A 286,714-nucleotide genomic window follows, 5' to 3' on the forward strand; every position below is an offset into this window, starting at 1 on the left:
TAGCAATGAGGCAAATTTTTACAAATGAAGAATCTGTGGATAAGAGAGCTTAAAGGGCTTTCTCTCAAGGGTCAAAGAGTTAGCAAAAGACCCACCAGGATTTTCCAAGTCTAAAATTGCAAGCCCATCACCTCTCATGGAAGAAAGGAGAACTAGGGTTAATAAAACATGGGGTGGGGGAGCCTGGAGAGACGAGGATTCCCCTAACATTTGCACTGAATCCACTCCCGCACTTTCCTTTTTTTCTGATAAGGGGTTGGTTCATTTTTTGTTTTTATTGAAATATAGTTTATTGACCTTGTTCTGTTAGTTTCAGGTATACAATAAAGTGATACATATATTCTTTTTTTAACATTCCCCTCCATTATAAGTTATTACCAGATATCGAGTATAGTTCCTTGTGCTATGTAGTAGGCCCTTGTTGTTTACGTATCTTATATATAGTAGTGTGTATATTTTAATCCCAAACTCCTGATTTATCTCGCGACCCCTCCATTGGTAACCATAAGTTTGTTTTCTATGTCTGTGAGTCTATTTCTGTCTTGTAAACAAGTTGTTTTTTTTTAAATTTCACATGATACAAGCGACATCACAAGTGTAGAAGTGATACATGACACTTGTTCACCCCCTCACTGTCACTCCTTCCCCGAGCAGGAGTAGGCTACCCACTCCAGTATTCTCGGGCTTCCTTGGTGGCTCAGAGGGTAAAGCATCTGCCTGCAGTGTGGGAGACCTGGGTTCGATCCCTGGGTAGAGAAGATCCCCTGGAGAAGGAAATGGCAAGCCACTCCAGTACTCTTGCCTGGAAAATCCCATGGATGGAGGAGCCTGGTAGGCTATAGTCCATGGGGTCGCAAAGAGTCAGACACGACTTTCACTTTCACTCCTGACCTGGCAAAGCCCTAGACTGAAGGGTGGAGCCGAAGCCATCAAAGGAAGAAGCCAGGCAGTAGGGACCCCCCTGAGCCAATGGTGGGTGAGAACATCTCAGGTGTTCCCTGGACCCAGGCAGCCACCTCATCTGAGAGCTCAGAGGTCTCTGACTCAGGACCTCAACAGGGCCGCTTCTCCAGGCTTCACCCTGGGACTCGCTGAAGCGCAGATGGCCAGTGAGCAAGCTTCAGCCTCACAGCTGGTGGTGGCTCACAGCGCCAGCCCTTCTGACACTGGCATTTTCACAGCCGTCTTCACATTGCCACACTGGAGCAAGGAAGAGATTCTCGAGAGAGAAGCAGGGCCTTTCCTAGACCCAGAGAGTTTTTTATCCCAAGCGCTATTTTTCTGTTTTCACATAAGCCTTCCCACGAACGCTGCTTCTCAGTTCTTCCCTCGGTGGGAAGGGCTCGCTGGCCTTCTCAGCCCCCTGCCTGCCTCTTTGCAGCAAGTCCACTTAGCCTCAGCTGGGGCTCCTAATTAGGCAAGGGTTCCAGCTAATGGGCCCCCTTGGCTCTTCCCCAGCCCAGGTTGGAGGCTGGGAGGGGGGCGGGTGTCCCTAATGCCCTTTCTGCTGCATCCTCCTCCTGACTCAGGGCCCCCCTCCTCCACCCCAGCCCCACCTCCCAGCTCCTCAATCCTGCCTTGGATTTCTCTGTTTCAGACCCGGTGCCTCTGACTACTACACTCCTGCTAACTTCAGAAAAGATATTAATTCATTAGGTTTGTCCTCTACATCCCCGTCCCTGGCACATGGGATCATCATATCAAGCCTACCCAAGCACACGGTGAGAAGGAAGGGGCCTCGGGCTGAGAGCGAGGTGACTCGGGTGTGACCCCAGCTCTGCCTTACTCAGGACACGTCATCTCTGAGCCTCTGTTCACTCACCTGAGAGAGGGGGAGGAGACTAAGGCCTGCCTGACTCCCGAAGCTCTTGTGAAAGTCAAATAAAACCACGTACTTAAAGGGGCCAGTAACTAATATTCCCGTCCTCCCTTTTTGAGCTTAGTACTGGTTAAGAAAAAAGACAAAAATGAAGCAGTGGATATTTTAAATCAGTTCAGGGTACTTCCCTGGCAGTCCAGTGATTAACACTCCATGCTTCCACTGCAGAGGGTGCAAGTTTGATCCTTGGTTAGGGAACTAAGATCCCACATGTCTCACAGTGCAGCAAAAAAACCAAAAACTTATTTTTAATTGGAGGATAATTGCTGTACAATGTTGTGTTTGTTTCTGCCATACATCAGCATGAATCAGTCACAGATATACATACGTCCCCTCCCTCTTGAATCTCCCTCTCACCCCACACCCCATTCCACGCCTCTAAGTTGTCAGCACTGGGTTTGAGCTCCCTGCCTCAAATAGCAAATTCTCACTGGCGATCTATTTTACATATAGTAGAGCGTGTATGATTCAGTGTTACTCTTTCAATTCATCCCTCCCTCTCCTCCCCTCACTGTGTCCACCAGTCCGTTCTCTATGTCTGCGTCTCCATTGCTGCCCTGCAGATACGTTCATCAGTTCCATCTTTGTAGATTCCATATGTATCTGTTAATAAACAATGTTTTGTGTTTCTCTTTCTGACTCACTCACTTCACTCTGTATAACAAGGTCCATCCACCTCACTACAACTGACTCAAGTGCATTCCTTTAGTGGCTGAGTAATATTCCATTGTGTATATGTACCACAACTTCTCTATCCATTCATCTGTCATTGCATGTCTAGGTTGCTTCCATCTTCTGGCTACTGTAAATAGTGCTGCTATTAACCTTGTACATGTATCGAAGTTCACGGGGTACATGCATCTTTTTTTTGTTGTTCGTTTTTCTGTGTTGGGCCTTTGTTGTGGCATGTGAGACCTTCATTGCCTCATAGGAGATCCTTCACTGCAGCATGCACAAGGCTTGTGTGAGCATGTGCTAGCTTAGTTTCCTGACCAGAAATCCAACCCATGTCCCTTGCATTTCAAGGAAAATTCCTAACCCCTGCACCACCAGGGAAGTCCCCATGCATCTTTTTGAATTATGGTTTGCTCAGAGTAAATGCCCAGTAGTGGGACTGCTGGGTCATATAGCAGTTTTATTCCTAGTTTTTTAAGGAATGTCCATACTGTTCTCCATAGTGGCTGTATCAATTTACATTCACATCAACAGTGCAAGAGGGTTCCCTTTTCTCCACATTCTCTCCTGCATTTACTGTTTGTAGATTTTTTGATGATGACATTCTGAGTGGTAGGAGGTGATACATCATAGTAGTTTTGATTTTCATTTCTCTGGATGAAGCACAAGCTGGAATCAAGATTGCTGGGAGAAATATCAATAACCTCAGATATGAAGATGACACCACCCTTATGGCAGAAAGCAAAGAAGAACTAAAGAATCTCTTGATGAAAGTGAAAGAGGAGGGTGAAAAAGCTGGCTTAAAACTCAGCGCTCAGAAAACTAAGATCATCTGGTCCCATTACATCATGGCAAATAGATGGGGAAACAGTGGAAACAGTCGCTGAGTTTATTTTGGGGGCTCCAAAATCACTGCTGATGGTGACTGCAGCCATGAAATTAAAAGACACTTGCTCCTTGGAAGAAAAGCTATGACTAACCTAGACAGCATATTAAAGAGCAGAGATGCTACTTTGCCAACAAAGGTCCATCTAGTCAAAGCTATGGTTTTTCCAGTAATCATGTATAGATGTAACAGTTGGACTATGGAGAAAGCTGAGCACCAAAGAATTGATGCTTTTGAACTGTGGTGTTGGAGAAGACTCTTGAGAGTTCTTTGGACAGTGAGGAGATCCAACCAGTCCATCCTAAAGGAAATCAGTCCTGAATATTCATTGGAAGGAAGGACTGATGCTGAAGCTGAAACTCCAATACTTTGGCCACCTGATGCAAAGAACTGACTCATTTGAAAAGACCCTGATGCTGGGAAAGATTAAAAGCAGGAGGAGAAGGGAACAACAGAAGATGAGATGGTTGGGTGGCATCACCGACTCAATGGACATGAGTTTGAGTAAACTCCAGGAGAGACCTGGTGTGCTGCAGTCCACAGGGTCGCAAAGAGTTGGACACGACTGAGAGACTGAACTGACTGAATAATAAGCAATGTTGAGCATCTTTTCATGTGTTTATTGGCTATCTGTATGTCTTCTTTGAAGAAATGTCTGTTTAGGTCTTCTGCACATTTTTTGCTTGGTTTTTTGTTTTTCTGGTATTGAGCTTGTATATTTTGGAGATTAATCCTTTTTAGTTGCTTTATTTGCAATTATTTTCTCTCATTCTAAGGGCTGTCTTTTCATCTGGTTCATAGTTTCCTTTGGTTTCCTTAAGTTTAATTAGGTCCCACTTGTTTATTTTTGGTTTCATTTTCACTACTCTAGGAAATGGGTCAAAGAGGATCTTGCTGCAGTTTATGTGAAAAAGCATATTGCCTTTGTTTTCCTCTAAGAGTTTATGGTATCTGGCCTTACATTTAGGTCTTTGGTCCATTTTGAGTTTATCTTTGTGTATAGTGTTAGGAAATGTTCTAATTTCATTCTTTTACATGTAGCTGTCTAATTTTCCCAGCAGCACTTGTTGAAGAGACTATCTTTTCACCATTGTATATGCTCGCCTCCTTTATCAAAGGTGAGGTGCCCATTGGTGTGTGGGTTTATCTCTGGGCTTTCAGTCTTGTTCCATTGGTCTATACTTCTGTTTTGTGCTAGTACCGTACAGCCTTGATGACTGTAACTTTGTAGTGGAGACTGAAATCAGGAAGGTTGATTCCTCCAGCTCTTTTTCTTTCTCAAGTTTGCTTTGGCTATTTGGTGTCTTTTGTGTTTCCATACAAATTGTAAAATTTTTTGTTCTTGTTTGGTGAAAAATGTCATTGGTAATTTGATAGGGATTGCATTGTATCTGTAGATTGCTTTTGGCAGTATAGTCATTTTCACAATATTGATTCTTCTAATCCAAGAATATGGTATATCTCTCCATCTGTGTGTCATCTTTGATTTCTTTCATCAGTGTCTTATAGTCTTCTGCATATAAGTCTTTTGTCTCCTTTGGTAGGTTTATTCCTAGGTATTTTATTCTTTTTATCGTAATAATGAGCAAGATGGTTTCCTTAATTTCTCTTTCTGATTTTTTATTATTAGTGTATAGGAATGCAAGGGATTTCTGTGTATTAATTTTAAATTTTTTTTAAATTTTAAGTTTTTTTTAAATAAAATAAAACAAAATCAGTTCAATTGGTAGAGAAGCTGGATTGAATTTGTGGTCAGTGAAGCTAATAAGTCCCTCCTGCATTCATGCATGGCACTCTGGGCTGAGGAATATACCATTTTTAATTTCTAAGAATCACCCAGGAGACCCAAGGCAGGTGTGATTCTTATCTGTTACAGAAGAGGAGCTGAGGCCCAAAGAGGTTAGGAATCCTGCCTGAGCTCACACCACAAGCAAGTTGCACAGCTGGGTTCTGAGCCCAAGTTAGCTGATTGCAAAGCCCAGGTTCTTACTGCCAGCTTACAGGGAGACGCTTTCCTGCCACTGGAAGCAGAGGCACTGGAGAATGGTCTTGACCAATAGGTAATGTGTCCAGTTTTCAGGGCCATTTCTCATGCATTATCTCATTTTATTCATTCAACTATTCAACAAATATGTGTTGAGTATGCTGTAGGCTGGACAATCGGCTGGATATTCAAAAAATATGTGTTGAGCATGCCTATATGCTGGACAATCAGCTGGACAATGCCATGAGGGTATGGCAAGAAGCAACCCAAAGTCCCTGCCCACAAAAAGCATATATTCTAGTGAAGTGACAGACCCCAAAGAATTATCTCTAGAAGGAAAGACAGGTAGGTGGATCTAGACCTAGCCATAGACAATCTCAATGAAAACATGAAATCAGAATTAAAGGATGGACAGAGAGCCTAGGATGGAAGCTCTGAGTGTCACGTGCAGTAGAGACTCAAAGGAAGTGAGAGAATGTGAGTATCAGAGGAAGGGCATTCCAGGCAGAAGGAGCAGCCAATGCAAATTTCTCGAGAAGGCAGCAGTACAGTGATCAAGGACTAGTAATAGCACATTGTGGCTGCAAAAGAACAAGAAAGAGGAGGGTAAGAGGTGAGGCCTTAGAGCTGGGGAGGTGGAGAAGGGAACATGAAGCCTTACTAGTCAGGAGAAACACTTGATTTTTTTCTTAAATGTGTTGGAATCTGAGAGATTATGGAGGGATTATGGACCAAGTGAGTGGCTTGATTTGATTTACATTCTTAAAATACGGCTGCAGCGGTTATGGTGAGAACAGGTTCTAAAGGGTAAGAAGTAAGAATGGAAGAAGAATCATAGTCCACTTATAAAGCTAGAATATTTCATCTGACAGATGAGAATGGAGATGCTGGGAAGTGTTTGGATTCTAAATCTATTGCAAAGGTGGAATCAATAGGACTGGGCTTCTCACAACCCACTTGTGAAGGCAACAGGGTGGGTTTTATCTGCAGAAGCAGAAAAGGAACCCAAAGCCTAGAGCAGGGAGGGGAGGATGAGTGTGCACATGGGAGGTGACCAGTCCATGAGAGTTGAGCCCGCTCTGGAAGCAGCTCCCTGACCCTGGCCAGGGACCTCTGCATCAGAGGCATCAGAGCAACCAGAATGTCCCTCTGGAAGCCCAGTAATCAGCCTCAGAACTGTCCTGGGTTCCCCATCCCTCCCCCATTAAGATGGCAGGCCAGATGCACCATCTAAAGCTTGCTGTGTATTTTTCAAATGACATTTCCTTAGTAGTAAATAGCACCGCATGCCACTTTAATGCAAGATGATAAAGCAAAGGCACACGGCTGGGGGAGGTGCTCCAACGCCCTCACATTCAGGGAGCCACACTATGTGTCACACCAAGAGGCTGGGGAGGCTTCATTTCAGCTCCTGTTTCTGAGCATTTGCTTGCCAAACGTTGGCTGGGGGGCCAAGCTGTGCATCACAGGACACTATGCTATTAGCCTGGTTGTAGCAAGAGAGGCTGGAGGACACAAGAGAGAGAGCAAAGGATGGAGCCAGGAGTAAGGGAAAGGGCCAAAAAAGGCCTTCGGTGAGTGCCCTGAACAGGACCAGGGGCACAACAGTGTGTGGGCAGAGGCACGCTGGTGTGCGAAGGCACGGGCCCCAAAGAGTCCTGTGCGAGGGAGTCTGCGGAGCCCGAGCAATGCGAGTTGCAGCAGAAACAACCAATTCTTCCTGAGCAATGTTCCAGGCAAGCCCTGCCCAGAGAGCTTAAAGGTCACTTGGCCCTCCCTACGGTGGGAAGCAGCCCCGTTGTAAGGGGTGAGGAAATAGGCTCAGAGAGTTTAAGTGACTTGACCCACCAAGATTATTTACTAAAAAGTAAAATTTAAGTTTTTTTTTTTAATTTATGGACGTATAACACACATACAGAAAAGATTACAAATCTTAAGTGTTACAAAATAGAAGCGGACTCACAGACTTAGAAAACAAATTTATGGTTTTACCAAAAGGGAAAATGGGAGGGGGAATAAATTAGGAGTTTGGGATTAACATACATACACTACTGTATCCAAAAGAAATAACCAAAAAGGACAAACTATATAGCACAGGGAACTCTACTCGATATTCTGTAATAAGCTAGATGGGAAAAAGAATTTGAAAAAGAGTAGATATTTGTGTATGTATAGCTGAGTCACTCTGATGTACACCTGAAACTAACACGTTGTCAATCAGCTACGCTCCAGTACAAAATAAAAATTAAATAAAATTTTAAAAAATTTATTGAAGAATAGCACAATATGAAAAGATTAGAAATCCTAAGTATATATAAGTAGATAAATCATCACAAAGAGACTACACCCAAGTTACCACCAGTCAGGTCCAGAAACCAAATCTCACCCTTCTGAAGTCCCTCTCCAGCCCCTTCCCCAAACTTTCCTTTCCCTTCTTCCCGAAGCTAAGCACTCTGCTGACTTCTGAGTCCACAGATTCATTTTCAGAGTTGAGATTTACACCCAGGTTTGTGGGATCCTGAGGCCAGGGTTTTAGTGGATGCGGGAGTGCGCAGATGGACTTTCCCTGGTCCGGCTGGGTCTGCCCACGTTGCCAGAGCCGTTTTCCTCAGCCACATCCCATCCCGTGCCATTCTTGCAGTGTCCTTGGCACCAGAAGGCAGGGGACAGCTCTGAAGCAGACTGTGGAAACAGGTGTGGGAGCTGCCTGCCTCCAGGCAGGGTCCCTCCCTGGGCTCAGCGATAGGATCTGCAGCTAGACTGTAGGTCAGTGAGGTTCCCCACATCCCATCTTCAGAAACACGTGATTTAGCAAGCCTGTCTTTTAGGAAAGAGCAACCCAACAGCCCTGACTGGTGTCCTTGAACAGATTTAACCATATTCTCAAAGCTAAGAGTTTTATTTTGAGAAACATGAAGAAAACTATACAGTCGCTGCAAAATAGAAAGACTCCAGTTTGTCAACAGTTCATTATGACACACACTCCATTCTCCCATCGAGCCCCCTAGTCTATGTTCTGGTACAAAAACAAAAAAGAAGCATAAACTTTGCTGAGACAATGATCAGCTTGGGCTCTTCTGAAACCCTGAGTAACACAGTTCTGACACGCCCTGCTCCCTCACCCCCAATCATATTTCGGCCAAATCCTTAATACAGAATTCTACGGTCCACTCACTCTTGACAAATCTTACTTTTCGGGTGTCCTTTCACTCAGAACCAGATCAACCCCCGACTGTCTCAGGCAGCACCCATCAAGGCCCTGCTCCCCTTCCCTGGCCATCCTGACTGGATGGAATCAGTCTAGTGAAGGACTGTTTCTCCCTGTGAAACCATTGTGAGTTCCGGGAGGAGCCCCCTGAAGGGAGCCAGGCAAGGCACAGAGCTGAGGAAAGTCAAAGAACCGCAGGCGGAGGGGAAGGTCAGTGAGGAGGGCCTCTAACGTGCCGTTGTAACGGATACTGTCCCAAACGGGGGTGTTACTGGGAACACGAGGCCCAGGTCAGGTGGCCGAGGTAACTCTTTCCCGGTCAGGCGAGCAGGGGCCTCCGAGGGGCTAGGTGAGTGGAGAGCGGTGCAGCATTGCAAGGCTATCCAGTGGGGGAGAGTGGGGAGAGTTCTTGCAGAGACTGGCAAGAACCCAGCCTTGGGGACGCAGGCCACAGAGGAGGCAGCAGAGTGTAAGGTACGGAATTGAAGCTCTGCAATCAGAAAAACGCAGGTTCCCATTCCAGTACCTCTGTGCATTGCCAGCTTAGCATAATTTACTTAATCTCTCCTAAACCTCAGTTCCCTTATGGAAAGTGGGGTAATCTAATCCACGTCTTAGAAGTCAAGTGACATTTAAAACAAAATAATGTATTCAAGTGACAGACACATGGTAGAGGCTAGGTACATGGTTGGTGAGTGAAAAGATTAGGAGAAATTTCAATTTCGCCCCCAGTGGAATTGTGAAGCCTAGAACGTTGGAGAATGGAAGGAGCATGTAGGAGACGGTGTGAGTGTACAATGTCATGGCCAGCACACACACTCACGCACACCTAAATGTCTGCAGGGAAATCTCATTTTAACTGAAGCTTTAAAAGCACTGATTGTGATCAAATGGAGTCACACGTTGTTTTTAAAATAGACTCTGGTGGCAAAAAAAAACACCTCACAAACACCTGAGAATCCCCACATGGGATGGGGCAGAAAAGTAACTATGGTGACGTGTTCCTTGATGGGACAGGAAGATAGCTATGGTGACATGTCTCCAGGCTGTCCTCTTCCCTTGGACCATGGGAAGATACCTGGTGTCTCCCAGCAGCTGGAGGACTTGGTCCCCTTCCCTCTACAGGGAGTGGGACAGGAGAACCGTCACTAGCCTTCATCACATTGGTCCTGAAAAGGGACAGTGGCTTTTCCTCCTGAGAGCTTGTTTCAGGGGATAGGATGGCTTCACACTCCCCCACACAGCCCTACTCCACCCTCGATGTCATTTTCTTCAAGGCCCCTGCGTGAGGAAGGAAAAGAGACCCTCTCCCCAGGCTGAGGCAGACCCCTCCCACAGCACCTGAAGTAGGAACTCTGCCGTGGAAGACCCCCTCTCTTGGGCCAGGCTGCACCAGGTCCAGGAAACATTAAAGCATAAGGCTTAGCCCAGCACTTCAACAACACTGCTATCTCCTTGGCTCTGAACCAGCTGGTACCCATTAACCAGTGGTGGGCCTCCTCTTCCAGAAGAGTTTACATTCCAATCTGTCCAACCAATGCCCAAGTGGGCCTAACTTTTCCTGAAGGAATTTTAGAGAAAGCTATATGAACAATGATTTTAATGTCTCCTAAGTCTATGGCACTTATGAATTTCAAAAGCATTTTAACATTTATTACTTCACTGAAGTGTGATACATCTCTGGGAGGTGGTAAGGACCAGGATTGTTGTTTGGTTGCTAAGTCACGTCCAGCTTTTTGCAACCTCATGGATTGTAGCAGGCCAGGCTTCCTTATCATTCGCTATCTCCCGGAGTTTGCTCAAATTCATGTCTACTGAGTCGGTGATGCCATCCAATCATCTCATCCTCTGTTGGGCTGGCATTATGCTCCCTAAATGACATTGAGGCTTAGAGAACAGCTGATCCAGGGTCACATAACTAGTCAACTGCAAAGCAAGGCCGAGGGGGAAAACCTGATGGGAACAACAACATAGATAACATGAAACAATTGTGTGAAAACATTGGGTGAAACTGGGAGGGGGTGACCCGCTACCAGAGGCTTCTGTCTCACAAACTGACCAGCCTGAGTCCTGACGAGAAAAGATCAGTGGTTCTTCCTTCTTGAGACTCCTTGGGTGTAACTTGAATCAACCAACTCTGTGTCTATACATGAGTGACTACTGGCCATTTATGAGGTTCCTAAAAGCAGAAAAGGATTGGCAAAGTATCTGGCACGTGACAGGTGTTCAATGTTTTTGAATTGGCTCTTTCAGTTGTTCTGAAAATTAAAGCAGGACTTGTCTGTTGTGGCTCATTCTCGCCATCTAGTGGCCAATTCTAAGAGAAACAGAACAGATGGAGCTGAGTTCCCCTAGCCAATCAGCAAGATGAAACCAGTCAATCCTAAAGGAAATCAACCCTGAATATACATTTGGACTTCCCCAGGCTCAAGCAGTAAAGAAGCTGCCTGCAATGCAGGAGACACAGGAGACGCAGGTTCGATCTCTGTGTCAGGAAGATCCCTTGGAGGACTAAATGGCAACCTACTCCAGTATTCTTGCCTGGAGAATCCCAAGGACAGAGAAGACGGGGGTCTAGTTTGTGGGGTCACGAAGACTCGGACACAACTGAGCAACTGACAATTCAACAGTTCAGGGCCAGTGCTAGCATGAGATGCACACATAGTTTTAAAATGTCATGGAAATCTGTCTGAGTTTTTCTTGACCAGAAGAGTGGGCTGTGGCCTGGGGGTGGCTGTGCTGCCGGATTGGCTTGTTGTTGTTCAGGTGTTAAGTCCTGTCCAACGCTTTGTGACCCCTGGACGATCTCCTGGAATTTGCTGTCTTTCACTATCTCTTGGAGTTTGCTCAAACTCATGTCCATTGGGTTGGTGTTGCAATCTAACCATCTCATCCTCTGCCACCCCCTTCTCCTTTTGCCTTCAATCTTCCCAGCATCAGTGTCTATTCCAGTGAGCTGGCTCTTCATATCAGGTGGCCAAAGTATTGGAGCTTCAGCTTCAGTATCACTCCTTCCAATGTAAACACACATGGGTGCTCAGTCGTCTGACTCTGTTGCAGCTCTATGGGTTATAGCCCACCAGGCTCCTCTGTCTATGGGGTTTTCCAAGCAAGAATACTAGAGTAGGTTGCCATTTCCTCCCACAAGGCATCTTCCCAACCGAGAGATCAAACCCATGTCTCCTGTGTCTCCTGCGTTGCAGGCAGAGTCTTTAAAAATATGTGTGTATCTCATGGCAGCACTGGCCCTGGCTCCAAAACAGAAGTCAAATAAACAACCAACTACTGAGACCCGGTTGTGTGGACAAGCATTGATACTATGCAGGACAGCCCATGAAGATACGTGAAAGGCACATTTCCAGCTCCTGGGATTTAAGAGCTTACACTTTAATTCCACACCCTAGACATCCCAGCACACTCACATGCTTAGAAAAATGGAAGTTTTAGGACTCCAAGTAACATTCGGTCCTGTAGACAAAGCGAAATTTTTTTCTGGGGAAAAAACATTTGAAAAGACCAATAGGATACTTTTATATTCAGAAAAATAGAAAACTCTCTTGTTATAAAATACTAGAAATTCTAGATAAAATACAAATATATATATATATATGTGTGTGTGTGTGTATATATATATACATATATATATATGTATATAGCTTAATGCATAGTTGAATACATAAGAAAATTATAATTTTTTACAGTGGCCAAGAATAGAAACTGAAAATATAAGGATAAGACTCAGAAGAAAATCAACAAACAGATTTGTAATAAAGTGAAATAGTTTTTCTGAAAGCTAAAAATATGGTCAGCAAGGGAATTTGCCGGTGGTCCAGTGCTTAGAACTCTGTGCTTCCACTGCAGGGGGCACAGGTTCTATACCTGGTTAGGGAACCTAAGATCCTGCGTGCTACACAGCGGCGGCCTAAATAAATTAATAAAAATATGGTCAACGAAGTTAAAAACTCAGTGGGCAGGTTTTAGACAGCAGAATAGATCTGACACACTTTGCAAAATTGTAGTTAAAAAGAAGAAAAATAGAACGGGAGTAAGAGACTTAGGGGAAAAGGTCCTAATATATGTGACTGGGCTTCCCTGGTAGCTCAGATGGTAAAGCGTCTGTCTGCAATGCGGGAGACCCAGGTTTAATCCTTGGGTTGGGAAGATCCCCTGGAGAAGGAAATGGCAACCCACTCCAGTACTCTTGCCTGGGTAAAATTCCATGTACTGAGGAGCCTGGTAGGCTACAGTCCATGGGGTCGCAAAGAGTCAGACACGACTGAGCTACTTCACTTTCATTTTCAATATATGTAACTACAGATCCAGAGGGAGAAAGGTGAGCGACACGTTAGAAAAGATAATAGCTATGAACTTTCCAGAAAGTATGACACACATAGATCTTGCCAATCAGGGAGCACAAGTAGGATAAATAAAAATAGATCCACATGTCAATACTTCAAGGTGAACTGCAGAACATCATAGACGAAGAGAAGCTATTCTTTAAAAAAAAAAAAACAGCAGAAAAATATGTTCAAAATGTTGAGAAGAAATATGGGACTAAATTATCTTTCAAATGTGAAAGTAAAATGGAAAGTAAAATAGGCATTTTCCAACAGAGAGCGTAGCACCAACACCCTTTGTAAAAGCATCACTAAAGGGAGTACTTTAGGGAAACAATTGAATCTGGAACCAAGAAGAACAATGCAAAAATGGAATAGTGAGCAAAGGCATTAATAAAACTCCATGAATACAAAACAAGTGCTGACAGCATAAAAAAGTAATGATTTTTTAATAAAATAAATGGTTACTAATTTAGGGGATATAGAAGCAAGGTGGACATGACGGAAAAGATCTGAAAAAGAATACATATATATATATATATATATGGGCTCCCCTAGTGCCTCAGAGGCAAAGAATCCGCCTGCAAAGCAGGAGATGAAAGATCAACCCCTGGGTGGGGAAGGTCCTCTGGAAAAGGAAATAGCAATCACTGCAGTATTCTTGCCTGGGAAATCACATAGACAGAGGAGCCTGGTGGGCTACAGTCCATGGGGTTTCAAGAGTCAGACATGAATAGCGGCTAAACTATTACCACCAACATATATAAATATACAGATGTTTTGAATCACTTTGCCCTACATTTGAAACACTGTAAATCCACTGCATTTCAATAAAATATTTAAATATTAAAAACAAACATTTAAAAATTTTTTTTTATTAAAAAGTAAGGTGAAGGGCTTCCCTGATGTCTCAGTGGTAAAGAATCCACCTGCCAATGCAGGAGACACAAGTTCAATCCCTGCTCCGGGAAGATCCCACATGCTGGGGAGCAGCTAAGCCCTTGCGCTGCAGCTATTGAGCCTGTGCTCTAGAGCCCAGGAACTGCAGCTGCTGAAGGCCTGTGCCCTGAAGCCCGTGCTCCGAAAGAGAAACCACCACAATGAGAAGTGCAAGCACCACAAGAAGAGAGTAGCCCCCGCTCGCTGCAACTAGAGAAAAGCAATGAAGACCCAGCACAGACAAAAATAAAATAAATAAATAAAATTATTCTTTTAAAAAGCATGATAGAAATAAAAGTCTTAGCAACACTAACATGTAAGCTGGACTGTGCAATCAGAGTTATTAATAAAACTTTCTAAAGCTCTTATATTGTTTGATAAAAGATTAGAGATTTTTTTCAATATTAAAAGATAATCACCAAAGAAAAATATGTGTAATTTCCAAACCTGTAGAGATGCTGAAAGAGAATATAGAAATTTTAAGAACTTTTCACTAAATATGGTAGATGGAATCACTGTTTTATTTCTGTTCCCTCCTGAAAATACTCTAAAAATAGTACTAACATTAATAAGTGAGTTTAGCAAGATTGCAAGATAAAAGACCAGTATGCAAAAATCAATTCTATTTCTATATGCTAGCAACAAACAATAGGAAATCAGAATTTTAAAAAATACTTCGGGGACTTCCCTGGTGATCCAGTGGCTAAGACTCCATGTTATCAAAACAAGGAGCCCAGGTTCAATCCCTGATCAAGGAACTAGATCCCACATGCTGCAACTAAGACCCAGTGCAACCAAATAAATAAATTTTTAAAAATACTATGTACAAAAGCACCACAAATTATGAAATACAAAGGAAAAAATCTGATAAAAATGTATAAAATCCATAAACTGAAAACTACAAAGTATCGCTGAGGGAAATCAAAGAAGAGCAAAATAAGTAGAGATATATACCTTGCTCATAGATCATGATGACATATTTAAGATCATTTAAAAATCAAAATGGAATAACTGATGTTCAGGCATTCAAAATGGAGCCAGGTGGCCACAGTGGATGTGGTTTCAGTCATGTTCTTGCATCACTGAGAACTTAAATCTTCTGAATTGTATCAAACTCAAGGACCACCAGTTGTTTTCAAAACAGTATCTGCTATCAACTTCCAGATGCAACATTGTAACTGTGTGATGGTTCTAGATCCTAATAATTTCTTGTATAACAAGTACCCTTACTTATTACCAGTGGCAGATCCTAATTCTTAACAAGCAATTTATATAACTTTGAGGTTTTTGCCTGTATTTGCCTCCTCCATTTTGTAGTCCATAGAACACAGTTCAAGTGCTTCTTGAATTTGCATCTCCCAGGCTATAGTCCTCAGCTTGGCTCAAATAAAACTTTTTTCTATTCCTATTATAGATTGTTTATTGATGACTTGTTGACAGTAGAAAGACACAATGTCATTAAGATGTCAGTTCTCCCCCAATTAATCTAAGTCTTCAATGCCATCCCAAATAAAGTTCCAGCAGGACTTTTTGTAGAAATTGACAAGTTGACTTTAAAATTCATATAGAAATGCAAAGGACTAGAATAACCAAATCAATTTTGAAAAAGAAGAACAAAATTGAATGGCTTATACAACCTAATTTTACCACATCATAAGTCTATAGTAATCAAGACAATGTAGTACTGCCATCAAATAGATAAATAGATCAGTGGAGCAGAGTCCAGAAACAGAACCACAAGTATAAACAACTGAGTTTTTGCAAAAATGCAAAGACAATTCAATGGAGCATTGTCCTCTCAACAACGCTGCTGTTGAAAACTAGATGCCACACGCAAAATAATGAACTTCCATCTATACCTCACACCATACACAAACATGAACTCAAAATGGATCACAGACCTAAACATAAAACCTAAAATTGTAAAACTTGAAGACAACCCAGGAGGAAATGTGACATTTCACTATGCGAAAATTTCTTAGATGTAATACCAAAAGCAATTTCAACTAAAAATTTGATAATCAGACCATCAGATTTTTCAGCATTTGGCACATAGAATGACACTGTCATAGGAAAACAGAAAGACAAGTCAAAGAATGGGAGAAAATACAGCTGACCCATGAATAACATGGGGGTTGGGGCACCAATCCTCCACACAGTTGAAAATCCATGTATTACCTTAGAGTCAGCCTTCCATATAGTGTTGTGCATCTGTAGATTCAACCAACTAGGCAATCTTGTAATACCTTAGTATGTATTTGTGGGGAAAAAATCCATGCCTAAGTGGACCAACACAGTTCAAATCCATGTTGTTCAAGGGTCAACTCTACTCACAAAGTACATATTTGAAAAGGATGTGTATTCAAAATATTCAATTTATTTAATTCTAGAAAATACACAGTAAGTAGTCTATACTGAGAAAGTCTAGGAGGAAACACTTCCCTGATAGCTCAGTTGGTAAAGAATATGCCTGCAATGCAGCAGATCCTGCTTCGATTCCTGGGCTGGGAAGATCCACTGGAGAAGGGAATGGCTACCCACTCCAGTATTCTGGCCTGGAGAATTCTATGGACTACTGCCCATGCAGTCGCAAGGAGTTGGATACAACTGAGTGATTTTCACTTTCAGGGAATATATTGGATATAGTAAATATATGGATATATTTACTATCGCAAATGTGATGATGGTTTCACAAGAATATACATATGTCAAAATCTGTCTAATTGTAAACTTTATGTGCAGTTTATTGTATGTCAATTACACCTGCATAAAGCTCTGTTTTAAAAAATAAAACAAAAAAATTAAAGCCATCATTTATCTAGAGCTCAGCGTGCTTGGTTGGTTTTCTGGTTGTATTATGTTTGCATGTTTCTATTTTATTCAGAGTAGGAATGACTCAGCTAAAAGATCACATTTCCCAATCTCTCTAGGCGGTAGATACAGACATAGATTAAGTTCCGGCCAATGAGATGTTGGCAGTATATTCTACCACGGTGCACTTCTGAACAGTCTTTCTTAACAAGAATAAGCCATGCCTTCTTGTCCTCTCTGTGGAAGGCAGACTTGCCGACTAGCTCCAGCAGACTTCTTGGAACACAAAGTGATCTTCATGAGAAAAATAGACTACCTTGATTAAAGTTAATTATTTGGGGCATTTTTAGTTTGTTTTGTTGTTATATTCAACTGAACCTAATCCTGATAGAGCCTCTTTCAATGCTTAGTATAGTGGAGATACTTCTCAGACTTTGGAAAGGTTAGATCTTGTGACAGGTTGACACTTCAACCAGACACTTTAACCAGAAACAAACATGGTCTTCACGCTTCCTGCAGGTTCACAAACACTGTCCCAAAGGCATACTCTCCAAGTGGCTGACATGGCTTTCACTCCATGAATCCACTTTGCTGTTTTCATCTGCCCTGACCTCCTTTCTGGCTGTGTATAACAGCTTATTCTCCTCACCTGCAACTGGTCTGAGTCCAACTTGATCATTTCTTAATCCTACTTTGGCCCAGTTACACTTGCCACTGAAAACAAATAACACATTTTATGTTGGTAAGACAGCTTTTACTGTTCTAATTCATGTTATAGCTATTCTTTCACATGTTATAGCTATACTTTCACATGATCTACTAAGCCATTAAGTTGAGGAGGGCAGAGATGTTTGGCAGGAGAAGCAATATGACTTGCCAGCATCCCAAGGAAAGCGTGGACAGAACCTCAGACCAGACGAGGTTCCCTGACTCTGCACCCATCCTGCACGCAGAGCTCTCCACCTTCATTTGTTTATTCCCACCTTTTAGAAAATTTGTCAGACACTTGTTCTGTCACAGAACTATGCTGCGTCAAGCACTGGGGATACTAAGAGTAGCCAGACATGCTCTTGGCTCTCAAGGAGTTCCCCAAGCAGGAGACAACTTTTTACACATGCAGACAGTATCAAGGATAAGCGCGACTGAGCTGTGGTTTGTGACAATTCATTGGTGTCTACATAGTTACTAAACTGCAGTTTAAGACAATTCTCTGGTATCTTACCTTGTCTGTTTTTAGGAAAGAACCAGAAGATTCTGGGAATTCCCCTTTTCTCCTTTCATTATCAGTCATATCCACCTTCCATTTCATAATCATCTCCTTTGAACCTCCATGGGATAAATGGATTTTTTAATGTGTTCCCCAGCTATTCACTATCGTCTCAAAGATTTTGCCTTTCCATACTACTTATTGACAGTTTTCTTTTTATTTCCCATTCATTTCTGAATTGGTCATTTCATCTTCATCCATTGCTTAACCAGCATACGTTCTTTCTGCTGTGTGGTGACTCCCCCACCATTTCTGTCATCACCAAATTCCCCTGCATTCCCCCATGATTTTCTATCTTTAGCTGTTTTTCTGGCCTTCTTCACTAGGCTTTTGGAGGGGGCACTCCCAACTCTTGGGCCTCTCTTTAAGAACTCAAGGTCTTTGGAACTCAGGGCTGGAAAAAAATGTAATGTTTCCTGTAGGGCAACTTGATGGCAGAATCCCCACTAGACCAGGGCCTAACAAAGCCTGGCTCTCTAGCTAACTAACCATGACCTTGGGCAGTTTGCTTGCTCTCTGGGCCCCAGGACCCATTTTGGTAAAAAATTCTTCTGGAGCCCCTAGCTGGCACAGACACAGTGTAATTCTAACTAGACTGACCTGTGCTGTCCAACAGGCAGCCACTAGCAAGGCCACTGAGGACTTGAAATGTGTCCAGTCCAAATCGAAGTGGGTCCCAAGTATACAACAGACACTGGATAACAGATGGTGTGAGAAAGGAAACATAGAGCACACGTTGAAATAATAGTAACTTGGATATACTGGGTTAATAAAATATAATGCTAAAATCAATTTCACCTTCTTTTTACAGTTTTAAATGTGGTTCCAAACACATTTTCAATTACACTGGGGTTGCTCACTGTGTGTCCACTGGCCAGCACCCGGATAGCTGTCACACAAGAAGCCCAGCACCGTGGCTGGGGCCTGACTTACCCAAGACACACAGTCACAGGTACCTCGGTCACCAGGCAACCTGGAAGATACGGATCTAGACCAGGGTTTCCCAGCCTGAGGATTAAGGACAGAAGCCGTGGGCAGAACCCAGGGGGTCTGTGAGCTTTATTTATATTTATCTGACTGTGCCAGGTCTTCAACTGCAGCAGATGAACTTGGCCACAGCGTGTGGGCTCTAGTGCTCTGACCCAGAATCCAATTCCCTGTGTCCACTGAAAGCAGAGTCTTAACCACTGGACCATGAGGGAAGTTCCCTAAACTTTAAAATTTACATCTTTGTTTTCACTAGTCTCTACCTGAAACGTTACCATTTCCTTCCACTATGAGTGTAGGTAACAAGCCACTGGAACACTAGCTGCACTTGTTTCTCAGCAGTAGAAATCAGTTATTTTCCTAACACTTTACAGTTGTTTCAAAGTTTCAAAATACCGTTTAATTTCTTGTTGCGGAGTTTCAAAATACCATTTAATTTCATCACTACAACACCATTGTGGCAGTTTTAAGACCTGCCACTGGATCTTATTATCTGATGTGTTAATAAAGAAGCACATTTAATACTGTACCATAGATTTGCTTTTATATTTTGGTAAATATGTCTCAGTATAATTTATTTTCTTAAATGTTTTTCTGGTGCTATTTCATATGCATAAAAACATTATTATTGAGGAGTGGTCCTTAGACTGCTAGAGGGGTCCATAGCGCACACACATACACAGAGACTAAAAGTCCAGTCAAGGAAGACAAGCCGTTTTCACTGGCAGGGGTGCCGGCAGGCCCTGAGTTTAAGGGGAAGCCCCACCCTGAAGGGGCTGCCAGGACAACCGAGGCTACCCCCCTGGAGATGCCTGGTGCCCCTCAGTGTTTGCCCCACGGACTCTTCAGCTACAGAACAAGAGAACATGGTATCTGACCCCTCTGGTTTGGTGCAAGGACTTTTTGATATTCACCGTTTTGAGGTCCTAAAGAGCAGATCATCAAGTATTTGAATCCATTTTAAATTACTAAATGATTGTACAACAGATATCCTTCCTATTCCATCCCTGATCTATCTCCCATCTCAGAGCCTCACACTGGGGTCAGGGTGAACAAGAGGCCCAGAAATGGGAGGGTTTACTTAGCATGTATACTGTTACCCTGTTTATTTAACTTATATGCAGAGTACATCATGAGAAATGCTGGGCTGGAAGAAGCACAAGCTGGAATCAAGATTCCTGGGAGAAATATCAACAACCTCAGATATGCAGATGATACCACCCTTATGGCAGAAAGCGAAGAACTAAAGAACTAAACTCTTGGTGAAAATGAAAGAGAGTGAAAAAGTTGGCTTAAAACTCAACATTCGGAAAACTAAGATCATAGCATCTGGTCCCATAATTTCATGGTAAATAGATGGGAAAACAGTGGAAACAGTGACAGACTATTTTTGGGGGCTCCAAAATTACTGCAGATGGTGACAGCAGCCGTGAAATTAAAAGACACTTGCTCCTTGGAAGAAAAGCTACGACCAACCTAGACAGCATGTTAAAAAGCAGAGACAGAGACATTACTTTACCAACAAAGGTCCGTCAAGTCAAAGGTCCATTCAGTCACTGAGCAACTGAACTGTAACTTAGTGTAAGAGTAGGCACAGCCTGGGATATTCTCAGCCCCAGGGTTGGGGTGGGCTAAAGCTCTGAACCCTTTTGGGTTGGTCTGTGCATGACAATAATCCTATTTTGGTTGTGCTACACTCTGGCAACCAGCCTGAGGGCAGGGCTCTGACAAAAGCTACAGAGGAATATGGTTGAGGGATTCTTCCCCACCAGCCAACTTCTCCCAGGTACCCTGAGCTACTAAGAAAAGGCCTTCTAGGAACTCAGTTGCACCCATGGAGCTCAACTACTGTGTAAAGACAGCCGCCCCTCACAGGACCCCATATGCCCAGGCAGTCCTGCCTCTGTGTACCAGCTCTCATTCAACACAGAGCAAAGCAGGGGCCCTTATCCCTACAGTACAGCTGGCCCAAGACCACACAGCCATTACGGAAAGCAGCCAACATTTAAACTAAATCTGTCAACTCCAGAGTGATTTCCCCCAACAGGCTACCTGCCCTTTGAGTTGAAACCAGACAACACTGAAATCAATGGGCAGAAGGTGGAAAGCCCTTTTACAGAACTCAGCTGACTCCAATGAACCAAATGCAATTTTTAAAAGATGCTTGAATCTGTCTCTTCCTTCTCCTGTTCTCCAAGCCAGGCCCTTCTTCCTGTAGCTGCAAAAAGAATCAGTCTAGTAGCAGCCTCAACTTCTGCTACCAACACTTGCCCTGGAGAAGCCCTAAAAGGAGGAGGGGCTTTTGTTTCCAATCCCAAATCAAATCCACTGCAGACCTACAGCCCCGTAGTGGGATCTGGACCCAGTCGTTTTGCCTATGGGCCCTAGGTTCCTCATCTGCGAAATGAAGGGATTGGACTTCAGTGGTTTCAAAGAAAACCCTGAGAGTTCTCAAGGGAGATGCTGCATTTCTGCTTTCAACATTGAGACTCCAAGGAAGACTTGACGAAGGGTTCCATGACTAAAAGCACGTTGGACTATATGACTTCTGAAAGCCTGCCCCACTCCCCAGGACATCCTAGGAACTCTCCAAGGACAGCCATACTCTAGTGTCTCCTGGTGATGGGGTGTGGGGTGAAGATGTCTAACAACTTAAGAGGGCAGTGCTACACTTGAATGAGCTTCTGAGCAGAATTTAACCCCCCTTTCCAGTCCCATCAGGCAGGGAAGAGCTTGGGCTCCCCAGTGCTGTGAACAGTCTATAAGAATAAATACACAAGGCTTCAATTTGGCCTATACATCTGATCTTATAGTTTGTTATAAAAGGTCCTCTCCCTAGGCCTACAGAATCAGAATCTTCAGGAATAGATCATAGTAGTATCTTTAACGAGCCCCAGTGATGATGGTGTGATCACTCACCTAGACCCAGACATCCTGGAATGTGAAGTCAAGCGGGCCTCAGGAAGCATCACTACAAACAAAGCTAGTGGAGGTGATGGAATTCCAGTTGAACTATTTCAAATCCTAAAAGATGATGCTGTGAAAGTGCTGCACTCAATATGTCGGCAAATTTGGAAAACTTGGCCAAATTTGTGGCCACAAGACTGGAAAAGGTCAGTTTTCACTCCAATCCCAAAGAAAGGAAACGCCAAAGAATGCTCAAACTACCACACAATTGGACTCGTCTCACACGCTAGTAAAGTAATGCTCAAAATTCTCCAAGGCAGGCTTCAACAATACGTGAACCGTGAGCTTCCAAATGTTCAAGCTGGTTTTAGAAAAGGCAGAGAAACCAGAGATCAAATCGCCAGCATCTGCTGGATCATTGAAAAAGCAAGAGAGTTCCAGAAAAACATCCATTTCTGTTTTATTGACTATGCCAAAGCCTTTGACTGTGTGGATCACAATAAACTGTGGAAAATTCTGAAAGAGATAGGAATACCAGACCACCTGACGACCTGCCTCTTGAGAAATCTGTATGCAGGTCAGGAAGCAACAGTTAGAACTGGACGTGGAACAACAGACTGGTTCCAAATAGGAAAAAGAGTAGGTCAAGGCTGTATATTGTCACCCTGCTTATTTAACTTATATGCAGAGTACATCATGAGAAACGCTGGGCTGGAAGAAGCCCAAGCTGGAATCAAGACTGCCAGGAGAAATATCAATAACCTCAGATATGCAGATGACACCACCCTTATGGCAGAAAGTGAAGAGGAACTAAAGAGTCTCTTGATGAAAGTGAAAGAGGAGAGTGAAAAAGTTGGCTTAAAGCTCAACATTCAGAAAACTAAGATCATGGCATCTGGTCCCATCACTTCATGGCAAATATTTGGGGTAACAGTGGAAACAGTGAGAAACTTTCTTTTGGGGGGGCTCCAAAATCACTGCAAATGGTGATTGTAGCCATGAACTTAAAAGACGCTTACTCCTTGGAAGGAAAGCTATGACCAACCTAGATATATATTGAAAACCAGAGACATTACTTTGCCAACAAAGATCCCTCTAGTCAAGGCTATGGTTTCTCCAGTAGTCATGTATGGATGTCAGAGTTGGACTGTGAAGAAAGCTAAGCGCCGAAGAACTGATGCTTTTGAACCGCGGTGTTGGAGAAGACTCTTGAGAGTCTCTTGGACTGCAAGGAGATCCAACCAGTCCATCCTAAAGGAGATCAGTCCTGGGTGTTCATTGGAAGGACTGATGTTGAAGCTGAAACTCCAATACTTTGGCCACCTGATGTGAAGAGTTGACTCATTTGAAAAGAGCCTGATGCTGGGAAAGATTGAGGGCAGGAGGAGAAGGGGACGACAGAGGATGAGATGGTTGGATGGCATCATCGACTCAATGGACGTGAATTTGGGTAAACTCTGGGAGTTGGTGATGGACAGGGAGGCCTGGTGTGCTGCGATTCATGGGGTCGCAAAGAGTCGGACACGACTGAGCGACTGAACTGAACTGAATTGAACTGAGGGATGATGGCCAACTTTGGGAAACACCACAGTAGATTGTAGCAATAGAGAAACTAAGAAGTAGGAGCTGATGCTCCTTGTCTCCCTAGTAAAGACTTTAATAAAGATCTTCCAGAAAAAAAAAAAAAAAGTCTAGACTTCTAGGCCGGACAACTCTCATAAATAGCATTAGTCCAACGACCCAAGGCCATCTCCTGGTGAGAAATGAGTTCTACCACTAGATGGCAGACATATGCCAGACAGCCTCATCCTACAGCTTGACCCACTTCCTAGCTTCCTCTGTAAAACTGGAGCAGGACCACATTGCTTACATACTTTGCGGGACTGAAGACTGGTAAAGTCCCAGGAGTTATCATCAAAGTCAGGAATTCCAGGAACTGAAAAGAAAGTACATGGTGTACATGGCACTCACTGATAAAGAGGAATCTGGAAATATCCTCCACTCTAATTCCCTGGGTAAGAGCCTCCTGGGCCTGTCAGATAAAACCCCATGTGACACGTGAGCCTAAGGAGAGGTTAGGCTGGCTTTCCCTGGCCCAGGGCAGTCAGCACTCAACCGTGGTGAACGCAAGGCCACTTCCTCACTCAGCAACACACGGTGGGCACCTCATTGTAAAAGGGCATGCCAAGCATAGATTTGCCCTATGTGAAAAACGAGTTTGTGTAATACACAATTTCACGTTCTCCTACACATTCATTCGAGATGTATGGATAAACAAATCTTTGAAGTTGTTGTTTAGTTGCTAAGTCGTGTCTGACTCTGTGACCCCCATGGACTGTAGCCCGCCAGGCTCCTCTGTCCATGGGATTTCCCAGGCAAGACCACTGGAGTGAGCTACCATTTTCTCCTACAGGGGATCTTCCCAGCCCTGGGATCAAACCCCGTGTCTCCTGCATTGACAGGTGGATTCTTTACCATTGGGTCACCCGGGAAGCCCCGGATAAATCTTTAGTCCTGGCTCAAATTGATTCCACTGGCTAATTTGTTGTTTTGGTTCATGGTTTATCGAGAAGATAAACCATGGAAAGTTAACTTCATGTTGGGTTTTAGCGAATGTGTTTAAACTGTTTTAAACGGCCCTCAGCACCAGAGGATGACAGAAATCAATCCCTGTGGCCCCTCCTCTCAAAGCTACTTTCCCACATCCTAGGTCTCCCCCACCTCTCATCTGTAGAACTTTTATGCAGGTCCTCACAGGTTTCTTTCAATGTGAGTTGAGCTGGTTTGACTCAAGCAGCACTTACTCAGTCATCAAACTAGTGAGTCCAGGCTGTGGAGCAGTGGGTGGCTCAACGGACACTGTGACAGATGCTCGGGAGGGAAAGCGGGCAGCTCGGGAGCTTCACTGGCCCGCAGCACTGCCCCCCACGGACGGCAAGGAAGCAGAGCTGAGCTCACTGGCCCGCAGCACTGCCCCCCACGGACGGCAAGGAAGCAGACCTGAGCTCACTGGCCTGCAGCACTGGCCCCCACGGACGGCAAGGAAGCAGACCTGAGCTCACTGGCCTGCAGCACTGGCCCCCACGGACGGCAAGGAAGCAGACCTGAGCTCACTGGCCTGCAGCACTGGCCCCCACGGACGGCAAGGAAGCAGAGCCAAGCAAAGCACCTGGCTCCAGACACGGCACACAGACCGGGGAGATGCGAGAGCAATGCACAGAGAAAGCCAGATCACAGCTAAAGTGGTTGTTAAATCATGGTTCACGAGGTCTTCATCTGCCTGCAGGTAATCACCAAGCTTGATAATACACACCTATGTGTTACTTAAAAACACACCAGCCTTCTGAGATGGATTCCTCTGAAATTCAAGTTCTTTTGGACCCAGACTCCTCGGTGGGTCCCCCTGTCCTTGGGACGAGTGGCTGGGAACAGCAGGGCAGCTTTGCACAGCAATGAGGGTGATGAGGCGCCTGGGAACAGCGGGTGAAGGGACGAAAGGGAAACTGAGAAGGCAGGGGTGAGGGGGACTGGGTGCTACAAAGAGGGCAAAAGCCAATTATTTTAGTTATTTTAAGATCTCTGGTGGTGGGTGGCCTAGATCTTTTAATAACAAGGAGGTTGATGGTTATCTGCATTGATTGCATGACTATAAACTAAATAGATATAGTCACTTAAGGTAATCACACACATGTATGTATGTGTATTCAGCTTGAAGTTGTTCATTGTTATAATGCCAACGCTCCTCCACCCAATAAGGGTTTATAAGGTTTTGTTTTGGCTTTTACTATTGGAGCTGAGGGAGGGACGGCAAAGGGAGGGGAGGGAGGGAAGACACTGCACAAACTGGATGACCTCAGAGGAAGCAGAGCCAGCCAGGGCCAGAGAACAGAAGCCTCCCAGGGACTGGCCTGGCCCTCAGGGATGGAGCAGAAGTGCACGCATGGAGGCCTGCGGCGCAGCAGACGATGGGGAAGCTCAGCGACAACGGGCTGGTGCCCACATCCAGCCAGCGAAGGCCTAGAGCGCTACCCCTCCTGCACCCACTGGCCTGTCACTGCTCCTCCTCCACAAGCACCACAAAGGAGGCGAGAGTGGGTTCTTTTCTGTTCAGTCTTTATTTACAGCAAAGTACAGAGTATGTGGTCATTTAATTAAGTGCTAACAAGTAAGTGCAGGGCAGTAGAAGGAAAAGAAGAAAGTGCAAGCATCTGAAAGACAAAAAACAAAAAAATAAAAAGGCCTACGTCTCTATTTACCTACTCACCCTGTTCCTGAGGCAGGGCCAGCCAGGCACGCGCCACCTCTAAGGGTGGCCGGACAGTGCCTTGAAGCCAGCCCACTGCCTGAGGAGGGCCGCAGAAGGCGCAGAGACCAAGTTCAAAGGGGGGACTCGGCTCCAGACTCGCCCCGACGGCTACCCGAGCATGCTGTCACTCTCTCTCATCTGCTGGGACACTGAGACTTTGCCCACTCTACCCTGAGGTCAGGGCGAAGGGTAGGAGTGGCAGAGAAGCCAGCCCTTTCCAGAAGCCCAGCCCTGAGACCCGGAACCACCCTCGCCTGCCTCACCCACGTGGTCACTGACAGGCAGGTGGGAGACTCAGGGTAGAGGAGAACATTTCCCTGCAAGAGGCTACGAGTTTCTGCCAATGGCTTTGGGCCCTGGGGCAGGTCAAGGTTGCTGAATCAGGGAAGCCACACAACAATGGCCAAGGAGGTGATGCCTGAACCAGCTGGGCTCCGGCGCCTCCTGCACGCAAGCTGGACATCGCAGCCTCACAAGAGGCTGGCATCCCACCCCGGGCACCACGACGAGCGTCCAGGCCAGCCCAGGAGAGGCAGGAAGCCAAAGTCCTTGACCATCCAGCAGCCAAGACCACAGTGGGTTGTTGCAGTTCACAGGTTCTGAAGGGTGAACTGGAGACTCCTGCATTACCCTCCACAGCCTGTTCTTCACAGACCATCGCCTCTCGAGGGCCCACCCTACCCACTCCAAATCCAATGATGCCTGAGGTAACAACACTGCATCTTCCTTATACACACTCCCAGCTCTCTGCTCCTATTGGTCTCAGGCTGCCCAAGAACAAGAAACCCAGGAAGGCAGAAGTTCCATTAGCGAGAAGGAGTGTGGGCCCAGGACTTTCCACGACACAACGCCTGTTGTAAACACTTGGTCCTTGGACAACACCTGCACAATGCAAGAAGCAGGCACCACCGGGCGTCTCTGAAGCCAAGAAACTCCCGTGCGTACACAGCCAACCCTGCCCTACTCTGCTCATCCGTGCTGCCTCCCCAGACAGCAAACAGTATCCATCTCTGGCCTAATAATTCTATCCGATGCTCCAGCAAAAACAGAGATCCAGTGGCTCTTAAAATACCAATTCCAGGATTTGCCACATAGAAAGTGCAGGTTCAGATAGATGCACAGTTGGCTAAATGCTGGGGTCCCCACAGGGCAGAGCTTCCATCCCCTCCTTGGCCCAGACCTTGTGTGTCACAGAACCAGAGGAGTCACTGGCACAGGCAGCGAGCCCCCAGCCAGTGGGCCAAGATGTCAGGAGGTGGGGCTTCCCTGGCGGCCCACACAGTATAGAACCTGCCTGCAATGCAGAAGACCCGGGTTCAAACCCTGGGTCTGGAAAATCCCCCGCAAAAGGGGATGGCTACTCACTCCAGTACTCCATGGACAGAGGAGCCTGGTGGGCTACAGTCCACTGGATGGCAAAGAGTCAGACTCGACTGAGTGACTAACACTTTGACTTTACCGAGGGGCAGGGCAGCCTGAGAACTGTTTCCCACCAAGGACAGGGCGACTCGGAAAACCCTGGAGGCTTGGTCCCAACACCACGAGTAGATGAAAAAGCAGCTAAGTAAGTCAAGGCTCAGAGATGAGAAGACTCCATCTTCCAAGGCAGTAGGATAGACAGCCAAGGCACTGAATGGTTTGGCACCTGGGAGCTTCAAGTAAAGTTAAGCGTGCTACCCACCAAAGGGCCAAGGCTCCCCGAGACAGAGGGCCTTCCCCTGAGCACAGACAGGCCCCCACGGAGCAGGGGGCTAACCCAGGCCTGCCATCCACCCTTCACCTCAGAGCTACACAAGGCGTGACTGGAAAGATAATCAACACTGATTTGGAAATGAGGGCTTCAGAACTCAGCCAACCCGCCGGGCACTGGCCTTCAGAGCAGGCACCTTAGGGGCCTTCCCCTGCTCCAACTCGGCAGCTGTTGCCCTCGGGGGCTCCTTCCAGAGCCTTCCACAGCAGTCCAGTCTCCTGGAGGTCTCAGGGGTGGCAAAGCCCTGCTGCGGATTAGGTTTGACTTTTAGACTCAGCCCAACAGAGTTAGAATCAAATGGAGTCCAGAAAGGGGGAAGCAAACCGGGTGAGGCTGAGCCTACAGGAACAACTAAATGTGACTAGAGTTAATGGTGCTGGACTTATCAGAATGGCTCCAAGGGGCTACAAAAGCAATGGAAGGAGAAGGGATCCCCAAAATGTTTCAGGCTGTGGCAGCCACAAGGGAATAACTAAGGGCGTAGCCTATCAAGCACTGAGATGGTCCACGCTGAGATGAAAAGGTTCTGGCTCTCCTGCAGTTCAAAGATGAGGCTTTAGCACACTATACTCACAGCTTCTCCATCTCACTAGGTCCGCTGCTTCCTCCAGCACCCCCGCCACCAGGAATCTTCAGGAATCGGTACTGCTTCCAAAGAAGGAAGTTTCCACCAAGAGGGGGCCTCGGGGAAAGCTAGAATTCTCCAGCCCAAATGTTTTCAGCCTAAGACTCCAAGTTGTAATTTAAAAACGCTACTCTTCCTCCCCGCCTCCTGTGCCCAGCCGCCGGGTGACGGGGCTGCATGGTAGGTAAGTGAATCTGCATGGCCGGGATGCTGCCTGTCACGGCCCCTGCTGTCTTCACCTCGCTGCAAACCCCTCAGGTTGAAGGACAAACACGACAGCTCCCCATACAGCAGAGCTCCCTGGCTGCCCTGGGAGGGGCCGGCTGCCAGGAGAGGTCCAACCAAAGCCCAGGCTGCGAGGGTCCACTGTGCACCCCAGCATCTGGGGGAGAGCCCGAGGACTATCACTGGCGACCTCCCCGGAAGATGTCAGCATCTCAGGCACGGTCCCTCTTTCCCCACTCTGTCAGGAAGCGACCCCATCACATCCCCACCAGGGAAGGAGAAAGGAGCCGCTCTGGTCTTCGGAAGCGGGTGAGTAAGGAAGGAGACAGAGGGCTGCCTGAGCAGCCAGAGGTGGGGTGGGGGCAAGAAGAAAACACAGAAGACTCATGCCCCACAGTGGGCTTCTTCCCTGAGTTTGATTTTTTAATTGAGGTCTTGCCTAATTTCAACTCAGAAAAAAAAAAGAGAGAGAGAGAGAGAAGAAAAAATAAAAGAGGATCTCTTATCCACATTATCCTAAAGCTCCAGCTCCAAGAAGGTAGCATCTGGCAGGGGAGGTGATCAAAGTTTCCAAACTCCACTTCCAGTGAGTCACACAGACGCTGAGAGCCACGAGCCCCGAGCCTCCCTTCCACAGCCACCCGAACCTGCCCCGCGGGGCACACGCCGGGCACCAGGCCTCCGGTGAAACCCCAGGTCCAGCCCCCGACACACTCAAGGACAGGCCCTCCTGCAGAATACTTACGGCAAACAGCTGTACAGTATTTGTACATTTACACAAAAATAGATCCTTTTATATATATATATATATATATATATATATATATATATGTATTTATAACTGGTTACACGTTGGACTCATAATTAGGCATCACCAGTAGTAGTTGGCACAGTTTGTCATTTAAGCTCAGGGTCAACTTGTGTTTCAATTCGTCGCTCCAAAGTACCAAAAAAAAAAAAAAAAAAAGGCATTTCATCTCCATGGTGTTTTCTTAAATACAGCAATGTCACAGGAAACCATATGCACGGGTGCACAGTGCCTCCTGCCCCCTCCTCCGGGCCCCTGGGGACGGGGTCAGTGGGGCCGGCTGCTGGACTCCGAGGCCTGCCTCTTGCGTGAAGGGGTGTAGCCGTTGAGATAGCCGTTGGTCTGCCGCTTGGAGAGCCCCCCGTTCAGGATGTCCTGGATGTGCTGCACGATCAGGTTGATGGCCACTGCGGGGCAGAGGAGGGCAGAGCGTCAGGGGCACGCGCGGGACGGGGCAGGTCTGCGGGGCTGTCTGGGTGGAGGGCACACCGGAGCCGGAGATGGAAAACCGCCCCAGGAAGCCGGCTCCGCTGCCCGTGGGCAAGTCCCCCAACCTCCCCAGCCCTCTATGGGGGCTCATATGACCCCGCAGGAGTCTCAGAGTAGGACAGTCCGGGACACAGTCAGCCCTGAACGTAAGGCTTCCTATCAAGATGCAATCAGAGGCACGAACTAGATGGAAGCAATCAACCCAAATTCTGCAGACCTGAGGACTGGCCTTTGTTCTGACGCCATTCCACCAGGGAGCCTACCAGTTCCCCACCCCAAAGACAGGGAACCCCACAGAAGGCCCTCTCCTCCAAAGGTAAGACTGGACTCTCCTTCCTCAGCCTTAGAAACAAATCGTATGCTTCAAGCACATGATCAATGTTAACATCAGTGAAAACAAGATAAACATCAAGTGCTTTCTGGGGTGATGCCCCAAGAACACGGCTCCCCCAGGGTATTCGCCACGTTGTATGAGCTGAAGCCAATCACGAGGACACAAAGGCAAACCCAAGCTGAGAGCTATTCTATAAAAACGGGCCTGTACTCCTCAAAAATGTAGTGTCACAAAAAACAAAGAAAGGCTGAGGAAGGTTAAAGGAGATTAAGTCAGTATTAAGTGTCCTGGATGTGATGAGCACACGGTGGCTTGAATGAAGAAATACCTAGTGAAATTTTCATTGCCGTGACTAACTCCCAAATGGCTCAGCAAAAAATTAACTTTTTAAGCAGAGGAAAACTGAAATAAATTATAAAGAGAATAGGAAAACAGGGTCTTCTCCCAATTCAACTCTGCCCCATTACACCTAAATCCAGAGATATTCCTACTTTCTAGACAAGGCAAAGCTAATGCATAAATACACAGTAGTAAAAATCCTTTTCCCCGCAGGAAAAGCTATCTTGATCTTTCTAAATGAAATTAAGAAGGAACTCTGCTTTACCTAAAAAATGGCCTTAGATACACGGTGCCCAGGTATCACTGGGAACAACAGCAGAAGGTATCCACTGGCCTCTGATCACTGCCAGAGAAGCAAGAACAAGTTCATGTCTGTCCCCGCTTATGTATATGCATAAACACAGTGGCCTGTCCTTGACACCGGGTGTGTAGGTATAAATCCCTTTCTGGCTCACAGCAGCAGCCAGGGCCTCAGCCACACCTACAGAGCCTTGTTTGGTCACCACATCCTATCCAAAGTATAAGTGACAAAGGGAGGGGTCATGCCCATGCATGGCACCCCACGAGGACTCACCGAGATTATCTGCACCTCTAGGAATGATCACGTCAGCGTATTTCTTTGTCTGTGGAGAAAGATATTTATAACACGTTAGATGGATTACAATGCATTAAAGAGAGAAGCTGGCCCAAGCCCTTCTCCAAGGGAATGTGGAGAAAGGGCCAGCCTTCGCCTACTAATCCCGTAGGGCAATAATCTGTGACTTCAAATGTAATATATTTTATCCACTTTATCTAATTTATAATAGATCAGCTTTTTCCTGAGTTCTCATTAACATTTAACACTTTTTCAGCTTACAACCTGCACAGTGAACATGGTCTTGGAAACCAAATATAGCAGACTACAGCTGTTGAATGGCCACTGAGGCTCAACTTGCACTAGGCAGAGGATGTACCAGGTACCAGCTCCTGGCTTACGCAGAGTGAGCTGGTCTTCCCTGGGCTCGGGGGCTGCACAGTGGGAACGAGTGGAAACAACCTAGAAAATACTTACGTAAATTCTGAGTTCCACTACAACCAAGTTAAACGGCAGGAAGTTGGCAGTAAACTTAATCTATGTCCAAAAAGAATACTTTCTATTCTTATTATTAAGTTAGAAAGAGCAGAGAGGTCCTCAGATGGATGGATAGAATTTCAGAGCGTCACAGCCACCTCTGCCCTCTTCCCAGAAACCTAATCCTGTGACCCAGGCCTCCCCAGGGAATGAGCAGGGCATCAGGGTTACTCAGGCTGACTCACACCGCCTGCCTGGTTCTGGATCTGAAACAAAAGTCAAGTCGGTTTTGAAGCAAAACCTATGGACATACTTGAAGAAACAAAGACAGCTTGGGATCACAGTTCTCCAGTACAGAAGAAAGAAGTTAATTATTAATATTAGGAGAAGTAGAGAAGTTCCCACCCTACACTGCTTTGCAATACCCCACATGAGCCAGTCTCCCTAAAAGCATCAGCCAGGACCAGGCGAAGTCCCAGCCCCTCTCACTCTCTCAGAACCGAGCTCTAAATTCTTAAGGAGTGAGAACATGGTGTGGCCAGCCCGAAGGAGACGTATGAGGAGGGGTGAGTCTCCTGAGTTAAAACTCTTTCCAAAGCTAGGCTATCTCCCACGCCCTCCTCCTCCACACTCCCACCACGCCACACCTCTTGTCCCTGACAGCCTTCCCCAGACCGTCACCTGACTTTCCGCAGGAAGCTGGGCTGTTTCCTAGGCTGAGGGCTGATTCACTAAAAGCTGCACATTGCCCAGTCCCTACCCTTCCTTCTCTGAAAGTCATCTCACTAGAGAGGTCCCAGCTCAGGGGGAGGCCTGACGAGCCTGGGCCAGGGTAGAAGTACAGGAAGCCTGTTCCTCCATGGTACACCTCCCAAAGGGGAACTTACATAGGGACCAATGACAAGCTCAGAACAGGGCTCAAAGGTGGTGGCCGAAGAGATTCAGAAGGGAAGACTCTGCAGCTGAGGTCTCAGGCACCAACATGCCAACCATCACCCATCTTCTGAAGACCCAAGTGGTCAAGTCTACCCTTGGATACGATGCGCCCTCAATAAAATGCCTCCCCATGAGCTCCCCAAGCAAGAAGTGTGCAGCTGGCAGGAATATTGGACAGCAGGAGCCTGAAGGGCCACCCCAAAACAGAGTGGCAGGACAGAGCCCCCGTGTAGCAGACAAAGCACCAGGGACTGCCCTTTCTTAGGGCTCGAGGACAGAGGAGCGGCCAGAGGAGTGAGTGAGATCCTGGCCGGGGAGCTCAATGGACAGACCTTTATTTGTTTGACTGCATTTTAAAGGCTAAATTCAGTGAAAAACAAGAACAACTCACTGGCAAGCAGAATTCTTCAAAGGCAGGCTTGACGAATGTAATGTACTGAGATAAAATCTGCTCAAGGTCCCTCCCTCTTTCGCTGATGTCCCTTAATACTAGAAGAGAAGGAAAAACAAGAATCAAGAAAACGGTGCATGAGTCAACACATGTCCGCCCTTCGCGAGGCGGATCAGGATCATACAAGCTCCACAAGGACTCTGGATGATTCACATGCCAGATTCCTGAGAGACTGGACCAAGAGCCAGTCAGCAGCAGCTTTGGGAAAAACAAGTTGCATTTTCACGTCTTGTACAGTCAAATTCAGCTGTGACAAAACGCTCTCTGAAGCAAAAGGTTTCCGGGAAAGGCCATTAGTCTTCTCATTTCAAGCAACACTTGACCCAAATAAAACTTCATTGTGAACCCCCAGAAAAGGTAGGACAAGCTCATAACAGGAAGTAGACTGGGCCCAGAGAAGTGGTGGGGCTTCCTGGCAAGAGGGGCAGGTTGCCAGGAGGTGTCTCCTTTGCTGTCCTTATCCGTTACCCTTGTATGTACTCACCTGTGTTCAGGCTGGCAGCATGAACACCCTCTGTGGATGTGCCCCCTCTGTTGGCCTGGCTCCCTTCCACCAGGCAGAAGCAGGGCAGAGGGCCCAGCTGTGGCCGGCCACTCCGGCCCCCTCAGACACAGAGGAGACCACTAAACAAAAGCTGAGAAAACTGAGGTGTCAAGAGACCATAGGCCAGAGCTGTGAGGCAGCCCCGTGGGACCCAAACTTTTCATCTTCTTTCCACCTCCTTCCTCCTTGAGGGTCAAACACTGCTTTTAACAGTCTTTTGTCAAAGCACAGAAAAGGGTCCAGAATCCTGGTTCTGCCACTGGACACTAGCCTCCCTGGGCCTGAGTTTCTCCCAAACTCAGCCAGTGACTTTGATTCCCATATCAAAAGCAACCCCTCCCTACAAATGTTTTCAATCATGGCTATGAAAATCTTTCCCTCCCACCCCAGAAGGGTATCAATTGATCTACAGTCATTTGCAGTGGACCCTTGGCTCCTCTCAATCACTTCTCAGGTAATCGTTTCAGCACGGGATGAAACTCACTGTAAACCAACACAGGGAATACCTGTCCGTGCATTTCTGGAAAGTCGTGTCTGTAAGTAATTCTGTTGACGTGTATGCACACACACAGGAACACACGCACGTGGGCAGGGGCAGGAAACAGAGAGTGTCTGTGGTTACCGTCCAGGCTGGTGTGAAGTCTGTAAGATCAGATGGCTAGAAAACTGTCAGGAAGACCCCATTCCAGAAACCCAGCTAATACACTGCTACCATCACTGACTTCCAGCTCTGCAATTCACAAGGGTCTTCCCCCCAAGAGCCCTGGTAATAAAATGGTTGGTTGGTCCCTAACTTGTCAGGATTTGCCTCACAAACCCCACTGCCTGCATGCCCAGCCCAACCCAGCCAGGAAATGGTCTTCTCGGGCATTTGGACATGGGGCTCTGCTCCAGCTGTCCCCGCTGCTCTGCCAGGGACGCTCGGCGGCCAAGTAGGAGCGCCAACGGCTGCCACGTGGCTCAGCCCCATGGGCCTCCAGAGTGCCGGCCTGTGGGCCAAGGGGCTGAGCTCGCCAAAACACACAGCCCGTGTGGCCTCCAGCTCTTCACATGTCTCCAGATAAAGCCCAAAGAAAAAAAGAAGTCAGACCAAAAGGGCATCAGAGCTGGGGAAAAATAAAAAGCAAACACGTGCCTGCACTTCAGCAGCTTTGACTCAAAACCCTGCAAAAGCCCGATGTTGGATTTGTTTTGCAAGACACGCATTTCACACAACTGCCGACAGCCTCAGCACTGTGGAAATCTCCATCCTCCCCCAGGACACACACACACGCACGAACTCTCCCCTTTCACAATGCTCTGCCGCTGCCCTCGGCCCACGTCTGCAGCTCTCCTGTGCCTTGCGGACCTAGAGCATCACCCGTCATGTCACAGGAGTGAGGAACCGGAGGGGACAGAGCGGGTGGAGCAGGTGAATCACACCTGCCTCTGCCCTGGAGCCCAAAGCTGCTCTTGCCCCATCATCTGGAGTGATGGGGGCAAAAGTGACCCTATTTGAATCCTGACCCCATTAACTACCACCTTTGTGGCCTCAGACAAAAAGCTCATTTTCCTTAACTGTAAAGCAGAGACCACAACAGCAACCTGTCTCACAAAGCTGTCACTTAGGAAGATTGGAGACGTGCAGAAAATTCTTCAGCGCCATGGCTGGCACATGGTGTGTGTTCAGTAAGCCTAAGATACTACAATTATGAAGGTGATGGGACCTGGGGAAGCTTCAGGAGAGGGGTGGCTCCCTGATAGAGCAGACCATCAAGAGGACACGAACTGTGAACTCAGCTAAGCAGGCTGGACCCAGTGGGGGTGGGGGTGGGAGTCCCAGAGAGTTGCTGGGAAGGTGAGTGTGGGGTTTCAGTGGGGAGGGGAGGGCAGACATGTGAAGAGAAACAGGAAGACAGGAAGGAGATATCCTGCAGCTTCCACGCTGGAAGAGGAGACAGCAGTGGGCCAGAACGCTGTCCAGACACCAGGAACACGCAAAGCCAGAAGGCATTGCCCACCTCTGCTCCCAAGAGCCTTCCATCAAATTATCACCTTAGACAGACGGGACCCCTCCTTGAGCCCAGGACAACTTGGGACCAGCTAGTTCACGACACTGAAGTGCCCTCCTCCTCAGATTCAGGAAACGTAACCAAGCCAACCACTGAATCAGAACAAGACCTTGGCACAAACTGGAGTCTCCAGAGACTCAGAACCGGGCCCTGGTCACCACTCCGACCCCGGCACACTTGCTGGGCTGGGACAGGTCATCTCAGCGTGCCCTGCAGGGTAAAGGGCAGGAAACCACAGGCCTGCTCTTCCCTGCCTGGCTTCCACTCCGCCCTTCCAAATCAGCCTGTGCTGCTTCTGGTCAGCCAGAGCCAAGAATCAAAAGTAGAAGGCCCAGAACAAACACAATTCCTCCACGGTTGTCAATTCCCTCTAAAGATCAGTTGGGGAGATGTGTCATTCTAGTAAAAGAACAAACCACCTACGTCAAGGCTCAGTGAAGCCCTAATTCTGTGTAAACTGCACAGAGAGCTGTGGCAGGAGGGGCCTGAGGCCAGCAGTCCCAGAGCCCCACCGCAGGCCCTCTCTGATCCAAGGGCAGGTTACACTCACACAGAGAGGGAGGCACAGCAGGCTTTGCTGGGAGGAGACCAATTCCCTAGACACCAAGGGGCCCCCAGGAAGGAAGGAAGTCCTTCCCAAGGCCGTGAGACTTGTTGCAGACCTCCCTCCCTTCCGGGAAGACGTGACCCACAGACAGTAAGACCATGGCACTCTCCCGAGCCCCCAGGAGTGTTCTCCTGCTCCACAGCTCCTGACCGGCCCTCCTTCCCTCTCCCTGACCCCAGCCCACCCCAGCCCACACAGCGCGCTTTCCTGTCCTACGCAGACAGTGAGTTTGTAGAAACAGCATTTGGGAAGTCCCACTAGATGAGCAGGAGAGTAACTCGGCAATAGATGACGTGACAGGATGGCGGATCCAAAAGCAGACAGTGAGCTGCCGCAGGGGCGCCAGGCCAGGCAAGGGTGCAGAGCTGGCCATGAGAAACCCAGGAGAGGCCACTGTTACCCACGCCTCTCTCCCATCTCACGTGAGGGTCCTAGTGTAAGATCTACCCAATCTATCCCACAAGCATCCAGCTAAATCAGACGTGTCACACCACAAAACGTAGTTCCAATTTCCACATTTTTTGTACTAGCTTCTCTCTCAGGCATCACTCCATCCCCTGGGACGTTAGTACCACCTGCTGGACTAATGATGATATCAGCCCAGGTGTTACCAGCTCCCGAGGACATGTCTACTGAGGTTCTGACAAGTCCTGACAGAACACTAGGGAAAACAGAACATCAGCCACCATCTCAAATGAAGCAGGCTTCTGATCTGCCACGTTGACATTTATCAACTAAAGCCATCACCAGGCATTACCTCTAACAGCTCAACTATCCTAGGAGTACTAACTAATCATTACATGATCAACCAGCAGGAAAATAAGGTACAAAAAGGTTAAAACACAACCTGCTCCAAGTCACACTTCTACTAAACAGTGAAAAGTGAAAGAAGCTGCAAGTGTTAGTCGCTCAGTTGTGTCCAACTCCTTGTGACCCCATGGACTTAGCCCACCAGGCTCTTCTGTCCACGGGATTCTCCAGGCAAGAATACTGGAGTGGGTTGCCATTCCCTTCTTCAGGGGATCTAAATGGTAAAACCAGGATTAAAATAAAGTCCAGTTCATCTGACTCCCATTTTCCCCCCAATGATGCCTCCCAAATCGGGCAAGCTAACATGGATATCCAAGCAGATGAGCTGAGAGTCCTGCCTGGGCAGGACCTGGGTTCATGGATGAAGTTATGAACCAGACCCTGGGATCAGATGCATAAGAGATTCTCAGGCTCAAGTCTCAATTATCTGTCAAAAAAGACCATGCAATCCTTACCTGGCCTGTGTCAAGACCCTAAAAAACAGTACTGTTTCCTTCATATTACCCATTAAAAAAAAAATGCCTAGGAGGTCACAAGAGCCACCACAGTCACAAAGCTAGGGGGAAGCTCTGCTGGGACTAGAATTCTCTTCACTCCATCGGATTACCCCCCTCCCCCAGGCTACCTGGGAGGCGAAGTGCAGCTTCCCTGACTTACAGAGTATGAATCCTATTACTTCTTAGGAGAGCAAATCCCAGGGACCCATTTCTCTAGATTCTGCCATTTCCATTTACAGTTCTTGTGATGAGCACACTAAATTGGATAAACAACAAATTTGTTTCAGGAACTGGAAAAGGGAAAACTTCACACACTTTGAGGTTGGAAGGCTCTGGGTTGGGGCTTACGAAATCTGAATCTGCTACTGACTTGCTCTGTGACTAAGGGCTAAGCCTGGAGTATCCTGTGTCGCCCCGCCTCCACATGATGGGACTAAAACTTCAGTCACCCTTCATCCCTCTCCTCAGTCACGTCCACCCCGCTGCCTAGGCTGTGTCCTGTCGGCTCCAACTCTGCTGGGTTCCCCATCTCTCCTCAATGGTTCATGCCCCAAGATGCCACCCGCAGACGACAGCCCTCCCCGTCATCCAGTGCTAACCGGCCACAGTGTCTATGTTCGCAGCCTTCTCGGGCTGCCTACGCCATCAGCCCAGCACATCCACATCCTGACCCTGCTCCTCCCATGAAGCCTGCTCTCTGCTCTGGGCCCCGGGGCTGAATCCACGGGCTCCGCTTCCTGCCAACTAGCATATCAGCGTCTTCCGCACATGCTGAAGCAAGGTATTCAGAGGAGACAACCAACCGTGCTCCCAGGCTGGCTGGACAGAGTGACCAAAGCTTCGCAGAACTTTCTGGACAGCAAAGGGCAAGGGGAATGGGCAGATGGGACCAGCTGCCCAGAGCTGCCAGCAGAGGGTGCTCCTGCCCGCAGATGTGCCTCAGTGAGTCCCCATCTTGATTGGGCCACCTATGTGGAAATCACAGGGAACCGAGCACTGAGCCAAACTTCTCCCCAGCAAAACCATAAGGTAAACTTCTTATTTCATGTCTGTGACCTCACGAACCTTTAACAAAATACTGAGTGAAGCTAACCCCTTCTCAAATGTCACCAAGTGTTTGGGCAGCAGGACATCCCTGCGGCAAGAGTGACTGGCCCGGGCTGGGCCCCAGGGACACGAGCCCACCCGGGGGGAAGCCTGGGCCCCAGACTCGGGGAGGGCAGGGCCCTGTCGCAGGCGACCTGGGCCGTCGGCGGCTTCTGGAACGCACCTCTGCGGGAGAGCCGGGTGTCCGCATCTGTGTCCACAAAAAGCTTCATCTGGAACAGGTCTCGCACCTCCTGGGAGTAGAAGGCCAGGATCCCTTCAAAGAGCACCACGTCTGCGGGGTAGACAGTAACCGTCTCCTCCTTCCTGCAAAGCAGAGGGCAGAAGATGGGCTGGGCCAGGTGGGAGCAGCAGGGGAGAGGGAGTCTGGAGTTCCATCCCCTGGACCGAAAGGGGGCCAAAAGGGTTTAAGCAGAGCCTCACAGAGCCCTTGGACCACTATGGAAGACCTAAGAATGAGAGTCAGTACGGCTGGGGCAAAGGTCTCCTGTAAACCAGCTCTTTGGGGCTTTCACCGTAAAGCAGAAATAGAGGGCCTACGTCCCTCTCCTTGGAAGAAAAAAAACCTGCTATTAAATGAAGAATAAAGACAGACAAAAGGAGATGTGAGCACTTCCCTGCCCCCCACCCCGAGGCATCCCTAGGAACGCTCTGAGTCCTGGCATGTATGGAACCTCACACTCTGAACTTTCAAAAACAGAAACTCCGTTTTCTCCCAAGAAGCCCATCCCCTCCCCCAGTGCTGAGGCAAGTGGGAGGAAGAGAGAAGGGGCAGAGGGAAAGGTAGGGATAAGAAAGCTCTGTGGGAGAAGGTGAGGGTGGGGTGTTTCGAAAGAACAGCATGTATACTATCTATGGTGAAACAGATCACCAGCCCAGGTGGGATGCATGAGACAAGTGCTCGGGCCTGGTGCACTGGGAAGACCCAGAGGAATCGGGTGGAGAGGGAGGTGGGAGGGGGGATCGGGATGGGGAATACGTGTAACTCTATGGCTGATTCATATCAATGTATGACAAAACCCACTGAAAAAATAAATAAATTAATTAATTAATTAAAAAAAAAAAAGAAAGAAAGAAAGCTTTAGATAAGAGACTGGGGCGGGAAGGATCTCTGTGGAAGGAGGAAACAGCCCCAGACCTGCCTGGTTTGGCTCTTCCTCAGCAAAGCAGAGACACACATCACGTCACCCACCCACCCAGGGGCTGGGAAGCCCGAGGCAGAGAGACCCTAAGGTAAACGTGACTCTTCAAAAGCCGGGGCAGTGGAGACAAGTGGGGGCCTGACGGGCCTCCCTCTGCCCGGCCGCGACTTTCACTGCACTCTTTCATCTCTGCTTCTGTCCTAGAACCACACTGCACCTCACTTCAGAATTCACTGGAAGGGAAGTAAGGACACCGCTGCAAGGGTCACCACTGGCCCTGACTGGCAGAGCAGCAGACATTCGTGAAGAAAACCAAACATTCATTTCAAAAGCTCCCTAAGATGATAGGCTTTATTTGTGCAAACACAGGGAAGTCAACAGCAGCTGCCCGCTAAGGAGGAACTTCCTTCCCATAAACATGCTTTGATTCTTTATTGGCTCAGTCCCTTGGGCTCGGGTCTAAACTCTAAGGCAGCACGGTTGGAGCAGAGAACATGGAGCATAAAAGACGGCAGAAAAGGGCCAGGTTAGAGCAGTCAGGAGACTCTGGAACAGTGGTGTAACTCCTGATGCACAAAGAATCATCTGGGGAGCTTTTACAAATACTTACTCCTGGACCCTACTCCCCTGGGGCTCTGATTTCATTAGTCTAGGGTGTAGCTAGGGTATCAGTACTTTTTAAAAGCTCCCCAGGTATTTCTTCCTTTCTTTTTTTTTAAAGTCATGAAACTTTATTTACTTAACAGGAGAGGTTTGCAGTATATTGAGCAGATAAAAATACCAAGACAAACTGCATCCACATTCGTATTGGAGAGACTTCTAACTTCTTTATTTTAGAAACTGACAGATAAGAAGGAAATGGAAAGTCTAACACAATTAACAAAAATATGTGGTTTAAGTATACACACGACTTTGTACAAAACTTTGAAATACAACTGCAGCAGGCACAAAAATTAACTGTCAGGCCACAATTAATTTGGAATTAACCAATTCCAAAAGTAGAACTCATTTGTACATTTGTTTTTTATCTCTCCCGTTTGGGATTGTAGGGCATGAAATCTAAGGATTTGATTTCATTAGTTCTGGGGAAAAATTAAGCTATTATCTCTTCAGATATTGCGTTTATTCTCTTCCCTTTCCTTCTGATTAAATATTTTTCAGGTCTGAACTACCGGCCACATCTCTTAATCTTTTTTGTTTTTTTTCCTCTCTTTTTCTTTCTTCATCCATTAAGGCATTAATGCATTAACGGATGATTTCTTCACATCAATCCTCTATTGTCTGAATTTTTTTTCCACTTTGCTGCTAATACATTTACTGAGTTTGAAAATTTTGCCATTGTATTTCCCATTTCTAGAAGTAATTTCTTTTTTCATACTTATACATTACTTTTTTAAAATTTTACATTTGCTTCTCCAGATTTTATTAAGATATAAAGCACTGTATAAGTTTAAGGTATACACAAAATGATTTGACTTACATTATGAAATGATAACTATAATGGGGTTAGTGAACATCCATCATCTCATACAAAATAAATATCAAAGAAATAGAAAAAAAATTTTGTGACGAGAACTCTTAGGATTTACTCTTAACTACTTTCACACAGAACATACAGCAGTGTTACCTATATTGTATTGTAGATTACATTCCTAGTTCTTATTTATCTTTACAAGCTGAAGCATGTACCTTTTGATTATCTTCATCTAATTCTCCCTCCTCCACAAACCCTATCTCCCCATTCCCCAACCCCCTGTGGCAGTAGCAACAATCTGATCTCTTTTCCTATTAGTTAGTTGGTTTGTTTTTCTGCAGTATAATCGACCTACAACACTATGTCAGCTGCCGGCACACAACACAGTGATTTGATATTTCTATACATTCCAAAATCATTACCATGTAAGTCTAGTTATCACCTGTCACCACACAAAGACATTATTATTGAGTAAGTTCCCCACACTGTACACTTCATACCTGTGATTCATTTATTTGTAGCTGAAAATTTGTACCTCTTAACCTCCCTGACTATTTCTTCTTCCCTACCCCCTTCACTTCTGGCAGCTACCAGTTCGTTCTCTGTACCTATGACCATTGTCTCTGTTTTCTTGTTTGTTCATTTGTTTTGTTTTTAGAGTCTGCTGCTGCTAAGTTGCTTCAGTCATGTCCGACTCTCTGGACCCCATAGACATCAGCCCACCAGACTCCCCCGTCCCTGGGATTCTCCAGGCAAGAACACTGGAGTGGGTTGCCATTTCCTTCTCCAATGCAGGAAAGTGAAAAGTGAAAGTGAAGTCACCAGTCGCGTCCGACTCTTCACGACCCCATGAACTGCAGTCCACCAGGCTCCTCCGTCTGTGGGGTTTTCCAGGCAAGGTCCTGGAGTGGGGTGCCATTGCCTTCTCTGTTTTAGAGTCTAAAAATATATAAAATCATACAGTATCTGTCTTTGGCTGACTGATTTCACTTGGCATAATACCCTCTAGGTCCACCAAGGTTGTCACAAAAAAAAGGCTTCCCCAGCTATGTCTGCAGCCAGGGTTGAGACATATCAGTCTCTGGGATAATGTCAGGTACTGGAAAACGGTGCCCACTGTGGTTCAGGATAAGGAAGCAAACTGGGCAGAATTTGGAAGCAAGATGGATAGAAAAAGAGATCAACAAGTGGGCGAAATAACGAGTCACTCTAGACAGCTGCCCTGGGCCAAGACGAGGGCGGAAAGGCTCTGATGGGAAACAAAGAAAACATGTGTTTCCTGGGATTTCTAGGGTTCCGTCTGGAAGACGCACAGACGGCGCTGTGCTTACAATGACACTGTCTGTGCTGAGAGCTCGCCTAACTGATAAAGACTAAGAAGACTGCTGACTGTTGCAATTTGGTCATGCCTCTTCAGTCCTGGGACAGTAAGGAGAACAGAACTGCCTGCCCCATGGGTGGTGCCCCCGGGAGCTGGAATCAATCACTTCCCTAATCTACACGAAGCTCTAGGTGCGAGACAATTTTGAAACGGTTTAGAGCTAAAAGCAACATTTACTGAGCAACTACTAGCCCAAGATGTGCCAGAAGCCACGTATGGTGCGATGTTCTGTTCAGGAGTTTAGAGATGGGCTGTGAGGTTCACAGAAGAAACCTGGAGTATTAGAGCATTTGGGACGACCCAGCACACCTTTCTCACTTGAGAATTATTCCTTACAATAAAGAAGGGGAGATCAGAGACAGGTATTTACAGAGAATAGGTGACTTCTCAGTTTTCACCCAACATTCGTTTGTAGTCACCACAAAAAACCCAAGGGTGGAACGGGATCAGTTAACCCTGAATGGCTGGGTCCCTTGCAAGTGGCCCTTGAGAGCTGGGGGAACTGTTTGGGTCTTCAGTTCAGTTCGGTTCAGTTCAGTTGCTCAGTCATGTCCGACTCTTTGCGACCCCATGAATCGCAGCACGCCAAGCCTCCCTGTCCATCACCAACTCCCGGAGTTTACTCAAACTCATGCCCATCGAGTCGGTGATGCCATCCAGCCATCTCATCCTCTGTCGTCCCCTTCTCCTCCTGCCCCCAATCCCTCCTAGCATCAGGGTCTTTTCCATTGAGTCAACTCATCGCATGAGGTGGCCAAAGTACTGGAGTTTCAGCTTCAGCATCAGTCCTTCCAGTGAGCACCCAGGACTGATTTGGGGTCTTAGATGGTCACAAAGCCTCACAGAAGAGTTGGACTCTGGGCCAATAAAGAACAGGATTTTAAACTAAAGAGCAGAATTAGGAGGAAAAAAAGTAAAACACGTCTGGATGTGCAACTCTGTGGGGTTTTTTGTTAATACATGAACTTGATGGAGCTCATGCCAAGAAGATATTCATCCTCACCTCCTGCCAACCTGACTACACTGGTCAGGCCCCAACTCCGCCCAGCTCCGCTCACTCCACTCCCTTCCATCGGGCCCTTATCGGTGTCTCTCCGGGGCCACTCCAAGGGCATCATACACAGCCTTGTGCATCCTCTTTTCCCGCCACCGGAATGACCTCTCCACTCCTACATAACACCATCTTTGGCTCCCTGCTGCCAACACGTTTGTGCCCAGGCTCTAAGGTCTGTGCCCTTCCTGATCTGAGGCCTAGCTACCTCCCAGCCTCCTCCACCTCCTGCCACTCTCCCCACTCACCAGCCCCCTTCCCTCACTACCCAACCCACTGCAGTCTCCCACCAAGCTTGCCCCTGAAATGCCTCCCTACCCACCACCTTGGAGATCCCTTTCCATAACTTGTTATGCTTTTCAACGCACAGCTTAAGTATCATTTCCTATACAGGTGCCTGCGCTAACTACTCCAGCCTCCTTCCTCCTTTACATCCCTCCACAGGCCTGTGCCTCAGTTGTCAGGCTGCATTTTTATTCTGTAGCAGCACCCCGCCCTAGACCTGAAAAGGCGGGGTGGGCTTGACTGTCTCTTGTCAACCTGACATCACCACCAATCTCTGCTAAGGCTAGAAACTACAGTTTCCAGAATCTCTTTCCCTAAATGGTCCCAGCTACTTTGCCAAAGGAAAGCTTAGAAGATGAAAGTGAAACAAAAATCTAAAGTTTTTAGGAGATCATGACAGCTAGACAAGGCAACTGTGGACACTCCACAGAAAGGCTGTGGGACTTCCCTGGTGGTCCAGTGGCTCAGACTCCACACTCTGAATGCCCCCCTGAATCCTTGGTTAGGGAACTAGATCCCACATACTGCGACTAAGACACGGTACAGCTATAGCCAGGGGAAAAAAAGGCTGTGGGCCCAGATGCAGCAGATTCGTGGCCTTACCATGAACATAGTTTCTCTTCCAGGGACCCAGTCTGCCATCAGTGGGAACTGATTTCTCTGATTCTTCACCTGCAGCCTCCCAGTCTTCACTCTCCCAGCCCCGCATTATTTATGTTAGTTCCAATTCCTATCTAAACATCCCTTTATTCCCGCACAGTCTGTAGAGGCAGATCCAGGAGGGCTATCTTGTTCTTTGAATGTCAGGAGAACTGAGTTCATAATAGGAAGTGCTTCCATAGAAACCAGAGAGGTATGAAGGTGAGAACCAAAGCAGCCGGGCTTTCCATCCCAATGTGCCATCTCTTTTCTCCTCCTCCACCCAAACCTCTGCCACACCCTCAAGTTCTGAGAAAGTTCCAGAGAGCAGCACAGAACGTGTGAGCTAAACTGCATTAAAAGCTGAGATGTGTCCTAAAGGAACACACAGCGAGATAAGGATCAGGCTTTTAAATGGAGAAAAAGACACAGAGAATAGACTTATGGACCTGGGGAGAGGGGAGGAGGGGGCGAGATGTATGGAGACAGTAACACGGAAACTTACATCACCGTATGTAAAACAGAGAGCCAAGGGGAATGTGCTGTGTGTCTCGGGGAACTCAAACCGGGGTCTGTATCAGCCTGCAGGGGTGGGATGGGGAGGAGGTTCAAGAGGGAGGGGACCTATGGCTGATTCATGTTAATCCACACTGATGACAGAAAACAACAGAATTCTGTAAAACAATGATCCTTCGATTAAAAAGTAAATTAATTAAACAAGATCAAGTTTTGAATCATAGAAATATGTGGTAGTAACAGTTGCACGAGATCTAATTTCCCATTTAAGAAAAAAAAAAAAATCAACTCAAGAGAGAACAAGATAAAGGAACTAGGAAGGAAAATGAAAAGTGGGAGGGAGAAACTCAAAACCAGCCCAGAGCTAAAAACAACACTTACTGAGCCATTACTAAGCCCAGGATATGAAGGAGCTACACGTGGTCGAACATACCGCTTGGGAATGTCAGATGTGCCTGCGAGGCCCCACAGGGAGCAGAGTGCCCTGGGCAGCTCTGAAGGAGCTAGGCCACAGGAGGGAAGTCCTCCAGAAGCTGCTTTCCACCGCTCAGAGGGGAGAGGGCTGCGATGGAAGTCAGCCCGCTCCTCTATTGATCGGGAGCATTACTGCCATTGCTCAGACGCTCAGTTGTGTCCAACTCTTGGCAGCCCCACGGACTGCAGCACGCCAGGCTTCCCTGCCCTTCACTATCTCCCAGAGCTTGCTCAAACCCATGTCCATTGAGTCGGTGATGCCATCCAACCATCTCATCCCGTCGCCCTCTCTCCTGCCCTCAATCTTTCCGGAACAGCATCAGACAAGTCTTTTCCAATGAGTCAGCTCGTTGGATCATATGGCCAAATTATTGGAGCTTCAGCTTCAAATAGAAGCATGAAAACTGACAAATGGAAGGACAAATCTGACCTGACTGAGAAGCTCCCTAGAGGGTCTAGTCCTGGAGGCTTCAGGCCTCTCACAGCTTTCCACGCAGCCCAACCTGAAGTAAACCAGGGAGCAGAAATAACAGCTTCCTTGTTCTTCTTCCTGTTCCTCCACCCTGCCCCCTTGCTTTTTATTCAAGGAACAACATCTTGGGCATGTGGATAAGGGTGAATTTGCAGCCCCTCACCTGGGCTCAAAATCGCAAATCCATCCTTCAGAGTAACAAAACAGGATGATCATGATCGGACTGGTCAGGAAGCACCCGGACGAATTCCTGACCTGTGTATCTGTGGACACCCTGACGTCACTGCCCCACCACAGGCAGGCAATAGTGGGCACCAGGCGGCGGGCAGGGGGCAGGAGACTGGCACTTCTGAGGAGCAGCAGGCAGCAATCCCCAGCCCGGAACAGCTCACTTACCGGGAATGGGAGACAAAGTCGTACACAGGAATCTGGACCGTTTTCCCTTCCGTGATTTCTTTGAGTGTCTTGAAGATGAGTTCATTGTCAAAGGCATCTGAAGGAAATCAAACTGTTAAGATGCTTGCTAATGGTAAAATGATTTCTCCTATAATGATGAACAGGCATCCCTCCAAGCCTGTGTTCTACCCATATATGTATCACACCCTAGATAAGCACCCCCTCTCTCCCAAAAAGTCTAATTTCAACCCAAAGCAGGATGCAAACTCTACATTTCAAACCAAAATGTGTGAGTTCTGAGAACTGGAAGTGGATTCTTTTCTTTTGCCTTAGTGTCCCATCCCTGGCCTGCATCTCTTGCCTCTCTCTAAACCCAGAGTATCATAGATAACCTCACGACTAGGTAATGGCAGCAGGCACTAGAGCAGTTTTGACTCCCGCAACTGAAAGAACCCTAAACCAGTTAAAGAGGCCGTGTGCTGCCCTGGGGCTGTAAGGGCAAAAATCACTGGGCCCGCAATCTCCCTTTCTGCCTTTGGGTGAGTTTAACGCACACGCTGTGTGCAGCCATGTGCCAGGTGGTGGCGGCAGGGCGTGACACAGGCTGCTGTGGACCAGAGGAGGCAGGAGAACCAGCTGCTCTGGCCTGCGTCTGTCCCGCCCTGAGTCATGGGTTTCTCCAAGAGTCACCCTTGTTCAGACACAGATCGATCAGTATGTAAGGAGCCAAGCATTACAGACGCCACTGTGGAAGCCCTTCTTTCCTATAAGCCTGCAAGGTACCTAAGAGTCCTCCATTCAATGGCTAGGAAACAGACTCAGAGAGGCTAAGCAACTTCTTCAATCAACACCCCCACATACGCCCTTCCAATGCCCCAACTCACCTGGGTGATCAAAATTGAACTGGCCCTTCAGGGCTTTGGCCTTCTGCTCTGACGTGAGGACACGGTAGAAGCTATCCTGGCTCAGGATGACCACCTGCTTCTGACGATAGTCCACCTCATTCTGTCCCAGAAGCTGCACAATCTTAGCACAAACGGAAGACTGTAAGGAGAGAAGAGGACACCACAGACCACAGATGAGGTCCAGTCACCGAGCTGACTGTGTGTGCCCCGAGCAAGGGCCTTTGGAAGGAAGAACGCAAAGGCTACCACCATGGGTGATGGGTTAGGGGAAGGGAGGATATGTCTGCTGAGAAGGAATTCAGGGGGCCCAGAAGTCTCTTCCTCCCCCCTTCCTTAACACAAATTACTATGCTGAAGTATCCACAGTGATGACATGGGGAGGAGGGCAGTAATCTCTATTTCTATTTCATAAAGCCTTCCCCAAAGCCGCAAATAAAAGGTGATGCTATTTTATCCTTCTTTACTTCCACCCTAGTATAGGTAGATACTAGACAAAAAAGACAGCAGAAATTAGGGAAAGGGCACAGTGAAGATGTGCTGATGGGCCAAAGGGCTGCTGGGTCATGAAATGACTGAGCATTTATAAGAATGCCCTTACACATCTCTTTATATCAGAGGAATCTCGGCCTCACTCACTGCCAACCAGCTAAGACCTTGGCTTCCATCCTACTTCAGTCTTTTGCTCTGGTCTACAGCCACGGACAGCATGGTCCGCACAGTACACCAGGCAGCCTTTTCACAGGTGTATGTATGCCCCCACTTATGGAGCTGGAGACGTGAACATCACCAATACTGGAAGCAACTTAGGGGCATTCTAATTAAGAGTAGGGACACCAGCTCCCAATGAACCTGAACCTACATACTTGTAATACACATATCTGACTTATTTTCTGTCCAATGAACTTACACTCTTTGTAAAAGGAAAGGTATAAAAACAAGTGCACTCAAAAGAATGAGACAGCCGGGATTTCCCTGGCAGTCCAGTGGTTAAGATTCTGCCTTCCAACACAGGGAGTGTGGGTTTGATCCCTGGTCAGGGAGCTAAGAGTCTATGTGCCTTGTGGCCGGTGTGGGGGACATAAAACAGGAGCAATATTGTAAAAAATTCAATAAAGAGTTTTAGGGTTTCCTTGGTGGTCCACTGGTCTGCCTGCCTCTTACCATGTTCGATCCCTGGTCCAGGAAGATCCCACATGCTGCCCGCAGGCCATAACTACTGAGGCATGCTCACCACAGCTAGAGAAAGCCCACACACAGCAACGAAGGCTTAGTGCAGCCGGAAGTTTTAAAAAATAAAACAAAAATGTTTGAATTTTTAAATGGTCCACATCAATAAAGATCTTTTTAGAAATGAGATAGTGAAGGATTTTATTTATCAAATAACTGATTTCTTTCTCATTTGCTACAAAGATTAACTGAAAAATAAGAATGTCTACATCACAAAACCTCTAGAAGATGTAATGGAAGTCCCCTTATGGAACTGGCTGATGTGATTACAAGCAATGAAAGAATGAGCACAGTTAGAGGTTTCTTGGGCTCAGCCTTATAAGTCACAATTGAGACTATTTTACCAACTGATTTTAACAGGGAAAAACCAGGAAACTTTTCATTAAAAGTTACAATTCATTGGAAGAATGTATTCGATTTGTCTAAGCATAAGGAAAACTCGCTATTCCTGTTGTACTACTCAATGTAAATTAAAACTATTTGGCACAGTATGTCCTGTTTTATAAGTTGTGAAACACACTGACACTTTATAAGGATCTGTGGGAGAATAATATTTTGACTCAACTGTTAGTTATTAGAAAGTTATTTTACTTTTATGACATTTTTGCATATTAATACACAAATAAAACACTTAAAACTACTTGGGATTTTTGGAATGACAGATGTGCCACCAAAAAAAAAAAAAAATCATAGGAAGATATAAAGCTTGCATATGACTTAAACTAGATTCAAAAATGAAAATGCTGTAACAGAATCAAAGGTTCTATGCAGTTAAAAACTTGTTTTTATACTTGTATAGGTCCATAATTTCCTTTTCCTAGCTTCCATCTGCTTCTTGCATCGTAAGGCTATGAGTGGGGAACATTTATGCCTGCAGTTTTCACTAGTAAATAGAATTTCTTCTAAAAGTCCAAAGGACTGGGACTCTCCTGGTAACTCAACAGTGAAGAATCCACCTGCCAATGCAGAAGACAGGTTTGATCCCTGATCTGGGGAGATTCCACATGCCTCAGAGCAACGAAGCCCGAGGGCTACAACTACTGAGCCTGTGCTCTGGAGCTCATATGCTCAACTGCTGAAGCCCACGCGCCTACAGCCCGTGCTCTGCAACATGAGAAGCCGCTGCAATGAGAAGGCTGCGCGGCATAGCTAGTGAGTAGCTCCTGCTTGCCACAACTAGAGAAAAGCCCACTCAGCAACAAAGACCCAGCATAGCCAAAAATATAAACATAAATAGAAAAGTTTTTAAAAGGAAGTCAGCAGGAGGAAGTGAGATAAATGTGGAGTTTGGGGTTAACATACACACACCACTATATATGAAACTGATAAAACAATAAGGATTTACTGTATAGCACAGGAAACTACAGGCAGTATCTTGTAAAACCTTCAGAGGAAAAGAATCTGGAAAACGGAAGTATAACTGAATCATTCTGCTGCATACCTGAAGCTAACGCAACTGTACTCCAAAAAAAAAAATAAAAAGAAGGGAATCAGGAGTTTCCAGGCAGGGCTCCCTTGATGGCTCAGTCGTAAAGAATCCACCTGCCAATGCAGAAAACACAGGCTTCCATCCCTGGTCCAGGAAGACCCCACATGCAACTAAGTCCCTGAGCCTGGGAGCTACAGCTATGGAGCCCACACGCCGCAACTAGTGAGGCCTGTGTGCCCTACAGCCCATGCTCCACAACAAAAGTCACCACACAGCTCCACCATAGGACAGGACCCTCACTTGCTGCAACCCAGAGAAAAGCCTGTGCGGCCACAAAGACCCAGCACAGCCAAAAACAAGTAAGTAAATACACACAATTAAATACACAAAATTAGTTTTTTAAGTACTAAAAAAAAAAAGAAAGTTACAAGGCATAAGAAACCCTTTATCATTCAGGAGATAAACACCACTGCATGAACAAGCAAAGAAACACCAGCCTCTAAGTTAATCTAGATTTTTCTAGTATTTTCTTCTCCCTGAAACTTTTGTTAAAAAATGGGCCCCAAATATCTAGATAACTGCTGAATCAGGGAGAGGTTCATTGTATTATTCTGTCTCCTGGCGCTTAGGTCTCAGTCTTTACACAATCAGAAGGAAGACGTGCTACAGAGGACTTCTGCAACGAGTAAATACTTAAGCCCTTCCTTTAATGTCTCCTTCACTGTTAATTTCCCTTTTCTCTAATCCCGCCCTCTTCAAAAGGATGAAATGGAGCTGCAAGGCGTCTTCTTCTCTTAGGAAAGGGTTTGAGACAGGAAAAAAATTAATGACTAGGGTTTCAGAAGAAGGCAAGCAATCATGAGCTTCTAGAATGCTAAAAATGGGAGAGAGTATAATTGCTGTGGTGAGCTAAGACTTATTACTAACTATAGTTACAAAAACACAAGTACCATATGATGCCACTTACATGAAGTATCTAGAGGAGTCAAATTCATAGAAAGTAGAATGGAGACTGCCAGGGGCTCGGGGGAGTTGCATAATGGATATAGTTTATTACATGATGAAAAAGTTCTGGAGATTGGGGCCCAAAGCAAATATACTTAACACTACTGAACTACATGCTTAAATATGATTTTTAAGACAGTAAATTTTATGCTATTAGGTTGGTGCAAAGTAAATGTGGTTTTGCATTGCTGAACTCTGCTGTTTGATATTGGAATACATTCTTAAATGTGGTTATGTTATACGTCATTGTAATGCACAGTTCTCCATTTTTACACTACAGGAATAAACAAACTTATTTCTTGTTGGCAAATATGTATTGATTATAATGGTTCCTATTTTCATTAATAATGATGTGTTTGAGCCTAGTTATAATGATTTAAAATTCACTTCCAAAACTGCAATTACTTTTGTACAAACCTAATATGTATGTTTTATCACAATTAAAAATAATCATTCATATAAGAAGAATGTGCCTTTAGAGGTAGTTTTTTCCTATGTGCTAGTTGTGTGGTGCATGCTCAGTCATGCTGGAATCTTTGTGACCCCATGGACTATAGCCTGCCAGGCTCCTCTGTTCACAGGACTTCCCAGGCAAGAATACGAGTGGCTTGCCATTTCCTCCTCCAGGGGAACTTCCCGACCCAGGGACTGAACCCAAGTCTCTTGCGCCTCCTGCACTGGCAGGCGGATTCTTTACCCCTAAGCCACCAGGGAAGCCCACACTGGGCTCAATATTTTTAAATCACTCCATTTCCTATTACAACTTTGTATGCTGGCCATTATTATTCACCCACTCAGTGAAGACTGAGGTGACGAGAGGCAGAGTGACTTGCCCAAGGCAAGCTGCAGTGGAGCCAGGGTCCTCACCCAAGGGGCCCCACTCTGGAGCCCACTTACTCTCCTTCCAGCTAAACCTCACCAGCAAATGCACCACTCATGGAGCTGGAGGTAAACTCAGTTTTGCCTGGTATCTTCACACATAGTGCAGTGTATCCTGAACAGATTCTGTCCCTGCCACTTTTAGCACACTATTTTAAAGTGGGGGGGAGGGGGTTGCAGGGACACACAGTGACAAGTCAGCTTAGGATTGTTGTCTGAACACAAAATTAAGATCAATATGAGGCTATTTTTAGAAAAAGAAAAAAGATTAAATGGAAGAATCAGTGAAGATCATTTACAATTTCTTCACTACTATGCCATTTTGAAGATATTATCTCACTTAATTCTATTACAAAAGATATTGTTTTATCTTTTTTTCCACCTTAATGAGGAAACTGAAGCTTAGAGATTCCAATTAAGCTAAACAACTTGCTCAAAGGTCATGGAGCTGAATCTCAAGCCTAACTACAGATCTTCTAACTGCAAAGGCACAATTCTTTTCACTATTCTAGAGCTGAAGCAGCTTTGGCATCACCCCCAATATTCTATATAAATTCACTCCACTTCCAGAGAACAGGGAGGGAACTACTTAGAAATGTAATACTGTTTCATCACACTGTATTATTAAAGTCACCTTTCACAGAATTTCATGTAATTCAAGGCAGTCAAGTGATTTGTATATCAAAAAGAAGCTAAAAAGTACACACACACACATTCAAGGTATTTAGTCTTAAGGACTGTGTTTAAAGAATCCAGCCAGTAATGTTGGGGGCCTAGACTTCTTTGAAGTCTATAGGATTAAGTCTCACAAACAACTATGGTGATGGAGAACTCAGGATGACTTTCAGATTCGTTCCTGCACTGTAGTTTCTAGAACACGCTAAGCCTGGACTTCATCGTTAGGCCAGTGCAAAGATGTGCTGACCGGCGTGGCAGTCTCTCTTCCCAGAGACACTTCTCACTTGGGAAGCCCCAGGAGGTCAGTCACCAGCGAATCCATGGACCCTTCCAGCCAGTGGTTTCCAACAGGGCGGCTGTTGAGCCCTCACTGGTTCCCATTTTGCTCTAAGCAGCACAGCGATTTTCTAAATTGATTCTCACGGTGGGGGGAGGGGGGCTCAGATAGCCTCGACACCATCTTACTGTGACATTTCTAGTGTGTGTGTGTGTGTGTGTGCATCTTCCAAGATCTTCCTTAAGATCCTCTTGTCCAACCCCAATACTGCCAAAAGAGGAAAACAGAGCAGAAGAACCACCAGCCACCCCAACACATAACCTGGAAGAAGCCCCAGCTGGTCAGCTCAGAGCAACACAGCTCCGCAGCGCAGAGGGCTTCAGGCTGGGTATGTCCTCAGGAGACGGGGTAGGTATTTCTCAAGGCAACTTTACAGGAGTGCAGGATTCCACCAAGCTGTCTGTCCTGCTCAGAGTAAGCTGCTTCATCACGAGAGAGAGCTCAGATGGAGGAAAACCCGGCAGTGACACGGCCTGGGGCTTAAAACAAGCCGGCTCCAGTGGAGGCACCTGCGGCATCCCTCCCTCCCAGCCCCTCAGGATGGCTTGTGGACATCAGTTAATACCTGCCCTGAAGGCACCAGCCAGCAGCTCGGAGTGCGAGAGGACCAGATGCTTAGTCTCCTCAGGCGGGAAGACCCTACCCAACTCCTTCTCTCTGGGACTGAGCATAAGTCACCTCAAAAAGTCTTCACAGAAGTGTTCCCTGCCACTATCATTAAGTAAGAAACACATCACTAACCTACACGGTGTCCAGCATGCCCCCAGACATTACATCACTCCTTTGAAGGCAGGGGTTCCTCTGCATGCAGCTCAGAAGCTCTAATTCACAAGCATGAGCAAACCAAAGCCCCAGTAATCTGCCCGGAGACAGAACAAAGCTCAAACCTGCTGACTCAATTCCTGGCCAAACCAGCTATGCGGAAGCAACAGGGAGGCGCCGCTCAACGCTTCCCTGGGAATATCTGTAAGGCCAATTAACCGTGGAGCCGTGGATGACCCTAGAACCCACTCGCTGCTAAGGTGGTTCTGCTAGCTCCCATGTAGTTATCACCAACACACACACACACAGACACACACACACACACACAACTGAGATCTAAACCAGAAACTCACCAACTGGCTACATAACATAATAACTAAGAGCTCCTGGGGCACAGGAACCAGTTGTGACTCAGCTTTTATCCCAGGGCTTGGCAGGCCTTGGCCCCTCATGGGCTGACTCAAACATGGTTAGATGAATGAACACAGGCAATGTATCAACTGATAGCCAGCAGAGTATCTTTTTCTTTTTCCTTCAGATCTGGAGTTTCAAAAATACAGCTTGCCCTGTTCCTCCTTAGCATCAGTCTTGACTCCATCCTGTAGTACATAACATACTCAAACCGAGATAACTAGTTGTGTAACCAGATCTCAGTCCCTGAGTCTTAGCTGAGCACATGACTACATTTCCCAGCTTCCCTTACAGCTTGTGATTGTACTAAGTTCTGACCAATTAGGCAAGTAGAGGTGTGAAGCAGAAGCTTCTGGAACTCCTTAAAGGATAAGAGTTCCCTTTTGACTCTCTCCTTCCTGTTGGCTAGAAGAAGAATCGATGGCTGGAGCTCAAGCAGCCACTTTGTAAAATCAATATCATGCTAACTAAGGTAGTGGAGCAGCTAAACAAAGGAGCCACAGACTCCAGATCATAGAACTAATACAGTAATGAGGTAAATTACCTTGCTTAAACCCTACTGTTTGAAGTTTTCCGTCACTTTCAACTTAAATAATACTAATGTCCAATACTAATGTCCACCCACATATCCAGTATACCTTAGTGCAAATGTTCTCTTGAAAGCTATGTAATTCTCCTGTCCTGGGCCAAGAGGGTGCCTTATTCATCACAATTTGCCACAAGCATCCCCTCAATCAAATAATTTCTTTGTTTTAAAAGGTGACCAGTGTCCCAGACCACTGGGTACATTTCTGCCACCTGCCAGCCTCTCTCTGTGTATTAACCCTGATGCGTCAGAGTAATATCATCCCCATCTTTCAGCACCTTGCTTGTGTTGTGGGCCAAGCTCTCCACAGAGGAAGCCATGACTTCCTCTGAGAAGGAGGGAGGGGGGAAACCCGATTATAAACAGTACTAAATGAAAAACTTCCCATGATAGAAACTCTCGGTTTTAATTCCTGATGCATGTTGGTACTAAAAAGGCAGTCCAGCATAGAAAATCCCAGGTGTCGGCCTATACCTGAGAAAAATTCTGGTTCATCAACAGTCACCGATATAAACACATTCCCAGGACTTTTCAATGAACTCTGAATCAAAGCTCTACTCCTAGCAAAGACATTTAAAATAATTCACTTCCAGGTTTGTAAAATTACAGAGTTGGCTCTGTTCTCTTTGGAGTCATGAACCCTGAAAGAGAAACTCCCTCAAAGAACACTTACTCGTGAAACTATCAGAATCAACTGAGGGATGACGAACAATAGTGAACATACAGATGCCACGGGCTGTTCTAAGGATTTTACATTCACTATGCTATTTAACCTTCAAATCAATCGTTCACACAGAAGAAATGGAGGCACAGAGGGGTAGATTAAGTTGACTTGGCCCAAGATCAGACACCAGGAGAGCAGCTGAGCTGGTCTTCAAACTCATGCAGGCTGGCTTCAGGACGCCAGACCTCAACAACCACACACACCGCCTACCTTGCCACTGCATCAGAGGGGACATGGACCTCTTCTCTTCATGAGAGACACAGGGACCCTACCACACAGGTGCAGTGGCCACAGAGAATAATATAGGAGCTGCTGGGAACGAACACTCTCAGCAAGGCTCTGTAATCTCCTCTCCTTGGGCTCTGCAAAGCACAGGCTTGCTGGACTTCCTTAGAAGTTAGTTTTCCTGAGAAATATTTTACTAGGATAGGACAAGTCACTTCTGACCCACGCTTTGTTGTACATATGAAACTAACACAAAATTGTAAAATAACTGTTTTTCCTATTTCCTGTTTCCTATTAGGAAATACAGTATTTCCTATATTTTTCCTATATTTCCCTATTTTTCAATAAGGAAGAAAACAGGAGGGGGCCTGCTGCCCAAGGCCCTCATGTGAAGCCAAGTCCCACTTTAATCCACCGTCTGGTGGGCCATCCACCCAGGTAAAGCATCAGGAAGAGACAGGGCCTGTGCTTAAGCGGTGACGCGGGCCTCACCGCTGGCCTACACTCAGTCAGTACAGAACAGTGGCTGACTTCAACCTCCTGTGCTGATTTTGGGCCTGAATATACAATCTGTGGACACTTCTTTGTATTCCCCACAGGACATACACAAGAGACACCGTCTCCACTCTCCCCTCCCCCGAAACTGAATGCATCTGGGCTTCTTGCTGGCTTTGATGAATTCGCTCCTGACGAAGCCCTCTGCAAAAGGTAGAAGCCGAGAGGAGGGGTGCTGGAGGGCCAGCTCTCACTGCCCTGTGGATACACGTGAAGCTGGGTCTCTTTCCTTCCCCTTTGACTTGAGGGGCAGGAGGTAAGCTAAGAGGGTGAAACCCAGATAACCGAACTCCCTATTGGAGGGAAAAACGAGCACATCCTTGGACAAGGTGTACCAAAACCCACCCACTTGGTACAGTTTGGCTTACGAAGCAAGGATAATATGCCTGTTGCAAAAATTATGGCCCAAGACTTGAAGTCCTTCTGGAGACAAGCACAAAGAGAAAGTCGACTCCCTTCTGTTCTTAGAAAAGTGGACGGATAAAGGCAAGCACAAAGTGCCAGTTGGGTCCCCGGCTGAGTCTTTGCAAATTGCAGGCCACATGTGAGTAAACATTTAACAAGGACTGAACAGCACAAGAGTGCTTTATTGTACGAAGTATGTTTGAGTTAACCCTTCCTTTCCAGCAGTCCTTATCCAAATTGTGGAAAACCAGAAGTCAGACGATCTGGCTCTCAAAAGATTGTTCTTTTTAATTTTCTTTTTAAGTTTCCTCCAGCACCCCTGTCTGTCTGCAGCCCAGCCGGGAGCAGAAACCCAGCGGGTGTGCCAGGCACCCACTTCCCTGTCTTTTCGTGAAGGCTCTTCCACTGTCCTCGAAAACCCAACTTCCCACTCATCCTTCACAGCCTCTGAAGAAAGGGGTTCAAATCTTCTCCTAAGAGATCCAACTTCCTCAAGTTGTCCTTTCCAGATTTTGACGGATTCATCACTCATCAGCCACCTCCCTGGCCCTCTGAAATCCAAAACCAAGTAAATAAATAAAAGAATTCCCAGAGCTACACAGACCATGTTACTCTATAAAGCAGCATAGTGAGGGGACGCCCCTGGTGGTCCAGGGGTCAAGACTCTGCCTGCCAATGCAGGGGTGCACGGGTTCGATCCCTGACCCAGGAAGATCCCACAGGCAGCGGGGCAACTCAGCCTGGAGCACAACTCCTAAGCCGGTGCTCCAGGAGAGCAGTCACCACAGGCAGGTGCCTGAACACCACAGCCAGAAAGCAGCCCCTACTTGCCGCAACTAGGAAAAGCGGCATGAGCAATGAAGACACAGCGCAGGCAAAAATAATTAACTAATTTAAAAATTTAAAATAGGTTAGAAAAAAGAAAAGAAATGTAAGTGGCTCACCTCCCCAGGAAAACAATTTGACACTTTCTTTAAAGACTAGGCACGCATCTACCATATGATCTTGCAATTGTACTCCTTCCCGGGCATTTATCCCAGAGAAACGAAAACATGTTCACACAAAGACATGTACACATATGTCCACAGAAGCTTCAGTCATAACAGTCAGACATTGGAAATCACCCAGATGTTCTCCAGTAGGTGAGTGCTTAAACAAACTGGTGTATCTACACCAAAGAGCACCACTGAATTACGAAAAGGAATGAGCGTCGACCCGTGGCAATCTCCAGAGAATTATGCTAGGGGGAAAAAAGGCAATCCCCAAAGGCTGCAGACTGTGTGCTCCCGTTTATATCAACATTCTAGCAATGACAGAACCTGTGGAAATGGAGAAGAGGTTACCGGCTGACAGGGATGAGGGATGAGGCGGAAGGGCAGTGGTGGGAGAAGGCACGGACGGCTAACAACGGGCAACATTAAGGAGGGATCCCGTGGTGATGAAACGTTCTGTGTTTTCACATTATCCATGTCGGGGCCCTGTAAGATACTACCCCTGGGGAAACTGAGTAAAGGGTACACGGGATCTCTTTTATTTTTTTTTACAACTTGTAGTATGAATCTACAATTCTCTCCCACAAAAAGTTTACTTATAAAAAAAAAATCAATGACCATCCATCTTTCGTGATTCAACTACTGCCATGGGTTGAATTGTGATCCCCCAAAAGCTATGACCATGCCCTAACCCCTGGAATCTCAGAATGTGACCTTATTTGGAATAAAGTTCTTTGCAAATGCAACTGAGGCTGAGGATCTGGAGTTGACGCCATCCTTGGAACGGAGGAACCCTAAACCAACAGCAAGTGTCCTTGTAACAAAGAGAAAAGAAAGAAACAGATGTGAGGGGATGCCACATGAAGATGAAGCTAGAGACTGGAGAGATGAGGGAACTGGAGAGATGAGAGAACTGGAGACTGAGGAGCTCCACCAGAAGCTAGGAGAGAAGCATGCACCAGATTCTCCTTCGGAAGGAACCAAGGCTGTCTAACATCTATATTTTGGATTTCTGGCCTCCAGAAATACAAGAGAATAAGTTTCCATTGTTTCAAACCACCAACTTTGTGATGATTTGTTACTGTGGCCCCAGTAAACTAATACATTTGACATTTTTCAACAAGTGGGTTCAATTTCTCTTTTTAAATCACAGAAAATATAAGCATGTCCTTAACTTCTATTTATGTATATTCCTGGACATAATTTTTCCCGCCCAGAGGATACAGGCCATAAGGATACGTATCATTTCATTCTACAATCTTTTCTGCAGGGTTCTTCCTGGTATTTTATGTTTGTTCTAACTGTAAACTATTACTAGGTGGCATATAGGAGTGTCTACTCATCAAATATCCTGGTTAATAATTATCATACCTGCTAAACAGACTCAATTTTCAAAGGTTTCTTAAAAGAAGCCATACTGACTAATAGGCTAAATCTACTGTTTCCTTGGTAACTAAGAACTTGCTTTTAGATCTAGCAATGTGCTTCAGGGTCTTCAAAATGAGTAGTAATTACTAGGCTGAAGATATACAAAAAGTACCATTTTGTATCTTGAGAGAAATACCCTAAGCTTCTGGTTTCTGAGCAGATAGATTAAAAAAAAAAAAAAAGGCCAATATGGACAAAAACTACCCACTAACCACAAAGTTTTAAAAAAGTGAAAAATGGATCTTTTGAATCAGGCTGGGCACATAGGGCCTGGCTTGATTTCTGACTGTACCACACCAGTTACATGTCAGAAAACTTGACCTCTCAGACCATTAACTTATACAGTGGGACTGACAACCATTCCACAAATGGGCTCTAGGTGTTATCAAGTTAATATACACAACAGTGGCTAACAGAAATACACGCTCAATAAAAATTATTCTTGCCTCTAAATCTCCTTAAACTTTCATTTATACAAGTATTTATATATTTATACAACTATGTTAAATGGATAACCAACAAGGACCTAGTGTATAGCACAGGGAACTCAGCTCAATGTTATGTGGCAGCCTGGATGGGAGGGGCGTTTGGAGGAGAATGGAGACATGTATATGTATTACTGAGTATCTGGGACTATCACAACATTATTAACTGGTTATACTTCAATATAAAATTAAAAGTTTAAAAAAATTAAAAACAAAATCTGAGCTGAAATTCTGGGTTATATTCTTTGCTTTTAGTTTTAATCTTGGTTTTTTTGTGTGTACTTACTTATTTCTATTACCCTTTTCAAGGCAGTTAGGTTTTTAAGAGGCAGTATCTATGGTACATACTACAAGATCTAAAAGGTATGAAACAGCAGAATGTGAATTTGCCTTTTTCCCACCCCACATCCAACCACCTTTGACCTCCTTGTAGCCACTGTTTTCACTTTTCATGTACATCCTTAGAGATGTGGTCACGTCACATAAAAACATAAGCATGTACAATTCCTCAGAAAGAAAGAAAAAAAAAAAACTAATGCAATGCTGTCTGTACCTTCATTTACTCATATATTTGGAAGATTTTCCCAGTGCACTTAAGGCCACTTCCTTTACAAGTACATACATTCCACTGTAAGAAGGAATTGCAGCTAGTCTTCCACTGATAAGCATTTTAATTGTGCTCAACTTTTTCTAAAACAAGTACTCTGTATGGCCATATGTATATACCTGTGAGAAATGGGATATTTCCTGCCACACCAGTAAACCAAGAATGTTACAGTCCCCAGCAATCGCAGCCACAGATGGGGAGCTGGTGACCCGAGGGAACTCAAGAAGGAAAGAAAGCCAGTCATCAGACTGCTGCCGCTGCCTACAGTGAGCCCTGGGGAAACTGGAGACGTGGAAACAGGATCCTGGCCCAGAAAACGGAGGCACATATCAAAGCAATGATTTCAGTGGGCCCAGATTCCTGTATCTTCCCATACAGAGAAAAGCACTACACTCGTTAACTGGGGATACCTGGTCTTCTTTCACTAACAACCACGTTTTGGGACTTCCCTGGTGGTGCAGTGGGTGTCAATCTGCCTGCCAAACCAGGGGACACAGGTTAGACCCCTGGTCCAGGAAGATTCCAGAGACCAACTGAGCCCACGCACCACAACTGCTGATCCCGTGTTCCAGAGCCCAAGAGCCACACCTACTGAAGCCCACGCACCTAGCACCTATGCTCCGCAACCAGAGAAGCCACTTCAATGAGAAGCCTGTGCAGCCCGACCAAGAGCGAACCCTGCTCATCACAACTAGAGAAAGCCCAAGTGCAGCAACAAAGATCCAGCACAAACGAAAATAAATAAGATAAAATCATCTTTTGATACTTTTTGCAACTCCTTTGTTGCAAAACTTCTATACAACATGGATCTTCTCTCGCCTCCTCAGCCGGGTTCTCGGGCGTTACTTGAGATGCTGCTTCCCAGGCTCGAGGTCCTAATTATTCCCACGGGGTGAAACAGAACTCTTCAACTTTTAGGTTGTGAATACTTTTTTTAAGCCAACATAGGTCACATAAATTTCTAGTACTGGATCTGCTAGGGCAAAGAATCTGTATTTTTTAAATTTCCATACATAAACCCAGATAGCCCCCACCATCAATTATTTACATACACCTATTTACATACACCTATACTCATATCTCACATCCATACATGACCACTGGAAAAACCACAGTCTTGACTAGATGGACCTCTGTTGGCAAAGTAATGTCTCTGCTTTTTAATATGCTATCTAGGTTGGTCATAACTTTCCTTCCAAGGAGTAAGCATCTTTTAATTTCATGGCTGCAATCACCATCTGCAGTGGTTTTGGGGCCCCCAAAAAAGTAAAGTCTGACACTGCTTCCACGGTTTCCCCATCTAAGTTGGAAGACTCTTGAGGGTCCCTTGGACTGCAGGGAGATCCAACCAGTCCATCCTAGAGGAGATCAGTCCTGGGTGTTCATTGGAAGGACTGATGCTGAAGCTGAAACTCCAGTACTTTGGCCACCTCATGCGAAGAGTTGACTCACTGGAAAAGACTCTGATGCTGCGAGGGACTGGGGGCAGGAGGAGAAGGGGATGACAGAGGATGAGATGGCTGGATGGCATCACCGACTCAATGGACTTGAGTTTGAGTAAACTCTGGGAGTTTGTGATGGACAGGGAGGCCTGGCGTGCTGCGATTCATGGGGTCGCAAAGAGTCGGACACGACTGGGCGACTGAACTGAACTGACTGATACTCATATCTGAAATTCTAACTTAATCCTCTCTACCTATTTAATTTATATTTCTATTTTACATGAGGCAAAGCATCATAAGCCTTCTATTTTTCTTCTTCTGAAACCTGTCTGTTGATATCTTATCCTCACTCTCTGTTAAGTTGCTGGTCTTTTCTCATTGAAAAGCTCTTGATTTCTATTAGGAAAACGGACTCATTTCTCATTTGTATCACAAATATCCTTTCCAGTGAACTGCCTTTTTCCTTTAAAAACTGTGATGTTTCCTAAAGAAAATTTTTATTTGTACAGTTAAATTGACTAGCTTTGTAAAAACTTTTATCATGTTCTACTTTAAAAAGCTGCATCTATGGGGATTCCCAGGTGGCTCAGTGGTAAAGAATCTGCCTGCAATGCAGGAGACAGCCAAGACATCACTTCTATCCCTGGGTCAGGAAGATATTATCACGCAGAAATGTACAGTAAACTCTCCCAAATTTTCTTCTTCTCAGGTATCCTCTCTTTGCCTTCAACTCCCAAGAGAGAACCAGCTCAAAGGAGGACCACAAGAGGGCCCCAGTCCAGCGGTTCTCAGAACCCTGAAGCTACAGGCCGGACACCCAGGGACCACCCAGGGCAAACAACGGAAAGGAAATGAGATCTAACCAAGTGGGTTGTAAGGAACTTCCTGCGTACATACAAAGAGCTACAGAAAAACCTGCAGCTGTGTCCCTCTGGAATTCATCCTGAAAGAGACAGGATCTGTTTTCAACCCTCTGGCCCACAGCTGCACACAGGGTGAGGTCAGACTCAAGCTGTGGCACCACTTTCAGGGCGAAAATCTGCAGCAGGTTTAGAGCCCATCACAGATCAAGGCCACGTGTAAAGTGATCTTTCTCTCAAACACAAGGTGTTTTCCCACCTCACACAGGGTACTCCATGAACAGTGTGAGATCCTGTTTCTTCTCTACTGGGGCAAACAGCTAATATAAGTACACACATCCTCACAAAAAAACCCTCCACAAACTAATAGGGAACTTCAGGCCAAACAAACCTCCTATAAAGAACACAAATATAACTAAAGACAGGAGAGTAAGAAGGACATTAAATATCATGTATTCTCAAGTTATTTTCTTTAATTTACTTAAATTGGGAGAAACTTGCTTTACAATATTGTGTTGGTTTCTGTCATACAACAATGCAAATCAGTCATAATTATATATATATATACACACACACACACAAACATATATATATATATATATATATATATATATATGCAAAAAGGCAAAATGGCTGTCTGACGAGGCCTTACAAATAGCTGAGAAAAGAAGAGAAGCGAAAGGCAAAGGAGAAAAGGAAAGATTTGAATGCAGAGTTCCAAGAATAGCGAGGAGAGAAAAGAAAGCCTTCCTCAGCAATCAATGCAAAGAAATACAGGAAAACAATAGAATGGGAAAGACTAGAGAGAGATCTCTTCAAGAAAATTAGACATACCAAGGGTGAACACTTCATGCAGAGATGAGCACAATAACGAACAGAAACGGTATGGACCAAACAGAAGCAGAAGATATTAAGAAGAGGTGGCAAGAATACACAGAAGAACTATACGAAAAAGATCTTCATGACCCAGATAATCACGATGCTGTGATCACTCACCTAGAGCCAGACACTGTGGAATGTGAAGTCAAGTGGGCCTTAGAAAACATCACTGCAAACAAAGCTAGTGGAGGTGATGGAATTCCAGTTGAGCTGTTTCAAATCCTAAAAGATGATGCTGTGAAAGTGCTGCACTCAATATGCCAGCAAATTTGGAAAACTCAGCAGAGGCCACAGGACTGGAAAAGGCCAGTTTTCATTCCAATCGCAAAGAAAGGCAATGCCAAAAAATGCTCAAACTACCGCACAATTGCACTCATCTCACACGCTTGTAAAGTAATGCTCAAAATTCTCCAAGCCAGGCTTCAACAATACATGAACCGTGAACTTCCAGATGTTCAAGATGGTTTTAGAAAAGGCAGAGGAACCAGAGATCAAATTGCCAGCCTCCACTGGATCATCGAAAAAGCAAGAGAGTTTCAGAAAAACGTCTATTTCTGCTTTATTGACTATGCTAAAGCCTTTGACTGTGTGGATCACAATAAACTGTGGAAAATTCTGAAAGAGATGAGAATACCAGACCACTTACTGGCCTCCTGAGAAAGCTGTATGCAGGTCAGGAAGCAACAGTTAGAACTGGACATGGAACAATAGACTGGTTCCAAATCAGGAAAGGAGTACATCAAGGCTGTATATTGTCACCCTGCTTATTTAACTTCTATGCAGAGCACATCATGAGAAATGCTGGGCTGGATGAAGCACAAGCTGGAATCAAGATTGGTGGGAGAAATATCAATAACCTCAGATATGCAGATGACACCACCCTTATGGCAGAAAGCAAAGAAGAACTAGAATCTCTTGATGAAAGTGAAAAGAGGAGAGTGAAAAAGTTGGCTTAAAACTCAACATTCAGAAAACTAAGATTATGATGTCCAGTCCCATCATTTCATGGCAAATAGATGGGGAAACAATGGAAACAGGGACAGACTTTATATTTTTGGGCTCCAAAATCACTATAGATGGTGACTGTAGCCATGAAATTAAAAGATGCTTGCTCCTTGCTACAAAAGCTATGACCAATCTAGACAGTATATTAAAAAGTAGAGGCATTACTTTACCAACAAAGGTCTGTCTAGTCAAAAGTGATGGCTTTTCCAGTGGTCATGTATGGATGTGAGAGTTGGACTATAAAGAAAGCTGAGCACCGAAGAATTGATGCTTTTGAACTGTGGTGTTGGAGAAGACTCTTGAGAGTCCCTTGGCCTGCAAGGAGATGCAACCAGTCCATCCTAAAGGAAATCAGTTCTGAATGTTCATTGGAAGGACTGATGTTGAAGCTGAAACTCCAATATTTTTTCACCTGATGTCAAGAACCAACACATTTGAAAAGACCCTGATGCTGGGAAAGATTGAAGGAGGGAGAAGGGAATGACAGAGAATGAGATGGTTGGATGGCATCAACGACACAACGGACATGAGTTTGAGCAGGCTCCGGAAGTTGGTGATGGACAGGGAGGTCTGGCGTGCTGCAGTCCATGGGGTCGCAAGGAGGTAGACACAACTGAGGGACTGAACTGAACTGATATATCTCCCCTCCCTCTGGAGCCTCTCTCCCCTTCGCCCATCCCACCCATCCAGGTCATCACAGACAGCCAGGCTGGGCTCCCTGTGTTACTCAGCAACTCCTCACTGGCTATCCACTTTACACATGAGACTGTATATAGGCTGAAGTTACTTTCTCTAGTCATCCCACTCTCTCCCTCCCGCACTGCGTCCACAAGTCCATTCTCTACATGTGCGTCCCCACTGCATCCCTGCAAATAGGTTCATCAATACTATTTTTCTAGATTCTATATATGTGTGTTGATACATATTTATTTTTCTCTTTCTGACTTACATCACTCTCTATAACAGGCTCTAGGTTCACCCACCTCACTAGGACTGACTCAAACTTGTTCCTTTTTGTATCTGAGTAATACTGCACTGTTATTAAGCCCCACGTCTTTCTTAGGCATTCCTGTCGGTGGAGTCTAGGCTGCTTCCACGTCCTAGCTGTTGTGAGCAGCGCTCCTAGGGACGCTGGGGTGCACGCACGTGTGCTCAGGCGCTCACTGGTGTCCGACTCTGCGACCCCATGGACTGTAGCCCACAAGTCTACTCTGCCCGTGGGACTTTTCAGGCGAGAACACTGGAGTGGGTTTACATGTGTCTTTTCAATCATGGTTTTCTCAAAGTATATGCCCAGTAGTGGGATTGCTGGGTCATATGGTAGCTTCATTCCTAGTTTTTAACGAATCTCTACACTGTTCTTCATAGTGGCTGTAGCAATTTACATTCCCACCAACAGTGCAAGTGCTTTCCCTTTTCTCTACATCCTCTCCAGGATTTACTGTCAGATTTTTTTTATTATTGTCATTCTGACTGGTGTGAAGTGATACCTCATTGAAGTTTTGATTTGCATTTCTCTAATCTCCTTCCCTTTCCCCTTTTCTCAACTGAAATAGCTCCTGCAGATACCCAGGGAACAGTGCACAGACGTTCCCTCAGGGGAGCTTCCTGAGTGCGCGCCCTCGCCATAATGCGGCGAGAGGCTTGAACCGCTTCCTCCAAGATCATTCAAACAGAACCTTCTTGCCAGAGACCGTGACTCACTAACTCCTGTGAGTTGAAGCTAAGCATCTTCCTTCCTATGGTAAAATTATCTTTCAACTAACTGCATTAGGAAAACTGAACAGTCACATGCCAGAAAAAGAAAGAAAAATGAAGCTGGAATCTTACCTTATACAATATACCAAAATTAACTCTAAATGGACCAAAGGCCTAAATCTAAGATTTGAAACGACAAATCCCAAACTCTTTCAAGAAAACAAAGGAGGAAAGCATCCTGACACTGGATTCGGCAAAGACTTTTTTTAGACATGATACCAAAACCACAAGCAGCAAGAGTAAAAAAATAAGATGGACTTCATCAAAAGTCAAACCTTTTGAGCATCAAAGGACACTATCAACAGAGTAAAAAAGCATCCTAAGGAATCAGAGAAAATATTTGCAAATCACATCTGATAAGAGATTGGTACCCAGAATACACAAAGAACTCTTACAACAACAACAAAAACCGATTAAAAATGATCAAGAACTTTCCTAGTGCGCCAGTGGTTTAAGAATCCACCTGCCAATTCAAGGGACATGGGTTTCACCTGGTCCAGGAAGAAGCCACATGCCAAAGTACGGCGGAAGCCCACACGCTCTAGGGTCCAAGGCCATAACAAGAGCCACCGCAGTGAGAATCCTGCACACCCCAGTAAGGACAGCCCCTGCTCACCGCAGTCAGAGAAGGTTCGCACACAGCAGTGAAGACCCAGCTCAGCCAAATAATAAACAAATAAATAAAACTGGGGTGGGGGGGGTGGAAAAACTGAGATATCAAAAAAAATTTTCATTAAAAAAAAAAATGATCAAGAATCGAACAGACACTTCTCCTAAGACTATATGAGTGCTTAATAAGCACGTGAAAGATGTTCAGGATGACTCATCATTAGGGGAATGCAGACCAATATCACAGTGACACCTCTTCACAGCCATCAGGAAGGCGATTAGCAGAAAATAACAAGTGTTGACAAGGATATGGAGGCACTGGTACCCTGGGCACTACTGTAAAATGCAGTAAAGGACTGTAAAATAATGCAAGCACTGTGGAAGACAGTAGAGTAATTTCTCAAAAAACTAAACACAGAATTACCATAAGACCCAGCATTCCAGTTCTAAACATATACCCAAAAGAACCGAAAGCAAGGAGCAGATATTTGTACATTCATGTTCAAGGCAGCATTATTCACAATAGCCAAAAAGTAGAAGCAATCAAAGTATCTATCGATAGATGAATGGATAAACAAAATGTGATGCTATATAACTATACAATGGAGATTGTGTTTACCCTGAAGAAGGAAGGAAATTATGACACATGCTACAACATGGATGAACCTTAATTCCTGGAGGAATTAAGCCAAATGAAACAAACCAATCACAAAAGACAAATACCATACGATTCACTTATGACGTACTTAGTAGCAGTAGAATGGTGGTTTCCATGGGCTGGAGGGAAAGGGGAATGAGGAGTTACTGTTAAACAGGTACAGAGTTTCAAGCTGGAGAAGGTGAAAGAGCTCTGGAGATTAATGGTGGTAATGGCTGAACAACAATGTGAATGTTTAATGCCACAGAACTGTTCACTTTAAAAGGGTTCAAAATGCAAATACTTTGTTACGTATATTTTACCACAATAAAAACTTATCTCCTTATATTACTAATCTCTTATCACCAAACTACATCAATTATGGGCAAGGGTCTGATCTCATTCATCTTTGTACACCTATCCCAGTGCCAAGCCCTCAATAAAAGTATACTAAGTCAAAGTCACATTTACCAAGATGTTTTCCAGGTTCAGGGTACTGAAAGGTAGCCCCTGAAAACTTGATGTGGAAACACACACACATACACACCATATCATCATTATGGTGTAGGTTACGATGGGAGGTTGGTTCCTTTCGGATCACCTCTACTGTCTTCTCATGGTGGAGACTTCCTGCAGAGCTTCCTACACATTATAGACATCAATTCTCTCACTAACAAATATTTAACAAAAAAAAATAAAAATCAACAGCTGGCATTGCTATTTATCAACTTAAAGCCAAGCTCTTGCATGCGTGCTGGGTCACTTCAGTATCTGCCTCTTTGTGACCCTATGGACCATAGTCCGCCAGGCTCCTCTGACCATGGAATTCTCCAGGCAAGAATACTGGAGCAGGTTGCCATGCCTCCTCCAGGGGATCTCCCGGACCCAGGGATCAAACCCCTGTCTCATGTCTCTTGCATTGGCAGATGGGTTCTTTACCACCAGCGCCACTTGGGAAGCCCACTTAATTCCCAGTACATCCTAAAAACACAGCATGTACTCCAATCTTCCAGAGTTAACTTCCTCTTCCAGGAAGACTTGAAAGATTGCACCTAGAAAGTGCCCTTCCTCCCTCCTCCTCCTTTTTTCCCTCCCCCTGCTCCCCATACTAGCTAACCAGTTTTCTGCAACCCTTCCTCAGTTTCCAGCCACACACCAAGTCCTATGAACAACGCCCAGATTACTGAAAAAGGATTAGATCTTTCTGCTAAGGAGGTGGGAAGCGGCAGGCTTGGTCTCAGACCTATATAAAAGCAAAACTCTTGGCACCGAGTCCTGTCACCGCTGGTGGAAGTAGAGTCTGATGAGATGCGTGTTCTACAGTTATCATGGCCGCTGCCACCAGAGTTAACCACCCACTTGCTTTTCCCAGTTCTTTCACAGGGTCCTTGGTTACGATGGGAGGTTGGTTCCTTTCGGATCAACCTCTCCTCTCATGGTGGAGACTTCCTACAGAGCTTCCCACAGAAATGGAATGTATAGTCAGCGGCTCGCTTTTTCATGTTCAAGAGAGGTTTTTTAAAAAGACAATATAGTGTGTACATGTCAGTCACAAACTCTCAAATCTCCCCTGTCCTCCTGAGTCTGCTTTCTGCTTTGTAAATAAGTTCATTTGTATCATTTTTTTTATTCTGCATATAAGTGATATCTTTCTTTATCTGACTTACTCCACTTAATATGATAATCCTGCTATATTTAGAGTAGATAACAAGCAAGGACCTACTGTTAATCAGGAAACTCTGCTCAATATTCTATAACAACCTAAATGGGGAAAGAATTTGAAAAAGAATAGATGCATGTATGTATAATAAGTAAATAAAACAATACAGGTCTCTCTTTTCACATGAAAAAATAAGGAATATATAAATTGAGGCTGTTTGCAAGAAAGAACTTACCCCACCCCATCCCCAAAAAATGCAAGAGCAAAAAATGCTGGAAACAAGAGTTTTTTCTAGCTCTTTCTTCTGAGGTGCTCACTGCTGCGCTCACCATGCCTGCCCAGGAACGCTTACTACATTGCTGTCCCAGCAACACACTGCATCTGGGACCCAGCTGTCCTGGGTCTACTCACAGTGGTGCCAACAGCAAGCACAAAGGATTCCGCTCCCACTTTGCAAAGAGTATGAAAAATGTTCATCCTTTTAACCTATAATTCAACTTCAAGGAATTTATCCTAAGGAAATAATCAAATTGGAACACAAAACTTATAAAGATGTTCATCACTGCAAAAAAGTTGATGACAACCTACTTAGTCAACAATGAGGGGGGTGGGTTTATTAAATAAATCCTGGAACATTGCACACACAACATAATACAAGTACCAAGCCATGTCTGCAAAAAATAAATTTGGTAACATGGGAAAATTCTCAGGATATGTTAAGTTTTAAAAAGCTATGTTTTTCTCAATTTTGTCCAGAGCCAAAATAAGTTCTATGGACATATAAATTAAATTCAGAAAGAAATTTAATAGTTTTAACAATGGTTAGGTGTGGGTGAAGCAAATACAAAACACTTTTCTTCTTTCTTATACAATTTTTACTTCTTTTTATACACTAAATGATAAAGTTCAAGCATAAACATAAAATGACATTTGTTTCTGAAATGTCACTTTTAAAAATTAGTCTATTTATTTTGGAAAGATTGCTAAAAGGAAAAGTACACTCTGGTAAGGTTTACAATCCATGATCACTAGGAAAGGAGAGATGGAAAAAAATCCTACGGTTTCCTATTCTCATTTGGCACCCTGAACCTGACCTTTAAAAAAGCCAAAGAATGCACAAAAACAGGAGACAGATCCAGGACCCTGATATGAGGGGTCACTTACCTGGTTGTTGGAAAAATAAAGGAGAAACTATTAAAAAATAAAAGACACAATTTTTTATAATATAATGTAAGGTGATTGCTGTATTTCACAAATACATAATGTAACTGATGTACACCACATAAGCTTTCTACAGACACTCAGAACTTAGTCTTTATTGCAGACCAAACCGGTTTGCAAACCAGCAATTAGGAAGCACAAGATGATCTCTATGATCCTACTACTAATACTCTGAATTTCTAAACACTCTGTTGGAAGTCATTCAGGCTCAACCATACTACAATCGAGTCCAAAACTAATTTCAAGCATGCTTTTTTAGCATCTGGTTCCAATGACTTCCCTTTAACCTACAAAAGGTCCTGGCTTGAAAAGAATGTTTCCTTCTTTACAAAATACCCTACAAGCAATCCCCAAACTTAAACACACACACACACTGCCACCTAAATGTTCACTGGCTGTGCAAAAGTAAAACACATTTTTCCATATAAATGAGTGAGGACTGCATTCCCAGCATCGTTTCTATTGTCATTTAACCCATAATGATGATCTGTCTACAAATAAGAAAAAGCAATATTGCTGCAAGTCTAAACTTTAAGTGAAGAACACCACCACAGCTGAAACAGCTGAGTGCCTGCTGGTGCCTGAGGGCACAAACCTGTGCTTCAGAAGCTTTGTTCTTCATGCCACTCACAGAAAACGGCCAGCGGGACTGGCTCTCCAATACACAGTCTGGCCACATCTCTCCAGGGGTCCCTACGTCAAACCTCTCCGCCTCACTAGTTTTCTGTGCATCCCCAGAGATGAGCCCGCAAGTGCATAAACCCCTCTCAGGGTCAATCTGCAAAGCACATCTCTAGCACAGGAGGGAGCGCCCTCTAGATGGAGGTGCCAATAGCTGCGTGGTTCTTCCCTCGGGGCCCAAAGGCTCACACAAAATTACATGTTTCCCAAGTTCCAGATCTGGCTGAGGGCAGCTGAGAACCAGACAGTAAAATTATCTCTAAGCAGCCAAATGCCTAGCAAGGTCCCGGATTTAGATAAAACTCTGCTTTCTCTACACAGGGAAATCCTCAATTATAGTTATTTACTCTTTCTTTTTGCCCACAAAACTAAGAAGCTTCCCTTCCAGATTTCAGTTCAAAGGGACAGCAACAATTGCTGAGTGCCTCTGTGTGGCACTATTTTATTCTCACTTAAGCCTTTAAGTGTCTTGTCAAGGCCACTCGGCAATGACATAGGGCCCATGACCTGAAACTCGACCCCATCTGGTGGCTCAAGTCCGAGGAGGCAGAGTCGGTGCCAGGAGGCAGCAGCCAGCTGAGTGTACTGGTAAGGTAGCTAAAAAAAAAAAAAAAAAAGCTGACGCAAGTCTCAGACTGCAGCAGCCCATTCACTAACTGCTCCTTATGCGGAGGGTGCTTGGGAGGTTTTTTTTTTTTACTCATTTCTCCCTAAAATTCAGTTTTCCCAAAGTGTTGGTACTTACCTGGGTTTCTCTGAAATGTGCCAGCCTCGAGGTTTGGGGGCGGGGGGTGTCGGGGTTTTTACTCCAAAGGACCCCATACTCCTACTAGGCAGCACGAGGAGCCATTCCTGGAGCAGCGGTGAAGTGGCCAGACTCGGCCGCACCTGCTCGTAGCTGCAGCATGCTGATCTGCAATCCTCCCTATGGCACATGAGATCTTTAGCTGTGGCATAGGGGGTCTAGTTTCCTGACCAGGGATCGAACACGGTCCCCCTGCTCTGAGAGCACAGTCTTAGCCACTGGCCAGCAGGGAAGTCTCAGCCCCACAGGCGCCATCGGATGCGGACGCATCCCTCCTGGCCCTGGCTGCCTGAGCACGGGCAACCTTGAGCTTCCCTGAGCATTTTTTTGTGGGGCAGCGAGAACAGGCACTGCAGAGACAGGTGGCAGGACGACCGTCTGAGAATTACACCATCAGAGATCACTCAATGGGAAGGGAAGACAGAGTAAGAGACTAGGCGTATGAATAAAGAGACCAAGAATAGCACACCCCCCAGTGTTTAGTAAGGATCTCTACCGAGGCTGATAAGAGGACTTTATGGCTTTCTTTTCTATAACCAAGAGCTTTCAAGGGGGGGAACCATTAAAGAACAAAAAAAATGATGAGGGTCTCTATCAGAACTCCTCTCTCTCGAGGGCCATTAATAATTATCAGTCAGTTTAATGAAAATGGTAACATAATTTACTGAAATTTACAAGTGGCTTCAGGAAATTGGGATGTATTTCCCTGGAGGCAGAAGAGCACAGTGAGGACAAAACAGGCTTGCTCACAGATCTGAGTCTGAATCTGGATGTGGATGGCTGACCTTGAGCAAAAGCATTCGCCTTCTTTAGCCTCAGTTTCTTCATCCACAAGATGGCCAGGTAGGAGACACCTATCTTATAGGAACGTATAAGCATTCAATAAGCCAGGGCTAATTCATCTTACTGGTGCTAAGATACAAACTATACTTGACAAGTTCCTTTCTTTTTTTTTTAAGCAAAAGGAATTTTTAAGCACTTACTCTTCCTGGTAAAGTATGGGGCATTTATGGAAAATCATGTAGAGCTTATCATCACAATCCCAAGGGTATTAACAAGGAATATTGGATAAGATTAGATTTTAGATAAGATTAAGAATTTATTGTACATAAACATCATGTGTAATTGTAGGGAGGTGAGCTAGAGACCTCTGGTCATAGTCCTCCATTTAGTAACACTGAGAAGACTTTAATAGAGAAGACAGCTCAATGGCGGTGGTATTACAGCCTCAACTTCAGGAAGGAGGGGGACAAAAGGAGGGGGAAAGAACAACGAAGACGTGGATCCTGAAAGGCAGGTGGTAAACACAGCAGACAGTGGCCCAGGGCAAACATCTCAATTCTGCCAGCACAGCCAGCAAACTTGGAGTTAAGGTACAGAAAGGTTTCAGATGAAAGTCCATGGAGAGGGAGGTGGGAGGGGGGATCGGGATGGGGAATACGTGTAAATCTATGGCTGATTCATATCAATGTATGACAAAACCCACTGAAATGATGTAAAGTAATTAGCCTCCAATTAATAAAAAAAAAAATTATTAAAAAAAAAAAAGAAAGTCCAGTGCTCCCGTGGGACTGGTGAGGTCTGTCCTACCGCCAGTGTGATGGTGAAGTGAGCTGATCCAAACCTGGGAGTGATGAATCCAGACAGCCTGGCCCCACAAGAGCAGCCTCCACGGAGGCTGGGGGCGGGGAAGGAGACAGCCACTGTCCCAGGCAAGGCGAGGCGGGCGGGGAGGGCAGTGTGCACAGGAGGGGGTGAGGGGCCTCCCCCCAGATTTGAGTCTGGAAAGGACTTTCTCCTTCAGTCCAGCTGATCCTGCCAACAGGTGCGGTTTGGGTCTGAAATGCAGGGGGAGGTTTGTATGCAGAAATCTGTATAGATTTCATTACAGTCCTCCAATCACTGTGTCATAAATGTCACAACGCAATGAACTGCCTTCTCTTTCTCAGTCTTCAAACCAAAAGGCAGGGAGTTACCGCCAGCATCACCTGTAAACTTGTAGAATGGGATTTGCAACGGACACTGCTAATTCAGCAGATTCTGTGATGCGTCCAGACACTTCTGCTTCAAGGCCTGGTGTAACCTTCCTGGATTCAGCCTTTCCCTCCAGGGACAAGTTCCCAGGCCTACCAGAGCAGCTGCTGCTGGCTTGTTCATCTGTCAGCAAAAACTAGCTAACGTAGGCAAGGCCGCCAAGGGGGCAGACTGAGGAACCGCAGCTGCCTTCTGCACGCAGGGCAGCTGCCAGGCCCTCCAACACCTGCGGCAGGCACGGGGCCTACGCAAGAGCTGTATGCCTGGGTCCACCCCGTATCAGCTGGGCAACGTCGGGCAGGTTACTTAACCTCTCTGAGTCTCCACTCCCTCCGCTGAAACAGAGGACCAGAAGCTCACATCTCAGGATAAAAACAAATGGGCAGCTTTTCATCTTTAGGTGCACCCTGCATGTTGCCTAGAAAGCTCAGCGATGCTCGTGGTGGCTCCCACACCAACCTCATGCACACACCTCACGTACCTACCCTAACGTAAGATTTGTTTGCAATGGTTTGGAAAGCAAACCTTCCTCCAGTCCCCCTACCATTCACTTCCTCACTTTCTCAGAGTGCTGATTCTAGAGGCCAACATCCTCAGAACTCCTCCTGAACTGCTGTCTCTAACTCCCAGGGGACACACGCAGGGACAGAGCTGGCCTGGTGAGAGGGTGTCCAGTGCATTAGTCGCTCAGTCCCGTCTGACTCTGTGACCCCATGGACCGTGGCCCGCCAGGCTCCTCTGTCCATGGAATTCTCCAGGCAAGAATCCTGGAGTGGGTTGCCATTCCCTTCAACAGGGGATCTTCCCAACCCATAGATCAAACCTGGGTCTCCTGGACTGCAGGCAGATTCTTTACCATCTGAGTCACCAGGAAAGCCCTGGTGTAACCCTTTCATGTGGGAGACTGACACTGACAGTCCAAGAAAAGGGCTGGGAGAGGAGGATTAAAAAAGGAGAAAGGAAAGGGAGACAGAGTGACAGACAGCAGCCTGAGCAGCAGGTGAAGGGCACGTGGGGTACCCTGGCAACGGGACATCACTGGGCGCCTCCGCCTGGCGCAGAGCGGCCAAGCTGCGCCTACCGGCTGCCCCTGCCGCCCGCTCCCGCCACGTACCGGGCCTGAGCACACTCTGCTGACCCCAGCCCTGCGGTTCTGTCTGGAACACCACCCTGCAGGTGTCCCCCACCTTTCCACTCTGGCAAGCCCTTGCTCATCTTTCCTACTTCAGCTCCGCCATCGTCCCCGCCTCCTCCAACTCCCCAGCCCTGCGCTGACGTCTCCCTCTGGGTGTTTCCAACGTACTCTGCACTCCACACCATGTCACTTACCCAACTGCACTGCCTGTCGGCACTTGCATTTTATCTGTCTTCTCCTGTTCCCTTACTCATCTTTGTTGGCCAGATACAAGGAACTCAATAGGCTCTCAACACTGGCTGAATAAACTGATGACTCAGTATCACAGCTTACCTCCTGCTCTATGGAGCCTCATCAGCTTACTGGAAACCAGGATTCAGCAAGAAGAGGGTTCAAGCACCAGCTCTATCATCTGTTAGCTGTATGTGACCAGGGAAGACACGTGGAGAGACACTCATTTCTGAAAGTCAGTTTTCCATGTATTAAAAGGAGGGAGTGGGAAGGAGGTTGAAGAAGGGATATATATACACACACACACACACAGCTGATTCTCTTTGTTGTATGGCAGAAACCAACACAACATTGTAAAGCAGTCAGTTCAGTTCAGTCACTCAGTCGTGTCCGACTCTTTGCGACCCCATGAACCGCAGCATGCCAGGGCTCCCTGTCCATCACCAACTCCCAGAGTTTACTCAAACTCATGCCCATCGAGTCGGTGATGCCATCCAGCCATCTCATCCTCTGTCGTCCCCTTCTCCTCCTGCCCCCAATCCCTCCCAGCATCACGGTCTTTTCAAATGAGTCAGCCAAAGTATTGGAGTTAAGCTTCAGCATCAGTCCTTCCAATGAACACTGATCTCCTTTACAATGGACTGGTTGGATCTCCTTGCAGTCCAAGGGACTCTCAAGAGTCTTCTCCAATACCACAGTTCAAAAGCATCCATTCTTCTGGGCTCAGCTTTTTTTATAGTCCAACTCTCACATCCATACACGACCACTGGAAAAACCATAGCCTTGACTAGATGGGCCTTTGTGGACAAAGTAATGTCTCTGCTTTTCAATATGCTATCTAGGTTGGTCACAACTTTCCTACCAAGGAGTAAGCGTCTTTTAATTTCATGGCTGCAATCACCATCCACAGTGATTTTGGAGCCCAAAAAAATAAAGTCTTTCACTGTTTCCACTGTTACCCCAAATATTTGCCATGAAGTGATGGGACCGGATGCCATAATCTTTGTTTTCTGAATGTTGAGCTTTAAGCCAAGTTTTTCACTCTCCTCTTTCACTTCCATCAAAAGGCTCTTTAGTTCCTCTTCACTTTCTGCCATAAGGGTGGTGTCATCTGCATATCTGAGGTTATTGATATTTCTCCTGGCAATCTTGATTATAGCTTGTGCTTCTTCCAGCCCAGCGTTTCTCATGATGTACTCTGCATATAAGCTAAATAAGCAGGGTGATAATATACAGCCTTGATGTACTCCTTTTCCTATTTGGAACCGGTCTGTTGTTCCATGTCCAGTTCTAACTGTTGCTTCCTGACCTGCATACAGGTTTCTCAAGAGGCAGGTCAGGTGGTCTGGTATTCCCATCTCTTTCAGAATTTTCCACAGTTTATTGTGATCCACACAGTCAAAGACTTTGGCATAGTCAGTAAAGCAGAAATAAATGTTTTTCTCGAACTCTCTTGCTTTTTCAATGATCCAGTGGATGTTGGCAATTTGATCTCTGGTTCCTCTGTTTTTTCTAAAACCAGCCTGAACATCTGGAAGTTCACACAGTTCATGTATTACTGAAGCCTGGCTTGGAGAATTTTGAGCATTACTTTACTATCATGTGAGATGAGTGCAATTGTGCAGTAGTTTGAGCATTCTTTGGCATTGCCTTTCTTTGGGGTTGGAATGAAAACTATTACACTCCAATAAAAAAAAAAAAAAAATGAAATGAGCAGGGGAAAAAAGGAGGGATCAATAATACCATCTACCTACCATGACTGCAACTGACCTCAGGATTTCAAGAAAGCAGATATGAAAAAACTCTGGGAAGTGTTCATGCACTCTAAAGTCCAGATGCTTTCCCAAGCCCCTGACAACATTCTCTCCACAGAACAGACGCACACTCCATGTGTGAGACCTCAGTCTCATTTCTGTCGACACGTTGCCAGATGTTGAAAAGAAAGTCTAGGGTAGGGAGATGCGAGGGAGGTTTAAGAGTAAGGGAATATATGTATAACTATAGCTGATTCATGTTGATATCTGATAGAAAACAAAATTCTATAAAGCAATAATCCTTCCATTAAAAAAATAAATCCCTAGGTGAGCCCAAAGCTTAAGAGTCAGGAAGATTAACAGTTAAATCATCACCTGGGCAATTAAACCAAGAGTGGAATGGTTAAAAAGAAGAAGAGTTTTTTTAAACTCAATGCCTTTAAAGATCATTACAAGTTACACAGGGGAAAAAATTGAAAAAAGGTAACAAACAAAACTCACCTAACACCTAAAATGCCAGGTATTAGTGATAAACAACACATTGTTTGCTGGAAAAAAAGTATCAGATGGTACCTAATACTGTAAGTTGCCTACTCCTCTTATGGACCCTGATTACCTTAGTAGAAACCAGGTTCCAAAGGCAAGATTCAAGTGCTAGCTATGCCATTTACTAGCTGAACTAGCTTAGGGAAGACACTTTTATTTCTGAGCCTTAGTTTTAACATACTGTCTAGAACACCTAATGGGGCTTCCCAGGTGGCGCTAGTGGTGAAAAAAAAAATCCACCTGCCAATGCAGGAGACATGAGACACCGGTTCGGTCCCTGGGTCAGTATTCTTGCCATGGATGAGGAGCCTGGCAGGCTACAGTCCATAGAGTCACAAAGAGTAGGACACAACTGAAGTGACTCACGATGCACGCAGAACATATAATATATAAGACCCTCTACACTGAAAAACACCTATCGCTTTATCATGGAGAGTTCTTTCAGGTTTAAAAACATTTTCACATTTCACAGTTTATTTTCATTAACTCCTGGGTGCTATACTCAGAGTGGATTCCTTTCCACTTTATAGAGATGATCAAACATCTGGGAATTCAGTCAACTCGCACTGCAGCATACCAGAGGCTGAGCAGAGTGCAGATTCAGAGCATTTCGACGTCTCTGCTCTGTGGCTCTTCCCAGGAAGCAGCGTTCCAAGCCTCTCCCCAGCAGGCTGGCTCTGGGAGGCTGGACGAGGCCCTCTCCCAGCCCGCTGCCCCACTCCGCTCTCACCACTTTCCATGGTCTACATCACGGGGGCCGCCTCCACACACCAGTCTCAGGCCCCAGCGCATCACCCAAACCAAGTCTCAAACAGCACATCTTCTACCACCCCGCAGGTGTTCAGACATCTACAGAAATCCTGGGGTGTGCAATTCAGCTGACAGAGGTCACGTGGGTCCCAGGCAGGACAGAAGGCGCTTGTGACAGAAAATGCAGAAACTGGGAAGTGACTGAACGCATATGTGAGCACAGTTTTACTTCCTACCAAGTGGATTCTGTGCCGGCTGAAATGTATTCAACTGTGAGCTGTTCTGAAACAAGATGCAAGGAAGTAGGATCTGCTGCTATATATAAGTGCCTTACAGGAGGACATCTTTGCTGCAAAATAAATGGAGATTCAAAGAGACTAGAAACAGGTATCTATGGAATGAATCCAGAAAGCCTGACTCACTGGAACTCACCTTTACATGCTAAGGCCCATGATTCATGGAAAGAGGTCCTGAAGAGAGCTAGCTAGACCCTACATCATTCCAGGGATAAAGACCTAGCAAATTATTAATTACACCTTCAGAAGAGACTTACATAACTTTTCAAACCCAGATATAATCTTTTTACCTATGTCTTTCGAAAGGAGGCTCCAATAAGTGCTGAGGATCTGTAGGAAAAACAGAAGTATAAAGAAAAGAATTTGGGGGTTAAAATAAAGCAAGTAAGGTATTATTTATAGACTCGAAAAGATATGGCACAGCCAAAAAAAAGAAAAAAATATGGTGAAGTAAGAACTATGGATGCAGGGAGCTGCTTGAGGGTGAGGAGCTGAACAAAAACAGGACATCAACAGAGCATAATACAGATGTCTTTTTTTTTAATCTATAAAGATTCAAAAAGGAGGCTGAGTTAGCAATGTACAGTTTAAGAGGCAGGGTGGGGGCTGGCGGAGGGGGCACACAGCTACACCAGCTGGAACAGCCCTAGGGCCTCATAGACCTGTCAGTTCTCTGGTGGCCCCTGGAGCTCCCAGACTCAGGACTGGGACCCGGATACTCACACGACATGTAACTCACACAACGGAAGGGGCAACTTGAGAGAAAAGAAACTAGAGCCGGGGCCCTGGGAGGGGCACAGTCTGGGGAACAAGAGTCTTCAAAGGGAGACCTCGCTTCGATATTTGAGAGATGTCTGACTCAAAATCACAACAAGAGCTGGACCAGCTTGAGTTTGATTCCCATCATCCTCTAAGAGGACTTTTCAGAATGTCCCACTTATTAAGCCAGACTGTACCAGGCATCCAATCTGGGCACTGAAGTCGGCCCTAAAAACCACACTCAGATCCAGGAAAACAAAAACCAGGGCCACAAAACAAACGCTTCCTTCCAAACATTCAAAAGGAAACTAAGACAAAGGAGACAGCCTGAGAATCTGCGTGCTTATGAAGCCAGGAGACAAAAAAACAAGCCAGAGAGAACCATCCTCACAGTGCTCCCCCCAGGGGTTGACAGGATGACCTAATCGCAGATACAGGTGTACTGGGCCAGCTCCAAAAGTGAGACACATCACAGAGGGAACAGAATCGTGGGCTCACCTTCCCAACAACGTGGTACTATGTGACCTGGAAGGGACTTTCAGGGCTAAATTCCTAAGGAAGCAAAGTGTCTGTTTGGGATACAGAGCAATCGCAGATTGTTTTCCTGGCTTTCCTTACTATTTCTGGGTCATGGCAGTCACACCTCTCACCTGTTAATTCAGTCCATCTCTCTGAATAATGAGTGTTCGTAATTATACCTGTTTGATATGGAAGAGGGCTTCCCTGGTGGCTCAATCGGTAAAAAAAATCTGCCTGCAATGCAGATGAGATTCAATCATTGGGTCGGGAAGCTCCCCTGGGGAAGGAAACAGCAACCCACTCCAGTCTTCTTGCCTGGGAAATCCCATGGACAGAGAAGTGTGGTGGGCTATATTCCATGGGATCACCAGGACTCAGACGCAACTTAACAACTAAATCACCAGCACCACTACCACCACGATATAAAAAATGACCGACCAAGTTACAGATGCTTATGACTTACTAGTAACTATTCAGAAAAACCTGGCAAAGGCTGGATGAAAAATGTGGAGGAAGGCATCCCCCCAAGAACAGAACTACTATGAACCCACACCTACTGTGTAGCCCTCTGCTACTCACTCCAAGAGACATGCTTTTCCAGCTAAAAACAGCTTTTCCTGTGTTTACAAACCCTCACTACAATCACCCAACAAACCTGGTCACTAACCTACAACACAAAAAGGTTACAGCTAAAGATGAGAAAAGCAGACTCAACGCTGGATCTGACCATTCTACATAAAACAGTAATAAGTACCAGACCACTGGCTTCCTCCTCTCTCCACCTTACCACCCCCATGGCCCTGCCCCTTCCCCTCTACATCTCAGAGGCCAGGATCCCTTTAGGACTACTTGATTAACTGCAACTCCAGACACAAATTCTGCTTTGGTTGTAGTTTTCCCCCACTCCTCTCCTAGATCCAGAACCCACAATTTCACCATGTGAGACAAAGAGAATACTTTGTCTCCAGCTGGGATTCTGCAGAGGCACCACAGTGCCTGACCTCCTGGGCCTGCTTTGCTGGTAAACACTTGAGATCCACAAGACCACAACTCCAGCTTTGTCCTTACCCTCCGCCCTCCCCCTACGCTGGGCCAACTGTACCAAGTAGAAGTAAATCAACACAGACATTCCATCCATGAGAATCTGCCCAGTCATTCTATTGAGTGCACTTTGAAGACTCAGCGTTTCCCCACTATCATTCATACTTCCTTCTCATAATCGTGTCACTTGTCTGTCTTTTCCCACGCTGGGCTCATTTCGGTCTACATCCACCTGGGCAGTCCCAACTTGTACTCCCTTGTGACCGCTGTATTTTCTGAAGCCTAAGGATAAGGCAGCGAGCAACAAGAGCTGACAGACTCACATACATCCATGTCTGCTCCAAATTCCCAGTCTATCTAAAGCCCAACATTTTTTCTCAAAGTTTAACCTCTACCAATTCTTTCTCAGATTCCAGTATGGTCATACAAACAAATGACATAAAACTAAACAGCTGAGGAGAAAAATAAGCAAGTCACAAAATAATTCTAAACAGCCAGAAACCATATGACAACCCTTAACTTCAAAAGCAATAGCAAATTGACAATAACCTACTCATTTTTTTTCAATTCAGCATAGCACTCGAAAAATCTGCTAACACCCAACACTCTCAAACGCGATCCCACAACTCACTATGAACAAAGTCTATATGATCATAATAATATGAAACTCTAAATGTTGCTCTAACCAAAATGATACACGTAACTATATTAGGACAGACAAAGGTTAAGTGCTAGCTAAAACCTCACCATCTACAAGAGGAAGTCAATAAAGCACGCTTAATATTGGGAGGGGAGAAAAGCAGAAAAATATCAGTGAAAATGTGATTTTCTGAAATAGCAAAATAATCAAAAGAATTGGAAGTGTTTGTCTCTGGGGAAAAGGATGGAGTAGGGGAGGAAGGACTCCTTACTAGCAGTTATAAGCCTTGCTGAAGGGGTAGTTATCCTCATTGTCATCGTCATCTTCCTAAGAGCTAACATTTATTGGCTGTTTACTATATATACCAGGTAAAATTTCAGTGGCTTTGTCTGTATTATTACTGCATGTATTATTTCACCTCTTTTGAGAGGGACCATTTTGGTGCCCACTTTACAGATGACGAAAATGAGGCAGTGCAAGCAACTTTGCCCAAACCACTGCACTAGGTAGTAGCGTAGCTAAGGCAGGACTAATTGTCTTTTATATCAAACACATTTCTGTAACTTTTACCACAGTAATATACAGGTTAAATTTTCAATCAGATACCCGCACACAAGCAGCAGCATTTGGAAATAAAAATAGCCAGTTAAATAGAGGGTGTGCGCTACTTCCGACCTATACGACAGAAGGCTCAGCCGGGGACAAGAGCAGGCATGACACTGCTCTCACACCAAAATGGTTATTTAATCCGAACAGGGGCCCCCTGTACACAGGCTGAGCCCACACATTCCCTCCATCAGTGAGAACCTCTGTGTCCTAATGAGGAAAAGTCCAAACTAGCCTCTCTGAAGTTTTACTCATACACACCTCATTTTCTCAGACTAGGAAATGTACTTCTAATCTCTAAATGAAGTCAGCCTCCAGGATCTCTGTAGCCAGAGAATGGGAGTGTGTTAATACCCCTATCAAAAGTGTCCTCATGCTTGATTCTGGGATAGAAAGCTCCTCCAGCAAAACATGCACACTTAACAAGATGCTACATAGTTTAAGAAATTGATGGTCTTCTGGCAACTGACCCCATACTAACCTAAGAGTCCCTGTCCCACAGGGAAACCCTCTGCTCCCACTGGAGGGGAAGAGAAGGCAAGATAAGAATCACTTCGCAAACATTATTATAAAACATTATTAACACAAAGAAAAAATAATTTTAATTTTTTAAAAAGTTATTTGGCTGTTCTGGGTCTTAGCTACAGCATGCAAGATCTTCAATCTGTTGCAACACGCACGCTCTTAGTCGTGGCATGTGGAATCTAGTTCCCTGAGCACGGATCCAACACTGGCCCCCACCTTTGGGAGTGTGGAGTCTTAGCTATGGACCACTAGGGAAGTCCCAAAAAGAAAATTTTAAGCAGTCTTTTTTTCTCATCAGCACAACTATAGGAACTGGGAAAAGATCAGAGCCAGTAACCAAAGCACTCAAACCTCCAAGTACGTATGCATGCTGAGTCGCTTCAGTTGTGTCCAACTCTTTGCGACCTCATGGACTATAGCCCGCCAGGCTCCTATCCATGGGATTTTCCAGGCAAGAATACGGGAATGGGTTGCCTTGCCCTTCTCCATGGGATCTTCCCGACCCAGGTATCAAACCCGCATCTCTTATCTCTCCTGCATTGGCAGGGGTTCTTTACCACTAGCGCCACCTGGGAAGCCCCTTCCAAGTAGGTATACCCTCAGAATTTAGCACCATTAATTTTCTTTACAGGGATGACAACTCCCAGTAAGAATCAATAGAAAAAAGGTGACAGCAGCCATCCGGAGGAGCACTCCTCTCCCCAGCATATTGCTGATGAGGCTAAACTGTCCCCCACATCTCAAGGAGACTAACATTTAGGTAACATGAAATAATCTCAGTCCTGTCCATTCTTGCATAGCTAAGACAATGTCACATTTCAAGGGACATAGTCTCCAAGTGGTTGTGGAGGAATAGAAACGTTTCCCAAGACGGTAATGTTTATGTAAATGGACTTTATCTATGAATAAGTGTATGCTTATAATTGAAAAGAAAACGCTTCGTGAGGAAAACAACCAAACTGCACTGTAGAAGGGTGCTGAAAAAATACTTCATTCTTACTTTTTGTTTGGTATATTTCATGTTCATTCCATGTACCAGTGCAGAGCATCATGCTGGGAGCTGCAGCCGCCTGCCCTATAGAGCTTATACTGAGACTCAGCAGCGCAGAGTAGGGTTTGGGACACTGGAGTCAGGGGTGTGTGTGTGCGTGTGTGTGTGTGTGTGTGTGTGTGTGTGAGAGAGAGAGAGAGAGACACTGGAGTCAGGGGTGTGTGTGTGTGAGAGAGAGAGAGACACTGGAGTTGGGGTGTGTGTGTGTGTGTATGTGTGCATGTGTGTGTGAGAGAGACAGACACCAGAGTCAGGGTGTGTGTGTGTGAGAGAGAGAGACACTGGAGTCAGGGGTGTGTGTGTGTGTATATATGTGTGCGTGTGTGTGTGTGAGAGAGAGACACTGGAGTCAGGGTGTGTGAGAGAGAGAGAGACACTGGTGTCAGGGGTGTGTGTATATGTGTGTCTGAGTGTGTGAGTGCGTGTCTGAGAGAGAGACACACACAATGGAGTCGGGTGTGTGTGTGTGTCAGAGAGACACTGGAGTCAGGGGTGTGTGTGTGTGTGTGTGTGTGAGAGAGAGACATTGGAGTCAGGGGTGTGATTATGTGTGTGTTTGTGTGTGTGTGAAGGAGACACTGGAGTCAGGGGTGTGTGTATACATGTGTGTGCATGTGTGTGTGAGAGAGAGAGACACTGGTGTCAGGGGTGTGTGTGTGTGTGTGAGAGAGACACTGGAATCGGGGGTGTGTGTGTATGTGTGTGAGAGCGACACTGGAGTCGGGGGTGTGTGTGTGTGTGAGAGAGAGACATTGGAGTCGGGGGTGTGTGTGTGTGACAGAGAGAGACACTGGAGTCAGGGGGGTGTGTGTGTGTGAGAGACACTGGAGTCAGGGGTGTGATTATGTGTGTGTGTGAAGGAGACACTGGAGTCAGGGGTGTGTGCGTGTGTGTGTGAAGGAGACACTGGAGTCAGGGGTGTGTGCGTGTGTGTGTGAGAGACACTGGAGTCAGGGGTGTGATTATGTGTGTGTGAGAGAGACACTGGAGTCAGGGGTGTGCGTGTGTGTGTGAGAGACACTGGAGTTTCAGGGGTGTGTGTGTGTGTGTGTGTGTGTGAGAGAGAGAGAGACACTGGAGTCGGGTGTGCGTGTGTGTGTGTGAGAGAGAGAGACGCTGGAGTCAGGGTGCATGTGTGCACGTGTGCACACGGTCAGTCATGTCTCACTCTTTGCAACCCCATAAACTGTAGTCCACCAGGCTCCTCTGTCTAGGAATTTTCCAGGCAAGAATACTGGAGTGGGTTGCCATTTCCAACTCTAGTAGGAATCTGCCCAACCCAGGGATCAAACCCTCATGTCTTGCACCTCCTGCATTGGCAGGAGGACTCTTTACCACTGAGCCACCAGACAGGCTGCTTGGATCTAAATTCCATTCCCACTATATACTGCTTATGCACTTAAGACTTTCTTAACTACTCTGTACTATAAGCTCCTCACCTGGAAATCAGGGATAATTACAGTAACTTATCTTTCAGGGCTCTTAAAAGGATTAAAGGAGTTAATACATATGTGACACTTGGAACACACATAGTCAGTGCTCAGAAAAATATCCCCTATTATTTGTAAAAGTGTTTTGAAAAGAAATAGTAAGAAACACACATACAAATAATTTCAGATGGTACTAAGTGATATAAGGAAGATAAAATAAGGTAGTAGAATAGAGTGACTGCAGGCACTCCAACAGGTCATGTCAATGTCTTACAAGAGCATGTGTTACTTTTGATTAAGAAAAAAAGAAGTGGCAAAAGATAAAAGTTTGTTCTTTCTAACAAATTAAAAGACTGTGCCACCCTCAAAATACTTGAGCCCAACAACTTGAAACTGAAATATCTACCTAAGAGCACAGAGAAAAGTAACGGTTTTTTCCTATAAATACAGAGTTCATTTAAAGCCCACTTTCTTTTCCACGGTCATGTGTAGTAACTTTTGACATGCACTAGTAGTTCTTAAATTCATGAGATCAAAGTTTTGCACACTAGTCCTATGTTCCAAAACGTCAGTGCACAGTCCATCTGCCATCCTAATGCCTGCCTTTCTCCCTCCACACAGCTAAACACTCACGTGGCAGGCAGAGCAGGGGGTCAACCAGATGTATGGCTCCTGCTAGTACAGGTCTTACCAGCATCAGTCTAACATTCAGCTCTGCAGAGAACAACTACCATGAAGATCAGCCAAGAATTATATATATAATAAGATTAGCTTTTCAGACCTCAAATTGTGATGTTAGAATGAAAAAAAATTTTACCCAAATAAATCCATACATAACTTCATGCTATACTCATGGCCAAAAAAAAAACAGCTCATTATATTCACTCAAGTATTTTGAGTACCTATGATCTCCTAGGCACAGATAGGTAAACAGAGATGAAAGACATTGCTCAGCCTGCTGGCGGCTGGTGGCTCAGGATGACGGAGTGGAAGAACATGTGCTCATCTTATTCTTCGAGGACACCAAAACTGCAACTAGCCGTTGAACAACCATCAACAGGAGGATGCTGGAACCCACCAAAAAAAGATACCCCAAGTCCAAAGACAAAGAAGAAGTCACAACAAGATGGTAGGAGGGGTACAGTCACAATAAAATCAAATCCCATACACAGCAGGTAGGTGACCCACAAACTGGAGAACAATAATACCTAAGAAGTTCTCCCATTGTTGTGAAGGCTCTGAGCCTGGGGATCCGGCAGAGGGACTAGGAACCCCAGAGACCGTGACTTTGGAGGCCAGTGGGACTTGATTACCGGTTCTCCACAGGACGGGGGACAGCAAACACCACGCTAGAGGGAGGAGAACGCAGGATAGGAACCTCAATTCAGAGAACACCTCCTTTTGAAGAGAACAGACAAAAGTGGAGGGGCCAACAGAAGCAGGCACACATACAGAAATATGGAGGCGAGCTCTCTGAGATCTGGGAACTGGAAGCTGATGACGGGGTAGGAAAGGACAGGCACAGTCCACGGTGAGGGGGGCGGGGGGCACAGAGCGCGGCTGGAGAGACTAAGCCACAAGCCCAGCTGGGAGGCAGTCCTGGCAGCAAGGCTGGAGGCAGAGAAGAGCCGCGAAGCATTGTGGGGGACTGACAAGCATGAGTCCCACATGCAAAATGCCAGGCTGGAGGAAGCACAAGCTGGAATCAAGAGTGGCAGATCAAAAACCTCAGATACACAGATGACAGCACCCTTATGGCAAAAAGTGAAGAAGAACTAAAGAGCCCCCTGATAAAAGTGAAAGAGGAGAGCGAAAAAGCTGACTTAAAACTAAACATTCAGAGAATTAAGATCATGACATCCGGTCCCATCACATCATGACAAATAGATGGGGAAACAGGGACAGACTTTATTTTGGGGGACTCCAAAATCACTGCAGATGGTGACTGCAGCAATGAAATTAAAAGATGCTTGCACCTTGGAAGAAAAGCTATGACAAACCTAGATAGCATGTGAAAAAGCAGAGACACCACTTTGCCCACAAAGGTCCGTCTAGTCAAAGCTATGGTTTTCCCAGTAGTCACATATGGATGTGAGAGTTGGACCATAAAGAAAGCTGAGCACTGAAGAATTGATGCTTTTGAACTGTGGTGTTGGAGAAGACTCTTGAGAGTCCCTTGGACTGCAAGGAGATCAAATAAGTCAATCCTAAAGGAAATCAGTCCTGAATATTCATTGGAAGGACTGACGCTGAAGCTGAAGGTCCAATATTTTGGCCACCTGATGCAAAGAACTGACTCCTTGGAAAAGACCCTGATGCTGGGCAAGACTGAGGGCAGGAGGAGAAGGGGATGACAGAGGATGAGATGGTCGGATGGCATCACCGACTCGATGGCCATGAGTTTGAGCAAGCTCTGGGAGTTGATGATGGACAGGGAGGCCTGGCGTGCTGCAGTCCGTGGGGTCACAAACGGTTGGACAGGACTGAGTGACTGAACTGAACTGAGGCATGACCCCTCCAGAAACAATGTGGAGAATGTTTTGAAAGAAGCACCAGATTGGCTGCTGGGACATCTGCCACTGGAGAGTTATCCAATCAAGAAACAAGAGATGCAGGGGAGGAGTTGTGCTGTACTTAGTCACTCAGTTGTGTCTGATTCGTTGTGACCCCATGGACTGTAGCCCAGCAAGCTTCTCTGTCCATGGGGGTTCTCCAGGCAAGAATACTGAAGTGGGTTGCCATATCCTCCTCCATGGGATCTTCCCAATCCAGGGATCAAACCCAGGTCTCCTGCATTACAGGTAGATTCTTTACCAGCTGAGCTACCACAGAAGCTGCAGGGAAGGAGGGGAGGTGGGTAAATCCAAGAGAAATTCAGCAAGTAGAACTGCTGGGGCCCTGGGAGTCTGGACGGATGTAAGGGGATGGAGGAGGCTGGAGAGTGAGAGAGAGGACACAAGGTTGCTGTCCTCTGCATTTGTGTGGAGAGAAAATACTGGTGACGCGGCACCTGTGACTAGAAGCAGAGGAGGTTAGGTGCTAGGGTCTAGTCCTGAATAAATTCAGTCCAGGACCATCAGTGGGCAACGCCCAGCAGACAGCTGGGTAAGTGGGAAAGGAACCCAGAACAGGCTCAGGGCAAGAAACCACTTGGGAATCACCAACAAATGGAGGACACAGAACATGCAGAGGGTGAAAACCAGTGAGCCAAGAGGGGCTTCTAAGGCGTAACACACTCACAGGCAGAAAAAGCCCTCAGAGGCGACTGAGGAAGGACAGCGACACAAGGAGAAGACAAGCTGGCCTAGAGAGGTGAAATCAAAAACCTTTCCAGAGGAAAGGCTCATCGTCAAATGTTACAGAAAAGTAAACTGAGGAATCAGTAGCTTTAACGGACTTAGGGACGAGGTGATCACTGGTGACTTCAGCAAGAAAAGCTTTACCATAACCACTAACACTCCAGCTCCTCTGAACCTCTGACAATACTTACTGACTGTACTCTTTACTTGGCACTTGTCACACCTTCAATAATCAGACCAAGTCCTTTCTGTGCAAGAAGCTAGAATGGATAACCTACATTCCAGGATCCTGGAATCTACAGGTCAGGTCTTGGATGGATGGAGGTATCAAGCTTAGTGAAATAAATCAGACAGAAAAAGACATCTATCCTCTGTCATCACTTATATGCAGAATCTGAAAAATAAGTGAGTGAATATAACAACAACAACAAAAATAGACTCATAGATACGGAGGACAAAACAGCAGTTACCAGTGGGGGTAGGTAAGGGAGGAGGGGCAAGATAGGGATAGAGGATTAAGAGGTACCAACCACAAAGTATAAGATAAATAAGCTGCAAGGATATATTGGACAGCATAGGGATTATAGCCAATATTTTATAGTAACTATAAATGAGTATCAACTACAAAAAACTTGAATCGCTATGTGGTATACCTTAAACTAATATTATATTGTAAATCAACTATATCTCAAGAAAAAATAAAAGTTTTAAAGATATGGGAAAAGAAAATCAGAGGTCTAACAGCTGATCTCAAGAGGGTGAACGCCACAGGAGAAGAGTAAAGGGTGTATTTTCAGTTGGGTTTAGAAGACATTTCCAGAACACCGACCACGTGCTTCGGCACCAGGTCAGTACTGGTGAGTCAGACCTGGGCACGTAAGCGCAGTGAGGTCAAGGGCTTTATCTAATCACTGCTATATTCATAGTATTTAACAGCGAGCCTGGCACTTTGTCAGTAATAAATCTTTACAAAATAAACCAATGAATGGAAACATGAACTCTTCTCTTGGGGGAAGACAAAATTTTGAAAGCTCTAGTGGCTGTATTTTCATATGTGTGTCTCCTATGCAAGACCAAGTTCCTAGATTCCTGTAAGTTTCCTATAAGATTCCTATAAGCACGGTAACCCTACAGCAACACAAATACTGCCTCGCCTCTAGCAGGCGCGATCAAAAGACCTCTGGGACAAGGGGGTCGCGACAGCAAGGGGCTCTCCATGGCGCTGGTCACAGTCTGTTTCCTGACTCTGTGAGGACCAACACAGGCGCAGTCACTGTGTCATAATTCAGGGAACCTCACCCTGTAATTTACACACATTCCTGTGTGTTCTATTTTTAATTAAAAGGGCTTTTTAAGAAAGTAATGTTGAAAAACTGCTTCCCCCTCCCACCCCTAACTACCCTTTATAAAACAAGTCCACTTCTTCAAAGAAAAGAACCACCACAGGAATTCCCTGGCAGTCCAGTGGTTAAGACTCCTCACTTCCACTGCCGAGTGTGCAGGATCCATCCTGGTTGGAGAACTAAAGTCCTGCAAATTTCAGTTCAGTGCAGTCGCTCAGTCGTGTCCGACTCTTTGTGACCCCACGAACCGCAGCACGCCAGGCCTCCCCGTCCATCACCAGCTCCCGGAGCCCACCCAAACCCATGTCCATCGAGTCGGTGATGCCATCCAGCCATCTCATCCTCTGTCGTCCCCTTCTCCTCCTGCCCTCAATCTTTCCCAACATCAGGGACTTTTTAAATGAGTCAGCTCTTCACATCAGGTGGCCAAAATATTGCAGTTTCAGCTTCAACATCAGTCCTTCCAATGAACACCGGACTGATCTCCTTTAGGATGGACTGGTTGGATCTCCTTGCAGTCCAAGAGACTCTCAAGAGTCTTCTCCAACACCACAGTTCAAAAGCATCAATTCTTCGGCGCTGCAAATTTGGGCCAAACCAAAAACAAAAAGAAAGTAAAAGGTTCACCTTTACAACTACAGAACAGAATCACTAAAGCCGCCAGCAAGCTGGTGATGAGAAAAAAGAACACTGAAAGGCCAACATCTGACTGCTGCTGCTGCTAAGTCACTTCAGTCGTGTCCGACTCTGTGTGACCCCATAGACGGCAGCCCAGCAGGCTCCCCCGTCCCTGGGATTCTCCAGGCAAGAACACTGGGGTGGGTTGCCATTTCCTCCTCCAGCGCATGAAAGTGAAAAGCGAAAGTGAAGTCACTCAGTCGTGTCCGACTCTTAGCAACCTCATGGTCTGCAGCCTACCAGGCTCCTCCGTCCATGGGATTTTCCAGGCAAGAGTACTGGAGCCGGGTGCAACATCTGATTAGTCGTAGCCTTATCAGAAAAGAAGACAGGTCATGGCCTCAAGGAAACAGCACCACAGTGAGCAAGTGGAATCACACACCACTGCTATCCAAACCACCAAGCCCAGACAGCAGCAGGCTCATGTGTTCACGGCGCTGTGCCGGTCAGAAGGGGCAGCATGACGGCCAAAGAGCCCGCAGTGACGGCACAGCTGCCGCAGAGCGTGAGCCACTTGCAGGCAGGCACCGGGCCGCCGCAAGCCTACTGCCGTGTGTAAACTCTGCTCCTTCTCATGGAACTCCAGCAACTCTCCAAACTAGACATCACTTCCTTTGCACAGATGTAGAAAGCCGTTCAGAAGACACAGATGAAGAGTGACAGACCTGGGGTCTTAACAGAAGCACGCTGACTCCAAAGGCCATGGAGCTATCTGGACCTATAGGAGTTCTACTTCAATCCTTGCTGGAATGAGAGACATCGTAAGGCTTTGATTCTATGCCATCAGCCAGACCTGCAAAAGGGGCCTTGTGGCAGGTTGGGGATTTAGCCTTTCTCAGAGGTCCAAAACACAAACGCACGATGTCTCCTATCCCTCCAGCACCCAAACGGTCAATCCAGCACAGCCTCTGGCTTTCGTCTTCCAAGGCAGACAAGGAGGGCTCCACCTGCATCACCTTCCAGAAGAGTACTCACTGCCTCTTATTCAACTACAGTGCATCACTCAAGAGCCTGGTCCTTATGCTTTCTGATCCTTTACTTTCTCTACAGAGCGGGTAGAGGAAAACGAATCCAGTGACTAATCACAATGGCATGTTTTACAATCCAAATGTGCATTGACAGATGAATAGATATATGTGCTATGTGTGGTATATATACACACACGTACACACAGAGTGGGATACTACCCAGTCATAACAGAGTAATGCCACTTGCAACAACATGGATGGACCTAGACATTAGCCTAATAAGTAAAATAAATCAGAAAGATAAAGACAAATATCACAAGATAGTGCTTCTACGTGGAATCTAAAATAGAATATAAATGAATTTATCAACGAAACAGAAACAGGCTTCAGTTCAGTTCAGTTGCTCAGTCGTGTCCGACTCTGCGACCCCATGAACCAAGGCACGCCAGGCCTCCCTGTCCATCACCAACTCGCGGAGTTCACCCAAACCCATGTCCATTGAGTCAGTGATGCAATCCAATCACCTCATTCTCTGTCGTCCCCTTCTCCTCCTGCCCTCAATCTTTCCCAGCATCAGGGTCTTTTCCAATGAGCCAGCTCTTTGCATCAGGTGGCCAAAATATTGGAGTTTCAGCTTCAGCATCAGTCCTTCCAATGAACACCCAGGACTGATCTCCTTTAGGATGGATTGGTTGGATCTCCTTGCAGTCCAAGGGACTCTCAAGAGTCTTCTCCAGCACCACAGTTCAAAAGCATCAATTCTTCTGCGCTCAGCTTTCTTTATAGTCCAACTCTCACATCCATAGATGACCACTGGATATAGATATAGATAATGGAATTGTGGTAGCAGAGGTGGGAAAGTAAGGATGGATTGGCAGTTTGGGAGCAGTAGATGCAAAGTATCATAACAGAATGGATAAACAACAGGTCTGACTGTACAGCACAGGGAACTATATTCAATATTCTGTGATAAACCATAATGGGAAAGAATATGAAAAAGAATGTGTGTGTGTGTGTCTGTATGTAGTCACTAAGTCACATCCGACTCTGCGACCCCATGGACTGTAGCCTGCCAGGCTCCTCTGTCCATGGGATTCTCCAGGCAAGAATAATGGAGTGGGTTGCCATTTCCTTCTCCAGGGGATCTTCCTGACTCAGAGATGGAACCTGAGTCTCCCGCTTGGCAGACAGATTCTTTACCAGAGCCACCAGGGAAGCCCATACATATCTGTATATATTATCTGTATATATTACGTGTATATATAACTCAATCATTTTGCTATACAGCAGAATATAACTTTGCAATCAACTACACTTCAATAAAAAATGTTTCTTAAAAACATGTTTTACCTCAATAGAAAAATCAACAGGTCCCCAGGAGATCCGGCCCACCTGAAACAGCCATCTCCTCACCAAATGCAACTTCAGTAGGAATTCTGGAGACAGTGCCCACAGACAACCAATACACCAGACAACAGAAGCTGACCCTCAGCCATCCTCCACTGAGACAAAAGGCGGCCAGGTCACAGCTGCTCTGACAAATGCCAGGCTGATTTCAAAGCACCTGTTGGGAGAGGCGCCAACTCATGAGCCACAGAGATAGGCAGGCAACCTGTGGCCCAGGGGTCTCTGCCCTGGGTTCCCAGCTCTGTTCCTGCTCAGAACTACTTCTTAGTATCAGTCCTATCATAAATCTACCAGAATAAGAAAGACTGTAACTGTTCCAGTTTACAAAGCATCTGCATTTCTTTTGTCAAAAAAAGAAAACATTTTAAATGGCAACATCTCAGATCTCAAGCTGGCTGTTTCACAGCAGAAACTCAAGTAATACATATAATTATACATCCTCTGTGCTGATGAAGAGAACACTAATAACCCTAACAGGATAATACAAAATTATACATATGGCTATGGGCTGTGTCTTTCATGTCAAATCTCTCTATTTCAGAATGTTGCCTACAGGCTGCCCTAAATTCAGAAGAACCTAAAAAGCTACCTACGGTGTTTTCTCACCCTATGGCTCTACTCAGCACTTCACCAACTCGACTCCATGCTACAACAGGCCTACATTCAGATGAAAGCAAGGTGCCTAAAGCAAAGACAGTTCTTCTCAAAAGACAATGCATCTACCTCCCTCTAAGATAATAACTGTGGTTTAAAAGATCTAGCGTTCTAGTATTTCTTGCGTTTAAGACGTAGTTTATATCAACAAGCATTTCATTAAACAAAATTAGGTGGCATCGCTAGTAAGACTTGACAGTAAGGTACTAAGGTTGATTATATATATATATTCTTAAATTAAACAGGGCTTCCCTTATGCCTCAGCTGGTAAAGTATCTGCCTACAATGCAGGAGACCTGGGTTCGATCCCTGGGTTGGAAAGATCCCCTGGAGAAGGGAAAGGCTACCCACCCCAGTACTTTGGCCTGGAGAATTCCATGGACTGTATAGTCCATGGGGCCGCAAAGAGTTGGACACGACTGAGCAACTTTCCTTCCATCCTTCCTTCCTTCCTTCTTAAACAGGCACCTAAGCCATCTACCATGCACAACGATGCTGAGCTGAGCAATGTGCCTACAATCCAATCCTAGTGAAGAGATGCCCAAGAAGAGGAAGCACAAATGTCACCAGCAAAGGAATGATCTCCTAGCAATAGCCAAAGCAACTGGGTTTAGGGCTGAAAACTAGCATTAGAAGGGATAACTGAGCAATGGACTGGAAAAATCCAGTTCAGGTGGAAAATACACATGGCCCCAGGACCTACTGAACTGGAAAAATCCAGTTTCAGGTGGATGCTGGCAAGTGGCAAGAGACATCAATCAGTCTTTCAGAACGCCATCAAAAGATTACAAATGCTTACGCAGGTTCGGAGTTGAGAATTGGAGAAGTACCTCATCTGGGTGATCAGTGGTGAGAAAACAACTATAGCACACTCAAGGCAAGTTGCAGAATTGTGAAATGCTATGGTCTGACAGGACCCTCGAACATACCTAATAAGTAACTGGCAAAGCTGGACTGGAGCCCAAGTTTCCTAAATCAGTGGCCAAGAGGGATGATTTGAAATACTAGTGCTGACACTATAAATTGAATGACCTAATTAGGGAGTAACAAACCCTTTTACAATTCTGGAGGTTTCGAGTTTTCTGCTTTCGACAAAATTAAAGGGAGGTAAGTGTTGAGTTGGTTGATTCATAAAGACACATGAGGTTTCGACATATAATTTAAAAGATTAAAAACTAAGCGACCAGGGGAGGAATAAAGTCACAGATGCAGAGAACGGGTCTGTGGACAGGGGTGTGGGGATGAGCCGAGAGCAGCACTGACATGTACACCAGCACGCGTACAACGCACAGCTAGGAGGAAGCCGCCGTATAGCACGGGCAGCTCAGTTCTGCATTCCGTGATGACCCAGAAGGCTGGGGTGCTGGGGGGAGAGCAAGGAGGAGGCTCAAGAGGAAGGGAATACACGTATACGTGTAGGGGATTTATGCTGTTTTATAGCAGAAGCTGACACAACATTATAAAGCAACTATACTCCAGTTAAAAATAAAAATAATGAGTGAGCCTGATATAACAAAAGTTCTTCTGATCCTTTCTACTTCTGTCAACAAGGCTTCTCAAATTTTACATCTATGCAAAGGAAAAACCTTATTCTCGCATTAAGGAGTAATCATTCCTCAATACATGAAATAATTCGGTGCTGGGGCTCCATTTGTCTCAAGCTGCTTTCCGACATAATTCTACTTTTCATGTTTCATTACTTATCCAAAACGTACACCTACTTGTTCTGATTAATTTATGTTAATAACCATACCGATACAAACAAAAAGAAATTAACACTGAAGAGACTTATGAGGATAGAAAATAAAAAATCATTCCCATCACTTCATATTTTTGTTGCAGAAGGATGACAGAATGATCAATAAAATATTTTCAAGTATAAAAACAAATTAACATTTTGTGGAGGAAGTGGAACTGAAATATCATTTCAAGGAGAAAAAAATGAAAAATTAACATTTCTGATTCAATGAAAAGCTTAGTCATGTATTTTGTAAATGGATGACAATAGGTCAGCTCATAACAGTATTTAGAGCCCACTAGATTCATTTTAAAAGAATGAAATAATTGTTATTTTAAAACATCGACATTTACAACATATCAGAAATTACATGATTTGCTACTCTACTTATGCGATGAAAAACCATGTGATGGGGATAAAGAATTCTCCAAAATTCTCTTAGCAGAAATGTATGCAAACATTCAAAGGCCACGGTCCAAAATCGCAGGTCAGCACTCTTAGCACCCAGTACGCCACACGCGCCCTGTGCCACCGAGCACAGAGCAGGGACAGAGCTCACCCTCCGCCACCTAGGGAGAGAGGACTCTGGAGACACCTGCAGAACTCTGGACTTCCTTCAGGACAGGCAGGCAAACAGAGGATGTTTGCTGAGATATGATGCAACAGCTCTTCAGCTGAGGGGAGGGAAGAGGAGGGGAAGGGAGGGGAGATGTCAGACCAGACAGCATACTTACGGACTGATTAAAGTGATTAAAGAAATAGAGAAGCACAGCTCAACTTCAAGGACACATACAAACATTCTTATGCTCCCATGTGTTTACTAGACAAAAAGTCTCACCTTACTGAAGCTCTACAAGTCATACAAAAGGCCAAGTGGTAGAATCTTCTGTCACCATTACTGTGAAAATGAATGCTCAACCAAAATGAATGTGGGACCGCACAGGATGGGAATAAAAGGCACTGCTGGACATCCTAGGGCACTCAAGGCTACTATGTAGGGCACTCAAGGTTGCTACAGGAAGTATGAGTGGTTCAGAGATACTCGACACTTTCCTGCAGCTTCACACGAGGTATCCATGTGAGAATAACTGCTTTTTATTAATAAAAGAACCCTATGCTGGACTTCCCTGGTGGTCCAGTGACTAAGAATCCGCCTTGCAATGCAAGGGATGTGGGCTTGATCTCTAGTCAGGAAACTAAGACTCCACTTGCCTCTGAACAACCCCTGGTGGCTCAGATGGTGAAGAGCCTGCCTGCAATGTGGGAGACCCAACTTCAATCCCTGGGTCAGAAAAATCCCCTGGAGAAGGAAATGGCAACGCACTCCAGTATTCCTGCCTGGAAAATCCCATGGACAGAGTCTGGTGGGCTACAGTCCCTAGGGTCGCAAAGAGACTGACACAACTGAGCGACTTCACTCTCTCTCTCTCTCTCTCTCTCTCTGAACACCTCAGTCCATGCATCCCCATGCACCACAAGGAAGAAGTTACATGCTGCAACTAAGACCCAAGGCAGCCAAATAAATAAATTTAAAAAAAAAAAAAATTTTTTTTTTAAAAGAACGCTATGCTCTGAAAAGATCATTTTTAATAGCCAGGTACCAATGCAAATTTATCTCTTTTAGTATTATCATCCTCTTCCATCATCATTCAAAACTCTCCAAGCATATATAATTCATTTCAGAACCAATGTCCCCAGGACTTCCCTGTTAGGACTCTGTGCTTCCACTGTAGGGGGCCTGTGTCCATTGCCTGGTGGAGGACCTAAGATCCCACAGGCCGCACAGATTGGATGAAAGAAAAAATAGAAACAGTGCCCTCATACCTAATGAAAGAACTGCTTATATGAGGCCTAAAAGTCCACCATTTTATAGGATTCTTTATAGTTCTCAGGCTAAATAGTGTACTGATGATACTTTTGTGACTGTAAATACTTTGTTTTCTGAGTCAACTCTCCTATTAGACTTTACTGAATGTTGATGAGTCTGTTCGGTTCAGTTCAGTTCAGTCGCTCAGTCGTGTCCAACTCTTTGCAACTCCATGAATCACAGCATGCCAGGCCTCCCTGTCCATCACCAACTCCCAGAGCTTACTCAACCTCATGCCCATTGAATCGGTGATGCCATCTAGCCATCTCATCCTCTGTCATCCTCTTCTCCTTCTGCCCCCAATCCCTCCCAGCATCAGGCTCTTTTCAAATGAGTCAACTCTTCACATGAGGTGGCCAAAGTATTGGAGTTTAAGCTTCAGCATCAGTCCTTCCAATGAACACCCAGGACTGATCTCCTTTACGATGGACTGGTTGGACCTCCTTGCTGTCCAAGGGACTCTCAAGAGTCTTCTCCAACACCACAGTTCAAAAGCATCAATTCTTCAGCGCTCAGCTTCTTCACAGTTCAACTCTCACAACCATACATGACCAATGGAAAAACCATAGCCTTGACTAGACGGACCTTTGTTGGCAAAGTAATGTCCCTGCTTTTTAATATGCTATCTAGGTTTGTCACAACTTTCCTTCCAAGGAGTAAGCATCTTTTAATTTCATGGCTGCAATCACCATCTGCAGTGATTTTGGAGCCCCCCAAAATAAAACCTGACACTGTTTCCCCATCTATTTCCCATGAGGTGATGGGACCAGATGCCATGATCTTAGTTTTCTGAATGTTGAGCTTTAAGTCAACTTTTTCACTCTCCTCTTTCACTTTCATCAAGAGGCTCTTTAGTTCTTCTTCACTTTCTGCCATAAGGGTGGTGTCATCTGCATATCTGAGGTTATTGATATTTCTCCCATCAATCTTGATTACAGCTTGTGCTTCATCCAGCCCAGCGTTTCTCATGATGTACTCTGCATAGAAGTTAAATAAGCAGGGTGACAATATACAGCCTTGACATACTCCTTTTCCTATTTGGAACCAGTCTGTTGTTCCATGTCCAGTTCTAACTGTTGCTTCTTGACTTGCATACAGGTTTCTCAAGAGGCAGGTCAGATGATCTGGTATTCCCATCTCTTTCAGAATTCTTCTCAGTTTATTGTGATCCACACAGTCAAAGGCTTTGGCATAGTCAATAAAGCAAAATAGATGTTTTTCTGGAACTTTATTGCTTTTTCAATGATCCAGTGGATGTTGGCAATTTGGTCTCTGGTTCCTCTGTCTTTTCTAAAACCAGCTTGAACATCTGGAAGTTCACAGTTCATGTACTGCTGAAGACTGCTTGGAGAATTTTGAGCATTACTTTACTAGCGTGTGAGATGAGTGCAGTTGTGCGGTAGTTTGAGCATTTTTTGGCATTGCCTTTCTTTGGGATTGGAATGAAAACTGACCTTTTCCAGTCCTGTGGCCATTGCTGTTTTCCAAATTTGCTGGCACTTTCACAGCATCATCTTTCAGGATTTGAAATAGCTCAACTGGAATTCCATCAACTCCACTAGCTTTCTTCGTAGTGATGCTTTCTAAGGCCCACTTGACCTCACATTCCAGGATGTCTGGCTCTAGGTGAGTGATCACACCATCATGATTATCTGGGTCCTGAAGATCTTTTTCGTATAGTTCTTCTGTATATTCTTGCCACCTCTTCTTAATATCTTCTGCTTCTATTAGGTCCATACCATTTCTGTCCTTTATTGAACCCATCTTTGCAGGAAATGTTCCCTTGGTATCTCTAATTTTCTTGAAGAGGTCTCTAGTCTTTCCCATTCTGTTGTTTTCCTCTATTTCTTTGCACTGATCGCTGAGGAAGGCTTTTTTTATCTCTCCTTGCTATTCTTTGGAACTCTGCATTCAGATGGGAATATCTTTCCTGTTCTCCTTTACTTTTTGCTTCTCTTCTTTTCACAGCTATTTGTAAGGCCTCCTCAGATAGCCATTTTGCTTTTTTGCATTTATTTTCCATGGGGATGGTCTTAATCCCTGTCTCCTGTACAATGTCACAAACCTTCATCCATAGTTCATCAGGCACTCTATCAGATCTAGTCCCTTAAATTTATTTCTCACTTCCACTGTATAATCATCAACGATTTGATTTAGGTCATACCTGAATGGTCTAGTGGTTTTCCCTACTTTCTTCAATCTAAGTCTGAATTTGGCAATAAGGAGTTCATGATCTGAGCCACAGTCAGCTCCCAGTCTTGTTTTTGCTGACTGTATAGAGCTTCTCCATCTTTGGCTGCAAAGAATATAATCAATCTGATTTCGGTGTTGACCATCTGGTGATGTCCATGTGTAGAGTCTTCTCTTGTGTTGTTGGAAGCGGGTGTTTGCTATGACCAGTGCATTCTCTTGGCAAAACTCTATTAGCCTTTGCCCTGCTTCATTCTGTACTCCAAGGCCAAATCTGCCTGTTACTCCAGGTGTTTCTTGACTTCCTACTTTTGCATTCCAGTCCCAATAATGAAAAGGACATCTTTTTTGGGTGTTAGTTCCAAAAGGTATTGTAGGTCTTCATAGAACTGTTTAACTTCAGCTTCTTCAGTGTTACCTGTTGGGGCATAGGGCTTGGATTATCATGAACACCTGACAATTTTTATACCTCTTACTTTGTCTTTTAGTAAGTCTGTCTTTTGGGACTGTCCTGGTGGTCCAGTGGCTAAAACTCTGATCTCTCAATGCTGGGGCCCTGGGTTTGATCCCTGATTGGGGAACTAGATCCCACATGCCACAACTAAGACCCTGTGCAGCCAAATAAATAAATAAAAATAAATATTAAAAAAAAAGTCTGTCTTTTCTTTATTATCTTCACGTAAATTTTTCAGTGCATTTGGAAATATTTCACTTTTAAAAGAAGTTGTTGATTTGCTGTTGAAGGAAAATGAATACATGTATTAAAATCAAATTAACAAATTAAATATTAAAAATAATACTTTGAAAATGTTTCCATTGTTAGGCAACTTAGTTGTCAAAAACTATGTGTGCAGCTATAAACCTCATAAATAGAAACTTGTAAAAACCTGTAAATAATTCCAAATGAGGGTTTTCAGTGGGTTTTGAATCCACTAGTTAAAAAAAAAATAAACAGAGCACCTTGGTTTGCAAAAACAGCTGATGGACAACAAAGAAAATGAAAATTTCCTTGCTATAATTGGGGGATGGGACTCTCATGATTGGATAAATACTACAAATGATGAGTTTCTTGTACCTGGATCATTTTGGGCAAATAACTTTTTCCAAATACAGTCATTAAATCAATATTTGAAAGACTTATTAACAGAACCAAACCTTCAGCCTTATATTATCGTTAAGAGTAGTATCACCAAGATCATGATCATCACATTTAAGTAAGGTTTTTAAAAATCAAACATTCAATAAGAACCAAAAGGCTTTATACTGTTAAAGAAGCCACATTTTTAAGTGTATATCTCATCTTTCTTATCATTCCATAATCCCTATTTTTGTTTTGAATTATATTAATATACTGATATAATTTACATATACAGGTACATGATACTTTACAACAACATAATCAAATGCTTTACTGATAAATCAGTTTAGTGATAAAAAGTTTGCTGGACTAGAAAGCATATACATACATACATACATACACATACACAAACACACACACGGATTATACCCTCAAACTAAAAAGTTGAAACACATGTTTAAAAAATCTTAGGGACCTTAAGCAAATCCAACAGCACCATCCCTACAACCTGTCTCTATCACAAGATATCTTGAGAACAAGACTTAATGATGAAATAGTATCAGTGAAAAGACACAATCAAAAAATGGGTAGAAGAAAAAGATAAAGTATTACAAAAATGTCTGAGAAAAAAAAAAAAAAAACAGGTAGAAAACCTAAACAGACATTTCTCCAAAGATACAGAAATAGCCAATAAGACACGTGAAAAGATGTTCAACATTGCTAATTATCAGAGAAATGTAAATCAAAATGGCCATTATAAAACAGTTTACAAATAACAAGTGCTGGGGAGGACATGGGCAAAGGGGAACCCTCCTACACTATTGGTGGGAACTTAAAAAAAAAAAATTAAAAATAGTATCAGGCAGAAGACCTAAGCAAATGCTATAGGTATGGTGAGCTGGAGCTAGGTGACCAGACAGTGTGCATCAGAAACACACTTCAAAGACTTTCCAACAAGAAACAAAGGAGGCAACAGCAAGCAGCACGACTTGCTGTCTGGGCTTCGTTCTAATAGGCACGTGCTAGGCGCGCTAGTGCAATGAACAAGAGAAGAACTTCGGTCAGAGCAAACAGCAAATGTGAAGAGCCCCGGCTGTCGGGGTGGTAGGCAGACTGATGGACCAAGCCAGGAGTGTGGCCAGAATGCAGAGCAAAGAGAAGAGCGGCAGGAGATCAGCAGGGCCTCTCCGGCAGCAGCTCGGGGCAGCACAAAGCAATGTCACCTCCGTTTCTCACGGCAGGACTGAAGCAGCCCCGTGGTTCTGGAAGCACCTGATGGAGGACGGTATGGAATAAGTGATCTGGCCGGATGGGGATGGCTGCTGAGGTTCCAAGAACCCAGGTCCGGGGAGCATTCCAGGGCGCTCCAAAAGCAGATGCTGACTCATGGTCAAGCCAAGCTGACAGCTCCCACCTCTGAAGGGACTGCAATGTCCTCTCTTGGGCTGTATTATTCATACACTGTCCAACTGACCTGCCTTAAAATACCTCTGAGGGCTAGCCTCTGCTGGCAGAGAAAGTCCAAAACAGGAACAGGTTTAGTAAAGGAAAAACCTGGATTCCTATCCGGCTTGTGTCACTGGCTAGCTACATGAGTCGTCTCCCCTTGTTACCCATCAATGGGGAAGGTACCTGCCCCACTTCAAAGGGAAGAGACAATCAAATGCTTTAATGCCAAATTGGCTTAAGCAGTTTTAAACTATACTGACAGAGACTTTCTCTCATATTTTCTTTATTTCCTGACTTCCTGTCAAGTCCAAGCACTTGATAGAGTATTCTGCACAATGACATTCTGCAAATATCCATTTAGTACACATTAAATAAATACTAGACTCTGAATAAGCAATACCAATGAGTTAGGGTTCAAGTGGGCTTTTTATTGTCTAGTCATTGCAACACAAATAGGACAATTAAATATGGTTTCAACTGTGGCTTCAAAAGCCTAATTCAAATAGTCATGAATGAAAAGAATAAAAGGGTAATTATAAATTATGGTTCGCCTAACTCAGTCCAACAAATGCTGAATGACAATGCTGTGTAAAACACTGTAACGGGCATTAAAGCAAAAATAAATGAGTTGCTCTTACAGAACTTTTATTATAGTGAGAGAAGCAGTCAACAAATAACCCCAGCAATTGGAGGCTTCCCTGGAAGCTCAGTGGTAAAGAATCTGCCTGCTCATGCAGGAGATATGGATTAGATTCCTGACTTTGGAAGATCTTGTGGAGAAAGAAATGGCAACCCACTCCAGTATTCTTGGGCTTTCCCAGTGGTGCTAGTGGTAAAGAAGCCGCCTGACAATGCAGTAGGCATAAAAGACAAGAGTTTGATCCCTGGGTCAGGAAGATCCCCTGGAAAAGGGAATGGCAACCCCCTCCAGTATTCTTGCCTGGAGAATTCCAGAGAAAGAGGAGCCTATCAGGCTACAGTCCACAGGCTCTCAGAGAGTCAAGCAAGTCAAGACTTAGCAACTAAACAACAAAGGCAAAAAGTGGTGAAACTACGGAAGCATTAGAGATAAAAAGTAATTCTGATTAAGGATGTGGATAACAAGGTTCCCTGGGGGAAGTATTAACCTAACTGAAGCCTTAAAAGGACTACAGGCCATTCCAGAGAAAAGAGCAGGAGCAAAAGTAGAACTGAAAGCAAGGGCTTCCAAAGGGAGAGGACATGTGTGTGCCTGTGGCTGATTCACGTTGGGCTTTGACAGAGAACAGCAAAACTCTGTAAAGCAATTATCCCCCAATAAATAAATAATGAATTTTTTAAAAAAGTATAGCTGAAAGCAGTTCCACAGATGTGTGGTGTACATTTGGGTGTGCGGAGGCAGGACCACAGTAGAAAGATAAACAGCCTGGGGCCACATCTTGGGGGCAGGGAACTGTGCAGTGTGCTGAAATACCGGACTAGTAGTCTGGGAGATGGAGACGCATCCAAGGTTTCCCAAAAGAGAGACCCAGTCAGAACCAAGCTGAAGAAGACCTCTCTGAGGACAGTGCAGAGAAAGAAACTATTTTAACTGGCCAAGGAAGAAGCCCCAGGGCAGTAAACAGCAAAACTGAAGAGGACAGGGAACGGCAGCTAAAGTCAAGGGTATGTATGCAGTAAAGAAATTTAAACTGTCATTTTTCCCACCAACCACGGTTACTTGTTGCTTTCTCTAGTAGACCTGTCCTTTAGAATCAGCTTTAACAAACATCCAGATTACTTTCTCAACCCACCACAATTTTAGGTGAGTTTTTAGCAGTGATTTGTCATGTCAGCCTAGTAAAGCTTACTCTAGAGTTCTAATTCATCTTCATTTGTAAAACAAACTTCTAAAATATGATATATAGAGCAGCAATCACTATTTTTGCCTTCCACAACCAAAATAATTTAGGCTAAGATAAAATACTTGCAACTCAGGGCAGCCACAACACTTAGACAAATTAGAGCTCTCCAGAGAAGCTAAACAGGGAGTTGTTTTCTCTTATCAAGCAGGGGAGAGAGCAGTGAAGATCTATACTATGGGGCCAACATGCATTTCCATTTCCTTTAGGGTCAAGTACCTCTGAAACCATTCTGTAGCCATTTCCAAGTAGCCCCTTTCCCGGTTGAAGGTGTAAATTTGTGTTCTCCAGGCATGCCTTAGTCAAGTCTTCTTAAACCAGAACAATGGCTAGGACAGAGCAACCCCTATCTAGTTCTGGCTCCACCACTAAATACATGACCTGAACTCATCATTTTCTTCATCCATCAATGATGAGATGAAGTGCTGGACTCCAGGACCTCTGAGGTTTCTGCTAGCTCTAAAACTGTCATTTTCTGTTGATGCCCTTGGACCCTTTGCCTTCTCCCAAATTCCTCTAACAAGCCCACAGCAAATACCCAGCAGGAAGCAGAGTCTCAACCTTGCTTCCAGAGCCCCCTGTACTAAAATGATCAGGCTTGAGACTCCCAAAGGAGGTCCAATCTGTTAATGGGGACCATTCTTTAAACAAAAACAACCCCCCCCCCCAAAAAAAACCCAAAAATTCAAAGTCCTCGGAAGAAAGATGGTAAGGACTGGAATATAGAATCATGACATAATTGCCTCAAACTGACTACAACACAAAATTCTTAAAGTCCAATGCTCCTTGGGGCTTTTTTAGTAACAAAAAAATTATAAAATAACTCTAAACAATGACAAACTATTTGTCAATGCCCAAAAGGTACAATATGCTCTAAAAACTGCATGAGGGACTTTCCTGGCAGTCCATGGTTAAGACTCCACATGCTGCGGATGGAGGGAGTGCATGTCTGATCTCTACTGAGGGAACTAAAATGCCACATGCCACTCAACACAGCCGAAGATTTAAAACTGTGTGAAAGCAGACCCTTTTTCGGGCGTATCTTCGTCCTTGATTAGAAGCAGGGAGGAGAGAGTTCCCTTCAGAGCCCCTTACTAGTTCCTACAGGACTCATTACCAAAGTAACACTTAGAGGTACGCTGATACCCTGGGAACGGGTGATCACTGAGGAACACAAAAACAAGAAGGGAGTCACTTCACCTGTTAGGATCTCAACTTCTACCTCTGTAGTAACTAAATTATTTAGCTGATTACCAAGGTCATTTTGTTTCTAAAACGCTACACTCATATGTCAGTTTGTCTCCCTACCCCTAGGAGGGCTGGATCTCAGGTCAATATTTGAGTCCAACTATACGCCACGACGGCTTCCCTGGTGGCTCAGACGGTCAAGAATCTGCCTTCAATGCGGGAGACCCGGGTTCGATCCCTGGGTTGGGAAAATCCCTGGAGAACGGAATGCTAACCCACTCCAGTATTCTTGCCTGGAGCGTTCCATGGACAGAGGAGCCTGGTGGGCTCCAGTCCATGGAGTCGCAAAGAGTGGGACACGAGTGAACGACTCTCTCTCTCTCTCTCTCTCTCTCACACACACACACACGCCAGGTATTGTGCTGGGAGCGCTGGGAATACAGCCATCATCAACAAAAAAGAAGGCAAGCGACACGAATGTGCTGGGGGGGGGGGGGGCGGTTGCTGGTTCTAATGTAACAGTTAAACTTCCTAAAAGAACTGGCATCCTGGTTTGGCTTTGGCTTAATATGGAAAAAAATTCAAAATTGAAAAAAGGCATTCAACCAGGGGCAAATCCAACATAAACTTCTGGGCCCTAAAGCAGGCAGATTTCCTAACCCTGGGAGCTACGGACGAGATTAACTAATCAATAAAAGAAGTTCCACAGCGCCAGCTGCCGCGTCTGGGCCCCACGCGCCAAAGCAGTCCAGACCTGGAGGGAAACGTGTAAAACCAAAATGGAGGAGGGGCTCCGGCGGAGTCAGATCCGGAGCGAAAACCTCGTGGCTCTCCTCTCATGGCGCCAACCAGCCTTCCTACTCCGCTCTCTCCAACCCTAGGAGGCATCATCTCGCCTCGCCAGAGCCGGCGCGCAGCACCCACGCCTCGCAGGCTCCCCTTGAGCCCGTGCGCCGAATCAACTTGGAGATTGTTAAACAGCAGGGGAAACAAGTAGCCACATCTTAAAGGAAGGGGAGCAAAGAAAGAAACATCTGTGAGGACTCCACCCTTCTCCACCTGCAGAAGGAGCCGGGGGTAAAGCTAGGAACGCAGATCCCTAGCTTTGCTGAAAAAACAAAGAAAGCAGGCTGCCAGAGGGGTCAGACACCCAGAGGATGACCACTTTCCGCGGATCCAAGACGCCTACGGCCCCAGACATCTTAAGAGCACGGGGCCAGTACAACTTTCTCATTGAGGCTGACCCCGTTTCCTCTTAAAACCAGAGAGGGAGAGAGAGAGAAAAGCCCCGGCTATGATCATTACATTGATGTCACCTCGCTTATTTGGCTCTCAGGATTTTTCCCGGAAACCCCTGCAATCCCCGGCCCCGGCATCCAGTCCAAGCGGGGCTCCTCTTCTTCCCCTGGACGCCGCCTCGTGCTTTCTCGCAGCCGTCCCAGTAGGGCTACGCGGCTCGCTCCGCCCTTGGCACCCGGGCTGCGCCGCTGAGCGAGCGCATCAACGCCAGGACAGGGGAAGACGGGTGTACCGGGGGTTCGTAGAGGACCCTGCTTAAAGCCCTGGCCCCCACGTCTGACTTGCAAAACAATAAGCATCCGTTTTATCTGCCCCTCCCCCACAGGACCCCGGCCACGAGTCACGGCCGCCCGGGAAGCGTGCCAGCCCTGCGATCGGTAGCCGGGGTACCTCTGGAACCTCGGGTGGTCCGTGTCCTCGCCCGCCCGTCCCCCGCCGCGGTGCCCGTAGTCCGCGCAGGGAGGACTCGGCACTGGAGCGCTGCCAGGAGCGGAGGCGCGCGGGCCACGCGGTGGCTGCAGCAACTGACACGGCCCGCGGCCGCCGGCCACATGCGCCGCCGCGGGGCCGGGACCCAGGAGGGGGAGCGAGCGCGGCCCCGGGGCCCCGCCGTACCTTGCCGCTGGCCGTGCCCCCGCTGACGCCGATCAGGAAGGGCTCGCCGCCGTTGGGCTGCTGGTGGTTCTGCAGGGTCTGCTCGCTGTCCCCGGCCATGGCTCGCGCGGCCCCTCCTCCCGCTGCCTGTGCGAACCGACGCACGCTCCCCGCCCGCGTCCGCGCCCGCGCCGGGCTCCCTCTGCTTCCCGCAGCCGCCACTGGGCGCTGCCCAGGCCGAGGCTGCCGCCGCTGCCTGCGTACAGCTCGGAGCCCGGTGCTGCCTTTCCCTGAGGAGCGCAGAGCCTTCCTCTGCCCGCTGCGGCCGTCCCGGTTTACATCCCAGGCAGAGGTCAGCGTGATGCTGCTGCTCCAATCCGGGCGGGCAGCGCACTGCTATTCGCCGAGGCGGCGGCGGCGAGGCGTCTGGCCCCCGCCTCCGCCCCTCCCGGGCCCCGCCGCCACCGCCCGAGGGCTCTGGGAAAGGTGTGAGCCCGACCCTCCTCCCTACCCACCCGGTTAACCCTATCAGCGACGACGGCCCGCCGAGGACCGAGGGAGAAGACAGAAAGGAGCCTTCTGCATGTTTTAATTGGGTATGCCCCCACCTATTTCAAAAGGGGTAAAAAGCTAAAAGGGCAGATCAAATAATAGAGGGCATGCCTCAGGTTTGAGAAGCAAAATCAGAACAAGCTTGAAAGAGTAAGATGAAACAAAGAGTTAATATCGTTTATCCATTATCCAGACTAAAAACTTGTGCTCCGAAAATGAAATTTTTTCCCCCTCCCGTTTGCCAAAATAATATTTCAGCCTCTGGCTTTAAATATTTCCTCTCTTGGAAATCTCCAAACACCATCCTCTAACTTAACAGGCGACTTTCTGGAGCCCTTCTTCCGAAAGAAAGGTAATTTGAGGGGGCTCTGAAGAACGCCCTCCCTCCCAACATCAACGCCCTTTCTAAGGATAGTTTGAAATCCCAAACCCGGAGGTTCCTGCGGAGTTAAGCGTGGAAACGTTAAAACAATACATGTTGATTTATTAATACCTTTAAGTGAACTGGTTTAGGTGGGCAATTAGGCACTTGGCTACAAAAGACAGTAGCTGCTGGTGATCAAGAGTGGAGCCACCTCTGGAACCAGATTTCTGTATTCGCTGCAGTTCCCTGGGCAAGTTACTCAAGCTCCCTTGCTCAATGTTCTCATCTGTTAAATGGGAATAGTGGCAATTACATGCTAGGCTTATTGTATTAAAATGAACTTTTATTTAAAGTATTAACAGAGTGCCTGACACAAGTGCAAGACTTTATATAAAGGTGCTGTGAGAAAAGGCCCCTAAAGGGCTCAAGCTGGAAAAGGAACCTTTGTTGAAGCACAGGAAAGAGAGGGAGGACTAGACTAGTCACTTCCAACCTCTGCTCCTGTGAACCCAGGACTGGTACCAATGAGCTTTAGGCCCTACCATCTAAAGAAGAACTTAAGTCTATTGCATTCTCTTTCAAAACTTAGTAAATTATCTTAAATGCCGAATTACTTTGAAAAAATTACTAAAGAAAATGAAGAGTATTAGAAAAAACAGATATTCTTTTCACTTTTTAAATATTTCAGGTTACCATCCCCAACCAAACTCCACAGAAGCTCAGACAAGAAACTAAGCTGGGGAGAGCAGCTTCCTGGAACCCAGAGGCAGGCATTTGGGAGAGGTTAGTGAGAAAATGGCAACCCACTCCAGTATTCTTGCCTGGAAAATCCCATGGACAGAGGAGCCTGGTGGGCTAGACTCCACGGGGTAGCGAAGAGTCGGACACAACTGAGCGACTTCACTTTCTTTCTTTTCTTTCAGTGAGAAGCCTTATCAGATTGCTGAGGGGTGGCTGGGTTTCAGGCTGATTCATAAGGCGGCTTCTTCTCCTACAAGTTTTTCCCCCAGTGAAAAGATAACTATCTTTTAGGGTTATGGCAGAGCTTTTCAGAGCCAATAAAAGGCCAACTGGAATTTGGAACTTGGTGGACTCATAGCTAAGGGGATATTAGGTAATTGAGAGGAAGAAGAATAATAAAACTGCCACATCCTCCATGAACTTTTCCCAAATTCCCATCTTCTTTATCATTCCAATAACTTTTTTCTACAACATTTTAATCATAAAAATTTTCAAACTTTATGTTGAAAGATTTTACAGTAAACACTGATATAGCCACCACCTAGATTCTGCTGTTAACATTGTATTATACTTGCTTTATCACATCTATACATTGTACCTTTTGTTTCCCTTTCTTAAAGTGACTTACTACAAACTGGTTTACACATTTCTTGCTTTGTCTGTCTGTTTGTTTTCTATCCCTAGCACCTAAAACAGTTTCTGACACATAGCCTTAGGGAGTAAAGAGACACCATATCTCATTTCTACATTCTTAAGGCCCACAGAACAGAATAACTGGAGGTAGGAGGCACTCACACAATACATGTTTGTTGAATATTGGATGAATGAATGAACAAATATGAAAGAGGTAAGAAAATGTGCTGTGCTGTGCTGTGCTTTGTCGCTCAGTTGTGTCCAACTCTTTGTGACCCCATGGCCTGTGGCCTGCCAGGCTCCTCTGTCCATGGGGATTCTCCAGACAAGAATACTGGAGTGGATTGCCATGCCCTCCTCCAGGGGATCTTCCCAACCCAGGGATGGAACCGAGGTCTCCCACGTTGCAGGCGGGGCTACCAGCTGAGCTACCAGGGAAGCCCAAATATCAACAAGTAAATATCACTTCCACCATTTTGGAAGAAAATGTGGTTTTCCCTAGATTGCATTGATGTGGTTACTATTATTTCTGAATGTTTTGTTTTCCTGTCATTCCAAGTAACTGTCTACCTCTAATCTTAGTATGGGTATCTGTTAACTACTTGAACTAACTTATTAACTGAGTAACTCATTACACTTATCTGCACCCTGTTTAATAATAATAATATTTGACATGAGTTAATATACATAAAAGTGCTCTGAAAAAAACAAAAGCTATCTATAAAGGCCTAATCCAGCTGCTCTCTGCACTCCCTGTTTTCACTTTGCTGTTTTCTTTTTTTCTATTTGTCCCTAGGGCAGGCTCACCTACACAGAAGGAAGTACCCCTGTCCACTTAAATTATTGAAAATATTCTCAGCACTGGTGACCTCAGCAAGGACGTCTGCATCCTTGCTTTCTATAAAGCAAGGCAGGCTGTCTGTGCTATTCCCCATGCTGTATCATCCCCTCTTGGGAGCCTGGTCACCAAACCCCACAGCTTAGGATGTTCAAACCACGTTTGAGCCTCCTGCAGCAATTACACTGCAGATTCTGAATTAAGTGATTTCCAGATGCCCTCCTTCCCCTCCCACTAAGAAGAAAAAAAAAAAAAAAGTCAAATGTTTTCAATAAAATCCAGAGCTAGAACAGATGCACAGGAATACATTTTCTTGGTATCTGTGAGAATTTTCTTATACATACAGAGATTTCAGTCTGATCAAGTTCTGGCCTAGTTAACATTTGGGAATAAAGTCAGCATGAATGTGCAACTACAGCTGTAGCCAAAGAAGAAAAGAACTTGCTCCTGACAGTCCTCTGCCTCCCTTCTATCCTTAAAGTAGCTACAGTTCTGAGCTAGACAAGCAACCTTACATTTGCCTCCAATTGACAAATGCTACCACCAGCTGCTTCACACACCGTAGCTAATTCTCTAATTGCTTATCACATTTCCAAACCAGAAAAACATGTTCTCACACTTCAGTATGTCTTCTGCAGCATGTTAGTTCCCTGTTACGCCTTTCCATTTACCTCCTGTCTTTTACTACTCAGCAGTTACTTTGACAGGTCATAAGTTCTGTTCTGAGAAGGTGACCGGATGATATGAAAGCTCCTTCAACATCTGGCTCTGTGACCTTTGGTTCCGATCAGTCGCTCAGTCGTATCTGACTCTTTGCGACCCCGTGGACTGCAGCACGCTAGGCTTCCCTGTCCATCACCAACTCCGAGAGCTTGCTCAAACTCATGGCCATCAAGTCAGTGATGCCATCCATCCATCTCATGGTCTGTGATCTTAATCAGTCACATTCTCAGATGCTGTTAGGCAGCAGGACATAGCAGGCAAATCCATGGTCCCCTCCCCAGAAGCAGTAAACCTGAAGCTTCGTGGGCCAGGCAATTTGTCTTTCATAAACTACACATGACTCAAGTGCTTACCAAGTTTGAGCACTACTGACTTAGTGGAAAGAAGACAGTGTGAGCTCTAGTTAGAGAAGCACAGTTTACATCCTTGCTTTGTTACTTACTCACTTTATAACCTTTAGCAAGTTACTTTCTATAAACCTCAGTTTCTTTAACTGTTAAATGGTACCTGGCTCATAGGATGGTTGTAAAAAATAATAAAGATATTATCAGTATACATATAATGGTTGTTACATAGGTATCATTTCTCTTTCCCTCCTATTTCTGTCACAAGTCTCTAACTATTGCAAGAGTCACACCATTAGAGATTAGGAGTTCCAAAGGTAAGGACTTCTAATCTCTATGGACACTTTAAACTAAAATGAAAAAGATAATGTCCAACATAGGTAACTCTACACGTAGCACTTGCCTGCATTTAGAGAAGTCAGGGCTAAATGGAGAGTGGCGGCTAATGGGTCCAGTTTTAGAGCAAAGGAAATGTTCTGAAATTGTCTGGTGGTTGTGCAACTTTTGCATAAGAACCTTTAAATCATATAAGTTAGTGGATTATATGGTATGTAAGCTATATCTCAGTAGAGCAGTTTCAAAAAATAGGTCTCAACCTGCAGTCTAGGAGGGGAAAGAGGTTTTTCAGAATTGGTAACAGAAATGACAAAGGCACAGGGAAAAAAAAGACAGAACTAAAAAGACAATGTTAGGGGATTTTGTAACCTATAAAACAGTGCCCAAATGCAAGTCATTAATTTTTTTATATTCAGTATACTGATTTTTGCACATATGCCCTTCCCCTTCCTCAGAAAGATAATAGTCATACAAGGGCCCTTAAACTTTAGTTGGCCCAACTTCAGAAATCCCACATGCCCCCAGAACTCTTCCCAGACTTTGAAAAAGTTAACATACAGATTTTAGTCCTATAGCAATTTATTTTCTCTCCCTACCTTATAACATGATTTGTTAGTGTGATTCTATGAAAATAAAGTCAGGAGTTCAGTTGTCTTGCCCAGCAAGCTTCCAGCATCCCTGTTTTGTTCACACTCCGTGTTCTAAGCCATTTACCTTTATTCTGTTCCCAGTTCTTATCCCAGACCTGTATCTGACCCTGTGCTTCTTTTCCTATCACCAGACTACCACCTTGCCCATCCCTGACTTCCTTCACCTTCCTCAATTAGCTCCAAGGCCACTTTCTCTGTAAATAATCTACTTCTAGCCCTCCGCCTTCACCCTAGGGCTGATGCTTTGTCCATTACACCATAATGGATGCATTATGGCTGGTGATGCACAGCGCTGGGACTAGGGTGACACAAGGCTGTCAAAATGTAAGGAGGCTCTGACTCAGTGGAGCAAGTGCCAGAGTAGAGGTGCTGTGCTTGGTCGCTCAGTCGTGGCCAGCTCTTTGCGGCCCCACGGACTGCAGCCCACCAGGCTCCTCTGTCCATGGGGCTTCCCCAGGCAGGGATACTGGAGTGGGTTGCCGTCCTCCAGGGCATCTTCCCCACCCAAGGATCAAACCCGGGTCTCCTGCACTGTGAGCAGATTCTTTCCTGTCTAAGCCACCAGGGAAGCTGGTGTAGGGTGGGCCTTAAAAAGGAGTCTTCCGTATGTGTTTGTTCTAAATGTTTTGTCTCTCTCCAGTCCCGGCCCTAGTAACTGTCAACAGGAGAAGCAGAAGATGGTATAGCTGATGGCATCAACCTCAGAGGAGTAGCTACATTTGGTCCCGTGGCTTGTCTTTTATTTAGACTGGTGGCCAAGGATGGCAGGTCTGACTGTCCCAGAGGTGACGCTGAGGTGCCAATTTGCGTTGGAGGTGAAATGAGATTGCAGATTTAGCAGATTAGTTTTTGCTCGGGGTTCAAATCGTATGTTGTTGAAAAGTTACTTCGGTATCTCAAAGCAAACTCTCCCCGATCATTAGGAGAGAAAATTAATTCAACTCTGCTTCATAATGAAATTACAGCTGTTCCTGGTGGCAGAGAGGCCTAAAGGTTTGAGTGATAGAACCTAGTGTTTTAGAAATATTTTTAGTCAGAGACTGAGAAAATTAAAAAAAGCAACGGATTCCCCAGGAACACACACACACACTCACAAGTAGAATTCTGAGTGTGATTTACTTAGGTCTGACATAGCCTGCTGGCCAGGGGAGGTGGTTGGGGTGAGGGCAGCTTCAGAGCAGAGCACCTATTCAGCAGAGTGGAAGTGTTAGCTCTTTTTAAGGAATATGGGTCACCTCTGCCAGCAGAGGGCCCAGGGGCATGGTGGTTTGCAAAGACAGTATCTTCAAAGGCACCTATCCAGATGTCCCCACCCATATCTTAGGATCTTAGGTTTCTACCACCAAGACCCTGACATCTTTCTCCCAGTCCTGCCTTGGCTGACCAATACAAGCTCAGTTTTGAGCTCTAAGCCTGTAACAATTAGGTATTCAGCCAGCTGAAATGACATGCACTATCCCAGCTCACTGGCAGCAGGGACATTAGCTGGGGCTCTTGGTCAGTTATGTTCCTTGCAGGCTGAGTTCTTTGAGGTGCTTCTCCTGGTCACCATATACGGAGAGCAAAGCCTTAAAAGCTCCGATTAAAATTGTTGAATTATCAATTTTCCCTTTCGGTCATGTCATTTTTTGCTACATGTATTTTAGGACTCTTTTGTTAAGTATGTATACATTTATGAGGGGTCATATCCATTATGAAATGTCCCTCTTTATCTCTCAGAATATTCTATGTCCTAAAACCAATTCTGTCTGACATTAATAAGCCTCTTCACCTCTCTTATGATTATTGATTGCATGGTATATAGGTTTCCATCTTTTAATTTTAACTTATTTGTATCTGTGAATCTAACGTGTATGTATTATGAACTGCATATATTTGGATCTTGCTTTTTTATATAGCCTGACAATCTGTAGTAGATCTAACAGTAGGGTATAATAAATCTGCTAGTAACATCTCCTCTCAGTTTTTGCTTATCTGGTAATATCTTTATTTCAATTTCCTTTTCAAAGAATGGTTTTATTGGATATAGAATTCTTGGTCAAGAGCATGGTACTTTTTCCCCAGCCCTCTTAATATGTCATTCTACTGTCTTTCTGGACTTCATTATTTCTAGTGAGAAGTTAGCTATTAATTGTTGTCCCCCTATATATGATGAGTCATTTTCTCTTGCTGCTTTCAAGATTTTTCTCTTCACCTTTGGCTTTCAGAAATTTGCCTCATGTCGAGGTGTGGTTCTCTTTTATCCTGTTGAAATTTCATTAAGTTTTAGGATTTGTAAGTTAAGGTTTTTCATTAAATTTTGGATGTTTTTTGGCCAGTTTCTTGAAATATGTTTTCTACTCCTTTCTCCCTCCCCATTTTGGGACTCCCATTGGAATACTTGACTCCGAGGTTTCTAAGACTCTATTTAATTTTCTTCAATCCTCTTTTTTCTCTATCCTTAGGTGTGGACAATTTCTATTAGTCTGTCTTCAACTTCACCGATTATTTCTCCTGTCATCTCTGATCTGCTGTTGAAACCATCTAATGAATTTTTCATTTGAGTTATTATACTTTTCAAATCTAGGATTTCCATTTGGTTCTTTTTAATACTATTTTCCTATTGAGATTTGCTTTGTGTTGATTCATTGTTAGCATTTCTAAAGTTATTTCAACATATTTATAAACACTGCCTTAGAGTGTTTCCCTGCTAGAAGTAAAAGCTGGGCCTGTTCCTAGTTTCTTCTCTTTTTTCTTTTTTTGTATATGGGTATAACTTTCCTAGGTTTTTTTGCATGTCTAGTAATTTTTGATTTAAAAAAACTGGAAATTTTAGATAATATATTTTAGCTACTCTGAGTTCCATTTTATATTTTTGATGGTTGTTGGATTTTTCATTTTTTGTTTAATAAGATGCTTAAACTGCAGACTCTGTTTCCCTGATGTACAGCCTCCTGTCTCTGCTGTTTTATTTATTTTTAATTAATTAGTTTGTTTTTTTACTTTTGGCCTAACCCCGTGGCATGTGAGATCTTAGTTCCCTGACCAGGGATCGAACCCACACTTCATGCATTGGAAGACACAGTCTTAACCACTACAACGATGGGAAGTCCCTCTGCTGTTTTATTTTTGTTTGTTAGTTTGCTGTGTTTGCTAGGCTGGCTCCCTAGTGATTTGCTCTGTGACTAATTGCTTAGTGGTCAGTCAATCTTTGGGCAGAGGTTGTACTCAAGTATCTTGAGCCAGTTAGGCTCTCACCCTCTGCTGATTGATATGTGTGGATTAGGGAATGCATTCAAAGCTTCAGCCTGTGCTCAAGTCTCCCTCATCTTTCAGTTTTTGCTGGATTCTCGAGGTCTGCTGGATCTCCTCTACATATGTGTAGTGTCCCAGTCAGCCAAGGATGTGAGCAGCTTATCTCAGCTCTTCTATGCCTACTTCAATTCCAGGATCGCCCTGTTAAATTTCTAGCTGCTTCACCACCTGCTCTGAACCTGAACCTTATCTTCAAGCTGGAAGGGATGCTTGAAGCATTTTCCCTTGTGTCCAACTAAAGTGAAAGTGAAGTCCCTCAGTCAGGTTGCAACTCTTTGCAACCCCATGACCCGCTACCAGGCTCCTCCGTCCATGGGATTTTCCAGGGAAGAGCATTGGAGAGGATTGCCATTTCCTTCTCCAGGGGATCTTCTGACCCAAGGATCAAACCCGGGTCTCCCGCATTGCAGGCAGATGCTTTACCTTCTGAGCCACAAGGGAAGCCCTGACTAAGTTCAGCTAAGCCCACTACTTACTTGTTACTGGCGAGGTTGTAGGACTGTGGTCCCTGCACTGAGCAGGGTCCGACTCCTCTTGCAGATACGAGATACTCTTGCAAAACTGAAAACTGTCCAGTGAAATAAAACACAGCAAGATAAAATTCCAGGCTGTGAAACTTTAATCAGGGAATTCTACCAAACATTCAAAGGAGAGTTCATACCAAGATTTCACAAACTGCCAGAGAGAAAAAAAAAAGATGGAACATTTAACAACTCATTTTATGAGACCAGCAAGAAATGTAACACGAAAACCTGATAACACAGGACAAGAGTGGAAAACTAAAGGGTTTAAGCACATAAGCACATAGTCTCTCTTATAAGCATAGTAAGTAAAAATCCTAAATATAAATCACAATCTTAAATATGCATGCTATTCTAAGTTGCTTCAGTTGTGTCTGACTCTGTGAGACTCTGTGGACTGTAGCCCTCCAGGCTCCTCTGTCCATGGGGTTCTCCAGGCAAGAAGACTGGAGTGGGTCACCATGCCCTCCTCCAGGGGATCTTCCTGACCCAGAGATCGAACCTTGTGTCTCTTAATGTCTCCTGCATTGGAAGGCACTAGCGCCACCTGGGAAGCCCAATTTTAAATATATCAACACATAAAAAGAACAGTCTATCACAAACAAGGTTTATTTTAAAAATGTAAGGTTAGTGTAATATTGGAAATATCTATGCCTTCAATGTTCTAGATCTGGCTCAAAAACGATGTGCAGAGAGCAGTGTATATTTAGATATGGATAAATCCTGCAATAAGAAGAGGTGGTGTCCTTCATTACCTATCTCTGTGAAATGAACTCTTTCTTTAATATCCTGCAGCAGTATTTCCCAAAATATGTGCCTTGGAACAGTGGTTTTGGAAGGAAAAGAGGTATTGGAAACAAGTAAGTTTGGAAAAACCTGTGTACTATCCTCTGTTCCCACTTTAACTTCTAGGTGGGAGTGACAGGGCACATTAGCATATTAAACACCCTGAAAAATACTGCAATAAAGAAACTCACTTATGTTTGTTGAAACCAGTGCTTTACCAAAGTGTGGAGTCCTTTTCTTGGTATGCCTATTACTAAAAGGCAGAGCCAATATTTTGTGGAGCTCAAAGTGCTTATCTATAGTAACCAAGAGTCCATAAAGCAAATTATCTCTTACAAAGAACAGTATTTTGCTAGCTTGAAAGAGGCCCTAAAAGACCTATTTACACTGAGAAAGATATTTATTTACCTCAGCTATTAGATATCACATATTTAATGTTGTTATTAATATTTATTATAATTGTTTTCTAGCTTAGGTTTTAGATGTTTAGTGTATAAAAATCAAACAATGAAGAAAATTTTTATATAGAATGTTGAAGTTCTCTTTAATTCTCTCCCTTAGAGATAACTGTTATTATCAGTTTAGTGTCATTATTCAGTTTTTAATATTCATATTTTTTGCAAAGTTTTTTTAGAATAATTGCTCACTAGCAGAAGAGTTCATCAGTTTCTGCTAATGAAAAACAGACAAAGCAATATCTCGAAGCTTTCAAATAAATATGAAAATATCAGAGTTTTTAAAAATATGTACAAGGGACTTCTCTGGTAGTCCAGTGGTTAAGAATCTGCCTTGAGAGGTGGGGAACGCAGGTTTGATCCCTAGTCTGAGAACTAAAATCCCACATGCTGCAGAGCAACTAAGACTGCATACCACAATTGTGGGCGCCCACGCTCCACAACTAGAGTCCATGCACCACAACAGAGGATCCCGCGTGAGGCAGCCAAGATCCCACATGCCACAACTGAGACCTGATGCAGCCGAATGTATATATGTACACAAAATATGCACGAAAGAAGAACACTAAAAGTTAAGTACAGGGTCTTCCCTGGTGATCCAGCAGCTACAAGTCCACACTCCCAACGTATGGGGCCCAGGCTCTATTCCTGGTTGAGGAACTAGATCCCACATGCCAAAATGAAAATTGAAGATCCTGCATGCCACAACTAAGACCCATACAGCCAAATAAATAAATAAAAATAAATATTTTAAAATGTTAAATGCAAAAGGGAAGATAAAAGAAGGAAAAAACCCTCAGGAAAGGAAAGCTGAAGACTATGACATCTGATTAACTTTAAGGAAGAAATGGAACACACCAAAGATGGGAAACAGAATGGGATAATTTATTTATTTTTGGATACACAAAACACTTTTTTGAATGTTCTGAGAGTTTCATAACAAACAGTTTTCACTATGGCTATTATAAATCAAGGCATATTTACACAGGAAAGTATTCACAGGCATAAAATTGGTTTATGCAGACAAGAGAAAAGGGACAGAAGGCGTCAGTAGTGACAGTTACGACATGGACAGGAGGTGTCTCTCGCCCACAACAGTTCAGGGTTTGGAGTGAATGAAGGCCAGCAGAGGGAGGACCCACGTCAGTGCTGGCCTGTTGGCAGCTGAGGCGCCGCTGTCGCCAAGGGTGATGACTAGGCGCTCACGGCCCCTTCTCCGTTGGCGGCGTTTCCAGGGGCCAAGTGGGGGTTAAATGACAAGAGAAAGGGTTTGTACATAAGGCCATAGGAATTATCGCATTGCTCAGTCTTTTGGATCATCTAATTCATTGCCACATCTGACAATGGCCTCCAGGCCTATTTTGTGGAAGGGTCTCATGTTGCAACTTCAAAAGTTTCAGGTCCAGTCCCCATATTTATTTTCCTTTTTTCCTTATTTCCTTATTTTCCTTCCTAAAACTTCAAATCTTAATGTACCGTATACTTCTGCATCAGTGTGTAAGGAACTATATCCATAGTGCATTTCAAAACCCCAATCTTTTATTTTCTTGTTCTAAATCACAATTCTAATGGCCATCATCAAAAAATCTACAAACAATAAATGCTGGAGAGTGTGTGGAAAAAACTTATACTGTTTGTGGGAATGTAAGTTGCTTCAGCCACTATGGAGAACAGTATGGAGGTTCGTTAAAAAAACGAAAATAAGCTGACATATGATGCACTCCTGGGCATATATTTGGAGAAAACCATAATTCAAAAAGACATATGAACCCAATGTTCACTGCAGCACTATTTCCAATAGCTAGGACATGGAAGCAACCTAAATGTCCACCAACAGCAGAATGGATACAAAAGATGTCGTACATATATACAATGGAATATTACTCAGTCATAAAAAGGGGAATGAAACTAGGTCATTTGCAGAGGTGGTGGATGGATCTAGAGAGCGTCATACAGAGTGAAGTAAGTCAGATAAAGACAACTATCATCTAATACTGCTTATATGTGGAATCTAAAAAAATGTATGGTTATGGCCGGAGAGGAGGGAAGTGGAGAGATAAATTGAGAGATTAGGACTGACATATACACATTCAGCTTAGTGGATCAGTCATGTCCAACTCTTTGCAACCCCATAGACTGCAGCACGCCAGGCTTCCCTGTCCGTCACAATCTCCTGGAGCTTCCTCAAACTCATGTCCATTGAGTTGGTGATGCCATTCAACCATCTCATCCTCTCTTGTCCCCTTCTCCTCCCGCCTTCAATCTTTCCCAGCATCAGGGTCTTTTCCAATGAGTCAGTTCTGTGCATCAGGTGGCCAAAGTATTGGAGCTTCAGCTTCAGCATCAGACCTAAAGAGCCTCTTGATGAAAGTGAAAGAGGAGAGTGAAAAGGTTGGCTTAAAATTCAACATTCCAAAAACTAAGATCATTGCATCCAGTTCCATCACTCCACAGCAAATAGATGGGGTAACAATGGAAACAGTAAGAGACTATTTTGGGGGGCTCCAAAATCACTGCAGATGGGTGACTGCAGCCATGAAATTAAAAGACACTTGCTCCTTGGAAGAAAAGGTATGACCAACCTAGACAGCATATTAAAAAGCAGAGACATTACTTTGCCAACAAAGGTCCATCTAGTCAAAACTATGTTTTTTCCAGTAGTCATGTATAGATGTGACAGTTGGACCATAAAGAAAACTGAGTGCCAAAGAATTGATGCTTTTGAACTGTGGTGTTGGAGAAGACTCTTGAAAGTCCCTTGGACTACAAGGAGATCAAACCAGTCAATCCTAAAGGAAATCAGTCCTGAATATTCATTGGAAGGACTGATGCTGAAGCTGAAGCTCGAATACTTTGGCCACCTGATGTGAAGAACTGACTCATTGGAAAAGACCCTGATGCTGGGAAATATTGAAGGCAGGAGGAGAAGGGGACAACAGAGGATGAGATGGTTGGATGGCATTACCAACTCGATGTACATGAGTTTGAGCAAGCTCCGGGAGATCATGATGGATAGGGAAGCCTGGCGTGCTGCAGTCCATGAGGTTGCAAAGAGCTGAACACGACTGAGTGACTGAGCTGAACTGAATGACTGATTCAATCTACTGTACACCTGCACCTAACCACCCAACGCTGTAAATCTATACTCTAATAAAATGTTTTTTTAAATCACAACTCCATTCATTTACACATTCTTTTTTAATGTTAAGTTCCTATAATTTGCCAGTAAGATATTATTTCTGTTCTTATTGAGCTTACAATCTAAAGACTGGTACAGGTACTTGAACAAGTCATAACAAGAAAATGTGATCCTATAGAAAACACTAGAGAATATTTAGCAAAGACATCTAACCACATCCCAAAGCCACCTCAATTTTTTAAAATAACCTTTGACTTCACTATTTGAAACTTTGAACATTTAAACAAATTACATCTGCTGCTCTCATTTTTTTTTTTTTAAATTACAGACCTAGTTGCCCTGTGGCACATGGGGTCTTTCTGGATCAGGGATCAAACCCATGTCTCCTGCATTGGCGGGCAGGTTTTTAACCACTGAGCTACCAGGGAAGCCCCCAGTTCTCCTTTATTTAAGATAATTTAAGTAATAACCTTAGAAATTATCTTTTCCCCCCAAAAATAAGTACATTCAGATACCTCCATATCAATAACACCTTACAACCCAGGAGAATATTTTCCAAATGGTTTTAATAGTAGCTTATTTATTAGTTGATAAACAACCCTGCAATTTTTCTAAGTTTCTAAGTACTGTGCAAAAGTGGCCTGCCATAGGTGAAATAAATCTAACATAATTTATCCATTGTTTACAGAAATGTTTCAGCTGTATTCTACATGGGATGCCCCACAAATCAGTGTAATGCATTTGTTACAAAGGAACGTAATTGGCTAACACAGACAATAGGCTGTTGTGTATTAAGACAGTAAAGCTTCACTGTTGTTATTGTTGACTATTTTTAATCTTAAATGTAACAGTTTTGACTTTTATTATTTCTCCATTATAAAAGTAATACAGAATTATAAAAAAAAAGTAATACAGAATTATAGTCAAATTAGAAACTGTTAAGTGAGTATAAAGAAAACAATCACCCTTAAAGCCCCAGTCAGATATAACTCACATTAACAGTTTAGTGTATAACCTGCTAGCTGGTTTTTCCCCTTTCTTTTCTTTACTTTTTAAAATGGACTTCAACTGTACAAATTTGAAATAATCAGACCCCTTACTTTGTAACACATTCTCATCATTGACTCTCTCTATTATTTATTCAATAAGCTAATAAACATTTGCCACCGTGTGCAAGACCTCCAGTGTTGTGTGCTGTGCTGAGTCATGTCTGACTCTCTGCAACACCATGGCCTGTAGCCTGCCAGGCTCGTCTGTCCATGGGATTTCCCAGGTAAGAATACTGGAGTGGGTTGCCATTCCCTTCTCCAGGGGACCGTCCTGACCCAAGGACTGAATCTGTGTCTCTGGTGTCTCCTGCCCTGGCAGGTGGATTCTTTACCATTGCACCACCTGGGAAGCTCAAGATCTAGAATAGAGACAACAAATTACAAGTTATTGTCAATATTCTAGATGCTTTTCTATGCATTATATGTATGTAGAACTTTTTAAAAAGTGGTCCTTTCTAGCCAAGATCTCATCAGTCTAGTATCTACAATTAAGAGATTGAAGTGAGAAGCAAAGATTGTCCTAACATGTGTTTACCAATGAACTAATAGCATACTAATGAACAAATTATAAACTTTCAATGTAACCAATAAACATTTGTATCATTTGAAGTACTGAACAGTATTCCACTGCACAAATTTGTTATAATTTATTTAACAGTCCTCTTTTTTAACATTTAGATACTCTGTTTTTTAAAGTAGGTAAGAATGTGAAAACATCCTTAAATGTGCTTCTTGACCTATCTATCTGATTATTTGCTCTTGTTGGATCAAAGGGTATGCACATTTTTAGGGCCTTTGATACAACCTGCTAAAGTGCTTTTAAAGTTTAAACTAATTTAGGCTCCAGTGACCTCACTAGGAAAGTAAGGCTCCAGATGCCAGAAGACCTCAGGCAGCTGGAAGCTGGTGGCATAAATACAACAGTCAGACCTGAGGATGGGTAGGGCACTGACAAAGTATACTATAGTTTAGGAAGAAATCATATATGCAACATTTAATTTGAATATTTTAGCATATTTTAGGTTATATATGCAAGAACACTGTAAAATCCACAATGGAAAAAAAGCCACAAAAACAAAACTTGGTGTGGCCAGAGGTCTAACTTTCTATCAAAACCCAAATTATATGATGAATATGTGGAAATATTTTTTAAAAATAAAAAGTATAACTATTAAATCCTATCCAATTTTTATATGTCTATAACCCTTAGGACAACTTGAAATGTACAATATGTAAAGTTTCAGGCAGATGAAGACCTAGAAAAAATATTTTTAAACCCTCACATGCTTCTATATATACATGTAACAAGTTCATATTAAATATTTTTCTAACATGAATTTAGTAATTTAGTAATAATCCCACATCATTCCAGTCCTGCTTACCATTTATTTTGGTTTTAGAAATGGTAAAAAATTTATCAAGTTACATATATATAAATAAACAACATACACATATGTTTATATATTCACAAAGTAAAAAAATAAGCAATAAAAAGTATACAGTATAAAGTAAATCTTATGTGTATTCCTAATGTTACTATCCAAAGGCAGTCACTCTTAATGGTTTCTTACATATCCTTAAGACTGTCTATGCACATAACAAACACACACACACAAAATATGTGTATGTGTATTCTCTCTCCAATTAAAAAAAAATGCTACAAACTCTTCTACATTTTTCTTAGAGACTACATGTATCTTAGAGACTATTCCATATTACTATAGAGGTATCTGCCTCATAAAAAAAAATTTTTTTTTTCATTAAAAGCACAGAACAAAACATTTTCAGGGCTGAAGGGAAATTACTTTTGAGGAAGGCTCAGTACATACTCTGAGATTACTGTAATAAGAAAAAGTTGAAGGAGACATTCATTTATTCATTCCTTGACTTACTCATTCACTGTGATTCTAATATTTACCAGCTATGGGGAACTTACTGGGTATTAGGAGTATAAAAGTGAATTAGAAATCATTTCTACCTTCTAGGAGTCATAGGCTATTAGGAAATATATCCATATAAACAATTCAGCAATTGTAATACCATATGATGTGATATTACGCTATACACTGGCAACACAAAGAAGTAATTAGTTCTATTTGTACCAGGAACAAATGTTAAGCATTCACGGATATTATCTCATATAAAACTTACCACAACCCTATTACATGCCTGCAGGGGGTCTTTATTAGTCAAGGCTTTATTAAAAGTCCCCACAGTTGAGAGATTGGGCAAAAGTTGCCTTGCTATATATTTACCAATAAATCAATCACTTATAAAATTAGTCATTAGATATCCTTCCTTACATAACATCTTTCTGTTCCTATTAGCCTGTTTGCAAATTCACTCCAAACTGTTTGCAAAATGAAATTGCAAATTTTTTGCAAAAATGTAGGACTTTCACGAAGTCTTGAAAAGTAATAGTGGAGAATTGCTCAGATTGCAAGCAAAACCACAGATGAAGATAAGAATGTTGTGGAAGTATACTAGTTAATAATTGAAGAGAAATTCCAAAAGGGTCGCAGCATTTCACAAGAAAATGATTTGAATGGAAAAGAAAAGTAAAATATCTGTCTTATGTATCGTGGTGGTGGTGGTAGTGGTGGTTTAGTCACTCAGTCGTGTCCGACTCTTGCGACCCCATGGACCCCACCAGGCTCCTCTGTCCATGGGATTTTCCAGGCAACCTGAGGCAAACCCTAGAGCAGATATACAAAGGAACAGTGGTACCAATAAGCACACGACTGTGGAAAACCATCAAATCAAAAGGAAGAGAGCAAGAGAAGAAGAAGAAAGGAACAAAGAAATTACAAACAGCCAGAAAACAATTAACAAAATGGCAACAGTAAGTCCATACCTAAGCCAATAATTACTTTAAATATAAAAGACTAAATTAGCTAATGAAAAGACATAGAGTGTCTTGGGACTCCCTGGTAGTCCAGTGGTTAAGACTCCATGCGTCCACTGCAGGGGTGGCGCGTCCACTGCAGGGGTCGCAGGTCTCATTGCTGGCTGGGGAACTAAGATCCCGCATGCTACAAGATGCAGCCCCCTGCCCCCAAAGACATAGAGTGTCTGAATGGATTAAAAAAACAAGACCCAACTATATGCTGCCTACAAGAGATTCACTGAAGCTCTAAGGAAACAGACTAAAAGTGAAGAGACAGGAAAATGTATTCTTTGTAAATGGAAACCAAAAGAAAGCAGGAGGAAGCTATACTTCCCCTGGAGAAGGAAATGGCAACCCATTCGAGTATTCTTGCCTGAAAACTCCTCATGGACAGAGGAGCCCGGCAGGCTACAATCCATGAAGTTACAGAGTCGGACGTGACTGAGCAAATGGGCACAAGCACAAAGCTCTGTTTAAATCAGATAAAACAGACTTTGAGCCAAAGACGTGTAAGAAGAAAAAAAGAAGGTCATTATATAACGATAAAGGGGTCAATCCAAAAATATAAATATTTATGCATCCAAAATAGGGGGAGCACTTAAATATATAAAGCAAATACTATCAGACCTGAAAGAAATAACAACATAATAATGGTAAAATAAGCCTTTTCAACTATGGATAGGTAATCCAGACAGAAAGTCAATAAGGGAACACGGCATTTCCTACATTAGACCAGATGGCTTTACTGATGAATTCTACCATTTAAAGAAGAATTAATACCAATTCTTCTCAAACCTTTCCAAAAAATAGAAAAAGAGGGAACACTTCCAAATTCATTTAATGAGGCTAACCTTACCCTGATACCAAAATCAGACGAAGATGTTACAAGAAAATTACAGATCAATATCCCTGATAAACATAGATGCAAAAATCCTCTACAAAATATTGGCAAACCAAATTTAACAATATACTAACAAGACCATATACCATAATGAAATGAGATTTATTCCAGGGATGTAAGGATGACTCATAATCTGCAAATCAGTCAAATTGATATACCTCATTAACAAAATGAAGGATAAACATCATATGATCATGTAGAAAAAGCATTTACAAAATTCAACATCTGTTCATGATAAAAAACTTCCAACAAAGTCGGTATGGAAGGAATGTACTTCAACAAAATAAAGATCATTAAGATAAACTTCCAGCTAACATCATACTTGATGGCAAAAAGCTGGAAGCTTTTACTTTAAGATCAGAAACAAGCAAAGGATGTCTACTCTTGTTACTTTTACTCAACATAGTACTGGAAGTCCCAGCCAGAGCAATTAGCAAGAAAAAGAAAGAAAAGCCATTCAAATTGGAGAGGAATAAGTAAAATTGTCTTTACTTGCAATGACATAATATCATATATAGAAACCCCCAAGAACTCTAACAAAAAACTGTTAGAATTAATAAATGAATTCAGCAAAGTTGCAGGATACAAACTCAGTATGTAAGCATTAACTGTATTAAAAACACTGACAATGAGCTATACAAAACAGAAAATAACAAAAAACACCACTTAGTTTCATCAAAGGAATAAAATATCCAGGAATAAATTTAACCCAGGAAATAAAAGGTCTGTATATAAAAACTATAAAATATTGATGAAAGAAATAAATAATTGGAAAGTTATTCTGTGCTCACAGATTGGGAGAATTAATATTCTTAAAATGTTCTTCATACTACCTAAAGAAATCTCAAATTCAGTGCCATCCCTACAGAATTCCAATGGCATTTTTTGTAGAAATGGAATGAACAATTCTAAAATTCATATGTAATGACAAAAGACCCCAAACAGCCAAAGCAAACTTGAGAAAGAACAAAGCTGTAAGTATTATATATTCTGATTTTAAACTATGTTACAAAAGTATAGTAATTAAACAGTATGGTTTTGTTATAAAAACAGACACATAGGTCAAAGGGACAGAATAGAGACCAGAAATAAATTCATGCATATTTGGTTAATTAATTTATAAAAAAGGAGCCAAGAATATACAATGGGGAAAAATTGTCTCTTCAATAAATGGTGTTGGGCTGTAGGTAGAACGCTTTACCGCCTGAGCTACCAGAGAAGCCTTTTAAATGTCCCGTTAAGCCCCATGTTTTGGGGGGTGGGCATGGGCAAGAACGCCCTGGTGTTGGGAAAGCTGGACAGCCACAAGAATGAAATTGGACCCCTATCTAAAATTATACACAAAAATCAATTTAAAATGGATTAAAGACTAGAGCATAAGACCAGAAATCATAAAGTTCCTAGCAAAAAGCATAGCAAGTAAGCACTTTGATATCAGTCTTGGTGATGATTTTTTGGATTTGTCACCAAAAGCAGAGGTAACATAAGCAAAAATAAACAAGTGAGACTACATCTAACCAACAAACTTCTGTACAGCAAAGGAAACAAGCAGTATGAAGTGCCCACTTATGAAATGTGAGAAAATATTTGCAAATCATACATTTGATAAGGGATTAATATCCAAAATCTCTAAACAACACACAATTCAACAAAAACTATCAAACAATCCAATTAAAAAGCAGACCGAGGAACTGAATAGATAATCTTCTAAAGACACAAAAAAGGCAAGTATGTGAAAAGGTGTTCAGTATCAGTAATCATCAGGGAAATGCAAATCAAAACCACAAAGAAATATCACCTTACACTTGTTAAAACGGCTATCAAACCAACAAGTGGTGGTGAGGATGTAGAGAAATGAGAACATTTGTGCACTGTGGGTGGGACTGCAAATTTGTGCAGCCAGTATGGAAAATAATATGGAGGTTACTCAAACAATGAAACTAGAACTACCATATGACCTAGCCATCCTACTTCCGGATATATATCCAGATGGAATTAAAATAGGATAGCAAAGATATACCTGTTGACTTATGTCATTGCAGCACTATTCACAATAGTCAAAATATGGAAACAGCCTCAGTGTCCATAAATAGATGAGTGAATAAAGAATGGATAAAGAATATGTAGCATGGACTTTACCGTAGTCCAGTGGTAAGAATCTGCCTGTCAATGCTAGGGGACATGGGTTTGATCTTTGGCATGGGAAGATTCCAGACACACCAACTAAGTCTGTGTGCCGCAACTATTGAGCCCAAACTCTAGCGCCTGCGGACTGGAACTACAGAAGCCCGTGCTCCACGAGAAGCCACTGCAGTGAGAAGCCCATGCACTGCAACTTACAGAGTGGCACCAACTCACCCCAACTAGAGCAAGCCCTCAGGCAGCAAGGAAGACCCAGCACAGCCTAAATAAGTAAGTTTTAAAATGATGTGGCACATGTATCTACACACACACAGTTCAGTTCAGTCACTCAGTCCCGTCCAACTCCAAGCACTGCACCACATCGAGCTTCCCTGTCCATCACCAACTCCCGGAGCTTGCTCAAACTTACGTACATCAAGTCAGTGATGCCACCCAACTACCTCATCCTCTGTCATCCCCTTCTCCTCCTGCCCTCAATCTTTCCCAGCATCAGGGTCTTTTCCAATGAGTCAGTTCTTCACATCAGGTGGCCAAAATATTGAAGCTTCAGCTTCAGCATCAGTCCTTCCAATGAAGATTCAGGACTGATTTCCTTTAGGATGGACTGGTTGGATCTCCTTGCAGTCCAAGGGACTCTCAAGAGTCTTTTCCAACATCACAGTTCAAAAGCATCAATTCTTTGGCGCTCAGCTTTCTATATGGTCTATCTCTCACATCCATATATGACCACACAGTGAGCTATTACTTGGTTGTGAGCAAGAAGGAAATCATTTTATTTGTGACAATATGGGTAGACTTTGAGGACACTGTGCTAAGTGAAATCTATCAGATGGAAAAAGACAAACACTGTATTGTTATCACTTATCTCTGGGTTGGAAAGGTCCTCTGGAGAAGGAAATGGCTACCCACTCCAGTATTCTTGCCTGGGAAATCCCATGGACAGAGGAGCCTGGCAGGCTATAGTCCAAAGGGTCACAAAGAGTTAGATGTAACTGTGTTTTCCAACATCATCTGCGCCCTCTATGTCTCATGTATCACTTATATGTGGAATCTTTTAAAAAAAGAAAAAGAAAAGAAAAACACAGAGAAGCTGAGTAAAGAAAAGTTGTTGCCAGGGCCAGGGGGTGGGGAGAACAGAGAGAGGTTAGTAAAAGTATACAAACTTTTAGCTATAAGATGAATAAACTCTGAGGATCAAACGTAAAACATGGTGACCATAGCCGGTAACTGGTTTAAAAAAAAAAAACTTCAACCAAGTAAATTTTAAAATGTAATTGGTTTTATTTAATATAAGGCAATTCATAAATTGGGTAGGATCCCATCTAGCAACTAATGGGCTTCCCAGGTGGTAAGGAATCTGCCTGCCAAGCAGGAGTTGCGAGAGACGCAGGCTTGGTCCCTGGACTGGGAAGGTCCCCTGGAGAAGGAAATGGCAACCCATTCCAGTATTCTTGCCTGGAAAATTCCATGGACAGAGACTGGCAGGCCACAGTCCACAGGGTCACAAAGAGTCAGACACGACTGAGCACCAGCACTGACCTGGCTCTGGCTGCCTCTTGAACATCATCTCTCCGCAGTGGGGTGGGATTATTCCAAAGGATACAGTGCAAGAAAAGAAGGAAAACAAGAAGCCATCTAGCAACTAGAAGAGTGCTCTGAGGAGGTGTATGAAATGGAGGGTTACAAGGCAGCAGGCAGCCTTGGAGGGTTATAGGCAGCAGGAGGCTGGGGCAAGAGGGTATTAGCAAAAGAAAAGATTGTCTCAGTCCAGGCCACCTTTTTGGGTGGGTGGGGAAGGAAACAGCAGGAGTCTATCCTGTAATTTCAGACCAACTGTTTTAAAGGTCACATTTCTGTGGAATGTTGAAACTGCAATTACAGACATACCTCAGGGATATTGTGTGCTCAGTTCCAGACCACCACAACAGAGCAAATATTGCAATAAAGTGAGTCACATGAAACTTTTGCTTATCCAGTGTACATAAAAGTTAAGTTTACACTATACCATAGTCTATTAAGGGCTTCCCTAGTGGCTCAGATGGTAAAGAATCTGTTTGCAATGAGGGAGACCTGGGTTCGATCCCAGAGTTGGGAAGATCCCCTGGAGGAGGACATGGCAACCCACTCCAGTATTCTTACCTGGAGAGTCCCAATGAACAGAGGAGCATGGTGGCTACAGTCTATGGAGTCACGAAGAGTCAGACACAGCTGAGCAACTAAGCACATAGTCTGTTAAGCGTGAAATAAGCATTATGTCTGAAAAATAATGTATCTGTGTTATTCATTCAATCATGTCCAACTCTTTGCAACCCCACGAACTACAGGCCGCCAGGCTCCTCTGTCCATGGAATTCTTCAGGCAAGAATACTGGAGTGGGTAGCCATTCCCTTTTCCAGGGAATCCTCCTTACCCAGGGATCAAACCTGAGTCTTCTGTATTGCAGGCAGATACGTCACCATCTGAGCCACCGGGGACACAGGGTTTCCACAAGCCTGTTAGGGGAAGCACACTGATTGAAACCGCCCACCCTGGCCAGGCACCATAGTAACCGTTTGCATGAGCTGTTTTATAACAGCAGAGCCTGATAAGGAATAGGGAACTAATAAGCCACCACCAAAGGGAAGAGTTCGGGAAAGGTTGAAAGGAGACACCGCATGTCCGTCCATTTCCCAGAATCCCTCTCGCTAGCATCCATCTTGGCTGAGCGATGGGCCACCAGGAAAGACTAAATTAGAATGATTGGCCAAAGACCACCCAGAAACTAATCCCATCACCATAAAACCCCCTGAGCCACAGGGCAAAGCAGTTCTCCTGGGTTCCCTCACCCTCCTGCTCTCCACCCGAGTGCCCTTTCCCAATAAAATCTCTTGCTTTGTCAGCACATGTGTCTCCTCCAACAATTCATTTCCAAGTGTTAGACAAGAGCCCAGTTTCGGGCCCTGGAAGGGATCCCCCTTCCTGCAACAGAAGGCGACTCTGGTGGGACTCTTCTTCGCTGAGACTGACATCCTGACCACTCGGGGTACTCAGGGGCCAGCTTGCCTGCCAATGGACCAGACCCAGCGGCCGCAACTGGGACCCTTTGGTCCCTGGTCTCCTCCTGACGCGGACAACTGGCCAGAGTGCCCCGACCAGGTAAGGAACAAGAGCCTTTATTGACCTCTCTCCCCTTCCCTCTCTCTTTCCTCTTCTTAGCCCTTCCTATCCTTCCTGTTTTTCTAGTCCCCCAGTCCTGGACCCAGGAATCTGGTCGAAGGGCCTCAGCTTGAGCTGAGGATTGAAGACTGATCACCTCCTCTTGGCAGAGAACTCGAATTTTCTGGCCTGGTTTCTGGTAGGGCCGAGTTCCAGTCCTCCCTTTTCTGGAAGCCCAGGGTAAAGTCCAGTAATGCCTGGGTATCTGCAGGTGGCAGGAGATGTCTGTTTTGCCCCCTTTTGCCCCCTTTCCTGCCTCCTCCCCCTTTTGCCCCCTTTCCTGCCTCCTCCCCCTTCTTCTTTCAACCTGGCTTCCTTTCCTCCTTTTGAAATCTTTGAAGACATCTGAAGTTCTGTGTCTCTATAGAAGGTTTTCTGAGAGACTGTATTCTCATATTTAAGGGAGTGTCTGATGAGGACAGCCAGGTCTATATGTGTGTGTTTTAACTCTGTGTTCTGTGTTGTGATTTTTGATGGCCATTTTGCTTTGTCTGGCCACCATTTGGTTTAGACCTGCTGCCATTTTGTTAGAACTTGATTTTCTTTCCCTGTGCCTTGAGACCAGGGCTCTCAGGAACACTTATCTAGACCATCTCTAACTCCTGAGACTCAGGGGAAAAGGGAAAAAGCCTTTAAATTTTTTATTTATTTCAACTTTTTTTATAAACTAGTAAATTTTATATTGCAATATCTAATTCATGACCAAACTTAGAAAGTGAAGCTAGCTAGATCTTGCACTGTGTCTGTCTAAATATGTCTTGGTATATCTTTGTCTCTGGGTAATATTTTTTAGGTTAATTTGTAAATGAGCTCTATTTAATTGACTTAAAGAAAGGTAAGCACTTACAAATCAAATAATTCTAAATTAAACAATAAATTCCAGGTTCATGTGAACTGGGAAATATTCAGTATTAAATACCTGATATTAATGTTTGTTGACCTATCTAATATAGACATGTCTTAGAGTAATTAACATCAAGTAGAATATTTTCATTGTACCTAGGTTTAATATAAGTTAAATATTATATCTGTTACAAGTTTGTCAACAAGGAAATTACCTTGAGTGAAAAAACTTCTAAAAAATGTAAATGAGATATGAGTTTGTATATAAACTCTATTAAGAATAATTATTTTGTAGGAATATCTGTCTAAAATATCTCCTCCAGTTTGGCGTAACTTGAATTTCTAAGGGTTGCGCTAAGTGTGCTAAGTGTTGGAAGTCTAGTGAATAATTAGGTCATTTCCAAATAAAATAAGATTTTGAAACATTTACTACTAAACACTGATTTCCTTTTACAGAAAAACTAAAGAGATTTGGGACTATAAATGAATAATGTTTGATGCCATCCTAAAATGTTTTAAGAAAGCAAGGGTTTTAGAAGTTATCACTGGTATTTATGCTCACCAATCTATAAAATGCTAATAAAAAAGTTAGCTCTTGGTTGCTAAAGGAAAGCAGGAAGTGTGCTTTCAGTAAAAAAAAAATATATATATGAAAAAATACTAAAAAGAGTTATGCACAATCAGGATTTTCTAAAATTGGATTATAATTAGTTAGATAAATGGATTTTGTTAAGAATGACAGGTCATAAGAAAACTGGTTAGAGCCAATTAGGTCCAAGATGGCCGAGCTGACTTTCACTAGACCTTGAGCCTTGGTATTTGTGCCCATTGTGACATATCAACAAGCTAAATGATACACCCATCAACATTGACTAAATCTGACCAAATGTTCTAAATGCTTTTAATTGATCTTTTGGATAAAACTTCCTAAATCGAATTCTTTTGAAGTTCCTTTGACATCTAGATAACTTTGGAGTGTTTCAGAGTGCCCCTGAAACATCCCAAATAGAGATATTAAACTGTTTATTTGGTTGGTTAAATTACATGAAAAAGATTATCAAATGAGTAATAAATCTGCTCATGTTATAATGTATGGTAAAATTACTAATACAGATATTCTAGAAATTATATGGAGTTCTTAACATTTTGATATGTCCTGGTATTCTAATGAAAAACCTGTTATGACTTCACAGATGTTAACAAAAGACTGAATGAACCAGCAAATATGCTTATAACTTTTATGGTTTCTATCTGAAAAATTACAGGTTTGAATCTTGTGTTTTCCGGGAGTAGGAAAAACCTTCCTCTCAAACTAATTATGAAAATAATTTGGTAAAATTACCTTATAAACAAAACAATTACATTTTCTATCTGACTCCTCCAGAAATTTGAAACTCTTAGGTTTCCAGTAAGTTTATCAAATGAGCTAGGAAGGTTATCTCATTAACAGGTACAAAAATCTCAAGGAATTTTTGAGACCTTAAAGAGGGAAGAATTCACCTAGATTTGTTAGGCAAAATCTGTGATAAGCCTTTGGTGTGAGTTTCCCAGTCCTGTTTTATTTTAAAAGTTCAGTCTGAGATTCTATAAATGTTTCAGCAAAATAAAGTCTATAATCAATTATGGTTATATAAATCATCAGACCAAAATTAGTGAGAACAGACCTATTTTGCAAACAAACTAGCCTTAATTTGGTTATATTTGATAAAAATGAGGGTAACTTCAGGGAGAAAAAGATGTTTCAATAAATGTTAAATACTAGTTTGTTAATGGAGGTCTGCCTGTAGTAAGAATCATTTCTTAGATAGTTCTTTGCTGTTATGTGATATTAATGTAAAATTTAACTGAATTCTTAAAGAACACCCTAAGTTTGTTTCTGAAGCTTATCTCAGTAATCTGTCTTTGGATGAAGATCAGATGCCTCATGCTGCAACCAGGACTGGAAAAAGACATAATTTAAGGGACTGTCTCCAACCTGGATGGCAGGACTCTTTATCAAGTACTCTTAACTAACTCATGCACAATGAAACTGAAGGGAAATTAACTCTTAGACTAATTCCCACTTCCAAAGGCCCCTACACTGGATTGGTCTATGGAGAAGAGCGCCAACCTGATTTCACCTTAAAATGATGCTCAAACAGGAGAAACTACACTACACCAGGATGAGAAGACGACGACATCAGAGGTAGACAGCTTGCCCAAGATGCTGGACCTGATTCGTATGGTCATTTATAATGTTTTCTTGACTTCTTAGACCTTTGCATATAAATCAAATGCTTTTCTATCATAGGCCTGATCCTATGCTAGTTTTAGAAATCAATCCAATTGTTGGGTTTGTGGCCAATTACCTGTTTAGTTCTGGGTTACCTTGGTAAATTTGTCTACTATAAGACTCTAACTGGTTGACTCTGAGAAAATTTACTTTAAAAAAAATTATAGTCATGTTCAGGTCACTATGATACTACTAGACGGGATCCCCTCACTGGGACAATTAATAATCCTACTCTGACTCTGGCCATAAATTTGAGCCTTTTTCTACTACTCAAGCTCAATCACAGCAACAAGAAAAGTTTCAGCAAAGGAGAAAGAAATCTCCCACAATTATGAGATAGATTTATACAGATAACACCAGGCTATGGTAACTTAGGTTTAGAGTCTCCTCTGTGTTGGAAACAAATAAATCATACTAAGGACAATCAGTCTAGTAACACTAGAAAACTGGGCTATGTGCCTTATACGACGGTGGTGCCAATATATAATTTCCCTGGAAGATAAAGATTCGTACAGAGTAGACAAAGTCAGATATACTTATACTGGGATACTTATAGTGGGATATACTGGGCTACATCTAATGGAAGCTCTTAAGTCTTACTTGTGACTACTAATACTGCTGGCTATGTTATTTGTATTTCACCTGTTTTACAAAATTGCTGTTTCTTACACTGCCAAATGTGTGTCTGAGGCCTCTAATAGAGATCAATGATGGTAACAGTGTAACTCTAGATATGGGAAGAAGCAACAAGAGGGAATATTTTCCTGGACCAAGAAGCTAGTAAGACAGGTGGTCCAGAGAATTTTGGATACTATTTTATGGCCTAGTCCAGTAATAGCACATTGAGTGGCCTGTCCAACAAAATCTTTGCCAAACCTGAGAATGGACATTGTCAGCATTATAGGATAAAATGGTCATGAAATGCAATCATGGCCACTCCAACTGTTGACTTTCAACAGCCCTGAAAGGAGTTCAGGGTGAAAATCAGGAATGAGGCACTCTGTGCTCTGAGAAAAACTGGCAGAACAGGCCTTCAGTTAGTTAGATCTTTTCAGGAGAAGATTTTATTTCTTCCAGTTCTTGCATCTTCTCATACCTAGAGAAACACTGACGTCATTAATGGTGAAATCTGCTTTGGCTATTAAGGAAAATTTTACAATTAAAAGTCAAAATAGAGTTAGTTATGGTTCAGACATCCTGGGAAATAACGAGGTGTTACTATGGGTGTAATTTCAGATTAGACGTTGTATTGCTAACACTTGAGTTTTCTGAGTCATGGCAGGCTTAGATGCCACCATTCTCAAAACAATGTCTGCTGGAAGCTAGTAACTGCAACCTTACATTTTTACAAACCTAGGCAACTGGCTACCTGGCTGTAAGTCTCCCCGAAATGCCAGGTCCAGACTGGGTTTCAGGCCTATTCTTCTAAAAAGAAATGAGATTTATTTTGTCTACTAAATTCCAGTTATCACTCCTCCAACTACTTCTAACTGGGTCTGTTACATCAAAATGTCAGACCAAGGGATTGAGTGACCTTAATCATACAAGATTCAGATCTAGAACTTGGAACTCAGGAATACTTCCAATTCAGTGTCTATTCTCCAAGCTGAGGCAGTCCTATGCCCCATTTTGACCGGAAGTTATCACAGTCACAGTTGCCCTGTTCCCTAAATTAAAACTGAGCAGGACTCTGGGGGCTCTGGAGTACAGATCTGCTGTGTGTTCTCCATTTCTTATCTGTAGGATGTAGGCTTCATTCAGCCTCCTTTACCTTCCCTGAGTTCCAAAGGGTGGATTCAAACAATTGCTAGTCAGGGAAGGGAGGGGATGCAGAAACAAAGCAGAAACAATCAAATGGTGGTACAGCCCTGAGACAGGGTCCTTCCTGGTTCCTACTCAAAGAAATATACATAACAATGTCTTTGAGTTCTTCTACAGAACTGGAGCCCTCACCCAGGTGGAGGATGGTAACTTCAGACTAAACACAAGATTCCTGGAGCACAGCTCTGTTGCTTCAGTCAGTTCAGTTCAGTCTCTCAGTCCTGTCCGACTCTTTGCGACACCGTGAATTGCAGCAAGCCAGGCCTCCCTGTCCATCACCAACTCCCAGAGTTTACTCAAACTCATGCCCATCGAGTCGGTGATGCCATACAGGCATCTCATCCTCTGTCGTCCCCTTCTCCTCCTGCCCCCAATCCCTCCCAGAATCAGGGTCTTTTCCAATGAGTCAACCCTTCACATGAGGTGGCCAAAGTATTGGAGGTTCAGCTTCAACATCAGTCCTTCCAATGAACACCCAGGACTGATCTCCTTCAGGATGGACTGGTTGGATCTCCTTGCAGTCCAAGGGACTCTCAAGAGTCTTCTCCAACACCACAGTTCAAAAGCATCAATTTTTCGGCGCTCAGCTTTCTTCACAGTCCAACTCTCACATCCATATATGACCACTGGAAAAACCATAGCCTTGACCAGATGGATCTTTGTTGGCAAAGTAATGTCTCTGCTCTTTAATCTGCTATCTAGGTTGGTCATAACTTTCCTTCCAAGGAGTAAGCGCCTTTTAAATTCATGGCTGCAGTCACCATCTGCAGTGATTCTGGAGCCAAAAAAAATAAAGTCTGACATTGATTCCACTGTTTCCCCATCTATTTCCCATGAGGTGATGGGACCAGATGCCATGATCTTAGTTTTCTGAATGTTGAGCTTTAAGCCAACTTTTTCACTCTCCTCTTTCACTTTCATCAAGAGGCTTTTAGTTCCTCTTCACTTTCTGCCATAAGGGTGGTGTCATCTGCATATCTGAGGTTATTGATATTTCTCCCAGCAATCTTGATTACAGCTTGTGCTTCTTCCAGCCCAGCATTTCTCATGATGTACTCTGCATATAAGTTAAATAAGCAGGGTGACAATATACAGCCTTGACGTACTCCTTTCCCGATTTGGAACCAGTCTGTTGTTCCATGTCCAGTTCTAACTGTGGCTTCCTGACCTGCATACAGGTTTCTCAAGAGGCAGGTCAGGTGGTCTGGTATTCCCATCTTTCAGAATTTTCCACAGTTTATTGTGATCCACACAGTCGAAGGCTTTGGCATAGTCAATAAAGCAGAAATAGATGTTTTTCTGGAACTCTCTTGCTTTTTCGATGATCCAGCGGATATTGGCAATTTGAGCTCTGGTTCCTCTGCCTTTTCTAAAATCAGTTTGAACATCTGGAAGTTCATGGTTCACGTATTGCTGAAGCCTGGCTTAGAGAATTTTGAGCATTACTTTACTAGCGTGTGAGATGAGTGCAATCTGTTGCTTCACCACCAACCAATCAAAAAAAAAAAAAAGTCACAAGCCCTGCAGCCCTCACCCCAAATGTTGCCCCCTGTTTCTAGGGACCAGTGATGACCATCCTGTTAGGTCTCCTGTTTGGCCCCTGTCTATTTCACCTCTGAGGGGAGCCAACAGTTTCAAACTAAATTGCTGTTATTACAAGGGTGAAAGCTGGTTTCAGGTGTTCCAGATCTAGGTTGAACATCCAACTTAGATCTGGTAGAGAGAGACTTCTGCTCTGCTAGCAAGGCCTACACCCATGCACAGCAGGAAGAAGTTACAGAAGAAAGAGACCTCTGCCCCAATTCCCAAGAAGTATCTTGAGTATGCAGTCTCTCAGGGGGCAGTTGTTAGGAGAAGCACACTGATTGAAACTGCCCACCCTGGCCAGCCACGGGGCAGAGCAGTTCTCCTGGGTTCCCTCACCCTCCTGCTCTCCACCCGGGTGCCCTTTCCCAATAAAATCTCTTGCTTTGTCAGCACATGTGTCTTCTCAGACAATTCATTTCCGAGTGTTAGACAAGAGCCCAGTTTTGGGCCCTGGAAGGGGTCCCACTTCCTACAACAAACCAACTGTCAAAATCAAAGCACAGTAACACAAACTGCAACAAAATGAGGTATGCCTGTTTCAAATTAAAGAAAAAGACTCAATGTAAAAGTTGTGAGTTGACTTTTGTTCAGAGACTTTACAGAGAACTATTGCCCAGGAGATAGCCTGTCAGTAATTCTGAGGGGACTGCTCCAAAGACATAGGGGAGGAGCCATTATATATATGATTTGGGGGGGCTGGGAAATAAATACATGTTGACAAACATATTTTGGGTAAAAGAAGACTGCTAATTACAAAGAACAGATATCTCAAGTTAATAGTTTTGATGCTTTTCTGTTTATGGGAAGTTTCAAGAATTGAGGGTCATTCAAATTCTTCCTTAAATATGGATCTTAGTTATCTACAGGCCCAAAGCAGAAAATGTTTTATGCTGTTTCCCTCACCCCATTCCGAATCCCCTTCAAACAGTGTACAGATGGTGGGCAACCTCAGTGAGTTGCAACTTAACCCTTTCATAAATGGAGTGATGAGCCACAATCTTTGTTTGCTTTTTTATACTTACAAGTCTTGGATTGCTGCCTTGGGGGGCAAATGACTTCATTTTGAACCTTTTTAACTTGATGCTATATTGCATAGTCAAAATTTGCTTTCAAAGTAGAATTTAAATGTTCTCACCACACACATGCACACAAAAGATATGTGAGGTGATGGTTGTGTTAACTATCTAGATGGAGGGAATCATTCAAAATGTGTATATGTATCAAATCACAACACTGTACACTTTAAATATCTTAATGATTTCATTTGTCAATGATACTTCAATAAAAGTGAAAGTTTTTTGAAAAGTAAAATATCTTTCAAAAATGACCCTCTGGGGACACAGCAGCAAACTTGGGCAGGTATTCCTTTTCCAGCCTAGCTGTAAAAATGCCATAGTAGAAAGCAGGATGTTGATAGGTTCCAGAACCTTACATAACTGCTCTAAGAAAAGCCTAGGGGAGAAAAAGTAGTGTTATCAGTTCTCCGAGAGGAAAAAATGACAGTCTGAGTATGTAAGAGGGCCAGGGTCATGAAAGTAGATATTCCAGACAAGAATCTAATTGTGATTTTCTTTCCTTCTCACACTGTTTACTCAAAATGGTGCCCTAAAAGTTGATCTGAATAATTTTATCACAGAATGCCAAATTCCTTTCAATGCTGTTGTACAATTTTGCATTGCCATCAGCAAGAGTATTTGATAATTCACAGCCATGCTAATAGAGTGTTGCCAAATTCTTAGATTTCTGATGGATGACATTTGAGAAATGGTGTTCAATACTGTTTTAAACTTTCTCTTATTGTAAGCATGATTATCCTTTCATTTGTTTAAAAGATGCTGTTTTTAATGAACTGTGTATTGTGATTTTTGTCCATTTTCCTGTCATGGTTTGGCTCTCATTTGCTCAGTTTTTTATTTAAATCAACCCTTTGTCTGAGGTACAGCTGCAATTATTTTCTTTCAGTTTTCATTTGTCTTTTGCTATGTCTGTAGCACTTTTTGCCATGCAAAAAAAATTTTTTTTAATCCTTAAGTACTTAAATGTATCACTCTTTTAACTATCATTTCTTCTGACTTGGCTTAATAATTAAGAACAGATTTCTCCTCTCTAGTTCAAAAGAAATTCATCTCGGTTTCTTCTGTATGTTTTCATGTTTTTTGATTTTAGATTTCAAACCTATTTTGCTAATAATGCTTTCAAGTCTTTTATAGTCTTATTGATTTTCTATCTACTTGTATCAAACTATAACTGTAGACTTATATATTTTTCTTTTCTGGTCCGTCAGCTTTTATTTCATGTATTCTGAAGCTCTGACAAGTGCATATACATTGAAGATTGTTATGTCTTTATGTCAAAATGACCTTTTTATTATTATGAAATGTCTTCTTTGCCCCTGGTAATATCCTTGTCCTAAAGTTTACTTTGCCTCATATTAATACAGTTCAACTTTCTTAAGAGTAATGTTAGCATATTTTTTAACATGAATTTAAGAATATATTATATTCTTCCATATATATATTTGTGTTAATATATTTCATTGGTTCTTTTTTTAAGCGAGTATGAAAATCTCTGCCTTCCCATTTTAATGTTTAGACCATTTATATTTAGTGTAATTTTCCATATGGTAAGGTTTAAATCTAACATTTTACTATTTTGTATTTTTCTGATGTGTTCATTATCTCCTCTTTTTGTCTTTTCCTTTTTTTAAATCAATTTTTAAATTCTATTTAATTTCCATTCTGGCTGATTAGCTGCATTTTTGTATTAGTTTTTTAGTGGTTGATCTGGAGTTTACAACTGCATCTTTAACTTATACTCTATTTTCAAATACTATTATGGTGGTGGTGGTGGTTTAGAAGCTACGTCATGTCCGACTCTTGCGAGCCCATGGACTGTAGCCCACCAGGCTCCTCTGTCCATGGGATTGTCCAGGCAAGAATACTGGAGTGGACTGCCATTTCCTTCTCCAGGGGATCTTCCCGACCCAGGAATCGAGCCTGGGTCTCCTGCCATTGCAGGCAGATTCTGCACCAACTGAGCTATGAGGGAAGCCCCAATACTATATGATAAAATACTAAAATCATACAAGAGTATACTTACATTTCTCCCATACTTCCTTTGTTGCTGTTCTTGTCATACATTTCACTTTTATAAAAGTTATTAAGTTCATGTTACTATTGTTGTTCAGTTGCTAAATCATGTACCACTATTTGTGACCCCATGGACTGCAGCATACCAGGGCTTCCTGTCCCTCACTGTCTCCCAGAGTTTGCCCAAGTTCATGTCCATTGAGTCAGTGATATTATCCAACCACCTCATCCTCTGTCACTCTCTTCTGGTGCCTTCAATCTTTCTTAGCATCAAGGTCTTGTCCAATGAGTTGGCTCTTCGCATAATGTGGCCAAAGTATTGGAGCTTCAGCATCAGTCCTTCCAATGAATATTCAGGGTTGATTTTCTTTAGGATTGAATGGTTTGATCTTCTTAACTTCCAAGGGACTCTCAAGAGTCTTCTCCAGCACTACAGTTTGAAGGCATCAATTCTTTGATGCTCAGTCTTCTTTATGGCCAACTTTCATATTTATACATGACTACTGGAAAGACCATAGCTTTCACTATGCAGACCTCTGTCAGCAAAGTGCTATCTATGCTTTTTAATATGCTGTCTAGGTGTGTCACAGCTTTCCTTCCAAGAAGCCATTCAGTTCAGTTGCTCATTTGTGTCCGACTCTTTGTGACCCCATGGACTGCAGCATGCCAGGCCTCCCCGTCTATCATCAACGACCAGAGTCTACTCAAACTCATGGCCATTGAGTCAGTGATGCCATCCAACCATCTCATCCTCTGTCATTGCCTTCTCCTTCAACCTTCAATCTTTCCCAGCATCAGGGTCTTTTCCAATGAGTCAGCTCTTTGCATCAGGTGGGCAAAGTACTGCAGTTTCAGCTTCAGCATCAGTCATTCCAATGAATATTCCAAACTGATTTCCTTTAGGATGGAGGGTTGGAGCTCCTTGTACTCCAAGGGACTCTCAAGAGTCTCCTCCAACACCACAGTTCAAAAGCATCAATTCTTCAGTGCTCAGCTTTCTTTATAGTCCAACTCTTACATCCATATACTGGAAAAACCATAGCCTTGACTAGACGGACCTTTGTTGGCAATGTCTCTGTTTTTTAATATGCCATCTGGGCTGGTCATAACTCTTCTTCCAAGGAGCAAGCATCTTTTAATTTCATGGCTGCAGTCACCATCTGCAGTGATTTTTCAGCCCAAACGTATGAAGTCTGTCCCTATTTCCATTGTTTCTCCATCTATTTCCCATGAAATGATGGGACTAGATGCCATGATCTTAGTTTTATGAATGTTGAGCTTTAAGCCAACTTTTTCACTCTCCTCTTTCACTTTCATCAAGAGGCTCTTTTTAGTTCTTCCTCACTTATGATGCCATAAGGGTGGTGTCATCTGCATATCTGAGGTTATTGATATTTCTCCTGGCAGTCTTGATTCCAGCTTGTGCTTCATCCAGCCCAGTGCTTCTCATGATGTACTCTGCATATAAGTTAAATAAGCAGGGTGACAATATACAGCCTTGACATACTCCTTTTCCTATTTGGAACCAGTCTGTTGTTCCATGTCCAGTTCTAACTGTTGCTTCCTGACCTGCATACAGATTTACTGGGTGGCAGTTCAGGTGGTCTGGTATTGCCATCTCTTGAAGAATTTTCCAGTTTATTGTGACCCATACAGTCAAAGGCTTTGGCATAGTCAATTAAGCAAAAGTAGATGTTTTTCTGGAACTCTATTGCTTTTTTGATTATTCAGCGGATGTTGGTAATTTGATCCTCTGCCTCTTCTAAATCTAGCTTGAACATCTGAAAGTTCACAATTCACATACTGTTGAAGCCTGGCTTGGAGAATTTTGAGCATTACTTGGCTAGCATGTGAGATGAGTGCAATTGTGCGGGAGTTTGAGCATTCTTTGACATTGCCTTTCTTTGGAACTAGAATGAAAACTGACCTTTTCCAGTCCTGTGGCCACTGCTGAGTTTTCCAAATTTGCTGGCATATTCAGTGTAGCACTTTCACAGCACCATCTTTTAGGATTTTAAATAGCTCAACTGGAATTCCATCACATCCACTAACTTTTTTTGTAGTGGAGCAAGCACCTTCTAGTTTCATGGCTGCAGTCACCATCCGCAGTGATTTTGGAGCCGAAGAAGAGAAAATCTGTCAATGCTCTATTTATGAAAGTCAGTATATTTACTGGGTTTACTATTTCTGGCACCTTCATTCCTTTGTATAAACCCAGCTTTCAATCTTGTATCATCTCCCTTCAGCCTGGAGTAATACTTCTTTTACTGTAGTACAATATATTAGTGACCATTTATCTCAGACTTTTCTAAAAATATCTTTATCTTACCTTAATTTTGAAGAATATTTTTGTAACAGGAAGAATCAGTTATTTTCAGCATATTAAAAATATTCTATCACCTGACTTGGTTAGGTTCTAATGAGAAAGTTGCTGTCATTTTATTTTTGTTTCTTTGTTTATAATATGTGTATTTTTGTTCCTCTTATTGCTTTTCAATTTTCTCTTTTATCAGTGCTTTTCAGCAATGCAATTGTAATGTGCCTTGATGTGCCTTTTTCTTTAACTTATCCTATTTGGCATTAGTTGAGATTCTTGGATCTAAGGAGGTAGTTAACAACATATAAAACAGTGTTATATCTGAATTGCAAGAAGCTAGGAAAGACTGTATATGCCAAAAAGAGACATGTAAGATATAGGAAAAAGACCACAAATCAAACTCATAGAAATGAAACACACAGTATAAAAGTGACAGTATATTAGGTATTATAGAAGACTGATTAGTGAATTTAAAGCACTAGAAAACATCCCAAATGAAACACAGAGAAGAGTCTACCACAAACTACCTTAAATTTGTGAGAAGTAAAAGTTGACCTTATTGAATAAAAATGAGATGAGCTACAATGTAATGAAAGATGTGAGAAAGATTCTACAAAGGGAATGGAATAAGGGTGTAGCAAATGAGATTAAAAAGATTGCAAAGAGCATACAAGACCAAGCTGAGTTTATAAAAGAAGATTTTTATGCATATATTTTCCCATCTGCCACACTAGAAACACCAAAATAATTTTTGCCAATTCTCCCTTCTCTATTCCCTAAGCCATGCTAAGTTAGTCCCATGAATAACCTTCCTGGTTTCTAGTAGTCATCATTCTTTTCACTGACACCCTAGATCTGGCTCTTTTTTGTTTGTCTAGATGTCAGTATGGTCTTCGAATTAATCTGCCTTCCATTCTGAATTGTGTTGCCAAATTCTTTCTCCTAAGGCACCAGTTTGATCATATCACTTTTTTTTTTTTTTTGCTCTAAAATCTTCAAAGGTTCTGCTGTCTTTTGAATAAAAATTTGGACTATGTTTCACCTGCAATTCAAAGCCCTACTTATTTCTCTCGCTTTTTATAAGTCTTATGGTATACCTGTACTAAATTATCTGGAAATAACTCTAACCAACTTTCATTTTATCGCCTCTTACTTTGTCATTAATGAAAACACTTACTGAGAACATTCAATGTTTTATTTTTGAAAATACATATTTATTTATTTACTAATGGTTGTCCCAGGTCTCAGTTGCAGCACACTGGATCTTCAATCTTGTTGCAGCATGCACGATCTTTTAGTTGTAGCATTTGAACTCTTAGTTGCAACATGTGGGATATAGTTCCCTGACCAGGGATTGAATCTGGGCCCCCTGTGTTGGGAGCATGGAGTCTTAGCTACTGGACCACCAGGCAAGTCCCTACGATGTCACATTAATCTAAATTCCAGGGATAAAGTCACTTTCTTTCAACCTAGTTTCATGGAAATCTGATCAATTTCATACATATCCATATAATGAAGTTTCTGAACTTTCAAAGTTGAAGATCAGACCTAGATAAAAGTAAAATCACTATGGTACATTCATTTAGGAAGTTTTATGTGAAATAGCCAACTGGCCTCTATGTTGAAAACATTATGGAATGAATTATTTGCATGAGATTCAAGAGAGAACCCTGAGACATAAAAATGTATGAGAATCATATTGAAATGAATGAAAAAGTTCTAATTTGTCCCATACAGAACAATTTCCCTCTGTCTGGGAAAGGCTGAATGACCTACACCACAAGAACGGAAAGTTAAAATTTCCCTGTGCTTTGGTGGAATGCTTTTGTGTGTAGAATATGTATTTCATCTCTTTGACAAATATTTTTGTGTATCTACTAATATGCCCTATACTAAATGCATAGGTGAATGAGATCCTAAAAATGGCCTGGAGTCAGAGAAATGAAGCTATGAATATTAATAGCATTGTTTATGGTATTTATGTTTTTCCACAACTTTTTGGCAGCAAAGTGAATCACTAAGGTGGGTATGAGTCTAAGCAGTGAGTGCGAGTGAATTATTGGCCAACAGTCTATTACAGGAATACTGAGGAAGTGTGACAATGTGTATTCGTAAAGGGAAAAGTCACCTCATATTTTAGTCTTCCATTAAGACGGCCCAAACTCACACATCAGAAAAGGAACGTGATTAGTCTAGGTATTCAAGCATTTTCAAAGGCCTCTTCTAATTCTTAGGATTATAGAAGTTTATCGTCAAAACTGAATTTTTTGTATTTTCCTCTCTTAAAAGGCTACCCAGACACTCTATGTCAAGCTTGTCAAAACAAAGGTTAAAATTCTGAGACTGGACTTCCCTTGGGGTTCAGTGGTTAGGAACCCACTTGCCAATGCAGGGGATCCAGGTTTGAGCCACGGTCTGGGAAGATCCCACATGCTGTGGGGCAAGTAAGCCGGTGCCCGGAGCCCACGCTCTGTATCAGGAGAAGATACGCTGGGGAACGGAAAGGCTACCTACTCCAGTATCCTGGCCTGAAGAATGCCATGGACTGTATGATCCATGGGGTCGCAAAGAGTCAGACACGACTGAGTGACTTTCACTTCCCTAGGTCTCAGTATACCTAGAAATGCCTCTGGTACAAACCTCAGAATGCTTAGAACCTTAGAATTCTTGTTTACCCCATTTTATTTAATTCTAAGAATTAATATTTCATCCTTCAAAACTCTCTTGGATTTTTCTCTTTCTTGTCAGTTTCTGCTAATTACTACTCAATTTAGTCCAGGGCATCCTCACTTGAAAAATTGTATCATGATAATAACCTGATAGTTGGTTTTACTGATTGCAACTCTCCTCCAAATAAATCTATCCTATGTAAAGCTGGCAGACTAATCTTAAAAAGAAACAGAGATTATTTTGCAAAATTCCTATCCAAACTCAAGATATTTTGGTGTCTTTCCACTATCACAGCTCTTTTACACTTGAGATATCTAAATGCTCAGGCAAAAGTGTGGCAGTCAATTAGAGGGTACTTGAAGCCACATGAGAAATGTGAAATTTTTCTAGAGTATCATTTTTGCTTGATAGCAAGTAATTTAAAAGATTACTTCCCCCTCCTTTTCTTCAGCAATATCAAGCAGATATAGAGTTAAATGCAAAAAGAAAAAATACTTTTAAGCTCAGATGCAGAGAATTAGATTTACTATTATTCTTGGCTCCTGACACAATCTCAGCAAGCGTTCATTCAAGGCCCTCACGCCTTCATTCATTCTGTCAACTACAAACTGGCACTTACCAAGAGCATCACCAATGCCTGAACAACAAGGCATTTGCCATCTGCCTCTACCGAGATTGAACCCCACGCTGCTATAGCTGCTGACCTTCAACAACCCCTGAGGGAGGTCAGGGTGGAGTGAGGCACTCTCTGCTCCAGGGAATCTGGTGAGATAGGTCTTTAGATAGTTGGGTGTTTTTAGGAACAGATTTTATGATCTCAATCCTTGCATCTTCTCATATCTAGAGAAGCACTAAATCCCTTCATGGTGACATCAGACCCTCATGACTAACAAAAAACCTCTTGTAAATTGAGTGCTTCATGGTATTGAACTCCCCCTTCACCAAAAACTTATATATTGTCTTTCCCCCACTGTTGCTTTGGAGGAGTCTCTCAGAGCTATCTGTGATACTGCCTCCCAGGCGGCAGTTCTCTTTTTGCCCCAAATAAATCTTAACTCATAACTCTCAAGTTGTACATCTTTTTTTTAGTTGACAATTCTTTCATTTAAAATAATACAACAGGACTTTCTTGGTGGTCCAGTGATTAGGACCTACCAATGCAGAGGCACGGGTTTAATCCCTGGTCTGGGAAATTTCCACTTGCTGAGAGGCAACTAAGCCTCTGTACCACAACTAGTGAAGTCTGCGTACCACACAAGCTGTGCTCCACGAGAGAGGCCACCACACTGAGAAGCCCACTGCAACTAGGGAGCAGCCCTGCTCACTGCAATGAGAATGCCCATGCAGCACAGCAATGAAGACCCAGTGTAGCCAAAAAGTAATTAAAAAAAAAAACCCACGAAATTACCAACGTGAAAACTAGAACATGAATTTACATTTACATTCACCTCTTTGACCCTCCACTGCATCATCCAGCCTCTTCCTATTCAAAGTACCACTATCTAAATCATCATTCTTCAAGATGGCAGAGTAGAAGGATGCACTTATCTCCTCCTGCGAGAACACCAAAATCACAATTAGCTGTTGAACATTCAACAACAGGACGACTCTGGAACAAACCAAAAAATGATGTGATGTGAAACTCGCTCAGTCATGTCTGACTCTTTGAAACCCCATGGAGTATACAGTCCATGAAATTCTCCACACCAGAATACTGGAGTGGGTAGACATTCCCTTCTCCAGGGGATCTTCCCAACCTAGGGATCAAACCCAGGTCTCCTGCATTGCAGGCAGATTCTTCACCAGCTGAGCCACAAGGGAAACCCAAGAATACTGGAGTGGGTAGCCGTTCCCTTCTCCAGGGGCTCTTTCCAACCCAGGAATCGAACCAGGGTCTCCTGCATTGCAGGGGATTCTTTACCAACTGAGCTATCAGTGAAGCCACCCACCCCCTCAAAACAAAGGTCCAAAGACAAAGAAGAAGCCGCAGTGAGATAGTAGGAGGGGTACAACCATAATAAAATCAAATCTCATATCTGCAAGGTGGGTGACCCACAAACTGGAGAACAATAATACCAAAGAAATTCTCCAACTGTTGTGAAGGTTCTGAACCCCACAGCAGGCTTCCCAGCCTGGGGATCCAACAAAGGGACTGCGAACCCCCAGGGAATCTGACCTTGAAGGCCAGTGGAATTTGATTATAGGACTTCCACGGGACTGGGAAAAACAGAGACTCCACTCTTAGAGGGCACAAACAAAATCTTGCACACACCAAGACCCAGAAGAAACGAGCAGTTATCCCCCAGGAGACTGAACTAAAATTATCTGCTAGTGTTGAACCATTTCCTGTGGAGGCATGGATCAGCAGAGGCCCACCACAGGGACACAGGGACTGGGAGCACCTGTCTGGGAATGTCCCAGTTGGAGGTTCCTCTTGGAGGTTGCCATCAATCATACTTTAGACCCCTGGGCAAAGTAGGACGTCAAGAAACACCTGGAGTAACAGGCAAATTTGGCCTTGGAGTACGGAAGGAAGCAAGGCAAAGGCTAACAGAGTTTTGCCAAGAGAACGCACTGGTCATAGCAACCACCCTCTTCCAACAGCACAAGAGAAGACTCTACACATGGACATCACCAGATGGTCAACACCAAAATCAGATTGATTATATTCTTCACAGCCAAAGATGGAGAAGCTCTATACAGTCAGCAAAAACAAGACCGGGAGCTGACTATGGCTCAGATCATGAACTCCTTATTGCCAAATTCAGACTTAAATTGAAGAAAGGAGGGAAAACCACTAGACCATTCAGGTATGACCTAAATCAAATCCATTATGACTATACAGTGGAAGTGAGAAATAGATTTAAGGGACTATATCGGATAGACAGAGTGACTGATGAACTATGGACGGAGGTTCGTGACGTTGTACAGGAGACAGGGATAAAGACCATTCCGATGGAAAAGGAATGCAAAAAGGCAAAATGGTTGTCTGAGGAGGCCTTACAAGTAGTTGTGAAAAGAAGAGAAACGAAAAGTAAAGGAGAAAAGGAAAGATATTCCCATCTGAATGCAGAGTTCCAAAAAATAGCAAGGAGAGATAAGAAAGTCTTCCTCAGCAATCAATTCAAAGAAATAGAGGAAAACAACAGAATGGGAAAGACTAGAGATCTCTTCAAGAAAATTAGAGATACCAAGGGAACATTTCATGCAAAGATGGGTTCAATAAAGGACAGAAATGGTATGGACCTAACAGAAGCAGCAGATATTAAGAAGAGGTGGCAAGAATACACAGAAGAGCTATAAAAAAATGATCTTCAGGACCCAGATAATCACCATGGTGTGATCACCCACCTAGAGCCAGACATCCTGGAATGTGAAGTCAAGCGGGCCTTAGGAAGCATCACTATGCACAAAATTAGTGGAGGTAATGGAATTCCAGTTGAGCTATTTCAAATCCTGAAAGATGATGCTGTGAAAGTGCTGCGCTCAATATGCCAGCAAATTTGGAAAACAGCAATGGCCACAGGACTGGAAAAGGTCAGTTTTCATTCCAATCCCAAAGAAAGGCAATGCCAAAGAATGCTGAAACTACCATACAATTGCACTCATCTCACACGCTAGTAAAGTAATGCTCAAAATTCTCCAAGCCAGGCTTCAGCAATACCTGAACCGTGAACTTCCAGATGTTCAAGCTGATTTTGGGAAAGGCAGAGAAACCAGAGATCAAATTGCCAACATCCACTGGATCATCGAAAAAGCAAGAGAGTTCCAGAAAAACATCTATTTCTGCTTTATTGACTATGCCAAAGCCTTTGACTGTGTGGATCACAATAAACTGTGGAAAATTCTGAAAGATGGGAATACCAGACCACCTGACCTGCCTCTCGAGAAACCTGTATGCAGGTCAGGAAGCCACAGTTAGAACTAGACATGGAACAACAGACTGGTTCCAAATAGGAAAAGGAGTATGTCAAGGCTGTATATTGTCACCCTGCTTAATGTATATGCAGACTACATCATGAGAAACTGATGGGCTGGAAGAAGCACAAGCTGGAATCAAGACTGCTGGGAGAAATATCAATAACCTCATATATGCAGATGATGCCACCCTTATGGCAGAAAGTGAAGAAGAACTAAAGAGCCTCTTGATGAAAGTGAAAGAGGAGAGTGAAAAAGTTGGCTTAAAGCTCAACATTCAGAAAACTAAGATCATGGCATCTAGTCCCATCATTTCATGGGAATAGATGGGGAAACAGTGGAAATAGTGTCAGACTTTATTTTTTTGGGCTGCAAAATCACTGCAGATGGTGACTGCAGCCATGAAATTAAGACGCTTACTCCTTGGAAGGTAAGTTGTGACCAACCTAGACAGCATATTGAAAAGCAGAGACATTACTTTGCCAACAAAGGTCCGTCTAGTCAAGGCTATGGTTTTTCCAGTGGTCATGTATGGATGTGAGAGTTGGACTATAAAGAAAGTTGAGCGCCGAAGAACTGATGCTTTTGAACTGTGGTGTTGGAGAAGACTCTTGAGAGTCCCTTGGACTGCAAGGAAATCCAACCAGTCCATCATAAAGGAGATCAGTCCTGGGTGTTCATTGGAAAGACTGATGCTGAAGCTCAAACTCCAGTATTTTGGCCACCTCATACGAAGAGTTTACTCACTGGAAAAGACTCTGATGCTGGGAGGGATTGGGGGCAGGAGGAGAAGGGGACGACAGAGGATGAGATGGCTGGATGGCATCACCGACTCAATGCACATGAGTTTGAGTAAACTCCAGGAGTTGGTGATGGACAGGCAGGCCTGGCGAGCTGCGGTTCATGGTGTCACAAAGAGTCAGACAGGACTGGGCGACTGAACTGAACTGACTGAGACCCCCTGGGCTGGGTTGCCTCAGGTCAAACAACTACCAGGGAGGGAGTACGACCCCAACCATCAAGCAGATAATTGGATTAAAGCTTAACTGAGCAAAGCCCTTCCCACCAGAGCAAGATCTAGTTTTTCCCACCACCAGTCCCTCCCATCAGGAAGCTTACACCAGCCTCTTAGCCTTCTCCATCAGAGGGCAGAGAAGAAGCAAGAACCACAGTCCCACAAAAATCACATTACAGGAAGTCAATGAGGATGAAAGAGCAGAATGTTATGCCCCAGATGACGGGACAAGATAAAACCCCAGGGAAACAATTAAACAACTAAAAAACAACCAAATTCAGGATCTCAGGAAAGTAGAGATGAATAAGAATAATACACTAGAAGGAATAAATAGAATTACTGAGGCAGAAGGCTGGATAAATGACCTCGAGGACAGAATGGTGAAATCACTGCTGCAGAACAGAATAGAAAAAAGAATAAGAAATGAAGACACCCTGAGAGAGCTCTGGGACAACATTAAATGCACCAACATTCACAATATAGCAGTCCCAGAAGGTGAAGAGAGAGAGAAAGGACTTGAGAAAACATTTGAAGAGATAATAGATGAAAATTTCCCTGACATGGGAAAGGAAATAGTCAACCAAATTGCGGAAGCACAAAGAGTCACAGGCAGGAAAAAGCCAAAGAGGACACATAGTAATCAGGACACATAGTAATCAAACTGACAAAAAGACAAAGATAAAATACTAAAAGCAACAAGGGAAAAGTGAGAAATAACATACCAGGGAACTCCCACCAGGCTATCAGCTAATTTCTCAACAGAAACTCTATAAGCCAGAAGGGAATGGTATGAGACATTTAAACCAATTAAAGGGAAGAATCTACAACCAAGACTACTATATCCAGTAAGACTCTCCTTCAGATTTGATGGAGAAATCAAAAGCTTTTCAGACAAGCAAAAGTTAAGAGAATTTAGCACCACCAAACCAGCTTTACAACAAATGATAAAGGAACTTCTCTAGGCCAGGAAACACAAAAGAAGGAGTAAGACCTACAGAAAATAAACCCAAAACAATTAAGAAAATGGTAATAGGATCATACATATAGAAAATTACCTTAAGTGTAAATGGATTAAATGCACCAACCAAAAGAGACTGGCTGGGAAGATATGGAGTGTATATTAGATATACATGTGTGCATGCTAAGTCACTTCAGTCATGTTCAACTCTTTGCAACCCTACAGACTGTAGCCCACCAGGCTCCTCTGTCCATGGGATTTTCCAGGCAAGAATACTGGAGTGGACTGCTATGCTCTCCTCCAGGGGATCATCTTAATTCAGGGATCAAACCCACTTCTCTTATGTCTCTTACACTGGCAGGCAGGTTCTTCACCACTAGCACCGCCTGGGAAGCCCCAGTAGTTAAATGTGCATATATGCAATTCCACTTACCACATCACTTGCTTGACCCCCAAATTGTATTACATACATTGTTTTATACTGTTAGGTTAATCATGTTCCCATTACGGCTCGCAATGTAATGATCTTTTTTGTCTACTGACTGTGAAAACTGATAAATATTTTTTACTATTGTGATTACATAACTATTACTCAGTTAATACCACTGTAGCATGATTGGTCAATAGAAAAATAATAGAACTCTGTATCACCAAAACTACTATTTAATAGAAAAACCTGTAATCACTTTTTAAAATCCTGATGCATATCTTGGTTATCTTGGAATTTTTTGAAAAATACAAACGCCCAGGTATTGTTTTATTTTCTCCAGAGCTCCAGATGTTTCTAATGAGCAGTCATGTTTAAAAACAACTGTACTATATGATGATCTTTTACTTTATCTAGGTTGTTTCAGTTTTTCTATTTCAATTAGTTTTCCAATTTCTCCTTCTTTTTTTTTTTTTTGTATGTCCTTTCTCAAGGCTTTATCAAGCATAGTAGCTTGATATATACATGTGAAATTGCTCAGTCGTGTCCAACTCTTTGTAACCCCGTGGACTGTAATCCACCAGGCTCCTCCATCCATGGGATTCTCCAGGCAAGAATACTGGAGTGGGTTGCCATTTCCTTCTCCAGGGGATCTTCCGGACCCAGGGATTGAACCCAGGTTTCCTGAATTGCAGGCAGACACTTTAACCTCTGAGCCATATATAGATATATATATTTTGTATATATAAAAAACATTTTGTATATATATATTTTTTGTATATATATTTTCAGTTCAGTTCAGTCACTCAGTCATGTCTGACTCTTTGCAAACCCATGGACTGTAGCACATACATATAATATGTATAATATATATATTTTAGAGAACTTATGAAATTTTGCCTAATTGAAACATTTATGACATTTTGATTCCACTTATTTGACTTAGTATGAATAGAATGCTAGATTTCTAATTAAAAAAATATGCAATTGTATAGCACAGGGAACTCTAGTAAAGATCTTGCAATAACCTATAATGGAAAATAATCTCAAAAATACATGTGTATATGTATAAGCTTGCTGTGCACCTGAAGCACTGTAAGTCAACTATACTTAAAGACATGTATATATTAAAAACAATCATTTTCCTGCTTTTCTTTTTATTATCACCTATGTATATGTACATATATATATATATATTCCTAAATACTGTTGGGTGGGGAACTTAGAAGTTATTAACATTATAAAGTCTACATCATGCTGTATGTAATCCTTACATTCTTTTCACTCAATATTGTATTGATAGGATTAATCGAGGCACGCTTGTGTGCATGCTCAATTGCTTCAGTTGTGTCCGACTCTTTGTGACCCCATGGACTGTAGCCTGTCAGGCTCCTCTGTCCATGGGATTCTCCAGGCAAGAATATTGGAGTGGGTTGCCATACCCTCCTCCAGAGGATCCTCCTGACCCAGGGATCAAACCTGCATCTCCTGCATTGCAGACGTTTTACCTACTGAGCCCACTGGAAAGCCCACTATTAAGGACTATAACTATAGTACTGTATAATCTAGAGTATATATCCTAATTTATCTATTCTCTATTTGTGTATGAGCACTTCGGTTGTTTTAAGATTTTGATATTAAAGAGAATGCTCATATGAACAATCTCGTATATATCCTGTTCCAAGTTTCTTTTGGGTATATACCTAGGAGCAAAATGGTAGGTCATGGGGTACGCAAATGTTTATCTCTACAGGGTAATGACAAACTTTTGAAGGGGGCTGTACCAATTTACACTCCCACAAGGATCAAAAGATTCTGCTGATCCATATCCTCTAGATATGGTCCAAATTAACAAAATCTTTTAAAATTCATGGTACCGTATGCACAATATCAAGCCTACCTTTTTAACTGTGTCTCAGGGTACAGGTCCCCCTTCATGGATAACAGCTTTGACATGTTGAAGAGGCTTGCATAAGTCTATGAAGCTATGAGCCATGCCGTGCAGGAAAGAGGAAATGAGGACCATTCCAATGCTCTTGCCGTGAGAACCCCACTGACAGTAAGAAAAGGCAAAAAGATACGACCCTGGAGCAATTACCAACAGCTCCAGAAAGAATGAAGGGCTGAAAAAACAAAAGCCAAAACCACGAAGCAACTGGGCTAAAGTGCATCCAACACTCAGTTGTGGATGTGTCTGGTGGTGACAGTAAATTCCAATGCTATAAAGAACAATACTGCATAGGAACCTGCAATGTTAGGTCCATGAATCAAGGTAAATTGGAATGGTCAAGCAGGAGATGACAAGACTGAATACTGACATCTTAGGAATCAGTAAAGTAAGATGGATGGGAATTGGCAAATTTAATTCAGATGATCATTATGTATACTACTATGGGTAAGAATCCCTTAGAAGGAATGGAGTAACCCTCTTACTCAACAAGAGTCCAATTCATTCATATTGCTGAACAACAATCAGCCACCACATCCATCTTCAGAACTTTTCATCTTCCCAAACTGAAATTCTGTGCCTATTAAACAATAACTCTTCTCTCTCTCCTCTTCCCAGTCCTGATCATCCACCATTCTACTTTCTATGTCTATGGATTGACTACTCTAAGTACCTCATAGTGGAATCACACAGTATTTATCCTTTTGTAACTGGCTTATTTCACTCCGCATATGTCTTCAAGGCTCATCTATGTTGTAGCATGTATTGGAATGTCCTTTTTAAGACTTAAATTTTTTATATATATATATGTATATATGTAAGTATAAGGGAAGAAGAGAAAACTGGAGTTTGGGTGAAAGAACTGCATAGATTCAGTTTGGAATATCCACATGAAAATGCCTAGTTGGCAGTTAGATACTAGGTCTGAGAATCAGAAAAAAAATTTCAGCTACCAGTGGATAGATGGTAACTGAAGCTATTGAAGAAAGCAAGGTCACCAGGAAAATGAATAGAATGAGAAAAAACTAGTCCAAGGATTATGTGCTAGGTGGTTTAATAAGAACCAAGAGTAACAGTTAACACTTACTGTGAACTTTCTATGAGCCAAGTACCATTTTAAATACTTTACTCACATAATTTTAAAAAAAACCCTTTGGACTTAGGTGCTATTATGTCACTTAAGGAAACCAAGGGACAGTGCAGTAAAATAATTTGCCTAAAAGTGCACATCTACTTGAGTGGTGAAGCTAAGACTTGAAGACAAGTAGACTGACTCCAGAACTTTGCCCCTAACCTTATATAAACCTTATAGTATTCTGGAAAGTAGATATTTTTACCTCCATTTCACATATTAAAAAAAAAAATGAGGCTCAGAGAAATTAAATTCCCTTCCAAAATAATACAGGTTGCATGAAGTAGGGTTACAATTTAAACCTAAAGGCCATATTCTTTCATACCTCAGTTGAGAGAAGGGATTTGATTTCTCTCATAATCTTTTACAATGCTAAGCCTGGTAGTAAGTATAACTGTTACTACTAGTAATGCGAGAACACTGAAGTTCAGCTCCCGCTTACCTTGCACAGAAAGTTATTCAAGGTTGTACCACAAAATAAAAAAGAAAGTATAAACTAAGGCAGAAGATGTGGGTCCAGGAAATAATGACTCCTATCCTAGAGAAGAGTGAGAGGAAGTCCCAGGACATAAGCCTTGTAATAGTCATAAATATTAGAGCAGGACAGTGACTTTTTGGAGTGGTCTTCAGGAACAAAACTTTAAAACTTAAAAATTAGTACAACTGAGTGCTTAAAGACATGATAAAGGAATCTGGTAGCTTGCAATAAAGACATCATTGAATTGCCTCTAGCACTATTCTTCAGCAAGAGGGTCACAGCATTGCCCTAGAGAGGGCTTCTCAGGTGGCGCTGGTGGTAAAGAATCCACCCGCCGATGCAGTAGACATAAAAGACAAGAGTTCAATCCCTTGGTCAGGAAGATACCCTGAAGAAGGGAATGGCAACACACTTCAGTATTTTTGCCTGGAGAATTCCATGGACAGAGGAGTCTGTCAGGCTCCTATGCATCCACTGGGTCGCAAAGAGCTGGATATGACTCAGCAACTAACACACACAGAGAAGGAAATGTTAACCTAACAGTAGACAGTTTTGTAGTAAGTATTAACTGAGGAATAATTTAAATGCTTTTTATTACATTTTAACACCTCTGGATGAGATGCATCTTACAATCATGGTTTTATTATTTTCTTTCTTAGCAGTACGTAAAATAGCATGTTGGATTTGATCAAATGCACGTGCCACAGTTTTATATGTTTTATAATATACTCTAATTTAATCTTCATAATGGTTTCATGTAGTTGATGCTATTACTATTTTACAGGTAAGGAAATCGAGGCTCAAAGATGTTAACATGTTCAAGGACTGCTGTCAATTAAGTGGAAAAACAAGTACTACAAACCAGGTATAGAGAACTCCCTGGCGGTTCAGTGATTAGGACTCAGTGCTTTCACTGCCGGGCCCCAGGTTCGATCAGCAAGTCTTGTGGCATGATGGCAAAAAAAGAAAAAAAAAAAGAAACAGAAAGGAAATCAAGAGAGAAAACCAAGTCTAACTTCAAAGGTCATGCTCTGTTGTACCTCAACATTTACCATGGGTGATACAAAGCTGAATAAAAACCATCCAAGTTGAATAGTTCAAATGGGATGAAGCTTTTCTAGCTCCTCTAGAAAGAGCCAACCTTGCCCTCCTCTGTGCTCGTAACATTTTGTCAACATCTCTGTGGATGCAAAACGTCACTTGCCATGTCAGCAAACACCAAGCCCTCAGCCACTATTCAGCCCTGAGGGAGCTGAGAGAGACAAACAGGCTGCCCACCACCAAGCTGTCAGCCACTGCGGTTGTCCCCAGTGGTGCACCCTGAGGGGATTCAGGAAGGATACTGGACCTAGATAGTTAAGGTGCATATCACAAGAAAAACTTCAATAAGCCCAGACTCTAGCATCTTCCCATATATGGCTAAATTCATTAACTTGAGATGTCTGGCTTTTCTTTAATTAGCAGTGACCTTTCACTTCCAACCCGGTTGTTGTTGTAAAAACTCCTCCTGGCTCCTCCCATACCCCTTTGGAGCAGTCCCTCAGAGCTTCTTGGCTGCCTTCAGGGCTTAAGGCCTCAGAAAGACTTCTGAACAAAAACGTTAACTCCCAACTTTGAGGTTGTAAGGTGGTTTTTGTTTTCTGTTTTTTTTTTCAGTCAACACCTCTCTTACATCTTATTATAACATGTAACTTCCAAGGAAGTCAGGAATAGTATCTTAATTACCGTTTCCAATCACCATAGTGTCTACCAGTGATCCTCACACACGTAGTAGAAGCTCAATGTCGTTAAAAGGAAACAGGATGTCTGCCACTAAGTCTAAAGAGGAGACAAGAAATGCATATATAAGAGATAAAGGCCAAATACAGTTGTTACAGGGAAGTTATAAATAAAGTGCATTGGTGTTTAGGAGAAAAGAACACAGAATATAAAGTACAAGTTAAGGGGAGGTAGTTCTGCCAGCTACCTGATTTTCATACACACACACAGACATAAATCAGTCTGGAAAAGCTGCAAAGGCTGAAACTAAGTTGCTGAGACAACTTCTTTCTTCAACCATTTTTCCTGTATGGCAGGCGGATTCTTTACTTTCTGAGCCACCAGGGAAGTCCTTTAATAAGTTACCAGCACTTATAGATTAGAACATTTAAAATTTCGCATAACTCAGGATTTGGGGATTTTCTTGAAAAATGGGACGATATTGGAAACTGGGTGCTCATTCTCCAAGGTAAATTGGTTACAAGCATCAGTGGTTCCTTTCAGATCAAGTTCGTGCTCCCTTACTCACTGTAGTACCTCCCACCATTTTCTTAAGCCCACCCTGTGTAATGGTGGTTTTTGGAGTGTATGTATGACCACCCCCTAAGACATGCCGCTCACTGCTCTATTACACACCAGGTATTTTCAAGGACTGCGTTGCCTTTCTCCACAACACTGACTCCTCTAAGCCACTGCTTCAACTCTTTTCATTAACCCCCTCTGACCACCTGCTGGACCAGGTCCCCGCAGCATTCTGATCACACCTCTATAAAAGTTCTAATCACATCGTATGCACAAGTTTCTCTCCTTTGCTAGGATGGGAGTGCCTGGAAGTCAGCGGCCTTGGGCTCACTGATGTTCGCGCCTCCAGCCCCAAACCAGTGACCTGGAACCTAAACAGAGTTTAGGTATGTGTGTTTGGAAGCCAATTTCCCCACTTTTGGCAAACCGAAACTAAACTATCTACTCGGCCTTAAATGTGGGACTGAGACAGAAACACAGACAAGCAGACGAGTCAAAACACGCACACTCGGGGCGAAAAGAAAGAGCACCCCAGTACCGTAGCTAACAGACGTTACCAGATGAACTCCGACCGCTACAACTAGGTCTCAGGCACTCCAGCTCCAACTCTCGCGAGGTTGGGCTTGAAAGCCAGCCCATCTGCGCCAGAAACTTGCATCGCGGTTTCCGCAGGATTCTCGCGGCAACAGGGCACGCCAGAATGAGCACTTCCGGCGCTGCGCCCAGGAAGCGGAAGTGAGACTTCCTGTCTGTCAGAGTCGGGGTGTTACTCCGCGGTCCTGAAATCTAGGAAAATCGTTTTCGCTTCACTTTCTCTGGCTGTCAAGGGCTTCCCCCGTGGAGAGTGGGAGTGCAGAGAGTGAAGCGCGAGATGAGCACGATGTTCGCAGACACGCTGCTCATCGTTTTTATCTCCGTGTGCACGGCTCTGCTCGCCGAGGGTGAGAGTAGCTGTTTATTTTTGGCGTGTGATCAGACCCCCGAGGGAAGAGAATGATCCTAGGCCCGGGGTCCCTCGAGCCTCCAAGGGAGAAGTCACGAGCCTTGCTTCCTTTGGTGGCGGTGGGGATGGGTCTCATGTACTCTACTTAAGGGAATCTTACCTTCAGGACTGGGAGGGAATCCAGAGTGGAATCCATTGCGAGGTTTCTCCGGTCCAGGGTAGATTTCATTGGCGTGTTTGTGGCGACAACTTCGAATCGTTTCATAGTTGTTTTGGTTGAACATCAGTTGTTAAGCACTAGTGAATATAAAGCAAAAGATCGAAATCCACTCTTACCTAACAGTAACCACTGTTACCACAGGGTTGTTGTGACGATTCCAAACATTTCTGTTAGCATGCTGCTTTTAATGTTTCAGGTATAACTTGGGTCCTGGTTTACAGGACAGACAAATACAAGAGACTGAAGGCCGAAGTGGAAAAACAGAGTAAAAAATGTAAGTATACCAACATCCTTTAGAAACAAGTCAGGTTTACTGAAGTGCGTGTTCACAGTATTTTAGTAGCACCAACTGTTATAAAATTTTGTAAGAATACAAAGGTGAATCCGACTTGAAGTCTGTTTAGAAATATAAGACTTTTATGCAAAATATGTACTGCAAACCTCAGCAGAGCGACTCACAGGAGCGGTACTTGTTATGTGTTGTGGTAATTCTAAAGAAGATATCCCGTTCAGTTGTGAGGGGCCACGAAAGCCTTTGTGATGCAGATAGCCTTGGAGTCTTTGGGTGGTTAGAATTTGGACAGAGGATGAGATGGGGAAGGGTTCCAGGCAAAGAAGATAGCATATGTGAAAAAATGTGGAAATTTTAACAAGTAAGATGTGTTTGGAGAACATCAGGTCATTATGATTGGTGTCAAGGTTAAATGATGTCTTTAGGGATAAGCCCAATTTTCAGTTGGGTCTGATGGTTGAAGGAATATTTGATAAAAAGGTTAAGAGCAAGTCGAATTGTTTTTGAAATAAGACAGGAATTCCACAGGATACAGCTGAGGGAGCTGCTAGAGGTATAATGTGGATGGTTCCGTATGGGCTTGGTCTGATTTTCTGTCTTCTGTCTTGTAAAGATTAACTTTCACATCTTAACTTTCAGTATTCCATAACTTTTCTGTATGTATTCATAGGAGTTTGAAGTCTTCTTTCTTATAACATGCCATTTCTGATATCCACATAGCAACCATTTGTGTAAATATTGTTGTATAAATATTTTTCTTCCTTTGTAAAAAAGGAAATTGAGACTCAGAAAGGTTAAATGACATGTTAATGTATCAGAGCAAACAAAGAATTAGAAACCAAACCCAGACCTTTCAAATTACAGTTTACGGTTCCCTCACTTATTCAGTGTTGATAATGTACCTCAACATATTTAAAGCCAAACTCATTATCTTTACCTTCACACATGTGATCCTTTTTTAGGATTTCTGTATTTGGAGAATGGTACTTCCTTGCTTCCAATGGTACAAGCCAGAAACTTTGCTATACTTTCTTCATTTGGCTTTCAGGACACCACTTTCTTGGTTTTGCTTTTGTTGATTGGTCATTCTTTTGCAGTTTCCTTGTTGGTTCCTCTTCTTGACCTCTTACTGGGAGTGACCCAATTTTTTTTTTCCTCTATACTCTTTTTTTTTTAAATTGAAGGATAATTGCTTTACAGAACTTTGTTGCTTTCTGTCAAACATCAACATGAATCAGCCATAAGTATACATATATCCCCTCCTGCCCCATCCCACCCCATCCCACCCCTCTAGGTTGATATGAGCTCCTGTTTGAGTTTCCTGAGCCATACAGCAAATTCCCACTGGCTATCTATTTTACATATGGTAATATAAGTTTCCGTGTTATTCTTTCCACATGTCTCACCCTCTCCTCCCCTCTCCCTGTGTCCATAAGTCTGTACTCTGTGTCTGTTTCTCCATTAGTGGTCCCTCAGGCGTGTCTGACTCTTTCTGACCCCATGGACTGTAACCCACCATACTCCTCTGTCCATGGGATTTTTCCAGGCAAGATTACTGGAGTGGGTTGCCATTTCCTTCTCCAGAGGATCTTCCTGACCCAGGTATTGAACCCGGGTCTCCCGCATTGTAGGCAGACCCTTTACCATCTGAGCCACCAGTTGCTGCCCTGTAAAAAAGTTCTTCAGTACCATTCTTCTAGATTCTATATGTACGTGTTAGAATATGATATTTCTCTTTCTCTTTCTGACACACTTCATTCTGTATACTAGGTTCTAGTTTCATCTACCTCATCAGAACTGACTCAAATGCATTCCTTTTTATGGCTGAGTAATACTCCATTGTGTGTATGTATCACAACTTCTGTACTGATTCTTTTTTTTTTAATTTATTTATTTTAATTGGAGGCTAATTACAATATTGTAGTGGTTTTTCCCATACATTGACATGAAATCAGTGATGGGTGTACATGTGTCCCCCATCCTGAACCCTCCTCCCACCTCCCTCCCCATCCCATCCCTCAGGGTTGTCCCTGAGCACCCTGAGCACCCCGTCTCATGCTTTGAACCTGGACTGGCGATCTGTTTCACATAAGGTAGTATACATGTTTCAGTGCTGTTCTCTCAACTCATCCCACCCTCACCTTCTCCCACAGAGCCCAAAAGTCTGTCTATTTTGCTGTCTTGCATATAGGGTCATTGTTACCATCTTTCTAAATTCCATATATATGCGTTAATATACTGTTTTGGTTTTTTTCTTTCTGACTTCCTTCACTCTATATAATAAGCTCCAGTCTCGTCCACCTCATTAAGAACTGATTCAAATGTGTTCTTTTTAATAGTTGAGTAATATTCCATTGTGTATATGTACCACACCTTTCTTATCCATTCATCTGCCAGTGGACATTTAGGTTGCTTCCATGTCTTAGCTGTTGTAAACAGTGCTGTGATGAACATTGGGGTACATGTGTCTCTTTCAATTCTGGCTTCCTCGGTGTGTATGCCCAGCAGTGGGATTGCTGGGTCGTCTAGTCAAGGCTATGGTTTTTCCAGTAGTCATGTATGGATGTGAGAGTTGGACTATAAAGAAAGCTGAGCACAGGAGAATTGATGCTTTTGAACTGTGGTGTTGGAGAAGACTCTTGAGAGTCCCGTGGACTGCAAGGAGATCCAACCAGTCCATGCTAAAGGAGATCAGTCCTGAGTGTTCATTGGAAGGACTGATGTTGAAGCTGAAACTCCAATCTTTTGGCCACCTGATGCGAAGAGCTGGCTCATTTGGAAAGACCCTGATGTTGGGAAAGATTGAAGGCGGGAGGAGAAGGGGACGACAGAGGATGAGATGGTTGGATGGCATGTCCAACTCAATGGACATGAGTTTGGGTAGATTCTGGGAGTTGGTGGTGGACAGGGAGGCCTGGCGTGCTGTGGTTCATGGGGTCGCAAAGAGTCGGACACGACTGAGCGACTGAGCTGAACTGATGGCAGTTCTGTTTCTAGTTTTTAAGGAATCTCCACACTGTTCTCCATAGCGGCTGTACTAGTTTGCATTCCCACCACCAGTGTTAGGGGGTTCCCTTTTCTCTGCACCCTCTCCAGCATTTATCATTTGTAGACTTTTTGATAGCAGCCATTCTGACCAGCGTGTGTACTCTTTTAATAAACTCATTTATGTGCTCTATTTGCCATTGACCTCCAGTTGGATGTCCTTAGTCTTTTATCCTTAATGCAAGATTCAGATATCCAATTATCAACTTGTTAATTCTACTGGAAGGTCTAATAATCATCTCAAACCTAACCTGTCCAAATTGAACTCTTGTTCCTCACTTCTAAGCCTATTATGTATGTAACCTTCACAATCTTGGGCAGTGGTAACACTGTCCCTCCAGGTGTTCAGGACATAATCCTTCTGTTGTTATCTTTAATTTTTCTCTCACAGCCACATCCAGTACTGTTGGCCTGCCTTCAGATATATCCACAGTCTGATGACTTTATATCATCTCCACTGCTAACTACCAGAGTCTAAGCTGCCATCATTCTTTGCAGAATTATTATAATAGCGTTCAAATGTGCCTGTTTCCCTGTAGTCTATTCCCAAGAGAGCAACCAGAATAATCCTTTTTCATAGAATATCAGTTCATGTCCCTCCTCTACTCATAACTCTGTGATGGTGTCCGATTTCACTCAGAGGAAAAAACCAGGAAGTTTTTAGAGGTCCCAAGTTACAGCTCTGAGCTTCTTTCCCTCTTACTCACTGTGCTCCCCCCTCACTGACCTGTTGCTGTTCCTCACTACACGTCAGCCTCACTCCTATGTCAGGACCTTTCTGATGGCTGTGCCCAGTACCTAGGATGTTCTTCCCTATCAAATCTGCTTACCTAACCCTCATGCGTGCTTAGTCGCTGAGTCATGTCCAACTCTTAGCAACCCCATGGACTGTAGCCCGCCAGGCTCCTCTGTCCATGGGATTCTCCAGGCAAGAATACTGGAGTGGGTTGCCATGCCCTCCTCCAGGGGATCTTCCAACCCAGGGATCAAACCCAGATCTTCCACATTGCAGGTGGATTCTTTACCAGCTGAGCCACTAGGGAAACCCAAGAATACTGGAGTGGGTAGCCTATCCCCTCTCCAGGCGATCATCCTGACCCAGGAATTGAACTGGAGTCTTCTGCATTGCAGGCAGATTGTTTGCCAGCTGAGGTTCCAGGGAAGCCTATATCTTCATATCTTCTTTAAATCTTTGTAGCTCACCTCAGTGAGTCTTAACTTGGCCACCCTATTTAAAACTGCTCTACCACTGCTACTCCTCATCTCCTTTATCCTGCTCTGTTTTGTTTTGAGTCATCTGCTAGAAGGACACTTCACTGGAGCAGGATGCCTTTTTTTTGTTTGTTTTTAATCGTTTTTGTGTACTGATTTATCCTATACACCTAGAACAGTGGTTGGCACATACTCAATGTCTAATAAATATTTGTTGATTCAGATACTTTCTTCTGTCACACTGTATGTGCAGTCCATTGTCAAGACCTGATTTTATTGTCCTCCTGAATTGTTTTCAGTCTTTCCACATCTCTTCATTTCCACCACCATCACCCAGTCTAAATTTCTATCAAGTTTCATTTAGTCTACTGTGACAGCCTCCTCATTGGTCTACCTGCTGCTGCTCAAATGTCCTCCATACAGAAACACCTGGAGTAATTTTTCAAAACACAAATCTGATTATGTTACTTTTCCTTCTTAAAACACTCAATTTTTTCCCACTCCTTTGAGGACAAAGGTGTGGCCTGCAAAGTCCAGCATGGTCATATGCCTCCCTGTCTCCTCTCTGACCACATCTGTACCATGTTTTTCCCTATTCTTCCTCTAGCCATCATCTGAACTAATTTTGCTTTTTCCTACTATGCAGTTGGGCTTTTGTACTACTTTTTCCTCTGGGATAATTTTCCTTTCTCATTTTGTATCATGAACTCCTACTCATTCTTCAGATCTCAAAGCCTTATTTAGTCTCCCGTATCATGATTCCTAATTTATACAGCTACTTCTCCTTAGAGAACTTGTCATAATTATAATTTTATCTGTGTATGATTATTATTGTTTGAATAATGTCCTCTACCCAACTAAACTATAATTTCTATGAGAGCAAGGGCCATTGTATCTCTAGTACTTCCCACAGTGCCTGACATAGATTTGATACTGATAGCTTACGGTGAACAATGTTGGATTTGTGATCTCTGAAGAAGATTTAGCTTCGGGACCGGGGATCAGGCTTGATCACTCAAGAGCTTTTGTGTAGGAGTTTTATTAAAGTATAAAAGGGACAGAGAAAGCTTCTGACACAGACATCAGAAGGGAGTTGGAGAGTGCCCCCACTCACTACTAGCCTTATCAAGGCCTTCTATACTTCTACCAGACCCACTCCCACAACATACATCTTAAATTAACAAGATTAGATCTAACAATAGAAAGGTCTTACGAGACCCACTCCACAATATACATCTTAAGATAACGAGGTTAGCCAGAAGGTTCTTGTTAAGGAGAAACATGTCCTCATTGTTATATTGACTAAGACAAAGCAATGTAGAAAAAAATGTTTGCCCTTTTCTCCTCCTTGAGAACCCCGGACCTCTTCCTCCTTGAGGGCCCCAGACTTCTTATCAACCTACCTAAGGATTAGCTCTCTCAATGCTTGATAAAAGTGTGTTGAATATATTAAAGAATAAACTAATTCTGTAACAACACCACATATATTCTTTGTGAGAAATTGTTCTGCTCTGATCATAAACTAGTTAGCCAGCATGTAGCAGCATTTGTAGACAAATTTCTTCATATCATATGTATCATGGAGTAGTCTTATGAAATATAAAACACATTTAACTTTGAATTTGTTTAGATCAATATTCTCATACCTTAAATACTTATATGAATGTGAATTTACTCTATAGATTTTGGGCTTCCTTAGTGTCCACAATTAATTACCTTGTTTATAGTAGTTATCTGTAGTATAAACATTGTCTCCTTCACCTGACACCTAAATTCAAAGTAGTATAGTTGCCAGGCAAAGCTTCCATAGTTGTATTTTTTAATGTAATTGACTGATGTTCTTTCTTTGAAGATAAGTATAAGGTAGGTTGACAGTGATTTGAAAGTCTTTTGGTATTTTTTTATGATCTTGTGTCCTCTACTTTATAAAAACTCAGTGAGCATGCACAGACATAGAAAACAAATTTATAGTTACCAAAGGGGAAGGGGAGGGGAGAAGTATATATAAAATAGATAAACAACAAGGTCCTAGTGTATAGCACAGGAAACTGTTCAATATCTTGTAGTAAACTATAATGGAAAAGAATCTGAAAAAGAACTGAATCACTTTGCTGTATACCAGAAATTCACACAGGATTGTAAATCAACTATACTTCAATTTAAAAAAAGGAACACAAAAATTCAGTGAGCATGTATTATTTTCATTTATACGATCAGTTGAAACTTATGATTGCTTGCTCTATATAGAGTTTACCATGATGAGTGCAGTATACAATGAAGGGGCGTAGATACTGTTTTCTAGATATTCGTAACAGGAAGAAATAAGATAAATTCCCTCTTAGAGCAAATGTCTTAATTGCAAACATAAGCCCTTCTGACATTCTGTGTTCAAAATTTGGTACGAATCAAGGCAAGAAAAGTTTGTAGGGACCAAATTTAGAGATGGCCCAGGTATAGAACTTGTACATAACTATGATTGACGTGTTATAGGATCTGGTCGAAAAGGTAGACAACACGCATGAACAGATGGGGATTTTCAGGAGATGGAAACTATAAGAAAGAATCACATGGAAATGGCAGAAATAAAAACATATTCCAGTAGTCATGTATGGATGTGAGAGTTGGACCATAAAAAAGCTGAGCATCAAAGAATTGATGCTTTTGAAATGTGATTGTTGGAGAAGACTCTTGAGAGTCCCTTGGACTGCAAGCAGATCAAACCAGTCAGTCCTAAAGGAAGTCAGTCCTGAATATTCATTGGAAGGACTGATGCTGAAGCTGAAGTTGGCCACCTGATTCAAAGAGCTGACTCATTGGAAAAGACCTTGATGCTGGGGAAGATTGAAGGCAGGAGGAGAAGGGGACGACAGAGGATGAGATAGTCGGATGGCATCACCAACTCGATGGACATGAGTTTGAGCAAGCTCCGGAAGTTGATGGACAGGGAGGCCTGGCGTGCTGCAGTTTATGAGGTCACAAAGAGTCGGACACAACTGAGTGACTGGATTGAACTGGACATAAAGGATCCTTTGAGAAAATTATCAGACATGCAAGGTCTTAAAATTTCTTATCTCAGCAAACTATTGGAAAACACACTACATCAAAACAAATGAGTAAACCAAAAAAAGAAGAAAATATGAACTCCAGGAAATAGAAGCACCAGCACAGGATTCCGGTAAGGGGAATCCCCTGGACAGTGGTGAAGGCAGATTTAGATCTGACATGCCTAAGAATGTCAGCTTTGCACCATGCTGAGCTTGTAAGAAGATGCTAGGAGAAACTTCTTCAGAGAAACTTATAATTCCTGATGATCTGATTTTATATTGGAAAGATGCAGACAGCTAGCCAAGAATTTGGGGCTGAATTAGTGATAAGTATGGAGACAACCCAGAGAAGGCAATGACAACCCACTCCAGTATTCTTGCCTGGAAAATCCCATGGACGGAGGAGCCTGGTAGGCTGCGGTCCATGGGGTCGCTAAGAGTTGGACTGAGCGACTTCACTTTCACTTTTCACTTTCATGCATTGAAGAAGGAAATGGCACCCCACTCCAGTGTTCTTGCCTGGAGAATCCCAGGGACAGGGGAGCCTTGTGGGCTGCGTCTATGGGGTCGCACAGAGTCGGACATGACTAAAGCGACTTAGCAGCAGCAGGAGCAGCATGGAGACAACCAAACTAATTTTAAAATGACGTAAATTTGGGAAAAACTTGCAGGAAGGAAAGAATCATCATAGTTTACTGTGTAAATCACCTGTGAACAGTATTTTCACAGTTGTAATTTTGTAAATGTTAAACTCACATTTAACCAAAATTACAACTATGATAATGGGTTTTATGATATTTCAAGACATAGAGGTTAAAACACAAACACACACACACAACTTCATGGGAGTTCCCCCTGCTGTGGCCCAGGTTCAGCCCCTGGGTGGGGAACTGACCTGCTGCATGGCTCTGCCCAAAAAAAAAAAAAAAAGGAGTAAACACTAAACAGTCAGCTGAAAGAGGTAAAAGTGGTTTTTCTTTGAAATGAAGGAAATGGAGAGGTGCGAGGCAATCGTCAGAACTTTGCCTATCTTTAAAACTGCAGGATGACTGACTCTTTAAATGAGTGTTTTACTGTGGTATTTTAGAAATGTTTTTCAGTGACAACTCTCATTGGATGATCACCAACTTATGGACTGTTAAAATACTTACTATGTGCTATTTCAAACTTAAATAAAAATCTAACCTATTCATAGCTTTGTTGTTGGTGGTGGTGATTTAGTCACGAAGTCATGTCCGACTCTTTGTGACCCCATTGACTGTGTCCTGCCAGTTTCCTCTGTCCATGGGATTTTCCCAGCCAAGAATACTGGTTGGGCTGATGATTTCTTCTCCAGGGAATCTTCCTGACCCAGGGATCTAATTCATGTCTCCTGCATTGGCAGGCCACTTCTTTACAGCTGAGCCACCAGGGAAGCCCATTTACAACTTTAGCCAAACAAAAATCCTTTACAAGTATAAATAAGTAGACAGCCACAGTTGAAAAGTAGAAATTTTCTATCTGTTGAGATAGTTTTGAATCAATTAATCCATTTTGGACTTTGATAGCTCAGAATGAATTTAAGATGACTAAGTGTATTTTCACACATTTCAAACAAACAAATCAATAGTTAATAAACCAAACTGAAGGGAGGGCTTGCTATTTCATTTGCTCTTTTTCTGTAATAAAGTGGTTTTACATTTTGAGCACAGACTCAAAATATAAAAGAATAAAATAATTAAAATCTCAAAAAAAAAAGGTTTGTTGCGCTTTTGAGGAATATGAAGAAATATAAATAGATTTGAATCACAGATTCAAATCTCATCTTGTGCAGATCTGATCCTAGGCATTATTTGGAGAATACTGATGTTATCTAGAAAGCTGTGCTACTGTGGTGGACATCTTTGTTGAAAGATGCTTTCTTAAAGGTACCAAGTTGTTTGATTCAGGTGGTCTCTAGATGAGTGTGCTCTAAATGTCCGTCAGTCTTTTCTAATTGTTTTACTTTTATAATGTAGACTAATGAAAGAACACTTCAATAAATGAGAAAGATTAAAGTACTATATGTAATTGGATTCTTGTAGCAAAATTATTTGAGAACATTTATTAAGTACAAATTAACTGTAAAGTATTAAGTGTTTCTTTGGTTTACAGTGAAACATGATGAAAAGCTTTTAGAGTAATGTGAAAACTGTTTGACAACTCTGGAATTTCGAATTCAGAACCAGGTCATAGGCAAAAATATGTTTCATAGTAGACATCTTTTATTTTTGTCATCTCTGATATCTCCATTTCTTAGAGTTTCTTTGTAACTTTGTGAAGTTAAAAAAAGCATTGTATTATCCCTGGAAAAGATTTATCTAGTCTTAATCCATTGTGCTGGAAGATCAAGTTAATGTTCATAGTATCTTCTTATGTTTCTATTTTCTAGCCTTCTGATTTTTTCCCCCAGTTTTTATGCAGCCATGGTTAAATGCCAAGTAGTTGTGTTACAGTCCTTCTGGGGTGGGGAGAAATATTTTTTGTTTCTGTAAGATCTTGTAGAATTTGACTCTTTCCTTTTATGATCTCACACTAGGAGTTCATTCTATCTCTCTCTCTCTCTCTCTCTCTCTCCCTGTATATGTCATCTTTTATCTTTTTATCTACCTGGAATAGTGCCTATCACTTAGACACCCAATGTATATATTTACACACACACTTAGATTTTATTTTAGTCAGAATTTTACCATTTTATTTGCAATTGTGGAGTTAAATTGAATTTTACATCTCTGATAAAGGAGTAACACCAATTTTGCTTTTAGAATTTAAGCAGCATACTTAATATAGTAAGGATAAGATTCCTACCTGCAATTCTCTTTAATGCAACTTTTAGAAATAATACATATACTGTACCATGTGCTAATAAAGGAAATATACTAAGATAATATAAGAAACAAAGAATGTAAATAAAGGTAATTTTTGCTGTATATATTGCTAGTCCATTCATAGGTGGTTCTTCTCCAGGGAATCTTCCTGACCCAGGGATGGAACCTGGGTCTCCTGCATTGCAGGCGAATTCATTACCATCTGAACCACTAGGGAAGCTCCATAGGGGATTAAAGATAGTAAACATAAAATATAAATATGTTACATTGTTCTTCTTCCAAAACTCACTCTTACTCTATTGTCTATTAATTGAAAAGTCTCAGGAAATGTTCATCTTAGCTGTTTGACTCCTGATCTTCCTACCCTGTGCATTCTATACTGTGATTGTTATTTGATTATGTGCCCTCGCTAGATTGCTTTCTAGATGGCAAGGATCATGTTTATCTTTTTATCTGCCTAGAATGGTGCCTATTACTTTGGCAGACAATAACTGAATGAATGAATGAATGCCCATTTTCTATAGTGAATTTGAGACTGGAACTACAATTAATCACCTGAGGAAGCAGAATTTTAAATTATGCTTAGATTCTGCCTGAGGCAGTCTCAGCTAATGGCCTGAAAATCATCTCAGTTTTGATTATGACTTTGTCTTTATGAAGTCTTTTTTGGGTGTTTGACTAATGATGCTTACAATGTTGCTGTTCCATTCTGAGAATAGTGTGTCTACCTTTTACTGTCTGCAGGTGTGGGGGCACACCAGTTAGCTTAATCATGACCACCATCAAAGCCAATGTGTAACTTTCTTGTAAGCTTCTTTCATTGGTTCAGCTGTGATAAAATATAGTCTTTGTTTCTTGAGTGTAATGCATAATTAATTTTTTCATTATGTCACTGTGTTTACAGTGGAAAAGAAGAAGGAAACAATAACAGAGTCAGCTGGTCGACAACAAAAAAAGAAAATTGGTAAGACGAGTTATTGCTATATACAATATTAAGGTTTTCTTGGAAAAATAAATTCTCAGATAATGAAAATATAAGAAAATTTTTTTTTTTTTTCAAAAAGTGGCTGTGCTGGTTCTTTGTTGCTGCACAGGCCTTTCTCTAGTTGCAGCAAGCAAGGGCAGGGACTCCTCTCTAATTGCTGTGTATGGGCCTCTCATTGTGGTGGTTTCTCTTGTGGTGAAGCATGGGCTCTAGGGCATGTGGGCTTTTTTTTTAAAAATAAAAGTTTTCAATAGTGATAACTCATGTTTATATAGTTCTACGGTCTACAAGAGCACTTGTGTACATTATCTTGCATGCATGTGTGCTAAGTCACTTTAGTCATGTCCAACTCTATGCGGCCCTATGGACTGCAGCCTGCCAGCCTCCTCTGTCCAGCGGATTCTCCAAGCAAGAATACTGGAGTGGATTGCCATGCCTTCCTTCAGGGAATCTTCCTGACCCCGGAATCGAATCTGTGTCTCATGTCTAACCTGCATTGGCAGTCAGGTTCTTTACTGCTAGCGCCACCTGGGAAGCCCTGTACATTATCTTACTTGATTCTTTCTACCATATTGTAGAACAAGTTCAAGCACTTGCTTATTTTTGCTTTTAGCTTTGAAATTTCAATTTAGGAAAATGATGTTGACAGTCATGGCCTTTGAACTTGGCTGAAGATTCTTGGCATAGTTTGTAAAAGTGTTTTGTTTTCTTATCTGAGATGATTACTTCCAGTTAAGTCTGAGTTACGTGTGCTTATTGTTGTCATGACTTCCTTACTGAGAATTGACTGGTGATGGAAACCCACCAACACATAGGAAGTTTTCTGCTGAATAATTTTATCTACTCTGCAAAATAATTGGTTTTAGTTTTTCAGTGTAATTTGACTTTAATTACAGAATGTAATTCTGTTCCAAAAAGACAATTTATAAATGGCTATGTATAATTTGTATTTGTACTTTATATGCTTGCTGATTCTAAAATCAGGAAAAAATTGTTGTGAAATTGTGTATTTGGATCAAAAACTATGTCTTTATACCTGGATCATTGCTGTTAAATCCTGGAAGATTACTCTACCAGGCTTGACTATACCAGTGTCCTTTACTAGTTATTGTTGTTGTTTAATCACTAAGTTGAGTCCGATTCTGCAACTGCATAGACTGTAGCCTGCTAGGCTTTTCTGTCCATGGGATTTCCCCTGGCAAGAATACTGGAGTGGGTTGCCATTTCCTTCTCCAGGATCTTCCCAACCCAGGGATCAAACCTGCATCTCCTGCTTTAGAAGACGGATTCTTTACCACTGAGCCACCAGGGAAGCCCAGTTTCCTGTTCTGGTTAAAGCTTCTCAACTTAGTGCAGGGATATTAGATGTGCTCTTAGTGGCCTGATGACTCGGCTCCGTGGCAAGGCGCTGCTGCACACGCCTCTGAGGGGGGTGCCGGTGCTGTTCTGTACGCCAGCCACTCTGGTGGGCCCTGAGGCGGCAAAGTGGGAGAGGAAGTCTGTCTTTAAGAGATCTGAACAGGGAAACGAATCAGTGCAGTGTAATAGATATTTTTTAGAGATACATTCTGAGTGTCATAAAAGTAAAGAGAAAGGATATTCGAACCAATCTAGGGGATCAGGTTTTCTTGGAGATAATGCTTTAAGTTGAATCTCAAAGCTTTAGTGTGTATTAACTAAGTAAAAATATAAATAAATAAAATACTAGTCAGTTGGACCATCTGCAAAACCCTGAAGTAAGCCTTTACATATTTTTTAACTCTTTTGGCAATGGTATGTGGTAGTGAACAGTGCTACTTCATTTTTAGTGATGAGAAAATTAAGGCTTAAGTAACTGCTCTTGGTCATTCAGTGGTATGGTGCAATTAAGTCAGTGGTAGAGAAGAGATTTAAACCTGTACATTCATAACTTTAGAATCCACATTTTTAAGTCTTGTATATTCTTGGCAGGATAGGCATATGCAAAAGCATAGAGCGGTCAAATAGCAAGGTATATACCTGGAACTATAAATAGTATACTGTAACAAATAAAAAAAGGTATGTGTAACATATAAGCAGACAAGCCTAGAGAAATGAGTAGTGCCTAGTCCATAAAGGTCCTTATAAATTAAACTAAGGTAAGGAGGTTAACATATGTAGAAAGGAATCTAAACAGAGGTTTGAAATCACATTTTAAGGAAGACAAATCTGGCAATATTTGGAGCATAAACCAGACAGGGGATCATTCTGGAGGTAGGGAAGTTGTGAGATTTATCAAGTATCCTTGGCATACAAATAGCATAGCAAGAACGTGAACTTCGGCAGGGGTACTGGGACTGGAGTAGGTGGTACATATTCAAAGGATTTAAGCAAGGAGATGTAACACAACTTGATGACCTTTTAGATGTAAGGTATGTAGAGAAGAATGAGTCTGGGAAGAAGCCTGGATTTCTGAGTAGAACAAGAAATATTGGAAGAGCAGCGATTGGGATAAGGAAGAAGAGAGGCTGATCTCAGTTTGGACATGCTGGATTTGTCGTGCCTGTGTGACAGTAGGGTGGAAATATTTGGTACATCATTGGCTGTGTGGTTTGGAGCTGACAGAGAGGTAAAGGCTACAAATGGAGTTTCTTTATTATTTTTAAAAGTTGATTCAGCTTTTGTCTGTGCTGGGCCTTCATTGCTGTTGAAGGGCTTCCTGTAGTCACAGCAGACATGGGCTGCTCTTCATTGCGATGTGCAGGCTTCTCGTGGAGGTGACTTCTCTTACGGCAGAGCACAGGCTCTGTAGTCGCAGTGTGCAGGCTCCATGCTCGTGGCTCGAGGGGCTCTGGAGTGTAGACTCAGTCGTTGTGCTGCATGTTTTGTGACATAGGGGGGCTTCCTGGGCCAGGAATTGAACACTGAACCCCTGGCCCCCACACTGGCTGGCAGGTTCCTAACCACTAGATCACCGGGGCTGTTATCGTTCAGTCCCTAAATCATGTCTGACTCTTTGTGACCCTGTGGACTGCAGCATGCCATGCTTCCCTGTCCTTCAGTATCTCCTGGAGTTTGTTCAAACTCATGTCCATTCAGTCACTGATAACATCCAACCATCTCATCCTCTGGACCGCCAGGGAAGCACCTACAAGTAGAGTTTAGAATCATGTGATTATAAATTGTAATTGGGTCCACAAACTAAATGAGATCACACAGTGAGGCCATATAAAGTAAGAAAAGCAAAGGGCTGAGGATGGAGAGAGTCCTGAAACATAAACATTCAAGGAGTAAGAAAAGAAGTGGAGCTCAAAACAGCAATGCCAGAGCTGTTGGAAGAGAGTTGTGTCACAGAGGTGGAGGAGAGAATTTCAGGGGACAGGAAGGGTTAGAGGGCAGGTGTTAAATGTCTAAGAGGCAAAACAAAGGTATTAGTGATTTAGCAAGAATAATTTCAGTGGCATGGGATTTCCCTGCTGGTCCAATGATTAAGAATCTGCTTTCCAGTGTAGGAGGTGCGGGTTGGATCCCTGGTCTGATCAGGCAGCTAGGATCCTACATGCCTTGGGACAACTAAGTCAACGCATCACAACTAAGACCTAACTCAGCCAAATAAATATTTTTAAAAAGAGAATAGTTTCAGTGGCTTTATAGGGGACAGAAGCCATATTGTATAGATTAGGGAAATAACGCATGTCAGAAAGTGAAGACATTGAATATAGGCAGTTTATAGCTTTGTTGTAAAGATAAGTAAGATATAAACATGGAAAGCATCCAATACTTTGGCCACCTGATGTGAAGAACCCACTCCTTGGAAAAGACCCTGATGCTGGGAAAGATTGAAGGCGGGAAGAGAAGGGGACGACAGAGGATGAGATGATTGGATGGCATCACCAACGCAATGGACGTGAGTTTGAGTAGGCTTTGGGAGTTGGTGATGGACAGGGAAGCCTGGTGTGCTGCAGCCCATGGGGTCACAAAAGAGTTAGACACAACTGAGTGACTGAACTGGCTGATCAGAAATCTTTAAACTTGTATTATTTGGGCCTTTATAAAATTGCTTCAACTTGATTTTGCCTTGACATTGCACTTTAGCTATGTCATGAAAAACTCAGCCAGTTACATTTTTATTTTAGTAGTACTATGGACTATTTATTGAGAACATTACATCACATCACTTACATTAGATGGTATTCCTTTGACAAGAGATTATGGAAACTTTCTAGTGGTTTAAAACATCAAGACCAACAGTGATTCTCATAAATAATTGATTTACTTTTATCTTATTGACTCTGTGTTTGAACTGATGGTTTTTCCTCCTACTTTAAACCAGCTGCTAATAAGCATAGAGTCAGATTTGCTATTCATCTCCAGCAGCTTTATGAGACCATTAAATGCATTTCTGTCGCTGACCCTATCTATCAATGTAGTTTTATTGTGTGACCCTTATTTTTCCTTTTCTCAGATTCCCCACGTGGGCCTCTTTAAAAGTTGAATGTGTAGGGACTTCCCTGGTAGCCCAGTGGGCTGAGACTCTGCACCGCAGACACAGGGGCCTGGTGCTTAGCACTGGTCAGGGGGCTGAGTCCCACTCGCCACCTGCTGCAACTGAAAGATCTCTCACACTGCAGCTCAGGCCCAGCACAGCCAGGTAAATAAACGTGTATATGTACTGGGCTTCCCAGGTGCCAGCGGTGGTGAAGAACCCACCTGCCAACACAGGAGACTAAGAGACACAAGTTTGATCCCTGGGTCAGGAGATACCCACTCCAGTATTCTTGTCTGGAGAATCCTGCAGTCAGAGGAGCCTGGTGGGTTACAGTCCATAGGGTCTCAAAGAGTTGGACATGACTGAAGCGAGTTAGTATGCATCATACACACACACACATAGTGATGAGGGGACTATAAAGAGTGATATTGCTGCTTTGGAAGAAGGGAGTTCTTAGTAAGAGGGGAAAGGTCAGCAAATTCAGTGTTCCAGAGAATCAAAATGTCATTGATATCACTTAGGTGACACTTTTAGATTGTGGTCTTAGAGCCATTAATTTGAAACTGAGCTGTCTGAAGACTGTATTTTTCATTCTTAATTTCAAGATCAGATATTTTGGTTATTTTATGTTTCCCTCTCATAGAAGATAAACTACTTTTGATGTATTTTATTTAGCTCTTTGGCTATAGTAAGCTATCTCAAGTAATGAGGAATTTAAGGGTATATGTGATCAAGAACTCAGGAAAAGCTGAACTAACTGGTAACAGGAAGGCAAGAACTGTGTTAAAGCAATTCCTGCAAACAGAGCAAGCCCTGGGATAAGCCAGACACTGGGCTCACTATGAATTTATAGTACCTTTCTCTCTTCTGGTATGCAGTGCTTCCTAGCATTTAGTTTTTGCCTGCACCTAACTTTGGCTTGTATCCTACAGTTCTTTCTGTATAGTATTTCTCATACATGGTCTCTAGGCCACCCATATCAGTTTTGCTTGAGATACTTGTTAAAGTGAAGGGTTCTGAGTCTTTGTTGTTATTCAGTTGCTCAGTTGTGTCCAACTCTGCAACTCCATGGACTGCAGCACTCCAGGCTTCCCTGTTGTTCACCATCTCTCAGAGCTTGCTCAAACTCATGACTCACTGACCCATTGAGTCAGTGATACCATCCAACCATCTCGTCCTCTGTTGTCCCCTTCTCCTCCTGCCTTCAGTCTTTTCCAGCATCAAGGTCTTTTCCAGTGAGTCGGCTCTTCACATTAGGTGGACAGAGTATTGAGTCTGAGTCTTACTTCTAGGTTTTACTGAATAAAAAATTCTAATCCAGTGTCTAAGACTGTATTGTCCAATTCTGCACCCTCTAGCTACCTTTGACTGTTTAGATTTTAAATTAATTGAAATTAAATAAAGTTGAAATTTTAGTTCCTCAATCACACTGGTCATATTTCATTGCTCAGTAGCTATATGTAGCTGTATTGATAGCACAGATATAAGATATTTTTATAATTGTAGAAAGTTCTTTAGAATAATATTGCTTAAGGGATTGCTTAAGATTTTCCAAAGGAGGTTAATAAGAGCTGAGGCTTAAAAGTTGAGTTATAGGCTAGCCAGGAAAGGGTTTGATGGGATAGGATGAAATAGTCTAGGTATAAGTAAGGTAGCCAATCATTCCAATTTGTTTAGCCCAAGGAGTTTCTTGGGATGCGAGATTTTCAGAGCTACAACTGGAACAGTCTAGGAAAGCTGGGACAATTGGTCACCCAAGGTAAAAGAAACTTTATGTACAAAGATGCTGAATCAAGAGAAAATCATCATATATAAAGGAACTTTGGTGATGTAAGAACATAAAACTTTATGGGAGTGGTCAGAACTGTGGCTTCAGACGTAAATAGGAGCCAGATACAGGACTTGCAAGTGATACTGAAACATCGTCTTAGGACTTCTCTTTTGGTCCAGTTCCTCTGGACTCTGCACTTCACTGCAGGAGGTAAGGGTTTGATCCCCGGTCAGGAAACTAAGATCTCACATGCTGCATGGCACCACCAAAAAAAGAGAAGGAGATAAACATGATCTTACAGGGATAAAAAGCCATGGAAGGATTTTAAGCTGGCTAGTGTCATGATCTTGTTCAGGCTGCCTTTTCGGTAGATCTGATATGCGTTTATGTGGAATGTGAATTTGAGGAGACAAGTTTGGAGACAGTGAGGTCTGTTAGGAGGTTTGAAAGTAACATAGGTAAGAGATGTTGGAAGCCCTAACTAAGGAAGTGATAGTAAGGAGGAGGGGAGGCGGTAGATTTCATAAGTATTTATGGGGTATAATTAATAGAACTGGGTGTTTGAAAATAGAGTAGGAAGTCAAAGATGTGCAGGTTTCTAGCATAGATGCTTTCTACACCTTTCTTTTCATGTCTCAGTGGCAGTCCTTTTCCACTTCTACTTGTTCTTTGCCTGTTTAACTTCTAGTCATCTCTTACCCCAGTTTTAAAATGTCTTATGTTAGAGAGCTGTTCAGTAGAAAAGGAGATCTAGCCCTGGAGATACACCTTTAGCTCCGTCCCTTTTTGTTCATTTTCTTCCATATATCTTCACCTTCAACTCCTTCCTGCCTGTATCCTTTCCTCCATGGAGAACAAACTGGGTAGGAACTGTTTAAGATGAGGAGTCATGTATTCATCTCACCCATGCTTTGTTTGAAAACTGCAGTCCAGTCTGCAGTTCCTGTAGGCCTGTTTTTCTTCCTTCCTTTCTTTTACCTGCCTGAACTTGCCAGCCCTCACAGCATTTTAATATATTCCAATTGTATGTTTTTTATTTTATAGAGGGTTGTTTATATTTTAATTTCATAATATTCTTGTGAGGGTATGAATTGGTGTGTCTTTTGATCATTCTTTTATCCCTAGTACCCCAAAAAGTGCTTGGAATGTAGTAAGTAATCAATAAGTACTTCTTTAATCCTGGTGATAAAACTACATGATGAAAGAAAGCAGTAGCATAGTATATATAGAAATCATTGGATTGGAGGTAGGGAAACTTGGATTCTAATACTGGCTTTGCCGTAAAATGCCTGTGTGAGCTCTGAGCAGTCACTTCTTAGCTGGACCTCAGTTTCTTCATAGGTACAGCAATAAAGTCCATTATGTTGATGGAAAACTCAGCAGTGGCCACAGGACTAGAAAAATTCAGTTTTTATTCCAGTCCCAAAGAAGGGCAGTACTAAAGAATGTTCAAGCTACCATTCAATTGCTCTCATTTCACATGCTAGCCAGATAATGCTCACAAATCCTTCAAGGTATGCTTCAGCAGTACATGAACCGAGAACTCCTATATGTACAAGCTGGATTTAGAAAAGGCAGAGGAACCAGCGATCATATTGCCAACATCCATTGGATCATAGAAAAAGCAAGAGAATTCCAGGAAAACATCTACTTCTGCTTCACTGACTACATTAAAGACATTTACTGTGTGGATCACGACAAACTGTGGAAAATTCTTCAAGAGATGGGAATACCAGACCACCATACCTGTCTGTTGAGAAATCTATATTCAGGACAAGAAGCAATAGTTAGAACTGAACATGGAACAACAGACTAGTTCAAAATGGGGAAAGGAGCACATCAAGACCGTCTATTTTTGTCACCCTGCTTATTTAACTTATATGCAGAGTACATCCTGCGATGTGCCAGGCTGGATGACTCACAACCTGAAATCAAGATTGCTGGAAGAGATATCAACGACCTCAGATATGCAGATGATACTACCCAAATGGCGGGAAACAAAGAGGAACTAAAGAGCCTCTTGATGGAGGTGAAAGAGGGGAGTGAAAAAGCAGGATTAAAACTCTACATTCAGAAAACTAAGATCATGGCATCCGGTCCCATCAGTTCAGTTCAGTCGCTCAGTCATGTCCGACTCTTTGTGACCCCATGAATCACAGCACGCCAGGCCTCCCTGTCCATCACCAACTCCCGAAGTTTACTCAAGCTCATGCCCATCGAGTCGGTGATGCCATCTAGCTATCTCATCCTCTGTCGTCCCTTTCTCCTCCTGCCCACAATCCCTGCCAGCATCAGGGTCTTTTCCAACGAGTCAACTCTTCGCATGAGGTGGCCAAAATATTGGACTTTCAGCTTCAGCATCAGTCCTTCCAGTGAACACACAGAACTTATCTCCTTCAGGATGGACTGGTTGGATCTCCTTGCTGTCCAAGGGACTTTCAAGAGCCTTCTCCAACACCACAGTTCAAAAGCGTCAGTTCTTCGGTGCTCAGCTTCCTTCACAGTCCAACTCTGACATCCATACATGACCACTGGAAAAACCATAGCCTTGACCAGATGGACCTTTGTTGGCAAAGTGATGTCTCTGCTTTTTAATATGCTATCTAGGTTTGTCATAACTTTTCTTCCAAGGAGTAAGCATCTTTTAATTTCATGGCTGCAGTCACCATCAGCAGTGATTTTGGAGCCCCAAAAAATAAAGTCTGACTGTTTCCACTGTCTTCCCATCTATTTGCCATGAAGTGATGGGACCAGATGCCATGATCTTAGTTTTCTGAATGTTGAGCTTTAAGCCAACTTTTTCACTCTCCTCTTTCACTTTCATCAAGAGGCTCTTTAGTTCCTCTTCACTTTCTGCCATGGGTCATCTGCATATCTGAGGTTATTGATATTTCTCCCAGCAATCTTGATTACAGCTTGTGCTTCTTCCAGCCCAGCATTTCTCATGATGTACTCTGCATATAAGTTAAATAAGCAAGGTGACGATATACAGCCTTGACGTACTCCTTTTCCTATTTGGAGCCAGTCTGTTGTTCCATGTCCAGTTCTAACTGTGGCTTCCTGACCTGCATACAGGTTTCTCAAGAGGCAGGTCAGGTGGTCTGGTATTACCATCTCCTTCAGAATTTTCCACAAATTTATTGTGATCCACACAGTTGAAGGCTTTGGCATAGTCAATAAAGCAGAAATAGATGTTTTTCTGGAACTCTCTTGCTTTTTCGATGATCCAGCGGTTATTGGCAATTTGATCTCTGGTTCCTCTGCCTTTTCTAAAACCAGCTTGTACATCTAATAGAATTTTGCCAAGAGAACGCACTGGTCATAGCAAGCACCCTCTTCCAACAACACAAGAGAAGACTCTACACATGGACATCACCTGATGGTCAACACCGAAATCAGATTAATTATATTCTTTGCAGCCAAAGATGGAGAAGCTCTGTACAGTCAGCAAAAACAAGACCGGGAACTGACTGTGGCTCAGATCATGAACTCCTTATTGCCAAATTCAGACTTAAATTGAAGAAAGTAGGGAAAACCACTAGACCATTCAGGTATGACCTAAATCAAATCCCTTATGACTATACAGTGGAAGTGAGGAATAGATTTAAGGGACTAGATCTGATAGACAGAGAGCCTGATGAACTATGGACGGAGGTTGGTTACACTGTACAGGAGACAGGGATCAAGACAATCCCCATGGAAAAGAAATGCAAAAAGGCAAAATGGTTGTCTGAGGAGGCCTTACAAATAGCTGTGAAACAAAGAGAAGAGAAAAGCAAAGAAGAAAAGGAAAGATATTCCCATCTGAATGCAGAGTTCCAAAGAATAGCAAGGAGAGATAAAAAAAAAAAAAAGCCTTCTTCAGCGATCAGTGCAAAGAAATAGAGGAAAACAACAGAATGGGAAAGACTAGAGATCTCTTCAAGAAAATTAAGAGATACTAAGGGGACATTTCATGCAAAAATGGGCTCAATGAAGGACAGAAATGGTATGGACCTAACAGAAGCAGAAGATATTAAGAAGAGGTGGCAAGAATACACAGAAGAACTGTACAAAAAAGATCTTCACGACCCAGATAATCATGATGGTGTGATCACTCACCTAGAGCCAGACATCCTGGAATGTGAAGTCAAATGGGCCTTAGAAAGCATCACTATGGGTGCTGGGAAAACTGGTCAACCACTTGTAAAAGAATGAAACTAGAACACTTTCTAACACCATACACAAAAATAAACTCAAAATGGATTAAAGATCTAAATGTAAAACCAGAAACTATAAAACTCCCAGAGGAAAACATAGGCAAAACACTCTCCGACAAATCACAGCAGGATCCTCTATGACCCACCTCCCAGAATATTGGAAATAAAAGCAAAAATAAACAAATGGGACCTAATGAAACTTAAAAGTTTTAGCACAACAAAGGAAACTATAAGCAAGGTGGAAAGACAGCCCTCAGATTGGGAGAAAATAATAGCAAACGAAGAAACAGACAAAGGTTTAATCTCAGAAATATACAAGCAACTCTTGAAGCTCAATTCCAGAAAAATAAATGACCCAATCAAAAAAATGGGCCAAAGATCTAAACAGACATTTCTCCAGAGAAGACATACAGATGGCTAACAAACACATGAAAAGATGCTCAACATCACTCATTATCAGAGAAACGCAAATCAAAACCTCAATGAGGTACCATTACACGCCAGTCAGAATGGCTGCTATCCAAAAGTCTACAGGCAATAAATGCTGGAGAGGGTGTGGAGAAAAGGGAACCCTCTTACACTGTTGGTGGGAATGCAAACTAGTACAGCCATTATGGAGAACAGTGTGGAGATTTCTTAAAAAACTGGAAATAGAACTGCCATATGACCCAGCAATCCCACTTCTGGGCATACACACTGAGGAAACCAGGTCTGAAAGAGACACGTGCACCCCAATGTTCATCGCAGCACTGTTTATTATAGCCAGGACATGGAAGCAACCTAGATGCCCAACAGCAAACGAATGGATAAGGAAGCTGTGGTACATATACATCATGGAATATTACTCAGCCATTAAAGAGAATTCATTTGAATCAGTTCTAATGAGATGGATGAAACTGGAGCCCATTATACAGAGTGAAGTAAGCCAGAAAGATAAAGACCATTACAGCATACTAACAGCATATGGGATTTAGAAAGATGGTAATGATACCCTATATGCAAAACAGAAAAAGAGACACAGGTGTACAGAACAGACTTTTGGACTCTGTGGGAGAAGGCAAGGGTGGGATGTTTCGAGAGAACAGCATCGAAACATGTATATTATCTATGGTGAAACAGATCACCAGCCCAGGCTGAATGCATGAGACAAGTGCTCGGGCCTGGTGCACTGGGAAGACCCAGAGGGAGCAGGTAGAGAGGGAGGTGGGAGGGGGGATCGGGATGGGGAATACATGTAAATCCATGGCTGATTCATGTCAATGTATGACAGGACCCACTGCAATGTTGTGAAGTAATTAGCCTTCAACTAATAAAAATAAATGGAAAAAAAAAAAAGACAGCATCACTATGAAGAAAGCTAGTGGAGGTGATGGAATTCCAGTTGAGCTATTTCAAATCCTGAAAGATGATGCTGTGAAAGTGCTGCACTCAATATGCCAGCAAATTCTGAAAACTCAGCAGTAGCCACAGGACTGGAAAAGGCCAGTTTTCATTCCAATCCCTAAGAAAGGCAATCCCAAAGAATGCTGAAACTACCGCACAGTTGCACTCATCTCACACGCTAGTAAGGTAATGCTCACAATTCTCCAAGCCATTCCCATCACTTTATGACAAATTGATGGGGAGACAATGGAAACAGTGACAGATTCTTTTCTTGGGCTCCAAAATCACTGTAGATGGTGACTGCAGCCATGAAATTTAAAAAAACACTTCTTTCTTGGAAGAAAAGCTATGACAAACCTAGGCCATATATTGAAAAGCAGAGACATCACATTGCTGACAGAGGTCCATATAGTCAAAGCTATGGTTTTTCCAGTGGTCATGCTTGGACATGAGAGTTGGACCATGAAGAAGGCTGAGTGCTGAAGCATTGATGCTTTCAAATTGTGGTGATTGTCAAGAGAAGACTCTTGAGAGTCCCTTGGACAGAAAGGAATTCAAACCAGTCAATACTATGGGATATCAGCCCTGATCATTCATTAGAAAGACTGATGCTTAAGCTGAAACACCAGTAGTTTGGCCACCTGATGCGAAGAGCTGACTCATTGGAAAAGACCCTGATTTGGGGAAAGATTGACGGCAGGAGGAGGAGGGGATGACAGAATGATGTGATGTTGGATGACATCACTAACTCAATGAACATGAATTTGAGCAAAGTCCAGGAGATAGTGGAGGACAGGGAAACCTGGTGTGTTGCAGTTCATGGGATCGCAAAGAATGGTACACAATTTAGCAACTGAACAACAGCAACACTATTCATGGGATACAGTAAATAAGAGCATTAATGTGTAGCTGAAACTTCTTTAGCAGTTTAGGTTTGGTGTATATAACAATTTTCTTGAAGGGAAAGGGGAAGTCACTCAGTCGTGCCCTACTCTTTGTGACCCCATGGACAGTAGCCTGCTCCAAAGCTCCTCCGTCCATGGGATTTTCTAGGCAAGAATACTGAAGTGGGTTGCCGTTTCCTTCTCCAAATTTTCTTGAAATATATGTCAAATTTCCTAGCTTTCCAAGTGACTTAAATATGAAAGTATGCTTATTTTTAGCTTCATTTGATTGTAAGATGAAACAAGCTGAACCTTAACTTTATCTTAATTGGCTTTTAATTTTTTGATGCTATGCTCTCTTAAACTGAAAAAGGGGAAAAGAAACTTGAGATGGGTAATTAATATTTGAAAAAGTATAGTCGTTATGATTATACCTCCCATTAATGTAATAATAAGATTATATCTTAATGTGCAGAGTTGAAACACTTAATACCAGAGGTAATTTTTAAAATTAAACTTTAAAGATTTTTATTTATTTAAAGTGAACTATTTTAGTGCTCTCCTGCATTTGACTTTTCTGTTAGTACAAAGCGTATAGTATTCCAAGTGTTCAGCTTGTCTTATTAGGTGATAACTGAGACAGAAACACTGTACTCACCAGTCAGTGACGGTTTAACATCTGCTTCTTGCTCAGTGCTGTGTATATTAACCCGTTCATTAATTCCTTGCAGAGCGGCAAGAAGAGAAACTGAAGAATAACAACAGAGATCTGTCAATGGTAAGAGTCCTAAATATAACTTCAGGATAAACCACATGGTTTTCAGCAGAAGACCATGATTTGCATCAAGTACATTGCACTTACCTTTTCAGAAATTTATAGTTATGCATGCTATAAATAATATAATGGGTTTTCCTAGACCAAATAGAAGTGAAAATGTGCTGCAGGGCTGAAGCTTCATGTTGGTAATATGAGTAGCTTTTTTTTTTTTTTAAGGGTGTCTTGAGGTCATAATTTTGTCATTTTCACAGTTTTTTTTTTAGCTTCTCCCTTATGTTTTCAAATGGAGTCACTTATTTTCTTTTTCTTTCTTATGTTATTACTGAATCTTTGGCTTATGGTGACCTGGTAATCCTATCATAAGAGTTGGAACATCGTAGATGGCCTTTATTCTTTAAGAGGCCTTTTATTCTGAAGGTCAGACATATCATAAAGTGTAAGGAAAAGTGATTTTATTAGCCATTTACTCATTATTTATAAAGAGTAGAGTTTGTTTAAGCATGTCTTTCTGAGGCATAGGTAGGCAAATTTTATGGCTTGACTAATTTTTCTTCCTAATTTCTGTATGTTCAACACAAGACACCTAAACTGTGCAACAGTTACCTTTTGCTTACTGAGAGACCTTTGCTATATTATTTTACCTTCTGTTTCTTAAAACTCTTTTTTTAAAAAAATATTTATTTATTTGTTCATTTATTTGGCTCTCAGGTCTTAGTTGCATCACATGGGATCTTTCCATTGCAATTCACGGACTCTAGTTGTTGCATGCAGGCTTAGTTGCTCCATGGCGTGTGATCTCTTAATTCCCCGCCTGGGGATTGAACTGCATCCCCGGCCTTGCAAGGTGGATTCTTAACTACTGGGCCACCAGGGAAGCCCCTTGAAATTCTTTTTAAGAAAGATTATAATTTAGAAGTGTATTTTTTTGAAAATAGCTTTTCTGTTGTCACAGTTATTCCACGCTCAAGAGACCAAATTTGAAAACTGCAGAAAGCAGAGAAAAAATTTCTGAGAAACTGTTAGTCATGTCTTTATGATCTTTTGTTTATTTATACTTTCATGGCACATGTAATTAAGGAAGTAGCTAGCTACATGAAACAAAACACCTTATATGCTTGAACATGTAATCGTTTTTTTCACTTGATCAAGAGGTAGAGGTTGGTAGTCTCAGGCTGGTGTGGCAGCACAGTAGTGTCATTAAAGACTCCAGTTAGCCTTCCTTAGCTTATGTTCGTTTGGTTGTTTGATGTCGCTTTACTGTCAGGAATTACGTTCTTCATTCCAGACAAGGAGTATGGGCAGAAGGCCTAAAGGGATGCTAGCCAAGTTTGCCCCTTTTAAAAGTTCTGGTTAGTGCTTGTACTTGTCAGTCATTGGCCAGAATTAGGTCATATGGCCACTCCAGTTCATCAGAAGGTGACAAGGAGAAAAGGCCTTGGGGGTGGAGGGTAGGTTAGACAACAGGCAGTTTTTTGCCAAGGAGCACCTTTTAAAAATGATATGAGATCAAAATTTGGGGGATGTGCTTTAGTAGTGGTTTTCCTTTAGTGTGAAGTGACAATTTGTTGATCTCCTTACAGGTTCGAATGAAATCCATGTTTGCAATTGGCTTTTGTTTTACTGCCCTAATGGGAATGTTTAATTCCATGTGAGTATCCTTTTATATGGCTTTATCTAACTTGCCCTGTGTGGCAATTAACTTTCTTGTAATATTTTGATATTTCATATTTATAGAAAAGTTATAGGACTAGTATGTCCATCTGATTAATACCAGATTCACAATTGTTAACATTTTTCCTCATTTGCTTTCTTTTTTTCTGTTTCTCTATATCATAAATATTTGTGCTCATTCATATATTATTTGTATATTTTTCTGAATCTTTCAGGAGCTTAATGTGGATTTCATGCCCCTTTATTCATAACTACTAAAAGTATGTGTTACCTAAGAACATGGACATTCTCTTATCCTCAATCCAGTTGTCAAAATTCAGGGAAATTTAATTTTGTTAGAATACAGTTATATGGTAACTTTTTCACCCTCTTAATTTTGAGGATATCTTATGTATAAAGCAAAGACTAAGCTATTATGAGGCCTCTAAAAAGAGTTTAGTATGTCACTTGGGTTTTTAAGTTCCTTACTAGCAAACTGCTTCCAAATGAAGGCAGTCAGTCATTCAGAGATATTTTGACTCTTAAAATAATCTTAACAACTATAATCTTGTTTAACGATAAGGTGAGTTACTGTTTTCTAAACTAACGTATAGCAGGCCTGAATAATTATGGGACTGACTTTGACAGAAGCTGGGAAAATAGCCAAAGATGACAAGCAATCATTTATTACCTTTCAAAGCTCTCCTGCGCTATCCCACATGTATTAGGATTTTCCTCTTACTCTTCCTTCTCTCTCTCCTTCTCTTTCCCCCTCCCTGCTTCATTTCTGTCTCTCCCTTCCCTTTTACTCATACCCCCGACACAAGTCTGTTCTCTTTACACCTGGGAAGTACCTACTTTGTGCCAGGAATTGTGCTAGGTACCAGAATATAACAAATAAGATGTGTTCCCTGCCCTCAATAGGATCAAAATTTTATGGAAAGAAAAGACCAATAAATTAATACATTAATGGATGTTATTAAACGTAGGTGTGTGAGAAGTATGGTAGGGGGAAAAAAGGGACTGGTTAGGTGAGAGACCAAAGGGAATGTCCAAAATTATTTCAATACAAAATTTCCACTTAACTAGTGATTTTGAAAAGGACCTTTGGAAGATTAAATAACTTGCCCAGGTTATATAGAAGTCTCATAATTTGTAACTTGTAACTCTAATCTCAGTATTATTTTTTCACTGCTATGCTTTCTCTTATTTCTTGAATTTATTTCACCATGGATTACCAGTCAAACCAAACACTGAAAGATTTTATAGTTAACTAGCAAGCTTAAGGTTATGACCAACCTAGACAGCATATTAAAAAGCAGAGACATAACTTTGCCAACAAAGGTCCGTCTGGTCAAGGCTATGATTTTTTCCAGTGGTCATGTATGGATGTGAGAATTGGACTATAAAGAAAGCTGAGTGCCGAAGAATTGATGCTTTTGAACTGTGGTGTTGGAGAAGACTCTTGAGAGTCCCTTGGACAGCAAGGAGATCCAACCAGTCCATCGTAAAGGAGATCAGTCCTGGGTGTTCATTGGAAGGACTGATGTTGAAGCTGAAATTCCAATACTTTGACCACCTGATGTGAAGAGTGACTCATTGGAAAAGACCGTGATGCTGGGAGGGATTGAGGGCAGGAGGAGAAGGGGACGACAGAGGATGAGATGGTTGGATGGCATCACCGACACAATGGACATGGGTTTGGGTGAACTCGGGAGTTGGTGATGGACAGGGAGGCCTGGTGTGTTGCAGTTCATGGGGTCGCAGAGTCGGACACAACTGAGCGACTGAACTGAACTGAGCAAGCTTAACTAGTAAGTTAACTAGTAAGCTGTGTGGATCACAACAGACTGGAAAATCCTTAAAGAGATGGAAATATCAGACCATCTTACCTTACTCCTGAGAAACCTGTATGCAGGTCAAGAAGTGACCGTTAGAACCAGACATGGAACAACAGACTGGTTCAAAATTGGGAAAGGAGTATATCAAGGTGGTATATCGTCACCCTGCTTATTTAACTTACATGCAGAGTACATCATGCAAAATGCTGGATGATTCACAAGCTAGAATCAAGGTTGCCGGGAGAAATATCAATAACTTCAGATATGCAGATGACACCACTCTTATGGCAGAAAGCAAAGAAGAACTAAAGAGCCTCTTCATGAAGTTAAAAGAGGAGCGTGAAAAAGCTGGCTTAGAAGTCAACATTCAGAAAGCTAATATCATGGCATCTGGTCTCATCACTTCATGGCAAATAGATGGGGCAACAATGGAAACAATGACCTCTTTTATTTTCTTGGGCTACAAAATTACTTCAGATAGTGACTACAGACATGAAATTAAAAGATGCTTCCTCTTTGGAAGAAAAGATATGACAAACCTAGACAATATATTAAAAAGCAGAAACATTACTTTGCCAATAAAGGTCTATATAGTCAAAGCTATGGTTTTTCTAGTAGTTATGTATGGATGTGGGAGTTGAACAATAAAAGTGGCTGAGTGCAGGAAGAATTGATACTGTTGAAATGTGGTGTTGGAGAAGACTCTTGAGAGTTCCTTGGACTGAGATCAAACCAGTCAATCCTAAAGGAAATCAGTCCTGAATATTCATTGGAAGGACTGATGCTGAAGCTGAAGCTCCAATAGTTTGGCCACCTGATGTGAGGAGCCAACTGATTGGGAAAGACCCTGATGCTGGGAAAGATAGAAGGCAGAAGGAGACGGGGATGCCAGAGCATGAGATGGTTTGATGGCATTTCTGACTCAGTGGACATGAATTTGGGCAAGCTCCGGGAGATGGTGAAGGACAGGGAAACCTGGCGTGCTGCAGTCCATGGGGTTGCGAAAGAGTGACACATGACTGAGCCACTGAACAACAGTAAGCTTCATTGTGGGTCTGCGTGCTCAGTCATGTCCAACTCTTTGCAACCCCACGGACTGTGGCCCTCCAGCCTCCACTGTCCATGGAATTTCCCCAGCAATAATACTGGAGTGGATTGCCATTTCTCCCTCCAGGGGATCTTCCCTGACCCAAAAATCAAACCCACATATCCTGCATCTCCTGCATTACAGGTGAATTCTTTACTGCTGAACCACCGGGGAAGCTTCACTGATACGACTCAAATACTCAAATATTCTTTAATTTGTCACATTCTGGACTGTATAGAGCTGGCTAAGTTTTCATCTGTATTTTTTAAATTTGATGTTTAACCTCTTTATTTTTCTTATACTTCTGATTTTTAAAATAGTGTTTTTATAGGTTAGTGGTTGGTGTGTGTGTGTGTGTGTGTACAGCTATTCTTAACAGGTCTTGGCTTCTGTTGCCGTGCTGTGCTCAGTCACGTCTGATTCTTTATTGTGTTATAACTACAACAAATCTGAACCCCTGCTTTGCTTGGAGCTCACCATCTGATTTTACTCCTTAGTCCGTGTACAGGTGGGTTCTAATGAAACAGGTTGAGAAATAACTGTGGGGAATATAGCTAATATTTTATAATAACTCTAAATGGAGTATAAACTTTAAAAATTGTGAGTCACTATGTTGTACGCCTGAAACTTATATAATATTGTAAATCAACCATAACTTAATTTTTTTAAAAAATAAAGAGAATGATGGCCATTTCTATCAGTAGTAATGCTATATTATATTCATGTGATTCCCTTTCTTAGTGTTATTTGTGAACATATTGTGGTGTGAAAGACTGCTCTATGGAAGGGACATCTGCTTCAAATATATATACATATTTAATATCTATTTATTTGGCTGTGTTGGGTCTTAGTTGCAGCATATGGGATCTTCACTGTGTCCTGTGGGATGTTCTGTCACAACACATGAACTCTAGTTGTGGCACCCATGGGCTCAGCAGTTGGGATGCACAGACTTAGTTGCCTTTGGCACATGGGAAGTTAGTTCTCCCTGCCAGGGCTTGAACCCATGTGCCCTGCTTTTCACATTGGATTCTGTTTTGCTGTTGTTCTTTGTTTTTGAAATTTTTACAATGTTGTGTTGGTTTCTAACATACAACAATGAGAATCAGCCGTAATTACACTTAAGCCTCCCTACCCTCCCCCAGTCCCAGCCCTCTAAGTCATCATGGAGCTCCACCTGGGCTTCCGGTGTTATACAGCAGCTTCTTACTGGCTATCCACTTTACACGTGATAGTGCATGTATGTCCATGTTACTTGCCTCCATTCGTCCCACTCTCTCCCTCCCGCACTGTGTCCACAGTGTCAACAAGTCCACAAGTCCATTCTCTATGTCTCTGTCTCCATTCCATCAATACCATTGTTCTAGATTCCATCCATATCTGTTAATGTGTGATATTAGTTTTTCTCTTTCTGACTTCTATCACTCTGTGTAACAGACTCTAGGTTCATCCACCTCACTAGAACTGACTCAAGTTCATTCTTTTTTATGGCTGAGTAATATTCCATTGTATTTATATATGTACCAGATCTTCCTTATACATTCATATATCAGTAGACATCTAGGTTGTTTCTATGTCCTGGCAATAGTATTGTAAATAGTGCTGCAGTAAACATTAGGGTATATGTGTCCTTTAGGATTGTGGTTTTCTCAGGGTATATATATATGCCCAGTAGTGGGATTGCAGGGTCATATGGTAGTTCTGTTTTTAGTTTTTTAAGGAACCTTGTACTGTTCTCCATAATGACTGTATCAGTTTACATTCCCACCAACAGTGCAGGAGGGTCCCTTTTCTCCATGTCCTCTTCAACATTTATTGTTTGTCAATTTTTTTATGATGGCCATTCTGACTGGTGTGAGGTGATACCACACTGTAATTTTGGTTTGTGTTTCTCAAAATAGTTACTGATATTGAGCATCCTTTGATGTATTTATTGCCATGTGTATGTCTTTTTTGGAGAAATTTCTGTTTAGGTCTTCTGCCCACTTTTTGATGGGCTATTTGTTTTCTTGCTATTGAGCTGTATGAGCTGCTTATATATTCTGGAGATTAATCTTTGTCAGTTGTTTCATTTGCAGTTATTTTTGAGGGTTGTCTTTTAATCTTGTTTATTGTTTCCCTTACTGTGCAGAAGCTTTTAAGTTTCATTAGGTCCCACTTGTTTTTGTTTTTATTTCCATTATGCTAGGAGATGGGTCAAAGGGGATCTTCCTGTGATTTATGTCAAAGAGTGTACTGCCTACATTTTCCTCTAAGAGTTTTATAGTTTCTGGACTTACATTTAAGTTTTTAATCCATTGTGACTTTATTTATGTGAATGGTGTTAGGAAATGTTCTCGTTTCATTCTTTTAGATGTAGCTGTCCATTTTTCCCTTATTGAAGAGGCTGTCTTTTATCCATTATATTTTCTTGCCTCTTTTGTCAAAGATAAGGTGCCCAGAGGTGCGTGGGTTTATCTCTGGGCTTTCTGTCTTGTTCCATTGGTCTGTATATCTGTTTTTGTGCCAGTACCATACTGTCTAGATGACTGTCGCTTTGTAGTAAAGTCTCAAGTCAGGAAGGTTGATTCCTCCAGCTCCATTTTTCATTCTCAAAATTTCTTTGACTATTCAGGATCTTTTGTGTTTCCATACATCAGCAGTGGCCTCAGACTGGAAAAGCTCAGTTTTCATTCCAATCCCAAAGAAGAGCAGTGGCCAAGAATGTCCAAATACTGCACATTTGCACTCATTTCACCTGCTAGCAAGGTAATGCTCAGAATGCTTGAAGGATTTTGAAGGCTTCAGCAGCACGTAAACCGAGAACTTCCAAATGTACAAGCTGGATTTAGAAAAGCCAGAACCAGAGATCAAATTCCCAACATCCATTGGATCATAGAAAAAGCAAGAGAATTCCAGAAAAACATCTGCTTCATTGACTATGTTAAAGACTTACTTTGTGGATCATGACAAACTGTGGAAAATTCTTAAAGAGATAGTAATACCACACCACCTTACGTGCTTCTGAGAAACCTATGTGTAGGACAAGAAGCAGCAGTTAGAACTGAACATGGAGCAACGGACTGGTTCCAAATTGGGAAAGGAGTATGTCAAGGCTGTATATTGTCACCCTATTTATTTAACTTATATGTAGAGTATATCATGTTAAATGCCGGCTGGATGACTCACAAGCTGGAATCAGGATTGCTGGGAGAAATATCAACAACCTGAGATATACAGATGATACTACCCAAATGGCAAAAAGTAACTAAAGAGCCTCTTGATGAAGGTGAAAGAAAAGAGTGAAAAAGCAGGGTTAAAACTCAGCATTCATGAAACTAAGATCATGGCATCCAGTCCCATCACTTCATGGCAAATAGATGGGGGAAAATGGAAACAGTGAGAGACTTTATTTTCTTGGGCTCCAAAATCGCTGTGCCTGGTGACTGCAGTCATGAAATTAAAAAAATGTTTTAAAAGTTGTGCTTTTAAATTTAGAGAAATAAAATTTAATAAAACCACACAAAAAAAAGAAAATGTTTGCTCCTTGGAAGTAAAGCTATAGTAAACCTAGACAGCGTATTAGAAGGCAGAGACATCACTTTGCCAACAAAGGCCCATATAGTCAACGCTGTGGTTTTTCCAGTAGTCATGTATGGATGTGACAGTTGGACTGTACAGAAGGCTGAATGTGGAAGAATTGATGCTTTCGAACTGTTGTGCTGAAGAAGACTCTTGAGACTCCCTTGGACATCAAGGAGATCAAATCACTCAATGCTAAAGTAAATCAACCTTTTGAACATTCATTAGAAAGACTGATGCTGAAGCTGAAGCTCCAGTAGTTTGGCCACCTGATGTGAAGAGCTGACTCATTGGAAAAGACCCTGATGCTGTGGAAGACTGAAGGCAGGAGGAGAAGGGGACGACAGATAAGATGGTTGGACAGCATCACCGACTTAATGGACATGAGTTTGAGCAAATTCTGGGAGGTGGTGAAGGATAGGGAAGCCTGGTGTGCTGCAGTCCATGTGGTCACAAAGAGTTGGACGTGACTTAGCAACTGAGCAACAACAGCAAATTGTATAATTTTTTGTTCGACTTCTGTGAACTATACCGTAGGTAATTTGATGGAGATTGAATTGAATCTGTAGATTGCATCGAATCTGTAGATTGCTTTGGGCTGTATAGTTCATTGTCACAGTACTGATTCTTCCAGTCCAAGAACATGTATCCATCTGTTTGTGTTGTCTTTGACTTCTTTCATCAATGTCTTATAGTTTTCTGCTTACAGGTATTTTGTCTCTTTAGGTGGATTTATTCCTAGGTATTTTATTCTTTTTATTGCAGCGGTGAATGGAATTGTTTTCTTAATTTCTTTCTGATTTTTTTCATTGTTATTGTATAGGAATGCAAGGGATTTGTGTGAATTAATTTTGTATCTTGCAGTTTCAATGTATTCATTGATTTGCTCTGGTAATTTTCTGGTGGCATCTTTAGGGTTTTGTATGCTCCAAACAATGAGAGTTTTACTTCTTTTGCTATCTATAGTCCTTTTATTTCTTTTTCTTCTCTGATTGCCTTGGTTAGGACTTCCAAAACTATGTTGAAAAATAGTGATGAGAGAGGGCACCCTTGTCTTGTTCCTGATCTTAGAAGAAATGCTTTCAGATTTTCACCATTGGGAATAATGTTTGCTGTGCATTTGTCATATATGGCCTTAATATTATTTTTGAGATAGAGTCCTTCTAGACCTAATCTATAGAGTTGATTTTTTTTTTAATCATAAATGGTTGTTGAATTTTGTTGAACGCTTTCTCTGCATCTGTTGAGAGGATCATATGGTTTTTATCTTTCAGTTTGTTAATATGGTGTATCACTTTGATTGATTTGCATATTGAAGAATCTTTGCATACCTGGGGTAGACCCCACTTGATCCTGGTGTATGATCCCTTTAATCTGTTGTTGGATTCTGTTTGCTAGAATTTTGTTGAAGATTTTTGCATCTATGTTCATATTGGCCTGTTGTTTTCTTTCTTGATGGTATCTTTGTCTTGTTTTAGTATCAGGGTGATAGTGGCCTCATAGAATGAATTAGGGAGTTTTCCTTCCTCTGCAGTTTTCTGGAAGAGTTTGAGCAAGATAGGTGTTAGCTCTTCTCTTGGAGAAGGCAATGGCGACCCACTCCAGTACTCTTGCCTGGAAAATCCCATGGACGGAGGAGCCTGGTAGGCTACTGTCCATGGGGTCACTAAGAGTCGGACACAACAGCGACTTCACTTTCATTTTTCACTTTCATGCATTGGAGAAGGAAATGGCAACCCACTCCAGTGTTCTTGCCTGGAGAATCCCAGGGAAGGGGGAGCCTGGTGGGCTGCTGTCTCTGGGGTCGCACAGGATCAGACACGACTGAAGTGACTTAGCAGCAGCAGCTCTTCTCTAAATGTTTGGTACAATTCACCTGTGAAGCCATCTGGCTCTGGGCTTTTGTTTGTTGGAAGATTTTTGATCACAGTTTCAATTTCAGTGCTTATGATTGGTCTATTTATGATTCCTGATTCTTCTGAGTTCAGTTTTGGAAGGTTGTACTTTTCTAAGAACTTGTCCATTTCTTCCAGGTTGTCTGTTTTACTGGCATATAGTTGCTTATAGTAGCCTCTTATGATCCTTTGTATTTCTGCATTGTCTCTTGTAACATCTCCTTTTTCATTTCTAATTTGATTGATTTAAGTCTTTTCCCTTTTCTTCTTGATGAGTCTAGCTAGTGGCTTGTCCATTTTGTTTATTTTCTCAAAGTTTTTTTAGTTTTATTGATCTTCTCAGATGACCATTATATCTACTACTGTGGGCAGAAATCCCTTAGAAGTAATGGAGTAGCCATCATGGTCAACAAGAGTCTGAAATGAAGTACTTGGATGCAGTCTCAAAAATGACAGAATGATCTCTGTTTGTTTCCATGGCAAACCATTCAGTATCACGGTAATCCAAGTCTATGCCCCAACTAGTAATGCTGAGGAAGCTGAAGTCGAGTGGTTCTATGAAGACCTACAAGAACTTTTAGAGCTAACACCCAAAAAAGATGTCCTTTTCATTATAGGGAACTGGAATGCAAAAGTAGGTAGTCAGGAAACAACTGGAGTAACAGGCAAATTTGTCCTTGGAGTACAGAATGAAGCAGGGCAAAGGCTAATAGAGTTTTGCCAAGAGAATGCACTGGTCATAGCAAACACCCGCTTCCAACAACACAAGAGAAGACTCTACACATGGACATCACCAGATGGTCAACACCGAAATCAGACTGATTATGTTCTTTGCAGCCAAAGATGGAGAAGCTCTATACAGTCAGCAAAAACAAGACCTGGAGCTGACTGTGGCTCAGATCATGAACTCCTTATTGCCAAATTCAGACTTAAATTGAAGAAAGTAGGGAAAACCACTAGACCATTCAGGTATGACCTAAATCAAATCCATTATTACTATACAATGGAAGTGAGAAATAGATTTAAGGGTCTAGATCTTATAGACAGAGAGTCTGATGAACTATGGACGGAGGTTCGTGACATTGTACAGGACACAGGGATAAAGACCATCCCCATGGAAAAGAAATGCAAAAAAGCAAAATGGCTGTCTGAGGAGGTCTTACAAATAGCTGTGAAAAGACGAGAAGAGAAAAGCAAAGGAGAAAAGGAAAGATATTCCCATCTGAATGCAGAGTTCCAAAGAATAGCCAGGAGAGATGAGAAAGCCTTCCTCAACAATCAATGTAAAGAAATAGAGGAAAACAACAGAATGGGAAAGACTAGAGATCTCGTCAAGAAAATTAGAGATACCAAGGGAACATTTCATGCAAAAATGGGCTCGATAAAGGACAGAAATGGTATGGACCTAATAGAAGCAGAAGATATTAAGAAGAGGTGGCAAGAATACACAGAAGAACTGTACAAAAAAGATCTTCATGACCCAGATAATCACGACGGTGTGATCACTCACCTAGAGCCAGACATCCTGGAATGTGAAGTCAAATGGGCCTTAGGAAGCATCACTATGAACAAAGCTAGTGGAGGTGATGGAATTCCAGTTGAGCTATTTCAAATCCTAAAAGATGATGCTGTGAAGGTGCTGTGCTCAATATGCCAGCAAATTTGGAAAACTCAGCAGTGGCCACAGGACTGGAAAAGGTCAGTTTTCATTCCAATCCCAAAGAAAGGCAATGCCAAAGAATGCTGAAACTACTGCACAATTGCACTCATCTCACAGGCTAGTAAAGTAATGCTCAAAATTCTCCAAGGCAGGCTTCAGCAATACATGAACTGTGAACTTCCAGATGTTCAAGCTGGTTTTAGAAAAGGCAGAGGAACCGGAGATCAAATTGCCAACATCTGGATCATCGAAAAAGCAAGAAGAGTTCCAGAAAAACATCTCTTTCTGCTTTTGACTATGCCAAAGCCTCTGACTGTGTAGATCACTATAAACTGTGGAAAATTCTGAAAGGGATGGGAATACCAGACCACCTGACCTGCCTCTTGAGAAACCTATATGCAGGTCAGGAAGCCACAGTTAGAACTGGACATGGACCAACAGACTGGTTCCAAATAGGAAAAGGAGTACATCAAGGCTGTATATTGTAACCCTGCTTATTTAACTTCTGTGCAGAGTACATCATGAGAAACTGATGGGCTGGATGAAGCACAAGCTGGAATCAAGATTGCCGGGAGAAATATCAATAACCTCAGATATGCAGACGACACCACCCTTATGGCAGAGAGTGAAGAAGAACTAAAGAGCCTCTTGATGAAAGTGAAAGAGGAGAGGGAAAAAGTTGGCTTAAAGCTCAACATTCAGAAAACTAAGATCATGGCATCTGGTCCCATCACTTCATGGGAAATAGATGGGGAAACAGTGGAAGCAGCGTCAGACTTTATTTTGGGGGGCTCCAAAATCACTGCAGATGGTGATTGCAGCCGTGAAATTAAAAGACACTTACTCCTTGGAGGGAAAGTTATGACCAACCTAGATAGCATATTAAAAAGCAGAGACATCTTTGCAAACAAAGGTTAATCTGCTCAAGGCTATGGTTTTTCCAGTAGTCATGTATGGATGTGAGAGTTGGACTGTGAAGAAAGCTGAGCGCAGAAGAATTGATGCTTTTGAACTGTGGTGTTGGAGAAGACTCTTGAGAGTCCCTTGGACTGCAAGGAGATCCAACCAGTCCATCCTAAAGGAGATCAGTCCTGGGTGTTCATTGGAAGGACTGATGCTGAAGCTGAAACTCCAATACTTTGGCCACCTCATGAAAAGAGTTGACTCAATGGAAAAGACCCTGATGCTGGGAGGGATTGGGGGCAGGAGGAGAAGAGGACGACAGAGGATGAGATGGCTGGATGGCATCAACGACTTGATGGACATGGGTTTGGGTAGACTCCGGGAGTTGGTCATGGACAGGGAGGCCTGGGTGTTCTGCGATTCATGGGGTCACAAGGAGTCAACACGACTGAGCAACTGAAATGATCTTTGCTATTGTTTTCTTCATTTTTTTCTATTCTGCTCTGATATTTATGATTTCTTTCCTTCTACTATCTTTGGGGTTTTTTGTCCTTTTTCTAGTTACTTTAGGTGTAAGATCAGGTGTTGATTTGATGTTTTTCTCATTTCTTTAGGTAGGTTTGTATTTCTATAAACTTCCCTCTTAGAACTGCTTTTGCTGCATTCTCTAGGTTGGTAAAGAATCCGCCTGCAATGCAGGAGACCCTGGTTTGATTCCTGGGTCAGGAAGATCCACTGCAGAAGGGATAGGCCACGCACTCCAGTATGGTTGGGCTTCCCTTGCGGCTCAACTGGTAAAGAATCTGCCTGCAATGTGGGAGACCTGGGTTCGATCTCTGGGTTGGGGAAATCCTAGGAGAAGAGAAAGGCCACCGACTCCAGTGTTCTACCCTGGAGAATTCCGTGGACTGTATTGTCCATGGGGTCGCAAAGACTCACACACAATTGAGCAACTTTCACTAGGTTTTGGATTGTCATATTTTCATTGTCATTTGTTTCTAGATATTTTATAAATTTTCTTTTAGTGTCTTCAGTGACCTCTTGGTTATTGAGAAGTGTGTTGTTTAGCCTCCATGTGTTTTTGGGTTTTTTAGAGGTTTTTTCCTTGTAATTGATATCTAGTCTCATAGGTTGTGGTCAGAAAAGATGCTTGATAGGATTTCAGTTTTCTTAAATTTACCAAGGCTTGATTTGTGACCCAAGTTGTGATCTGTCCTGGAGAATGTTTTTTGTTCAGTTGAGAAAAAAGTGGATTTTGCTGTTTTGGGATGGACTGTCCTAAAGATACCAATTAGGGCCATCTGGTATAATGTGTGCTTTAAGGCTTGTATTATTAATTTTCTGTGTAGATGATCTGTCCTTTGGTGTAAGTGGGGTGTTAAAGTCCCCAACTATTATTGTCTTACTCTCGATTTCCCCTTTTATGGTTCTTAGCATTTGCCTTTTGTATTGAGGTGCTCCTATATTGCATGCATAAATATTTATAGTTGTTGTATTTTCTCAGATTGATCCCTGCAAGGTGGATTCTTAAGCAGTGGACCATCAGGGAAGTCCCTCCAGTGTATTTTTCTCCCAATGTCATATTTTTCCTCTAAGATGGAATCTCTTAGTGCAATTTTTCTCTAATTATTGAATAGGTTCTTACTGGAAAAATTCCAATTGTATATAATTGTATAAAATATAAAGTAAAAATCACTCTGCCTTCCTGAAATAGAGTACATGTCCTTTCAAGGCTTGCACTTATTCTGTATATATACAAACATTTAGATATTTGTATGTATTAATTTTTATACCCAAAATGACTGTTTTGTAGTCTGCTACAGTTACCTGCGGTGATTTTTAATTTTTATTTATTTTTTAACTTGTTTATTTTATTTGGCTATGTCAAGTGTCAGCTGTGGTACACTGGATCTTCACTGCATCATGCGGAACTTTTCATTGTGGTGCAAGGACTGTTGCAGTGTGCGGGCTCCAGAGCATGTGGGCTCAGTAGCCGTGGGGCACGGGCTTAGTTGCTCTGTACCATGTGGGATCTTGGCTCTCAACCAAGGATCTGAACACGCATCCCCTGCCTTGCAATGCAGATTCTTAACCATTAGACCACCAGGGAAGTCCCCTTATGATAATCTTTAACATACAGTGCATGTGAACTTTGCATAATCATTTTTATTGTCTGTAAGTATTCCATTGAATGGATGTGCCTTTATGTAATAATCTTCTATAAATCTTCACACAGAATTTTCACAGGTAGTATATAGACCAGTATACATATACTTATTTTTTCCCCATGTATATCCTGCAAATATTGCTTGGGTAAAGTTTTGATAGAAATTGTTCTCTGGAATGTTGCTTTTTGCTTGGCTGTGCTTTGTGGTGTTGGGGAAATCTCAGTTTCCCAACCAGAGATTGAACCTGGACCCATGGCAGTGAAAGCATAGAGCCCTAACCACTGGGCCACCAGGAAATTCCCCTAGAAAAGTTTTTATTAATTTTTGTTTTTAGATTACTGTCCTCAGGGCTTATGGATGGTTCTTTCTGTGTATATTTGTCATCACCAGAAATTATGTGTCTGTTTAATATTTGTAAATCTAATAGTTGAAAAATAATATTTTTTTAAATTTGCATTTTTGGTGTGGTTTAGCATCTTTTCATTTATTTATTATGCTTTTGCTATTTCTAAATTTCTAATTCACGTTCTTCCCCTTATTTTTTTTTTACAAGAATTCTTTACATATTAAGACTGTTAAACTCTCCTTTTGGAGATACATGGGCAGTATTAATTTTTATGTCACTTTTCTGTTGTATAAATAGTACCTTTCTTATACCAGATTATATAGTTTTTCTTTTTTATATTTAAATTTTGTTTCATCTGTAATTTATTTTGGTGTTTAGTTTCCAACTTTACCAAGCTCTTAGCTGTTGTCAATAGTAGGTAGGGAGTAAATAATATGTTTTCCCTAATGATTTGAAATGACTAGTTTATGATATATCACCTAGCTTCTGAAGCTTATGCTTCAGATCTATGCACTAGATCTTTTTTTTTTCATTTATTTTTATTAGTTGGAGGCTAATTACTTTACAATATTGTAGTGGTGTTTGTCATTCACTGACATGAATCAGCCATGGATTTACATGCATTCCCCATCCCGATCCCCCCTCCCACCTCCCTCTCCACCTGATCCCTCTGGGTCTTCCCAGTGCACCAGGCCCGAGCACTTGTCTCATATATCCAGCCTGGGCTGGTGATCTGTTTCACCCTAGAAAATATACATGTTTTGATGCTGTTCTCTCAAAACATCCCACCCTCGCCTTCTCCCACAGAGTCCAAAAGTCTGTTCTGTACATCTGTATCTCTTTTTCTGTTTTGCATATAGGGTTATCGTTACCATCTTCCTAAATTCCATATATATGCATTAGTATACTGTAATGTTCTTTATCTTTCTGGCTTACTTCACTCTGTATAATGGGCTCCAGTTTCATCCATCTCATTAGAACTGATTCAAATGAATTCTCTTTAATGGCTGAGTAATATTCCATGGTGTATATGTACCACAGCTTCCTTATCCATTTGTCTGCTGATGGGCATCTAGGTTGCTTCCATGTCTTGGCTATTATGAATAGTGCTTATGCAGTAGCTCTTAACCAGGAATGTACATCAGAACCAAAAAATTTTGGTTCCAAAATTCTAAAACAAGAATTTTCTTATGCTAGTGAGACACAAATACTTCTAAAATATTCACACAATATAGAATAATGTAGAATAAAAAGTGAAAGTGAACCCAAATGAGTTGAAAACTTATGTCCACCCAGAAACTTCACACAGCTTTATTGATAATTGTCATAACTTGGAAGTAATCAATTGATAAATGGATAAACTGTGGGAATATCCATACAGTGGAATATTATTCATTGCTAAAAAGAAATAGGCTGTTGGCCTTGTGAAGACATGAAGGAACCTTAAATGCATACTACTAAGTGAAAGAAATCAATCTGAAAAGGCTACATACTATATGATTGCAACTATATGACATTATGGGCTTCCCTGGTGGCTCAGAGGTTAAAGCGTCTGCCTGTAATGCAGGAGACCCGGGTTCAATCCCTGGGTTGGGAAGATCCCCTGGAGAAGGAAATGGCAACCCACTCCAGTATTCTTGCCTGGAAAATCCCATGGACGGAGGAGCCTGGTAGGCTACAGTCCACAGGGTCGCAAAGAGTCGGACTCGACTGAGCGACTTCACTCTCACTATACAACATTATAGAAAAGATATAACTACGGCTGCTGCTGCTGCTGCTAAGTTGCTTCAGTCGTGTCCAACTCTGTGCGACCCCATAGACGGCAGCCCACCGGGCTCCCCCATCCCTGGGAATTCTCCAGGCAAGAACACTGGTGTTTGTTGCCATTTCCTTCTCCAGTGCATGAAAGTGAAAGGTGAAAGTGAAGTCACTCAGTCGTGTCCGACTGTTAGCGACTCCATGGACCGCAGCCCACCAGGCTCCGCCATCCATGGGATTCTCCAGGCAAGAGTACTGGAGTGGCTTGCCATTGCCTTCTGCTCAAAACTATGGAGAAAGTAGTAAAAAGATCAGTGGTTGCCAGGAATCAGGTATGAGGGAGGGATGAATAAGCAGAGCACAGAGGATTTTCTTTTAAGTGTAAAACTATTCTGTGTGATACTTAATGGTGATACATTTTGCTGTACATTTATTAAAACCCAAGAATGGTTCTTGCCTGGTCATTCAGTGACTAAGACTCCACGCTCCCAATGCAGGGGGCCCCGGTTCAATCACTGGTCAGGGAACTAGATCCTGCATGCCGCCACTAAAGATTCTGCATGCCACAGAAGACCCAGAACAGCCAAATAAGTAAATAAGTACTAAAAAAAGAAAGAAAGAAGAGTGAACCCTAATGTAAACTATGGAGTTTGGGTAATAATGAGGTACCATTGTAACCTACCAGTTGGCAGTTATGAATAATGCTTCCAGAAACATCTGTGTGCGGGTTTTTTTTGTGAACATATTTTCTGTTCCTTTGGATAGATAACAAAGAGCATGATTACTGGAATGTATTCATGTTTTTTCTTTCTCCTGATATTTATGTCCTGTACATTTAAAAATAAATAAATAAATATATATATATATATATATATATATATATATATTTCTTGTGTCTAGGATTGTGAGCACCTAGAAGTTAAAGGCTGTAACTGTTTTTATAAGCCCTCATGTGAAATTAAAAGTCTAATGCATATTTTGGGACTTCCCCAGTATAAGACTGTTTTTCAGTGCAGGGGATGTGAGTTCGACCCCTGGTTGGGAAACTGAGAGCCCGCCTGCCTTACAGCCAAAAAAACCCAAAACATAAACAATATTGTAACAAATTCAGTAAAAACTTTAAAAATGATCCACATCAAAAAAAGTCTTTTTTTTTTTTTTGCTCCACCCCCCCAAAAAAAAGTCTTAAAAAAAGGGCTAGTACATATTTTGATTGTACTGAACAGTCACTGTTCTTTAGCATAATTTCTCTTAGTTTCACCTTGATCATCTGTTTATTGTAGAATGGAATACATTGTCTATAATAACCCATTTTCATCTTAAAATGTGTTGATAAGAAAAGAGCCTCAGCTTAGACTATATGGGAAGTACTTGAGCTCCTAGATTGCCAGAGAAGCAATAGGAGGTACTATATTTAATTATTATCAATTATTTATTTCTCTTTAATTTCTCTTCTGGAATATTTCCATACAGCCAAACCATTATAATCTTAGAAGCGATCTTTAGTCATTTAACACGTTACTTCTGTGTCAGTACAGAAATCCCTCCAATAATATCTCTGGCAGATAATTTTCCATCCTCTTTTTATTTTCAACAGTGAGGAGCTTGATGGTTTCTGACATATAGTTTATCAGTAGTATGTGGGGTTTGAAAGTGGTTCCTTTTATAGGGCCAAAATAACCTTCTTTTTCTGTTCATAAGTAGTGGTCCTTCCCTTTGGAATTGCAGAAAGTACACTTGGAGAAATAATCAACCTATTATAAGCCATGTCTCTCTTTGTACTTTTTTCTTTCTCTCCCCAGCTCTTTTCATTATTAGGCTAGACACCAATTCACTTAGGTATTCCTGTAGCAAGCTTCCAATCTCCTGAAAAACTTGAGGGTTTTTTTTTTAATTCATTTTTGTGGCTGGTCTAAAGACTCATTCATACCAAATTTTCAGTTTCACGTAAATGAATAATTTGCTTATAGAACATAAAAGATTTTCTCTTCTTTCTTTAAATTTTTTTTTTTTTTACTTTCATTTATTTATTTGGCTGTGCCACTCGGCAGCATCTTAGTTCCCCGGCCAGGAACCCATGCCCCCTGCAGTGGAAGTGTGGAATCCTAACCACTGGACTGCCAGGGAAGTCCCTTCTCTCTTTTTTAAAAGCCTTTTTCCAGCTTTATTGAACTATATAGTTGACATATAATATAGAATATTGTGTGTGTTTAAGATGTATAGAGTGATAGTTTGGTACATATATTGGTGCATATTTTGCAAAATGATTACCACAGTAAGTTTAGTTAACAAACCCTTCACATAAATATCAGTTTGTTGTTGTGGTGGTAAGACTAATTAAGATTTACTCTTAGCAACTTTCAAGTATATAATACAGTAGTATTAAATATAATTACTGTTCTGTACATTAGATGCCGAGAACTTATTCATTTTAAAACTGGAAGTTTGTACCCTTTGACCAACGTCTCCCTGTTTCTCTCACCTCCCATCCTCTGGCAACCACCAATCTAGTTCTCTAAGAGTTAAGCTTTTTTCAGATTCCACATATAAGTGATCTCAGACAGTGTTTGTCTCTCTCTGTCAGACTTGTAAACAGTATACATATACATGTATAGATGTGTGTGTGTGTATATATGTATATGTATTATTCACATTTCCTTTATCCATCCGTCTGCTGGTGGCACTTAGGTAGTTTGCATATCTTAGTTGTTATGCATACTCCTGCACTGACATGGGAGTACAGATGTCTCTGAGATAGTAGTTTATTTCAATTCCTTTGGCTAAATAGCTAGAAATGGGATTTCTGAATCATATGGTAGTTCTGTTTTTAATTTTTTGAGGAACATTCATGTTGTTTTTCATAGTGGCTGTACCAATTTACATTCCCACAAATAGTGCCCAGCATTTGTTATCTCTTGTCCTTTTGGTAATAGTCATTCTAACAAGTGAGAGATGAAATCGCATGGCTTTAAGTTGCATTTCCTTGATGGTTAGTAGTAGTGACCATCTTTTCATGTACTTCTTAGCCATTTGTATGTCTTTTTCAGAAAAATGCTTATTCAGATCCTCTGCCCTCTTTTTAATTGGATTATTTGGGAGAGTTTTGCTATTGTACAAATCCTTATATATTTTGGATATTAACTCCTTAACAGATATATGGTTTACAAATATTTTCTCTTATTCCATAGTTTCCATTTTCATTTTGTTGTTTCACTTGCTGAGCAGAAGCTTTTTTGTTTGATGTGGTCATTTGTTGAGTTTTGTTGCTTGTGCTTTTGGTGTCATATCCAAAAGATCTTTGCCAAGAGCTATGTCAAGGAGCTTTTTCCCAATGTTTCCTTCTAGCAGTTTCATGGTTTCAGATCTCATGTTTAAGTTCTTAATCCATTTTGAGTTAACTTTTGTGGATGGTTTTTGATAGGGGTCTGGTGTCATTCTTTTGTGTGTGAACCTCCAGTTTACCCAGCATCATTTACTGAAGAGACTATTCTTCTCCCCTTGAGAATTCTTTGCTCCCTTGTCAAATGCTAGTGGACAGGGTTTATTTCTGGGCTCTTCATTCTGTTCCACTGGTCCACATGTCTGTCTTTATGCCAGTGTCATATTTGTTTGATGACTGCACATTTGAGATTGGGAAGTTTGATGCCTCCAGCTTTCTCCAAGACTGCTTTGCCTATTCAAGATCTTTTGTGATTCCATATGAGTTTTAGTATTGATTTTTCTATTTTCTATTTTTGTGAAAAGTAGAATTTTGATGAGACTATATTGGATCTAGGGATGACTTTGGATAGTATGGACATGTTTTTTCTTTTTAATATTATTTATTTATTTATTCTGCTGGTTGGATCTTTGTTGGGGTCCTTAGGCTCAATAGTTGTAGCACACAGGCTTAGTTCCCCTGTAACACGTGGGCCCTAAGTTCCCCAGCCAGGGGTCAAACCCACAGCCCTCACATTGCAAGGCAAATTCTTAACCACTGGACTAACAGGGAAGTTCCAGAATGGACATTTTAACAATATTAATTTTTCCAATCTATGAACGTGGATATCTTTCCATATATTTGTGTCATCTTCAGTTTATCAGTGTCTTATAGTTTTTAGCATAAATATCTTTCACTTCCTTGATTAACTTTGATTAAATAAATTAATTGCATTAATGATGCTATTGTAGATGGGATTTTTTTTTTTTTTTTTTTTATATAGGGCTTCCCTGATAGCTCAGTTGGTAAAGAATCCACCTGCAATGCAGGAGACCCCAGTTTGATTCTTGGATCGGGAAGATCCTCTGCAGAAGGGATAGACTATCCACTCTAGTATCCTTAGGCTTCCCTTGTGGCTCAGCTGGTAGAGAATCCGCCTGCAATGCAGAAGACCTGGGTTTGACCCCTGGGTTCGGAAGATCCCTTGCAGAAGGGAATGGCTACCCACTCCAGCATTCTGGCATGGAGAATTCCATGGTCTGTATGGTCCATGGGGTCGCAAAGAGTTGGACACGACTGAGCAATTTTCACTTAATAGGTCATAGATGTGCAACTGATTTTTGTAGGTTGATTTCTGTCTTGAAACTTTACTGAATTCATTTGTTAGTTGTAAAAGGTTTTCGTTTTGGTTACAATTTCAAATTAAAAATAACAAGAAATAAAATGACTATAGAAGGTGAATTTGGGGGTGCATATGTTAGCAATAAGAAGGATAAACATTTTTGTCTATATTTATTTCAGCCCTGCCTCTCACAGTGAACTATAGAAAAATAGTAGAGTGTCATATGTAGAACCAGCATACTGTAAACAGCGTATATATAACCAGGAAATATTGCAACAACTATATATCATACTTCTTATGAGTAAATGGGAATATCTCCTCCTAGAAAAGTTATTTCTTTTGTTTTGCTTTTATGAGGTTAGTAGACAAGAATGATTACTTCTTATGGATCTTTCAATATTTTTTGTCATATCCAAGTAACAGCACTTCATGATTGAGCCCTTTCCCTGTGTAAATATATACTAGGAAGGCAGTTCAAAGTAGTAAGTGGATAATCATATGTATTTATAGAATATGTCTATTTCATTCTGTTCTATTTTCTTTGGAGTTCAGCTATGTAAGAAGCTCACAATAGTTTATATGGATGGATATTTAGGAATTTTTTTTCTCCAAAGGAAAAGATAGTAATGCTACCTCCCTTTTCCCTCTCCCTCTATAGAAACATTCTAAATACCAAGCATTTTTTTTAAAGGGAATGTTCTTGGACTTCCCTGGTGGTACAGTGTATAAAAATCTGCCTGTCAGTGCAGGGGACACAGGTTGGATCCCTGGTCTGGGAAGATTGCACATACCACAGAGCAGCTAAACCCATGTACCACAACTACTGAACCTGCACTCTAGAGCCCATGCTTCACGACTGTTGAGCCTGCGCTTTAGAAGCTGGGAGCCGCAGCTGCTGAGCCAGGCTCTGCAGTTACTGAAGTCTGCGTCTGGCTCTGTGCTCCGCGGCAAGAGCAGTCCCCGCATCGAGAAGCCACGTGTCACACCAGAGACTGGCCTCTGCTCACCACAGCTGGAGAAGGTTCACATGCCGCAGTGAGGACCTAGCCCAGCCACAGATGGATAAACTAAATGCTTGCCTTTTAAAAGCAAATGTTCTAGACATTCTAACTGGAAGAAAAGACTTTCCGATAATTTAACTGATGTGGTCGTATATTTTTCTAATATTGTGAAGTGTCACTATCCTTAATCACATTAATTTTGTAATTCTCATTGTCTGATTATACAACTTATTCAAAAGTATAAAAGAAGCTCATGTCCCCAGCACCTCAAAATAAACACTGATATATACTTCTTCTAGCTTTTTTATAAGCTTTTTCTCTTTTCAAAACATTTTTCTTTTCTGTTTTAGAAAAAATTAAAGGAATTAATTTCAAATGTTACAAGTATTTTAAAAATTATCTCAGAATATTATGTATACTATTTTTCATTCACCACTGTGTATATTCCATGAATTTCAGTTTAAGGTGTATACTGGGGATCTTTGACTCTTGAAAAGAGGATTCTTAAAATCTTATTGATGTCATGGTTTCGAACAGTGCTTCTCAAAAGTATGGTTTGGGGAATGCTGGCAGTCTCAGACTTTTAGGAGGTCCTTGAGGTAAAAATTATTGTAATAATTCTAAGATTTATTTTTGCCTTCTTCATTTTCATTCTCTCATGAATGTGTGGTGGAATTTTCCAAAGGCTTCATTATACATTACCATTATACATTATACCATTATACAGAGGGTGTATAATGTTGTAACAGCCCAAGTAATGAAGCAGCTATGAGACTGAGGGGGAGGAAGGAAGAAGCCTTTCTTCTCGGTGAACTCTTTCTCTGTATGAAAATAATGCTATTTTCCATAAAAATACTTGTGTTAACACATATTGAATATTGCTGTCTTTTAAGTGATTTGACAAATATTTAAAATTTTCTCAGTTTTAATTTATTAAATAGTAATATTGGTAATAGATGAAACCTTTTTGGAGTCCTCAATACTTTTTCAGCATGTTAAATATCCTGATATCAAAAAGACGAAGAATCTCTAGTTTAGAAAAAGATGAATGGGAAAAAAAAATCCTTATACTACAAGTATATTTTTAGAATATCACCATTTCTTCATTTTTAAGAGATCAAGAGACTTAAAGTTCTGTTTCTGTCCCAGATTCTTCTCTGGAACTAAGTTCGTCAAGTCTTCTGAAAATAACAGTTCTCTGTTCTTTCCTTTTTAGATTTGATGGTAGAGTGGTGGCGAAGCTCCCTTTCACCCCCCTTTCCTACATCCAAGGACTGTCTCACCGGAATCTGCTTGGGGATGACACCACAGACTGCTCCTTCATCTTCCTGTATATTCTCTGTACCATGTCGATTCGACAGGTGAGTGCCCACATCATCTACTTAATGTGTACATCCTTTCTTGCTCTCACACCCTAAATTAACGTCTGTTTCTCTAATACCTGAAGTGTCTACCTGTTGCTACTGAGATCTTTCAGTTGCTTGTTTCAGAATTCCAGAGTATCATCTGAAACTGTTTTAAATGTATATAGGTTTAGATTACTGATCCTTAGGGATGGAAAGTAGTCATAAAGTCACACATGGTTTTCAACTCATTTTGAAGAAAGCTCTCAAGTTTCTTCTTTATTGCGGCTATCTAGAGGTAGAAAAGCAGAGTGGATTTTGCCTTCCCACTATCATTTCTTCTTTATTATTCACCGTTGCCTTTTGGCACTTCAGGAACACAAGTAAACGTAATAATTTGGTGACTTTAAGTTAGTCACAATTGAGGTAAAGTCTGAATTGTAGAATTTACATTCAGGCAACATGATGGCCAAATATTCATAGTGAAAAAGAGTGAGAAGTAAGTCAGGTAGGATTATGAAAACCTGGAAGAGAGACTTAGAGTTCAGTTAGTGGCAGACGATTCAGGCAGCAAGGCTGAAGTAATAAAGTGGCTTTTGAGTGGGACTTTAAAAAATAAGAGAGGTTAAAGTCTCTTGCTCTAGAACTCTTCATATTTCAGGGCATTATTCAGCGTTTGAACATACTGTCATTCAGCAGGCATTATAGTGGGGAAGTTGGCACATGCAATAAATATGAACATGATTATTTCAGTGTTTGTTACATAAATGATTCAGAGTTGTTTTTCTTCTTCCTCTGAATATTGTCTGTGGCAGCAGGTTTTTTGATTGGTCTGACATGTCTGAATCAATAGGAAATGGAATTATAATTAGAAATTCACAAAGATCTTCATGATCTTAGCGCTTAATGCTCTCCCTACCTCATCTCTCACCTCATCCAGCACTGCAACCATTCTGACTTATCTGGCAGTTTTCATTTTCCACTCAACCAGACTTGCTTTTTGTGAATATTCTTTCTTCTATCTGGATGCTTCCCACCTTCTTATTTTGCATGTTAAATGCAACCTAGTTTTCAGGCTTCCTGGAATCATTTTCTGATACTTACTGCTTCTGAAGGATAGATGTGAAGGGGACATGACCACATGCAGAAATAACAAAATGATTAGAGTAGTCTAGTAAAAAATCACTTTGTTCTAAATTATCACAGTGCTGAATGATTGAAGAGGGGACAGAGTTGAGAAATATATAGAGGTAAGCTAGCAGAACTTAATGATTAATTTAATGTGAGAAAGGAGAAACTAAGGTGACTTCAACATTATGGTCTTGGTGACCGAATGGAGGATGCGAAAAGAGGAAAGAGAAGTAGGTTGGTTGGAAGACATGCTGTTTGAGTTGTCTGTGGGGCAGTTAAGTGGGTGTGTCCAACAGGAAGTTGTATTCTTGTCATGTTGTTCAGTCACTCTGTCGTGTCTGACTCTTTGCGACCCCATGGACTGCAGCACAGCAGGCTCCTCTGTCCTTCACTATCTCCCAGAGTTTGCTCAAACTCACGTCCATTGAGTTGGTGATGCCATCCAAACCCTCATCCTATGTCGCTCCCTTCTCCTCCTGCCCACAGTCTTTCCCAGCATCTTGTGTAACTGAGGTGTGTACTGCATCTTTTGAAATGCTTTAGCATTTTGGCATATCCAAGGTAAAACCCAAGACTGTGACAACATGATTCTCTTTGTTGGTTTAATAGAGGTCATCAATAACTAGACTATTGCTATTAAATTTAACAATGAGATATTAAAATTATAACTAGGGACAAAATATTAATGTGAAGTCAAGTGGGCCTTAGGAAACATCACTGCAAACAAAGCTAGTGGAGGTGATGGAATTCCAGTTGAGCTATTTCAAATCCTGAAAGATGATGCTGTGAAAGTGCTGCACTCAATATGTCAGCAAATTTGGAAAACTCAGCAGTGGCCACAGGACTGGAAAAGGTCAGTTTTCATTCTAATCCCAAAGAAAGGCAATGCCAAAGAATGCTCAAACTATCGCACAATTGCACTCATCTCACACGCTAGTAAAGTAATGCTCAAAATTCTCCAAGCCAGGCTTCAGCAATACATGAACCATGAACTTCCAGATGATTTTAGGAAAGGCAGAGGAACCAGAGGTCAAATTGCCAACACCTGCTGGATCATCGAAAAAGCAAGAGAGTTCCAGAAAAACATCTATTTCTGCTTTATTGACTATGCCAAAGACTTTGACTATGTGAATCACAATAAACTGTAGAAAATTCTTAAAGAGATGGGAATACTAGACCACCTGACCTGCCTCTTGAGAAACCTGTATGCGGGTCAGGAAGCAACAGAACTGGACATGGAACAATAGACTGGTTCCAGATGGGAAAAGGAGTACGTCAAGGCTGTATGTTGTCACCCTGCTTATTTAACTTATATGCAGAGTATCAATAACCTCAGATATGCAGATGACACCACCTTTATGGCAGAAAGTGAAGAGGAACTAAAGAGCCTCTTGATGAAAGTGAAAGAGGAGAGTGAAAAAGTTGGCTTAAAATTCAACATTCAGAAAACTAAGCTCATGGCATCTGGTCCCATCACCTCATGGGAAATAGATAGGGAAACAGTGGAAACATTGGCTGACTTTATTTTTCTGGGCTCCAAAATCACTGCAGATGGTGATTGCAGCCATGAAATTAAAAGACGCTTACTCCTTGGAAGGAAAGTTGTGACCAACCTAGACAGCATATTAAAAAGTAGAGACATTACTTTGTCAACAAAGGTCTGTCTAGTCAAGGCTATGGGTTTTTCCAATGGTCATGTATGGATGTGAGAGTTGGACTATAAAGAAAGCTGAGCACTGAAGAATTGATGCTTTTGAACTCTGGTGTTGGAGAAGACTCTTGAGAGTCCCTTGGACTGCAAGGAGATCCAACCAGCCCATCCTAAAGGAGATCAGTCCTGGGTGTTCATTGGATGGACTGATGCTGAAGCTGAAACTCCAATACTTTGGCCACCTCATGCGAAGAGCTGACTCATTTGAAAAGACCCTGATGCTGGGAGAGATTGAGGAAAGGAGGAGAAGGGGACGACAGAGAATAAGATGGTTGGATGGCATCTCCGACTCAATGGACATGGGTTTGGGTGGACTCTGTGAGTTGGTGATGGACAGGGAGGCCTGGCGTGCTGCGGTTCATGGGGTTGCAAAGAGTCGGACACGACTGAGCGACTGAACTGAACTGAACTGAAAATATTAATAAAATACGATGATGTATACATTCTCCTTTAAGCAACAAGAAACAATTCTGTTTTAATTACATGCGTTGCAATTCTATTTGAATTACAAAGATGTTACTACTATGTTTGTGATTGCTCACAATAGTTTTTTGGTGGTTTTTTGTTGTTGTTTTAAATGATTTTATTTATTTATTTTTGGCTGTGCTGGGTTTTTGTTGCCGTGCGGGCTTTTCTCTAGTTGCAGTGAGCAGGGGCTACTCTTCATTGCATTGTGAAGGCTTCTTACTGCAGTGGCCTCTTCTTGCGGAGCACAGGCTGAGAGCATGCAGACTTCAGTAGTTGCGGCACATGGCTTCAGTGGTTGCAGTTCCTGGGCTCTAGAGCACAGGCCCAATAGTTGTGGCACTCGGGCTGAGTTTTGCCCTGCCACCTATGGGGTCTTCCCAGACCAGGGATCTAACCTGTGTCTCCTGCATTGGCAGGCGAATTCTTTGCCACTAAGCCACCAAGGCAGGCCAGGTTTTTTTTTCTTTTTCTTTTTTTTTTTTTGGCCGTCTCTCAAGGTTTCTGGGATCTCAGTTCCCTGGCCAGGGATTAAACTCAGGCCACATCAGTGAAACACAGAATCCTAACCACTAGGCCACCAGAAAACTCACAGTTTATTGTTGAGTTCGATCCCTGGGCTGGGAAGATCCCTAGGAGAAGGAAACGGCTACCCATCCCAGTATTCTGGCCTGGAGAATCGCATGGACTATATAGTCCATGGGGTCACTAACAGAGTCGAACAGGACTGAGCGACTTTCAATTCACTTAGGTTTGTCATAGCTTTTCCTCCAAGGAGGAAATATCAGGCTGCAGTCATCAGCTGCAGTGATTTTGGAGCCCAAGAGAATAAAGTCTGTCACTGTTTCCATTGTTTCCCCATCTATTTGCCGTGAAGTGATGGGACTGGATGCCATGATCTTAGTTTTTTGAATGTTGAGTTTTAAGCCAGCTTTTTCACTCTCCTCTTTCACCCTCATCAACAGGCTCTTTCGTTCCTCTTTGCTTTCTGTTATTAGGGTGGTGTCATCTGCATATCTAAGGGTATTGATATTTCTCCTGGCAGTCTTAGTTTCAGCTTGTACTTCATCTAGTCTGGCATTTTGCTTGATGTTCTCTGCATGTAAGTTAAATAAGCAGGGTGACAGTATACAACCTTGACGAGCTCCTTTCCCAATTTTGAACAAGTCTGTTGCTCCATGTCTGGTTCTAACTGTTGCTTCTTGACTGCATACAGGTTTCTCAGGAGGCAGGTAAGGTGGTCTTGTATTCTTATATCTTTAAGAATTGTCTGGTATTCCTATGTCTTAAAGAATTTTCCACAGTTTGTTGTGATCCACACAGCCAAAGGTTTATTAGCATAGTCAGTGAAGCAGAAGGAAATGTTTTTCTGGAACTCTCTTGCTTTCTCTGTGATCCAGCAGTTGTTGGCAACTTGATCTCTGCTTCCTCTGCCTTTTCTAAATCTAGCTTGTATATCTGGAAGTTCTCGGTTCATGTACTGTTGAAGCATAGCTCGGAGAATTTTCAGCATTAATTTGCTACCATGTGAAATGAGTGCAGTTATGCAGTAGTTTGAGCATTCTTTGGCATTGGAATGAAAACTGACCTTTTCCAGTCCTGTGGCTACTGCTGAGTTTACCAAATTTGCTGGCATACTGAGTGCAGCATTTTAACAGCATCATCTTTGAAGTTTTGAAATAGCTCAACTGGAATTCTGTCACTTCCACTAGCTTTGTTCATAGTGATGTTTCCTTCCTAATGACCACTTGACTTTGCACTCCAAGATGTCTGACTCTAGGTGAGTGATCATACCATCGTGGTTATCTGAGTCATTAAGATCTTTTTTGTATAGTTCTGTGTTTTCTTGCCACCTCTTCTTAATATCTTCTGCTTCTGTTAGGTCCATACCATTTATTTTCTTTATTGTGCCCATCTTTGCATGAAATGTTCCCTTGGTATCTCTAATTTTCTTGAAGAGATCTCTAGTTTTTCCCATTCTGATGTTTTTCTATATTTCTTCACATTGTTCACTTAGGAAGGCTTTCTTATCTCTCCTTGCTAGTCTTTGGAACTTAGCATTCATATGGGTATGTCTTTCCTTTTCTCCTTTGCCTTTCACTGCTCTTCTTTTCCCAGCTATTTGTAAGGCCTTCTCAGAAAACCATTTTGCCTTTTTGTATTTGTACTGCTACCTGGAGGTCATTATCTGGAAATCACCATCTGAAAACTGTAGCATTTTTTTAAGTGAAATAAATGTTAAGAGTGATCATTGAGAAAGTTCAGCTCAAGATAGTCTTTAAACTCCTTTCAGTTATTCCAGAAATTCTGGTGAGGTGTATGTATAGCAGTTAATTTCATGAGGTCATTTACCATGGTAGTCAGCAAACTCTTATTTACTCAGTACTTTGTATGGGTCTAGGTGATAAACATTTTTGTGTTTACTTTTCAGACCATACAACTTTTATCACAGCAACTCAACTCTGCCATTATAATATGGATACAGCCCTGGACAAAATGTAAAGGAATGAGTGTGGCTATGTTCCAACAAAACTTTTTAAAAAAAAACAGGCAACAGGGTTCAGGCAGGAGGATGTATGTTCATACTTTCAATTTCTGCTTGTCCAGTTCTCTACACTGATATTAATAAGAGAAATGTATATAGAGCTATAGTATAGGTATTCTGAGATATTAAAAATCTTTGAAAAATCCCTAAAGTGACCTACCTTTATAATTTTTGTTTTATTAGCTGCCAAAAGTTTCTGTATTCCTTTCCCCACTTCTTAGTATGTATACTAACAGGAGGATTATGAACTTATATCCAGTCTGAAATAGTTCAGCATTTGAAGTTTTTCTGTGGACTATATGCTTCTTTCTTTTCATTAAAATCCTTATTCACTTGCTCTTTCCATATTTTCTTTTGTTGTTTTATTTGCTTTTCAGGATCTTAGGTTACATAAGATTTGACTCTGTAGATGCCTGTGAAACAAGCCATCATAAAATATGAGGCTTTCAGAGTATAGAATATAATTCCCTCAGTGAGACCATTCTTAGGCAAAGAAATAGGCCACTTGATTTCAGATATATACTGTAGCATAAAGTAATTTTGAGAGAACATAATGAATTGTTTTTGTGTTGAGGTCAAATTGATTAAGTGATGAGGAAACTAACATAGAATGATTCAAGTTTCTATAGTGATTGGTCATACTCTGCCTTACACTACAGGATTTTTTAATTTGTTTTTGTCTACTTGTAATTTTCATCTGTCTTATCCTTTCTTCCCCAACTCTTTTAAGCTAGTGATTTCTTAATTTCCTATATATACATTAAAGAATCTATATAGAGTACATAGTATGTACCTAAAAGGCATGTGTGAAACAGAACAGTAGATGCTATACCCAAATATAAACTTATAAACTTGGAAAATTGAGGTTATACCTCTTTTTACTCCTTATCGCTACATAAGAAAATTCATAATTGCCCCCAACCTCCAGTAGAAGTTGTCGAGCTTTGGCATTTTTACTGTGTGACAGGTAAGAATTGCTGTCTCATTGTGGTTTTAATTTGCCTTTGGATCGAGCGTCTCTGTTTGTCCAGGAGCTGCTCATGTATTTTTCTTTCTTTGGTAGGGGAGCCACTGTGCACGCTTTTTGCCTGTCTCACTGTTGGGTTGTTGGCCACTGTCTTAACTTTTAGTTCTTAGCGAGCTGAGCTGTGTGTGCTCTAAATTACGAATAACTTTTGCAACTGTTGTTTGTATTTCAGTTTTACTTAGTATGGTTTTTGCCATGCAAAATTTTGTTTCCTGGAGTGTTTTTTTTTCCTTGTTAGTCTTTTATTAAGGTTCCGCAGAAATTCATCTTTGTTTTCTTCTACTACTTGTTAGTCTCTTATACAGTTTCTGATGTAGTCATGGCTCAGTCCATTTGGAGTTAATCCTGGCTTACCTTATTTATTCTTTCTTTTCGCTCTTGTTCTTTGCCAATTTCTGTGTGACTTTTATGAGGAAAAACATGAAAACATGGATTCATTTGAGATCAAAGTTTGCCTCCGCATTTTTTTGAAAGACCAAGAAGCTAGAGGGTCATAAGATTGCAGTGAGGTGAATGATAATTCTTGAATTTGATGTGTATTTGAATAGGGTGAATCCCTGTCAAATTATTAATTAATATTTTCTCTTTGAAATTTGAATGTCTGTGTTTGACTAGGGACGCTCCTCCTCTCTTCACACCTTGTGTAGATTATCAGGTCTTTTGGAATTCGGGTGCCATCGGATGGGTTAAACAATGTTATCTGAGATCCTGGAGTAAAAGAATATGAAGGAGTGGGTCAGAACATACACGTCACACTTGGAGAGTCTCAAGGTTTGAATTTGTCAGTGTGACTGCCCCTGGTAACAGTTTTCCCAAGGACTCCTCAAGGCAATGCTCTCTTATGCCCAGAAACTGCTTTCTGATTTCCTATACTCAGTAATTCCAGTACTTTTAGTCTTTTTCATTTATTGTGGTAAAATAAATATAACATGAAAGACACTGTTTTAACCGTTTTTAATTGTTCATTTCTTTGACATTAAGTACATCGTGTGGTGTTGTGCAACCACCACCGTTATCCATTTCTAGAATTTTTTCATCTTCCCAAACTGAAAATCTGTGCCCATTAAACACTAAATCTCCATTATCCTCTCCCCTCAGTCCCTGGCAACCACCATTCTAATTTCTGTCTCTGTAATTTTGACTGTTCGTGTTTGTGAATTTGCCCTCATAAATGTAGAATCATACTTATGTCCTTTTGTAACTGGAAAGTTTTCAGGGTTCATCCATGTTGTAGCATATGTGAGAATTTGCTTCCTTCTTAAGAGTGAATAAACTTTCCATTGTATGTATATACCGTTTTTTTTATCTGTTCATCTACCAAAGGACAGTTGGACTGCTTCTATCTTTTGGCTGTTGTGAGAAATGCTACTGTGAACACAGGTATATAAATATACGAGTTCTTGTTTTCACTTCTTTTTCATTTATATTCCACAGGTAGAATTGCTGGTCATACTGCAATTCTGTTTAATTTTTTTGAGGCATCAGCACACTGTTTTCCATAACTAGTCCCCATTTTTGCCCAGTACTGTTAATCTCAAGTCTTAGTTTACCACCAGTTTGAGACCATAATCTTATGAAAGATTATGGCGTTTACATATGTCAGTTAATAACATCTTTACAGTGTTAACCAGAATCCACTTCCTTTACTGAGAGTGATAGTGCGATTGAATCAACCAGCTCTAGTCCCTTCATGACAGTACCCTGAGGGTAGGAGTATACTAACTGGTTAAAAAAGAGCATCACCTGAAGAACAACTGCAAAAAAACAAACAAAAGCAACAACTGCTAACTTATGTATCACTGTCATGTGATTGTCATAACATCGGGGCTTCCCTTTACAACGTGGCTCAGATGGTAAAGAAGCTGCCTTCAATGTGGAGGACCTGGGCTCAGTCCCTGGGTCAGGAAGGTCCCCTGGAGGACCAAATAGCAACGTACTCCAGTATTCTTGCCTGGAGAATTCCATGGACAGAGGAGCCTGGTGGGTTACAATCCATGGGGTCACAAAGAGTCAGACACGACTGAGCTACTAACACTTACTTATCATACATGCCCCCTTATTATGATAGAGGTATAATATTAAGTTGAATAAGGATATCTATCTGCTTCAGTAATTTTTCCCTCATCTGTGAGATAACTTATCACATTAGTGACAATTCCTTGGTAAATTGGTTCCTCTGTTCATTTATTCATTTACTAAAAATTGAACATATAATATATATCAGGCTCTGTGCTAGGTGCTTAGTTGTAAAAAAAAAAAAAAACTGATATATAATGATGGTCCTCATGGAATTTATCTTTCTTTTGAAATAAAAAGGTGAATTTTCTCTACCTGCAGTATCACTTCAAAAAAATCTTTATCAAATATGAGGGTATAGAAGTATATTTAAAGCTACTTCTCTTGAACCAATCATTCAGAGTGGAGGCAGATTTAACAAAGATTAAATTTTAAGCCTAAACTAAGGCAATTTTATGACTTATTACTAATTCACATCTAAGTATTTGGGAGTCTGGTTTTATCCATGACATATTTTTTTCATGTTGTAGGATGTTATTGACTGTATGATTCACCATTGATTTAAGAGTTTTCTAGGAAAAGTGGAAATAACACTGTACTGATCATATAATAGATTTTAAGACACATTCCTACTTCAAAAACTTGAAAATGGTGGGGGAGAGGAGGAATGTGTTATGAGGTTGAAGAAATGTTAGTCGCTCAGTCATGTACAACTCTGGGATCCCATGGGCTGTAATCCACCAGGCTCTTCTGTCCATGGAATTCTCCAGGCCAGAATACTGGAGTGGGTAGCTGTTCCCTTCTTCAGGGGATCTTCCCAACCCAGGAATCAAACCTGGCTCTCCCGCATTGTAGGCATATTCTTTACCATCTGAGCCATAAGGGAAGCCCAAGGAAATACAGTATTTGGAGGTAAAACACCAAGGTTTGATTCTTGTTGCCTCTTACTAGCCTAATACCCTTGGGAAAGTCATGTAACCTCTCTGAGTCTCAATTTTCACAAAGATGAAGTCGGGTTTAGCGTTTAGTGTGCAACCGCACCACATTATGATAATCTGATGCCAATGATACAGAAAGTTAGCTGTTAATCTCAAAGTGGTAGGTTTTTTTGTTTGTTTTTTTTTTTAAACAAGTTAGCGCCTGCCCCTGCCCTTGGGATGTTTTTAAAATTACTGTTTGTTTCCCAGCCCAAGATAGGACTGGTTCTTTTCATAGATTAAAACATGGTGGTGATATGTCATATTAACTGAAAATAAATCTAATTACCTTTCCTTATTTTATCTTTCTTCTTTTGTTTACTTCCTTAATGTGTGGTGGTTAGTGATTAGCTGCCTTGACATTCACATCACTATTTCCTTTGTGTGAATTTGTAGCAGCGGAAATGGTAGGTCTGCCAGCTTTTATCAGAGGTGTTAAGTTAGTCCAGTGTAGTAATGGATTTTAAGAATAAAAGGAAATTTTCTTAATTCCTGAAATTAAAATACTTGCCTTTTTTTTCCTTTTCTTATTATGAGTCAGTAGTGGATTGAGTAAATTATCTCCTCTATAAAGTGTTCTAATTCTTAGTGAAAATCCCAGCAAATTTACCTGGTAAACAGCTAAGGGAAAACAGGTCTCTTCTTATAAATGTATATGATAGTTAAAGCCATAACAGAATTCTCTTTACTTTGAAAACAAAAAGAATTAGTGTTTATGAGGAAAAGTACAAGAAAGAGTTTCTTATATTTTTTTTTCCTTTGTCACCCACATCTTAATATATAACCATGTGGATATATGGCTATGATCTTTAGAAATGTCAGTGAGAATTTGTCATTGTCCCCTTCAACAGGTATATGTGCTTAGGACAGGGATAAAAATAAGTAAGTTTAATTTCTTATCACACTTTTGGCTTCCGTAGGGCAAAGAATTTTGATATGGCTTGTATGTCTGTAAGGACAGGTTCTAATTATGTCATGTCAGTTTATCTTAAAGTCATCAAAATGATAGAAGGACCAGCTAGATGCCTGCTATCTCCTGCATCTCATTAATTTATGTCACTTTATTTAAGGATTAGAACTTAATTCATTAATTCAGTATAGCTCATCTTTAAGCAAAGTATTTTCATTTGTAGTATTTAACTTTAAATCAGTTAAGAGAATGCATTTGGTTTGAAAAGTGATGGGTAAGTACTAAGTGAGAACAGATTATTCAGGCATCATCTCAATCTGATCCCTTTGAATTTTTTCAGTGAGTTTAAGGCTTCATTTAGAATATTCCTGTCCTTGTTGAAGAATGTTTCAAGTCCTTCACTATGCCAGGAATTCTTTGATGCTGAGATGCAAGAGCAAGGAGTGATTATCTCTACCCTTGTGAAACTCACAGTCTATGTGGGAAGACAGATCCGTAAATAATAGCAGAATGTGATTGATAACCTTTGTGTATGTGTACGTATATAAAATGGTTTGGGAAGGGGAAAAATGTGCTATGGAAGTGAAATGACTATAGGAATTAGTTCTGTGAAGCTAAGATTTTATACAGGAGGGGCATTTAAATTGTGTCTTGAAAGATGAGTAGGGGTTTTCCAATTTTATCAGATTTTCTTGGCATCGTTTGAGTAAAAACATGAAAGCTTGAAAGTTGTAGTGAACATAGAGATCACCGAGTCCAGAGTTTTTGGTGAGTGTCAGAGCTTAATGTCTGTACTTCACAGTACAGTATTAAGTGATTTTTCCCTGTGTTTCTTTCCTTCTTTCTATGTGTTTCTTTTTCCTTTGTTTATTTGTTTATTTATTGGCCCTGTTACGTGACTTATGGGCTCTAAGTTTCCTGACCAGGGATTGAACCCAGGCCCAAGCAGCAAAAGTGCCAAATCCTAACCACTGGACCATCAGGGATTCCCTGCGTGTGTTTTTATAGTGTAAGTCTGCTAGTGACAGATTCTCTTACTCTTCATTTATCCTAAAATATTTGTTTATCTTTACTTTTGAAGGATATTTTCATAGGATATAGAATTCTGGATTGACTGCTTTTGTTTGTTTTAATCCTTTCAGCTTCAGTTTTGTTTTTTTAATAGTGGCAACCCATGTTTATTACAATTATATACAGTCGGATCTTTTATTCTGAAACCTATACCTGATCACATGAAAGAACATGTTTGGGGACGGGGTGGGGACAGACGGGAGGGCCCGGGCCCGGCTCCTGGTGGGTGGGACGTCTCCCCAGGGTGGCAGCTGTTGGGAGCAGTGCGCTCTCACTTGTGGCAGCGACCAGGCCGGGGCTGCGACCAGCACACACGGGCGGCATCGTCTGGGCAGGGCCTGGCTTGGGGGCTCGGGGGGCCATGCCCGGAGGGGCGCGCAGGGCTGTCTCTTGGAATGGGACATTGTGGCCCCTGTGGCCACTGGTGAAACAGCTTCGGTTATTTCTGATGAGAAGACCTTTATGTCTTTGTATCCCTGTAGATAATAATAACTTTTCTCTGGCTGCTTTCAGATATTTTTCTTTAAGCTTGGTTTTCAGCAATTTGACTATTATGTGCCTAAGGGTACTGTAATTTAACTGGTTTTTTTTCTAGCTATACTAGGCAGCTTAACAGGATCTTAGTTCCCCAACCAGGGACTGAACCTGGGCTTCCATGGTGAAAGCACCAAATCCTAACTACTAGACCAGCAGGGAACCCCACTCCCGCCAAGGGTATTTTTTTTTATTATTATTATTATCCCTCCATAGCTTATGGCTTTTTTTTTTTTAATTTGGGAGAATTTCAGCAATTATTTCTTCACATATTTTTTTCTGCCCCATTCTTTCTCTCTTAATTCCATTTACTTATAGTCTGTTTAGTATTGTCCAATAGAAAACTGAGTCTCTGTTCAATTATTTAGTCTTTTTCTCTCTGTTGTTTAGATAGGATAATTTGTTGTAATCTGTTTTCAAGTTCACAGACTCCTCCCTTATATCTGTAATCTTAAAAAAGGAGTTTCAAGACCCCTCTTTTATCTCTAATCTGAGTTAACCCTAAGCTCATCCAATGATTTTAAAATTTTGATATAGTATTTTTTAGCTCCTGAATTTCCATTTGGTTATTTTTTAGCCTTTTTCCTTCCTTGCTGAAGTTTAGTATTTGTTCATTGTTGTGAATGAATATATTTTCTTTTATGTCCCTTGGCATGGTTAATTGGCTTCTTTAAAACGTTGCTTACTAAGTCCAGTGTTTGGATCATCTCAAGGTTGAACTCTGTCTGTTGCCTGTTTTCTTTTGTCTGGGTCATGTTTTCCTGTTTCTTGGTATGTCTTAATTTTGGATTGTATCTTGTACATTGTAAATGATAAGCTACAGAGAGTCTAGATTCTGTTATTACTAACAGAGAGGGGTGTTTTTGTCTGTCTGTTTGTTTGTTTAGGTGGGCAGCTCAGTTGACATTCAAACTCAAAGGTCTGTCTTCTTTGTGGTAGACATCTAGGAAATCTCAGTTACTTTAGTCTTAGCTGGTTGAAGGCAGTCTCTCCCATGAATGGTTTAAGAGTTAACCAGAGAATTGGGCAGAGTTTGCATGCTAAGTTGCTTGTCGTGTCTGACTCTTTGCAACCCCATGGACTAGCCCACCAGGCTCCTCTGTCCATGGGATTTTCCAGGCAGGAATACTGGAGTAGGTTGCCGTTACTTCTCCAGGGGATCTTCCTGACCCAGGGATCAAGCCTGCATCTTTTATATCTCCTGCATTGGCAAGCAGGATCTTTACCACTAGCGCCAGCTGGGCAGAGTTTAGACGCAGAATTTTACAGTCCCCTGTTAGCTCTATTTTCGAGGAATTTTTTTTCAGTTGCTATGGTTGGAGAAGGAAATGGCAACCCTCTCCAGTATTCTTGCCTGGAGAATTTCGTGGATGGAGGAGCCTGGTGAACTACAGTCTATAGGGTCACAAAGAGTTGGACACAACTGAGTGACTAACACTTTCACGTTCATGGTTGTCCTAAACTCTGTCCTTTGGTACTTCAAACTAGTAAGACTACAATTTCATATTGAGTTTTAAATCCCCCACATAGTGCCAGCTGGGTTCTACTATCTGTTATGAGCTTTTAAAAGGATAGACCATCTATCTTCTTAGACAAAACTAAAACTCAGAACATTCTTCTTGACTGATTGAAATTGTCACTTGATCCCCTAATCTTCCCAGAAGAGATCCTATTTACAAAAGAGGTCTTTGGACAGCCTAAGGACAGAAGAATACTCATTCATTCAGTTTTACTAAGGAAATGATGTTATTCTGGTGCAGATTTGATGTGCTTATCCTTTTAGAATTTTGATTTTCACCTTGCAAGATATGTGTTGAAGTCGGCAATGTAATTTATTACAACACAGCTGTGTTCAAGAATGTTAAAGTGCCACGGCCACACAGGACTCCTTTCAAGGTGCTTGGTGGGAAAATTCGAAGGGCCCAACAAGGGGCTTCAGATTCCCAACACTGTTTTATCAGTTTTCTTTGTTGACTTTTTACATGAGATTTTGTTTAAAGAAAGGGTTCTGTGACTAAAGAGTCAAAAAATAATTGATCTAGTGAGCCTCCTTCTTGTAAATGTAATGAAAATTGAGATTTGGTACAATAAAAAGATATTGCATGTTGGTGGGTTTTTTTGTTTGTTTGTTTGTTTTGTTGTTTTGGCATAATTTGCCAGTATTGGAAATCAAGTCTTCTGACTGTTACCCAGTACTATTTCAGCTGCATCAGTGTTGTACTGTCATTAAATATTTAATATCTTTGTCATCCTCCTGAATAGCCTATTCTGATACAGTGTGAAAATCCTGGAACTGTTGGATGGGGCCATTCAAGATTTTTGGATTTTACAGGCAGCATTATGCATAAAGTAAAGATTATGTTATGGGAACTTGATGAGAAATTGTAATCAATTGGAACGGAAGGTTGGTTGCCGGATGCCAGAGGAGCTAACAAAGAGCGAAGTGAGGGCGGCTATGGCTTGAGTTATTTTAGCTAAATGACTAAGAAATAAAATTTAGCAGAATGTGTTTATTGCCAGTGACCTGGGTCTTCCCAAAATATCCAGTTAGCAACCAACAACTTCCTTTTCTTGATCACCAGTCCTTATCCTTTGCAGAGAGGAAGGAACGCAAATCCTGTAGTGCTATTTTTCTGAGTTTCCTGCCAAAAGAAGGCATGATTACGGGAAAATGTTTTTCCTTTGTTTTTCCCTTCTGACACACACTTTTCAGTTGTTACCTGATTACACAGGACTGGACAGAAATTCAAAATAATTTTTCCAAAAAATAACTTCCAAAGCATTACCACATCTTATATTTTGTATTTCTGTTAAGCATTCTTCTGTTTCATCTTCTTAATATATTAAAACTCTTTATCTTTTAGCATAATGCATATTTCTAAACTGTATCTTGTAAGAAGGCCTGAAAAATTGGAGGAGAATTGAGAGACTATCGGAAAGCAGTCAGGTCAAATTTAATGAATGAAGTTCTTGAAAGATATAAAGGAGAAAATACATATAAATGAACCTACTATACAGTGTGAAGCTCAGTATTTATGGAATTACAACTTGACAGTTGGATCTCCTTTCTTTATCTGCATATAAGGATAATATGTATCACTGAGTTGTGAGAATTAAATGAGAATATACATGTGAAGTGCTGAGAACAATGTCTAGTCACTCAGTGGTGTCTCTTTGCGACCTCATGAATTGCAGCCCACCAGGCTCCTCTGTCCATGGAATTCTCCAGGCAAGAATACTGGAGTGGGCTGCCATTTCATTCTCCAGGGGATCTTTCCAACCCAGGGATCAAACCCCAGTCTCCTGCACTGCGGGCAGATTCTTTGCCATCTGACCACCAGGGAAGCCCCGCGAGTAGCCCCAGCGCACTGCAACTAGAGAAAAGTTCATACAGCAACAAAGACCCAGCACAGTCAGAAATAAATAAGTCAGCATTAAAAATAAAACACTGTGGATTCAATTGTGAGAGAGTAGCAATTCAACTCGTTTTTAGAATTTCACTAAAAGATAAGATTGCATATAGTAAATGCAGAGCATTGGCATTAAAATACAAATACTTGAGTAATGTAACACTGATACACTTGATTTGGTTTACAAAGGGAGTCTGGGATGAGATCCACAAGGAGAACAAAGCATAAACCTTCCTGGATTTACATGAACTTCAGTCTCGGCTGCTAAAGTGCCTTGTTTTAACATTTCTGTTGCCACTGTGGTCGTTGCTGTTAGGGCTGTTTTCCATCCAGAACAGCATCTTGTGTCCAGTAGTCGTTCATGTTTGTTTGTTTGTTTGTTTTTCATTTATTTTTATTAGTTGGAGGCTAATTACTTTACATTATTGTAGTGGTTTTTGTCATACATTGACATGAATCAGCCATGGATTTACATGTATTCCCCATCCCGATCCCCCCTCCCACCTCCCTCTCCACCCGATCCCTCTGGGTCTTCCCAGTGCACCAGGCCCAAGCACTTGTCTCATGCATCCAACCTGGGCTGGTGATCTGTTTCACCCTAGATAATATACATGTTTCGATGCTGTTCTCTCGAAACATCCCACCCTCGCCTTCTCCCACAGAGTCCAAAAGTCTCTTCTGTACACCTGTGTCTCTTTTTCTGTTCTGCATATAGGGTTATCGTTACCATCTTTCTAAATTCCATATATATGTGTTAGTATGCTGTAATGGTCTTTATCTTTCTGGCTTACTTCACTCTGTATAATGGGCTCCAGTTTCATCCATCTCATTAGGACTGATTCAAATGAATTCTTTTTGATGGCTGAGTAATATTCCATGGTGTATATGTACCACAGCTTCCTTATCCATTCATCTGCTGATGGGCATCTAGGTTACTTCCATGTCCTGGCTATTATAAACAGTGCTGCGATGAACATTGGGGTGCACGTGTCTCTTTCAGATCTGGTTTCCTTGGTGTGTATGCCCAGCAGTGGGATTGCTGGGTCATATGGCAGTTCTATTTCCAGTTTTTTAAGGAATCTCCACACTGTTCTCCATAGCGGCTGTACTAGTTTGCATTCCCACCAGCAGTGTAAGAGGGTTCCCTTTTCTCCACACCCTCTTCAGCATTTATTGCTTGGAGACTTTTGGATAGCAGCCATCCTGACTGGCGTGTAATGGTACCTCATTGTGGTTTTGATTTGCACTTCTCTGATAATGAGTGATGTTGAGCATCTTTTCATGTGTTTGTTAGCCATCTGTATGTCTTCTTTGGAGAAATGTCTGTTTAGTTCTTTGGCCCATTTTTTGATTGGGTCATTTATTTTTCTGGAATTGAGCTGCAGGAGTTGCTTGTATATTTTTGAGATTAATCCTTTGTCTGTTTCTTCATTTGCTATTATTTTCTCCCAATCTGAGGGCTGTCTTTTCACCTTGCTTATAGTTTCCTTTGTTGTGCAAAAGCTTTTAAGTTTCATTAGGTCCCATTTGTTTATTTTTGCTTTTATTTCCAATATTCTGGGAGGTGGGTCATAGAGGATCCTGCTGTGATTCATGTCGGAGAGTGTTTTGCCTATGGTCTCCTCTAGGAGTTTTATAAAAAATATGGAACGCTTCACGAATTTGCGTGTCATCCTTGCGCAGGGGCCATGCTAATCTTCTCCGTATCGTTCCAGTTTTAGTATATGTGCTGCCGAAGCGAGCACCGTTCATATGTTTTTAATTCATAATGAGATTGTCAACAGTCTGTCCTTTCAGTCTGCCATTTGAAATATTTCCTGTTTTCCTTTGACTTGTCTTCTTTAAATCACAGTAAACCTGTGATTTAAAGGGCACCAGAGGTTTTTACACTGGTCTTTATCTCTAAAATGATAAGGACTCACTTAATTGACCCTTGTCTCTACAGAATAACTGAGCAAGGATGCTTTGTACATTTTGTGTAGATTATATTATTTGTTAGCTAGACAAATGTGTTTATCAGTAGCTAATTCTGTAATGTCTTATTTTAGATTTTATCTTTAAAGTAATTTCCCATCATGCCTTCCTTTGCTGGATACATTGTACGTGGTCAGGGAATACTTACTGATTAAATAGGAGTGGCATTCTGTTATTTGGTCTTCTTACTGCTTTGTGCAATGGATTTTTAAAGAGGGCATTGAAGGAGCTACTTTTATTATGAAAGTAATACAAACATTCTCCAGCTTTACTGAGGAAAACTTACCTGAACTACTAATGGTTGTTTTTCTTCTTGTTTTTAGATTTCTTTTTAGTATTTATTTCTCTATGGCCATGCTTTGAGGCTTGTGGGACTTTATCAGTAATTTTGGACAGGCCTTCCTACTCTTCCAGGTTTTCATTGATTTCTCAAATATTAAATGAAAGAATTAGCAAGCATAATTAGATATCTTTAAGGTTTTTCCCCCTTAAAAATGCTGTACAAAATCTTAACTGACCTTTACGTACCCCTCCAAATTCATGTACCTCTTTCCTCCACCTTTAAAGCAAAGCAGTTCCTCCCCACATCACACTGTCCACTCCTGATTGCTCTTCGGAATGCCTGCACCTCTCTGCTCCCACTAGTTGAGTCCTTGCCCTTCAAGAGCCAATTGTGTTTATTCCCAAACTGTTTGTGTTAGTTTTACTCATTGTTGTATTTATGTGATTTAATTTAATGTTATATTAACTGATGAAATCTGAGCATAAAAATAATTTTTTATGAGTTCTAATTTGATAAAGTTGAGTTCCTAAAAAAAAAAACTACTGAATTAGATTTAAGTGAGACAACTGAAAAAGATGAGGGGCTGTGCTAAAAATATAGGTGGATTCTGGACTCAGATTACTTTGCAGGATTCTTAATTCTTTCACTTATTTGAAGAAGTTGATACTGACTAGTTTTAGCTTCACGTGTTGTAATAATGACTGAATTCAGCTATAAGACTCAGAAAAGGCAGAAAAGTAACACAGTAGTGATCATTCTATTTTAGGTGATATCAGTACTTTTTATTTGTAAGGCTTCTCTTTATGAGCTGTTTTAAATACTTTTCTCTGTATCTTATACTAAAACCCCGTTTTTATTCTGTTTCCGTCACAGAACATCCAGAAGATTCTTGGCCTTGCCCCTTCACGAGCCGCCACCAAGCAGGCAGGTGGATTTCTTGGCCCTCCACCTCCTTCTGGGAAGTTCTCTTGAAAGCAAGAAGAACCCTATATTTCTGTCATTCTTTTCAGATATCCAAATCAGACCCAGCAACTATTTTACAGCAAGAGCCATAGGCAGCGTTAGCAGTTGGGCTAATTTCTACATTTGAGTTATTTTTAGGCTTTTTGGGGGGTGTAATTTGAATAAGAACGGTACCTAACAAACATGATAGTGCTTTTGGTCACAGATTAATTTTTTTTAAACAAGTGTGTTGATTAAATAAGCTCAGGTGATGTTTATGTAATGAGAAATTCGTATTTTGCTTACATGAATATTTCTGTGGGGTCAGCTCTCTAGTATGTGCTGTGTGCCACGTATCGTGGAAGTTGGCTCTCCATTAGCATTTTGAGATCTAGAAGAAAACTTTATATAATTCTTAATTGAAACTATATGTTGTATGTGTGTTTTTTTTAAGCCAAATATATGACCCAAGATCTAATAAAAGAGGCTAGAATTTTACTTATTTCATCTCCAAGGAGACATCTGTTTTGATTTGCCGTATTTCTAGATATGTATTTTTAGTAATCTGAACATAAGGGTAAACGTTGGCCAGAAAGGGGCAGTGCAGTTTTTGTTTTTGTTCTTTTCCTCCCCTTCCCCTCACCATTGGGCAGTGTTTGAGAGTAATATTTTATCACTCTTGCTTCATATGCTTAAATATAAAGTTGCCCTGTTACAGGAATTGGAAAGCATGAAAGGAAAGGAAAGTAGTGACGCAGGGGAGTATAACAACGGAGCTCCTCAACAGTTTCCTTCATACCCCAGTACAGTCTGCTGGGTTCTTGAGAAGATTCAAGTTGATCCCACTCTTAGTTCTCCCCCTGGAGGCAAGTTTATAGTTGCATGTGGTTAATTTGCAGAGCCTCCTTGTAGTCACAATGGCCTTCAGTTCCTGCCGGACTTCTTTATAAAGGATGAGAGAATGCTTATACCGTGATCTTCCTCCCTAATCTGTGGAATTGGAAATCCTGTGCGGAGTGATAGCTCTAGTTACTTAAATATTTACATTTATCAGTAGTGTTCTTAGATGCATGTTTTCTACCAGTGAGAAAGTCACAGCTGGTAAACCAACAGCAGACTTTTCAATTGAATAAAATCCAGAAGACTGTGGGATAATATTTTCAAAGCTGGACAAAATAAATATCAACCTAAGAGTTTTATGTACAGCTAAACCATAAGTTTGGGGGCAAAACTGTGGAAAGTATTTTGACAGCTATGGTATCCAAGATAGTTGAACTGTTAAAGGATGTATTTTCAGAGACAAAAACAGAATACCAGGGAAAAGGTGTGGGGTATAAGCAACAATGGTCAACACAGAAATTGATAAAATCTATGGATAAAGTTAAACATTTTATGGGTTATCTAGTTTAGGGATTATCTCAAGACAACACCGCAAGGTTATACTGTTCTCACACTCAATTAACAGATGAAGAAACTGAGGCAAGAGGGCTTAAATAACTTGATCAGCATCACATAGCTAGTGAGTGGCGGAGTTAGGATTTGAACCCAAGCAGTTAAAAGTCATCTAGCCCAAGCTCTCAAATGCTGTGTTGTATTATAACTTCCCCATATAGTATGTGGTGAGTCTCTTGCCATCACTTTACCTTATCTCCTCAGAAGATACGAGATCCAAAGTTGGGGCTTTGTCTTTTTTTGTTCTTCTTTCCTCAAAGCCATCACATCACATGGGTGGGAGAGAGCACTGCAGGAACTCATTAAATGCAGATGAAATGCAGCAGAAGTCTGTTTCAAGGCTACCGTTATCAGAAAAGGGGGCTTCCCTGGTGGCTCAGACAGTTAAAGAATCCGCCTACCAATACAGGAGACACAGGAGATGCAGGTTTGATCCCTGGGTTTGGAAGATCCCCTGGTGAAGGAGATGGCAAACCCCTCTAGTATTCTTGCCTGGAGAATTCCATGGACAGAGGAGCCTGGCGGGTTGTGGTCCATGGGGTTGCAAAGGAGGTGGACACAACTGAGCGACTAACACTTACCAAGAAAGCTGCCTGATAATGGGTGGTGATGACTTCTAATCGTCTTTTCTCCATGTCACTGACTGTTCCAGGCAAAATAAAAATTAAAAGGGTGACAAGGAGATGATCATAGTAACAATGATGACAAATGATGGAATATCTAAAATAAAACATGAAAAGAGAATAAACCACACTCAAAATTCTGCCATCACCTGGAAAAATGAAAATACACAGTTCATCTTACCACCCACCCTCTTAGGTTTTGAAACTGATGCTTTCTAGTCAGAGTTCTAATGGATGTTGAGGTTTTTATAAAGTAAATTTCAGTGGAAGAGGATAACTAAGAGGAAAAAGTAAAAAGGGAGATAACATCTATTCACCCTATTCCTAAAAGGAAGCAACAGCAAGGATGTATACAGAGGAAACAAAGCTGTCACATCACAGGAATGTAAATTCAAGGAGATTTTAAGGGGTACTGGAGCCTTGCCCTTAGTTTGTTTTTTTGTTTTTTTTTTTTAGTTACTTGCCCCGAAAAATTTTTAAGACTACTCATTTGGATGACTCTAAATCCAGACCATCACCAAGTTAATGGAGATGACATTCTTGGCCAGTCTTAGGTCTACCCTTGCTTGCTTCTGTTTTTCTTACATTATTCTAAAATCTTAGGCATTGTATTTTTTACTCGGATTTCAAGGCTTTAAAATATATATCTACATTTATATCTCTCTATCTCAGTACCATTTTCACACTTTAAAAATTTAGCAATTCCTTGATAGAATAAATGTTAAATTTTTTTACATTTTTTTTAATCTGGACCAAATATTAGATAGCCATATTTCAGTTGGTTGATAAGTGTTGTAAATCTCTTCTATTGTAGTGGTTCTCAAACTAGAATACATTAGAATCACCTGGAAGTCTTGTTAAAGAGCAGTCCCCTGTGCCCCATTGCAGAGTTTCTAAATAGAGCTTGAGAATTTGCATTTCTAACAAATTCCAAGGTGACACTGATGTTGGCTGGTTTAAAGTCCACTCACATTTTACTTCCCCACCATCTCTCTTCATTTCCTGCTTTGCAATTTTTAAAGAAATATGCTTAGGGAATTTTAATAGTGTTGAGAAAAACTTACGCAATAATATATGGGAAAGTATCATTAAATTTAAGAGTATATTTTCAGTTCAGTTCAGTTCAGCTCGCTCAGTCGTGTCCGACTCTTTGTGACCCCATGAACAGCAGCATGCCAGGCCTCCCTGTCCATCACCAACTCCTGGAGTCTGCCGAAACCCATGTTCATTGAATCAGTGATGCCATCCAACCATCTCATCCTCTGTCGTCCCCTTCTCCTCCTGCTCTCAATCTTTCCCAGCATCAGAGTCTTTTCCAATGAGTCAGCTCTCCTCATCAGGTGGCCAAAGTATTGGAGTTTCAGCTTCAACATCAGTCCTTCCAATGAACACCCAGGACTGATCTCCTTTAGGATGGACTGGTTGGATCTCCTTGCAGTCCAAGTGACTCTCAAGAGTCTTCTCCAACACCACACCTCAAAAGCATCAATTCTTCAGGGCTCAGCTTTCACTATAGTCCAACTCTCACACCCATACATGACCACTGGAAAAACCATAGCTTTGACTAGACCTTTGTTGACAAAGTAATGTCTCTGCTTTTTAATATGCAATCTAGGTTGGTCATAACTTTCCTCCCAAGGAGTTAGCGTCTTTTAATTTCATGGCTGCAATCACCATCTGCAGTGATTTTGGAGCCCAGAAAAATAAATTCAGCCACTTTTCCACTGTTTCCCCATCCTTGCCATGAAGTGATGGGACCAGATGCCATCATCTTAGTTTTCTGAATGTTGAGCTTTAAGCCAACTTTTTCACTCTCCTCTTTCACTTTCATCAAGAGGCTCTTTAGTTCCTCTTCACTCTCTGCCATAAGGGTGGTGTCATCTGCATATCTGAGGTTATTGATATTTCTCCCAGTAATCTTGATTCCAGCTTCTTCTTCCTCTAGCCCAGGGTTTCTCATGATGTACTCTGCATATAAGTTAAATAAGCAGGGTGACAATATACAGCCTTGACGTACTCCTTTTCCTATTTGGAACCAGTCTGTTGGTCCATGTCCAGTTCTAACTGTTGCTTCCTGAGCTGCATACAGATTTCTCAAGAGGCAGGCCAGGTGGTCTGGTATTCCCATTTCTTTCAGAATTTTCCACAGTTTATTGTGATCCACACAGGCTATATCTGCTTTATTGACTATGCCAAAGCCTTTGACTGTGTGGATCACAATATTTTCACTACATTTAATTAAAATAATAAACATAAATTGAAACCTACCTATATGTCCTTGAATACTTCTAAGAGTTACCTGTAGTATCTCTTAGAAGTAAAGTTAGGGAATATAACCTAACTTTCAGATTCAATCACTTGCTCACTCATTCTTTGCTATTTCCTGGAGCATATCTCAGTCCTGCCTTGCAATTTGCTTGTTGAAGAAACTGCATTATTTTCCCCTGTAAACTTTCTCTCAGTTTGAATTTTGTTGCTTGCATGCCTGTTTTACACACTGTTGATAGTCTCTTTTTATAACATTAACAGCTTTGCTAATTACTAATTACTAATAATTAGGGATTGAAAAATTATAATATTCTAGTATCCCTTCATTTATTAGGTAAAATACCTCTATAGATAGAAATGTCCCTTCATCTACTCTTTGCACGGGGTTAAATTTTTTAGGGAAAGCAGAATAAATGTATGATTATCTAGTTTTCAAAATAATGAGCTATTTACTAAGATCTTCCAGGGGTGCGCAAGGTGTGTGGGTGTGTGTGTAGTTCATAGGTTTAGACATACTTGCTTCACTTCAATTCACTGAAGTTATTTTTCTTGCAGATGCTCAAATTGTCGTATTTTGGGCAGGTGAGAGGCTTTTTTAAGTTGGCTTCTAGGGCTGTTTGACATGACCCTAGTTTTCATTGGTGGCATCCTTGCTAAGGGATAGGATGTTTCAGTATCACCTCACATTTCCTGCCTGACTGGAAGGCAATGCTTTCTTCAGGGAGGCCTGTTTCTTTTTAATGGAGAACGGTATTTGGAGAATGCAATCAGAGCATTAAAGATTCTCCTAGAGGCTGGGTTACTAGGCCTTTTTTGGTAGACTAAGATAAGTAATATGTTTTGTTCTTTTAAGATAAAATACATCATGAGGTTATGCCAGTATTCTATGTCCCACTTAAATTCAGGGCCACAGTTTTCCCTTAATGTCTTTGACCTATGTCTTTTAATTCTCATGCTAAGAATACCAGTTTTCATTGCTGAAAATGATGTAATACCATTATAATTAGTCATTAGTATAATCCCACAATATCCACCCAAAAGTCTCAGACTATCAATACCAGTGTTACTACCAATCAACAATATAATTACTGAAAAATAATTGAAGTTTTTTTGTGGTAAGGGGATTCTGTAAAATACATCTCACTGCAGGTTCATAGATTACAGAGATTTCAAATTATAGGAATAGTTTCTTTTTTCAGTTTCTCATTCATGTCTTCCCTGGTGGCTCAAACGATAAAGAATCTGCCTGCAATGGGGGAGACCTTGGTTCAATCCCTGGGTTGGGAAGATCCCCTAGAGAAGGGTGTGGCTACCATCTCCGGGATTCTTGCCTGGAGAATTCCATGGATAGAGCCTGGTGAGCTGTAGTCTAGGGGGTTGAAGAGAGTTGAATGTGACTGAGTGACTGATGCTTTCACTTTTTCATGCCCTCATCACTGTCTCCTTAATTTCTCTGAAACAGCCTCTCAGGTAGTCTTCATTGTTCAGGTCTCTCCTGGCTCTGCTCCGTCATTCACCCTGTAAAGGCGAATAACCTTTCTAAAATATAAACCTAATTATTTTGCTCCTCCAAGGAGGATTGTCCACTGGCTCCCAGTAGCCTGTAAGTAAACTCAAGCTATTTAGCATAGGACATCATCCTATCCTGGATCTCCAGCCTCTCTCACCCCTAGGATCAACCCCTCTCCTATCCCTTTCTTGCCTATATCCTAGGCTCCAGTCAAGCAGATTTACTTTTTAAATTCTGCATTTTTCACATTCTTTTAAAACTTTACTACCTTTGTTTTCTCTGCCTGGAATGTTCTTCCTTTTATTGGCCTGATTTTCTCATTTTTTCTTCTCAACTCAGCTTAAGCATCTCCTCCTCCTAAAGGTTTTCTCTGGTCTCTATGTGGTCATATTAGGTTTCTTTTCCCTGTATCTGTTTGAGCATTTCATATACAAGTCACTTATAAAAAATGGGCAAATCTCTTGAAGGCTAATTACTTTACAGAATTTTGTTGTTTTCTGTCAAACATTGACTAGAATCCATCATAGGTACACCCATTAACCTTCAGTTAAATAATAAATTTTAAAAAAAATTTTTTAAGGAAAAAAAAAAGGGCAAATCTCTTAACTTTCAATGGCCTAATCTGAAAAATGAGATGAGTACACTGACTAAAACTCTCATGTCCACCATCACTTCTCTGAATCTTCAGCTAGATTCTCTTAGTTCCCTCTGAAAAGCCTGCTGCCTGCTGCCCACAGCACATTGGATGCCATCAGCTGCGCTTATGCACTTTAGCTCTTATCAGGGAATTGTAAAACATTATTCGTTTTACTTGTTAATTTTATTTATGTTGACTGAGTATTATGTAAATTAAAGAAATATGAATGCAAAAAAGAATTGTGTCCATGAAAACTAATTTGAATGGTTTGAAATGAATCAATAAAAGCAAATTGCTAAAAATAAATGCTTTGACTTACATATGGGTAAAATTCCAGGAACTAAAAAAGAAGTAATAAAAGTTTAGAAAGATTCAGTACTCATATTAATTCTTAGTGTTTTATTTAGTCCATACCTCACTTTAAACATAGCAAAACTGGAAATGAGGTGATGCATTTTTTTAAATATTTATTTTATTTATTTGGCTGCACTGGGTCTTAGTTGTGGCATATGCAATCTAGTTCCCTGACCAGAGAAGGAATCTGGGCCCCCTGCACCAAGAGCATGGAGTCTTAGCCACTGGGCCACCAGGGAAGTCCCCAGAGGCAATACATTTTGGTCTTATAAACATTTTAAGAACACATAACCACAAAACATGGAATTTTCATTATCACAAATTCTGTTTAGGGACTTCCCTGGCAGTCCAGTGGTAAGAGTCTGCACTTCAGCTTCATGGGGCTTGGGTTCAATCCCTGGTTGAGGAACTGAGATCCTGCTTACCACATAGCATGGCCAAAAAAAAAACAAAATAGAAAAATAAATTGATTTTAAAAGCCAAATTTTGTTTCAATTCTTCCAATATTTGAAAGTTTTGAGTTGCATATGTTTGATTTTGTTGTTTATTACTATAAAATATTCATGGAAAACAAAGAAAAGGTTTCTTTGAAATAAGTGAGCCAATCATAATGAATCAAACAAGAGGTGATACATTATGGGTTTGTTATATACAAATAATAATAATGAAACTCCAAGCAATAGACTCATATTCAGGGAAAAGGCCTTGGCTCTGCATCAAAAGTAAAGCGGTATATATGTGTTATAAGTTAAAGTTTCTGAAGTGTGTAAGAATTTTTTTTTCATGATTCTGTAATTAGCTTTTTAGATTAACCTACAGATTACTGGTTCTAGTCACATCAGCCACTTGGGTTTTTCCCTCACAGTGTTTCTGATGGGTTATATAAAGCAACTGACTTTATGCCTGGCATCTTGAAAACATTTGATCTTCAAACACAGCAATCCTATAAGGTAGACAGGATATGTTTGTATTATTCGGATTTTATATGTGACAAATCAGGTTATGAGATGTTATGGTGTTTCCAAGATCACAATAAGTGGCAGAACCAGAAAGAACCTTAGGCTTCAGGATCCACACTTTCAGAGTATGGATGGATACTCGTTCATACTGTCAGCCTACAGAGCACCCAGTAGGCTCACTCCATTGGATCTACAGTATGAGACTGCTGAGCTGGAATCCTGCTGGACTTGTACCCTGTATGCAAAATGTCTTCGTGTAAAGCAAGCTGGGCTTCCCAGGGAGTATTATTTAAGTGACTATCACTATCTCTTTTCCCTCTATTTTTAAAAACCTTTCCCATATTCTTACTTCACCATCTGAATGGTACATATTGATAAGACTTTGTGAATCTTAGAAGAACTTTTTAAATTATTAAATCAATTAGGAAATTGCCCAGCTGTCACAGAGGATAAATGCAAGTCTAAGATACAGTTTGTTTTGTTTTTTAATTTCAAAATTGCTTTTAAATAATTTTTATTTTTTAAACATATTTTACTGAAGTAGTTGATTTACAAGGTGTTATTTTCTGATGCATAGCAAAGTGATTCAGTTATACAAATAAACATTCTTTTTCATATTCTTTCCCATTATGGCTTATCACAGATGATATTTTGAATGGCTGCTTTCTGCAGATGGGAAGCTAAACACATATTTAAATTCAGAAAATTATATTTGGATCCATGACCCATATGGCTGTTTGTGAATATAATCAAGGGCCTGTTTTATACATGTGATTTTTAGGTTTGTAATTAATGCTGCAACCATTTACTGAACAAAGTCATTGATCATAAATAGAGATCATATCAAGAAGGTTGAAAAAGCCTGAAACCTGCTTAAGCTGGTGACAGACTGTTCCATTCTAGATGAAATTTCACATTTTTAAGCAAAATAAGATGATAACTTTAGAGCAGTGATTTTGAAATTTATTTTGACCACAGTCCATGGTAAGGAATACCAGTATGCAACCCATACACTGAAGTTTCCCAGACAATGTTTCTGAGACAGTGTTTACCTCCTATATGGTCTTTGATGATTTCATACTGTTTCATTTTTCAAAAACATTGGTTACATTCTTTAAATGCAGTTCTGCTCTTTTTTGGTAACACTGCTCCAAGAATACTCAGATATAAACAGTAAAGTCATCTTGGGCAGGAAAATGGAAATTCCACTGGCTTCCCTATTTCCATTTATATCCCTTGACTCAGGGGTGATATTTAAAATATAAAAATGCCATTTAAAAAGCATGCTGAAGAGATCCCTCTAAAACTTTGTTTGTTCTCAATGTCCACATCAGTTTTTCTATTTAATCTATAAAGATGCTGTTTGTACAAAAAATTTGGGTCTCAAGCTATTAATTTTTATGACCTACTAGTAGGTGGTACCAGGAAGTTTGAAGAAGAAGAAAAAAAAGAAAAAAAAACAAGAAAGCCCCAAAAAGACAAGACACAGAGAAAGAAAGATCTTTTTAGAATTTGAATTAGGAAATTTGGGGCAATAGAGAAGAACACTGCTCAAATTAGATATTGTTGGGCTCATCTAAGACTTTCTGACTATATTATGTTAATCAGTAATTGGGTCTTTAAAATGAAGAACAATCAAGTTCCTAGAAAGACTTTGGCCAGAGTATGAGTTCTTTCCTCAAATACGCTGGGATGATGGAATGACACTTTCTGGAAGATGAGAAAACAGAGGAACATGAAATTAATGTCAAGATATAATTACATACATTCATTCACCCATCCACCAAGCATGCATACAGTACCATCTTTTTGCAAGACTGGGAACATAGTGGCTACAAAGGTGAGGTGAGTAGGATTTTATGTTCAAACAACGGACAGTTTGTGACTACCTCATCAGCTACCTTATCTAACGAAAGAGGGTGATAATTCCTTCAGTACGCTGCTCCTCACAAAACTTATGGAGATGAAATGAGGAAGAGATATACACTTTGTAAATTATAAGGGAACATTAATAGCATTAAGTACAATGGTCATTTATTTCTGTAGATACTAAGCAGTCATTGGACAATTTTTCTTCCCCTTTAATCATCAACTTGTAATATAACTCTAGATTTCTGAAGTTCATTTGCCTAAAAGCTTTAACTGTATTTAGTGAAATCTTGCTGATAAAAAGCACTAGACTTGTGGATGAACAAACTTCATTTCCTTCTAATCTTGGTTGTACCCCATATCCATAAGATAATTAAAAATCTTATCTTCCAATAAAAAATAAACCAATTTCTTGCTTATCTCAGTAGATAGGATTTATTGATACACAATAAAGGTTAAAAAAGCACCCATCAGTCTTCAAAATAAAATACTATTAGGTCTGCTCTCAAAAAAGTACATGACTACAGATAGGTCATAATCTGTATAACTCTGGTAATACTCAGTCCTTAAAGGTTCCAACAATGTGAATATCACCTCCCCAATGTGATTTTTGTCAGTCACATCAGAGCAACTCAACAGCACCGGGGAGGTGCAGGGATTAGTAATACATAGTCAGTATCCTCTAGAAGCAAGGATGAACAACACTACTGACTGTGGTGTATATTGCGATAGAGGTAGCTACATGGAGAGGAGACCATTGATTCTGTTTGAGGGAACAGGTTAGCAAAAAGCAAAAGCCCTGTCTTCAAAGAGCTTACAGTATCGATGGGGTAGCATTTGATTGACTCAACCAAGTGTGGCAAGCAGAGACGAACATAATGTGTTCTAGGACATAGAGGAGGATATCTAACACAGTCAAAGAAGGGGTTTGGAAAGAGGTGACAAGAACCAAATTCTGAAGTAATTAGTAGAGTTGGCTGGTAAACAATTGGAAGGAAAACCACTGGAGACTGAAAAAATAATGTACAAGGAAGGAAGGAAGCAAGAAAGAGTAGGTAGTTTGGGGTGACTGAAGCCTTGGGGATGCCCAGGGAACTGGCAAGCCATGAAGTGAATTCCTGACCAGTTAACGGTTTAGTTTGGAAACTCTAAGCCACTGAGTGGTAAAAAAAAAAAAAAAAAATCTGCCTGCCAATGCAGGAGACGTGGGTTCAATCCCTGGGTTGGGAAGATCCTGTGGAGTAAGCAATGGCAACCCACTCTGGTATTGCCTGGGAAATCCCATGGATAGAGGAGCCTGGCAGCCTGCGGGCCACGGGGTTGCAGAGAGTCAGGCATGACTGAGCAGCAAGCACAGCTAAACACAAGCCATCAATTACAAGAAGGGAATTTTCATGATCAGATTTCCATTTTAAGCTCACTCTGGTACAGGGTGAACAGAGATTAAGAAGGGAAAGCCTATGGACAAGTTAGGAAGACATCCATTCCTCTCGCATGTATTAAATACCTTTTGGGGGCCAGGACACTGTGGTTATCAAAAACATACATGGTTATACTTCCATGGAGTTACATTCTGGTGAGGTCAGTAGGTGTCAAAAGAATACCTATTTACAAAATATGCACGCGTTGAAGCATGCTCGGTTGCTTCAGTCATGTCCGACTCTTTTGCGACCCTTTGGACAGTAGTCCACCAGGCTTCTCTGTCCATGAGATTCTTCAGGCAGGAATACTGGAGTGGGTTGCCATTTTCCTCTCCATTACAGAATATAAGTATTCTAAATAATCACTGTGATAAAGTAGGACAATGTGACTGTGGTCCATCTCTGCTGTTGCTCATGCCTAACATTCCTTCTTCCTTCTCACAATTTTCTTTAGGGAACCATACCTTCCTGACTCCATGTGATATGTCAGCCACATTGTTCCTTCTTCCTAAAAGGTGGGTATGTAACCAGGATTAGCCAATTAGAATGCTCTACCCTCCTGGCCCCAGGGCATAGGCTCCAGGCTGGGCATATGGACAAACAAAACCAATCTAACTACTCTGGTATTGAATATGTGATGCTAGGAAAGAGACAGCCTCTTATTCTTTTGGATCAATGGCCATCTTTCCTCATAAATGTAGAGAACCAGAGAAAGGATCCAATAAACTTATGGAAATAGAGCAGAGAAAGAGAGAGAAAGGAAAAAAAAAACAAAAAACGGCTTTGGCAATGTTATTTGGGCCACTGTATCTAGCCATGCCTAAAGCTTGAGCCATCTTTGAACTTTCCAACTACAATGAAGGGAATACAGGAGGAAGAGGCACATGCTTTGGAGAAAAAATGAGTCCAGCTTTAGACAAAAAGAATGGAAGAAGTTTGTGGCTAGCTAGGCTAGCTGGAAATGCTTCATAGGGTCTCGATGTGTGTTTCTGGTGCATAGAAGGGAAATCAAAGATGGAGCTATGCATTCGAGTTACTGAAATACAAGTGAAAGGTGAAGTCAAGTTTGGCTGTGAACCGCAAGGAGCATCTACTGAGTGACAAAGAAGAACGAATACAGGGGAACATTATCACTTACAGAAGAGACAGAGGCAAAGACGCCCTATACAGAATAATAGGGAGGAAACCCAGGAGGCTCTCTGAGCTGAAGATGCATAAGTTTTTAACAAGAAGACATTCTGGGTTCTCTCTCTCCTCACACCCAATCAGCCAGCATGTTCTGTTGGCTCTGCTATTCTCATCACCTCTGCCTAGATTGTAACAGTTGTCTACCATTGCCTGTCAGCCGGGTTGTTTCATTAGCATCGCAATGGCACCATTTGATTCCACTCTTCTTGTCTTAACACAGCAACGATGTGTGATTCCTTTACAAAGTCCGCAGATCCTCTGTGTAGAGCCCTCCACTGGCTCCCTGTATTAGTTTTCTAGGCCTGCCACAAAAGTACCACAACCTTAGTGGCTCAACCACAGAAATTTGTTGTGTCCAGTTCTGGAACCAAGAAATCCAGGATCAAAGCATGGGCAGGGCCATGTTCCCCCTGAAGACACTAGGGAAGCACATGTTCGAGGACTTCCTCCTAACTTCTGGTAGTTTCTTGGCTTGTGGCAACATAGCTCGTGTTTCACAAGGCCTTCTCTCTATGTGCCTATCTTGTCTTTGTGTCCAAATTTCTCCTTTTTTTTTTTTTTTAAAGAATACAGTCATATAGGATTAAAGTGAAAGTGTTAGTCACTCAGTTGTGTCCGACTCTTTTTGACTCCATGGACTATAGTCTGCCAGGCTCCTCTGTCCATGGAATTCTCCTGGCAAGAATACTGGAGTGGGTTGCTATTCCCTTCTCCAGGGGATCTTCCTGACCAGGGCCCACCCTAATGACATCATTTTATTAATAACTAGATATCTCTGTAAAGACCCTATCTTTAAATAAGGTCATATTCTGAGGTAACAGGGTTAGGACCCCAATATATCTCTTTTCCAGGGGACACAATTCAACCCATAACACTTCCCAACTCAGGGTAAAGTCCAAAGTCTTTGCAAAGATCCTACTGGACTCTACAAATGTGTCCGCCCCTCCTCTTCCCTCTCCCTAGCCCCACCACCTCTCCTTACTCTCTGACAGCTTCCCTTATTGTTCTCTCTCTGTTATTCATTCCTATCCTGACAGAGGGCCTTCCAGACTGTTCTCTGTACTCAGAGCACACTCTACCTCAGCGCCTCTGCACTTGCTTTCCCCTCTGTCTGAAAAGTCTTCCCCCTAGTTTTCTGCATGGACACTTTCTTTTCTTTTTTTTTTTTTTTAATTTCTTGGCTCAAGGATCATCTCTGTAAGCCCTTCTCTGGCCCCATTATTGAAAACACTCTACATTCAAATCATTCGAGCACTCTATCATATTTTGTGCTTCACTTTTCTCTATACACCTTCTGAGGTACCATAGCACTTTCTTTTGACACATTCTGATGTACCACATAACTTTCTTATGATTTATTTTACTGCCCATCTCTTCCCACTAGAATATATGCTTCATGAACACAGGCATTTAGGACTATTTTATCACTAATGTATCTAATGTATCTTCAGAACCTAGAACAATGACTGCTGTATGGTTGAGTCTTAATGAACACTTACTGAACAAATGAGTAAGTGGTTAATAGAGTCAAATGCCACACACAACAATTGTCAATATGAAAACATCAGAAGAACATCCATTGAATTTGGCAGGATGGAGATTATTAACACCTTGTCTAGAAACCAAATACGACATTGATAAGCAATTGTCCTCCAATTAAAAAAGACACCATTATTCAAAGAGGCTTCAACAGAGTGGCAGGGGGAGGACAGTGGATTAGGGAGTGAATGTGAGGTGAAGGAGGAGAGGCAGCAGGTGTGCCATTTTCCCGTCAGCCTGGTTCTGACTGAAGGAGACACACAGGTCTGCAGTGGACAGACACACGGCTAGCGTGGAATGAGAGGAACGTGGATTTGTTTAAAGGCTGACGGAGTAACTTAAGTACTGGCTGAGCTCACGTGTGGCACCGGGGTCCATGGATGCCTGGAGCCTCTTTCTCCTCTTTCACTTTCTTCCCCTTCGCCCCTTTCTTTGACTTTCTGATAAACCTCTTCCTTGCTTAGACAAACTTATTTTCCATACTGTTGGGGAAAAGAATGAAGGCTCTTATTGCATCAGGGCTTTTCTCTCCTTTTTTTTTTTTTTTAAATTGAAGTGTAGTTGATTTACAATGTTGTGCTAATTTCTGCTGTATAGAAAAGTGACTCAGTTATACACATATATACATCCTTTATATTCTTTTCCGTTCTGGTTTATCCCAGTAGTTTGGATATAGTGCCCTATGCTATACAGTAGGACTTTGTTATTTATCCATTCTAAATATAATGGTTTGCATCTACCAACCCCAGACTCGAGGTTCATCCCTCTGCATCCCCCTGTTCTCCTTGGCAACAACAGGTGTGCTCTCTATGTCGGCGAGTCTGTTTCTGTTTTGGAGATAGGTTCACTTCTGTCATGTTTTAGATCGGGCTTCCTTGGTGGCTCGGGCAACGGCAAAGAATCCATTTGCAATGCAAGAGATTACCTGGGGGTCTGGAAGATCCCCTGGAGAAGGGAATGACTACCCACTCCACATCCTTGCCTGGAGAATTCCATAGGCAGAGAAGCTTGGCAGGCTATAGTCCATGGGGTTGTAAAGAGTCAGGTGTGACTGAGTAAAAATTTCACTTTCATAAGTGATATCATATGGTGTTTGTCTTTCTCTCTCTGACTTGTTTCACTTGGTATGAGCATCTCTAGTTGCACTCATGTTGCCACAAATGGTGTTATTTCATTCTTTTTATGGCTTAGTAATATTCCATTGCATATATGTACCACATCTTATTTATCCATTTATCTGTCAGTGGATACTTGCATTGTTCTCATGTCTTGGCTATTGTGAATAGTGCTTCTATGAACACAAGGGTGCATGTATCTTTTTGAATTATAGTTTTGTCCAGGTATATGCCCTGGAGTGGGATTGCTGGGTCCTATAGTAGTTCTATTTTTAGTTCTCTGATGCACTTCCACACTGTTTTTCACAGTGGCTGCACCAACTTATATTCCTACGAAGAGTGTAGGAGGGTTCTTTTTTTCTCCATACCCTCTCCTGCATTTGTTACTGGTAGACGTTTTGATGATGGCCATTCGGGCTGGAGTGAGGTGATACCTCTTTGTAGTTTTGATTTGCATTTCTTTAATAATTAGCAACATTGAACATCATTCCATGTGCCTGTTTGGCCATCTGTATGTCTTCTTTTAAGAAATGTCTATTAAGGTTTCCTGCTCATCTTTTGATTGGTTTGTTTTTTTGCTGTTGAGCTGTGTGAGCTGTTTGTATATTTTGGAGATTAAGCCTTTGTCAGTTGCATCATTGCAAATAGTTTCTCCCATTCTGTGGGTTGTCTTTCAGGTTTTTTTTTTTTTTTTTTATGGTTTCTTTTGCTGTGAAAAAGCTCATAAGTTTGATTAGGTTCCATTTGTTTGTTTTATTTTATTGCTTTTATTCCTATTGCCTGGGAGACTGACTTAAGAAAATATTGGTATAGTTTATGTCAGAGAGTGTTTTGTGTATGCTCTCTTCTACGAGTTTTATAGTGGTATGTCTTATGTTTAAGTCTTTAGCCCATTTTTAGTATATTTTTGTGCATGGTGTGAGGGTGTGTCCTAACTTTATTGATTGACATTAAGCTGTCCAACTTTCATATTGGGGATTTTTTTAAGAGCTGGGAAATCTTTTCTTATTAGATTCCTGGCTTCTGTAGTGCTCACTGGCTGGATCTGGGTCACATTCTCACCCCCAAGCCCATCAGTGCCAGAGGGAATAAGACAGTCCTGGTTGGCCTAGCCTGCTCATGATTTGCCCTAGTTATGTGGCAAAGGAGTTATACACTGGAACAAAACCCAGGATCTTTAAGCCTGGGAAAAGGGAGAAATGGCTTTGTGTGGGATACAAATACTTAAGAATATGGATAATGATTCAGGAAGGTCACTCAAGGTACAATTGGGCTGCCTGAGGGGGCAACGTGGCCCTAAATGGGTCATCAGCGTCTCTTATTCTGTATCTAGCTATTAGCTGCCACCGATGCAGGGATGGCTTCCCAGGTGGCTCAGCGTAAAGGCTCTGCCTGCAATGCGGGAGACGTGGGTTCGGTGCCTGGGTCAGGAAGATCCTCTGGAGAAGGAAATGGCAACCCGCGCCAGTACTCTTACCTGATAAATCCCACGGACAGCGGAGCCTGCAGCCCATGGGGTCACAGAGTCAGACACGACTGAGCAACTGAGCATAGAGACAGGTACAAAGACATTTCTTCCCATCTTGACCAAGAATCCAGCCTCAAGTCTGGGCACTCTGGAAAATGCAATAGATCCTTGAATCTGTGGACCTCAGTCCTGGATTCCTTCTTTGCCCTGTCTGCTTTTTCTGCTTGTCTAGCTTTATTCTTTCCGCAGGCTTATGTGTGTGTGCCACCTGGTGGTAAGAATGGGTTCTGCAGGCTCTGCAGAAGAAGGAGTTGCTGTTGTCCTTGGAGCCTCCGGGCCCCTCTGCAGTAGAAGGGACCACACACTGAGAAGATTCTAGAATGGGTGCTCAAATAGGGCCAGTGGGAGGCTCCCTGAAGTTGAGCATCAAGGCATAGATCTCATAAACGCGTGGCAAGTATGACCTTTCTCCCCATCCTAGACTCTCCACCACTCCTCAAACCTCTCAATGTGCTTGCAAAAAAAAAAACAATAACAATACCCCCAAAAGACTTGTTTCTTCCTTGACTTGGTAACTTGACTTGACTTGGTAAAATAGGAGAGAATGACAGCAAGTGGACCCATAAAGTTTCCCCTTACCTACTGGCCGCCCGACCACTGTTTCTTCTCTTATTGCCCATCTCTTTGCAGCCAAGCCCTTCTTCCTTCTGCTTCCCCTTCCTGTCCATCGAGTCCTCTGACGCCCTGGTCTTTGCTTAGACATTGCTGCAGCCTCAGCTTTATCACAGAATACCCCCGCCATGGTAACTAGAAACCTGACTTTCTCATGAGGGAAACATAAATATGATTACATACATGCATGTGGTAATACATGGTAATCCACAACTCTCTTGAGCAGAGGCTATGGTTTCCGACACTCCTATCTGAGAACCAAGGGATGGGATGATACGCTCTTAGCTTCCCATTGCCCTGCCCTCTATTTTTCAAGAAGCCTGTCTTCTTTTCAGATTTATCAGTCTATAACGTCTTATGTTGCTTCTTAAAAAATAATTTTTCAAAAAAGAAAGTAATATATTCACATAGTAAAGCATCTAATATTTATAAAGATATAAAAATAGCAAAAGTCTATGTCTCCCTCCCCTATGCTGTCCCTCTGCTTCACCTTCACTGCCTATTCCAAAACAACCACTGTTAATACTTGGATCTGGTCTCATCACTTCATGGCAAATAGATGGGGAAACAGTGGAAACAGTGGCTGACTATTTTTCGGGGCTCCAAAATCACTGCAGATGGTGATTGCAGCCATGAAATTAAAAGACGCTTACTCCTTGGAAGGAAAGTTATAACAAACCTAGACAGCATATTAAAAAGCAGAGACATTACTTTGCCAACAAAGGTCTGTCTAGTTGAGGCTGTGGTTTTTCCAGTGGTCATGTATGGATGTGAGAGTTGGACTGTGAAGAAAGCCGAGCGCAGAAGAATTGATACTTTTGAACTGTGGTGTTGGAGAAGACTCTTGAGCGTCCCTTGGGCTGCAAGAAGATCCAGTCAGTCCATCCTAAAGGAGATCAGTCCTGGGTGTTCATTGGAAGGACTGATGCTGAAGCTGAAACTCCAATACTTTGGCCACCTGATGAGGAGAGCTGACTCATTTGAAAAGAGCCTGATGCTGGGAGTGATTGAGGGCAGGAGGAGAAGGGGACATCGGAGGATGAGATGGTTGGATGGCATCACTGACTCGATGGACATGGGTTTGGGTGGACTCCGGGTGTTGGTGATGGACAGGGAGGCCTGGCGTGCTGCAGTTCATGGGGTCACAAGGAGTCGGACACGACTGAGCGACTGAACTGAACTGAACTGATACTTGGATATCTGTGATGGTTTATTTTAAGTGTCAGCTTGGCTAGGCTATGGCGCCCACTTGTTTGGACAAGGCACACCTAGATATTGCTGTGCAGATACTTTTTAGATGTGATAAACATTTACAGTTAGTAGACTTTGAGTAAAGCAGATCATCCTCCATAATGTGATTGGAGCCTCGTCCAAACAGCTGAAGACAAAGAATGAGGTTTCGCAAATAAGAGAAAATTTTCCTTAAGATGACAACATAGAAACCCTGCCTGAGCTTCCAGCTTACTGCCCTGTGGAATTTGGTTTCAAGACCGCCACTTCAATCTTCAAATTTTTTTTTTTTTGAAGTATAGTTGATTTACCATGTTGTGTTAATTTCTGCTGTACAGGAAAGTGATTCAGTTATTCATACATATACACATTGTTTTTCATATTCTTTTCCGTTATAGTTTATGCCACATCAACTCTTACCTGAATTATCAGCCTGCCAGCCTGCCTAAGGACTTCAGTCTTGCCAGCCCCTTCATCCTATAACCTAAGTCAGTTCCTTAAAATCTCTCTCTGTCTCACTTTATCTATATAAGTATAGCCTTGATTCTGTTTTGTTAGGTAGTTAGAATAGGAAACAGGAGTCCAGAATGGCCGTAGCTAAAAGACAAGGAAGGGAAAAGCTCAAGAAAATCGAACAAAGGAAGGTCTGAGGACCAGAGTGAGGACCTCAGGTAGAACAAACAGCACTGCTGGCTAGCCTGATTTAAATAGGACAGGCCCAGGGGGAGGAAAAAACACTTAAAAAGAGGAGCCAAAGGGCCTGGGCTCTCTCTTCTCTTCCCGTCTTTGGGTCGGCATGCCCTCATGCCTCGAGGATATATTTTCCTGCTATTTTCTAAACAAAATGGAGCTGTAACACTGATCTGTCTAAGAGCTATAACACAGTCTGTCCAAAAGCTGTGACGCGCCGAGAGCTTTAATGTCCATCGCTTCAAATTTTTTTTGAGATGAGACAGAACCAAGATTATATTCCCCTGACAGTTTCTCAGAAGAATCCTGACTAATAGACTATCTGTGATGCGGATGGATGCTTGTCTCCACAAATCCATATTTTGTTCTTCTAGGTAACCAATGATGAGTTGCAGTTTGGTGTGGCATGCAGCTAAAGTCTCTCCACTGATGTGGAAAGACAAGTAATATGAGTGACTTCCATGCCTGACCCATTACACCTCCTTGCTCTGTGTCTTTTCTGGATGACTGGCCAGGTGACACAGAGGGCATCCTTGGAAACCATGTGTTGCAAATGGCATCCTGGGTCCTTCTGTAACTGTAAGGAGCCAAGTGGCCCCCTCCTCGCCTCTAGCCTCACAGATCTTAAACATTCTAACCTAAATACCCCTGGACTACTAGGTAAGTTGTAAATAAATTTCTATTGTGTTTAAGCTATTACATTTTGGATTTGTTTCATAAACTAATTTAGCATACGCTTCCCCAACCTTGGGTCAGATGGTAAAGAATCTGCCTGCAATGCGGGAGACCCGGGTTCCATCCCTGGGTTGGGAAGATCCCCTGGAGAAGGGAATGAGAACCCACTCCAGTATTCTTGCCTGGAAAACCCCATGGAAAAAGAACCTGGCAGGCTACGGTCCATGGGGTCGCAAAGAGTCGGACATGACTGAGCGACTAACACACAATAGAGAAATCAGTACCTTGAGGTGGAGTGATAAACACCTAGGGATTCCCTGGCAGTCCAGTGGTTAGGACTCCTTGCTTTCACTGCCAAGGGCCAGGGTTTGATCCCTGGTCAGGGAACTAAAATGCTACAAGCTGCGCTGGTGTGATAAATAAAATAGAAAAATAAAATACAGGCATTGGCTTAGTAGATGCATAGCAGGAAGTTAGAAACTGGTATCACTGGCTGTAAATACGGCGGCTCCTCTTCTGCCATGGCAGAGCTTTTGGTAGAACTGATGCTGTGATAACTTGAAAGGCAGACACAATTCTTACTGTGCCAATAGTGTAAGGGAAGGTGGTTGGAATGATCCAGAATGAATGAGTTGCCCAAAGTTTTTAAATGTTAAAAAAATTGGAGTATAGTTGATTTACAATGTTGTGTTAGTTTGAGGTGTACAGCACAGTGATTCGGTTATATATATATGTATATTTCAGATTCTTTTCACTTATTACAAAATACTGACTACAGTTCCTCATGCTATATAGTAGGTCCTTTTGGTTATCTATTTTATATGTAGTGGGTGTCATATGATAATCCAAGCTCCTAATTTGTATCCCCCCACTTTTCTCTTTGGTAACCATAAGTTTGTTATGTCTGTGGGTCTACTTCTGTTTTGTATATAAGTTCCTTTGTATCTTTTTTTTTTTTTTACTACAGTATACAGCTTGTGGGATCTTAGTTCCCCAACTAGGGATTGAATCAGGCCCCCTCCAGTGAAAGCATTGCAGAATCCTAACCACTAGATCACTAGGGAATTCCTTCTTTTTTCTTTTTTAAGATTCTACACATAGCAATATCATAATGATATGATAATCTCTATATCCATCCATGTTGCTACAAATGACTTTAATTCATTCTTTTTATGGTTGAATAGTATTCCATCCTATAAATATACTACATCTTCTTTATCCATTCATCTCTGGACTCATATGTTGACATTTAGCTTTCTTCTGTATACTGGCTATTGTGAATAGTGCTGCAATGAACATTGGGGTGCATGTAACTTTGGAAATGATGATTTTCTCCATATATATGTCCAGGAATAGGATTGCTGAATCATGTGGTAGCTCTTTTTTTTAAAGGAAACTCCATGCTGTTCTCCATAGTGCCTGTATTAATTTACATTCCCATCAACAGCGTAGGAAAGTTCCTTTTTCTCAACACCCTCTCCAGCATTTATTATTTGTAATGCTGCTTGCTGTTTTTATCTAAGCATTACAAAGTAGAAATGTGCTCAGACCAGAATCTACTGGTTTGCAGGTGGAATAAGGGAATAAAGAGCCCAGAAATTTTGGACCTTGTAGATTAATAAACCAACTGCTTCAGTACCATAAATAGCAAGAGACAAGACTTGCTGCTTAGAAGCCTCTCATTAAGGCATCTAGTCAGACAAAAAGTTCATTTCAATTTCCAATACTTTCAGATGGTTTCAAGGCAACTACCATTAACTTGAGAAAGAGAAGCTTGGGGGCAAGGAAGCAGCATGCTGAAATGGATTAACGACTCTGTCTAAGAACTCTGAGTATGGACCCTGGCACATGGAACTGAATAAAAGCACATATATTAAATGCTTTGTAACAACAACACAAGAGATGACTCTACAGATGGACATCACCAGATGGTCAATACTGAAATCGGATTGACTACATTCTTTGCATCTAAAGATGGAGAAGCTCTATACAGTCAGCAAATACAAGACCAGAAGCTGACTGTGACATAATCATGACTCAGATCATGAACTCCTTATTGAAAATTTAGACTTATATTGAAGAAAGTAGGGAAAACCAGTAGACCATTCAGGTGTGACCTAAATCAAACCTCTTATGATTATACAGTGGAAGTGACAAATAGATGCAAGGGATTAGATCTGATAGAGTGCCTGAAGAACTATGGACAGAGGTTCATGACATTTTATAGGAGGCTGTGATCAAAACCATCCCCAAGAAAAAGAAATGAAAAAAGGCAAAATGGTTATCTGAGGAGGCCTCACAAATAGCTGAGAAAAGAAGAGAGGTGAAAGGCAAAGGAGAAAAGAAAAGATATACCCATATGAATGCAGAGTTCCGAAGAATTGCAAGGAGAGATAATAAAGCCTTCCTCAGTGATCAGTGCAAAGAAATAGAGGAAAACAATAGAACGCAAAAGACTAAGAGATCTCTTCAAGATAATTAGAGTTACCAAGGGAACATTTCATGCAAAGATGGGCACAATAAAGGACAGAAATGATACGGACCTAACAGAAGCAGAAGATATTAGAGGTGGCAAGAATACACACAAGAACTCTACAAAAAAGATCTTCATGACCCAGATAACTACAATGGTGTGATCACTCACCGAAAGCCAGACATCCTGAAGAGTGAAGCCAAGGGGGCCTTAGGAAGCATCACTACGAATAAAGCTAGTGGAGGTGATGGAATTCCAGTTGAGCTATTTCAAATCCTAAAAGATGATGCTGTGAAAGTGCTACACTCAATATGCCAGCAAATTTGGAAAACTCAGCAGTGGCCACAGGACTGGAAAAGGTCAATTTTCATTCCACTCCCAAATAAAGACAGTGCTAAAGAATGTTCAGTTCAGTCGATCAGTCGTGTCTGACTCTTTGGGACCCATGAATCACAGCACGCCAGGCCTCCCTGTCCATCATCAACTCCCGGAGTTTACTCAAACTCATGCCCATCGAGTCGGTGATGCCATCCAGCCATCTCATCCTCTGTCGTCCCCTTCTCCTCCTGCCCCCAATCCCTCCCAGCATCAGGGTCTTTTCCAGTGAGTAAACTCTTCATATGAGGTGGCCAAAGTACTGGAGTTTCAGCTTCAGCATCAGTCATTCCAATGAACACCCAGGACTGATTTTCTTTAGGATGGACTGGTTGGATCTCCTTGCAGTCCAAGGGACTCTCAAGAGTCTTCGCCAACACCACAGTTCAAAAGAATCAATTCTTCAGTGCTCAGCTTTCTTTATAGTCCAACTCTCACATCCATACATGACCACTGGAAAAACCATAGCCTTGACTAGACGGACTTTGTTTGCAAAGTAATGTCTCTGCTTTTTAATATGCTATCTAGGTTGGTCATAACCTTCCTTTCAAGGAGTAAGCGTCTTCTAATTTCATAGCTGCAATCACCATCTTCAGTGATTTTGGAGCCCAAAGAAATAAAGTCTGACACTGTTTCCACTGTTTCCCCATCTATTTGCCATGAAGTGATGGGACCAGATGCCATGATCTTAGTTTTCTGAATGTTGAGCTTTAAGCCAACTTTTTCACTCTCCTCTTTCACTTTCATCAAGAAGCTCTTTATTTCCTCTTCACTTTCTGCCATAAGGGTGGTGTCATCTGCATATCTGAGGTTATTGATATTTCTCCGGCAATCTTGATTCCAGCTTGTGCTTCTTCCAGCCTAGCGTTTCTCATGATGTACTCTGCATATAAGTTAAATAAGCAGTGACAATATACAGCCTTGACGTACTCCTTTTCCTATTTGGAACCAGTCTGCTGTTCCATGTCCAGGTTCTAACTGTTGCTTCCTGAGCTGCATATAGGTTTCTCAAGAGGCAGGTCAGGTGGTCTGGTATTCCCATCTCCTTCAGAATTTTCCACAGTTTATTGTGATCCACACAGTCAAAGGCTTTGGCATAGTCAATAAAGCAGAAATAGAAGTTTTTCTGGAACTCTCTTGCTTTTTCAATGATCCAGCAAATGTTGAAAATTTGATCTCTGGTTCCTCTGCCTTTTCTAAAACCAGCTTGAAAATAAAATAAAAATAAAACAAGCTTGAACATCTGGAAGTTCACGGTTCACGTATTGCTGAAGCCTGGCTTGGAGAATTTTGAGCATTACTTTATTAGCCTGTGAGATGAGTGCAACTGTACGGTAGTTTGAGCATTCTTTAGGATTGCCTTTCTTACGGATTGGAATGAAAACTGCCCTTTTCCAGTCCTGTGGCCACTGCTGAGTTTTCCAAATTTGCTGACATATTGAGTGCAGCACTTTCATTGCATCATCTCTCAGGATTTAAAATAGCTCAAGAATGTTCAATGTTCAGACTACCACACAACTGCACTCATCTCACACTCTAGTAAAGTAATGCTGAAAATCCTCCAAGCCAGGCTTCAACAATACATGAACCGTGAACTTCTAGATGTTCAAGATGGATTTAGAAAAGGGAGAGGAACCAGAGATCAAATTGTCAACATCCACTGGATCATAGAAAAAGTAAGAGAGTTCCAGAAAAACATCTACTTCTGCTTCATTGACTATGCTAAAGCCTTTGATTGTGTGGATCACAACAAACTGTGGAAAATTCTTTAAGAGATGGGAATACCAGACCACCTTACCTGCCTACTGAGAAATCTGTATGCAGGTCAAGAAATAATAGTTAGAACTGGACATGGAACAATGGACTGGTTCCTATTGGGAAAAGAGTACGTCAAGGCTGTATATTGTCACCCTGCTTATTTAACTTATATACAGAGTACATCTTGTGAAATGCTGGGCTGGATAAAGGACAAGCTGGAATCAAGATTGCCGGGAGAAATATCAATAACCTCAGATATGCAGATGACACCACTCTTACGGCACAAAGTGAAGAGGAACTGAAGAGCCTCTTGATGAAAGTGAAAGAGCTGGCTTAAGACTCAACATTCCAAAAGCTAAGATCGTGGCATCCATTCCCATCACTTCATGGCAAATAGATGGGGCAACAATGGAAACAGTGAGAGACTTTATATTTTTCTGGGTTCCAAAATCACTGCAGATGGTGACTGCAGCCATGAAATTAAAAAATGTTTGCTCATTGGAAGAAAAGCTGTCATCAACCTAGATAGCATATTAAAAAGCAAAGACATTATTTTGCTGACAAAGATCTGTCTAGTCAAAGCTATGGTTTTTCCAGTAGTCAAGTATGGATGTGAGAGTTGGACTATAAAGAAAGCTGAGCGCCAACGAATTAATGCTTTTGCACTGTGGTGCTGGAGAAGACTTTTGAGAGTCCCTAGGACTGCAAGGAGATCGAACCAGTCAATCCTAAAGGAAATCAGTCCTGAATATTCTTTGGAAGGACTGATGGTGAAGTGAAGCTCCAATACTTTGTCCACCTGATGCAAAAAACTGACTCATTGGAAAAGACCCTGATGCTGGGCAAGATTGAAGGCAGGAGGAGAAGGGGATGACAGAGGGTGAGATGGTTGGATGGCATCTCTGACTTGATATACGTGATTTTGAGCAAGCTCTGGGAATTGGTGATGATGGACAGGGAAGCTTGGCTTGCTATAGTCCATGGGATTGCAAAGTGTCACACATGATTGAGTGACTGAACTGAAAATTGTGAAGTGAGAGAATCCTGAAGAAGCTGTAGCAAGCCTGGCCTAAAAAATTTTATTAAAATAAAACAAACCCAGGGCTCCCTGATTGTGAAATAAGGCTGCAAAAGCTGAATAATCCTCAAAGAAGGACTCCATAACACCTATTTTAAAACTTGTACTTCTCACAGTTTCCTAGAATTTTGGTTAGGACGTGTGCTGATGTACTTTTGTTAGTATTTCTTCTGTTTGAGCTTGATTGGACTTCTTGGATTGGAAAATTTATAATTTTCATGAAATTTAGAAAAAGGTGGGGCTTCTCACAAGTAAATAGTCTGCCTACAATGCAGGAGCCACAAGGGACGTGGGTTCAATCCCTGAGTAGGGAAGATCCCCTGGAAGAAGGAATGGCAACCCACTCTAGTATTCTTGCCTGGAGAATCACTAACAGAGGAGCCTGTTGCACTATAGTCCATGGGATTGCAAAGAATCGGACATAACAGAAGCAACTTAGCACACACTGCACTCGAAGACTCCTTACTCACTAAACTTTAAGTCTCATCTCTCAACTTGACTTCAAACATTTTCCAAAGTGTTAATCAGTTGTCACTTGAAAAAACAGTGCTACATTCAAATAAGATTGGGAAATCATAGGTTATAACACTGAACAAATTTCTTCTATTATTTTTTATTGAAGTATAATCAACTTAAAATATTACATTAGCTTCAGGTGTACAACAGAGTGATTTGATATTTCTATACATTATAAAATGATCACTACTGTAAGACTGGTTGCCATATGTTACCATACAAAGTTATTGCAATGTTATTGATTGTATTGCCTATGTTGTACATTATACCCCTGTGACTCTTTTATTTTGTAACTGGAAGTTTGTACTTCTAATCTCCCTCACTTGTTTTGAACAGATGTCTTTACTGCAGCACTTACTTGAGCTCTAAATGTGCTAATAATTATTGTTAATTTCCAGGAAAAGGATATATTAAGTAGAATCTTTTTTTTTTTTTAATAAGGAACATCTTCCAAAATCAGTGTTCCAAGAGTCATAATTTGGAAACAAAGCTTAGTTGTTTTGAGTGTGGTCCAAGGACTACATGAGTCACCTGCATCAGAATTGTCTGGATGCTTTTTATGACATACAAGATGGTAGCTATGTCTCCATATGTCTGAAGCTGCTCTATGAGAAGATAAAGGAGAGCAGTCTTTGAAAGAACACGGAGAAATTAACCTGTGAGAGTGTCAGAGCAGAAGCACCGGGGGGCCTCTTTCTAACACTATAGGGCCACTGTATTACTGCTGCACGCTTTAGCATGTTCTATGATAGAGAAATCAATGTCTTTCTTCCATAAGCATCTGCTAGCTTTGCCTTTGATAATCCAACCAAGCTTGCTGCTGCTGCTGCGTAGTCGCTCAGTCGTGTCTGACTCTGCGACCCCGTGGACTGCAGCCCGCCAGGCTCCTCTGTCCATGGGATTCTCCAGGCAAGAACACTGGAATGGGTTGCCATGCCCTCCTCCAGGGCATCTTCCTGATCCAGGGAACGATCCCTGGTCTCCTGCATTGCAGGCAGATTCTTTACCAGTGCCACCAGGGAAGCCCAACCAAACATAATACCTAATTAATTCAGAGGTAAAGAAAATTAATTCAGAAGTAAAATTAATTTACCAAGTCACTTTGTTACTAATTATGGTGTGATTAATTTAACTCTTCTCTGTTGTCATATGGAATAGATTTCTCTGTTGTGCTTTCCTGCTAAAGTAAAAAAAAAAAAAAAAGAAAAAGAACTCTCTTTTCAAAGTCTGTGTTACCTATTCGAACTTAAAACTCTTTGTTTTAAACACTGATCTGGAAGAACAAAGAAGTGTAAACCTCATTATCTGTATGAAGATTGAGGTTTGGAAGATGTGTACCAGATAATCTAAGAGAGTTATAACATGCTCAGCTAGGAGATATTGATAAACAGATAAATAAATATATACTTCCCTGGTTGCTCGACGGCAAACAATCTGCCTGCAATTTAGGAGAGCTGGGTCCCATGCCTGGGTTGGGAAGGTCCCTTGGAGGAGGGAATGGGTACCCACTCCGGTATTCTTGCCTGGAAAATCCCATGGACAGAGGAGCCTGGCGGACTACAGTTCTTGGGGTCGCAAAGAGCCAGACAGGACTGAGCAACTAACACTTTCACTTTCTTTCATTACACACACACACACACATGCCCTGGCGTGGCACACACACACACACACACACACACATGCGTGGCGCGCGCGCACACACACACACACACACATGCGTGGCGCGCGCACACACACACACACACACACACACACACATGCCCTGGCGTGGGAAGCGTGATCTTTTGATCTCAGTTCCTCCATCAGGGGTTCAACGGTGCCTAGTGCAGTGGAAACGGGGAGTCCCAACCCCTGATCTAATCCTCTCTTTTCCTTAGACGGAACGATCAGAACTGATTACATATTGTGATATATCTGAAAACTCTTGTTTTAAATACTGATCCGGAAGAAGAAAGAGAAAAATGAGACAGTGAGGGGGAGAGAGCGCGTGTGTGTGCGTGCGTTTGTGTGAAAGACTCTGGTGTGCCACCCAGCCTCTAGGCTAAGCGAGGGGCGGACCTGGACCTGGATTAGCCTAGTGACCGCCCGGAAAAGTCTCTCAAATTCCGACCCGGGAGGCGGGCCCTTGTCTGGAGGCCCCTCAGCTCCAGTCCGGGCGCGCCACGCCCCTCAGGCCGCATCTTGCCCCGCCTCCCGGTACCCCTTCCCTCCCGTGACCCCCGCCCCTCCCGTGACCCCGCCTCCCCGCTGCCCCACCTCCAGGCCTCATATTGCCCCGCCTCCCGCTGCCCCGCCCCTCCCGTGACCCCGCCCCTCCCCGCTGCCCCACCCCCGCCCCAGGCCTCATATTGCCCCGCCCCCGCCACCCCCGCGCCTCCCTGGCCCCGCCCCTCAGGCTTGGCCCTCTCCGCCGCTCCTGCCCCCCATGTTTGTCCGAGCTGGCCTGGCTGCACTGTCTACACTTTCTCGCACCCTCAGGCCTGCTTCTGCTCCGATCGCCACCATGAGCACTGGCACCTTCGTCGTGTCGCAGCCGCTCAATTACCGCGGCGGGGCCCGCGTGGAGCCAGTGGACGCCTCCGGCACCGAGAAGACTTTCGAGCCAGCAACCGGTAACGGGTCGGAGACCAGGCGCTAGGGACGGGTCGAGGGACGCGGCGGGAGCCAGGGTAGGGGCGAGGCTGTGGCGCGGATTGACGCCCCCCCGCCCCAGGGGTGAAACCTATTCTAACTTCTGAACCTTCGTGTAGTGCATTGAGCAGACGCTTATTGAGCACGGGTATTCATGGGGTCGCAAAGAGTCGGACACGACTGAGCGACTGAACTGAACTGAACTGAACCGAAGTGATGGTGTAGAGAATAAAGTTATCTGTGTAGGCAGCTAAGGATGCTGCGCAAACTCGAGAGCGTCTGGACCGCGGCAGGAAGGAGTCGTAGAAAAGGGGAGCAGCTCGTGAGTTGCGCGGTGGGGTCAAGGTTAATTTCACAATCGCCTGTACAGAGTCCACAGAGCCCCGGTGGGTAAGGTAGTGTCTTCGTGTTAATTATTAAATTTTAAAGGTAGGACCTCAATAATGTCTTCAACGGTGCACTTTGAAGAGTTCTAGAAGGACAGGGTGAAAAGAAATACTTGTGCCAAAATGGAGGAGCATGCACAGATGGTTGTAATGAGCGTGCATGATTACTTTGTTGCCGTCCCCTAGTGTTAAAGTATTCCCGGACACGAACCAAAGCTGAGAAAGGGAAATAAAAAATTCTGCTTTCATCCAGTGCTTAATGTGTGCCGAGCACTGTGCCAGGCCCTGGAAATTCCAAAGATCACAAAGCAAATGAGGAAGAGGTTTTTTTGTTTTTGTTTTGCTTGTTTTGCTAGGTTTAATGTATATGAGGAGAGAAATATAAATGTTTGTGCAAATCAAATAGTATATCCCCAGAGGGATAAAACTGAATTTCCAGAGACTGGAGAATTTAGGTGTGATCAATTACAGTAAACCAAACCATAGAGCAGGGACTAATCAGAGCAGGAAGGGGCCACAGCCACCATCAGGCTCCAATCCTTTAGGCCTCTTGATTTCCCACTCCCATATTGACAACAAAAGAAAGAAAAATTGCTCTTTATTTTAACTGCCTACAGTATGTGATGTGTAACTCTTAGCCACGGCCTCTATCAATTTGCTACTCAAATTTATAATAAAAATTACAGGTTTGTGAAATCTCTGGAAAAAGCAGAGTCCCAAATGTTCTTGTGGGAGGGGAAACCCTTAACTGACGTCCTAGAGATTTCTTTTTAGTAGTGTCAGTCACAACCCTTAGGATTTGGGTCTAGAAAAACTGATCATTTCATATTTTGCCCAGTGTAGGGAATAGGATTGAAGTAAGAAAATGAAATGGGCTTCTGACGTGGGTTTGGTCCCTGGTTCTGGAAGATCCCCTGGACTTGGAAATGGCAACCCACTCCAGTATTCTTGCCTGGAAAATCCCATGGGCAGAGGAGCCTGGCAGGCTACAGTCCATGAGGTCGTAAAGAGTTGGACATAACTTAGCGACTAAACAACAAAAACAAGAAAATTTGAGATTGGGATTTTTTCCCTCATATTTGAGAAAAAAATTTTCTTGCTTTTAGGAATATCTTTTCTTGATACTCTATTTATTAACCATGTTCATCAAGTATCAGTAGTATTATGTGACTTACATAGAACACAGACTAGTGATTTAAAATCAGAGTTCATAACCCAGGAGACTGAATACTTTGATTTTGCAAGACCTCTGAGATTATGAAACATTGTTAAGGAGCACTGTGAAATAATTGATAGGAAGTTAACGTTAGTAAACCCAAGTGTAAAATCGAGGAGGGCAGGAGTTCTTACCCCAAAGTTCAAGGTGTGCTAGGCAAGAGACACAGTCAGTACATTTTTCTGAAGACAAGTCTTCAACTTTTATTAGATTCTTTAAAAGATAAGCTGTTGGTTTAGGGGTAGTCACTAAATCAGACTATACTGAAAAACAGGAAGAGGATCACTAAAAGGAAAATGGATACACAATACTTTATTTAAAATATGTGGCAAACACTTGAAATTTAACACTGACTTCCCCTGTATTTATAGGTAGAGTGATAGCTACTTTCACATGTTCAGGAGAAAAGGAAGTAAACTTGGCTGTTCAAGATGCAAAGGCTGCCTTTAAAATATGGAGTAAAAAATCTGGCATGGAGCGTTGCCGAATCCTTTTGGAGGCTGCCAGGATAATAAGGGTATGTTTTAATTTAATCTCTTCCAGAAAAGTCCTCTTGCATTGCTCTGTGACTTTTTGTGTGTGTGATGATTTGCAATTAAACTGATGCATTATTAAGTGATACCTTTTAATGATGAGATCCAAAAACATTTCTATACGCTCACCTTGGTATGTACAACAAGCTTTCCTTCAGTGATTTCTTTCTGGCTCTTGGCTCCTTGTGACATCTCCCTGGGCAGGCTTTCTTTTCCTTCTTTGTTGTAATGATAATGTATCCTTTGTAGCTTGTCTCCTTTTCTTTTTAACTGTGTGTACTTGTTCCCTTTTTACTGTTTCCTCTGATGACTCTTCAGGTTCACTTTCTTTTTCAGGTTAATTTTCTGCCTTAGTTGCCTGGAATATTCCATAAATTCATTCCTGTTCCCCTCTTATGAAATAACGTTTAGCTTTTTACAATCTTAAAAGGCAAAAGTACTAGATTGTCTTTACAGAAAATTAGAAAATTCAGAGGATATACACCAAAATGTAAATCAGGGATATCTCTCAGTGTAGGACTGTGGTGATTTTTTTCCTTATCAGTGTGTTATGTCAGAAACTGGGGGACTGAGAGTTACCCTGTTTGCAAGGTTATATTGCAAGGGTATTCTGACAAGAAACATAAAGTTTTCTGGATTAGAGAGAGAGAGTTTATTACTCACAGTAAAATACTTTAGCACTAGTTTCCTGAGCCCCAGTCCTCATGCGGTGATGCAATAAAAGTCAGATGTTATCCTGTTGCATACAGTGGGTTGCATTGTAGGAGAGGAACCCTAAAATTATGAGACTCAACTTATAAGGGGCACATCTGCCCATTCTCTCCTTTGGAGAAAGGTTACTTGTTAAGGTTAATGAGATGTTACTCACTGAGCAGATCTCCAAGGTTAAGGGGAAAGGTATCACTAGATTTATTACCCTGGAATGTAAAGCAGATGTCTCCAAGAACAGGAAGTAGAGAGCTTTATATCTCCACATCTTTTCAGAGACCTCCATCTTTAGGGAGATGCTGTCTCTGCCTTCCAAGGCCTTTACTTTTCAGTCAGCTTGCTTGCCAGTGGCCTTTGCAGAAAGCCTGCACCATGCACTAATGTCAAAATATTCCTGGAGAATTTTCTCCCAACAAGGTATTTTCTTTTATCAAAATTTATTTTTAATTTGGTAGATTAAAAGTAGCAACTCAAAGCTGATAATTTATTATTCTAATTTGCCTCTCACTTTTGCTTGTGCATAAGCATTTGGGTTCTTTTACCTTCTTAAGAACTGGCTCTTTTATTATTATAAAATTATTTTAAAAATCCTGAGTAGTACCTATTTTTTTTTGCTCTGAAATCGACTAACTAATGTTAATTTTCTTTTCCTTTAAACTCTTCATTCCATTTTCTTTAATATTTCATATTATATTTTTACAGTCAAAAATATATTACTGTCTTTCTCGAAAGCTCTTGTCTGATGATCATGCCCTGAATCTATCTTTGCTGTTGTTTTTGTTCAGTCACTAAGTCCTGTCTGACTTTTTGCAATCCCATGGACTTTAGCTCTAAAGGCGTCTCTGTCCATGGGATTTCCCAGGCAAGAATTCTAGAGTGGGTTGCCATTTCCTTCTCAAGGGGATCTTCCTGGACTGATGATCAAACCTGCATCTCCTGCCTTGGCAGGCAGATTCTCTAGCCCTGAGCCACCAGGGAAGCCCTGGATTTGCCTTTACCTGAAATTATTCTATAACTGAACAGATCCCACCCTCTGACCACAACCTACAATTTAGCCCTTGGTTGTTTTCTTTCAGTGATTTTTCTAGTTAATCGTGATCTATAGTTCCTTGCCTGTTCCATTCTTAAACTATGCACAATTATCTTCTATGAGATAAAAACATTTACATTTACTCACATTTTAGCACATCTTGTGTTCTCCATTCCTTTGGGAAGGCCCAGATGTCTATGTTACCATTGTTATTTCTGCTTGGAGAGATTTCTTTAGCATGTTTTATAGTGCGGATTTGCTAGGGATGTTCTTTTAGCTTTTGTATGTCTGAAAGTCTTTACTTCACTTTCATTATTCGTGTATTTACATTAGTTTTAAAATTCGTGTGTATTTTTGGCTGTGCTGTCTTCACTGCTGTGTGTGGGCTTTCTCTAGTCGCTGCAGGCAGGGGCTGCCCTGTATTTGCAGCATGCAGGCTTCTCACTGCCGTGGTTTCTTGTGTTACAAATCATGGGCCCTAGGGCTTGCAGGCTTTAGTCGTTGCTATTGTTAGGGCTCAGTACGGGAAGCCTGTGGGCTCTGGAGTGGCGCATGGGCTTAGTTGCCCCGAGGCATGTGAGATCTTCCTGGACCAGGGATCAAAGCCATATCCCCTGAATTGCAGGCGGATTCTTTACCACTGGACCACCTGGGATGTCCTTGCCTTCATTTTGAAAAAGAGTTCTAGATAAAATAATTCTAGATTGACAGTTTTTTCTTTCAGTACTTGAAAGATGTTGCATTGCTGTCTTCTGACTTGTTTCAGATGAGAAGTGTGCTGTCCTTATTTTTGTTCCCCTCTATTAAGTATTTTTTACCTCTCTGGCTGCTTTTAAGATTTTCTTCTTATTACCAGTTTTAAAAAAGTTCATTGTCTTTTGATGCAATTTTCTTTATATTTCTTTTGTTTGGAGTTTCTCTTGAATTTGTACATATATAGTTAAATTTGGAAAAATTTTGGCTATTATTTCTTTAGATATTTCTTCTGCCCCCACTCTTCTATTTCCTCTTCTTCAGAGCCTCCAGTTACATATACCTTGGGCTACTTGAAACTATTCTACAGCTCACTAATGATCTGTTCATTTTTCCCCCAGTTTTTCTCTCTGTGTTTCATTTTGGGTAATTTCCATTGTTATGCATAAAGTTCATCTACCTTTTCTTCCATAGTGTCTAATCTGCTGTTAATCCCATCTGGTGTATTTTTCATCTCTAGAAGTTCAATTTGAGTCTTTTTGTTGTTGTTCCATGTTGCTCCTTAACATGTTCGTGTTTTCCTCTACTTTCTTGAAAACATGGATTATAGTAATAATAACTTTTAATATCCCCATCTGCTAATTGAGACATCTGCCAGTTATGGATCTGTTTCTATTGATTGACTTTTTCCTCCTGGTTAGATGTTATATAACTTTCCTTTTTTGCATGACTGTTTTTTTTTTCTTCCTGGTTAAATGTTATATAACTTTCCTATCTTTTGCATGTCTAGTAATTTGTGATCACTAGACATTGTGAATTTTATATGTTGGATGCTGAATATTCTTGTACTTGAAAACATATTAATGAGCTTTGCTCTGGGACACAGTGAAGTTAACTTGGAATTAGTTTGATCCTTGCAAGACTTGTTTCTGTGCTTTGTTAGGTGTGATCAGAACAGCTAATTTCCCCCACTATTGAATACCCTTCTGAATACCTAGCTTGATGCTCTGTGTACTAGTGAGGTTTTTCTTAACGTGGCTGGTGGGCACATGAACTATTCATGCCCCTGTGTGAGCTCTGGGGATTTTTTTTTTTTTTCACCTTCTTGGTTAGTTTTTTCCTAGCCTTGGGTAGTGTCCTCACACTGACCAGTTCTCAGATGAAGGCTTAAGGGGGATCTCTGGGATTCTTCTGTGTAGCTGTCTTCTCTCTCGTACCTAGAGTAAATACTGTAGGCATCACATAGTCCTTGAACTCCCAACCTGTTTCCTCAACTCCGAGTGTCTGTTGGGCCCCACGTAAGGCCCTCTTACTGGCTCTCTGATAGAGACTCTTTCCAGGCAGCAGGCAAGAACACATGTAGGGCTCACCTCATTTGTTTCCTTCTCCCAGGATCACTGTCCTGAGCTGTCCAATGTTCAGTGTCTGAAAATTGTTGTTTTGTGTATTTTATCTGGTATTTTTAGTTGCTCAAGGATGGAGCCTAAATCTGATCCCTATTACTCTACCTTAGCCGGAAGCCCATTGACTCCTAGTGAAATGAACAGTTTTCTGTATGTGTATTAGTCTTACGTTTCCCTTTTCACTTTGAATCTTTTGATGCTTTTTATCAAATTGTAAAGATCTTAATGGTAGGTGCCAATCATTTCTAAGTTGGAGCCTCCTTAGGAAAGTAACTGTCATGTAGCTTTAAAAGGAGAGAGAAATGTATTTTAAAACTGTAATGTATTTTAACACTATTTACATATAGAAAAGATTGCATGTGTAGATTATGCACTTGCCTTCAGGCACTCTTTTGCTCAGCTCTGCCTCTTGAAGCAAGCAGGGGCTCAGGCTTATTAAGGTTTAATGGGCACGTCTTTGCTCATGCGGTTCTTTTATAAAAGCTAGACACTTAAGCTTGCTTGGCAGTTTGAAATGAAGGAGGGGGATGGGGCTTTTCTTCTTCCCTTTCATCCAGTGGACCCGTGGTCAGGTCACATGAGAAGCGGGGTGGCCGAGAGAAGGATGGGGTAGATATGAAGCACGTGTTTCCCCAGAGATGCTTGTAGCAGTGCATTGTCATGGTGGACAGTTTTGTTTTACGGTGGCTCTGGCACCTAGAAGGGGCAGGGAACTTGCATTGTTTCCCCTTCCCCGTCTGCCCTCCTTACCCCACGAGGGTGAAGGACCCCCATCTCCCTGAACGCAGTGTTATGTGTTAGAGACTCGCTGGGACTGCTTGGTGGTCTCATCAGGGTCTTTTTTATGGTCCTTGTAAGGTCCGTCAGAAGGCCCCATAGTGGCTTTTTAGAAATAACCTTTTGCATGAGGATAGAGGATGCTGGAATAAGACAGGAAAAATTTCAAAAGGCCAGCCAATAGATTGAATTTTCCCTTTGAGTTGAAACCTTGAAACAGTCCTCAAAACTAATTGCCTGTCCATTCTTTACCAAAGGGAAAAAAAAAATCTTAATGAAACTTCCTTTCTTAGTAAATATTCCAAGGCTTTTCAGCAATAGTCACAGATTACTTTCTGTCTGTTCACACTTGTATTAATGTGGAAGACAACAGCATTTCACTTTTGCCAGTTTAATATTTCTTCATGTGTTTGAGGTGTAACATACTGATTTCATCAGTGTGTTTATGCTGGTTAGTGAACTGGGACCTACTTCCTTTTTAGGGACTAGTTCCCCTCTTGCATTATAGAGATGAAAGTCACTTGTGGTTGATCATGCCTTTTGAAAATGTGTTTTACATTGATCATACTCAATACATCCGAGAAGTGGGATGATTCACACCTGGTTAAAGAACTGTTACATCAGAACTGATGGCTTCTTGTCTTCCTAGGTACCCTCTTTCCAGTATCAGTAACTGGGAAACAAATTAATTGTTAAAAAGTTGTTTTGGTGGGTATAGAATCAGGAAAGAGAAGGTAAATTGTTGGTTTGAAAGGCAATTTAATTTAGACTATGTTTGGATGTAAAAAAGTCATCCTTTCTGAAGAAACATGTCTATTCAGTAATTGCAGAATTTGTTTAGAACTTACTAACTTCCTTTTTAAGAAGTGAGCTCCTTGAAGGAAGAAACTGGATCTGTCCTTCTTTTTCTTAGTAAAAGTGTGAAATGATTGTCCAGCTGCACTTCACTTCATTGTTGTTCTGGGGTTTTATGCTGTTACTTCATCTGGAACATATTTCTCTGCTGTCTCCTGTGTCTAAGTCTCTGTGTTTGTGGCCTCCATTCTGCAGGCTGCAGGGGAGTTGTTCCTCTTGTTCCTGGCATCTGCGCCTCATGGATGAGGCTGGTTTAGAGGCTTGTGCGGGCTTCCTGCGGGGAGGGACTGGTTCCTGCCTACTGGTCAGTCTTATCCCTCTGGTGGGCAGGGCCGTGTCAGGGAATGTGTCTAGAGGTGGTGTTAGGCTCAGGTAGCCTTCAGGCAGCCTCTCTGCTGATGGATGGGGCTGTGTTTCCACCCTGTTGGTTGTTTGGCCCAAGGCATCCCAGCACTGGGCCCTGTAGGCTGTTGGGGGACCAGGTCTTGGTGCCAAAATATCAGCCTTCAGGAGAGCTCATGCCAGTGAGTATTCTGTGGTACCTCTGCCACTGATGTCCTCGTCCCCACTGTAAACTAAAGCCAGCCACCCTCCGCCTTCTCAGGAGACACTCAGAGACCAGCAGGTAGGTCTGACCCAGGTTCCTGTGGAGTCACTTAGTGCCTTTTCCTTGGGTTCTGGTATGCATGAGATCGTCTGTGCGTCCTCCAAGAGTGGAGTTTTTTATCTATTCCACTCCTGTGGAGTCCCTATAGTTAAGACCTGCTGGTCTTCAAAGCCAAACACTCTAGAGGCTCCTCCTCCTCCTCATGCCAGCCTTCCAGCCTGGGATGCCTGACGTGGGGCTCAGAACTCTCACTCCTGTGGGAGAACCTCTGCAAAATAATTATTTTCCAATTTGTGGGTCACCTACCTGGGGAGTATGGGGTTTGACTAGATTACCAGTGTACTGCCCCCCATCATCTTGTTGTGACTTCTTTGTCTTTGGATGCAGAATAGCTTTTTAGGTAGATTCTGATCTTTCTTGTTGATGGCTGTTTAGCAGTTAGTTGTGATTTTGGTGTTTTCCTGGAAGGAGTTGAGCTCAAGTCCTACTCTATCATCTTTTCTGGAATCCAACAAATGTGGAATGAATGAATCAAAGCACTTCATACCTCCGGTCTTTGTAGAAATAGACCATGTCCGATTATCATTATCAAAGCGCCCTTTCCCGTATTTCATCTGTCCATGCTTTCTGAGATCTGCACCTGTTAGACACTTGTGTTAGATAGTTGTGCTAATTTCTGTTGCCATTTCATTTTGCTTCTGCTCAGCCATACTGATTGTCACTGTTAGTAAGAGATGCATCTTTTCCTTGTCAGTTGTTCAATTCATGTTTTATGTACAGATTTTGACCACGTTTTTTTTAATTAAAATCGGATCTGTAATAGCAAATACCTATTTCTTACATATTCAGATTTTCTCAATAAGTTCATTTACTCTTGGCTGTTCTCCGTCTTTGTTGCCGTGAGGACTCTTCTCCAGCTGCGCTGAGCTGGGGTTGCTTCACTGCAGCATGCCATCTTCTCATTCCAGTGGCTTCTCGTTGCAGAGCATGGGCTCCAGAGCGCATGGGCTTCAGTAGTTGTGGCACGTGGACGCAGTAGTTCCCGCTCCCCAGCTCTAGACCATAGGTCAGTGGTTGTGGCGCATAGGCCTAGGTGCTTCATGGCATGTGGCATCTTCCCAGATCAGGGATTGAACCTGTGTCTAGGAGACACAGGTTGGTGCAAAAGTAATTGCAGTTTTGCATTGTTGAACTTTGCCATTTGATCCTGGATTACATTCTTAAATGTGATTATGTTATATATCATTTCAATGTGCATTTCTCTCTTTGTGTTTTTTTTTTTGCTAATGACTTATTGCTTGCTGTTTATTTTATATTTATTTTAGACTATAGAAATGATGTTAGACAGAAAGCAAATTCGAGTGACTTTTTTTATTAGAGTTCAAAATGGGTCATAAAGGAGTGGAGACAACTTGCAACAACCTGTTTGGCCTAGGAACTGCTAATGAATATACAGTGCAGTGGTGGTTCAAGAGGTTTTGCAGAGGAGATGAGAGTCTTGAGGATGAGGAGCATAGTGGCTGGCCATCGGAAGATGACAATGACCAATTAAGAGCCATTATCGAAACTGATCCTCTTACAGCTACACGAGAAATTGTGCAAGAACTCAAAGTTGATCATTCTATGTTCATTTGGCGTTTGAAGCAAATTGGAAAGGTGAAAACACTTGATGAGTGGGGGCCTCATGAGCTGACCAAAAATTTAAAAAATCGTCGTTTTGAAGTGTTGTCCTCCCATAGTCTGTGCAACAACAAACCATTTCTTGGTCAGAATGTGATGTGTGATGAAAAGTGGATTTTATATGACAACCAGCAACAACCAGCTCAGTGGCTGGACCAAGAAGAAGCGCCAGAGCGCGTCCCAAAGCCAAATTTGCACCCAGAAAAGGTCATGGTCATTGTTAGGTGGTCTGCTGCCGGTCTGATCCACTATAGCTTTCTAAGTCCTGGCAAAACCACTACATCTGAGAAGTATGCCCAACAAATTGATGTGATACACTGAAAACTGCAATGCCTGCAGCTGGTATTGGTCAATAGAAAGGGCCCAGTTCTTCTCCATGACAATGCCCGACTGCATATTGTACAACTAAAAGTTGTACAGACTTCAAAAGTTGAGAGAATTGGGCTTCATTTGCCATCGTCACCTGACCTCTTGCCAACAGATGACTACTTCTTCAAGCATCTTGACAACTTTTTGCAGGGAAAATGCTTTCACAACCAGCAAGAAGCAGAAAATGCTTTCCAGGAGTTTGTTGAATCCTGAAGTATGGATTTTTATGCTACAAGAATAAACAAGCTTATTTCTTGTTGGCAAAAATGTGTTGATTGTCATGGTTCCTATTTTGATTAGTAAAGATGTATGTGAGCCTAGTTATAGTGATTTAAAATGCATGGTCCAAAATTGCAGTTACTTTTGTAGCAACCTAATATTTTGGCTGGTGGATTCTTTACCACTGAGCCACCAGGGAAACCCCCATATTCAAGTTTTTCATCTCCTTTGGGCACATTATTTAATTTTTCAGGTCTAATTTCCAAAATCTTTTTGTTCATTTTTGGGCCATTTGTAGTACCTCTAAGCTGTGTGACCTACATCTGGAAACAGAATTTGAAATGACAGTTGATGAGTAATGAGCATCAGAAAATAATTATCTTGTGATTTTGGCATGCTGCATTTCTTTGGGTGAATTAAACCCGTTTGTGGTGATGTGTATTTGGCTGTTTTGTACAGTTTTCCTAAGGATTCTTTGTTCTTACTGTATACTTGCAGTGTGTTAGTTGCTCAGTCTTGTCCGACTCTTTGCGACCCCATGGACTGCATTCCTCCAGGTTCCTCTGTCCATGGAATTCTCCAGGCAAGAATATTGGAGTGGGTTTCCATTCCCTTCTCCAGGGGATCTTCCTGACCCAGGGATCAAACTCAGGTGTCCTGTATTGCAGGCAGATTCTTTACTGTCTGAGCCACCAGGAAAATCTCATGCACAAATATCTGTACATATTTGTGCAAGAGTACGTATACAATATTTCTCAAAACAGTCCTTTTCTAATTAATCTTGGGATGAGGTGTTGGTCCTGTATCTGTGACACTTACTTGATGGGGAGAACAGGGTACTGTTTAGCAATAACTTTCATCTCTTCCAGATGTCACAGCCATTCCTTTTTGTTGGGAGTTCAAGCTGTTACTGTTTTTAAAAATTAGGCAATGTGTTCTGTTTTGATTGTTGAATATGTTGAGGTGTATGGTAATTTGTCTTCAGTCTGGTCCTCTGTTTTGCCCAAAGGAACGGAGGGATGACATTGCCACTGTGGAGACGATCAACAATGGCAAGTCCATCTTTGAGGCCCGCTGGGACATTGACACTTCCTGGCAGTGTCTGGAATACTATGCAGGCTTGGCGGGGTCCATGGCCGGTAAGCCCAGCTTAAAGGAAGTGGGGAGCGGAGCCTGGAGGAGTAGGGGACAGATTTTGGAATTAAGACAGACCTGACTTAGAATCTTGGACTTAACACTCTCTACCTGGGTGTCACTGAGAATTACTGTATCTTTATTTAAACGGAAGGTCGTCCCTATCTTATTAGAAGTTATTAGAAGGACTAGATGAGATGATGTATTGGGTTGTAGTTTTTCCATACAGTGTTATGGAAAACAGTCCATAACACTGTATGGAAAAACCTGAACAAACTTTTTGCCCAACCCAATATATAAAGCACCTAACCTTTTAGCTGAGGTGTAGACAAGGTTGTGGAAAAACCAATTCTTGCAAGACTCAGTGAGTACATTATATATATTAGTTTTACTTACTCAGCAAAAAATTTTCTTTTACTGTCTAGGAAGTGTCCATCAGTTCACATGTTGGCTGGGTTAGCCAGGCTCAGGAGGTCAGTGGGGAGTGAGAAGGCTGAGGTTCAGGGTCCTTGGACTGTTTAGCTGCCAAGTCTTTCCCCATTTCTGTTCCATTTCATCTGAGTTATGTAGTGGATGCTTGGTAAGCTTTTAGAGGATTATATTGAGTTGAAAGAACGTTAGCTTGAAGGATAATAAGGATTCGTTATGTGGAGAGAACATGCAGAAGCAGTGTAAGCATAACTATAATGAACTAAAGACCAGAGGCAGGGTGAGCCCAGGGGCTGGGGGATGGAGGTGGTTGTCTGACGAGGCCAGGGTGAGTCCAGGTACTGGGGAGCTCTTGGACAGGCGGCCCCACACTGTTCTCTGTCCTCTTTGTCCCCTCAGGCGAGCACATCCAGCTCCCCGGTGGGTCCTTTGGCTACACCAGAAGGGAACCACTAGGGGTGTGTGTTGGAATAGGAGCGTGGAACTACCCCTTTCAGATCGCCTGCTGGAAGTCGGCTCCAGCTCTGGCTTGTGGTAAGAATGGATTACTCTTCCGCCTGTGAGCTACCCTTTCTCCCTGGCATGATTTCACCCCTGCCCTGCCCCCTGGGGAGCTTTGAGCTTATACATTATTCCCATTTTTATTTATTTTTGTTTATGGGAAGGAAGAAAGTTAATTTTTGTCTTGGAGATTTTATTATTATTATTTTTTTACCATCAAATGAATTAGATTTGTGCTACTTGTAAGTTCTCTTCCTTTATGGACTAGAATTCTGAGCATCATTTTCTGTGTAGCAGGTAGCACTTGGGAGTTTGACTTCATTTAGGAAGCAGAAGGTCAACTTCTTCATTTGTGTCTTAAGAGAGAAAGACAAGGTTTCCATTAGAGAAGCTTTGGTTGATTAACAAAAAGATTTCTTACACTATTTAAAGAGAAGAATCTGTGGGAAAAGAAGACATTATGTCTTAGAAAAAGCTCTCAGGTTAAAAGAGCTCTAGTATTAAGACACTGTATTGAAGTGCAGCTTTTTTCTTGATGTTGCTTCATGTTCATTTTGCACATTTCTCTGTGATAGAGGAGAAATAGGATTAAATTACTAGCCTTGCAGACTCTCATCAAATTACTTAACCTTTCTATCTTCAGTTTCAGCTTTTATAAAATGGGTCTAATCATGCCTACTTCATACTGCTGTTGCAAATGTTAAATGAGGTTAATATATGTGAAAAGCTGTAGGTATATAAGGTATTAGTAGTTGAGACATTGCAAGTGTGTGGCTTGGTCTGTTTCATGAGAGAAACTAAGAAGGGAAGAACAAGATAGGTTTACTTATTAATAGGAGAAGGAAATGGCAACCCACTCCAGTACTCTTGCCTGGAGAATCCCATGGACGGAGGAGCCTGGTAGGTCATGGTGCATGGGGTCGCAAAGAGTCGGACACGACTGAATGACTTCACTTTCACTTATTAATAATATTTTTTGGCCTAGCATTTGATGGGAAACAGGAAACAATTAGAGTTGTTTTTTTTTAATTTTTAATTTTATATTGCGTACAGCTGATTAACAGTGTTGTGATAGTTTGAGGTGGACAGTGAAGGGACTCAGCCAATCACATATACATGTATCCATTCTACCCCAAACTCCCTCCCATCCAGGCTGCCATATAACAGTGAGTAGAGTTCCGTGTGCTCTGCGGTAGGTCCTTGCTGGTTATCAGTTTGAAATATAGCAGTGTGTACATGTTGATCCCAAACTTCCTAACTACCCCTTCCCTCCATTCTTCCCCACTGGCAGCCATAAGTTAGTTTTCCAAGTCTGTGAGTCTGTTTCTGTTATTTTATAAATAAGTTCATTTGTACCATTTCTTTTTAGCTTCCGCGTATAAGGGTTATCACACAGTATTTCTCAGTTGGAGCTGTTCTTGATGTGTCCTCCTTGTCCTGTCTTCAGAGGATCTTCAGTCTTAAAAATCTTTCTGTATTTTTGTCTCGGTGATGCAGGTAACGCCATGGTCTTTAAACCTTCTCCCTTCACGCCCGTGTCGGTGTTGCTGCTGGCTGAAATCTATACCGAGGCTGGAGTCCCTCCTGGGCTCTTCAACGTGGTGCAAGGAGGGGCTGCTACAGGCCAGCTTCTGTGTCAGCATCGTGATGTGGCCAAAGTCTCCTTCACTGGAAGTGTGCCCACCGGCTCAAAGGTGAAAACGAAACCAGTAGGGCCGTCTGGCTATGGCATCTAGATGTGGCCATGTCAGGCCTCCCCAGACTGTGTGTTGGAGGCTTATCCTGATTTCACCTGGCTTGCATTGGCAGGGAGCCTGTACGTGTTATTGGGCCAAGGTCTGAAGTGGACTTGAGAAGTGGGATGGAGTAGTTAGAGCAGCCAGCTGGGGATGGGAGTCATCTTCTGCCTGTGTCTGAGAGGTCAGACCCCGGGCTGCCACTTGGATTCTTTGGTGACTTAGCCTCATCTGTAGCTGCTGCCTCTGAATAAAGGGTGTTTTCCCAGTGTGTTCAGATTCATCGTTTTGACCTTAATTTGTGCTCTGAGTTCTGTCAGCCTGGAACACAGTTACAGCAATACAAAAGAACTTCTGCCCATGACAGATGAGTTGACAGGTTGTCTTAAATGAACTCCCTCTTAAGAATATGCAATTCTGTAGATTCTTTCAGTGTTCTGGAAAAGAACACTTCAAGTAGACTAAGGACAGAGTATACTGGGAACAAGACGGCAGGTCACAGGTAGTTCAACACGACTTTTCAGGGTCACGGTCTGGTTAACCTAGCATGTAATCTCATGGGTGTTAAACTTCTCGCTGCTTTTGTTCTTGTTCTGTAAGATCATGGAGATGTCTGCTAAAGGAATCAAACCGGTTACCCTGGAGCTTGGAGGCAAGTCTCCGCTCATCATCTTCTCGGATTGCGACATGAAGAACGCTGTAAAGGGGGCGCTGATGGCCAACTTCCTCACTCAAGGCGAGGTGTGTGCCCGGCCCTGAAGGGGGTGTGAGGGTGTCTGCGCCTTTCACGTCACAGCCTGTGTTTGGTTTTTTGTTAATTTATTTTTCACTTTGGAGGATAATTGCTTTACAGAATTTTGTTGTTTTCTGTCAAACCTCAACGTGAATCAGCCATAGGTATACATATATCCCCTCCCTTTTGAACCTCCCACAGCGTGTTTTAAAGCTTCTTATTTTGAAATAATTTCAGACTTAACAGAAACGTTGTACAGATCATACAAAGAATTCTCATATACCTTTGAACCAGGTTCTTCAGTGTTCACGTTTTTATCACATTTACCATTCTGTCTGTCTTTGCATGGGTTTCCCTGATGGCTCAGACAGTAAAGAATCTGCCTGCAATACAGGAGACCTGGGTTCAATCAACTCAGGAGACCTGAGTTGGACACGACTGAGCAGCTAACACTTTCACTTTTCACTTACTGTCTGTGCATGCCTATGCATGTTACTATATTTTTCTGAACTGTTTGAAAGTTGCAAACGAAAGATCCCTAACCTCTCCATTCATACGTGTATTTCTCAAAAAAAGTGAAAGTGAAGTCGCTCAGTCATGTCCGACTCTTTGCAATCCCATGGACTGTAGCCTACCAGGCTCGTCCGTCCATGGGATTTTCCAGGCAGGAGTACTGGAGTGGGCGGAAAGTTGCCTTCTCCAGGGGATCTTCCCAACCCAGGGATGGAACCTGGGTCTCCCGCATTGCAAACAGATGCTTTACCCTCTGAGCCACCAGGGAAGCCTATTGCCTTCTCTTAAATAAGCACAATACAGTTAGTAGAATCTGTAACTTGGTGTTAATGCAGTACTGTTATTCAATCATAGCCCTTATTCAGATTTCTGCATTTGTTTGACTAACGTCCTTTTAGAAACAGCTGCTTTTTTGCTGGTTCAAGATCTAATCCAGGACGATGTGTTGCATTTACTTGTGGTGTCTCTTTAATCTCATTTAATCTGGAATAGTTCTAAAGTCATTCTGATTTTTCAATACCTTGACATTTTAGAAGAATCAACCCATTTATTTTGTAAAATGTTCCTCATTTTGGGTCTGTTTAGTTTAGTTTTGTTTTTTTAATTGGATTTAGTTTATGGATTTTTGTCAAAACGCCACAAAAAATGGTATTTTACAGTGGTGTCGTTGACTTTGATCACCCACTTAAGGTGGGTCTTTACAGTGAAGTTGCTGTTTTTTCCTTTGAGGTTGATAAGTGTCTTGTAGTAGATCAAGTGAGACTGCCTTGTTCCTTATCAAACTAGTTTTAGCACCCTTTGATGTTCCCTAGAACCTTTTTTTCTGGTGGTCACCAAGTGGTGATTTTCCAATTCTGTTATTCTTTCGACATTTATTTAGTTTACTGCCTACTGCAAGAAAGAACTTTTTCCCCCGTCTCCCTAGTTTGTTTTTTTCATTTATTTACTTTTATCAGCATGAACCTATGGATTCTTACCTCAGTCTGTGAGTTACTATTATTATTTATTTTGATGCTCAAATAATTGAAGATTCTGCTGGCGGGAGCCTCTTTCTGTGACTTTTTGATATGTCCCCATTATTTGAGCACTGTTTTACTTCCTGGCATAGCAAGGTGTTCTAAACACATCTTGTGCCTTCTGTGGTGGAACTCTGGAATAAGCTATTTCTCTAAGAAGACTTGATTCCATTTAATGGTAAATGGTTTTTAGAAACGAAGATCTGGGTGCCAGATGTACTTGTTTCTGCTGGAGTATTGTTGCTTCTGTGTCTTCTCAGAGTCCAGAGCCAGGAAATACATATTGATATTTGGCATATGTGTATGTATGCACACACATATCTATTTATATCTGTCTGATTAATAACTATACATTTATACAGATATTTCCAATCATTTCAATGTTGCAAGGTTTATTTTAGCCTCCTCCCTTCCATGTTCATAATTTCCTTCTCTGATAGTGAAACATTTAGCATCAGCTACTGACAATACATGTAATTGCTCAGTCCTAGAATATGTTTATAATAGTTTCAGATTTGTACTTGCATTACTGTGAAAAATAAACCTTCCTAACTAGCTTGCAACCTTCTTTCTATAGTTCTTTCTGGTTTTAGCCTAAGGGTATATAGTTAAAATCTGTGTTCAGAAATTAATGGGTCAGTTCTTCCTTCACCACCCCCTTCAATATGGTTATGATATTCACTTTATTTTAAATTGAGATCTTATTTTTTTAATTTATTATTTTATTTTTTTGGCTGCACCACACAGGATGTAGGATCTTACTTAGTTCCCTGACCAAAGACTGAACCTGGAACCCAGCAGTGAAAGCATGGGGTCCTAACCAGTGGACCACCAGGGAATTCCTCATTATTTGTGATTTTAGAGACAAACATTGACTATGAAATGCTCTAGATTTTTATTAGACTCTAAATAATAGAGATATGGGATCTCAGTTCTTAGTTCTTCTACTCTTAACCTCCTGTTCTCAAAATATACAACCAAATTGAGCACCTGAGATGAGGAAATAGAAGTCTTAAGAATCATGTAGATCTCTTAATTGTCTTAAGGAAATTTAAACAGAAACAAAGGCTTAACTTTTATTTCAAGGGGCAGAGAGTCTGTGTGCAGGGTGGTCTCCCTTCAATTACATGTGTGATCCTGTTCAGTATGGTGATAATTTTTTAGAAATGGAACTAACTTTTAAAGACAGTATACTGTTTCTTTTATTTTAATTTCTTTTGTTTTTGGCTGCACAGCATCTTAGCTGCAGCATGTGGGATCTAGTTCCCCGATCAGGGATTGAACCTATGCCCCCTGAATTGGGATCACAGAGTCTTAACCACTAGACCACCAGGAAGTCCCCTGTTTCTTTTAAATTTAAAGCTGCTGGATCTTTTTCCCTTTTCCTTTTTTCCCCCTTTGTGCTGCGCTCAATCATGTCTGACTCTTTGTGACCCCGTGGACTGTAGCCCTCCAGGCTCCTTTGCCCAAGGCAAGAATACTGGAGTGAGTTGCCATTTCCTTCTCCAGGGGATCTTCCTGACCCAGGGATTGAATCCATGTCCCCTGTGTCTCCTGCATTGCATACAGATTCTTTATTGCTGAGCCATTGGGGAAGCTTTTTACCCCTTACTTACATATAATTTGTGTCTGTTTTTTAGGTTTGTTGTAATGGTACAAGGGTATTTGTGCAAAAGGACATTCTTGATCAATTTACAGAGGAAGTGGTGAAACAGACCCAAAGGATAAAAATTGGAGATCCACTTCTGGAAGATACAAGGATGGGTCCCCTCATCAACCGGCCACACCTGGAGCGAGTCCTCGGGTTTGTGAAAGCGGCGAAGGAACAGGTAAGAAACAAGTAGAGACACGATGAGATGAGGGGAAGGGCAGGTACTCCTGGGTTACTTGCTCTGTGCCCTCTCCTGTGGTCATGTCCATTTGGGAGCCGTATCCTGCCCCGTACTTGCAGTAGAGTGACTAAGTGGGCATTTGTTCAGGACACAGGTAGCATTTCCAGAATGCCTATTGAGGCTGTATGTTTAACATAAAGTATGCATTCTTCTTTTCTTTTTTGGCAGGGTGCTAAAGTGTTATGTGGTGGAGACGTCTTTGTACCTGAAGATCCCAAATTAAAGGATGGATATTACATGAGACCTTGTGTGTTAAGTATGTCCTTTTCTTGTTTGCTTTTAAACAGTTTGAATTAAATGTTAGATAGAAAAAAAAATATTTATAAACTGTATATATGGTGTAAGGCAAGGGTTGGGAAACTGTGTCTCCCCACTACTCAGATGTAAGAAGTAGAAGTTCTCTGTTACCTTGGAAGCCTCCTGTTTGCCCCTCCTCTTCTTGGATGATGTTATTAGTTACCAAGGACTTAACTAGGTACACACCTGTTGTTCTAGAAGCAAGGTGCTGCAAAAAATGAAAATTCACGTTTGATTAAAACTTAAGTAATGAGTTTCTTTTCTCAAGGAACTTGGTAAAGAGTGTGTTTTACTTTGAACTTTTAGATCATCAATATAATAAAACCAACTTGTCAGACAGTATACTAATATTAAAACTTAAATGGTATAATAATTTTTAGCATTTCCTTTTAGTCTGAACAATTTCCTGGTTTGGACAATCAAGTGTATGGTCATCCTACTGTCCTCATCCATCTCCTTCCCTCCTGCTTACTGTTTTAGACATTGCTGTTGTTAGTATCTACTATAAAAATATGGCCAGTTTTCTTGGCTTTAAAAAACTATATACAGATGGAATAATGCTGTATAATTCCTTACACCTTATCTTGAAGATAAATTCAGCTGATTTTTGTCCCTGAGGTTGATAGTGGTGCCATTTTCAACACTTGGTATTTGATTTGATGCAGTTTAATCGTTAGCCCTTGCTAGAAAAACAACTTCTGAGGTTTAAAGGCTGTGAATTCAGCATCCATACCATGAATTAGCTTGTAGCTGTTAAAGAAGAGGGAAAACTTACAGTATGTTTTTATTTTATTTTATTTTTTTTCCATTTATTTTTATTCGTTGGAGGCTAATTACTTTACAATATTGTAGTGGTTTTTGCCATACATTGACATGAATCAGCCATGGATTTACATGTGTTCCCCATCCCGATACCCCCTCCCGCCTTCCTCTCCATCCCATCCCTCTGGGTCATCCCAGTGTACCAGCCCTGAGCACCCGTCTCATGCATCCAACCTGGGCTGATGGTCTGTTTCACCCTTGATAGTATACTTGTTTCAATGCTGTTCTCTCTGAACATCCCACCCTCGCCTTCTCCCACAGAGTCCAAAAGTCTGTTCTGTACATCTGTGTCTCTTTTTCTGTTTTGCATATAGGGTTATCATTACCATCTTTTTTTAAATCCATATATATGTGTTAGTATGCTGTATTGGTCTTTATCTTCTGGCTTACTTCACTCTGTATAATGGCTCCAGTTTCATCCATCTCATTAGAACTGATTCAAATGAATTCTTTTTAATGGCTGAGTAATATTCCATGGTGTATATGTACCACAGCTTCCTTATCCATTCATCTGCTGATGGGCATCTAGGTTGCTTCCACGTCCTGGCTATTATAAACAGTGCTGCAATGAACATTGGGGTGCATGTGTCTCTTTCAGATCTGGTTTCCTCAGTGTGTATGCCCAGGAGTGGGATTGCTGGGTCATATGGCAGTTTTGTTTACAGTTTTTTTAAGAAATCTCCACAGTGGCTGTACTAGTTTGCATTCCCACCAACAGTGTAAGAGGGTTCCCTTTTCTCCACACCCTCTCCAGCATTTATTGCTTGTTGACTTTTGGATAGCAGCCATCCTGACTGGCGGGTAATGGTACCTCATTGAGGTTTTGATTTGCGTTTCTCTGACAATATGTTTTAAACAATGGTGTAGATGGTATTATCCCAAATCTGAAAAACCAAATATGTGCATGGGACAGAGAAGGGACAGAAAATGTGCATCATAATGTTGATAATGGATTTATTTCTCTAAATGACTGGATTAAAGGTGATTTTCGTTAAACTTGATGTGTTGCTGAATATTACAGATTTTCTATAGATTATGTTTATTTATTTATTTTTAGTTGGAGGATAATTGTTTTATAATGTTGTGTTGATTTCTGCTACACAGTGTGAATCAGCTATAAGTATACATATATCCGCTCCCTCTTGAGCTTCCTTCCCACATGCCCCCCCTCCCACCCATCTTGGTCATCATGGAGCATCGAGCTCCACCCCCCGGGTTATATAGCAGCTTCCCTCTCGCTGTCTGTTTTACACGTGGCGTGTCAACGCTAGTCTCTCAATTCGTCCCACCCTCTCCTTCCTCCCGACCCTCGCACTGTGTCCGCAAGTCTGCATCGTGGAGGTGACTGCCTCTGTTCCTGCCCTGCAGATAGGTTCCTCAGTACCTTTTCTAGATTCCAGAAATATGCATTAATATATGATATTTGTTTTTCTCTTTCTGACTTCACTCTGTGTAACAAGTTCGAGGTTGATCCATCTCACTACAACAGACTGAAATTGAGAATGTGTATTTTGCAATTAGGAAAACAATTTTTTTTTAAAGCTGGAAACCTATGCAAAGAACAGGGAGCTAACTACCTTCACTTCACCCTAGTGATTGTGAAAGCCTGATTTGTCGTCCACAGTATCAGTGTCGCTTGGAAAACTGGTAAAGAGGCAGATTTCTGGCCTCTGCCCTAGGCCCCCAGATGTGACTCTGAGGGGCTGGGACCCCAAGGCCTGCGTCTTGGGAGAATGGATACATGTACATGCCTGGCTGAGTCCTTTGACTCTCCACCTGGAACTGCACTGCATGGTTAATGGGCTGTGCTCCATACAAAATAAAAAGTCAGTTCTTTTTTATGCACATTAAAGTTTGAGACTGACTGCAGAGGCTCGATCTTTAGCTTCATTTACTAGATTTGGGGCTGAAGTGTGGTGCAGGAGCCGCTCCTTTTCTCGTTTTTGAGCTGCGGCTTTACCCTTCATTCCTTTTGACTCTCGTACCAAACATCCTGCCCACAGCACCATGCTCTGTTATCACCTGCATAAGGCAAACTGTATTCTGGGACAGTTGGGTGATGAACTGTCTTGAATCATTTCATATTCTGACTAACAGTTTCCCTAAAAATGATACATGGATTAGCAGTTTTCAGAGATTTAGATCATAATAAACTATCCTTAATCACCACCTAACATTTAATATACCTTTGTAGGTAGTTTAGGTGTCCCCAGAGTACACTGTAACATACAGAGGGACAAAGAGCTGTTTTTACTTTGTGTATACAAGCTCTGATCTATCTCTTAGGAGATTTTAGAGTCCTCATCTTTGTAGATACATGAGTAGTTGGGTTTTAGCTTTGGCTGGTGTGAAGCTGGTATTTATAATAGGGCTCTAAGGCTGTTTCTCTGCCTCAGCATTTACATATATCACAGCCTTACGGACGCATATCTCACTCCTTGCAGTGGTTGCCAGCCACAGTGAGATAAAAACACCATTCTCTTGAAGTTCACTGGGGTTCAGTATTGCACATCTAAATAAATGAGCTTTTTCAGGTGTACATATATATTTTAGAAAGTCAAGTGTGAATTTAATCATTTTAGGGAATTAACCACCTAAGTACATTTTCATATTAACTGAACACCCATTCAGTTATTTCTGTTTATGTTTTTACGTTGTATTTTCTTTTTAAAAATACTGTTTCTCCTTCTACTATCACAGTTATTAAGAAAATGTGAAAAAGTGTAAAAAATGTTAATCTTGTATGACATTTTAACAGAAATTGGGATGATATGTACAGTTTGTATTTTTTTCAGTGACTATTCATCATTAAGCATTTGCTTATTAAATTTTCTTCAAAAACATTACTTTTTGAGGCTTCACAGAAGTTCATCACTGGGGTGTGTTTTATTCACATGACCATCCCATCTATTTTGGATACCTTGTTTGTTGCTTCTAGTTTTTATTGTCACAGGAGTATTGTGATGGAAGTCCTTGTACATATATCCTTTCCACCTTATTACCTATGTCCTTGAAAAGTGAAAGTGTTAGTTGCTAAGCTGTGTCCGACTCTTTGAGACACCGTGAACTGTAGCCTGCCAGGCTCCTCTGTCCATGGAATTTTCCAGGCAAGAATACTGGAGTGGGGAGCCATTCCCTTCTCCAGGGGACCATCCCGACCCAGGGATTTAACTCGGGTCTCTTGTATTGGAGGCAGATTCTTTACCATCTGAGCCACCAGGGAAGCCCTAACTATGTCCTTATGATGAATATTAAAAAAAAGTAGATTTAGGATGAACACAAAGGCCATGACTCCTTAATATGTAGTGTTCTTCATCATGCAGGAAGGATGCTCTGATTTATAATTACATGGGAAATGTTGCATTGAAATTTCTCTAAAGCTCTGTATTTCACTGTTTACTATGAACAAGGAATTTTAACATGCCAGAATGATAATTCCTTCACTGATGTTTGGTTTTTAAAATAATGTTTGCAGCTAATTGCCGAGATGACATGACTTGTGTGAAGGAAGAAATCTTTGGACCAGTTATGTCCATTTTATCATTTGACACTGAAGCTGAGGTTCTGGAAAGAGCCAATGACACCACTTTTGGACTCGCTGCTGGTGTCTTCACCAGGTAGGTGGGAAGGACACTCCAAGTAGCTTTGAGGAAATGGGGCTGCTGTATCTTCTTAGATTTAATTTATCTTATTCCTTCACTGGAGTTTGCCCTCATTGCATTCTCATCAGCGTTTTCTGTTTGCTTCAGGTGAAGTCAGAAAATGCCAAAGTAGCATCACAGCCAGAACCCTACTGTTGAGTTTAAATTAAGCTATTAGCTTTATTGATAAAAATCCTGTTCTTTTTTTTATTCATTCATTGAATAAATATTTAAGTTTCTGATCTATGTAAAGCATCATGTTAGGTCCCTATTAAAAAATACATGTCAAGGAATTTAGAAACCTGTAAGCATATAAATATTGGCAGTAGTTTTCAAAGACATGATTTTTAATAGCTTTATAGTAGTCCCTAAATTGGGGTGCATTGTAACACATGTGGGCCTTCTATTGTATGTTTAGGGTGCTGTTTCCAATTTTGACTATTTTAAGTAATGTGATTACTATCTTAGTACATAAACTTAAACCGCTGAAAAGCAAAAAGTGATCTGGGACTAAAATTTCTTTGAAAATGATTGCAGGTTGTTTGATTATATACAAACTCTGATTTGTCTTTGGCAATAGTAGGCAGTTTTCTAAGATTGCTCTACAATTGGGAATATGCTGTTTCTTTAGTGATATACAAGTTTGGTTTTTTGGTTTTTTTTTATAGTTTTGTGGTGAGGAACTTGGGGAGGACGACCCAAGTCTCCCTTGAGGACCTGACGTAATAGCTTCTTTTTGAGTTGTGAAGGAAAGAAAGAGGAGCTCCTTTTTTTGTTGTTTCTGATATACTTAATTTTTTTAGAGCGGTTTTAGGGTCAATGCAAAATTGAGTAGAAAGTGCAGAGATTTCCCAGTGTTTCCGCCCCAACATGTGCATAGCCTCCCCGTGATCAACATCGCCCACCAGAGTGGCACAGTTGCTAGAACTGGTGAGCCTCCATGAACGTGTCATTATCGCCCGAAGGCCGGGGTTCACGTGAGGGTTCACTCCCGGTGTGCGGTCTGTGCATTTGGACACACGAGTGACATGGGCCCAGTGCTGTCGTTTCAGACGAAGTCGTCTCACTGTCCTAAAAGCCCTCTCTGAGGAGCGGCTGTTGTTGATGTGAGGAGACGGCGGATTGCGTCTCTCCTGCTATTTTGCTTCACCACCAAAATACAAAGGCCAGTTACAGAGGACGGTAACTCCTTTTTTTTTAAAAAAAAAAAAAAAAACACCTTTCTTAGGATAATTCACCTACCAGATAATTCACTCATCTAAAGTGTACAATTCAGTAGTTTTTAGTATATTTATAGATTGTAGAACCGTCATTATAATCTAATTTTAGAACATTTTTGTCATCCCAAGAACATTAACAGCTACTCTGCATTCTCCCCTCCCCCGACCCCTGGCAACCGCTAATCTACTTTCTGTCTTTATAGATTTGCATATTTTGAAAATTCTAGATAAATGAAATCATACAGTATGTGACCTTTCATAACTAGCTTCTTTCACTTAGTCCATTTACTAGCTTCTTTTCAAAGTTCATTTATGTTGTAGTCTGTATCACTACTTTATTCCTTTCTGCTACTGTGTGTGTGTGTGTGTGTGTGTGAAAGTCAGTTAGTTATGTGACTCTTTGCAACCCGAAGGACTGGAGCCGCCAGGCTTCTCTCTCCATGGGACTCTCCAGGCAGAAATACTGGCGTGGGCTGCCATGCCCTTCTCCAAGAGATCTTCCCAACCCAGGGGTCAAACCCAGGTCTCCCACATTGCAGGCGGATTCTTTACCATCTGAGCCACCAGGGAAGCCCTTTTCTATACTGAGTAATATTCTGTTGTATGAATATATCACATTTTGTTTATTCATTCACATTTTGATAGACATTGGGCTATTTCTACTTTTTGGTTATTATGAATAATGCTCCAATGAGCACTTATATATGAGTCTTTGTGTGAAAATTTCTTTGTATGTTTCATTTCTGCTTGGTATAAACCCAGGAGCAGAATTGCTGGATCATATGGAAAAGTGAAGAGGAACTAAAAAGCCTCTTGATGAAAGTGAAAGAGGAGAGTGAAAAAGTTGGCTTAAAGCTCAACATTCAGAAAACTAAGATTATGGCATCTGGTCCCATCACTTCATGGCAAATAGATGGGGAGACAGTGGAAACAGTGTCAGACTTTATTTTGGGGGGCTCCAAAATCACTGCAGATGGTGATTGCAGCCATGAAATTAAAAGACGCTTATTCCTTGGAAGGAAAGTTATGACCAACCTAGATAGCATATTAAAAAGCAGAGACATTACTTTGCCAACAAAGGTCCATCTAGTCAAGGCTATGGTTTTTCCAGTGGTCATGTATGGATGTGAGAGTTGGACTGTGAAGAAAGCTGAGCGTCGAAGAATTGATGCTTTTTGAACTGTGGTGTTGGAGAAGACTCTTGAGAGTCCCTTGGACTGCAAGGAGATCCAACCAGTCCATCCTGAAGGAGATCAGTCCTGGGTGTTCATTGGAAGGACTGATGCTGAAGCTGAAACTCCAATACTTTGGCCACCTCATGCGAAGAGTTGACTCATTGGAGAAGACCCTGATGCTGGGAGGGACTGGGGGCAGGAGGAGAAGGGGATGATAGAGGATGAGATGGCTGGATGGCATCACCGACGTGATGGACATGGGTTTGGGTGGACTCCGGGAGTTGGTGATGGACAGGGAGGCCTGGCGTGCTGTGATTCATGGGGTCGCAAAGAGTTGGACATGACTGAGACTGAACTGAAGTGATGGAAACTCTCTGTTTAACTTTTTGAGGAAATGCCAAACTGTTTTCCAAAGTGGCAGCAGTACTTTACATTCCCATCAGCAATGTTTAAGGATTCTAGTTTCTCCACATCCTCACTAGCAACTGTTATTATCTGTTCTTTTGGTTTTAGCCATCCAAGTGGATATGCAGCAGTCTTGTAGTTTTGATTTGCATTTCTGTGAGTTGTCTTTTTCCTTTTCTGATAATCTCACTTGTGGCACAAAATTTAAAAATTTTTATAGATAAAAATTACTCTATTTTTTTTAATCTGTTACTTTTGGTGTCATGTCTAAGAAGGTTGTGTCTAACGGAAGGTCATGGAGATTTATTCCTGTTTTCTTTGAAGAGTTTTATGGTTTTCAGTCTGATATTTTAGTCAAGTGATCCATTTGAGTTAATTTTTGTGCATTGTGTGAGAAAGGGCTGGCTCTTCCTTCATTCCTTTGCCCGTGGACATCTGGTTGTTCCAGCACTGTTTGCTGAAAAGACTATTTTCCCCCATTGAATTGTTTTAGCACCCTTGTTGCTGCTACATATTTTATAGATGCTTCTGGGTGAGACTACAAAATTCAAATTCTTACCTATTTTGCCTGGATGGTATAAGATTTTAAAACACATTGTGAAGAAACAAGAATTCGGCAATGTTTTGAAACTCTTAGAAGTGACTGTCTCACTTTTCCTGTTAAAGTCGTAGCAAAAGAAACCATGACTCACCAGCGCCATTTCTCTCTCCATAGGGACATCCAGCGCGCCCACAGGGTGGTGGCTGAGCTTCAGGCTGGAATGTGCTTCATTAACAACTATAACGTCAGTCCAGTGGAGTTGCCCTTTGGTGGATATAAGAAGTCAGGTGAGGAGCTGGGGATTGTGAGAAATTCATGTCTCTGGAAACACTGATCATAATAGATCAGGCTCCTAAACTTGTATCTGTGTCAGCATTACCAGAATGTATATGAAGTCCTCGTCCTCCCCAGGCCCACTGTATCCATGAGAGTGGGAGCCGAGCATCTGTATGTTTTCCAGAAGTCCTCCAGAAGGTTCTGATGGTTGGCTTGTGAACAGTGGGATTACTTTTTCCTCACAGTCTATAATTGCTGTGAGCATAAAACCACTCCGAGATGTCCTAACCATAGCAAGTTTATAATGGTCTGTTAGGAGATTTGAGGCATCAGGAACATAGCCATTACTTTGAGGTTCTTTCTTTGGCATTCGTTGCTAATTTCACCAGTTTTGTGAATTGGGCTTCCCTGGTGGCTCAAATGGTAAAGAATCTGCCTGCAATGCAGGAGATCCGGGTTTAATCGCTAGGTCAGGAGGATCCCCTGGAGAAGGGAATGGCTACCACTCCAGCATTCTTGCCTGGAGAATTCCACGGACAGAGGAGCTTGGTGGGCTACAGTCCATGGGAAGCTAAGAGTTGGACATGACTGAGCGACTAACACCTTTGACTATGAAAATCGGTTTAGACTTTGTAGACGTACCTTCCTAAGAGTCTGACCCCTAGTCTCGTGGCAGGTACTTATAGCCGTCCCAGTGTTGACAAACACATAAACACCAACGAATAATGGTGAGATGGTGGGTGTTAGTCTGACAGTTTTATTTGGTCTTGTGTTTGGTATCGCCCTGGCATTCTCTAGTCGTACATCTCTAGATTCTTGTCCCTGTGGGGTTACCCAGAGAAGCTGTCACACAGACTCAAACGCAGGGTAGGAATCAGGACTCTCTTCTGTTCATTCCTAATCCCCAGTGTGTTTGGAATCTGCAGCTTTGGCCTCAGTGCCCATGGGTAGTTCTACATGAGGTGAGAGGACAGAAAGCTGGCCTGACGTGCCCAGTGACCTCCATGCTGAGAGGAGCTGAAAAGGAACAAAAGCCAGAGAAGGCCCTAGCAGGCCTTTGAGTATGTCACCTTTGGAATGGTGCCCTGGAGATATGCAGTTTTGGAGACTGGTCCTAGGCCTTAGGATACAGAGCCTGCCTCAGCCTGGGGCAGGAGCACAAGGAAGGCTGTCCTTCTATCACATAACCTCATCCACTAGTGATTGGGTGGCGTCTTGGCTTTGAGTAACCTGAGGGCCTACAGGGTCCACTCCCCACTGAGTGGGCAGAGTGTAAACAGTTGTTGCTCCTAAAGATTCAATGTAAGAGGAGGTTACTAAGCGTATTATGCAGAGTTAGGTTTTAAGTTAGCACTGACTTTTAAAGGCCTCAGGTTGATAATTGTAGAGAATGCTCTAATGTTTGATGAGGAAGCCTGAACATTTTAGACCTTAGCCCAGAAGAGTAAATACTGGAAGTTAAGGTTCACACTGGTAAGAAATGAAACCTGAGGTTCCCCATCCCTGTCCTTGAAGGCCAGGGGGTCACTTGCCCCCACATCTAGCTCCATAGTCACAGCATGCAGGGGAGGCCTGGATCCCAGGACTTGTTGACGCTGCGCTCTTCCCCAGCCCTGGGAGCAGACCCTGCCTGTCTCTGCAGGCCACTGAGGCTGGATCCCAGCAATGGCGCACCCTCACCCTGTCTCTTTCTTTCAGGATTTGGCAGAGAGAATGGCCGGGTGACAATTGAATACTATTCACAGCTGAAGACTGTGTGTGTGGAGATGGGTGACGTGGAGTCTGCTTTTTGAACACATGCAGGGACACCAGTGATTAAGGAGAGCCAGCGGTCATGACTTGGGCGGTGCTGCCGCCTGCTGGTTCAGATCCAGAATATTGGTCATTCCGGATAAGAAAATGGTTCAGTGATGCTCTTCATGGTTCAGTCAGTTTCCTAAGTGAAAATGTACTTACGTGTCTTTTATATACTAATCGAGAAAGCTTGATTTTCCTCAAAGCAAATTTCTCTAAATAATCTTTGAGAGTCACTGACAACTTTCCCGAGAACAGGAGGAGGACCAGGATTGTTCATCTTCCATGGCGCCCACCCACTCATGGGTTCATTTTAGCATGCTTTGAAGAATACTTGCCTTTAGAGGCTCCTGGGCATTTCAGAAGAGATTCCTGCTCCTTTGCATTTTAAGTCCATGGTCCTGTGGTATTCCGCTGAGAAGGCCGATAGCTGGGAGAGCGGGCTTGGCTAACAGGCGGGTCAGTTGGGCGTGGACGCTGATTGGCCAGAGCCAGCGCTGTGGTGGGGGTGGTTGGGGGGGAATCAGCTCCAATCCTTGACTTACAGCTTGCTCTCTCATGATAGAAGGGTTTCCTTTTAAATGTACAGATTCTTTGCATGCCACTGCAGTATACTGAAACTAAATAAACCACACCGACAGTCCTTTCAGTGTCATGTTTTGAAGCCAAACACATCTTAGAGTTATAGGGGGACACAGGATAGGCTCAAGTTAAATGTTTAAGACAGAGGATGTGACATTCGTTGCAGTGAGTACACACAGGCAGGCTTCTGTTGCTGTAATGAGCTGTCAATGGCCCACGCAGACTTCTGGGCTCCGTGTTCTTCCCAGCCCCAAAGAACAGGGCCTGTCTTTGAAGGGCTGTCAATTCAGTGACTTCTCAGACTGTTCAGCAGTCCTTATCTGGCTGCCTTACTGTCCTTTCAGGAGAGTAATTTAGGCTTAATAGTATTAGGGTTCTCCAGAGAAACAGAACCAATAGAGTAGAACAGGTAAGTGTAAGCAAAGATTTCTTATAGGAGTTGGCTCCTGTGATTATTATGGCAGCTGAGAGAGAAGGCCCATAGTTTTCTGGCTGCAAGCTGGAACCCAGGAAAGATAGTGGTGTAATTCAATCCATGTCCTGAGGCCTGAGAACCAGTAGTGCCGCTGTGTTTTAAGGGCAGAGGATGGATAGTCAGCTCAAGCACAGAGTGAATTTGCCATTCTTCTGCCTTTTTGTTCTGGTTGAGGGTTTTGAATGGATTGGATGAGGCCCACCCACAGTGGGGAAGGCCACCTGCTTTGCTTATTAGTTCACCAGTTCAAACACTGGTCTTTTCTGGAAACACACTCATAGACACATTGGGACATCATATAGCCCAGTCTGATCAACACATAAAAGTAATCATCATAGTATCTAAGAGGTAAGAGATGATTCTTGTTACTCGGCCTGCATCTGTTTATTTACTGTGATGGGCAAATACTGTAATTAGAAGATGAGAACAGTTGAATCAGCCTCTCTTGATGGATACTTGCACAGAGGGTCCTCTCTCGGCGGATACTTGTGCACAGGGGCCTCTCTCGATGGACACTTGCGCACAGGGGCCTCTCTCGGTGGACACTTGCGCACAGGAGCCTCTCTTGGCGGATACTTGCGCAGAGGGTCCTCTCGGCGGATACTAGTACACAGGGTCCTCTCTCGGTGGATACTTGCATAGAGGGTAATGGATACTGAGCAAGGCCAACAGGGATCTCACTCCATGTCTCAGGGGATCCTGGTGTGACTTCAGCAGTAGAAGCCGCCTGGATAAGACAAGTTTCTAGCAATCCCTCTGAAGAGAAAGCAGCTAGGGTGTTCTGTCTGCTACTTCCCTTCTCATCGAATACTCACACTAAACCTGAGGACGTTCTTAGCCCTAATTTTTAGATGAAGAAACTCAGAACTGGAGAAGTCTTGACCATAGGCGAGTCAGTAGGTTGAGTAGCGGGTTCCAAACCAGGAATGTGGGGTTGTCATTCTTGTGCTTTCTGCTCCTTCCATGAGTCCTAGTCCTTAGTTCTGTGTATTCATTTCCTATGACGGCTTACTGCAGACGTGGGGACTTTAAAACAACACCTTTATTATTTCGTGTTTCTGGAAGTCACTGGGCAGATCAGGGTGTTGGCAGGGCCAAGCTCCCTCTGTAGGCTCCAGGAGAGAGTCCTCCTGCCTTTTCCAGTCTCTAGAGCTGCGTTCTGTGGCTCATGGCCCCTCCTCTGTCTTTAGCACCAACAGCTTAGCATCTTCAAGCCCCTCCCTGCTTCCCTTGCCCTCTTCTCTGGGTAGTCAGATCTCCCTGTTTCTGGACAGTTGTGACAGTATTGGGGACCAACCAGATGGGCCATAATTATCTCTCCTCTCAAGATCCTTAACTTAGTCATACCTGTAAAGACTCCTTTTGCCATATAAAGTATATTCAAAGTTCCCCAAAATGAGGACGTGGGCATACCTGATGGGGAGCATTATTCCAGCTGCCACACCCAGCCTTGCCCAGTGTGTTCCAGACATTAACAGCTATTGTATTTCACAAATTGACCTGAACAGATTCTTAGCTGTTAATGAAGCATTTTAGGACAATAATATATATATATATTATATATATAATATATATATATATATAATGCATTTAAGGAAACATGATTTAACCTTCCTTTGGTTTAGAAGAAGTTGTGTCATCTAGTTAAATTCTCCTGGAATCTTTTTTTCTTTTTTTCTCCACTAGTATTTTGATTCACTTTTGAAAAGTAAGCAGAATGTGCCCTTCTTTCTCCCTCCTCCCATCTAATCTGATCTTCCAGAGGTAACTACTGTTAATATTTGGGTGCATATCTTTCCCAAGATTTTCTTAGAAGTAATAACTATTAACTAACCCTGTATCTGGATGAAGCCACATGTAAATATATTCAGCTCATGTTCCTTCATACGCATTTTAGGATTTCTTTGGTTGACAAATTCCTATGGGAAAGCATCATTTAACTGCTATTGATAGAAACTGTCCTGGAGTTGTATTAATGAGAAAGAGGAAAACCAAGACTCATGTTGGTCACTCCTTTGCAATAGCTCAGAGTGCGGATCTCTGGTCTGGCTTTTCAGTGATTCCGTATAGAGGCAGTCTCTCACTTGGGCAGGTCTTTTTCAGATTAAAGGTAGCCATTGGGTCCCTTTCCACCTGCTTCTCTATTTCTTACCTTAGAGCCTCTTGCTGCCTAAGGCAAGAATCTGGCAGAATGAAAGTTGGTTACAGTTTCCTGACACCAGCGTGGAAGCCATCCTACCAGGAGCTTCCAGAGATGGGGGTTTGGACAGCCTCGAGCCCTTGCCTGCTTCTTACAGTGGCGATTTCCGCCCTGGCTTCTCTAAAGTGCCTGGTTCTGAATTTGGCTTTCATTTGAAGGAAAAATAATTCCTTGGTTTTTTAATACCTAAAGACCTATGTTTTTCTTTCTGGGGTACTGAGGGGGAAAATCAGCAAAGGGGAAAAAGGAGACGAAGCCTTATCAGTTAAGAGATGCTGTGAAAACTATCAAGTCAGATCAGCAGTGAGCAGTCTCTTCACTGTCAACTAGAATTCCTCATGCTTTGCTTAAGACCCGACTGTGGCTTTTCATTCAGTTAGAGCACAATCCAGATTCCTTACCGTGACCACCCGTGTCCTGTGATTTCACTCCTGTCACTCTCTCTGTTCACCTGTGCGTTACTCT

General features: G+C 42.2%; 3 protein-coding genes, 1 long non-coding RNA gene and 2 other non-coding genes across 11 annotated transcripts; 3 read left to right on the plus strand and 3 right to left on the minus strand.

Moving 5' to 3' along the window:
- Positions 1-23,490: 23,490 nt before the first annotated feature.
- Positions 23,491-107,183, minus strand: UCK2 (uridine-cytidine kinase 2). 2 transcript variants are annotated; one of them, XM_043450424.1, is made up of 7 exons: positions 106,808-107,183; positions 47,525-47,684; positions 46,641-46,737; positions 38,974-39,116; positions 33,135-33,232; positions 31,331-31,379; positions 23,491-30,001 (listed from the first exon to the last, which is right to left on the minus strand). In XM_043450424.1, exons 1-7 carry the CDS (start codon positions 106,904-106,906, stop codon positions 29,862-29,864), a joined length of 786 nt encoding a protein of 261 aa, XP_043306359.1. In that variant the 5' UTR covers positions 106,907-107,183; the 3' UTR covers positions 23,491-29,861. The 2 variants fall into 2 exon arrangements, with proteins under 2 accessions (XP_043306359.1, XP_043306353.1); XM_043450418.1 differs by lacking the exon at positions 106,808-107,183 and adding an exon at positions 106,210-106,572.
- Positions 107,184-107,815: 632 nt separating this feature from the next.
- LOC122429796 lies at positions 107,816-157,741 on the minus strand. Of its 5 annotated transcripts, XR_006266149.1 has the most exons (5): positions 157,630-157,741; positions 156,537-156,629; positions 155,674-155,753; positions 115,738-115,936; positions 107,816-107,988 (listed from the first exon to the last, which is right to left on the minus strand). It is a non-coding gene; the product is annotated as an uncharacterized LOC122429796 (long non-coding RNA). The 5 variants fall into 5 exon arrangements; XR_006266142.1 differs by lacking the exons at positions 107,816-107,988; positions 115,738-115,936 and adding an exon at positions 145,768-146,489; XR_006266146.1 differs by lacking the exons at positions 107,816-107,988; positions 115,738-115,936 and adding an exon at positions 145,768-146,544.
- A 70-nt stretch (positions 157,742-157,811) lies between these two features.
- Positions 157,812-226,392, plus strand: TMCO1 (transmembrane and coiled-coil domains 1). The gene is made up of 7 exons (XM_043450438.1): positions 157,812-158,032; positions 158,451-158,528; positions 169,598-169,657; positions 183,094-183,140; positions 184,721-184,788; positions 206,768-206,912; positions 225,822-226,392. The coding sequence occupies exons 1-7, from the start codon at positions 157,963-157,965 to the stop codon at positions 225,918-225,920; spliced, it is 567 nt and encodes a 188-aa protein (XP_043306373.1). The 5' UTR covers positions 157,812-157,962; the 3' UTR covers positions 225,921-226,392.
- Positions 199,777-199,848, plus strand: TRNAY-GUA. The gene has a single exon. It is a non-coding gene; the product is annotated as a tRNA-Tyr (tRNA).
- LOC122437435 lies at positions 224,330-224,436 on the minus strand. Its single transcript, XR_006268262.1, has one exon. It is a non-coding gene; the product is annotated as a U6 spliceosomal RNA (small nuclear RNA).
- A 27,745-nt stretch (positions 226,393-254,137) lies between the features above and the next one.
- ALDH9A1 (aldehyde dehydrogenase 9 family member A1) lies at positions 254,138-283,635 on the plus strand. The gene is made up of 11 exons (XM_043450469.1): positions 254,138-254,372; positions 256,365-256,510; positions 265,877-266,006; positions 266,830-266,964; positions 268,429-268,625; positions 269,268-269,408; positions 272,570-272,758; positions 272,990-273,077; positions 277,416-277,557; positions 281,097-281,209; positions 282,897-283,635. Exons 1-11 carry the CDS (start codon positions 254,186-254,188, stop codon positions 282,989-282,991), a joined length of 1,563 nt encoding a protein of 520 aa, XP_043306404.1. The 5' UTR covers positions 254,138-254,185; the 3' UTR covers positions 282,992-283,635.
- Positions 283,636-286,714: the final 3,079 nt, after the last annotated feature.

This window comes from Cervus canadensis, chromosome 2 (assembly GCF_019320065.1).
Source record: "Cervus canadensis isolate Bull #8, Minnesota chromosome 2, ASM1932006v1, whole genome shotgun sequence".
In the NCBI taxonomy this organism is placed as follows: Eukaryota; Metazoa; Chordata; class Mammalia; order Artiodactyla; family Cervidae; genus Cervus; species Cervus canadensis.

Bases quoted from the DNA above. Each gene is read 5' to 3' on its own strand.
- UCK2 (XM_043450418.1), bottom strand. From the start codon at position 106,491: ATGCTTATTGTTTTGCAAGTCAGACGTGGGGGCCAGGGCTTTAAGCAG. The intron at 39,117-46,640 runs GTAAGTGAGCTG...TCTGCTTTGCAG, and splicing joins GACTTTGTCTCCCATTCCCG to GAAGGAGGAGACGGTTACTG. The intron at 30,002-31,330 runs GTGAGTCCTCGT...TCTGCCCCGCAG, and splicing joins TAGAGGTGCAGATAATCTCG to TGGCCATCAACCTGATCGTG.
- ALDH9A1 (XM_043450469.1), top strand. From the start codon at position 254,186: ATGTTTGTCCGAGCTGGCCTGGCTGCACTGTCTACACTTTCTCGCACC. The intron at 266,007-266,829 runs GTAAGCCCAGCT...TTGTCCCCTCAG, and splicing joins CTTGGCGGGGTCCATGGCCG to GCGAGCACATCCAGCTCCCC. The intron at 277,558-281,096 runs GTAGGTGGGAAG...CTCTCTCCATAG, and splicing joins GCTGCTGGTGTCTTCACCAG to GGACATCCAGCGCGCCCACA.
- TMCO1 (XM_043450438.1), top strand. From the start codon at position 157,963: ATGAGCACGATGTTCGCAGACACGCTGCTCATCGTTTTTATCTCCGTG. The intron at 158,529-169,597 runs GTAAGTATACCA...CTGTGTTTACAG, and splicing joins GGAAAAACAGAGTAAAAAAT to TGGAAAAGAAGAAGGAAACA. The intron at 183,141-184,720 runs GTAAGAGTCCTA...ATCTCCTTACAG, and splicing joins ACAACAGAGATCTGTCAATG to GTTCGAATGAAATCCATGTT.